The sequence below is a fragment of the Oenanthe melanoleuca genome, chromosome 2, assembly GCF_029582105.1.
Source record: "Oenanthe melanoleuca isolate GR-GAL-2019-014 chromosome 2, OMel1.0, whole genome shotgun sequence".
Lineage (NCBI taxonomy): Eukaryota > Metazoa > Chordata > Aves > Passeriformes > Muscicapidae > Oenanthe > Oenanthe melanoleuca.
In genome coordinates, this window is record NC_079335.1 from 50,365,473 (window position 1) to 50,572,410 (window position 206,938).

The 206,938-nt window shown below is 41.1% G+C and overlaps 2 protein-coding genes across 8 annotated transcripts; both read left to right on the plus strand.

Moving 5' to 3' along the window:
* Positions 1 to 1,592: 1,592 nt before the first annotated feature.
* MTCL1 (microtubule crosslinking factor 1) lies at positions 1,593 to 104,045 on the plus strand. Of its 7 annotated transcripts, none has more exons than XM_056483655.1 (16): positions 1,593 to 2,085; positions 13,342 to 13,566; positions 15,059 to 15,217; positions 55,560 to 55,619; positions 57,653 to 57,730; positions 61,533 to 62,858; positions 63,806 to 63,961; positions 71,476 to 71,568; positions 74,354 to 74,584; positions 76,131 to 76,319; positions 82,467 to 82,634; positions 86,359 to 86,613; positions 90,643 to 90,900; positions 93,105 to 93,136; positions 94,755 to 96,309; positions 102,808 to 104,045. In XM_056483655.1, exons 2-16 carry the CDS (start codon positions 13,369 to 13,371, stop codon positions 103,015 to 103,017), a joined length of 4,968 nt encoding a protein of 1,655 aa, XP_056339630.1. In that variant the 5' UTR covers positions 1,593 to 2,085; positions 13,342 to 13,368; the 3' UTR covers positions 103,018 to 104,045. The 7 variants fall into 7 exon arrangements, with proteins under 7 accessions (XP_056339630.1, XP_056339635.1, XP_056339637.1 ...); XM_056483656.1 differs by having other exon boundaries at positions 2,008 to 2,085; positions 57,656 to 57,730; XM_056483660.1 differs by lacking the exon at positions 57,653 to 57,730 and having other exon boundaries at positions 1,594 to 2,085.
* Positions 104,046 to 191,428: 87,383 nt separating this feature from the next.
* Positions 191,429 to 203,120, plus strand: NDUFV2 (NADH:ubiquinone oxidoreductase core subunit V2). The gene is made up of 8 exons (XM_056483663.1): positions 191,429 to 191,739; positions 192,856 to 192,918; positions 198,042 to 198,104; positions 198,192 to 198,308; positions 199,836 to 200,004; positions 201,184 to 201,293; positions 201,988 to 202,064; positions 202,965 to 203,120. Exons 1-8 carry the CDS (start codon positions 191,698 to 191,700, stop codon positions 203,056 to 203,058), a joined length of 735 nt encoding a protein of 244 aa, XP_056339638.1. The 5' UTR covers positions 191,429 to 191,697; the 3' UTR covers positions 203,059 to 203,120.
* The last annotated feature ends 3,818 nt before the right edge of the window (positions 203,121 to 206,938 follow it).

Sequence of the window (206,938 nt, forward strand, 5' to 3'; positions counted from 1 at the left end):
TCCGGACACGGGTGATCCGAGCCTCCCAAGGATTCAGAAGCTAAGCACGCATTCACCACCTTCGTCTGACAGACAAGGCAGCCGCCGCGGCTGCTCCGCGGTCCGCTGTGCCCCGCCGGAAGGATCGGACACATCCCGGCTGGTGCTGCTCTGCTCTCCCCATTCAGGCTGTGCCTCTTTCCCACGCCTGAGCCTCTCCTCCCTTTCATTTACTCTCCGGGTGCTTTGCAAATGTAAGGGCTGTGATTTCATAGCCCCGTGCTCCAAAAGGACGGGTCCGTGTCTTTTGTAGTTCAGCCAGAGCCAGGAACTTGCTGATATCCTCGGATACTCGGCTCTGCCTCTAGGTGAACTTGTATCTGCCTTGAGCAGGGAGATAATGCGGTGGCTGTTGTTTTGTTGCTGCCAGTCCCTGGAGAGAGCGTTTCCATGAAGTCTTAGCTCGGGGGAAGAAAAACCAAAACAACCAAAACGGGCAACGCTATATAGCGTCATGACTGGGAAATCAACATTTCTCCCTAAATGAGGCTTTCTGATAGGAAGAGGCTGGCAGAGGCGTCCCTATAATAAAGCGTGCGAGGAAAGTAGTTTGCCGGGCGGGAGGAGAGCAGCCTGGCTGGCTGACAGAGGGGGCGGATCCTGCGCACGGGCGGGCAGCGCCGAGCCGGAGCGGCCCCGGCAGCCGCGGGGCTATTTCAGGAGCCGGGCGGAGGCGGCGGCTGGAGCCGGAGCTGGAGCCGGGGCAGTGATGGGGTTAGCGGCGCCGGTGGGCTGAGAGGGGGGCTTGCAAGCGGAGGAGAAGGCAGCCAGGAAAGCACGCCTTTGCCTCGGATTGAGGGGAAAAGGATCGGTTTTTTGGGCTGCATCACAACTTGAGCAGCATCAAGCTGAGCCGGGAGCGGGAGGGGAAGAAGGAGAAGGAGGAGGAGGAGGAGGAGACGGCTGCCACCGGGGGATTTGGGCTCGATTTATTGAAACAAATCAGTGCTCGGGAGAGAGCGGCGAGAAGGAGGAGGAGAAGGTGGGGGTGGGGGGGCAGGAAGAGGGGGATCGAGAAAGAAAAGTGTGAGGGCTGTGGCTGGGAGAAGCAGAAGTGATGAGAGAGCGAGCAGGGAGGCTGGAGGAGGCTGCCCGTGCTGTCGCCGCGCCCCGCGGGCACCGCCGCTCCTGCCGCCGCCGGGAGCCCCCGCGGCCGCCCCGCCGCCCCCGGCCCGCGCCATGGAGGCGCTGAACGGCCCCGGCCCGGGGCCCGGCGACGCGCTGCGGCCAGCGCCGCCTTCGCCCGGCCACCACCACCCGCACGCCGAGAAGAAGCGGCTGCACCGCGCCCCGTCGCCCGCCAGACCCTTCCTCAAGGACCTGCACGCCCGCGCCGCCGCCAAGCCCCCGCCCGCGCCCCCCAAGTCCCCCGGCATCCCCGCCCGGGCGCCCTCGTCGCCGCACCCGGGCGTCCACCAGCCCTCGGCGGGGCCGCTGGCGGCGCCGGGCCGCCTCTCCCGCCGCCCCGCCGCCCCGGGGGGCAAGGCGCCGGCCGCCGCGGCCGCGGGCAGGGCGGGCGCCAGGGCCGCCCCCTGCGCCAAGCGGGCAGCCCGCGGGCCGGAGCCGGGGCCCGGCGGCCGGGGCGGGGGGCGGCAGCCCGGCGGGGAGGCGGCCCCGCCGCCCGGCAAGGGCAGGAAGGCGAAGCGGGGAGCCGCGGCGGGCAGCGGCCATGCGGCGGCGGCGCTGGCCCGCGTCGGCCACACGGACAGCAGCTCCGACCTCTCCGACTGCCCCTCCGAGCCGCTCTCCGACGAGCAGCGCCTGGCCCCGGCCGCCAGCAGCGACGCCGAGTCCGGCACCGGCTCCAGCGACCGCGAGCGGGAGCCGCCCTCCGCTCATCCCGCCGCTCATCCCGCCGCTCATCCCGCCGCTCATCCCGCCGGCCCCGGGCGCGGAGCTCCGGCGGCCCCCGGCTCCCGCGGGGATGCGCCGCCCGCGGCCCCGGGCGGGGGGCGAGCCCCGAGCCGCGGGGAGCCGCCGCCGGCCGCCCCGGAGGAGCTGCAGCGGGAGGTGGAGGAGCTGCGCTCGGAGAACGAGTACCTCAAGGTGAGCATCGCCCGCGCAGCCCGGTCTCCGCGGGGACGGGAAGGGCCGGGGGCGGCGGCGGTAGAAGCGCGGCCCCTCCTGCCCGGGATTGCGGGGACGGCGCCTGGAAGGGGGGGAAGTGGATTCGCGCTGCCTGGAGTCACCTCCCATGGGACCCTCCCCTGGACCAAATACCAAATTTCACCCGCAGGAGAAAATAGGTGCAGGGAGAACGGCCGGGCTCCTCGGCCCCCTCCTCCCCCGCCCCACGGAGCGGGACCGCAGCGCGGCTTAAGCACAGTTAAGGGATTTAAGCGTGTGATCGCGGCTCCCTGCAAAGCCCGGTTTGTGGGAGCTGGATGAACGTCAGTCCGATGCAACATGTACCGTGGCTATGTTGCGTTTGGTTGACGCGATGGTAGCTCAGCAAACCCCGACTCTTCCTAAAGCACCGCAAACACTCTACTGGTTAGCAGGACTTTGCTTTCCAGGAACTGTTTTCCTCAGTATCACCCTTTAGGAAAAGCCGAAGGAACAGGTTCCCTCATTTGATGTGGAAAGGATGACAGCATTATGTGTTCTGATTATTGTGTTACTTTATCGCTGGAAAATGAAGCCGCTCGCTGTGAAGTGCTAATAGAACAACAAAAGCCACAAGAAAAAAGTGTCATTGCATCCTTGTGCAGGTAGAAAAGTAGATATGTATCAATCCATCCTCGGAGAAACAGGAAAGCTAAATTCAGGCGAGCTCTGAGCTAGGTTGACCTGTGGGAACCTTTAGTTGGACTTGTACTTACAATCTGATCTTTTGGCAGAGCAAAGAAACTGCATCCATAAAGATCTATAAATAAGATAAACTGAAATAATCCTGTAACCACAGCCACTGTTTGACTCTGCCCCTGGTGAAAACAATCTTTTTCCCTGATGTTGAGAACACCCTGTTGTCAAGCAAAATAACCATGGAAATCCATGTAAATCTAGGATTCTTACTCGAATAAGAACGGTGTATAACCTTGGAAAAGAAGAGTGATAAAGATACAGGCTAGGCTCATTAAGGGTTTTTTGGCTAAGGTACAGGAAACAATATTCAGCATAGCAAAAGGGTAACAGCAGGGGTGCTGCAAGGTTCTTTGCCGGGTCTGGTGGTGCTTAGTGAACTGGAAAAAGGAACGAGCAATGATACAGCAAAATTTTCAGATGACATTAAATTTTTCTAGCTTAAGTCAAGTCTAGCAAGCATCAGACAGAACTTAATCATAAAGTTAACCTCTGAGGAACATGTCAAAAATGAAGGCAAAGAATGGTAAATAAATCTTAATGTTCCAAATCTTAAGTACTTGGAGAGAAAAAATATGCACTTTTCTGTTTACATTGTATTGTATTAACTTGGGAGTATCATGAGAGAAGGAGAAATGAAAATCTGCAGAAATTGTTAGATTACAGTGTGAACTGAACAGAGACTAACAAAGAAAATCTGGCAATATTTTGTAGAACTGTAGCTGTTACACAGGTCAGTGAGAGTACCTGAAATACTGTGGGTGCTGCTGGTCATCTAGAAAAGGATAATACAAAACCAGACCAATAAAAATTATTGGCTCATAGCAAAGCTTTTATAGCACTCATTGGATGGGAAACTTGAGTGTGGTGGGGAAATGTAATAGTCTATAAAAAGATGAGCAGCACAGAGAACCTTTATCACAAGCTTCTGTTTTATTTGACAGCCTAGAAGCAAGAGGAGATGTAATGAAATCAGAATTGATAATGGGAATCACTTAAAGAGTAGCTAACTGGCACTGCCATTAGAAGTCATGAAGTCTAGGAGCATCTCCTTGCATTACAGGATTTGCACTAAGTGTATGAGTATTATAAACTTAAACCCATTACAAAGTGTGTATCAAGCTGTCTTTATACTGAAAGTGATTTTTAATTGTGGGAAACTGAAACAGAAGAGTGTGTCTGAATGGTCTAGGACAGACAGACCCCTGTTAATGTGTCCCACCTGAGGACCCCTGTGATCATGGGACCTAGTTGACAATGGCAAATCTTAGGTGAAGAACTTTATTCTGCTCCATTCCTAATTTTTCACCCTGTGCAACAATGCCTTGAGATCTTTCACCCTGATGTCTTCATCGTCTACAGCAATTGCATCCTGACACTTTTATTTTATTTTATTTTATTTTATTTTATTTTATTTTATTTTATTTTATTTTATTTTATTTTATTTTATTTTATTTTATTTTATTTATTTATTTATTTTTAATCCATAGTGTGACTTTATCATGCTAAAGGTATTTCTGGTAGGATAATACGGCCTGGTTTCTTTGGTGGGCATGTCCTGGTCCCTGGAAAGCCATGAGCCAACACTTGCCTCTTCTGAGGGAAATGAGTACACTCTCTGCTTTGCTTGGCCACCTGGGTGTGCGAGGTCTTAGTTCTGTTCCTCTCTCAAAAGGGTTGGAAATAGCCCAGTGGTGTAAAAATTATCAGGAGAATCCCCAAACCTCATTTGCCTTTCCTAGGAAAACCTATAAAAATGTCTGCAAATTAAAACCACATCACTGTCTGAGTTGTTTACTTGTGGGTTTGTTCTGTGTGTTTTTTACAATGTAGTTGTCTTGGTTGGCATTGGAGTGAGCTGTGTTTCTCCAGAGGGGGCTAAGGGATAACAGGGATGCTGTCAACTGTAAATAGACAAATGATTAGATAAATCCCAGAAGAAACTGTTAATTTCCTGAGCATGGCCACAAGCCAAATTTTGTGGTTTTCACTCCTCCTTATCCCTCCCTGCAGCTGGAGTGCAGCCCTAAGTGCACATAATAGTCTTTTCCGGGAAATTTTAACTTTCACACAGGAAGGTCTTTTATGTATCTTTCATGTGTCTGTAACACAAGTTACAGAAGATAAACATACACACAGAGACTTAGTGCTAAAGATTACTAGAGATTAAAGTGTCACCAGAAAGAAAAGAAAAAACAAACAAAACAATTATTTGTTTTTAGAAAGTCTCCCAGAATGCAGAGCAAGCTGCTGCTTCTGCATCATCTCAGACTCCTTATACCATGAGTCAGATTTTAACTTGGTATCAAGTTTTCACTTTATGTATTTCCAGGACTTTACTCTAGATAACAATTTGGTTCTAGCCAAACTAGCTGCAAAGCTAAGCCTGTAGGTGAAATGCATGAGAAGTGTTTACATTGAGAAGCCTCTCTTCTACTGTCTCTGTGAAATTTCATCATTGATTTGAGTTTCATGTATTCCTTGCATGACCTTCAGCTACTTGTAGGTGGGAGACTGTAATACTACAGCAGCATTTGAAAGAAAGATATCACTTAGTGGTTGATGTCTAAAAAGAGAAATTTTGTCATGGTGCCTGACCCTGTAGGACCAGGAGATCGTTGGTAACTGCTGGTAGTAGATAAAGTTTTAGTTATTGCTAGTCAGTCCTGTTAGTAGTAGCAAGGTACTGCACAAGTGGTTGGTGTTCAAGTTTATGTTCAAGTGTCCAGCACATGGAGAAGTGTCATTCACTGTGTGTGTCTTTGGGAAACTTGGGAAGAAACCCTTTGTAGTGTAGAGCCCTCTGAAGGGTGAGGAATCTTAAGGAAGAGGGCCCAAATTTTAGCAATTAGACATGTCTCAGCCAAACTTTAATTTAGACTGTGTTAATTAAATAAATGTGCTAGGAGAAACAGCAGAGTATTTTAGTCACAACACTCTCCCTTTTTCTCTTTGCACCCTTCATGGCCATAATGTGAAAGCAGCCTCCTACACGAGGCATTACACTTCCTACTGCCCTTAAAATAAAACTGGTGCTTGCTGAGCTTCTCTTTACCTGGCCCTCGCTTTGTGGGTACAAGCTGATGTGCTGGAAATGCTGCTACAGCGTGGGTTAGCACAGAAATACACTATCTTGGATTTATTGGATTGCTGTCTTTTTTTTTACTTGTTTTGTCCTTTTGCTTTCATTTGTAACTGTGACATATTCTGGATATAAATTGACTAAGGGACTACTCCAGGCCCCTTATTGCACTCAGATGCATCTAAACCACGTTCATTTTTGTTTAAAATCACAATGTGTGTGATATGAGGTTACATTGTATTTCTTTACTCACTTGAAACTGTAGCTCTTTGAGTTGTAGCTTGCGCTGAACTCAGGGGGAGTAATTCCGCCGCTTCTTTTATTAACCTGCAGGGATTTGCTGATGTCAAAAGGTTTTTCGGAGCAAAAATGATGCAAAGTGATGGCACCCATTTCTTTCCGTTTAGTGAGGGTTACCGGGGTTAGGAAAACAAAGCTCATCCCGCATCTCTGCTGGGCATGCTGCTTTTCCCACCTGGAGAGAGGTGGCTCTGGAGAGAAGGGAAGGTGGTAACCCTGCCCGGGGCACAGATCCGAGGGAATGTCACTTTGGGGGACGAATGGCGAGGCCATGTGCCTTGTTAGCTCCAGCTGAGTCCCTGGCAGCCCCACCTGCCTGCAGGGCATGAGCTGTGTGATGCACCGGGATAGTCGCCTTGGTGGCCTCGAGAAATGCTGTCGATGAGTGCTCCTACAGCTTCGCCAGCCCCAGTCAAGGATGTGTGTCCAAACAACCCTGCAGCTAATGCCTGAATGAAGCAGAAAAGCTGCCAGGTTCTGCTCTGCTCTCAGATCCTGCAAAGTTAATCCAGCCCTGAAGTCAACAGGTGCTCATAGTCCTATGACTCTCCAGTTCACATCTTGGTTTGTGCACAAGCTTCAGACCACGTTGGATTGGTGCATGGCTTGTAAAGTAGTCTGATTTGGGAGCTAAATAATAACATCAGGGGCCCAGGGACTTCGGGTTCATTAACATATTTTGCAAGAGGCAAAAATAATGGTTGTTGCTTTTTTTCCCAATCAAAGCCTTTCAGAGAATATTTATCCCTGCTGCAGTTCTGCTCTGAAGTGCTGTGGGGGATGTGTTTATTCCTTAGCAGCAGCATCTCCTACATATAGACAGTTTGAGATATTTAAAACATGAATACAGAGATTATGTAAAATCACAGTTAATGAATCTTAGATTTACCAAGGACTTTCTCAAAGCTCTGGATTCACCAGTGCAATAGCAGCTACCCACTGTAATTTCCACTCTTCCTCCCTTTCCCACTCTCCCCTCATTTGATTAAATGTATATTAAATAACTTTCTATTTAGAAAATAGTACTGACAGAATCTATAAATATGACTTTTGGGTAAATTAATGAACATATTTTTTACACAGACAATTGAATTTCCTCCTTCATTTGCATTTTCTTAAATACTATGCAGTTTATTTATTTTGTCTCTCTAGTTTGCAGGTATTTTCAACTTAATATATCACTTCTGGACACTGATATGTTCTAATTCAGTGGAGCCTAAAGGCTTTTCCAGTGTGCATAACTGTATTCACAGAGTAATGAATTCAGTATCCATGTATTTTTTATGCTGGTTTTTTGCATGTAATTTCTCCCTAATAATAATTTTAAAGTTTTCTTTGGCTCATGGTTACATTCCACTATGTAGTCTCCATTCAGGCTCTGAGATAAGAACTTTTTTATTTTATGCAGTAATTCATCTCAGTGAAGGTAGATCAGCAGGCTGACCTAATACAAGTGGTGCAGATGACCTGACCCTTCAGTTTGGTGGCCTTGCTTAGGACTGCATTTAGTCTGGCCCCTTGAACAAAACATCCCCACCTTGCATGTGTTTAAAGCTGCCCAGAGGACTCGAGTAATGCAGCACATTTGATGCACACTTGGTGTGTAGGTCTCTGTTTTGGAAGGAGTCCATTTCTTGTATGCTTTATGGACAGAATGAGTGTGCAGTTGGTGGACATGATTGGAAAATTTGCTTTCAAACATTGTTACAGATCATGACCAGACTGGCTGGGTAGACAGAGCTCATAAGTTATGCAAGTATTCCTGGTCATTTCAGTGGGAATGACTCAGATGAGTATGGGTTACTCAGTGTAATAGCTGCATATGGCTTGACCTTTTCTTTCTCTTTCCCTCTCCCTCTTTTCTTTAATTTTTTTTTTTTTCTAAGAATCATAAACAAGACATATTCCTTTAATTTGTACTTAATTATACTTCATTATAATTAAATCAATAAACAAGCATGACATCAGTAAAGGTATTTGTGAGATAATGGCTTCTCTTCTGGCAGGCAAGTGTTCAACTTGCACAGTACAGACAGAAAATGACCTCTCAGTATGTATTTGGGCTATATAGTGATGGAAACTGCACACAAGGCTTTCCCCTTCTCAGCCAGTTCACATTGGCTTGGCACACTGACAGGCAAAGAGGGAATCCTAATTCTTTTGCTTTTGCCCTGCAGTCCTGGGGACTTGTGTGTGGCACACAAATTTGTGTGGCCCTGCATCCACAGAGCCCCCCTGTGACTCTCAGATGGGTAACTCCTATTAGACCCCAAACAGCTGGCCTTTAGGAAGTCATCTGGGCCAAGTGAAACCACAAGCTGAAAGACTCAGGAGATGCTGCAACTTGGATTTCTACTGCAGACTTGGAAAGAGCTGCCAGTTAGAGAACACAGTTCCATTATTTTTTTTTCCTGATGACCAGTGTAACATAGGGAAAGAAAAGCAGTTCAGTTTTTCCTAAACAATATTTCTTCTTGCAGGACTCTCTGCCTTGTGCTGTTCTTACTGAAAGTAATAGCATAATTACCATTAAATTAAAAGGGATCAAGAGGAAGAGGCTTTCATCCCCTTCAGGAATGCACAGCAAAGTGAAGCTTCTGATGCCAGCTCTTAACCTCCCAATTTCAATTGCCACTTTGGGGTGCTGGAGCAGGTCCTCCCTGTTTAAGGAAGGGAACAGCTCTCCATTTTCAGATGAGCAAAGAGGGTTGGCTGCTTTCTTGCCTGTTTGTTTTAATTACTTTTAAGTGCCTATTCTGATCTCTTTCTTCAGTTTTACAATATTAAAGTTTACAGCATGAAGCCCAACACCTCCTGAGAGAAAGAGCTTTAATTCTAACTCACAATAATAAGAGTAGTAAGAACAATACATTTTAATTAAGTCAAGGGTTTGGCTTATCTGTTATTTCCATCTGCCTTGCAGCCAGAGCATCCCTTTTTTTGCAAACCACCACGCTGGGAGTTTTGGCTTTGCTGCATTTACCTTTGATTTCACAAATGATTGACATGTTTTCCTTTAAAGCAGTAGTTTGCCAGTTTAGTAAGTAGGACCATCATAGTTTCAGCTATAATTTCCCCTTCCATGTGTCTTTAACTTAGCTTTCTTCACTTTCTGTGCCTGGATCACTTTAGAAGAGGAATTTAAGCTGTTCTGATTTTCCAGGTGCAATTGGGACAGTTCTGACTTAGGATCTGTTAACATGCAATTTCAGTGTCCACAGCAGAATCGCAAGTACTTGCCAAGGAGAATAAGCTGTTAAGAAATGAAAGCATCTACACCCTTGTCACTAGCCTTGTGGCTTCTATTGAAAGCAAAATTGTGTCTTTATTGTAACTAAGGTTAAACTGTTATGGTTTAGTTAAAGGTTTATCCCAGTATCTATAATTGTGTGCTGGTTGACATACAAAATCTGAGCTAAATTTTCCAGAGGTGACATGTTCCTCTCTATGTGTTTATTATATAAAAATAGGACTTCATGTAGCTATTCAAAAATATTTAATCTGTCTGATTTAATCTGGTTCTTTTCCTCTCTGGGCTGGTCAGACTACATAGGTTCAAGCCCCAAGCATTGCAGCAATACAGCAGAAAATGGGCTAATGCTGCATGCAGCCTATACAGTGAGGTTTCTGCTCCTTATACAGTCAAAACTGTTTGTGGCTCGTGTTGCCTTGTTTTAAAGCTCATCCAAAGTGTGCTGTATCCCTAAATACAAAAATTCAGGACAAATTTGATTTCCATGTGAAAATTTGGGGAGCAGAATAGAATTAATTGTGGAAAAGAAGCTCAGGTCAGTCAAAAAAATATCTGAGAGGAGAATTGTCTGAGTTTTTAAAGTATAGCTTCCTTCATTGTATTCTAAGTTTTAATTTATCTGCAAAATTACACTAGAGGAAAACAAACTTTGTATTTATAACCAAAACAAAAGGCAAGCGTAGCTCAAAAAAAAAAGAAAAAAAAAGAAAACTCAAAAACCCAAACCAAACTAAACCAAAAACATAACAAAAACCCAAAACAAAAAAGCCCCAACAGCAACAAAAAAGCCACAATGCAAAAAACAAAAACAAAACCCTGAAAACCAAAAATAAACAACTAACCAAAATAAAACCCCACAACACTGAGTTGCAAAGTCATAGCTGTGCTGATAAGGGAGACTGAGAAAACTTTGGTTTACCAGGACACTAAAGGCAGTCCTATCTCCTGAAATGTAACTCATGCCAATGCTTGCAACTCTTTGAGGCAACTTCTTTGGTGTGAAGAAAGGCATTGGAATCAAGTCTCCAACAGAGTGACTTTTACATGCCCACGGATGGGATTTGGAAATATTCAGTTTAAATGGGATGAGTGTTTCAGGGATTGGGTTGTTTAAAATTCTGTGAGTTTCACTTTCCAAATTTGATTGCAATAAAGGCTTTGAAATGAAATATTGTTTATTATATGTCTCTAGAAACTAACCAAATTTACTACCAACCAAACCTGATAAAGATAAGAAACAAGTTTAAGAGATGAGCAATGACATTATAATTGCAGGCTACTTTATACAAGAAAGCCATTGCTTAGTTCTTGAATGCAAACATTGGATTATAAACCAGATCCCATTAATTTCTTAATGACAGTTGTTTTCCTTTATTGTGGATTTGTGTTTCAAAATTTTAATTTACAACCAAATTACTAATCTAACATTAGTATTCTGAAGGTGGCATTAAAAAGTCCGTTGAACTTAAATCTAGTTGAGGTTAATTCAACACCTGAGTTTGAGTCTCTGGTCCTGTTCATTCTGTAGGGCTGTGTTAGCTCTGACTGCTAAAGCCTCCACTTTTGATATGAGTGCTTTAGCCAAAATATCTCCTGAAGAAACTGATAATGCACAAGTGTACTCCTTTTCTTAGGTTCAAAAGCCACTGCTACTCTCTAATCAGTTTCTAAAACCTTGGTGTTTTCTTCTGCATCTCTTATCTTCACTGGGTAAACTTTTACTTGAAAGTGTCTATAATTGTGAAGTGTAATGGTAAGTGTGTGCACAGAAAAGAAAAGTAGGTCTTGTTCCCAATCCAATCAAGCATGCATTGCTATGTTTTTCTTTTTAAAAATATACATCATTTATCAAAACTTCACCAGTGTGTCTGCTGTAAACTGCCAGAATATTTGGCTGTGTCCTGAGGAGGAGTAGATAGAGTCTGGACCCTGAAGTGTTTTGAAATAATCCTGCTGGGTATGGTCTGCAGAGTTCATTTGCTTCCTTGAAGTCAGCTGTTTGTGCTTAATTAATGTATTTGGAACTTCTGAGGATGTTGTTGCTGCAAGGGTAACCTCAATGACTGTGCTTACACTATTCCTTCTCAGACAGTGTATGGTGTGAGCATGATCCAGCTCACTGGGGAGTAACCCTGGAGTTTATCCATCCACACAAATATCCTGCTCCTGCACCTGCCCCAGAGAGACTGTGAGACAGGATGCTCCTGCAGCAGAAATCTGAATATATTGAGAATGTACAGTGACATGAGGCTTGTGAGAAATTTTCTCCAGGGAGAAAGGCGCAGGGCCTGAGTGGGCTGTACTGGTGGCTCACTGGTGAGCCACAGCTGTAATTTTGGAAATAACAGGCCTTGTGTGTACCCAAAATTTATGCTAGCACAACTAATTGAAATTAAACCATAGCTGTATAAATACTAAAGTTTTTATACATGGATAGGATTTTGGTTAAGAGTAACACTGTAATTCTAACAGAGCTGACAAGGCTAAAGAACCCATCTACCCATCTTCCTTTGGTCAGGGCTGTGCTCAGGGACAAGATCTGCCCTGCATTTGTTATCAAAGCTCCAATGAAGCAAGTTTAATATGTCAGTCTGGTTGTGCCATGGGAAGGGGGAGTGGTTGAGAGGATTGCCAGGAGAGTGTGGGCAGATGTGTCCATGCAGGGACTGGACAGGGGTGGTTCAGCCAGGGGCAGGGGGGCTTTGTCAAGGATACTTCATTGCAGTGCCCTCTCCACCTGAGACAAGTGTGAAATATTCTCTGGCCACCCTTGGTATTTCAAGTGGGAAATAATCTTGGTATTTCAAGAGTGATTTACAGATCTGAAGTGAGGTCATGGTGCAGGTAGCCCCAGTACAAGTTTTCCTGGAATCTTATTTAAGTGCAGTTTTTCACAGAAAATTTGATCTTTATAATATCGAATGCAATTTTAAAGAAACTAATTAAAAAATTAATAGTTAATTTCAAATATTCTCCTACTGCCTCTTTTTCTTGATTTTGCCCCCCAACTTTGTTCAGTTTGTAGAATCATTTTTTTCTCTCATGCAGTAGTTGAATACCTTGTACCCCTTTGCCTAGAAGATCTTTATAACAGTTCCAGCATTGGAGCTCGAGTCACTCAAATGAATGGCAATGATAGAGCTTATCTTATTCAGCTGTAAATCTTTAATCTGACTTTAGAGAGCAAGTGCTACTCATGGTGTGATGTGGAACTGGGACAGATCATGATTCCCAGAAAAAAAAGAGCAGGTTATTCCCACGGGCAGGGTTTTGTTTTGTTCCTGTGGTTGTGTGATTGAGATGTGTGTGCACACAACAAAACCCCACTTTCTCCTGCACACAATCCACGTGTCCAGTGCACAGTGTTAGGTTCAGATGGGACAGCATTTCCTTATGGAACAGCTCAGTATTTTGTGTAAAGTAATTTGTTTTCCACTAAAAATTTCGTTTTTAGGAGGTGTTGGTTATAAAAAAGGCACACCACACAGAGATATTGAAGTACTTGCTTAAGTAAGTTTACTGTAGTCCAAGTAAAGCAAGGAATCAGTTCAAATAGTGGTAAAGTATTGTGCAGTTTTAATTTGAATTTGAGACGGTAAAATGAAGGTTACCAGTTTTGGGAGACATGAGCATCTGGTTTGTTTTTAATTATCAAAGCAGTTGAAAGAAATATGACAAGTATTCATTAATTTAGTTCAGCATAATTACTCTGTTGGGCTAAAACTTCTGTTCCTGTGACTTCTGGAGCTGCGTGCTGCAGTCTGTATCATTCCATTAATGTGGTATCCTAGCGAGCATGTTTCCTATTTTGCTCCCATGGGTGAGATTTAGAGGTATGATGGAGCACTGTTTTGACTTCTCACAGGATGAGCTGGATGAACTTCGGGCTGAAATGGAAGAAATGCGTGACAGCTATTTAGAGGAAGATGTTTACCAGCTGCAGGAGCTCCGGCGAGAGCTGGACCGGGCAAACAAGAATTGCCGCATTCTGCAATATCGTCTCAGGAAAGCTGAACAGAAAAGCTTGAAAGTTGCACAAACAGGCCATGTGGATGGAGAGCTCATTAGGAGCCTGGAACAAGATTTAAAGGTGGGTTGAGAGATTCATATTCGCAGCAACAGAGAGCAGACTGTGATGTGGCTCTCTGCAGTGGAAGTGAGGGTGACACATGAAACAAGCAGTAGTTCTCCAAACGTCACCACCAATTTCCTTCTGCTGTGGTGGAGAACAAATATTCGGCTCATTGCCTTAAAAAGATGTGTCAGTGAGCAAAAAAACATGTGTTCAGATTCAAAATGAAAGAAATACAGTCAAGTTACATTTCTGCATTTGAAAGATTTAAAGGGTCTTGTTTTACTGGCTTTACTGAAAACCTTAGTTTTGCAGTACTGTATAAACAAAACCTGATATGCTTTTTCCAGTTCATGCTGTTTCCTTCCTTTTCACTTCTTGCTTATGCCAAGTAACTGGGAAAAAACAGTCTTAAGTTACATTTCTTAGTGTCTAGTGAGTTGCTTGTAACAGGAGCAGACTCTTATAATATTTTTGTAGGGCAGAGAATCAAAATGCTTTTTCCCTACAAACACAAATACCTGTAAAAATTGTACTCATACTGAAACAGCTTTTGTATCTTTCAGAAATGCTTCCATCAAGATGAAGTAAAGCTTTGTATAGACATGATATTTACCTAGCTTTACTCATCTTTCTTGATATCTTGTGGCTATTTTAAATATATTTCTGTAGAGAAGCACTGCTTGCAGCTAGAATTATTAAGAATGCTGTACTTCAAAATGCAAAACATAAAACCTTCTGAAAGCAGAATGATTTGTTGTCAGCAGTGGAAATGAGAGTAACATATCAAGTCATCAAACCTTTTAAAATGTCAGATCTAATTTTTTATTTTATGATGGAAACCAAATTATAACCTTATAACAGTAGCAATGATACATTACTCAGTAAAAATCTTGTACCTAGATTTCAATGAAAAAAATATTGAGTGTTTTTATTACTGAGTTCTTGTAATTCCATAATTCCTCATCTTGTATGATGCATCACCTTTACAAATGTTTTTGGAGTAAATATCTATTCTTGTTAGGCTAGACTCAGAAAACCCAAGGTAGCATATATTTCTGTGCTTTCATATCTCTCTTGCCTAGTTGGGATTGCTGCTAGAGCAGCAAGTTTGTGTGGCTGTGACTGCTGCACACACGTAGCTTTGACTGCTGGCCTGTCAGCTCCATAGCACAATTCCTTGGCTTTGTTTGTGGGATGTGCTGGGACTTTGATGGGCAGCTTTGGTGTCTGCTTGTTTCCTCCTGCTGATCATGACATTGCCTTAGCATAATGTGTAGAGGGAGCTGGAGATGGGTAATCAAATATATTTTCATTCTGGATTTCTGTATTAGGAATGAATATTCATTTTGGTACTTGGAAGGCTTGGAGTGCTCCATCAACAGTGTCATAATTGAACTAAAAATCTCTTGGCTGTCTAGGGCTGTAATATGCTTCTTACTAGTAGGAGACATACTGTAGCTGTTGCTCCTTGTGGATGATCTTCATGCATTTGTGCTCTCTTGACCAGGTAGCCAAAGATGTTTCTGTCAGACTGCACCATGAGCTGGAGAGTGTGGAGGAGAAACGAGTTAAAGCAGAAGATGAAAACGAAGTCCTTCGGCAGCAAATCATTGAGGTGGAAGTATCCAAGCAGACTCTGCAAAATGAGCTGGACAAGTTAAAAGAGGTAAGCAATTGTCAGAAAAGCCATGCAGAGCAGTATTGCTGGGTTAGAATGGAAACTTGGCACACAGGTGTTTTAGACTAATTCTTACACAAAATGCTTGCTGATAGTGCTTGTACAATTGCCCCAAAGGTCTCCTTTGTTATGTGTCCCAGATACATCATCAGTAATTTAGAATCAATAGAGATGTAGATGAGTGATGCTCCACTTTTTGTCTGGGGCTTCTCACAGGGCTACTGTTCCATTTTTAACTGTCTCCTTAGAAACTCTCTTCCTGCTGGAGCAAAACTCTTTCTGATTTGACTCCCAGCTAGCTCTGGCTGTTCTTTACACAGACTGGGATTTCCACCTACTTGAAAGTCAAATGAAGTGTGCATGACTTGTCTCTGAGAGCAGGGCTCAGATAGGCAAGCCGCTGTTTTGGCTGGTACTCCTCAGTGGTGGAGCCACCAGCATGAGCTGGACAGCAGGAATGTGGCCTGTAATGCATAAATAACATTGCACTTCAGGCACAGAAACACTGTCTCTTGAGAAAAGAGATCATTTCAACTGGTGCTGACACACAGTCATACTGGGTGAAGTGATGATCCTTGGAAACAAGTGAGCTGAGGAACAGGGGACTGTAAAGGAAAGCCAAATACTAAGCACAGCTCTTTACTGGAGCCTACATCCCAATCTGCAGCAGTATTTCTGTTCTCTTAACAGTACAGCAGATTGGCAGCTCACAGTCCCTGCTCTGTTTTAAACCAGATTGAGATAGAGCATTTAAACATAATGAGGTAAGGCATTTATCCTCTGAGCCCTGGTCAGATTTAGAGAGCTGGTGCAATTATGTGTTATTTTAATCTTTCCAACATTACTTGCGAGTCAACTGGCACAAAGCCTGGCTCAGTTTTATAAGGACAGCTCCTATTTAATTTCTCTGTGTGTTTGAGTTATGAGTAGTCTAATGCAGAAATTTTGGAGTGTTTGTACCTAACAGAACAGATCATCAGCTGGCATACATATCAGTGTTGCTTTGATTAGTGGTGAATCTGACACAAAAGATAAAATCTGCGTCATGTTTTAGCTGCTCTTCCCGTTTCTCAATGTTATTTGTGAATGTTGTGCTAGCTGCACATGATACCATGTAACAGGGTCTGCAAAAACGCCATCTCATCCACAGTACCGAATTTATTCCTTGTTGTTGATTGATATGCAGATCCACTGGGGACTGCTTGGTGGTCTTGGGGTTCAAGCAGAAAGTAAATTGTGGGTGAGAAGTGAGGGAAAAATGCTCCAGCAATGCTCTAACAAGGCTGAATTTACCCTGCTGCTTAGGTTGCTGCAGCCTAGCTCTGCTGGGAAGTGCTGCTAAGTCAGCTGTGTCTCTGCTGGACTGCAGGATGAAGGGAATGCACCCTTACTTTGTAAGCGTTCCCTGGCCCATAGGAGGCAAAAGCTGGAGGGGAGATAGAAGGTAGAATGATGTGATGTATTCATGCTCATCTGGAGATAAAGCAGGCATAAGAGGGATCATGAGATGTAGTAGTAGTAGTAGAGATAGTCTGGTTTACATACCATGAGTTGTGGTTTCTCTGGCAGTCACAATTTCACAAGGTCAGAGGAGGTGAGAAGACGAGGTTGGAGTCCTTGGCAGGTCACACAAGGACAGATGAGCCAAAAGTTGCAGAAACACAACTATGCTGTGTGAGATAAGTGTGTGTTTGCAATGTTGATGACCTTGCTAAAAAAAAAAAAAAAAAAAAAAAAAAAATTCTTCATTCAAGATGTGTTCAAATAACTACCAGAAGTGGTGCCTCCTTAGGAACATTCAATGTGTGCAAGGGATGTATTATAGATGTGTCAGTGGGAAAGCCAGTTCTTTATATATCAGGACAAAAGTGACTCCAAAGCCATGTATCTTCTTCCCAGCCCACCCTGACTCTGCACCTTGTCTATCCAAGGGCTAGCAGTTAGAAAGAGCCTTTTCCTATCCAGTCCTGGAGCGTTGCCCGAGACCCAGTTAGACAGTGTTCACTCTCTGATATAGCTTGCTGCAACCATATGCTCATTCTCTGTAATAGCCTCTGCTATTCCTTATCATCAGATCAACAGAAAGGTTTTCTCACATCTGTGTTCGTATTTATTGTTAATTCAGTGCTAGCTTCTGCTTTGGCATGCTGTACAATTCCCTCAGGTCCCGTTCCTCACTGCAGTGGATGGCATACATGTTGATTATCTTTAATGTATTTTGCAGGCTGAAATGCCTTTAGGAATTGTACACATCTCTGAAAGCACTCTGTCTTTAAAGCCACCTTTGGTGTTTATCATAATCTTTTGAAGAATTTCTAACATTTGTTGTGTTTAGCACTGTTATATACTTTTTTACACTAATACCTGTTTTGATCTCCTGTGATATTTTCAACAGGACTTCTTAGGTATATAGACTTCTTCTATCTAAATGACATTTTTATTTCCTTAAGAAAGAAGCCTTGCAGTTTTAACTGGGAAATTATTTTTTGCCTCCTACTGACCATGTAATTTCAAGCTGTTGTATTAAATACATGTGAAAGAGACTCCTCTCTTTTCACTAAATAATATTTATCAGTGTGTCTTACTGTGAAAATAATCCTTCACAGTCCTCTCCTCTCCTCTCCTCTCCTCTCCTCTCCTCTCCTCTCCTCTCCTCTCCTCTCCTCTCCTCTCCTCTCCTCTCCTCTCCTCTCCTCTCCTCTCCTCTCCTCTCCTCTCCTCTCCTCTCCTCTCCTCTCCTCTCCTCTCCTCTCCTCTCCTCTCCTCTCCTCTCCTCTCCTCTCCTCTCCTCTCTCCTCTCCTGTGAATTGCTGCTAATGCACTTCCCTCCCCAGTCCCAGGTGCTTCTGGATTCCCATTCCATGACTCACTTTCAGAAGATTTTGCATAATCTATCATAACAGCATCTAGGCCCTTGTTCTGTTTTGGTATCTGCCAAATGCTCCCCATCAACAAAATATTCTGATTTTCACTGATTATGGGTTGATAAGGATGTTTAACAAATGCTTGTGAATTTTGTCCAATTCTGATGTCTTCCAGTTAGACATCATTCTTCTCTGAATGTCTTCAGCAGTATCCTGGCATTCACTTTGCTTACTCATGCCACTGTACTTCATTTTTTTCTTTCAGTTCTCTTAACCAAAAGATAATATAGTTCTTTCCTTTGCCATAATACTTCCATTTTTTTATTTCAGATTTTACTAGTTTATCACTGTTTATCATCTGCAATTCTTGCCTGAAATACTTTCACTGATTCTTTTGAAGATACTTCTTTCACTGGCTAATAATGTTTTCTCCCTGAATGTTTTTTAACTTTACTGACTGTAGCAAGTTTTTATTTTTGTGTGTCAGTCATCTCCATCTGCTGAAGCATTGATTTTTTCCATTATTTCATTCACCTACTTTTTCAGTTTTCATTTTTCAAATCTTCTCTTTCTGTCTTACTGTGAACATTTCAGCCGGTTTTGGGCCACCCTCTGATACATTTTTCTGTGGCATTCTCCATCAGACCTGCAGAGTTTTCCTACTGCTGTGAACACTTCTTTGTAGCATATCCTGGGGTGCTTCTGAGAACTGCCCCTTCTAGGAATTTGCTAGGATTTTCTGTGACTTAACAAACCTGCTTCCTCCTTACAGCTTTGGAAGCAGAGGCAGTGTGCCCTCTCAGATTTGATAAGAACACATATTCCTGCCAAGGCTTGCTTGCTTTTTCCTGGTGTTGTCTGGGTTATTAACATTGCCATTTGAGTCAGTTGGCTGCCAGGAGAGAAAAAAAATTACTCCATCACTAACAAATTACCTCAGCAACATCACTGCAACTGTCATTTCCCCTTTTCTCATATCCTAATGCACCCCATGAGAAATATTGATGTATGTTAAGAGTTTTTCTCAATCAACCAACCAGAAAACATTCAGAACACTTTTTTCCAGAGTTTCCTTTCCTTTGCAAATTTTTGCAAAGCCCTTTCCAAATTCTCTTCTGAGCATCTACAAATCAGAACTTTTCTCAAAGGCTTGACAACAACAAGTGGGTTTTCTTTGAGAACTTGATACCTCCACTCAACACCTAACTCACCCCAAACATCATTTCCCTGGAGCCAGAAGGGCATCTTTAAGGAATTTCTTCCTGATATTTCCTCAGGAAAGATACTTCACAAAAGGATGATCTATATTTAGCCTAAGTGTAAACAACTAGGAAATCATGCTTGGCAAGTGTTGGGGGTCTTTATACACAGCAATCATTAATTCCATTGCAAGCAATGCCTTTCTGAGTAATCCTGTCTCTGAAAGCTCTATACCTGGGGAAGAACACATCATTTTTGCTACTTACTGAAGAAAAGCACTGAGGTGGTACAGGACCAGCTCCTGTTCCCATGAGGAGAATGAGTTGGCTGCTTGTTGGCAGCTGCTATACATGTATTTTCCCATGTCCTTTGTCTGGGTTTGGTCTGGTGAGCCAGGCTAGAGAATGAGGCAGAGCTGTGGCAGCACTGACACTGCTGGGGAAGGGCAGACAAAGAGAGGGGAGGAATAAGGTCAGGGGTAGCAGCTGCTGAAAGGTTTGATGTGAGGACCATGAAATGGGTTAGCCAGGAAGGAATGACAATTGTGTAACTGGGAAGAAAGGGGCATTGATTGGTTGTGTGTTGGCCATACTGAGCAGGTGACAGTCCTTCTGGCCACTGAAAGCAGAAGGACCAGAGGGGGACAGACTGGAGGTGTGGCTTTGTGTCTTGGAAGGACCTCTGCTATAGCAGCAGCTTCCCACATGACACTGAAGTTTTCTTGGTCAGCTCCTCACTTGAAATGCTTCAAGCCCTTCAGGTTGTTGGGACCATTGGAGACCCAAGTGCTGCTCTCTGGGCATCTTCCCTCAGGAAACCACTTCCAGCTGATGGAGGGCTCTGGCTGCAGATCATGTTCATTGGTGTTTTTACAAATAAGGGTAGAGGCAAAAGGCAAGAAATCCTGTTTCCATTCATTTCTGCTTAAGAGGAGAGAAGTACAGGTGCTCTGGCCCTAAGTAACATCTCCAAGGTGTCTCTTCAGGACACAGACTGGGATGAGAACCAGCACCTACTGTAAATGGGCTTTCCCAGGTTACCTGTGGGCGTTTTAGGGCACTGACTTCTATAAATGCTCTTTCATCCAGGAGCTTTGCTGGCTTTGGATGGTGTAATGCCCAAGCTTATTCTCTGCTCCTCCCCTGCAGCACCTGATTTTTGGGGCACTGTTCAAGAGCTGCTGCTATTAACAGTTTAAGAATTTTTTTTGTTAAAATATTTGTTTAACAGTGAAAAGCTACATTCATAAGCTTATAAAAATGATAGAAATACACAAGATAAGTTGATAAGTCTTTCAGACATAATATTTTGAGACAAGTTTTGCTCCAAAGTGTGAGTGCAGTACTCACAGTTTAACATCAATCAGTACTCAGTTTAACATCAATAGGGGTGGAGAGCATTTTGCTCACAGAAGAATTTAGCTCTATAAGCATAATGAAAATTTGGAAGCTGCTGTGTGTGAAATCTGGAGCTGAGTGTGACAGTGATTTTCATTGCCATGAACCTTGTAAGTAGGGCAAAACACATGCTGCATGTGTGTAAAGTGTGATTATTCCAATCTGAAATCACATTTCCCTCTTTTTGCTCTGATATAAATATATAGATCTGGTGGTGCTACACAAGCGGTACAGAAATTATTTTTGGTAAAAACATACCTGTTTGCATAAAACATTGCCCTATGTTTTCACTAGCTAGGAATTTATACATACTTATTAAAGTGGCATGTAATGTTTTTCAGACATTTTTCAAATAAAATTTACTCACAGAAGTAGGGATATACTGTGAAAATTCTTTGATTTTTGCAATACATAACCTTTTTTTAGCTATATTTTTATTTTTTATATATTTTTAGCTTTTTTTTAGCACTATGTTGACTCAATAACCCTGTTTGAAATTTAGTGCTTGTGCCAGTTTTAAGTAATGAACTCCTATGCAATAATCATAACTAAACCCATTAACTGAATGAAAGTTTTACCACAGCACCATTTTGTCTCCAATATCTTTTATCCACTGTGATAAATAATAAATTGGTACCTACCCACAGAGAATGATTTATACTTGTTATGGCATTTCAGGAACTTACAGAGAGTGAAATGGGCTGCTCCTCCTTGGTAGGAGGCAATGCATGGGAATGGATCTTTCTGGACTCAAAAAACATAGTAGTTAGGAAGCAAACTTTTTTTTTTTTTAATTAATTATATTATACATTTTCTAATCCACATTTCTTTTTAGAAATTGAAAAATATCTTTAAACCAAATGACCCCTCAAATTTTCAAAATGTTTTGTGAAAGTCTCTTATGTTGTAAATGTGCCTCCCTGAGCAGTATCTGCATTATGAAATTAAGATTTATGATTTACCAAAGAACTTGCCTTCAAGCTCCAATTAGTCTTGATTTTCTAGATATTTGCTGTTTGTCCAGACTAGCCAGCAATCATCTGACACTACTTCCAAATCCTGTTATAACCTTTGAAGTGAGTGATTTTGAGATAAAGTAGCAGTGATTCTGCTGATCAGATCCAGAGATCATGCAAAATCCTTTCTCTTCTGTTACTCAGCCTGAGTTTCTCATCCCAGACATCCCAGGGTTTCTGCTGACTCACCCCCTTCATTACTCCCAAATACTTTGAGGGACCACAACTGGCCTCTGCATATAGTGAAATTATGTTTAAGTGATGGCATTTACAGCAGGAAAAATTACCTACCATAGGTGCATGATGTCTAGGTACTGGTTAGTTATAAGGAAACATCTTTGTATGATTAATGAAATTTCTCCATTCTCCATTGACCATGCATTTTTCTTACTACATAGCAGAAGTCTTTTGGTAACTTTTTCGATAGCAGATACTGGCATGGAGAAGCTCAAATAGTGTATCAGTCTCCCCATCCTCCACCCAGTTACCAAAAATAATCCTGCTGTCTGTCACATGAGCTTCAGCAGTGACAGTGCAAACAAACTGTAGTCTCTGTGACACTTCAATTTCAAAAATACCTTCTTTTCTATTAATTCCTTCCTTTAATATATCCTAATATAATTAAAGGTTTTCCTCAGCAAACCCTTGAAAAATATTGGTAGCAAATCCTTCAAGTGCTCTTCTGGGGGAAAAATAAGTGCATGCTCTCCATATTCTAAATTGTTTTTCAACTGGGGCAGAAGTCCTAGGTGAAGATAGTAGCCTTTGTTTTCCTTGCCAAGGTGTGGTGTGGACAAGGCTTTGTTTCAGGAGAAGTGAAGTGTCACAGCATGCTGCTGTTTCTGAGGACAGAAGCTGTGATGAAAAGCTGGAATATGCACAACTAAATGCATGCTGAAGTTGATTAGGTGCACCCCTCCTCCTTCCACTCTTCTGAAACTAATTCAGATCAGCAACCATCTGGCAGCTGTTCCTGTGGAAGTGTCCTGCAGTGTTTGGGGTGGAGGTGGATACCAGAGCACTGTAGGTTCAGAGATACCTCATGCTCAGAGGAGCCAGCACAGATCCCAGTGAATGTAGCCTTGTGCATATCAGCTGAAGGAGAATTGTGTGCAAACCTGTAAGAAGCTCTCTTCACTTGGTGCTCAGTGCAGAGCTGGCATCAGTGGCCAGCTCAGTGCCACACTCCTGGAGGCACAGCTTCCCTGCCACCCTTTGGCTGGCTCCTGGAGAGCGGGTGCCAGCTCCTTTCATCTCACATCACCAGTAACTTCATCCCAGCAGCTGGAGCTCTGGTGGCAGGATGGACAGGAGGGAGACACAGTCTGTCAGGGTGAGAAGAGGAGCTTTGTGAGATGCAGAGGTTCTAAACAAGTTTTCCAGACTGCCTGTGGTTTTTGTTGTGATGGTGCTGCACTTAGGAATGCTGTCATCCATGGGGATGCTATTGCCTGGAAATGCTTAGCAAGGTGAAAAAAAAGTCAGAGCTATTGATTTTTGTCCTTCTTTGAAAGGGTTACTTGATTATTTTTCTTCTGAAATTAATTATTTAGACTTGCTTCTCTAGCTCTATTTTTAAAAGGAGAACGTAACTTATTGCACAGATAACTTATGAATTATTAACATTGCACTACTCAAGCTGTCAGAGGATGAATGAGGGGCAAAGATCTGACTGTCTTGGCAAGTTTTCCATTGCCACATGCTATGGCACTGGACTTTTCCCTTTCCCTATGCCTGGCACTCTGCAGGTAAGCCTGGTTCCAGTGTCCAAAGCCTGGCTGGCTGAAAGGCAGCCCAGCTTGGCAGAGTGCCACATATTGCCTGGATCTGTCAAGAATTTCTCCGTTCCTCTGAAAGGGAAAAATGGAGTCAGCTGGTGCAAGTAGGTCAGGAAAAGGGTTTAAGTGGTAAAGAGGTGGAATTAAGCAGTTGTGACCCTTCAAGCAACTTCTAATCAGCACATTTTGCTGTTCTGGGTAAACAACCTGTTTCCTCAGGGCACAGATGAAGATACTTTCACCTATCTTGCCCTTTTTGCAAACCCAGTCCATGCCAAAGAGGTGGTGTGTGTAGTATTTCAGCCTCTCTCTCATGCCCACAGGAGTGATCCTCACACCCCCAATGGTTTTGCCAGCAGTTATATCAGCTGGGAGCTCTCTCAAGCTTAGGATGTTTTTTCCCCTGTTCCTACACTCAGCCTGCCGAAAAATGCCTGGTGAGGAGACAGTATCTGTTTTGTGGGAGGGGGCATGGCAAAGCCTTCACTTGATTTGGGTTTGGGTTTGATATGCCTTGCTGTGAGAAAGCCTGAAGTTCCTTTAAGCACCCATAATTCCTTCTAGAAAAATGACACAGTCTGCCCCATGGGTACACTACTTGTGATGTCTCTGTTTCCTTTTCTCTGCTGCATATTTTGTCACAAGATGGAAGCTCTAGCCGAAATGAATACAAAAATCACAAGATATTCGTACCCAAATTTTAGGTCTTGCTCCAACCACAGTAGCCAGAGCTGGGGAGGGTAAGCTGTGCTGATATTTAGGGACATCAGCATAATGCGGGCAGCAGAAGCACAGGGATCCATCTGAGACTGACAGATGCACGTATTGGTCTATTTAAGGCCTCTTTCCCAGGGATCACTCCAAAATAGTTACAGCCCAATCTCTCCAGCGTGCTCTTGCCTCAGTCAGCTGTGCCAAAAGAAAGTGGGTCTTGTGCAGAGATTGGTGAAGGCAGCTCACCTCATTGTCACTGCGTGCAGAGTTCAGGATAAATTCCCATCCCTGAGTTCAGTGGTGTCCAAACAACACTTTGAAGGGATCAAGGAGGGAATACACTTATTAAATAATATCATAAAACAGTTCTAAGGCAGATGCAAATCTGAAAACCTTTAAATTCTTTTTCTCATTAATGTTTTTCATCATATATATTTTTTCTAGAAAAAATAATTGAGGATTTGTTTTGTTCATCTCTTCTTTTAGTTTTCAAGAGATTAGTCCTTCACAGAATAGAAGAATCTAAATGTCTTCTAGTCCAACCTACCTTCAATGAACAGGGACATCTTCAACTAGATCAGGTTGTTCAGAGCCCCAGTCTGACCTTAAATGTTTCTAGGAATAGGGCATCCACCACCTCTTTGGGTGTCCTGGTTTAGGGCAAATTTGGGAGGAAACCTTCAAGTGAAGTCTCTCTAGAAAGGAAATTCAAGCAGCCCCTCCCTCCCACTGGTTCAGGAAAGATTTCCTTGGAGAAAAGTGGAAAAAACCTGTTTATTATATCATGTTTATTCAAACATGAAAAAATTAATAATATTAAGCAATGGAAACTCTCATTGCTCTGAAGAGATGGCAAATTCAGAAAAGTCCTTCTGTGGATCAGAGAGAGAGGGAGGGTCTTTCTCATGGGTGTAGCCTCAGCTTTCCCTGTGTCTCTCTGGGGTTTGGGTCCCATGTCCTGGCCACAGGGCAGCTTGGGGGGCCCTGGATGATAGTCCTGATGTTCCCAGACTGAACAAAAGCTGAACAGTTAATAAAAACCTTCTAGCCTCAGCTAAATAAAAACTAACTAAAAGCAAAGGAGAGCTCTCCCGCTGTCCATGTTGCAGAAAACACAGTCTGTGAGAAGGATGCAGGAGAGCAAGTGCAGGTTCTGCAAACAAACTGAGCACTTCTTCTGCCCCCTTTCACTCTCAGAATCAGTCTCAAAGGTGCAGAACTTAATATCCAGCATAAACAGAACAGAAAACTGGGGATACAAGCATAAAGTCATCCTAGGACACTGGCCAATCTGTTTCAATGTTTCACCACCCTCATCATAAAAAATTTCTTCCTTATGTCCAATCAAAATCTATCTTCTACTACTTTAAAACCTGTACACCTTATCCTATTGCAACAGGCCTTACTGAAAAGCCTGTCCTCATTGTTCTAATAAGACCCCTTTAATTTTAAAAGACTGCCACAAGGTCTCTGCAGAGCCCTTCCATCTGGACATTGAGCCATTGACCACTGCCCTCTGACTGTGACCATCCAACCAATGCCTCATCCATGAAACAACACCCATCAAATCTGTGTCTCTCCATTTTGGAGAGAAGGATGTTGTGGGGAACCGTGCCAAAGGCCTTGCAGAAGCACAGGTGACATCTGTTAGCTCTTCCCTTGCCCACTGATGGTCACTCCATCACAGACCATCAGGCAGGACGTGCCCTTGGTGAAGCTGTGCTGGATGTCTCCAATCACTTCCCTGTCCTCCATGTGCCTTAGCACAGCTTCTAGGAGGATCTGTTCCATGATCTTCCCAGGCACACAGGGGAGGCTGACAGGTTGGTCATTCCCAAAGTCCTCCTTTCTAAAGGAATCATCCTGCTTTTCCATTGCCATGCTCATGTGTCTTTTATGATGAATTTACTAATTAATTGATTATTCCCAGAACAGAAGATGTAGTGCATACTGCCACAGGCATCATAAACTAAGGGTAATTATAGGGGAAAGTTCCTATAATAGTTGGGGAGGAGCTGAAATGTAGGTCCTACATTACTTGTATGGATGTGAAAGGGTGGGAATCACTTGTGGGATGGAGCTTCCATGACCATTGTATTAAAACCACTGATGGTTGTACCTTGACCATTATCAATGTATCAAAATTGTAGAATGATAGCTATTATACTCTCCACTGTTGTGGTGAGCTGTCAGAGTATGTGACTACAGTTTCTGGATTACCTTCACAAGAGAAAGGAAAAAGAAATTAGGGTTAGTTTCCTCAAAAAATTAGTGAGGCTATATCTTTGAAATGCACACCACTCCTCCATTTTGGTGTCCTCCATCTCCTCTGATGGCAAACAGATCAGCTTTCCTCTCTCCCCTTCTACAGGTCCTTCCTTGGTGGGATTCCCTCATCTTCTGTTCCTTTCTTTTCTTCTTCACCTTAGGTTTTTCCTCACCATTTTTCAGGTAGGAATGCTTAGTTGAACACAAAATTCTCTAGTATATGCAAACCAGCCCTTGAGGTTAGGAGCAGCTGAGATGTGCAGGGCTTCACACACAGCTTGGGACAGCAGACTGCTGCTGAGGGCTGAGCTACACTATTTGGAAAGTTATTTTACAGCTGCTGCCAGAAGCTGCTCCTCTAGGTCAGGACTTCAAGCAAGGAAAAAAAAATCTTTAAACAGGAAGCTTTTTCTGCTATTTATGGTTCCACCTGCTCTCAGTCTCCCTGAAAATACTGTGAGAACATTCCCATGGTGGGATAATTTGTCACTTCCATTCTGGGCCTGACTGTAGTAAGTGCAAAAAACCAAACAAAATGGAAAACAATATGCCACTGATAATTAAAGTCAGATTGGGTTTTATGCTATAGTGTTGATTTCACTCTTGGGTAAAGTTTTGCATCTGTTCAGTTTTGTTTGAGTGAATAGTCCACCACTTTACACAGTCATAGAGGAGACTTTAATTTAAATAACACAAATTCAGAGATGTGTCTTGCTTCTCTTGGACACAGCTCCCGAAAAAATAACCATATGTAAGAAATTGTGTATTCTTTGGGGGGAAAATGTAAATAATAGAAAGGGTTCCTGTGGTTCTGCACAGGAAGATGAGGCTTTGGCACTCCTGCAGCTGCCTTTCATTGAACATTGTTTTGTGCTATCAGGTTGTTGGAAAAAACAGAAACATTGCATCAATTGCTGTCCTTCTGAGCTGGTGTGAAAAACCACTGTGGAGAACTTTGGCACTGTTGTTTCTGTGCTACAGGATGATCAAGAGAAAATTTGACAGTAATTTTCTTAGTCAAAGGGAAGAGGGAGCCTTTGGGGCTGAGCAATTTGGATATGGACATTTCACACATGCTTTGTGTCTTCATGGATGCTTTCCTTAAAAGTGAGAGCAAGAGGAAGGCTTTGGATAAATGTACCACAGGTATCCACCACTTAATGCTCCACAAGAAGCACCATACTTCTTCAGAGAGTCTGGTATAAAAAGAAATATTTATGTCATCCTGCTACATGATTTTTCACTGTGAATACAAACCAAGAGAGAGGGAAAAAAGAAAGCCCTTCTGAAGGCTTCAGTTTCCTCAACCAACCAGCATCTAATTCTCAGTGTATAAAGATTGACAGTGCTTTCCAGGATTGCTAAAACCAGGTACTAATAAAGGCATTTTCACAACTAAACCTGACAGTCTGTTAACTGGTTTTAAAAGTGGGTGTTGATTGGATCCTGGCACCTTTTCTCCAGGTCATCAGCCGACATAATTGAAGTGGACACGAGCACTAATTGGAATGCAAGGTTGTCGTTCTTGTCATATTATAATCTGGGCTTTAAAATCTAAGCCATTTTGTCTTCCCTTTCCCATTCTGCAACTGATTTGCTTTCTCACTTGTACCCTCCAGCTCTTGCTCTGAGCTCCTGGTTTTACTTGGCAGCTCAGAGAGGAGAAGGGGAAGAATATGAGAGATTTCCTCCTGGGCAATCAGGAGAGGAAATAATTCAGATAAATTGCCCACCACCAAAGGCTCATTTTACTTGTTTCGTATGAAGACCTGCTGGGTGAAGAGGATGTGGCAGTAACCACTTGGAACCTTGTGATGGGAAATGAGGAATAGAAAGCCTTGGGATAATGCTGATTTAGCTTTAATTTTCTATTCAGGGGCTTCTTGTGTTGCAAGAATCTACTGCTCATACATGATTATCCATAATCAAGACATTTCAAACAAAGCCATTAACTGAAATATTTCTAGTCTACCTCTGAAATTCATAATGAAGGTTTAAAACCTTAAACCAGATTGGCAGGTTGACATTTCCAAGAATTGTTTTTGCCATGTAAAACTGCTAGCATAAAAGAGATTCAGCATCATTAAGGATTTATTGAGCTTCTATTTTCTCCATTAAAGTACTGACTATTATTTTCAAATGAAAGATGTACCACAATGAAATCATTAGTGACTGTGCATTTAGGGATTTTTTTTACAGCATTCCAAACTATTATAGCCCGGTAGTCAATCTCTGCCAGCATGACATGCACAGCAGTAACAACTTATCTTTTCCTCTTTGATAGGATTTGGATAATTTGACCAAAAGTGAGCAGATATCAGAATGTCATGATGATCATAGCTACTTGTGGTTCTTTTTTTTTTTTCTTTTTTTATGAACATGGGGCAATAACTTTGGCTTTTTACTTTGTTTTCATTCTTTAATTTTAGACCCTCTTTTTTTTTTTTTTTTTTTTTTTTTTTTTAATCATGACTGAGTGTGTGTTACAAACACAGCCTTGGGGAGTGAGATGATGAAACAAAAAGTTAAATATCTCATTACTGCCCAGGTAGGGAAAAATATGTCCATGTTAAGCTTTATAAGAGTTTAGCATTCAGTTCCCAGGAATTTTGAAATATGGGAGAAACTGATGACAATATTTACATATTTACAAGGGATTGGGGGTAAGAGAATTGGGCCTTGAGAGGAGTCAAAGGTCTGATTTCTGTGTGCAGTTTTTAAAGAGAAACTTTTAAAAAGAAAACTGTGGTAAGGTCAAGTCAAGCCTTCACAGGGAACAGTGGCTATCTCCAGAGGCAGACTTCCAGGTGAAGAGCTTTTTTCTGTCTCAAATTGTTGATTATTCTTGGAGACCTAGTTAATAATTTAGACTAATGCATATGTATCAAAGCACCCAATATTTTGGTTTGATGTCCAACAGTAAACAAGTGCCTGAGGTTTAATGAAGTATTTTGACTGCAGCTAAATCAAATATGAAGGCTGCAGTATCTTGCAACTGTGGATACTCTCAAAAGTTAGCTAAAAAATACTTTGATTTTTTTGGTCTTGTGGTAGAGTGCCTATTCCTATTCCAGCCACCACACAGTCCCTTTTCCCCATATGTGGTACCATTTTGTCTGCTCCAGACTGTCAGTCCAGCACTGTGGCAACAGCTAATGAAAATAAATCTGGACTAGGTGAGGTTGAGCAGTGAAAAGTTTAAAAGGTATTTCTGTTCTTGCAAATGGTGTTTGATCAAGCAGACCTTCAAGGTAGATCTGTTTCAAAGTACTTTTTGAGTACTTTAGTACTTTTTAACTGCCAGTGCTGCAATCTCTGCATGGAATGAGGTTTGTTTGCAAACAGCAGTAAGAAAAGGTCCTGCTGACAGTATTCCTTGGCATGGATTGGCTGTTCTCTACTATGACAAGCAGAAATAGCCTCTTGCAACTGCACATCTGAGGGCACTGGCCAACCCACCAGCTTCTGCCTTTGGTAGGAGGTAATTTGTTCATCTGCCAGGAGGAATGGAAGAGAACATGTCTCCTTTCCTTTCTTGCCAAGCAACGTGTACAAATATTCCTCCTGCAATCACCTGATCTGCTGTGCACCTGGGGCAGCTGCTTGCCTACTCACAGATACACCAGCTGCAGGTGGCTGCCTCTCCTCTGCTCCTCTTTGGAGCCTTTGCTGGATGAGGGACACTGGAGACAAAGACTCCAAGTGAAAATTCACCTGTGACAGTGAAAGGATGTCTTAATTCTCAGAAGATTTAATAGCTATCTGAGGCTGTGTGCATGCTCTGCATTTTGTCTCACAATTGTCAGAAAATCAGAGTTTTCATGAAAGGGAAGCAGAAGGAGGAAGGAAATTATAATGCCCAGATTTTTAGAGAGTGATGGCAGAAAGGGTAAGATTGTGGAACAGAACTGCTCTTTCAGATATAAAGCTTGATAAATTGCTTCAGCATAACGATGCTCATCAGAAGAAAGTGAGTAACAGAAAAAGAATGTAATTTCAATTATGCCATAAATTCACTTTTGGCTAGCACAAACAGCTATCAGAGGTCAGACAGAATTTCCTTTCTAACCTTAATGAAATATAAGCACTCTGATTTTAATTTGCAATTGGGGTTTCTTCTCTGGTGCAGCAGAGGTTGGGAAACACTGTCCCTCTTTTTTTATTTTGCATGAAGTCTATTTGCTTGGAAGCATTCCTCTGTATTAATAAATCCCTGTTTTTTTACTAAGTGAATTTCCTGTGATGATCTCATTATGTTTACAGCATTTCTTGCAGTGCTGTAAACAGCAACTGATGCCTTGTTTTCATTTTTGGGTGTGGCAGGGAGCAGCCACATGCAAACTGCTGGTGAGCCACATCCAGGGAGCCCAGTCTAAGTCTGAGACTCCTTTCAGGCAAGGCAGATTCACTGCTAATGCCATCAGCCTTGAGGACTGTCTCCACTGGGTTCCAGGGGGATTTAAACAGTAGTGAGAAAAAATAAATAAAGGAAAGACTATGCTAAAAATTAATTCAAAGTGTTACAGATACAAGAAAGAAAACAGTCCTTGAGAAAAAAAAATATCCTGATTGCACAGTGCTGTTGTATATGCAAGGATTTTGAGCACTTTTACTCAAATTTTTAGCCAGTATAACTGCTTCAAGTACTAGTGGCTCTTTCATAATCACAAAAATGAAAAGAAGGAATTTCAGAGTGTTTACTGACATTTAGTAATGTGTTTGGGGCTATCTAAATGTTTTTAGTCAGAGGCCCTCACTGCAATTTCAGGAAATTACATCATGAAGTTATTTTCTCTGTGTGATTTACTCCAGGTATGCTGATGGGAGAAAGATAGGCACAGGATTATTTAAAACATATACTACTTTTTGTCTGTTTGTGTGCTCTTGATCTCCTGAATGGGCATTGGGCTTCAAGGCCTAATTACTATGCAATAAATTCTTATTCTTTAACTACTACTACAGTAGTATGTTCAGGAATATGTTTGAAAGCAGCTTTGTATTTTATTTTATTTTTTTCTGATTAGAATTGTAATATATATGTGTCTGCCTAAAGAGTTATTGTCTGTGTTGGGTATCCTTTCACTGGCTGCCCTCCAAATCACAGCTCTCAACAGCAATCTCTAAACCCCCATCATCTCTCCTTGGTGTTTACTGTAGGAAAAATGTTTCTGCTGCTGACTTTGCTTCCCCAGTCTAAGACAAAGTGACTTTTATACTGGCACAAGAGTTGCCAGAGGCAGAAGCTATTACAGAATAACTTGTTGGGTAGACAGCATAAACAGGTCACCAGCCTGTGAATCTCACTGCTACATGATTATCACTGAAGGGCAAGGATTTAGGAGAACTAGGCATGCATCTATATAAAGTGAGCAGCCAGACCTGTCATACAAGTGCAAATATTGCCACCAGTTTTAGGAATGAAGGCAACACTTGACTTAGAATTTAAGCACACATTGAATTTGAGGTTTACCTGGGATCCCATTAGCTTGAAGGGATTTCCTGCAGAACCTTCTTCTTTCAGGCACTGTCAGTGATCATCCCCAGCTTGCTTCCCAAAGGGAACATGCAGGTGTCTCTCAGTCTGACATGCATAACCTTGCTAAAGCATACTCGTTGAAGCTGAGAAGCTTCACAGCCCCTGTTAATCCTAACAGAAGGGATTATATCTGAATCAGCCCTAAAATGAAACTCCAGTTTAATATTCTTCCTTCATCTGAGCTCTTAGAAATCCTCATTCAAATGTCAGGTGTCCATTTCTGTATGTGTTTTGACTTTAAAATTGTATTCTCAATACAGCTTCCAGACATGGCTGGCTTTTCTTAGTTGATGCCTATCTTCTGCTCAGGAACTTTAATTAAATATAGCCCATCCCAATAATGCAGTTGCTTGTGCAATTTTTCTCTGACAAAATAAATTACAGTAGGCTATATCATCTTGCTGCTTACTTATGGAATTTTTTTTAATGGAAATTGCCAGATCAACATCTAGTCAGTAATTCAACTGAAATGCCTTTACTTTTCATATTTTCTCCCAAAGGCAAGTGAAGGAAAGAAAATATTACAGATTTTCTGAGAAACCTGAGAGTCCAGTTTTTTAGATGGTGTGTGGTTTTGAGAAGTCTTTTTAGCAAGGTTTACACTGCCATCATGGATGAGTAAGACTAATCCTGGCTGTAATAAAATAGGATTTAGTGGTGCTCTGTGTCTTCCCAGCAAAGTTGGAGCAACAGGATTTGTGTGGGTAGGTATGTGAGAGGAACAGCTGCATAACAGATCTGTAGTCACTTGTGGGCTGCAGCATTGTTGGGGGATTTGGGCTCTGGGGTGTGCAGGGAAGAGCTGCCACTCCATGCCAGACTTGGGCAGTTCCTTCTCCAGGGCATGGAGGGAGGGACACGATGGGGCAGAGCTCAACACTGCCCTTTGGGCGTCGCTTTTTGTGCTGGGATTGGAGAGGTGAATCTAGCAGGGGGTCAAGCTCCATCCTGGAATTTGTGTAGTCCTTTTCTTTGTCCACTGAAACATGTTAAAAAACATCCTCCAGAATTTCACATGCTTTGGACCAGAGTTATATAAAATCTATTGGTCCCCCTTTTACATTTGTCAATATATTGTAGACAAAACAGGAGCAGTAAGTATAACTGGGGCATAGGAGTTTTCTCACACAGGTGGAAACTGGAAGGAAGGAATTTGACCAAGTGCTGTGTGTGCAGGTTGGTGCCACTGCTGAGGAATTGAGATGAGGACAAGAACTAATCCCATGCCACTTCGGCACTGCTGAGAAAGTTCAATCCAGGAGATTTTTTAAAATTTATTTTATAGTATTCAGGAATTGCAACTGACCCACTTTCCATCTTGCAGTGCCTGCATTCATGCTCCTGCTGCTGCTGGGAGCCAGTCACTCACCCAGGTTCACTGGGATGGTGCCTGTGTGGGACTGCACACCTGCTGGATTGGGAGCAGGGAGCTCCCTCTGGCCCAAAGCCACCCCTGAGCCCAAACTGTGTGGCACCCCTGGGAAGCAGCAATGCACCCATCCCTGCAAAGGCAGCATCCATTGTGTCCTTCTTCTAATGCTGCCCTTCCTGAAGGATTGCTCTGTTAGCCTAGCAGCACCAGGCTTGGAGCAGCATTGCTGTTTGCACCCAAAACAGCCCCAAGCCCAGGCAGGAACCATTTTTCTCAGTACCAGATGGGAACAATGGCAGTCTTGAAATTAGCCTTGTGGCCATCTTTGGGGGTAGGATTGATTTAGAAGTCCTTGTGCATGTTATAGGCTAGGTGATGCCATGAATGATCTGGAAGTTGAAATCTACCTGAGAAGAAAGTATGTCCATCCTATCACATGAATCCATTTGAATCTAGTCAGACAGAGGAGGTTTGATCACTGATTTGCAAAGATTCATTGGGTTAGTGGTGAGATGCAATTTTGTTGTTCCTCAGGAATCTGGTATGCTTTGTGTGTGTACTTCTGGTTCATGTACATTGTGTTCTGTGGGAATTGAACTGGTAGATGCAAAAGGTGATATGGGGAGTTCTTTACCAAAAAGTTGGGAAAGGCAGAAAAACTGAAAGTTTGAACTTCCTTGGAGGCTATTCCTTTGAGCTAATATTCAAGGATTTGGAATAGCAGGAAATTACTGATATCAACTGCAAGGCTCTTTTGATCCACTGCAGATTCTGGCTGAGGGCAGAGAAATTTATATGGTCCTCTCTGGGTGAATACTGAGGTGTGTATTAGAGGCACACAGAAACTCCAGTGAGAACTGTCTGGAGCTGTTGACAAGCCTGGCTTTCTGGCATGCCCATCTCCCAGACCTTTGCAAACACACAGAGCATTCATCTGAGGATGCAGAGATGCGTATTCCAGCAAATCTGTTATAGTCTGCAGTGGATACTAAGCAAGAAATTCTTGAACAACTGGAGGTGGGAGGTCTTCAACATTTTCCATCCTAAATGTTAATGTATGTAGCAGACAGAAGGAGTATTATATAAAAACTGAAGACTTTCACATTTTTCTGGTTCTGACCTATGGCAAGGAGGCTGACATTTGCATTATTTCCATGGTATTTTTGTCATAAGGGAGAATTGAAAGCAAAGACTTATAAGATTTAAACTCGAAGCAATTTTTTCCTCTGAAAGTCTGATTTAAAGTGAAAACTTATTTTAAAGTAGAAAGGTAAAATCAAGATGTGTCAAACTACAAACATTTTTTGATTATGATTAAAACTTCCAGTTAGAGACAGGTATGTCCAAATTTTTCTGAAACATTTTTTTCTATAAGTGACACCATTATAAAATGCTAAGTTTCATTACCTTGATTGTGAGGGTGTTATTATAATTTTATGAGGCCCAAAAATATCCCAAATACTTCACAGAAAAGGCAGAAGACAAGTTCTCTGTCATAAAGAATGTACAGTTTAAAAGCAAGGCTTGCATTAACTGTTTTAAAAGATAATGAGTAATTTTCTGAATCATTGCCTTGGTATAACTGAAATTTTAGCACTGATAAACCCTCTAGTGTTTTCTTGAGACATGCAGTGAAGCATAAATATAAAGCAGAAGATTTATGCCGGGAAGACAAACTTGTTTATGGGCAGGCACTGGATGAGATTGTAATAAGGTCTTACTGAGAAGCTCCTGCATAGACTTGGGCTGTGGGCAGGTCTCCTACATCTGCATGAGTCAGGAGAACATATTGCCACCTGTGAAAAGACAGGGAATGTTTCAGACTCCTCACTTTCAGTTTTTTCCTGTAACATGGCTGCAGCATTGCTTTCCTTAAAACTGTCTTAATTTAGTGATGATGATGTAGCTCTGCAAACCAAGAAGCTTCATGCTGACCACCAGCACAGTGGTAATGTGATCTGAAAAGAAAAAAACCTGTTTTTTGTCTTTTATTCAGTTGCTTTTTACATTCTGGTAGAGGTTGTTCCAGACATTTTCTGTTCACACTTGGTGCTATGCATTGAAAGCATAATTTCAAGGCAGAATGGGTAAAGTTCCTATGATTCTTCATATTCTGACTATACAGGTGAATTATATGAAAAGGAATTCAATTAGTCCTTTGAAGCTGTGTATTTTCTTAATCCATTGGGACAATTATGGATTCACAGTCCCTCTATAAACTGACATTTGTGGCTTGAAGCAATCTTAGGTTGTGTTGTGTTCCTGTCCAGAACATCAGAAACTTCAGAATGGGATTTCCAGTTTTGGAAACAGGCATACGATTCCCATTGGTCCTTTTTCTCAGAATGAATTCTTATTCCTGGAAACTTGCATGGTGAGCTCTTTTGCTCAGTGTGAGCATGGAATAGGTGAGCCTGACTATAGCCCATTAATGTCAAAAGGAGATGTTGAAGTGAAATTGAACACAGCTAGTAAAGACTGTAATCAATAAGTAAAAGCATCTGTGCTGTTTTATTCAGCCTCATAAATAAAATATGTGGATGTATGGCATACAGGACATACAGCCATTATGTACTTTAGGGCTTTGTGGGCACATGCATGGAGATATACAAGCAATGCCAACTAGAAAAGGAAAATATGCATAAGGACTGTCCAGTTGCACCATCTCTCTCCTTAATTTTATTTCTTTGCCCACTTTAAGCAGATCTGCAAAATAGAGCATTTCCTAGAGTGACAGACTGCCAATTGGTTGAGTTTTACACCATTCCCAAATTTGCTTCCTCCTACATTCCACAGTTAGCCCTATGCCTCTTTAGGCAGTAACCCTCATATTCTGCATGGAAGTCCAAAGAGAAAGTTTCTTCCCCCCAGCTCTTCATGGGTTTCACTCTAGGGACAACAGTTTAATAAATATCATTTGTCATTCTCTGATTTCACTGATTCAGTCACTTGGGTTCCTCCACCCCTTGTCATTCCTCTGATCCTCTCCAGATCTCTATGCTTATTGTGATAAAGTCTTAAGTCAGACAAACTTTTACCCTTATTTTTTATTCTTTAATTTTTTTCCTTTTTTTGAGGTGTAGCTTTTTTATTACAATAGCATTTATATTCCCAGGTCAGTCACTCTCAGACCAAATAAAATGAGTAAGCTGGCAGTGGATGCCAGTGGGCTGTTTTAAGTCTTCCTCTCCATGTCACAATGCCATCAATTATACTTGGGCTCATCATTTAATGCAAATAAAAATAAACTAAATTATCATGTTTTTTAATGTTCCCAGAAGGAAAAACTCAGAATAGAGGCATTGAGACATGTTCTGAGTGACTGTGGAGGTTTTAGGGCTTCAGCATGTACTAGATTGTAAAACCAGAAATATTTGTCCTGTTGTTTGATGAACACATGGCCCTGGAGCAGTCACTTCTCTTAGAAGAGCAGGAAAAATCTGCTTTACCAGTTCACTCTTGAGACTCTTCCTCTTGAGAAAACTGTAGCACCATGCTCTGGTTATTCCAGCATTGCCACTGCATAAGCAGCATATTTGCAGCTTCCAGTATTGCAGCTGCTCACGCCTTCAGCTGCATTTTCAGGACTTGGAGAGACAATAAAGAGGAAAAAATGTCTGTGTAGGAGGTACAATTTTCCAGATCTGTTCAGATTTAATATTTTCTTGGAGTAATGAGGAACAGATGAATTCTAACAACATGATTTTTAAGGTCCCCTGTTAATGAAGCAGCTTTTCTTGGAGCTGTTTGTCCACAGTGCCTTTAGAGACCAGTGGACATACTCAAGGTGCTTTAGAGAAACCACCAGAGAAGCAGGAATCACTCAATCTTTGCCATCAGAAGAGAAGTTTTTTCCAGTTTGATTTCCCTCAAGAGTTTCTGTTGATTGATTAAAGAAAAATTTTACTTACTGTTAACTTTATGCACACTGTGCAAATCAGGCATGACCAGCTTCTTCGTCTTAGGACTGCACTCATTAAATAGAAATTATTAAAAGAGTGGTGGTACATTTGTACCACCTTGATTTGTGCATTCTGTTGTTATTTGGTGTTGCTGCTGATCTCTGGCAGCTGGGGAGCACCCCAAAGATGTTAGGTTAGTACTAGCTCAGGACACATTATCCCTCATATTATACCTCTTTGAGGCATCTCAAAGGCTGATAGGAAAGGCATCAGGCTGAAGAAAGAGTGGGCACATGTAAGTATGAGTTGTGTGTTCTTGCAAGACCTTCATGGCAGCAGGATATATCAGTCCTTTTTCAATAAATCTCTTCTTTCACTTCTTAAGTCTGGCAAACTTCAGTTTAAATATCAGAAAATGCTGCTGCTGACAAAGCTTCTTAGCAAAGTGTTCGTTTGGGGTGATTGCTTGCCTCACCAAAAGTACAAATATGAGTCCAAAGGCAGTTTTCTTAATTTACTACCTGGCATAAAACCACACACAAAGAAGTCCAGGGTCAGCTGAGATAAAAATTAATATCAAAAAGTGATTGGAGAGATACTATCAAGTTCTACCTGCCCATCCAAAGAAACTGCCTTCCCTGAGACTTCATTTTTGAGGTCTCAACTGGCCCATGCCTGATGATTTGAGAAAAGAGATAAAAAGAAGTGTGGATCTAAAAATAACCACTCACATGTGCTCAGATGTCACTTTAAAAATTGGTATTCTCAGGTTTTTTTACATTTTAGAATATTCTTGTTTACTAGAAGTGCCTAGGCAATGCCTAGTTGCTTAGATTTAGGATTACAGTGGCACTACTTGAAAAAAGACCAAAAAGCCCCATAAAGGAAGGTCCTGGAAGAGCCACAAAATTTCATAATTGAGGTCTGAAACTAATCTATAGCTGGTAAGGATAAGGAGGAGACTTCCTGGCTCGGAAGACTATCCCTATTAACTCACCATCAGGCTTTGGCCCATTTCTGTGGAGCAGTTGGTGGTGTCTGCAGCAGAGATGTGACACCGGAAGAGGGATGGACAACTCGATTAGTCTCTGTATCCTCTTCTTACATTTCTGTAAAATGGTCTTCACATCTAGAGCCATTCAAGGACGGTCTGCAGTCCTGAAATGTCTTTGAGAGACATAAATTGGGTAAGGCAGACCAGGGAGAGTCCATTGCAGTCTGTGTATTTATGAGAAGCTTTTGCTAACAGTGAGTCTTTTTTTTTTTTTTTTTTTTTTAATTCAGCATCTTTTTTCATTTGTGATGAAGGAATAATCCCATACGAAGAATTCAGTGTTGGTCACTCATTTCACAGGTGGCCATGGTTTTCTCTCTGAATAATGAGTATAATTAGCACCAGCAAGACTTGTCTGTTATGGGACTTGCACCTTTTCTCTCACAGGCATCGTACATTTTTATTTTTCTGTTTGCTAAGATAGCTACAGTTATCATTGCTTATTAAAATAATTCTGACAAGTACTAGCATTAAAATTAGATTACATTACTTTAAAATAATAAGATCATCAGCAGAAAAAAACTGTTTGGGGAAAAGAAAATGTCAGAATAAATAGCCAATTTTCACAAAGAAGACAGACAGATGGTTCACTCATTAGCAGTAGGCTCCTGAAATGCCCTCTCCTGCTTCTCCTTTATTCTGTAGCTGAGCACCCTACTGTTTTGTAGATCAGTGTCTGAGGAGCCAATTGCTTGTCCTTAGAAACTTTAAATTGAATCCTGTGATTGCACAGTGTTCAGGGGAGCAGGGAGTGAGCTGGTGACCTTCTGTTAGATGGATGGGGATTAATCAATCATCTCTGGGGCAGAAAACCCCTGGGAATCCAGCGAGAGCTTCGAGGCCCCAGGCCAGCATGGGACTAATGTGAGACTTTGGTCTGCAGATAAGATGGAAGAGTGTTTTGCTGTTCTTGTGATGTGGGGATTACAGACAGACAGGATTGTGCATTTCCCTACCAAATGATGTGATTGGCTAACACACTCTCGCTTTTCCAGCAGTGGCTTGGAAGAGCTGGTAGGGCATGGAAAAGTGAATTTCATTATGGACTAGACCAACAGCAGCTGGGACAGACTTTAGCCTCATTTATTGTTAGAATCATAGAATATCTTGAGCTATAAGGAATCACCAGGTTCTACTCCCAGTTCCTCACAGGATCACCTAAATCTAAATATTCTTACTAAAAGTATCATCCAGATGCTCCTTCATCTCTGACAGGCTTGGTGCCATGACCACTGCCCTGGAGAGTTTGTTCCAGGGGTCAACCACTATCACTGTGAAGAACCTTTTCATGATGCCCAACCTGAACTTCTGATGCAGCTTGACTCCATGGTTGGTTCTAGTGTTACTTCCAAGTATCAATGTGGTTTAAGTGTTTATTTTCTCTTACTGCCAAGTAGTCCTCACTGCTGTCATGCTGTTCTCCACTTACACAAATCTCTGGTTCTTCTTGCTTTTGTCACTGTTTGCCTTACAACTGATCTCTTCTTGGGGTTTTTCCTAATGGGGGTTTCCAGAATACAGACCTTTAATTTCCTGGGCTAGACCTTTGCTGTGCATGAAGAGCTGTTTTTTGTGGGGGTCCTAACCTTTGCAGCCCATCCAACTGGGAGTTGGACCCTACAAGCTGTTAGGAAGCCATTGGTAATAGCTAAAAGAAGTGACTTGAAAAAAAATGCTCCATTCAAGGCAGCCTTTATGGTCTCTCATTGAAAAGTGGAGGTCACCAAGGATGTGCAGAGTTCCCAGTGAGAGTATGCTCCTTTTCCCCTGTGGCATGCATGTTTCTCTGTTTGAGCCTCTTTTACTGGCCTCAACATACTGCTCTTTTTGAAGGTTCTTGTCTTTTTTCAGAGCTTAAACAGGAAGAACTGAGCAGTTTTGACATCAGAGCCACAGCTGAGAAGTAGACCCTCAGAGCTATAAAAAATTGTGCTTTGTGGCAAACTTCTTATCTATATTGCCACATTTTTTTTTACACTTCTCTCTTTGATTTAATGCTTCAGATTCAAGAAGACAGCAGTAATGAGTTAGACAGAGGAGCAGAACTGCACACTGACCAGAAAGGTGTAGACCTGGCACATTCCCAGTTTGACAGAATGAACTCCACCCCTGTGGCAGCAGCTGTACAAATCATGCCTGGCTTGTGGCTGGTTGCACCTTAACACCAATGCTGAATTTGGCTCATTTCCAGGATACCCATCACACTGCCACAAGATGAAATGACATACATGTTTGCAGTGTGGTGGAACATCAAATGGAATCAAATGATAACTTGTGACTGTTATTTGTGTAACTGTGGAACTGTCTAAGGTATATTTATTTTCAATAATTGCGTGCTTTTTAATTCATGGCAAATTATACAATGGTTTTATCCCAGGATAATAAGAGAGAATTTTTCTAAATGCAGCATAAGATAATTACACAACAGTTTATCTTTTAATTCCTATTGCCTGGCAAGTTTTCAAGTGACCTTAACTCTAGCTGTTATTCTAAATATGATATGCAGATATTTTCAAAACACAGACTTAAAGATTAAGCCTTGCAAAGATTTAATCCTTACAAAAACTCAGCATTCTTGTTTGCCACATCCATGTTTGCAGCTGCTGCTTTGGGAGCCTGCAAAGAAATCAAAATTGTGACCTCTCTTGCAGAATATACTGCTTGCTCTTCTCCAAAGTGAGTGTAGTCCCAGTACATTTTTCTTCCGTTTCTTCCTTTTTCTGTGTCTGCCTGACCTATGCAGTTGAACTTTGGATTCTGCTGAGCGTGCAGCCTCTTCAAGGCTCTTCAAGAAAATCCACATATTTTAGGGGTTGTGTGCACCATATATATCCAATTGTGGGAAAAGAGAAGAAAAAAATCAATATTACTTTTCTTCATTTAGCAGCTATTTACAACTGTGCACAAAACCCCAGGCACATTTGCACAAACATCCAAGCATAATGAGGTTTAAAGCTCATGATTTGAAGAAATTTGCATCAGCAGTGTGGGCTCTAGGGCCACTTTGTTGTTGGTTACCCTTTTTTGTTTGGGGTACGGTCAATGTTCAGCTAATGTGTTGTGGGGAAGGACAAAGAGGCTTCAATGGAGTTTGAAATTTCAGTCAGTCTCTCTAAGGTGAAATGCTGACAGATAGGAAATCGACAGAAAGAGTGTAAGGAAACAAAACAGTAAAAAATTGCCAGAAAAGCTGAAAATACCACCTTGTGCTAATGTGGGAGCAGTCATCTGACTGAATACTACCAAACCAGTATCCTAAGAAACACCTAAACACCATATTTTTTGACCTTCAGGTTGTTTTCATTTTCAAAAGACTGAAATAAACAATGTAAGACCTAGCCATGCTCTTAAAAACTGTAACCCCTTAGGTGACATTATTGCACTGTTATACCCAGAATATTGATTCAGAAAAGGACTGGTTGGGTTTTAGGTTCTGCTTTCATGATCAGTGTATGAGAAAAAAAGACTTTTGAATCAAAAGATTTGAACAGAAACATTCAGACTATGCTAGCCTATATGCATTTGCATTCTTTGTTAAAATCCAGCCAAAAGGAAAATACTGCTTTTGGAGATTATTCCCTCACTAAGCCCCATGTAGTTTCTTGCTGTGAAATATATCCAGAAGTGCTGTTTCGTGCTGGGAATGTGTTAATGCAACAGCAGCACTGGGGACATTGCTCCCTGTATGCAGTGTGCAGGAACACCTGCCATGGCTTCTAATTCCAATCTTCTGGTATTAGAGCCTTGTTATTAAGGAAATCAGAACCCCCTGGCATCTATGGAGAATACTGTTTCCAGAAAAAAGAAAAAAAATTAGGAAGAAGAGCAGTTGGTTCAGAGGAAATCTTGTTAAAGCTGCTTTTTAAAATATTTAGTGGAACTACAATCAGTTGGTGGCCTGAAGTATTTTCTGCAGACAGTAATTTTAAAGTTTTAAAAGTCTTGCACTCCTTGAGCTCTTACCCTGGGCTCAGCTCCTTAACTTTGGCTGGGGAGCATCCCTCCCTCGCAGGTTTATTGTGTGACTGAATGTTTCAGCCTGGGGTCTAATGAATGTGTCCAGAACTGCTTGTGAGAACTGAAGAGCCCTGAACGTGTGAGCTTGTGGAGAAGCTTGCTGTTAAATTCACACTTACTATGAAAAGCCACATAGAAGTTAGAGGTCAGAGGAAAGAAAGAAGTGCCTAAAGAGAAGAAAGGCAGGAGCAGAGGAGAGCATGTCATTCAGAGGAGCTGTGTGAAATCTGACAAGTGTGCATAAATATTGGGCCTGCCCATAATAGGGCTGTGATTCTGCAATTCCTACTGAAGTGAGGTCAGTGGGATGCCTTGCATGACTAATAATGAGCTGCTCACATCAATAGGTGCAGCACAGCTTTGGAGCATGAATAGCTATAGTGAATGCTATAGATTCACTTCCCTCTGCAGAAATTAAAATGGGCATTGAATTGAGCTGGGGGTGGATCAGGTTTTCTAGTTTTGTTTTGATTTTATTTTTCTCTCATTTGTGGGTAGAACCCTTTTTATGTCTCAGTGTTGCTGAATGGTGTTCAAAAAGATTTATTTTTAAGGACAAACCCTGCTAAACACTTGGAAGGAATGTGCAGACTACTCTTTTTCATCTTGCAGTGTCTGCAAGGCACTGCTGCAATCATAGCAACAAGTGATAGAGTGTACATAATGCTGTAGAGAGCCCAGTGGCAGAAAGTGAGGTTAAAAACCAGAAGTACTTTTTTAAAGCACCAGTCAGAATTAATCACTTGCTATTCCTAAAGTGTAAGTAGTTTTATTATTATCTGAAAAGTGGGGAGGAAATTTCAGATAAGTATATGCCTTCTAATAAAACTGATAATTTGTTCCTCTTAGAATTTAAGGCTGCAAAAAGCTTTCATTCTGTTTCTTTCATTTCTATTCTATTTTCTTATAAGGCTAGACTGTTTTGCTAAAACCTGACATTTTTATGTTGACAGGGAAATGAATAGGCAAAATCTGAAGAGTATTCATCCAAATGAATTTCAGTTCCAAGTCATTAACAATAATTATCTCAATTAGAGTTTTATTTTGCGTAATTCTTGATCTACGTTTACTTGAAGTTCTTTGTCTTCTTCTGGGGCACAAACTGCTTTCTCCAGTTTTCCTATGTAAATGAAAACATGTTATAAATTCATACTCTAGTTATATGCAAAATAAGGAGAAAATGGCAAAGCCAGGTTAGGAAATTGGGTGTCATTCAGGGCACTTGGCTTGGCCAGGAAGAGCTTTTCCTGCATTGACAGGTGAGTAGCATGGGGACATATTTGTGTATGGGAGAGGGAAAGTGCTCTGTGCCTGTCTGAGATCCTTCTGGGTTTTTTAATTTAACTTCATGTCCCTTTAGTGAATTTGAAAATACCAACTGTTGAACAGTCAATATTTTTCCATGGTGTTTTTGTGTATGCTGCAAACTTTTGCCTGACTTATTTGCTACCTTCTTCTATGATTTTTTTCCTTTTTCTGTTTTTGGGTTCTTTTTCAAATAGCTGCTGTGTGAGTCCAATGTCCCCTGAAGGATAAGAGTAGTCTACCTCCTGCTTTGCATTTAGAGGCAAAACACTGCCAAAGATGGGGGAGATTCAGTATCTGGAGACAGATACCTGGGCTTTGCCACACTTTAGAGATTTACAGGGAGAAAAAGTGGGTGCCTCTCCATTTCTGTTCATCTTGGAGCTTCTTTCAGGAACCTGGCAAGGTAGGACAGCCAGGGAAGGAAAAGTAAGTGTTGGAAGTGATGCCTTGGTTGAGACCAGCTGCTAACTGCCTGTGGTTTTATTTTCTCTGCCCTCCCAATATTTTAGGTGTCAAGACTGGCAGGATCTTAGAAAAGAACTTACAAAAGGATCCATGGACTTCAGGTTTCTCAAACAAGAAAAAATCACCACACTGATACCTCTAAGAACAGACTAGAAATGAACATTTTATCAAAATCCTCCATAAAACCTACAATCATGTAAAATTTGCACTGTTAATGAGCAGGCACATGGGAAGATCAATCCCACAAGCAGTTTTATTGCCCTTTGAGATAGGCTGGGCCCTCAGCTAAGAAAAAGCTTACCTGTGAGGTGATGCTTTTTCCAGGTAGCCAAGGAGACAGAAAGAAAGAGCCAGCAATAAATTAAGTGGCAGAGAGAAACCATTTTCATGTTTTAATTAGAAAAATGAAAAATGACGAATTTCCTCATTGTAATAGTTTCTGTCATCTGAGAAATAATGATCTAAAAAATTGTGGGTCTCTGCCAGTCCTTCTTCACTCCAATCATTATTCACTCTAATGCATACATATTATTCATAGTCATTAATCTTCTGCACCCAGGCTGGTATAAAGCCTATTCTGCTGTTAGTTGCCATGTTTCAGTTCAAAAGCTCTTCCACTGATCTAGCCCAGGCATTTCCATATTGTTATTCCTGGGAGAGTAGAAGCTTTTTGTGAATTCTTGCATTGACCAGTGGTAGAGAAAGAATATTTAGCTCATGGTTTGAAGTTTTCCTTTTTCTTTTCCCTTTTTGCTTTTCTTTGCCAGTCAGAGAAAAGAGGTGAAGATTTCTCAGGTCCCTTATCAAATCTGGGCTTGCTTTTTCTTCAGGCTTTGTAGAATGATCCTAGATTTGCCTGCCAGACCTTGGTAGGGCTTCAAGATGTGACCTGATCACCTCCTTTCATCAGGCATTCCTGCTGCCTTGCTTTTAATCACAGCAGAACAACAGTAATGGTGGATTAGTTGTTCCTAATTAGATACCTCTCTGTAGCAGCCCCTGAATGATGCCTGGTCTCCTACAAACTCCTGTTTCAGAGGACACAATGAGAGCCTTACACTGCCTGAAGCCTTAGTCCAAGCCTCACTGAAGTTAATGAAAATGTAAGACTTTTATGTTTTTTTTTTAAAGTCAGGCATTAAAATGTGGAGGTGGGTATGATTTCGGCACAGAATTAAATTCCACTCTGGTATCTGGTATTTAGGCATTTGTATATGGTAAAATCCCTGTACTTCATATGCTGATTTATAGTAAGAAAATCAAATACAAGAAGTATAATAAAAGGGTATTTCCCCTGATTATCTTCCCAGCCTGCAGTCCCCAGCAGGAGCTTCTTTGCTCTACCTGAATGCTTTGCAAAGCTTTCCACATATGAAGCAGATCTTAGGAGCAGGCAAATCAAATACAAAGCACGTCAGGATATTCCTGCTCTGATGTACTTCAGCAGGAGAAGTGCACAGAGATTAGAAGATCTTTGGAGTTACTGTCTAAAAACGACTTTTCAGAATCTGATTTGCAAATCATCTTAAGAAACCTTCTTTACTAGCAGCAACAACAGCAAGTTCTGCAAAGGGGCCCATAAGCTCTTCCCACATATTTTGATGTGTGGTTACAACCAAGGACACACTGACTGGCATCATTTTTCAGGCACTGGGGAAGTCAATGGTGTTGCTCATCTTTTTCATATTTTATTCCATTGGGGTTGGATCTCTTAGCCATCAGTCTTCATTTGTTATCATAATCATTTAGTGATAAAAGTACCTTGTGCAGTGTGACTAGGGCTGCAGATTCATTCCCTGGAAAGAAGAGGAAGGGTACAGGTTTCCCAAGCTGCCTAACAGTGCAGACATGGTCCCTTCCTGCTCACTGCCTTCTCTTGGGGCTGGTCATGGCTGTGGTGACCTTGCACTGCTCTGGTGGATCCTTCATTCCTGGAGGGTAGAAGCTTCTTATCCTGAAGCAGCTCCTGAAACCAGCCCTGGCTGTGTGGCTGCAGCTAACCCCACACAACAGCATGCAAATGTGGTATGATTATTGTTTTGTTTGGTTGGGGTTTTTTTATAAAGTGCATCCATGCTACTGTTTTAAGCTTCTTGTGCTTGTTTTGATATTAGCAAGAAAGGCAGAGACGAAAACAGTGGGATAAATTCTCAGATAAGTCTGCAAACTAATTATTTTCCTGATTTAAGGGAATAAAATGGTCATCCTCCTTTTCCTTCTGTTCTGCACTGAAAAATAAAACAGATAAAACATTGTCATTTGTAACAAATCTGTATCAAAACAAAGTACAGAACTTAGCCTGAAATAGGATGCATTAAGAGAGGGATGGATACAGCAAAGTTGAAGCTGTGAATTTCTCCTTTGGGCAGGTGCTGAGCACCACTGTCTCCTCAGAAACCAACTCTTTGAAGCACTGGGGCAGTGCAATGGGGGGCTGGGGGCAGCCAGCTCCCCTGCCAAGACATGGAAAAGCTCTCTGTCCTTCCCAGGAGCTACAGAGCAAACCAAGAAGCATTATCCCAACCCCTGCTTTCACCCAGCTCTCAAGGAACCACTCTCAGAGGTCTGAGACCTTTGAGATCCTCTCCAGGGTCTCACTTCCCTATGTAACACCCAGTAATGCACAATTTGTCTGTAATTTTGAGCTCCTGTCCACAGAGTCAGAGAATCCTTCTGTGCCCAGAGGCAGAGACCCTGAATCCCAGCAAGGACCTGTGGCAGCTCATTTTAGCCTTCAAAGCAGCAGTAGCACGAGAGAGTGCAGTGCCTGCACACTTACAGAGCCACCCCAGCTCCCCACAGGCAATCAGAAGAGATTCCCAGGCACAGCCCAGCCCCAGGAGCAGGCAAAATAGTCAAGGGTAACCCAAATACCTGCACAGGTTGAAGACTCCTCAGAATCATGCTTCACAACAGATTATTTTGCTGTTAGCATTTGTGGAATATTTATAAGTTTTCTGTGCCCTTTTAATTTTAATGTTTGAAGCACTGTGTTCCCACTTGGGCATGTCATACTCCTTTCTAAGCATATTTTTATGAAGCTGTATCAATCATGCAGAGTTTTTCATTTGGTATTTTCAGGGTTGCTGCTGACACATCTTTGTAGACTGGTTTTACTAAGGAAATGCAGATTTTGCAATTATACGCTCTCCCAACATTTTCTTCCCCTCTATTTCCAGCTACAGTTTGGCACATAGGTAACCCTTTTCTCCCATGAGGGCAATTCTTCCTTCACAGAATATGCTGGGAGAGTGGGTGGACATTGCACTGGCATACCTGGAGGAGCTCTGTCCCCTTCTTGTCACTCGTGCCTGCCCTGGTTTCACTGTTTCTTAATTACAAGTGCTATACTCTGGCTTGAATTTCATTCCTGTAGTTGGTGGCCTTGCTCATTGTAGCAGAACTAGCTTTATTTGGGCTTGAACTGTGGCTTCTGTGGCTCACTGAGTATGGATGTCTTGGGGGTGACCTATTACCTGGCAGTAAATTGCTGTATGCATTGAATGATGTATAGGAAAATACATTACAGGTAGCAGTTATCCAAAGTTCAAAAATGTCACCAGCTATTCAAGTGTGAATTTGCTGTCTTTTTGCTCTACTTTTATAACCCCATTTTCAGAGTGCAATGTCCTTAGAATTGTGAAATAATAGATGGGCAGCCGAGGATTAAAAAGACTGTCTGGGACATGTTTGCTGGGGATCATTGAAGTTGGCCTTTAATCTCTCTGCCTCTTTAGAATTTCATTTAATTCTTTATAGAAACAGCAAGTTGCTGTAATCCAGGGGAGATTGAAGATTCTTGCACTCATAGTTTTCTGCTCAAGAAAAAATTTCCTTTCCATCCTCAATGTAAAGAACAATCCTGTGGCTGTTGATTTATTAGTGTGGACAGCACAGATGTTGTGCAGTTGTGAATATTTTTCTCTGCAAAAAGACTTCCAAAAATCTTCTTTTTTCTAGATTCTATGAAATCTGCTCTTGAGGCCCATACCTTGAACACTACAGAATTACAGAGCTATGTGTTTTCTCCCTCTCCTAGTTTTGTAAATGGTTTCACTAATCTCCTGACCTGGTATGGGCTTGCAGCTTTGCTGAGCTCCTGTCCTCTCTTTTATCAGCACTGTCCAAATATGTCTAACTCTGCTTTGTCCCATCACTGTCAAACTCTCCAGTTTGTCCCTCCAGTCCTCTGAAGCCTGTCCTGATGATGGGACTGCCAGCTACGTAGTATTGCTTGCTAAAAGGTCTTGGTGGAAAGAATTAGCAGACTCTACCTCTGCAATTGCACAGCATTATTCCATGTGTATGTACTGCTTACTTACTCTTCTTCTGGAAAAAAAAATCCAACCAAACAGCATTTATGCTTCTAATAGGTTGGCTGTGCTACAGGGTGTGCAGTGACCAGCAATAAATGCTCTCATACTGTCCTCCTTTGGAAATGCAAACTCCCAATCCCATCTCTGAGCACTACCTGGCCTGCAGTCCCAGTCAGTAAAGCATTCTGGGGAAGCATTTTTTCGTGGAGAGCAGGCAGGAAGGGCAATCCACCTCTGTTTTCAGGCAGCTTACATTTAGCACTGGGGGATGCAGATGATGCCAAGCAATGTGAGGTGGATGTGGATGGCAGGGCAGGTATGCCAGGGTGGCTTCTTCTAGCAGCTCAGGCTACTGCAGTAAGAGTCACCACAAGAGAAAACAAGAAGGCTTTAAAAAGTTTGTGCAAGTTGTTTCATCTTCTCAGTGAGTTTTGCATCCCCTGTTTGGTCCAGAGGGGTGGAGAAGGGAGCCCAAAGTGGCAGTGCTGGCCAAGGGGCTGGCTGGGTGCCTGCCCCACAGTGAGAGATTGTGTTTTCCTCTGGGCTACAAGCACCAGGCGTGTGTCTTTCTGTAGGGTTTCATGGCTGATGATGAGCCCCATTCCCGCTGCCAAGTGCTTTCAGGACAGGTCTGTTTCTGTGTACACAGTGCCCATTTTTCACGGGCTGTCTGCTAGGGGATTACACTAACGAGGTAATTAGAGTGCTCGGGCAGTGTCAGCGCAGTGCATACCGCTCCGATTAAGCCTGACTCTTCCACAAGTTCTTTCCCAAAGGGGTGCAGGCTGACATGGCTCCCTTTTGCAGGCTGGTGCTCTGTCACTGCAGCTCAGCTGAGTGGAGGAATTTGGGGTGCTGCTCCTGCCTCCTGTGCCAGTGGGGAGGAGGAGGTGGGTGGTCCTTGGGATGGTTACCATTGGCATTGGAGCCGTAATGTGATGGGAGATGGGGCAGCAGCTCACTGCTGTGGCTGGCATGGATGCTGCTCCTGCCTGGCAGGACTGGGAGGGATGTGGTGGCAGTGGTTTCCTCCTCAGACTCAGCTGATGCCAGGGGAGAGGGTTAGCACATGTGCCTGTGGTGTGGGGTTAAGGAACGGGCACAGTGTGCAGAGCTCACATCCAATAGCTGAGCAAATGGAAGGGTGAGCAGGCTCAGAGGGATGTGTTTGCTCCTGACACATCAGTGTCACTCTACTGGCATAGCAGGAGGGGAAAAGCAGCACTGTCTGCAATCATCTGCCTGGCTTCTTTCTGGTTTCCTTCACCTGAAATAGGACCCCCCATAAGAAAAAAAGTCTGGTCTCAGAATATTGTAATTTTCCTCATGTATTGTGATGAATGTAATGTAATTAGGATATTTCATATCTAAAATGCGACAGGGACTTAAAAATATATCTTAATAAATTTAACGAGTTATTAGGAAATGTTTGGGCAGAAGAACTGTGTAAGACAGTAACATTAGTGGTTAAGATCTCAGCTGTCTATTGCAGGATTTATTTTATTATATTGATAAAAAATTATTATATCACTGGGCTATATCCTTTGCCAATTATTTCTGTAATTACTTAGTAATTATTTTATTAATAATTATATTGGTTTCTGTTCCCCATATTAACCTCCAAATATTAAGTGAAATGGTGTGTTGTGAGCTGAACACAGAGGCAGCCCAGCTGTCCCCCATCCTCCCAAGAGCTGCTGTCTAACCTTCCAGGGCTTCAGACAGCAGGTGCAACCCTGCTGCTTCCCTCCCCAGCATGCTCCCAGACCTGTCACACCACATTATTTGTAAACACCAGGGCTGCTAATATCACAGCCTGCATGTGAAGGGCACCAGGAAGCCACATGAGACAGACAGTGTGGTGTGTTCACAGTGAGAGGCAAAAGAAAGAGGCTCCTATTCATAAGCTTAGCACAATAGAGTAATGCAGCGTTAGGGAAATTTAAGCTGGTGCTGAAAGCTAGTGTGCTTCGCTGTTCTTTTACTCAAGGGATGCCTTTTATCCTGAACTGTAATGCTTATGATATTTCAGACATAGCTTGCTTTGCTAGGTCATGTGAATGATGGATATCACCAGTATTTAGAGGTTTCTGGTAAATGAAACGCACATGGGAATCAATGGAGATACCAATCACTTGCGTCAAGCCCAGCTTTATCAGGGCTTGGTGAGATATCTTTTTCAAGGGCCTACAGCAATTGAAGAGCAATTAGAATTTCATTGTACTTTCCAGTTCCATTAACCATCCTGTAGATATGTACAAGAGTTCACAATGAAAAAGCTGCACTTTCACTGTGCAGCTGTTGAAATACAGAAGAATGGGATGGCAGCAAAGCAAATCTTCAGTCTAATACTTGGGACTTAGAGATACTTCAGGCCTCGAGAAAGAATGGAAAGTCACCCTGTCCTACCTTAAATAAGGGATATTACTACAGAAATGGGAAATGCTTGTTTCTTAAGTGGACAGGTAACAGTAAAGGACAGTGTGATAGCTGAAATCTGCCACTTCTAAAGAAACAGATCCTGGTCATTGTCCAGGTTGTGTTTTTGACTTCTTAGAAGAATTTATTCATCATTGATTTAAGAGTAGCAGACCTCTGCACAAAGGGTTTTTTTCCTTTATCTGCAAGACTGAACAAATAGCGATAGCTCTAAAACAGTGAGATGAAGGAGAATCATGCACATCCTCAGTGACAGGGTCTGGCAAGTCCAAAACTGCAAAAAGTTAAGGCAAACAGCCTACAGTAGCCAACAGAGCTTTATTTGTGTGGTTGGGGTTTGCTAGAGAAGGAACATGGAGATCCCATCCTTCTTCATCTCCTGACAGAATTTTCTTATGCAGTCCTGCACGGTGCCTGGAAAATGCTCACAGTGCAGCGTTCCTGATTAGTGGTGCAGTTAATGAACACTGGTTTGCATCTCTTGGGGATAAATCCACCCTCTGACCATCTGTCAACAAGAGGATCTGGTTTTCTTCTGATTCACATAGATGCCAAGCAGAATTACCTTCATTTAAACCACTGGTGTTTCTTGGACAGTAAGTGCTATGAAAAGGTTGGTCCATTGGCAAGATCTCTTGGTGAGTCACATTCTGTGGGGCAGAAATTATAACTCTCTGGATGATTTGTTCATTCTTGAACAGGAGAGGCCCCAACAGCTAGCAAGAATTTACCTCTTGTTATGAACTGCCACTGTGCAGCTCTGAAGCTGTTTGCCTTGCAATTACTGGTAATCTGCAAGTGGTCTGCTTCACCTACTGCTGGATTTGGAGCAAGTGGATTCGGTCACTTGTGCATAATTTTTTTAAATACTGTCAGGTCTCACAGGCAGTATCTCCTAATGAATGCAAATGAAAATTGTGATTATCCATTTCAAAGCAATTGGTAGCAGGCCATCATTGGCACAGAACGTTATTTATACAGCTCATAAGTGCCAGCGATGCTGGTGTGTAATTCCTCACACATCACAGTAATAGAAACTGCCTTCAGGGCTGGACTTTCCTATCCAGCCTCTCTGTTTTTGAGTTGCAGACACTGTCACTTCAGTGCCTGACTACTGGATTTTGCAGGTTCAGTTTGATGCACATATGATAGCAAGCCCACGCTTGCCTGCAGATGCCAGAGTGCCACCCAAATTACGTGCTCCTCTCAGCAGCAGTGAATAAAGTGACAGGATGGCAGCTCTTAGGGACTCTTGCTTCTCTCCATATTTTCCATATCCTTCTCTACCAACTCCTGTTCGCAGCTCTATTCTCATCCTACTCTGCACTTGCTTCAGTATGAGAACTTGGAATCTATCATGTGCTTACATGTGCGATTCCTCCTAATATAAACTTTAATTCCATATTTTGCTCAACCTCCAATTCCAGTGCATTGACTCCTGCTTGCTGTCCCTCATGTGGGTTTCACAGCTCACTTCCACTGCTCAGTTTGCAGGACTCTTCTTTGACCTGTTAAAAATGGAATACACCAGAAGATGCAAATTATCTCCTCCCATTTCTGCTAGGCTCCTAGGGAAAGTAAAAATAATTGTGTCTCTTCCTGCTGTTAATACTGTAATCCCTACATCCCATAATCTTTTGGGAAGTTTAACTTTTAAAACACTGGGACTCCATACGTTTGGTCTCCTTGGTAGCCAAGATGTCCATCAACAAATAGCAGTGAAACTGTAGAGCTAGGAAATGTCTGCACAAGTAAACACTTTCTTAAGAGACTCTGTTAACCAAAGGACTAATAAAATCTTATTTAACCATTATTTGAAAGACTTTTTGGTAGACAGCCAACCCTGCCTGGTCTCTTGAGTATAGAAAGTAGTATAGAAATGTTCCTTCTAGCATTAATTCATATCAGCTTCTGATGCCAATCTCCTATACATCAAAGAGAAATGCTCATTTATTGGACCATTTTGCATTTTAAATAATTTAAGCTTGTGGCACATTCCCCTACTCTTAGCAACAGCAGCCTATGCCCTTAGTCCAGCTAAAACAGCAGCTGTATTGGCTGGTGTTTCATACACATGTACAGGTCCCATAGTGCTGAAATGGAGATGTTTTCCTTGTTTTCATATAGGGCTTAGGGGGTTATGGCCAGGCAGTCCCTTGTTGCCATGCTTGTGTTCAAGCCCTCCACTGATAGATGTGAGGGAAGTTTCTCCCTGTAATCCACTGGCGGTCCCCAAAGGTAAATGTTCCCATCTTTTTCTTACACTGAGGACAGACTCAGCCTAAGGTTCAGTCTCAGCCTTATGGAAATACAAAGCTGTCTCCCACCTGAGCACTGATTACAAATTCTTAAGCAAATCCAAATGGGACAGTGTGAAAATGCTTGAAATGGGGCCTCATCTAGGGCAATGTTACAAACCTGTTAGTCCGGATCTGTGAAATTCATTGTTTCAGTGAGGAGTGGAGCTTACAGTTTCCAAAGCCAGATTGCTACCTACCTGCTTCTCAGTCTGTGATCCATGTCATCTACCTAAATTTAAATTCCTTTCTCCTTGTTTTCCAAGTATTATCCCCTACTACACAGCAAAATCTTTATTATTATATCTTGCACACCATAATCCATGTGTTTATATCCCCTAGCTTCTCAAGCTTGTTGTGTCTAAGTGTAACCTTTTGCCTACAGGTAAGGAAGGCAAGAGATTTTTAGCATTTGGCACAAGGCTTTTCATTTCTACCATGATGAGTAGCTGTTTCCTGCAACTGGGCATTGAGACCTCTACAGAAATTGATATCCTCATCCCTGACTCTAAGGGCTTACAAATTAAATGTAGTATTCAGACAGCCTCCTTTCACTCAAGTTGTTTTTGCTTGAAGCCACATGGAAAATAGGTGAATGTGAGGACCAGGTCTATGCCCTATCTATCTTCAACCAGAATAACCCCTCTTGCATGCCAGGGGGTGATGCTGCTGACTAGTGATTGCTTTCAGTTACATATCTGCTTCCAGAATAACACCACATTAAAAAAGAAACAAAAAAAGAGAGAGAGAGAAAGCAATAACTGTTTATCCTGCCTAAGCTTGTGTAACAGGTCTTCATATGGTGATTTTAGTGTTTAAAGCCGTTTTTCATTGAACTGTTTCAGTATCCAGAAAAAGACATTTCCCTTACTCAGCTTCATTAGTTATAGGAAATCACTGGATTAAAGTAGAGAGCAGATTAGCAAAAATAAACTGTAGTATGTCTTGGGCATATGGTGCTGCGTATGAATGGGTTTTAACTACTTATCTGTGTATAACAAAGAGTAGAAGGAGAGATTTGTCTTAGTGTGCAATAATTATAATGAGCAGTAGCTGCATAGCTGAGCAGGCAGAAACCACAAAGCCAGGGAAAGCTTTTGGTTCAGATTTGGATGTGGTGTGTGTGCTGGTCCCCAAGCTCACATCATGTTTTCTGCCAGCTCGTGGTTGGGCACGAGACTGGGCTTTGCTAAGTGACAGGATGCCTCTCCCTCCTTTCCCCTCCTGTTTGCTGGGCTCGTGTTGCAGTGCTGGGTTAGTGTGGGTTACAGAGTCTGGGATCTGGCCCATCTGACGTGGGAGCAGGCGCTGGTCCAGGGACACGGCTCCATCACATGGACCAGAGGAGGAGGGCAGCCCATGGCAGCCCAGGCTTTACCTCAGCTGGAAACTGTCCTCCACAGAGCAGATATAAACAGAAGTAATAAATAAAAGAGGCCAGAATATCAGGATGATCTGGAGTATCAGCCTTCAGGCTCTGGGCACAGACAGAATGACATGGCCTGCTTTGAATTCAAATTCTGCACTTTCCAGCTTTCTGCTTTTTTTTATCTGATACCTTTTGATCCCCTCTGATACCTCAATCTAAAAAATGTGAAATTTATGCCTTTTCTAAATAGGCCCAGCTCCCACTGGTTTGGAAAGCAGTCCTGACACACAAGTAATCATTGGTAACATCCTGATGGTGCTCTACCTTTCATTTGTCAGGAAAACTCTGATTTCCCACTTGGGAAATGAGAGGTTTCTCAGTGAAACGGTGATGATGATATCATTTCCCTGTCTTAAAAATATTTGCTCATAAAGGGATATAAAGATTTGCAAAACCAATCAAATCTGGCTTATAAAGCAAATTTAAAAATACCTGGAGATTTATCTGGTCTTTATCTGGGCTACTTAGTATGTTTGCTAGCATGGATTAACAAATAATATTATGCCACATAGCTTAAATGTACATGTCCTTGCCTATTTTTGGGGGGGTTGCTTTCCTCTGAAGTTTCCACAATGTGTTTCACATCGACTGTGAGTAAGATTCTTGGATTTATGCCCTGGATTAATCAAACATGAATCATTGCCCCATGCAAAAAGAAAGTTTAGCCAAAAATTGTGGTGGTCCAAGAAGAGAAGGGGGGATGTTCTGCCCCTCTGTGAAGATTTAACTAATTTTATTCCTTTTTTTGGTGGGAAAATTTAGGTGCTAAAAATTCACTAAGAAGGAACCCGATCATCTTGTTCTTTTAAGGATTATTATGAAAAATAAAATCCAGCTTTTCAGGAGAATATTCTTTCTTTCTTTCTCTCTCCTAAATTAATTGTATAGTGGTAAAACTTGCCAAACTTGCAGGCTTTGTATTTAGCTTATCAATAACACAGTGTTGCTTCTTTTGCAGAGTTCCCTGAAGAGAAGAGGCAGCAGAGAAATCCACAAAGAAAAAAAGACATTTACCCAGGTATGGTTTCCATGAACATGCAACTTTGAGCAAAATCACATTATACAACTCAAAATTTATTTTTATGTGTTTTGACAGTGCCATCAGGTATATTAACTGGAGTGCAATTAGACCTTAATCTGCTGAGACCTCCCAGAGATAATGTAGAAGCAATTTAGGACAAAAGTGCAGTCTCTAAACTGTGCAGCTTCTTGGGCACATTGTGCTTGTATCCATTGATTCAGGCTGCAGGTTTTCTACAAGAAGAGCAAATCACCTTGCCTCCCAAATTGGATCACAGCTTAGGGACTAACTAAATTTATACACTGTGCCAAAGATTCTGTGCTAATGAGTGTCTGGGCAGGGATGCAGTTCACAGACTCAGCAACACCTTGTGAGCTCTGGTGCAGCAGCCCAGGGTTTGATGTCCCTGGTGCTGCAGGAACTTGTGCTCCCCAAATCTGAGGTTCCACACAGAGCCTAAGCTGCCCACTCAGTTTGTCTTTGGACACAGGTTTTATTGGAATCTCGCTGGGCAGTCCTTCTCAGGAAAGCAGTCTGCCTGGTTTCCTCTGCTTTTTGTGCTGACTGTAGGAGTTAAAGCTTTCCCCAGCACCCTCACAGTTGCTGTTTATAGCCAGAGAGATGGGGATAGTATTTCACCTCACCGGGAAAGGAGCCAGGAGAGCCATTGTGCCTTCATTAGAGAAGGGATGCACTTCCCCTGCTGCCCCTTGGCAGGCTCAGAGTACACAGCCCAGACCTATGGGTTGTCTAGTCTTAAAACCCATTGATTTGTAATAGAAACCAGAATAAATCACAACAATATGCTGAACTTGAGGGGGTTAGGGCAGGCAGCTGAGTGGCCACACTGGGGGACTGGCCAGTTGCCAGGGCACTTCAGCATGCTTTCCCAGGACACAGCAGACTGAGTGTCCTCGCCAAGATGACACAAACATGGCTTAATCATACCTTAAAATGGGGCACTTGCTACAGAGAATTATTTAATCTGTCAGTCAGGTCAGGTTTTTCTGCAAGTATGTAAAATATATGGATGAAATATATGCACGTGCCCACACACATACAAATTACAGATGAAGCTACCTGAAGGCACGATTGTGTCCACAGGGGTTTCTGGGCAGAACTGTCCTTCCTTTCCCCATTCCTGGAAATACAGAGCTGTGCAAAGAGAATGGATTCTTGTGCTGCTTCCTCCACCCAAATCCAGGCATTAAGGGCAGCTACAGTTTGCTTTGAAAAGCTTTAAAAAGGATTTCACAAAAATTAACTGGGTAACCAAGTGTGAGCTCAGCACCACTCACAGCAAAGGGAAGTGATCCCAGAAGACACACATGGGGAAAAACTTTTACCCTCTACACACACATCATAACTCTTGCAAGCAAAGGACTTGGGGTTGGAAATTAAAACCATCATCAGCATCAGGAGTGCATCAGCACTGTGCAAGGCGGCCATTCAGTTTTATTCACCAATTCTTTAGGGTAGAAAAGACCAAGTAATAACCTTATATACTAACATAGTCCAGCCTATATGTACATGTCCTGGCTTTCTCCCAACTCTAGGATATGACCCATAGCTGTCTCCAAACCCAGGCATCCATTCAGAAGTGTTTGCTGGTTGAGATCAAGGCACATTGCAGCAAATGCCTGACCTGGTCAAACAGCTGCCTGGTCCTGAGCATGGCCCAAAAGGGTTGGTACAGACACAGATCAGGAGGTTCAAAATGCTGCTCTTCAGAGATAAATACCCTAAATACCTAGAATGAGCACCCATTGTATGTTCTGTGACTGAGAAGGCCTCAAACTTAGATTCTGTGCATCCACATGCTTACAGGTATGCTTACATGTGGCAAGACTGGTGTTTTTACTTACTGAGAGCTGGTAATGAAAATTAGCTGGAGCTTCACACTCACCACAGGGCACACCGAGTAAATAATACACACATGAAGTTGATTGTCTTGAAGTTGTGTAAAAACAGAATTCATAGTAGCACTCACCCACCTCTAGCAGTATTGAAGAAAAAAAGTTTTTATTCAGCAGAATTGCAAAACGGAGCTTCTTGGAAAATACCAGGCACCAGGCAAAACACAAAGGAAAGTGGTTCTCCAGCGCAAGGTAGGAGTGCTGGCACTCAGCCAGATGCTTGGGTGCTGGTTGTACTGCCTTGTTGTCAGACTTGCAACCCCAAAATTGCTTAAAGTCTTCTGCCTGGCAGTTCCCTTGAGCTGGTGGTGGTGCTAGAGGAGATGGTGTTGGCCTCTATCTACCTTTGTGTCTTCTTGACAGAAAAGAAATATTGTATTGGGAAATTTTTGATCAGCTCTTCATTCTCATCACATCTCTCACACATTTATGTTGCATAATTAAGTTAATTTATTTCCTATACTTTTTGTTCCTTTATCTCCACATTCTACATTTGTCTAAATTAGACAGCAGACTCTGTAGGGAAGGATCTGCTTTTTTTACCCATTAACATCCTTCTGAAGTGTCATGCAAAGCCACAGTGCAATTGCATGCAAATTATCACCAACGTAATCATCAACTCCCATTTGTCATTAATGATCTCTCAAAGTCCATGACTGCTGTTCCTTCTTTTCTTTCTATATGATTTGCCCTATGTACACATTTTAGGAAAGCATCCACATGCTGGGTGTTTAATACAGTCAGGAGGCCATGCTCATTCAGCCCCTGGGATTTGAGCCTCTTGTTCCTCTAAAACCAAGGAAAGACTATTGTCCCTTTTTTTTTTTTTTTTTTTTTTTTTTTTTTGTTTGTTTGTTTTTGTTTGTTTGTTTGTTTGTTTGTTTTTTCCCTCTCCTGCCTTTTCATTCACAATTTAACTAATAATGAGATATTCTTAATTTTGGTGATTTGGCCTCTCTTTACTTTGCCTTTTGTGTCAAAACTGTGCTTGCTTTTGTGGGTGTCTCACCCTCTCGCTGTTTCTACTTGGTTTCAACTGATCAAGAAATCAGTGATATTTCTGTACACAAAGTTTCAGAGGGACAAGTGCATGAAGGTTGGAGTCCTACCCTTCTGGCATGCTTAGATCTGGCTAATAAATCTCTCCTGGCCATTCTTTTCCTTTGGAAAAAATGCTGTCAGGGGAATGGGATGTTCCCTGGCAGGGAAGTGAGGAAGATCTAGGGCTTTCTCACCTTTCCAGATGGGATCCATATTTAATAGGCAAGATTAATATCCATCAGCTTTGTTGTTTTGTATGAGGCTTGTGTTTGTTTAATGAAAAAAATCTTGCTCATTTCAGCTCTTGCAAAAAACCAAAACTTGAAAATTTAATCCTTTAAAAAAAATAAAATTGCTAAGACAAAAACCTGGCAATAAATTATTACCATTAATGGAATTAAAAGTGGTTTTGTCCTGCAATAATAACACACTAAGTCCACAGATGCATTGAGTCATGCAGTGATGCTGAGCAAAAGCATTGGGGCCCTGACCCTAAACCCATCTAAGCCTTTCCCTTTTCTTCCAAAGCTTCAAAGCTCTGAGTGTGCTGTCCCGAGTGTGGCTTTGCTGTTATTTGTGCTGTCTGAAAGGCAGTGGGTGTCTGGCTGGGGGTCCCTCTGGCCCCAGGGTGGGAGGGGGCCCCTGGTGCTCCCAGGCAGAGCAGAGGGATGGGCAGGCTGTCCCTTCCCTCAGGCATCTCTCCAGCTGCCTGCACCTGGGGAGGTGCAAGGCTCCAGCTACTGCCACAGACAGCCAGGCTCCTGAGGACAAAGGCAGACAAAAAGCTGGGTAAAGAATGCAGGATTACAAAGAGAGAATAAAGAAAATGTCAGACCAGCTATTAACAGATAAATAAATAAATAACCAGGAGTAACCATCCCACCTGTGGGCTCTGATGTGCGGCACTGCTCTGGCTATAACTTTCCTTGTGATCTTTGTATTTCCCTAAAAGCAAAACCCAGAGCTCTGGGGATAAACTGATTCACCACAATAGGAAAACCAGAGGTAATGTGTTGCACAGCCCTGGACAAAGATGATGCTTTAATCATACAGCCTTATCCAGCCAGAGCATCCAAAACTCATGGTGACTCCAGCAGATGCTGCATAGGATTTTGCCAGGTTTTAATTTGCTTCTTAATTTGCACTTTTAAGTTAGAAAGAGAAAAGCAATTTATAAATATATGGGTGAAAAAGAGAAATGTGTATGCAAGGAGACAATAGAGAGAAGGTCCACCTTGTAGAGGCTCTGCTTCTAATCAATCATAAGTTCCTTGCTTGAATTAATTTAAAACATTTCTGATGCCAGAAACATGATGTCAAATTTTAGTCAACCCATGAGCTGATTGCAGTTGTGTTTGGCTCTTGGTTATCAATGAAAGCCACATATTAACAGAAAATTTGACTATTTTTTATCTCTTTCATGTTATTAATATGTAAGTTACCTTTTTTTCTATTTAGCATTTTAAAGTCACAAACTGCAGCAGGCAGAGTCAATCAGAAAGCTGATTGGGTTCAGAAGTATTCCATCGATCCCTTTTGTGTCTGTTCAGTTATTAACAGCTGAAATTAAGTCATAATTAGTTTTTATGTAAATAGAATGTGGCAAAATTAATCTAGGTGACATGGAAGACCAATGTGCTAGGATGTGTGCTATAGAAATTAAATAATTTCCTCAGATTGCTGAGCCATAATTAGTTTTGTAATTTTTTTTTTTTTTTTTCATAGCCTGATCTGGGTGAACAATTAAAGTCAGTCATGTTTTCCTCTGAATTTGGGTTTCCATTATTAGGAATTATAACAAAATGGTGCTTGTGAAAGATAACAGTGCTCCAGAGACCAAAATGAAGTTTCCATATATAATTGCACATATGTCCACATGGTCTACCAACAATGATAAAATCTGCTGTCTCAGGAGATCATCTTTCAAAGCCTGCCTTCCATTATACTGCTAATGCTGATAAATGTGTCTCTTTTGAGGCCAAGTGCCTATATCTCCATGACAATTCATGAAAGTGATTCATGCAAAGAAATTGTTCACTGGTTTAGAATTTACTTAACCTTGTCTCTTATTTCAGCACAATACACACTGGAGTTTTCATCTCAGATGAGATGCAGTACTTTTTAATGCCCAACACACACAAAAAACCCCAAACAGTCATTCAATACCCTGGTACTTCCTGAAAAATACAGGTTTTCACATGGGATGGATTTGGATGTAAACAATGTTTAATGAATTTTTCTTCTCTTTTTCACATGTTTGCACCTCTCTCCCTTGTGAACAGTTGTTCATCCCAGAAACAGAGATCACAATCTGCTCTGTCCTAATAATAACAAGAGTAGAGACAACAGTGTGTTTCCTATTTGGAAAGCAAGTTAGGAACTTTGCCTGTTTCACAGCATTATGAGATCACAGTAATTAAAGTCTTCACTTTTCAAGGCAGCCATGCAGTTCAGCACATCTTTGCTGTGCTTTCTAGCTGAAGGAGCCCAAAATTTGAGATTATGATGAGCAAATTCACCTGAGTAGTGTTTGTTTCATGGTGCTTTAGGGGAACAAGTGTGTCATTAAAGGTAAATGGAACAAAAAGTAAATGGAACCAGAAGTGCCAGCAAATCATGGAACCTTTACATTTGAGTTGTTGTTTTCCACAGTTTGCTCAGCATTTGAGGAAAAAAAAAACATTGTGCTGGCACTCTTGCATAACTGAACACTTGCACAGGCACACTTTTTTTCTCCCTCTTTAACTCTGGTCAAGCTGCTTTGCCAATTTAACCAAGACCAAGCCATGACATGTGTCAAATGTGTGGTTTGTGCAGCTCTGTCTGTGAATTGTTTGCATACTTAACAGATACAGCTCAGAGAATGGGGAGATGGAGACTTTGGAAAATAAGCTGCTGGCTGTGCTTCTATTGTAATATAATCTTGGGGTGGGGGGGTGATTACTCTTGGCAGGAGGACAGTGCTGATTTGAAGTGCCAGCTCCAGTTTGCCAAAGAGGAGGCAGCGCTGATGCGTAAGAAGATGGCCAAACTGGGGAGGGAGAAGGACGAGCTGGAGCAGGAGCTCCAGAAGTACAAGTCCATCTACGGAGATGTGGACAGCCCCCTGCCCACCGGGGAAGCAGGGGGCCCACCCAGCACCAGGGAGGCTGAGCTGAAGCTTCGTTTGAAGCTGGTGGAGGAGGAAGCCAACATACTGGGCAGGAAAATAGTGGAACTGGAGGTGGAGAACAGGGGGATTAAAGCTGAGATGGAGGATATGAGGTGCCAGTACGAAAAAGAGTGTCTCAGCAGGGACCACATTTCAAGCATTCCTACCTCGCCCTACGGAGACTCTGTGGAGTCGGCCACAGAGCTACGCAGGCACCTGCAGTTTGTGGAAGAGGAAGCAGAGCTGCTGAGGAGGTCAATCTCTGAAATTGAGGATCACAACAAGCAGCTAACGAACGAGCTGAGCAAATTCAAGTTCGAGCCGGGCCAGGAGCCTGGCTGGTTGGATGACGCGGCATCCAAGGGTGGTGGGACCTTGCAAGAGGAGCTGAAGTCAGCCAGGTCACAAATCAACGAGCTGAGTGGGAAAGTGATGAAGCTGCAGTACGAGAACAGGGTCCTGATGTCCAACGTCCAGCGCTATGACCTTGCCTCTCACCTGGGCCTGCGCACGTCCAGCCCCAGGGACAGCGATGCCGACAGCGATGCTGGAAGGAAGGAGAGTGACAGCGAGGATGGTCGCCCGCCACAGCCAAAGAGAGAGGGGCCCATTGGGGGTGAGAGCGACTCCGAGGAAGTGTACGAGAAGACGTCGGGTTTTGGGAGCGGGAAGCCATCGGAAGTCAGCGACCTGTGCTCCACCGAGCTCATGAGAGTGAAAGAGGACACGGAGTCCTTGATTAACATCAAACGTGAGGCCGAGCGACTTGAAAGGACAGTGGAGCGCCTCATCACCGACACGGACAGCTTGATTTACGATGCAAAGGTGCACATAACCAGCAGCCTGTCCGCCGAGCAGGATTTCAGGAGTGCTGAGGAAAGGGGAGAAGATAAGCATGAACCAGAGCTTCTGGACACTGTCAACTCCAGGATGAAAGCTTTCCGGAAGGAGCTTCAGACCTTCCTGGAAAAGGTTGATCACATTGGAGAGGGCCTTAAGGAGCAGATGGAGGACCTCTCCCCTCTTCCCCATCTCACAGAGTCTTCCAGTTTCCTATCCACAATGACGTCCATGTCCCGAGACTCCCCCATTGGTAACCTGGGGAAGGAATTAATCACTGACTTCCAGGTAGGTCAACCTCTTATTTGCCTTCTTTCTCTTTACCGTTTCTCTTTCTCTCTGGCAATTGCTACCCTAGAGCTAATTTTCCTCACAGCTGCTTTGTTATTATTTCAGACCCGCAGTGTATTAAGTGTGTAATGTTAAACAAACACTTTATAGTTTTTTTTTCTTTTATTTATTTGCACAACTCCTTTGATTCAGAGGCGGTTCCTCGTGGCAAAAAGGCTAATCCATTGGTGTTAAAGAGATCTGTCTTCTTTTTGTCTGTAACAGCAGTGTTTCCCCATGAAAGAGGAGATTAATTTAAAAAAAAAAATCTGATGAATGTAAATTAGAAGCCTTGCTAAGAATTGTGAGGAGGTCTTTATTATGCTCTCTTGTAAAAGGGTCAGGCATGTTCTCAAAAGCCTTGCCAAAAGAACCCGACCAAATGCAGTTTTCTAAGTGATGTGTTTTGAAAAGCCTGCTTACAGCTCACTCCCCTAACCGAGCAGCGAGTGAGAAGCTCTGTAGCCAGCGAAGGACTGCCTTGCCTAAAGCGTTGCCCATGGGCGCATGTCTAAAGTGCCACCACTGCCACACTGGATATGGCTTTTCTGCACCGCACAAGTAAGGAAGGAAGAGCCTTGTGTCCCATATCCTTCATGACTTGTATGCTTGCTGTTGGTTTGACTCATGCATCCTCATTGCATGCGCCTCATAACCAGTGTTTGCATTCTTTTTTCCTCTCTTTCTCTTTTTTGCTTTTCAGATGTTTCAGCCCATCATTTTGCTCATCCTCATTTTGGTTTTGTTCTCTTCACTTTCTTATGCCACTGTATTTAAGTTGTTTTTTCTGTTCACGCTTTTCTTTGTCTTGTAGTTTTTCAGTCGTCTACCTTACCCATTTTTGTTTTCTTTATTCCCTCCTGTCCTTTTGTTTTTTTGTTACAAACCGCCCATGCATCTAACAGTCCAAACTGAGGGATCAGATGGAGTGGCAGCTCAAACAAGACCGTGGAGAGGAGCAAGAGATTCGCCACCAGCGAGCCACCACCGACCCACACCGCAGAGCTGATGGAGACATTAAACTCTACAGGCCAGGAGACAAGGGCTGTTTCAGTCTAGAGGTCAGCAAAGGAGCCCATCTTACTCACTGCCTCCTGCTGCCTTAGCCAGGAGATGAGTAACAGAAGCCAGGGATTGGGGGAGTAAATAGGACCAAACACGACACCCCTGCTGTGAAATTTGTGGTTGCCCTGTGCAGTTTCAGAGAAGCAAATTTGTCCTAACTTTGAAGCAATCACCCTGCTCGCAGTAGCTTTGCCAGGGGGGAAAGCTCAGGTACAGCTCAGGGACCCATTACAACTGAGTAGAGAAATGAAAGATCCCTGGAAGAGGTTGTAATCCCTGATATTCGATCATGCTTCCAGATTTTATCTTGTTGGATATTCTAAATCTAGAAAGTTTACAGATAGAGGTTACTTTGCATTTTGCCTGTCAGTAGATGCTGGTGTGCATGGTGATTCTCAACACCATGCAGGAATACAGCACCCTACAGCTTCCAAAAAAGCTGATTTAAAGCTTAGTTCTCCATTGCTTGGGTTGTTGAGTACTTTTCCATTTGTCAAAAACATCAATCAGTTTTTATTTGAATCTTCATTCATGCAGAGGCCATATCTGCCTGGGTAAACATCTCCTTAGCTGCTTTCTCATGAACACAGATTGTTTAGACAGTGCAACTGGTCATGAAGAAAACAATTTTGAATCTATCTCCATAAAGGTGGGTTTGGGGTAGTGAGAAAATATTCTGCTGGCCAATCAGGAAGCCAATTCTTGAAACTGTGATGGTTCTAGTAGCTTCTAGTGAGGGATGAGTTTTAACATGCTTTTAATTCTATAGGCACATGAAGAAGACCTAATAGATCTGAAACCCCTAACTCAATCTGGGAAAAAGGGACTGCTGTCTAGGACAGCTGGGTTAGAGAGTAAGCAATTGCAAGACCTAGAAAGCAGGGGTAGGAAGATGAAAACTTCAGGGCAGCTGGTAGCCAAACAGCGTGATGATGTGAATAAGAAAGGGAAAGTAGCCCTTCATCTTAACACAGGTAATTCTTTGCTGCTTTTGTTTGGTTTGGTTTAAAATATCCTGACAGCACAGATCTTTGGTAGAATTAGAACAACAAATTTGTTCAGCAGCGTCTCTTCCAACTTTTCCCATGTAACAGTGATAATAGACCTCAGGAAGGATATCTAATAAATCCAGGACACCATAAGCCTCTCACTGAAGGGTAAAATAATTCTTCCTCAGCTGTGAAAGGCCAATCAGGCAGAGAAATCTTGTTGTTCAGCATGGATCCCTTTGCAATCAGAAATCAATATTGCTCGACAGTTATGGTAGATAGCATCAGAAAATTACTCCAGCAATATTTCAATATTACAATATTTCTGTTTAAATTCTGCATACTTGTTGGTTCCCCCTTATCTTAGATCAGTCTTGTTATTATATTAAGGCCTGTATATGTATAGCCTCTGTTAGGATTAAGGATTTGGCTAATTTTGGTACAGTATCTTTTTTTTTTTTGTCTCCCAGGATGGGCTGAGATATAAAATATGTACAACAAACTGTGCTTGTGCAGTTTGTACAGAGGATGGACAGTTTTCACACCATAGCCTGGCAAGGAACAAAACAGTAATTATAATCAAAGGTAGAGAATAACCAGTTTAGGACCAGATGTGCTCAAAATATGAGCAAGGCTTGGGGTTCTCAAGTCTAACTTGAGAAAATGTGGAAGACTAAGGTGTTCTTACAGTCACGACCACTTAAGCAATAAACAAGATTACAGTCCTTTATGCTAAAACTTTTCAGTGGGTAGGCAGCCTGTAAAAATCTTAAAATCTGTAGTAGTCAATCCCAAGAGAAGAAGATTTCTCAAAATAATTTTGGAAGGTATCATTTAAAATTTCATCATTTTATTTAATTTTATTATTCAAATTAAGTATTTTAATTTTTTTTTTTTATTTCATACACTGCACTAGCAAAAACTGGTAAATTTTTTTGTTCCAGATGAATGAGCAGGAAAGAACACTATTCAAAGTCCGAGGGTGTCTCTTTATTACCACAGAAATTTCAAATGCAACTCAAACCTTTTTAATGCCCACAGTGGGTATGGCTACACATGTGTCTTTATCTGCTTTCTTTATTTAAGAAGTGAAAATATGTGCAGTGGCCTTTCATTTCACTGAGGAAAATGTTTTCTTTTTATTCAAGCAAGCCCATTTATCTAAATTTTTTTTTTTTCAAGCTGAATTTTATATCTAAACTTTCACAAGCAGTGCCGAACAGCTTCCATTTAGCAATTCCTTCTATTTTTAAAAATGAGCACCGTGGGAGCCTAATTGTTTGATTAAATACAACAAATGCAGACAGACATGCTTGAAACTACCCTGTGGCCTGACTGTAAACATCTGCTGTTGTTTGGGCTTCACACTGCAGTTGTTAGTGCAACAGGATTATTAGAATGTGTTTGCATGTTAGAGAGGTGGGCTAGAGTTCAGTCCAAGGGAAATTATATCTTGAAATTGCCTTAAGAGCAGGGCTTTGTTTTCTTGCTGAAACAAGCCTTTCAGCTGCTGTTGTGGGAAGCTGCAGCACATTGGGGTGGATGTTCAATCCATTATTCATGATTTTAGTAGAGCTCTGCTATGGTGGGACAGGGAAATCATTCTTTACTGTCCAAGGAAAAAGCAGGTGAACTAGTAAGAACTGCCCTGACTAAAACAAACAGGAGGACTGGAAAAGGTAACATGGAGCTAACATCACATGGCAAAAAATGGAAACCAATGGGAAAAACAGTAAATAATTTTTCACCTGGTGTTTTCTGCCAATGGAATATCCATAAACAAAAGGCAGTTTCCTCAAGCAATCTCCTCCTGTTTATTCAGAAGCAAGAAGACATTCTGAAGAAGAAAAATTTCACTCTTTCAAATGACCAGTTATGGCTTGTTACATTTGATACTCTAAATTGGAGCTTTCTCTCCTAGTTCTCTTCCTTCGGAGGATCTCAGTTCTGCCTTTTCCTGAGCAAGTGAATATCAAAGGCAAAAGCACTTTGCATTTCAGATTTTGATTATTTTCATACATGGCTTTTAAAGACTTACCCATTTAGTTCTATCTAGAAAAATGCCATAAAATGTCTGGCAGTCATAGGTTATGGAAAAAGAACCGCTGAAGACAATTAATATAAAAGGATTGGATAGTCACCAGAGATGTAAAATAAAAGCAGATAGGCTGGAGAACGTGAGAGCATGTCTTAAAAAACAAGTTTTCCATGAGGTCTAGTAATAAAGTAGGAATAGCACACACCGAAGAGTGATTTCTTCAAGCCATTTTTAATATGTTTACCCATTTTCCTTACTTATCATGCCAATAAGGAATGTATAACTCTAAGTTAATTACTGGGTTATGTGTGGACCAACCAGATATAATGATGTACAAGTTAGGTAAGTCAATTTACCTCCTACTTTGAATCAAAACTTCTGTATGGATCCATTTGGGAGAATGTTGATGTAGATTTTGACTGTTCTATCTTTTAACCGTGCAATTTTCTTAATTCCATGTGAGAGTTTTTCAACTGGATGGTTTTTGCAGCATGTGCTGAAAATTTGCACATCCATTTCTCTGGTTAATGGTTTTGTTTTTCCAGAAAGGAAGCAGTGAATGTTTACACATTGTGGCTTTTTTTTTCTTCTGGTAAAAAAAAATCAAACAAAACAACAACAACAACAACCAAGGACCATAGAAAGTTTTGTCTTATGTCCACTATTTCTCCAATGCAAAGCTGTGGGAGGAAGATAAACTGATGCTGTGATTATTCCTTCCCACTGAGATTAGGGGAAGCAAGAATGATTTGCTTTGATGTATTGTATTCTTTCTTGCTATGTAAGATTCTGTAGAGGTTGACAGTGTAATGGCTTAAAAGACCCTTTATGATGTAAATCTGGATATTTGAGTCCTAACTGAACTCGGTGAGACTTTGTGTACTATCCGTACAATGAGATGGATTTTTAAAGACTTGAAGTGTTCTGTGTTTTCCCATACTCAGACTTTTCATATAAGCACAAACAAATAACCACACAGCTGCCTATTCTACACTAGCAAATGGGATATATTGCCTATTTTTAAGGGGTGAGAAGGAGAGTACATCTTCAGAAGCAGCTTCTGTGAATTCAGCTAGATGTCAATTGCATGCAAAAAGTATAACAAAAGGCATTTGAACTCTCTGATTGTTGCATGCAATGGCCAGCTGTCAATTTGAGAAAAGGTGAAAATTTTTAAACTATATGTTCAAATGTAAGGTACAAATATCAAAGCATTCTAACGTTGCTTTAGAGGAGCAGCATAAAATATTCATCTTTTGACTTCCTTGGAATTGCACGCAAATGCTGGAGAGCCTTATTCTACCCTGCCTCCTCAGGTCTTATTCTGTTTGATCATTTCTGGGGGAAAAAAAAAAGCTTCAGAGAATGATTCCATGAAATTTCATGCTCACGGTTGTTGCATTTAAATTGATTAAGTTTGCAGGGGAATTGAGATTGTGATTAGCTACAGTAAAATGGAGAAAACAGACAAAACCCAGCCATACCTTGTCTTGGATGGCAATCCTGTAAAAACAAGTCATGGCAGAAATGTGGGATTGTGTGAGCTGCAAAGTAACCTGAAAAGCTGTCAGCACTCTGAGAGGTGGGGAAAGGGGTTGGTACAGTGAGGGAACAGTGGTGATGAAGTCCCCAGGTGTGGATGACTTTTCTCTGTGCATCATCTTGAGGTAAAGACATCAGCATGGATTAGCTTGTTCTGGAGTGAAAACAGGTGAGATAAAAGGACTGAGCAGAACGATTTGGCAGTGCCTGTCTGAGGGGACAGGAGTGGAAGTGTGTCTGGTAATGAAATACCTGGGATATGTGGGAAACTGTTAGTTGGTGTTGAGCTGTGGATGAAGTTTTTGTGGTGCTGTGGTAGAGTAGCACTAGCTCGTAGTTCCCATGATATTACTGTGTTTGTATGTCTGGTGGTAATGAGTCTGTGTCTGTTCTGTGATGTCAGTACATTGTGCACTGGCTGTTGTATTCGGGGTCTCTTCTGTTCCTTGTGTAGTGCATTCCTTAATGAGACCAAAGGAGCAAAGAATGGAATATAACAGATTATCAACTGTTGTGTCCATTTTGTTGTAGTGCTGCTTTACAAAACAAAACAAAGCCACAGTTGTGCCACAGACTACACCCTGCTGGTTGTATGATAGGGGTCTGATTTCCACAAACAAACATACAGACATCCATCAGAGCAGTATCAGGTACCTGAACTGCATACACAAATATTACATTTTACATTTGGAAGTATTATTCATGCACAATCCTAATAGACTGTGCAATCTATTAGGCACTTAAGCAGCCTTACCTCACATGATTTGAGCAGTGGAGACATCCCAATGCTTCTGGTAGAAATGACATTATATATTATTATAAACTATGAAGAGTTCTCAGGTTGCACTGGAAGAGAAAAAGTGTGCAGCTCTGCATTCATGCACTAGCTGCTTTTCAACTTAAATTTACATTAGGACTTAAAAATTTATTGTCCTTAAAGAGGCAAAGCAGTTGTGATGTGATTTTGACTTAGTGTGTATGGAATGCTGCATCTGCCTTTATGATATATTTAATTACTTTTCAGTAATTCCAACAGTTACCACATAATCCTAGCACCCAAGTTTCCTGAAATTTGGCTTTGCATGGGCTACATATTTATAAAAAAAAAAAAAAAAAAAAAAAAAAAAAAAAAAAAAAAAAAGATGGATTAATAATTTTGAATTCATAAAGAGAAGGAACAGAATTTTTTTAAATTATGCATTAATGAGCTGATACATTGGTTTTCAGTTGCTATATTCCTAAAGAAGTCTGACCAGAGTAAAATAATGCAGAAATTCCTGATGAAAGTAATTTTTCCTTCATTGCATGACTTAAATTAGCGATTTACAAATGATTGTCCAAAACTCATAAATCCCATCACATGCAGTTCTTTTCAAATTACTTGTGAGACCAGATGTTGACTTTATGCACTACAAATTGTCTGCAGACACATTACAGAAGAAATTGATAAGGCAGATAATGTTCTCTTAGTCACATTGTGTGTACCTTTCAGAGGGATGGAAGTGTCTTTTCCTCAGGTACAAAACAGATATGCACAAGTCAATAAATGACTCAAGTAAAGAAGGAGCTGGTAGGGCCCAGAAAGTCTATGTAGGTCCATTTCTGGTTTTTAGCAGAGTGTGGTCCTGCTGAAAGTTTTTAGGATACTTCCATTTGCCTTATCTCATTTTTCCCCAGAGGAGGGGCGAGGAGCGTCTGTTCCAGGGAGAAATACATTTTGAATAATCAAAATGTTCCAACAAGGGCTGTGTGTCCTGAACAGCAGCAGCTGCTGGCTTTGCTCTAGGCTGGAGAGGAGTGCCTGGGGAGGAGGTGGGTGCTGGGGCTGAAGCCAGAGGGGAAATGGAAACACATCCCATGGGAGCAATCCCACGACCTTTGTTATGTCCCTGCAGCTGCTGAGGTTGGAGCATGCAGGACATGGGCCAGCTGAGAATTTGGGATTACACTTTGAAGCCTGAAGCAGTCCTGCCTTTAAGTATGTTTGCTCTGGGAAATAGGAGTTTGGTGCTGTAGTGTTTTCTGTGGTCGCACACGTGAAGAGGATGGCATCCAGCCAAGCATCACTTTTGTACAGATAAATCAGTTTTAGCATCAAAGTGACAGACACAAAGTGAAGGGCACAGAAAGTTCTGATCAGAAACATAAGTGCCACAAGATTAATTACTGGAGGATAAATAATGAGATCTGCCTTCTTGGGTCTTTATTTTTGAGTTAAGTAACTTCCAGGAGTAAAGTTGATGGGATGCCAAACTTAATGAGAACAAAAAATTGAAAGTATTAAGATTAAAACAGTATTGGACCTGAAAGGGGGGACACTTAATTATTTTGGTCAGATCTCAGGCTCACACAGCTTATCACTGTGACATTTTGCAGTAATTATTTTGAGTAGAAATTACAGAATGAAGTTGATTTGTGCAAAGAGCTGTCTTGTATCTGAAGAAAGGGACCTTATGTGTACTAAGTTGGTTTAATAAATGTTATCCCATTAACTGCCCTATCACAACTGTTACAAATGAATAAATAATTAGATTCAATATGCATGCACTAGATTTGTCTTATGCAGAGATGCTAAAATTTTACCACTCTACTAAGATGAAGAAATGCACCACCAAATATATAATCCTGCAAACAATATTCTCAGCTATTTGAGTGCAAACTCAGAGCAGAGGCCTGAAGGAAATATCCAATATGCAACATCAGCATCCCAGCTTTAATTTCCAGAAGAAGCTACACAGGAAATTCCCACATAGATTTAGGACATTGTTATTTATTTGCACACTGTGCTTTGGTTTGAACTATTGGTAACAGTGAGTTGTGCAGATTTCTGTCCTGCAGCTCTTTTTTTCATTTTTTGTACACCTTGGAGACACACTTTCTGCTAAACCTATCCCTTTGTCCTGCTGATCAGCTCAGGGATTCCCATGTTTTACCTGTACAGAATGTATCGATACAGGAGCTTCAGGCTCAGCTTGAGCAGGAGACAAGACTTCACCGAGAGGAGCAAGAAAAGTTTACAGAAAGGATCATCCAGGTAAATACAAAACCCACCTGCTGGGAGACAAGCATGACCATGATGTGTGACGTGAGCCTTGTTTGTCAGGACTGTGGCAACTTGTGCCCTGATGGCTGTGCCTGTTTGACCTCATCTGAGTAAATGAAGAATCTGGAATCTGGGGAAATCTAAACTCAAGCCTATTTTGCCACTGCGAATCTGGCTTTTCTGCTTGGTAGAGAGAAATTTTGTCCTCTCGTCTGCAGGGGAAATCATAGTAGAGACATGAAATACTGGATGGAGAATTCTGTCACCCTTCAGCTCTCTGTGAGCTGGGGAAGGGTGTGATCGACCCCTGGGAGCTCAGTTTGGCTCCGTGCCTTATTCTTACTAAAGAAGAGCTGTTATGCACACAAAGCTGAGAAAAAAATCAGGACCTTCATTCTTGTATTTCTCAGTACTCAGTGCTTCCAATCTTCTTATTAGTAGCTGGTGAATAAATCATATTTTTTTACATGACCTACCCCTGCTCTTTTGAAGGCTGGAACAGATTAGTCAATCGTTTTGTGATCTCTAGCTCCTAGAGCAAAAAAAAAAAAAATAAATCTGTTGCTAATTTCTGCAGGCTGTTTGGCTCCTAACTGAAGTTTTATTTTTAAATTTACTTCATAGACTAAATTCAACTTAATTGTTGCATACTGTAAAGAATTTTTCCTTGTGCCAACTAATCTTTATGCCTAAATGATATCTCTCTGTTTTTTCATAACTAGCTTTAATTTTCAGTTGATCTCCACTGGAGCTTTTGAAGGCAATCAGTCAATTGATTTCCTTCCTAGTTGCCTCAGCTGTGAAAGCTTTTTGGAAGCTATGCCTGCCTCTTAAAGTTATTTTCTTTTGCAATTGTTATCCATTGAAAAAGCATGATACTCCATGAATCTTCCTTCACTAAGATCTTTTGCACGAATTCATGACCATAGGGGCCTTAAATATAACAGCTTGACAAAACAATGAAAAATGCACCAAAATTAAAGCTAACTGTTCATGTTGACAGCCAGCAGAAATAGAAGAATAAAAGAATCTTCTGGATTCTTCATGTTTTCCAGATTATGCCCATCCTGTTGATAATGTTCCCCTTTCATCACCCTCCAGGATTTCTGGTGGAAATTACTCAAATTTTTGTTGTATTTAACCATAACTTCATTTGGTGGAAGAATCATCATCAACATTAAATCTACTTCTTCCTGTAAAAATTAAATTTGAAATCAGTCCTTTTTTTACTATTTAGTTTTTAGGAATGTTTAATGACATCAGATTGATGTGTGCTAGAACTACAGTGTCCATGAGTGTTATTAGGAGTTGTGTGTATTTTTTTTGGCCCTTATGGCTAATTTTGTTCCAGACTACTTTTTAAGCTTCATTTAAACTAGTAACTATTGTAAATAATTTCAATTTAATTGGGGAATTTTAAAGGCATAGTAGCATAGATGCTAAAAATTTGCATTATGCAAGAGCACAATATTTACATGGCAAGCAAGTCCTTAGTAAACTATCTCATATGTTTACTAAGCCTGATTCAGAAGCATCTGAATGTTGCCATGAAAATCAAACATATATTTCTTAGCAGTATTTATTGCTAGGGAGTCCTAGTCCCTGAAATATTTTTTATTCTTGTGTGAACATTGTTTGTTGCAGGGTGTGTTCCGATGGTTTGGATTGTTGTGGTCATAAGTGTACTGTGGCTTTCATAGATTTCATCTATGGAGCTGGTCAGGAAAAGGAGAGGCTGTTGTTCTGCAGAATGGAAAATAGAAACTGGCATCTTTAAACAGTGGCTCTGTACTCATTTTCCATCTGCATGTTCTTCATCTATGAAGTCACAGCTTGGTTGAAGTGGAAACACTTTCTCATCTATGCACAGTATGAGATATTGTACAATAACTCTTACAAGTTCTGTTGGGTGCAGGTCATGCCATGGTTTGATTTTTATATATTGAGGGAGAGCTCATGTTTTAAGAATGATGTTTCAGGTGGCCTTGCATTGAAACAGGTGTAATTATATGTGTCCTCTAAAGAATGAGCTTTTCTTGGTGATTTTAGTACTGAGGCTGAGACATGTCAAATGCTGAGTTGCAATCTATTCCTGTCTTTTCTGCTCCTGCTTGTGTCCCAGATATAGTCATGCCAGAATGAGAGACAGTTTACTGTGGTATCATTGAGGTGCCTTCAAGTATGAACTGCAAGAAGTGAGGGATCAGTGTATGTATCTGAGGTACTGGAGGTGTTTTCTTCAGAAGTGTTGCCCTTCTAGAGGCAGAGGGAGATGTAGCAACTGTGGGCAGATTGAGTCTGTGGCTCTGGAGGGAAGTTGCAAGCAAATATTCCAGCAAGGGTTGTAGGAAGAGCAGCTGTGGTCCCATCCTGTACAAATGTCTGCAAATGCATTTAGTGGGTGTGATATGTGCAGCAGTGGGGCTGGTGACTCTGCTGGGAACCTACTGCAGGGGTACAATCAAGAGAGGGAGGAAAATATGATGGTGTAAAATGTTTAACCAGCTTCAGAGCTCTTGTGCATCTTTGACATAAATACCTACTTCCAAACAGCAGGTTACTTTTGTATGGTTATCCAAGCAAAGCTTATTGTCTGCTATGCTCTAATTTCCTCAGCAGTCATAACTGCTGAGGAACTTATTGAGCCAAACTCAATAGCTACTCACTACTGATGAAAAATTAGAGGTTTCAGTTTGTCTCACCCAATGAAGTTCAAGTCCTGGAGACTGCCCCAGGACACCATCCTGTTGACACGTTGCCTGTTATTCCATTAAAGCTGGAGGAGGAGCACATGCAGACCCTGCGGAGAAAAGACTTGGAAGTGCAGAGCTTGACTTTGCAGAACAAACTGGAGGAGAAGACCTGGAGTCAGGAGAAAACTCTGCTGCAGCAGGAACTCAGGCATTTCAAGCAGGACACCTTCCTCCTGTATGTCAAACTGAAGTGGCTGCTGAAACACTGGCGGCAAGGCAAGCGAATGGAGGAGGAAGGGGAGGACACATTAGAGGTAATCTTAATATGTCCCACCTTAATAACCCAGATGAGTACGGGGATGTCCCTTCTTTAAGTGTAGACTTGAAATATGATGTAGCACCAGCAGCTTTCAAATTGCACATATGTTGAAAGGAGATTCCAATTAAACATGAAAGCTTAAGCTGGCTTGTGCTGAAGTATGTTCTGCATGATATGTTACAGATCACCAACCTTTAAATTGAAACCCTTAACTAGTACAAACAGTATGTCCTGAAAAACTCTCTCATAGTAAATGAAAAATTAATTAGGTCTCAAAGATATGACTCCTGAGTAATTTTTGAAAGCAAAAAAGCACATTAGCAAGGTGAGGGAGTCAAATCTGTTTAGATGGATTGAGTGCTGCTGTTTTTCGCATCCTGTGCAGTGTGTTCCTTACAAAGCCTTCAGCAATACAGATGGAGGGAAGCTCTGTTTCTGTGTTGGCAAGAGAATTATGCAGCTTCATGTGGGAACTCACAGTGAATCATCCTTATTTGTTCCCCTTCTCCATACACACGTCTGTCGCCGTCAGCAGCAGTACACCAGTCGTCATCATGGTGCTTTTCTAAGTACAGGCTAAATCAAGATCAGGAATTTCAGCAGTACATAACAACCTGGAATCCCCAAGCTGACACATCTCAGCAGGGGTGTGGTTGCCAGCCAACATGCACTGTGAGGGAAGTGTTGAGTTGCACACACAGAATTACCATTTGCTTCTTAGCTAAAGAAAAAAAAGTGTTTTCCCATTCTGACTATACTAAATTCTTGAGAACAATAGATTTGTTTTGCAGGTTCATGAAAATCTGAAGCTCTTTTGTAAGCAACAAAGTAATTTTTCTCAGTATTTCTGATCCTTTTTTACCTAGTGTTTTTCAAAGTTTGCTGCATTTGGCAGTACAAGTAACCTTTCAGGTCTGGTCAGAGTATGCTTAAGTTGAATACTCCAGTGTTTTGTATTCTTAGATAAAGGGTGGATTAAGATCTTTAGATTCATCAGCTGTGGTAATATGAGTCAGAAAGAAGAGATGAGTAGCTATTTAGAAATAATTTGCCTCTACTTTACTTCTGCAGTGTTAATTTGCTTCTGTGTAACTAGCTCGTCTTCTAATACCAAAAAGCTTTCATTTCTTGACTGTTTGGATTTTTTGACTGGTTAATTTATTACCAGCCCAATCTAGTCATTATTGGAGTCATGTTTTGCTCATGCTTTACAGAAAATAAAGTGATAGATTTGCATGCTTCCTAATCTCCATTACTTCATCACACAGTACTCCAGTGTCTTGTAGAGTTCTTGATTAATGTGTGATGGATTATATCCATGATGTGACATTAGAACCATCTCAGCTGCATAAATCCCCTGTGTTGCAGGCCTGCATAGTGTTGTGTTCACACATGCAGTGTGTGATATATCACCCAAAGATCAGCTCTGTAGCCTGAGTTGAAGCCAGTATATGCCACCCCTTCCCTTAGTCCTTCAGAAGGTTTCTGGCCCCAGGGGTAAATATCAAAAGCATGATCCTGTGTTCCCTCTCACGTTCTAGATCGAGCACCCTGAGGCCCTCCCAGACTATGGCATTCAGTCTGAGCAGAAGACAAACAGTGCAGAGAGAGAGGAGGAGGAAGAGGATGTTGTGTTTGCACTGGCAGACTTCTCCCAGCATCCCACCACGGAGAGCACTGATCATGGACCACAGCTGCAGACTGCAGAATTACTGCAGCAGCAGAAGCAGGTACTACACCATTTATGTATCTTCCCTGGGAATGGAAACTGTGGATTTTCTGAGAGACTTCTGTGCTGCTGTGTTAAATCACCTAGAATCATACTTGTGTAAATACTTATAGCTACACAGCAATTACAGTGGATTTAGTCCATTATATTTATATTTAAATTTAATCACGAGCCACGTGATTACTGTTCTTCTGTTGACAGATGCTATGAGTGAAAAATCCTATTTCCTCTTGTGGCTGTTTGCCCAGAAAAGTCTATCAGTATGTGATGGTTTGCAGAATTTACATGCTCCTCCTGTCTGAGCACATCTATTGTAATCTACAGTCAAGCTTTTAGCAAGAACATGTGATTTTATTTCCTTTAAATCATTGAAGAAACTAGCACATGTATTTAATGTTTCCCTTAGAGATGACGGGAAAACAGTGTAAAAGTTCCTTCCTGTCATTGGATTTGTTTTTAAAAGCCCAAAATCAATTCATGCTTGCTTTTCCCTGGCATCACCTGTACCCTGACTGTGTGTCAGAGCACTGCCAAATATCCTAGCTTTTTCCTTGGTACATTTAATATACTAACAATATAAATAGAAAACATTCAAAGAAGACAGATTTCATATATTTTTAAAATAAAAACTGTTCATATGAGACTATCCTGTTACATGGATTTATTTGCAATCATAAAGAGAATGGAGCAAGAATTCTATGTGAAAAACAAATTCAGGGGGGAAAATGTCTTCTGTCTTTGTGCCTGATGTCCCTGCTCTATCCAGGCCTTTGACTTGGGAGCCTGCTCCACAGTGACAGCTCTCAGGCAAATATGTACTCCCTGTGATCACAATACTTTGCTGGAGTCACTGCAGAGCCTGGGGATTGTGTCCTTTTGCATCTGAGTTCTTCACCTTGAATTCCCCAGAATTTCATTATTATGGACAACCTGTTTGCTAATTGCCTATATGTTGCACCAGGCAACAGGAAGGCTTTATCCTATTAAAAGGATACCCTCTAGCTGTTATTTTCTGTGAAGTGTGCTACCAAGTTAGTATTCATTTGATCAGTTTGGCATTTGGAAATGTTCTACCTTGCTACCAAGACCCATCACTATCTTTCTCTCAGCAAGCTGTTCTCTGGTAAAAGGCCATGCAAGAGATGCTCTTGAACACATCATTTGACTGCATTCCATCTGTAGACTGATTTATTCTGGAATTAGTAAAGTAAATATATACCAAAATGCTGTTTCTGTACAAACTCTGTAATGTACTAACTTTCCATATAGAGCTCTTAAAATAACCAAGAACATTCAAATGAATTATGTAGTCTTTGAAATAATCATTGCTTAGGCATTAATCTCAATTAACATGGCAGAAATGGGCAATAAATTGATTATAATTAATTTTTATATACATCACAAGTGTTCCAGCTAATCTTGTTTAGATAATTGATCCTTAGGAACTGACCACATCTCGGTACTCTCCAAGATGATAAACAGTGCATGATATCCAAATGAACTTGTCAGGATAAAGCAGATTCCTTGATTCCCAACTAGGAAAAAGTGTTATTTTGACACTGCAAGAATGAATGAGTTTGCTAAATATATCTCATTCAAAGCACTATTATTTGTTTTGCTTGTGCACATTAGGGCATCTTATCACAAGCACTGCTGTGCCGAAAAACACACTGAGTTTTGAGGGGTTTTCTGCAGGTTTCTTAAGCCCACAGCTGGAAAAAAAAAATGCTGTTTATACAGGAAATTTGGAATAAGAGGTGCAGCTGGAAGGCTCCAAGGTTTGCACCTGCCCAGGAGAACCCAAAGTTGCTGGATCTGCCTGACAAGCTGCAAGATGAAATGCACCAGCACATACTTCACATCAGGAATTAAACTTTTAGTTAGTCTAGGAGTGGCTGAGATAAGTAGGTCAGAAAAAAAGAAAGGGCTTATGGTAACCTGAGGTTACCCATATTTATTTTTAACATTTAATGTTAATATTTAATGGATAGTATTTTCAGACTGCATTCTTACTGCTGACTATCTTACCCTGCCTGGAAAGTGGAACTGTTTTGAGAAAAATTATAAACCCATAGGCCTTAATTTCAACATGCAACTTTTAATTTTATACTGTTATGATTTGAGATACTCAGCTGGCTGGAAACTACACCAGTCTGGCTTGTCTGGGACTTTTATTTGGACAATGTGGAGGAATATAGGAAAGGCAGAGCAGAAAGGGGAGAAAAAAGGTAAGCTAAGGAGAGGCAGAGTAGACAGGGATTCTGAGAGGGGTCAGTTCATCTTTCCCTGTATAGCATTGTCCCATAGCTGGTAGCCTGGGGACACAGCAGAAAGTGTCAGGCAAGTTTAAGAGCCAGGCTGGAAGTTTGGTCATCTTTAGGAGATAATCAAGCAATTTGGACTAGTGGCACAGAAGAGGAGGGCTTGCTATAGATCAGTGTTTCTATGTGTGTGATAAGAGATCAGGAGGAACAGCCTGTGGATAAAGGAAGGCTTTGTTTCAGTTGAGTATTAGGTGAGTGTTAGATGATTTAAGATAAAGGAATAAGGAGAAAAGAGTTTACACATCTGTGATCCAGAGGAAAAAGCATTAAAAACCAATACAGTAGTGTCATATCTGGGAGAGGTGTCAAGAAAATCCCCAATTAGATTTCTTTTTGCTCTTACAATGTTTGTTTTCAAAGCTTAGCTAAGAGAAATAGTCATTAAGGCCTAAATATACTAAAATAAGTTGCACCAGGATCCAGCTTACCTTTTGCCTAGGGCTGTGATTAGACAGAAAAAATGCACGCTTCTCCTTAGCTGTTTAGGCTCCTGACCTTGTGTTTTTAATTGACTGCTCTACTGAACTGCTTTTAATACCAGGCTGTGCCTAAAGTCTTCAGTGAAATTCTCAAGTGAAATTCTCAGAGAAAAATTAATTGTGATTGAAAGCAGAACCCAAACTGCAAACAACTGCTCTTGTCCAAAACTTTTCTAGAGCTGGATGCTCCTGTTTCTAGAGCCGGATGCTCCTGTTTCTGTGGTTGACTCAACTTAGTAAATGCTCCAGTGTAATGGAATTTAATTGGATCTTGCTACATAAAGGGTTTTTTTTGTTGTCAGCTGTTTTTTTTTCTATAAATCCAGAGCTGTGGATACAAGTCCTTAAACTTTTGTAAAGCCTTTGTAATTATCTTGTCTTAGAACAGTTGTGAATCAGTGAAATTCTTCTAAGCTTTAAATTTTAGAAACAGCTAAGGTGCTAAAGGGCCATCTCCTTGCATGGAAGACTGTCCAGAGTATCACAGCCATGCCAAATTTCTGCTGTGCAGCGTGCCTGAACGGAAGGGGAAGACTATAACAATACTTGTGTATTTACAGGACTTATTAATAAGCTGTTTGGCAGTTTTGCCAACAAAATCTAAAGCATGGCTAGTTGTAAATATTGTATTTCAGAGCACATTCTCTCAAAAGTACTGTCTCTGTTCTCCACAGCCACTCCAGTTTGGCAAAACAGAAAAAAAATTAACAGACTTTTCCAGCTTCAGACTATAAATACAAAGTCATGCAGAAGAGACTTCTCTGCAGGAGTACAAAGTATGTAACCAAAATCAGATTTATATTGGCAAGGTAATTAAAATCCCAGCAAGCCAGGGGGCACCTGGGGTACTTGTCTCATAACAGTGACATTGATGTAATGCCTCTAGAAATAAGAAATGCCCTCATCCCTGTAGGTTACAAACCTGCAATGAGGCTGTTTTGTCTCCTTCTTGTACTAGTCCAAATCTTTCTTTGCAAACCAAATTTTACAGGACTCTAAAATTTTTAAATGTACGCACAGGAATGAGAGGTGTAACTTGCTTTAGTGTAATTTGATTTTATTTTTTTCTTCCTACTTTCTCTTGTGGAGCCTTTTGACTGCTTTGCCAGAGAAAGGTTTGTACAGCACACCAGAAAACACAGAACATGGCTCTTGAATGAAAGCACTTCACACACTTTGGAATCAGAATTTTCAAAGAGAATGAGACCAGATTTTGATGTCTTCAGTACCCAGCAGCTCCTGTTGTGACATTAAGGGCAAAACTTCAAAGGAGTTCTTATTCTGATTATTACACAAGAGGCTTGAAATGTTTGGGGAATTTAGCCTTAATTAGGTAGTAGAACGAAAATGCACGGTGGAAACATAAAATCTCATTGCATATTGAATAGTAGGTGATCTTATATGCATGATGGAGACTGCTGCTAGCAGGAAACTGCTAATTGGCATTAAATGTTAATGGAATTAATTCTGCTTCTGTGGGTGCATTTCTTGTAAAACCCCATATTGTACACCATCACTTTTCATTAGCCCAAACAGATAGGTCAGTCAGTGAGCACCTGCAGTCATTTCTCTAAGTCTAGCATATTTTTGTTGATGCATCAAATAACTTTGAAAAAGTAGACCATATCTGTTTGTTTTTTAAAGAAAAAAAAGGCACCTTGGCATGTATGATTAGTGATTACAAAAATGGGTGAGGTAGGTTCAGTGATGCCAAAAATCTGATGGGTGTATGAAGTCAGCTTAGTTGTCTGCATAAAATTTTGTTGTAAGTATTGCCATTGAAAAAAGCACAGGACAATTATTTAGATTTTTTCATGGAAGTTTACTTGTCTTGTCTTCAAAGAAGCCCCCATGTAGTTATTTCATGAAATACCAGACAAGAGGGAATGCAGGAAGTCTTCTCTTGGGAAAACAAATAAAAAATACATTCAATTAGACTATCATGCAGGGATAGAGACAGCTAATTTGAGTTAGGTCTTCCCAATAGAGTTAACACATTCCTGAGAACCAGGTAATTGAATGCTAAATTTTTTGAGTAAGCTTTCTGATTTTTCTGTCCCTTGCTGTGTCTGCTAGTCAAGTATAATTTCCATTACACTACTTTCTAGTCAGGGTAACTTGTCAGTGATTACTCCCTGATGTTTGAAAAGCTCATTGGGAATATTTGGTTTAAATTTTGAACAAATAAATCATGTATTTCTGGTTTTTGATTCAATAACTGGAAAAAAAAAAAAAAAAAAAAAAAAAAAAAAAAAAAAAAAAAAAGAGGTGGGAAACCTTTTCTTTTACTCATCCAGGATGAATATTTAGAAAACATTGTTTGATATTTAACATAAAAATGGCAGGTTTTGTAAGTGCCCAGAGAATGTGCAGAAGGTAAATGTCAAAAGGAAAAGGGAAAATATCTATTTCTAAGGAAAAAGAAGTAAGATTTGAGTAAGAATACGTGATGTCAGCTCTGGGCTAGACTTTTAACTTAGCTCAATTCTTGGCTCCTGGCTGTCACAAGAGCTCTGACAACGTTTTCAGTATGGCCATGGCACTCCCAAGAAGACATGAATGGGGGTTTGCTCTTTGATCCCCTCTGCAAGAGGGAAAGTGGCCTCCCTGACCTTCATGCCTTTGGTGCCACGAAGGGTGCTGCTGCAGAGCTAACCTGGGGGCAGCTGCCTGCTGTGGAGCAGGAATATGAAACACAGATTACTGAAACACCTTAGCAGAGACACTCACCTCAAAGCCTCGCTGTATTTCACAGAACAATTTCATCTGATAAAAAAGCACTGAAAAGTTATCTCCTTTCTTTTTATGTAGTTTACAAATATTTGGGATTTGATACGGAGCAATGGCTGTTTGTTGAGACAGAAGTAACTACCCAACAAACATCAGGAATCATACTCTAGCTTTGGTTTACATTATTAAAGTCCTCAGTCCAGAAAGAGATGCTTAGTGCCATTTTCAGGGTCACTTAAGTTTCTTTGGCTTTCAGGAAGCAGCAGGACTAGGGCTAATGAGAAGCAGAATCACAGAATCATTCAGGTTGGAAAAGACCTTTAAGATCATTGAATCCAACCATAAACCTAACACTGCCAATTCCACCCTAAACCACATCCCAAAGTGTCACATCCACAGATCTTTTAAATATCTCCAGGAATGGTGACTCCACCATTTCTTGAGCAGTCTGTAGACTGACAAGACATTGCTATTCTTATTTTTCTCAAGCAAAAGTCAGCCCAGGCACTTTCTCTTCTCTGCAGTGGACACACAGCAATTTTTCACCCTCAGAAATGAAACTGGGGATTAAAGGCAGTACCCAAGGAGAGCTTTTTGTCTGCTTTGTTGTGGCAGGCGGGTGAGAGCAGGAGGCTGCTGAAGGCTCTGAAGGGTTTGCTGGACGAGTTCCGCGCGGAGCTGCGGGACGAGGAGCGGGAGCGCCAGGGGCTCCAGCAGCAGTACGCCCTGCACAGGGCAGCCTGGGAGGTGGAAATGACCGAGCTCAAGTGCCGCCTCCAGCAGGTAACGTGCCCTGAAACAGCAGCTGAGTGCTTAATAAATAATAATACATTTGTGACAGACTGAAATTCATGCATTTATCCCGGTGTCTGAAAGCCTGATCAAAGCTTTGCCACTTGAGTTGCCTCTTGGAATTCCAGTTGTCCCAGTGCAAGGGCCCCTGTGTGACGTAGGTGAGAACAAAGGAACTGAACTCTTGCTGTATTTTCTCAGCAGAGTTGGGTGGTGGTATCAGCTGTGGTAATGAGACATGTGGGTGTCTGTATTTATAGAAAAGAAAATGTCTTGAGATTGGGATGCTCACAATTAGTTCATCACTGTGCCTTCATCAACAGCTGCAGTATTTGATTTATAGCAGAGAAAAGAGTGATTCAACAACACTGAAGTGATAGATCAATATATTAATATTAAACCAGCAATTCAAAGCTACTGGTTAGTGATGGATGGCACCCCAATGAAGACAGAGGTCTTGCTACCTGCCATGGGATACTGTTAGAAGTATTTGTATGAAAACTGGTGCCAGGTGCTTCAGTGTAATGTATGGCAGTTCACAGAAGATGTTTCTGAAGCAGCATGAAAACAAATCAGCAAAAACACACAAGAATTTCTTTCCAAAGCTGATGGAATAGAAGCTTTTATTTTACACATTGAAGAGGGGAGGGGTGGAAGAATTAGTACATTTGGATCTTGAGAAAAAATTGTAGAGAAAAATCCTCTTCAGAAGGAAAATATAATAAAAATATTCACTGTTGGGAGGGTGGTACATTTAGAAGGATTTGCTAAATTTTTGAGGCTCACTGTGGCACACAGAGCTGAGATGTGAGCACTGTTTTTACTGCCCAGGTACTGTGGGCTGCTTTCCCAGACTGAAGGAGGCAGCTTTCATTTTTAGCAGAGTCTTCTCTCTGAGGATTCAAATTCTTAGTTCCGCTGCTTCTTAGTGCACAAGCATTTCCAAATAATGTATCACTTGAAAAAGGAAACAAAATCAGTTCCTGTTTTGGCTCCTTCTAAAATATATTGGTGACAGATTTACCTTAAGCTCGACGTGGCAACGAAGAACCAAACTTAGAGAAAAGTCTGACCACACAACTGCCAAACTTTCCTGCTTTGCCTTTGCATGGGGAGTAAATATCCAGGCTTCCACTTTGGCAGGTGTTTGACACCAGGATGGTGCTGCCTGCCAGTCCTGCTCAGGGGTTTCCATCTCTTCTGGGGCTGTTACCAGGCTCTTTGCTACCTCCACTGCTCCACTGGCAGTAATATATAACCTTTGGTAATTATTGGGCAATGGGTGCTACTTTTTAGGTTTTTTCAAGCAAATGGAAATAATGAATCTGACCAATATTTAAGACATGAATGTCTCTGCCTTAGCCAATTCCCCACAACATTTCTTTTACAGAAAAAACTGGTCCCAAGTACAGTAGGAAAAAATATAGCACAGCTTTAGCCAAATAATAGCTAAGTCTGTCAGGTTCATGTATGTAGAAGGATCTCTCGTGGTGCCATTTTGTTGTGTTGATGGGTGGTGATGAACTTCCACCACAGATTTCATATAGAGCTGCCAGCATCCTGACAGGCCCACAGAGCATCAAGATCTTTCTAGTCTCCACTGTTATCTTCACTGCTTCTATTTTCCACCTTTTCTATGGAGCTGTAGGTCAATTGACAAAAACATTTTCCTTGAGAAGTCAACTCCCAATTAATAGTAGGTGGCAACATTTTTGCATTTTGATGCTTCAACTATCTCTGTATAGGAAAGAAAGAAAAAAAGGAAAGAAAACTCTTCTGATATAAAACCACTGCATATCAGAGGTGACAATGTACTGTTGTCTTCTGCTTTGAAGTTTTAGCACTGAAAAGATAATTTTTAAAAAAATCTTCTCTGTCAGAAATGTATATATATACATCTTATTTGGCAGAAGGATCCATGGGGATTTTTTTTTAAAATAGGAAATAATGAGATTTCTCCCAAATATGAAATTGTCATAATGCTGAGGCAGCAAAGAGTCACCATAATTTTCAGCCTCCAGCTCAGCAAGTGAAAAATCCCAGTATTCTGGAACTTGTAAACTGAGAAAAGTTTGGAAGAAACAGGGAGTCAGTGTCAGGGGCCAAACCCTGCATATGCTTTGAGAACTTGCATTAAGGACATGGGACCCACCAAGGACATGGAAGTCCCTCACTAGGACTATGATCAATAGTCAAGCTTCAGGATGCCTGGGGAGAATATAATATCATATAACATAATATGTGGTGCACAGGTGGGAGAAAGATGATGTCATGTCAACTCTGTTAAAATAGGATGCTGATGCTGGAGGATTTATTTTCTTGGTTGGCTGTCCATTCATTTTAAAGAAAACTACTGGAATCTGAAAATTAATGGTAGAAAATGCCAGTGTTTTTAAGATTTCCCTGTCACTGCAAGTGGGTGACTGTAACAGGATGTTCTCTGCAGCTCAGTACAATTTAAGTAACTCAAGCAATAATCTCTCAGTCAATTGTTTGAGGAGGTTGTTCCAGAGATTAGTAAGCATCATTTCTGAACCCAGTCTGAAATCTCTTTGCTCAGAAGGTTTGGGCTTATTTTCCACACAGGGCAAGGTGAAGGTGTTGTCCTTCTCTCTTGCTAGAGGAATATGCTTCCCAGCAGACCTGCTGTCTCATTTTTGAGGACAGTGTCAACTCCAGAGGTGGAAATGAATTTTCACTGCTTTTCACTCCATTTCACCTGCAGAGCTAGGGGATGGAGATGTATCCCACTCTGAGTCATACACACATCTACTGAGCTGTCAACAGAAGGTCAGATTCCAAGGATAAATTCTTCACTCTGTTGAACTTACACAAAACAATTGAGCACTTTTTTCCTTCAGACAAAAGTCCAGCACTGGCCTAGCTTGACCAGAGAGGCTGTGCCATCTCTGCACTTGGAGGGTTTTCAGGATCCATCTGAACAAAGTCCTGTACAATCCATTCTGACCTCAGAGCATGCCATGCTGGAAGCAGAAGGTTCAGCTAGAGACTTCCTGACATCCTATGGAGCCTGTGCTTTCCTATGAATCTGTTACATGTTATGAATCTGAACAGATCTTCTGATCTGTTTAAGCTGGCCCCTGATCATGAAATTGAAGAAGGGAGGGAAGGTAGCATCAGATAACTGCCCTTGAAATCAGTTCAGACTCCAGAACCTCAAGAGATGAGTGGGGGATGATCTTGGTGCATCTGCTGCTGCTGCTAACACCTTCTGTTGTGGGAAGGCAGGAGAGTCATACAATAACACCACTGCTGAGGGTTGTGGTGGGATAAGTCTCTTCAGAAGATTAATTCACTCTCCTTGGGATTCATGTGCACTGAGCAAGAGCACAAGAGCAGAGCTGAAGCTGAGGACATTGTCCTGGAAATTGTCTCAGAGATAGCAGTGAGGTTGGAGTTTATCTCCATGTTTCCTTCATTACTGGTACCTATATTCCCATTAGAAAGATCATAACTGGTGCATTAAGAGCATGAGCTGGTAAAGCTTGAGAAGTTATTCCCTGCAGTTTTCACTGTCTTTCTTTTAAAACTTTTCCACACTGAATATATGTGATCATTTATTGAGATCCTAAGGTGTAGGAGTTGCTGTTATCCTGCCATTACCTTTGTGAAGATAGGTCTTTAATCCATTGTCAGACACAAATTTTTATTGCAGAAAGTTTAACATCCTAGTAACATTTGACTTTATTGCCAGCTGGAAGGGAAGAGTGAGAACAACTCTGGAGAAACAGGTCTCAGTTTGGATGCAAAGGGAGCTTTTAAAAGGGAGAGAGAGGAGCACAAGAAGCTTCTGGCTGACAGTCACAGTGTGGTGATGGACCTCCGCTGGCAAATCCAGCACAGTGAGAAGAACTGGAACCGGGAGAAGGTGGAGCTCTTGGACAGGCTCGATAGAGACCGGCAGGAGTGGGACCGCCAAAAGAAGGAGCTGCTCAGGAGGATAGAGCAGGTAAGGAGCTGCCAGGTAAGGAGTCATCTGGGGTGAGCAGTGCCTGCCTGAAAGGATGGGGCCACTGTACCATTGCTACACTCAGGCCAAGCTCAAGGGACAGCATTAAGAAGCAGCACAGGAATGATTTTGCCTCCTCGGCTACATCAGTGTTTCTCATGTTACGAAACAATTTATATACACAAGGGAGTAAAAGGAAAATGCTCATAATCCCTATAAAAGACCACTAATGAAAAATCAGCTCTAGGTTGGCAGCCATTTCCTCATTTCAATTACCCTGGACAAGCACAGTCACATTCTGTTTGAAAGCTTTAGTGCATCTCTGTGCTGAAACACTCAGAGTTATTCAAGGTTTGGTACTCAGCTTCTTGCTGTATGAAAGCTGTTCATCTGTGAATTAGCCACCAAAGATGCAGCTGCTGCATCTACTCTGTCTCAACTGAATTATTTTGCTCTGGCTAGGGAGCACAGGGGTTAACATGAAGAACCCTGACTGATAGCAAACACAGTTACCAGTAATAAATATTCAGAAGAATATTGGTCACATGAATGTTGTGCAAACCTCTGTTATGATTTGCAAATCTGAGAAATGCCTACCTACTCTCCTTGCTTTCATGCTTATCTGTATTTTCATCTGCTTAGTATTAGAGACAAATAACACCTAGTGAACTTATTATCAGGCTGGAAGCTGCATAAAAAATTGAGGTTTTTATGAGGGAGAGTTAAAACACTGTTTTTTAATGAACATTGTTCAGCTCTGAGTCATGCATTCCAGAGAAAGCAAGAGAAAAAAACTGAAGTTTGGTCCTCAATTAACTGAATGCTTTCTATTCTTAGGACATCAGAAATGGAACCACACCAGAATTGTGCATTATACTTGAGCAAAGCACAGAGTGCCCTCACAGGTTTAAATCAATGAAAGCCCAGGGTAACTTCATGACCAATTTTTGAAGAGGATTCATTGTCTGTGTCCCATGTTCCCATGTCAGGGCTGCAACAAGAAGTTAAAGAAAAGACACCAGGCTGGAAATGTTATGAGTAGAAGACTAAACCTTGGTTTGAGCTGTTAAACCCATAGCAAAGCACTTAGGAGAATCCCATGCTCATGTGGGTATTTCTAAAATAAATGCTAAAAGTGTAGGTCTGAGAGGGCAGTGCCAAACATGAAGACCAAGAAAGGTGATTTTTGAGCTTCTAAATTTCAAAAGATTAACAAAATATATTCTGGATTTTTAAATCTCCTGTATATCTGAGGGGTTTTGTGTGTACTTCATGCAGCTTTTTGAGCTAGCCCTTATAATGCAATATGTACTGCCTCTCCTAAGATAAAACCATCAGTGCATGTGAGCCTTACAGCAAAGCTCATCATGCAAAGTCCCTGGTTTGAAGGGTTCAGTGGCAGAAGGTGCTTAGTTAGTTCCTCATGGCTTGACTGGGCTGGTTTCTAACTGTTGGCCAAGCTACCTGCTATAGATTCTTCATGCACAGTGGGAGTTAAATAACCCTCAGAAAATTTTCCGATATACTGAGGACATACACAGAAACTTTGCTTTGAAGAGTCACTGGTACCTCTTTGGATGTTAATTTTCCTGTCCTTATAAACTGTGGGAGTTTAGATATATCCTTAATAGCTTGAGGGACTTAACCCGGTTAAAGACTGCTTTTTCCATTCCCTGGGAATGGGACACATATAAGGATTCCATGGAGAAATCCTTGTTAATGTTACCTAGCTTTTAATTCTCTTAAAACCTGATACAACCTCTCAGTGTCATCTTGAGAGAGCCTACAGAACAGCTCTTAGCTAGTGCTGGAACTGATTCCTTTTGTTATGCTTCTGAAGCCTCTGGGCTTTAACTATATATTTACTGTGCCAACAGAATTGTATACAGAATTGGTAATGAATAGGGGAAATAAAAATTATTATATCAAGCTAATTTCAGAAGACTAGATGACCAGAAATAGCATTTGACATCTTGGCTACCTGCCTACAAAACTTCATAACTCCATCTTTGCTTATAATCAAACATTTCCCTGTGTGACAGGAAGCTTCCAAATATTTGCAAGCTTTTAGTTGAATATCCTCTCAGATTGCAGTCATGCCCTGCTTTATATGGAAACAATTAGTATATCTCTGAAGTCCTACTCCCCAGGGTTTTGATGTGTGTATTCCATGTATGGCAATACACAGAGGATGAGGAGACTACACCACTGTGTATGTTTGAAACAAAGTCTAAGAGATAGCAGAAGTATGTGTGCCAAATTTTACTCTAATGCTTTATGCCAGTCTGCTTTCACACAGCTCCTGAATAATACATGTATGATAAGGGGGAAGCCACACCAATGTATAAAATATATAAAATACTTTACTCTGGATGGCGATGGGAATACTGCTCGCGTTGAAAAAAACATGATGACCTACTTTCTTCAGAGCTCACAGTTGTTGTTTTTTCTTTTTAAGTACTCTGTCACTTCCTTTTCCCTTAGAGAATCTCCCTCCCCTGTGCTCCTACAGCTAATTGTGCACAGAGCACACTGACAAATATTTAAACCCACAAGATCACCTATATGAAAAGCTGTGTATTTAAAGGTATAAACACACGGGGACTCAAAATTATTAGTCATTCTTGAAAGGTTAGGGCAGTGTTTGTCACTGTAATTCTCCTGTCAGTTCTCTGAGGTTCAGAGAGTAAGGCAGTATCAATACTGTTCCCTCATAAAGGTTTCCAGAACATTGTCATTATAGGATCCCTAAAACCCTGAAGAGCCTGCAATTGGAGCTGTATATAAATAAATCATGTAATTACCATTTCTCCTTCCTTTAAATCTTGCCCATATGCTCAGGAATAGCCTCCAAGATCTCTTGATATATACCTTCCAAACTCTGCCTTTATTGGGCACCTCCTTCTAATAAAACTGTTTCAGATTTTGTATACCATGAGCAAAACACTGAGGATGCATTTTCCTTTTTGTAGACCTGAATAAAGAAAAAAATCTCACTGTTTTCAGCTCAAGTGTAAGTTTAATCATTTGGGACCTAAAATGGTTTGGTCTAAATTAAGCAATACAATGTCTGTTTATTTTTCCAAACATAAGCAACAAGATGAATATGTTTTGTAGATTCTCAGTTTCCAGGGCCCTAGTGAATGACTTGTATTTTCAGTTTATTGTCACTAATTTTAACATTCTGCTCTAGCAAAACATCAGGATTCTTATCAGATTCCTGCATCATTTGTCATGTTTGAAATTATCACTTACTTTATCCATCCTGTTGTATTTTTAAAAGAGAAGTTGATCACATAATCTAATTTTAATATTGGCAATTTCATTAATTGTTCACCCTCTCTTCACCAGTTTTTGAAAAGTTTAGTATTAATGGCTTTGATGACCCTTCTATAAAGATACATTTTCTTTGAACATGTTCTGCATACCTAATTCATCCCTTTGACAATGCTGCTCTGTATAAATACTCAACTTTACAGCAATGCATTCAGGCTAGGCCATTTATAAAACAAAGCTTTTGTTTTTGTTAAGCATAATTTTGCACCAGTGGAAACAAGCGATATACATAAAAGCTCAATCTTTGTGTTGCTGACCAGAAGAAAAATGTGTTTGTTGTGATGAGAAGGCAATTCCCTCACCCTTCCATCAGCTTCTGCTTTTACTGTTATCAAGATTGCTTTTAAATAACAGTCTGTGTTGATTTGTTCCTTTGAAAACCAGATTACAGACAGATCCATTATTTTGTATGTACGTATATACTCAGTGGGTATATATATACATGTAAATAAGCAAAACTGTGCATATACCCATTTAGTCACTCAAAGTCCCTTGAGTGATAGCATCAAAGCTCCAGACAAGCCTCCCTCTGTGAAGGACCGGTCGAGCAGCGCCAGTGTCCATGGGGCGCGTTCCCGGGGCAGGGCTGCAATCCCGGGGCGCTGGGTGCCTGCTGCTGGGGCGGGATGCGCTCTGCCGAGCGCCGTGCCGTGCAGAGGCGATCGCTGCTCCTCTCCTGTGCCCTGTCTGCAGCTCCAGAGGGAAGGCAGCCCGCGGAGAGGCGAGCAGGGCCCCCTCCGCCCGCCGCGCCCCGCGGGCTCCCGCTCCTACTCCGACTCCGACACCGGCCAGCTCGACGGGCGGGCGCTGGCCAAGCTGAAGGAGAGCGACCGCTGCAGCGGCACGGAAAACCTCTTCCTGGAATCGCTGTCCCTCGACTCCCGCCACGAGCCTGGGGAGCACCGCCCTCGGCAGCTGGAGCGGGACAAGCTCCTGACCGCGCTAGCAGAAGTATGGGCTCTTCTACATCCTACCGTGCTGTCGTGTTATCTCTTCTGTCAGAAGCAGTAGCGAGATGTTGTGGCACAGGCACTGCTTACAGTTACCCAGTGGGGAATTTGGGATGGACGTGTTTTCATTCCTTGTTATGAGCTGATTAGACCAGTGTCAGTCACCTGAGAAACTGGGAGCCAGCCTGAAGGTCCCAGAGATTGCTGCATCTTGTGGCCATTCATATTATGTATGAGAACAATATTTGACACAACATATTGGCTTAGAAGGTCTTAAACCTTTTCCAGTTATAAGCAGATACATATTTATGAAGAAACATGGGCTTTACATTGTTAGTAAAGCAGTAAGTGCTGTAAAGAAGCACTTCTGATTGTTCCATCATGATTACCTTCTAAACAGATCAGCATGAGTAAGTGAGATGAGATGTTAAAAAAATAGTTATTCATCAGCAAAGCACCTACCCTGAAGTCACACAATAAAGCTATATGCATATAAAACACAGTGCTAAAAGATGTCAGCGAGAAATGGTGAATGAAGGCTGTGTCCTCCATCATGGCAGGCTTATTTTCATCAGTTCCAGGTCTTCACAGTGTGTTTACATGCTTCTGAATGAAACCAATCCTCCTGTCCCCAAATGCTGATACAAAACTAAAGGATTGAGAAATCAAGTTCTTTGGGAGGAAGAAGAGAAAAAAAGATTAAGAGTGGCAAGAAATGTGACTGCCTTGTTTACACAGCTGTAGGTAGATTTTCTTCCTTCAGTGCCATAAGTATATTGCTGGCATTGGTGTGGGATCCCATATTTATTATTTCTTAGCTTTTTATTCATACATGTCCAAGTGCTCAGGAAAGAATGTTGGTAACACTATCAGGGAACTAAGTTTTGTGGTTAATTATGATTGCTGTTCCCATTCCTTCAAATTCAGCCTAATTTTCAGGGAAAATCTCTCTTCCCATTTCAGATGTTACCACCATTAACAAAAGGGTGGGGAGCAAAATTTGTCCTTGGTGATATTTGCATAGATTCTTTCCTTCAAAGCATGTTTTAGGGAAACCTGGGCAAAATAATTTTCCCTCAGAGGCTTTGCTGAAGCGAGACTGATTGGAGTTTAATGAGTAGCTTAAATGAGGATGTACAGAGGCAGCTGCAGCTTGCTGACTCTACCTTCCACTATATTTTCTTTTTGGTACTAGCTGCAGTAGCAGTCAATCCAGCCTTCACCCTGATTTTGCATTCAGTTAGGTCAGATTTACTCTGCAGTGACTCCACTGAAGCTGCCAGTGTTATTGCAGAATTATACCACAGTGAATGCAAGGAGGATCAGTTTGCTGCTACTTTTTTTCCCTGGCCTGGGATAAATACCAGAAGGGTATTTACTGAGCTAAGTAGTGCTGTTTTTAAGCAGTCACAATTTGAAATACACTTTTAGTAATGGTCTTGATTTCATGAGGACAAATATAATATGTATGGTACCAGTGCTCTTTTTTTCCCCCCAATCCTATTTTGCATTCCCTGTATTTTACTAGAAATACAATTAAACAGTTAGAATGACTGTAGAGCAAATCCTTCAGAAGTAGCTATTTAAAACCCCAACTCATTATGGGAATTGTCACAGGGAAATAACTGCTATAAACACAGTGCAAGCTGTAGGTATTCCGTCTATGAAACAAGCAAGTCTTCCCACACATTTAACATATCAAGCTTTAGGAATTTCAACTGGTGCCACTTGTTGGTTCCTAGAAAACATATAATGAAATATTATGTCAAAGAAACTCAGTTTATCTTTTATTTCAGCACAGCTAGGCCTCTAGCATAAAGTAGATTACCACTACAGAAAAAAGTCACTCAAAAATATAGAGACCAAAACAATATATGGTGGAAAAAAAAGTGCTTTTTTTTTGTCCTACATCTATTTGTGATTGCATGGGAATATAAAAATTTTGGCTGTTGTAGATCTGGCATACAGGCTTTACCTGTGCAGTGTTTTCCTGATGGGATTGCCCACTCTCCTGCCTATGTACAAAGTGAAGAATATTCCCACTGGCACTTTAAGAAGAATTTATATCAGAGAGAAAATCAGACACTTTTTAGAGACAAACATACCTGGTGCAACAAATGGGAAGTGAATGATAAAATACCCATAAGTTAATGTCACCAACACCTTTAGAAATAACTTGTCCTGCTTGTTTCTGTTTTCATTCAGGAGGAAGAAACACACAAAGGAAGTCTTCAAAGGTGAGTAAAACTTACAAGGGAAAGCCCAGCAAATACTTAACTGCTGGAGCTATAACTCTCTGCACCCAAGCCACAGGCCCAGGACATAGCCATGCCACCTCCCAAACAGCCTGCAAACCAGATTAATGGATTTACCCAGGGATTAATTTGTCTCAATATGCTTCTGTTCTAACTTGCTTCTTAACTTGGGCCACGTTCAGCTGTGATCAAACTCTATGAAAGTGCTTGGAGCTGCTGCTTACAGTGAAATCAATGCCTGCTTTAGCAAGCAGTGCAGTACACACTGCAGACATCAATATAGAGAGGAAAACACTGGGTGCTGAGGACCTGATATGCTGCTGCACGTCAGGCATATTTTGCTTTGGACTTCTTCTGGTCTTATCCCATGGGTTGAATATCCACCTAACCCTAGGATGCATAAGTTGTGCTTCTGGAGAGCATTTCCCAGTTCATTTTTCATCCCAAAGCAATGAAGCCTGTGCTCCCTGAGATTGCCCTCCTGATGCAAACCAGAGCATCTGACTAGGAGATCCCTTTAGAAACCACACTCACCTGAATCCCTAACAGAGACACACCCAAACTGCAGCAGGAGCTCTCGAATAAAAACTCACAGGGTGACTTGGCTGTATCCTCTGGATCACTGATCCATGCAAACCACTGCCTGCTGACTTCTCATCCAGCTTGAGTTGCTTCATTGAATCAACTCTGATAACTACACTCATTTGCATTTCTATTTAGTCCCATTCAAAAATTTAGATTCTTTTTTTTCTTAAAACAAAGTAGTAGGATAACTCATCTGAATGCCTGTGATTTGAACAAATTAGTGAAATTTGGGAAAGCAAAGAATTCAGCATTATCACTTAGAGATTCCCTTTGGTAAAATTTTCAGCATGAGCTCAACTCACCAAGCTAGCTCAATGTAGCAGCATTTTTGCTGGATGTCCCACTGCACACCAGCTGTGCAGGCTGGGCAGTCTCAGGAGTGGGGGTGGACTCGGATGTCCCAGCAGGTCAGAAATATTCAACACTTACTTTGAAAAGTGTGCCTCATATTGTCACAAACATTCATATCCTGTGAATGGTATAATTATGAGATGCATCCTACTGCTCCACATTACACATATTTGCCAAGCAGTAATCCATGAGAAAGCAGTAAATTAAGAGCCTCTAGTAAACCATTTGGTACTTTTAATGGCTCATTACAGATGTTTGTGTTCACAGCTATTTCAAAGATAATAGAAGGGGACTTAAATGAAAGAAAGGGCTAAAGGATGGAAAACTGGGAAAAGGTTTTTCACTCAGAGGGTACTTGGGCACTAGAACAGGCTCCCCAGGGAAGTGGTCATGGTATCAAGCCTGCCAGAGTTCAGGAAGTGTGTGGACAATTCTCTCAGGCACATGGTGTCATTTTTGGGGTTTCCTGGGCTCAGAGTTGCACTTGGATGATCGAGCCCTGTGAGTCCCTTCCAACTCAGGACAGTCTATGATTCGATGAGTGAAGTGGTTTTATATGTAAGCAGATAGTGAAAGTTGGGTTTGCAGAGTTTGCTGCTGAAAACAAGTTACTCTGTGACAATTTCCAGGCACTTGAGTGACTCTCTTGTGTTCCTCTCTCCAGGGCAATGTCTGTTTCTTCCATGTCCGAATTTCAGCGCCTCATGGATATATCTCCATTTCTACCAGAAAAAAATTTGCCTTCATCTGGCAGCAAAGATGATATAACCCCTCCCTTGTCTCCTGATGATCTGAAATACATTGAGGAGTTCAACAAAAACTGGGATTACAATAACACTAGGAGCCATGGTGGGGCAACTGAGAAGCCTGCAGAGGGCTGGGCAGAAAGGACAGAGATTGGAAAAGCCGGGAATGATCCTGCTTCAGATCCATTCCAGGCATCCTCATGGTACCTCACCACCAGTGTCACTATGACCACCAACACCATGAGCAGCCCGGAGCACTGCCAGAAGCAGCCGACGAGGAGTCACAGTGTCACTGACAAAATGGGAGTTCGGGTGTTTCACAGCCCACCTGTTGTCCGTAGGTTTGAGAACTCGGTGATAGCTGGCAGTGAAGGGAAAAGCCAGGCTGAGCCAGACTTCCTGTTTTCTGTGACCAAAGCTATGGGGAACGTCACTGAGACAAAAGGTGCTTCCTCAGATATGTTTGGAAGGTGGTCCTGCGACCTGGCCAAACATCATAAAGATTTCCTGGAGAACGGCCTTCATCCCATTGAACGTCCTATTTGCACTACTGTGGGCTTTGCCTCACCCTTGCACAGCCTGGAGATGTCCAAGAACATGAGCGATGACATGAAGGAGGTGGCTTTCTCTGTCCGGAACGCGATCCGCTCCAATTCCACCGAGCCCCAGTTCAAGGACACGGCGTGCCAAACCAACGGCGTGCGGACCACAGGGACGCAGACCACGCAGACCATCAGCGTGGGCTTGCAGACAGAAACCCTGCGCAGCATCACCAGCAGTCCACACAAGTGTCTGACGCCAAAGGGGGGGTCCACGCCCGTCTCTTCGCCATCCAGGAGCCTGAGAAGCAGGCAGGTGACCCCCGTCATCGAGAAGGTCCAGGCTAAGTTTGAACGCACGTGCTGCTCCCCCAAATACGGCTCCCCAAAGCTGCAAAGGAAAGCCCTTCCCAAATCAGACCAGCCAAATAACCGGGCTTTGCCCGGCACGCCTCAGAAAGGGTTCAGCGAGTCCGCCTGGGCTCGATCCACTACCACACGGGAGAGTCCTGTCCACACCACTATCAACGACGGCCTGTCCAGTTTGTTCAACATCATTGACCACAGCCCCATCTTCCACGAGACCTTCCAAAAATGCCCCAGGTCTGGCAGCAGGTCCAGGTCAGCAGAACCCAGAGCAGAGCTGGGCACGTTGCAGGAGCCGTGTACAAATGCCCGTGGCAGATCACCCAGTCCTCTCCGGCTGGGGACTGAGACACAAAAGGAAGAAGGAACTGAGGTGACAAGTATTAGGCAGGACTTATCTGCTCCTCCAGGGTACACACTCGCAGAAAATGCTGCCAGGATCTTGAATAAGAAACTTTTGGAGCATGCCTTAAAGGAAGAGAGAAGGCGATCTTCGCACAGCCCACCAAATCTTAGCAATGACAACAGCACAGGAGAAATTGTCAAAGTAGATCCAGGGTCCATAGAGGTAATGAGTTTGTTTGTTTTTCCTCCTATAGCTAAGTGCACTCTTCTTTGAGCAAATATGTTATGAGATCTCTTGCAGCCCTAGTAAGTATTTACAATGAATATCCTAGTCCTGTCCTGGTACCACCAGCAATGTCCAGTCATGAAACTTTGGATTAGTCACTGAAGAATGCAAGAAGGAATTGAATTTCTATCCTGTCAGCTTATTTGGCTTGAAAGCATCAGAAGAGTTTTATCCTTTATGGGATAAAAAGTGGTTCTTCCCTGAATGGCTGGGATAAGGGTTTTCTGTCACAAAATACACCACATGTTCCAGATGCTCTAGGGACACTAGGCTTGAGTAAATTTTTATGCTGGATGGAAAGGTAGATTCTTTCTCCTATATAAGAATGAGTCTTAACAAGCTTGTGTGAAAAATAGTCTCTACAATACCCTGGAGCAAAACCTCAGGGCCTTCAGCATATTTCTTCTGAATGTATCTGATGAAGTTTGGCTCAGGTCTGTGAATGTGACTGAATGGCATGATGTTTGGTACTGACTGCAGCTCCCTCACAAAAATAACAAAAAGCAAAAAATACACATATAGGCACATACCTATTTAGCCTAAGAACTGCTTGGTGATATTTTGTCAGTGTAAAACTCATCACCTGTCTCAGCAAGTGTTCCCAGATGTTGGGGGTCAGTCTCAGGTGACAAAAAAAGAAGGTGTAATGATGGATGAAAGCTTTCAGCTGCCAGTATTTAAACCTCCTGTTTCTGGTGAACCTTTGAGAGCACTTGAGAGTGCTACTCTTAAGCAGCCTAGAAAAGCTGAATTATGCCCAGCTCTTACATGCATGTGTTGCCTTTCTGGTACAGCCATGAAAAGGGGTGTGTAGTGCTGGGTGGTAACAGTCCCCAGGGCAGAGGTGAGTGCTTCTCATCCTCTTTGCCCTGAGCTGCCCCTTTAGCATCCTAGTCTTGTGGTGAGCCCTGGCTCCAGGGAAGCACCTCCTTGAGCCCTGCACACCCCATACATCCACCTTGCCTTCACTGGGCAGACTCCTACTACCCCTGCCTCAGATACCTCCAAAGGGAAGGTTCAAACCCCATTTTCTAACTCAACATTTGGTGTGAAGGATTTCTGGGGACCTGAGCACTGAAACCTTTGGTCTGCAGTTCACCTTGCCCTAGTGGGTGGTCCTCAGTGTACAGTCAGTTCCCTTTTTGTAGGTTCTGCTCAGAGGATGTGATCTTTTTTGCCTAACAGACAATCCAAACCTAAGGATATATTCCCTATGTGCAGTTTAAACAGATATAAACAGGAGGTTTTTACATTAAAAAAGAAACGACATGCACATTATAAATACTAGTGAGTGAAAATAGTCTTTGTGCACAAACCTCAGAGTGAATAAAGGTGGGAAGCAGCCTCATTTATTTGACTTTTTCCAGCTATCTCTGAATTTCATCCTTAGTTTGAAATACTGGGAATACACTGTTGGTCCTTACAAGGAAGTGTGTTGAACTCTGAAGTTCAATTCAGCTTTGCCTTCAAGGTCTCCCTGGAAATTCTTGATTTCTTCCTGTATCTTTTAACTGTCTCAGTAGATTTCAAAGACAAGTAGATGGATGTCATCCCACATCATCACAAATTGCTGTTGGCAAAACACAAACTAGCAGCAGTACCTGAGTTTGATGCACAGAGAGATTTGGGTCAATGCTATTTAACAAAAACCCATTGACCATCAAACTGGCAGCAAATTGCTCCTTTTAGTGAATTTTCAGCATCTTTTGCCTAATTTTTTGAGTTATGAGCCCTAGAGCTAGGACTAGTTTCTCCTTGCAGCTGCTCCATGGCTGTTATGACTGTAGTCTAGATGCACAGGTTTTGTTCTTTGGCTGGTCCTGGCATTTCTCAGGAATGTGGATTGAAAAGGAAACTGGTGGGCATTCACTCAATGAGCTTAGCTTTTCCCAAGTGAGGTGATGCTCTGGAAGATGTACTCAAAGGAAGCGTGGGTTTGCTGCTGAAAAAAACCACCCACAAATAAGTTTAGACTCTGCAGGTGCCTTGGGTTATTTGTGGATTACCCTGACCACACAAATTACACTTTGTACAAATTCCACTTAGCACACTTTGTACAAAGCTAGACACAGCTGTTTAGGGAATTGTGATCTTGAAGGAGGCAGGTTTGTGCTTGGGGCAGCGCTGACACAATGCTTCCACCCTCCTGCAGGTCTCTGCTCTGCTTCCCTCTCCCCTGTTGGTTTCTGGCCAAGTCAAGTGCCCTTCTTACCACCAAATGCCTTCTGGGTTCTGCAGCCATGGCATATTAATGACTCCTAAACTTGCATGCAGCACCTGTTGGTGACTTTTCCTTAATCTGAGCTTCTGAGTTGCTTAGTTACATAACTTCATTCTATATTCCTGCTGCAAATATGAAATCTAGTTCATATATTTATCTATTTAGATGTGCATGTGAGTGTATATGCATACAGAGTAGCAATAACTTTGTGTTTTCTAACTTGCCCAGAGCTGCTTACAAGCAAATTCACACCCACATAGTGTGGCCTACTAGTGTCTTATCCCTAAATCTCTATCTTACTTGCATATCATAGGATTTATACATTGTACTATTAAAAATGCAGATAAGCATTACCTAACTACCAACCTAAGAGCTTTACAAACATTTTGCTTTTATGGCTGGCAAGGGTGTAGATCGTGGAGGTCACACAAGAGTCCTGGACTGGGAGTCAGACTCATCTCAGGAGAGAAGATTGTGGAAGGACCATCCACACAGACCCACAGACAGATGAGAGAGCAGGTGCTGCATCCTCTGCTTGCCAGGGCAAAGCAATTGCCACAGGCTTCTGCTGAACCATTCAGCATGAGAGGGGGAATGTTGGAAATCAGGGAAGGTGTTGTCAGAACTATAGGGCTTTGGTTAAGTTTGAGTCTCCCATCCAGCATCACTGTTGAAGAGAAACAAGGGAGAAAGGTGAGGAAAAGAGTTGTCATGAAACTTGAGCAATGTAAGTGTAAGCAACAAAAAATAACAGTAATTTTTTTGGTTGTGAAAGATTTCCTAAGCAGAAACGCTCCCTTGAAATCAAATGAAGGGAAAAAAAATACAGCTTTATTCCTCTCATAGTAATTTGGTTTTTCCTAGCTCCAATCAAGGTTTACAGAGGATAACAGATATCTTTCTCTGCTGAGTAGAAATGTTTGATTTGTTTATTGCTATGTCCACTTCTGAAACTGTGCTAGGATTGTAAAAGGTTGGTTTGTTTGCTTCCTTCCTTTCTAAGCCTTTTTCTGCTAGTGGCTTATCTTTTATTTTTGATTATTAGTTTCCCTGTGATAACACTGGTAACATGATCTGAATGAGTAGTAACATCAGAAGACTTCTTCCTTGCTGACATGAAATCTTCACTTTAAAAAAAAATAATCAATTAAAACAGTTCTTTCCAACCTACTTGCTTTCTTTTTCTTTTCTGTCTGTTCTGTCCAGAACCAAACTGTCTTATTAACTACCCCCTGGGGACTCTAACCCTGCCTGCCTCACTGCTGTAAGTCCTTTCTACCTTGTTTTCAGAGCTTTCCAAAGGCGGTCACTCTTGAGCATGTGGGTTAACAGAGGGAAATAAATGACCACAACTCCAGAGGTACCAGCACCTGATATCCCTGTGAGGTCCTTTATGTGTGACAGTCAGGAAGAGCCCAGGATAGGGGCTCATCTGCTGTGTCCTGCAGCAGCACAGGCTGTGAAGAGGTCAGAGGTCACACTGCAGTCAAAATTTGTGCTCTTGGGGTCTTTTGCTAAGCTTTTAAAAATTGGCAAAATTTAAGATCAACACAAAGGTGTGCAAAAATGTTGGAGAGGGATTCAGATTGATGACAAACATTTTTTTCTTTTCTTTTACTTTTTTTTGACAAATGCACAGCACTGTGCAGGGCTTCTGGCTGCCCCAGAACACCTTCCCTCCAGCTCTGGCTGCAGCAGCAGGTGCAGAGGGCTGGGAAGGGGGCATCAGCACCAGCCTGTGGCTAAAGGCTAAAGTCACCTTTGCTCATTAAGCAGTTCTGGACCCAGTTCTGTCCAGTGGCTGTGGTTGCCACAGTAGAGGGACATAAGCAGACATAAGCTGTGGCCATCCATTCTGCCTCAGAGAAAAGAGAAAACTGTTTTCTTTCTATATTAATATAGGCATTGCCATGGTGGCTGACAGCCTGTTTTAGGAAATAGCTAGAAACTGAAGCTGAAATAATCTTTCCCATGTTCAGTGTTCAGGCTAAGAAGTGCTGCCTGTCCACCCACACCCCTGAGCAACTACCAAACTAAATTACCCACAGGTTATTTATTTTTTAAAAAACATTTTGAGCTATGACAGCTACATGAAGCAAGTGAGGAGGGGTTTTCACAAAGCATTCTGCAGAGTTTCCTTGTCATGGCTGGATTTCCACGCTGCAGGTGGGGGTGACTCAGCAGCCAGCACTTTATAAGATTATGCTGCCAGTCACTTTTGGCCCTGGAGCAACATCCATCCCCAGCCCAGCCTTGTGTGGTGCTGGGCAGGTGTACATGACAGATAAGATGAGCTTAACCCTGCTGTTTGGTAAAAGCTGACCAGCATCTGTGGACATGCTGGAGAGAGGCTTTTGAACTGGGAGGCAGCAGTGGAAATAAATTTTGTTATTGCTGTGCTAACTCTGATTTACTGCTCTGAAACTGGGATAAAGCAGCCAGGAGCAATAAAGATATCATTTTTAAGCCTCCTTTTTGAAAGAGGCTAAGACAAAACCCGCAAATCTCATAGCCTCAATTCACTGTGCTGCGCTGCCCGTGACTGTTGCTGCGCAGATGGATTTCTCTTAACAAATCTGAGTCTAGTGGCAGCTTGCACACACCATATGCTGCCCCAGGCACAATGGGATAAGGTGAAGTAAGGACACACAGTCAATCTTTTTGTTAGCACCAATTTATACCTCAGCCTTACTGCTGTTTTGGCAAGGGTTGTGAAGGTTATGGCACAGAGATGGGGCAGGGGGTGAGGACGCAGAGAGGAAGGGGTGCAGGCTGGGGTGCTCTGGGAGTGCCAAGGGCAGCTGGTCACAACTCCTCCTCAAGCACTGGTGTGCAGCTGTAGATCACCCCACTGGCTGCATGCCGCCCACAAGCACCTGGGTTGACCCTTCACTGAGGCTTCCCCGAGTCCAACAATGCTCTCTCTCCAAAACAGGTGTCACCAGCTCCATTTCTCATACCTCACCTCTATGTCTTCAAAATTGGTCTTTCTGTCCTATGGCATTCATGTTTGGTCTTCACTGCAATTGAGAAGTTCAATGTTGTATCACCTTGTTTGTTCACTGTCAATCACATCATGTTACCTACTCCAATATTCTCCACCCTTGGTCACTATTCTCCTCCATGTGAAGCAGGGTGCTGAATCCTGGCCTCCCTGCTGCCTTGGTATCCCTGAGCCTTATCAAGCCAGAGCTTTTCCTTTGCATTGTATCTCTTTTTTTCTCTCTCTTCATTTATCACCAGTTTGTATTCTGATTTGTTTTTTATCAAATTCCCCTGTACATTCCAGTGACTGCTGCTTGGCGTACACATTGCTAGAGGTTGGCAAACTGCTCTGATTTGCTTTTATAAATTGCAAAGTATGCAGTGAAATTCAGAAGTTTGGCTTTGGCCCTATGAGGCAGACTTGCTTTCACAGTCACTCATCTTGATGTAGGGAACATTCAGAGCAAGGCAGCTGCACTTTGAGCAAAGTCCATGAATATTAGAGGCATTACCAACTTAGTGCCAGGTTGAAAAATCACAACTGCAGATTGTTTCTAATTGCAAAGGCAAGCTAACCAAGCCAGAATAAGTAGAAACTTGGTGAAGGAATAAAATTTCCAATTTTTTCCGTTTCTGTATGTTGCCTTTAACATACAGTACCTCTGAATCCTGTAATTCAGGCTTCAGCAGCTGGCAGTTAGAAGTGGTGCTGCAGAAAATAAAATCTGTATGTAAGCCTCATCTTTACCCCAGCTGGAGATCATAACCACCCATGTAGTCATTATTCTGTGCTAAGAAGTCTCCTGCATGTCCGTCTGAATTCTGAAGGAGAAAAAAAGGAGACGGGGGTTGATTTTTCACCCCTCTTGCAAATACCAAACCTGGCCCTTTTATGCCAGGTCAACACTTAAAGTGTTGAATAGTGGATTTTCCTGAATTATTATGCGAATGTAATTTTCAGCCCGTCTCCTTCTAGCAGGAGGAGCAATAGCAATCAGAAGTTTGTCAGCTACTCCAGCTCACCCTCTTTCTTTCCCTGTCTCCTTACCTGTTCCATGAACCATGGGCACACATGCAGACACCTGGATCCCACACACAGCCAGGTGCTCTCTGCTTGCTTTTGCCCCGCGCCGTGATGCTTAGCTTTAGTTCTGTGGTTTTGTCCCCTAATTCCTCGCGTGGTCCCCCATGCCGGTCACTAACGCTGTTTTGCTCTCTTGGCTGCCAAGGAACTGCCTTGTTCTGCACTAGCCCCGTCCCTCCAGCCCTGCTTCTCCCGGCCAGAGAGACCAGCGAAGCGGCGCCCACCGTCACGATGGGCCTCACATTCCCCTACTGCCTCACAGTCACAGTCCACCGGAGAGCTGACGCCCTCGGAGGAGCGAGGAAGCACGGAGCTGCTGGCAGACAGCCCCAGCCAGGGAGGGGAGCCGGCCTGACCCCGCACGGGAGCAGGGCTGGCCACCGCTCGCCCCCGCCAGGTCGCCCGCCAGCCGTCTCTGCCACCAAGGAGAGGTCCACGAATGTTCTCAGACACAGCTGCTGAATGTCCGACCTGCGAAACAGAGGTGTTTCTAGAATGAAACAGTTTATGTGCCTGGAATAACTTAATTTTTTTCATAGCTGAGAAAACTATTTTTGTCTCCATCTTTTCTACATACAATATATTAACAAAAAACGAACAAAAAAAAAATAAAAGGGTTAAAATGATATAAAGTAAGATTTAAAATAAAATGTAAATTAAGTTTTAAGGGAATTTGAATACGTGCTCGCGCTCTCTCCAAATACTGACTGCCTTTTGGTTATATTTGCACTGTTACGTTTTCAGTTTTGGTTTTGGGTATTTTGGGTTGGTTTTTTTTTAAATTTCATGTAAAACTAGGGTCTTAAGTTAATTTTATTCTATTTTAATGTCAGTGTTATCGGTTTTTAAAGGTAAGGTTCTTAAAGATGCTTCAACTCTCTGAAGCGATACCTTTTAAGTAGTGAAGAAAGCCATTAAGCTCGTTCACTAGACTTGTAATTAATTGAGATGGAGGGGAATACAGGTAAACACAAGTAAATGTGTAAAAAAAAAGAAAAGAATGCCTCAGAAAGTCTTACAGAGTTAGCTGTAAAATACACCTACAATACTTGACTTGCATGCCTCTGGGTCCTCGCACTTTAGTGCATGTACATACTGCTACTGTACCATCACATAAATGTGAGTCAATCTGTTTCACTGTAATATTGTTGTGAATTTACCTGTACTGTACTTTTATTGTTGGTATTCTTGCACTGAGTATACAAAAAAAGAGTTTTTAAATTATTGTTAGCAGTTCAACTGGCTATGTACAGTGTTTACTGAGAACTTCCTTCGTTTTGGAAAAACCATGGAAATCTCTGGGCATACTAAATTGTAACTGGTCTTGTTTAAGAGTCTGTTGGAGACCATGTGAAGTGGAAATAAAACCCTCAGTATTTACAAGCTGCTCGAGTGCTTCGTAATGTTTTTTTTATGATGATACTTCCCAGGTTCATTTAACTGGGGGAAACAAAAACCCCCAAACTCTTCTTTTATTCATAAGGGAAGAAAAAAGCTTCCTTATATGAAATAAATCACAGCAAATCTAAAAATTATGCTGTGCTCCACGTACTCCTGTGAACACTGGATCAAACCGTGGGAAAGTTTCTGAATTTCCTCCCTGAACTCCACAGAGCATCTACTCACACAGATTGTACCACTTATCTTCTCAGATTCTCTGAGGTCCTATGGCTTGTTGTTTTCTCACTCATGGGACTGAAAACCAGCCAGCTAAATGGAACACCAGAAATATGACATGTCCACTATTAATCTAAGCTTATATACCATCTACATTACACACAGAGACCAATAAACAGGGCTTTTGTAAAGGTTAACAATGAGAAGTAAATGCAGCCAAGAATTCACACATCTGAGAGGTGGAAACCTCTCAAGCTACTTTGCCTAGGACCATCTGTTTGGCCACATGGTTTCTCTGGAGCCCCAGAACTGCTCTGACTAGTTATCCCATTGCTGAACTGGCTCATTCATGTTCTGTTTCCTTAGCTGAGGTTTTCTGAGGCTCATTTGTTGAGGAGCACCATCTGGGCTCCCTAGAAGCCTTCCTGGTTAGCTCTGTCAAGAAATAAGCCCTTCACATCCTGTCCTGCTGTGTCACAGCCAGCTTTCTAGGAAGTTTAATTCAGCTGTTGGATAAGAACAAAGTCCCTATCTCCCAAATCACAGTCAATTTAGATCTGATTTCTCCTGTGTCAGGTCAGGCTGTGGCTATTGACCCGGGGTCAAAATGTGCAGCTGTGGGTCATCATTACAAAAATGGCCATTTGCTAAAAGGACAGTGACAGAACAGTTCTGGTCTCTGATGGTCTCTGGTGCCACAGTCAGAGCAAGGGGTGTCCAGTGCCAGTGGGGAGCAGCAATAGTCATGTTAGGGATAGCTGCCTTCCCAGCTGTCTCAAAGCCTCACTGATAGTCTTTTTCATGAGTTAAGTATAATCCCCAAATGTGAATGCCTAAAATGGTCCATGGTGGCCACCATGTTTGCTTGAAAATCTTCCTCCTGCAACACATTACTAAATTGCTGCACTAATTTTGGTTTGGGAGTGGAAGGAGGAGCACGTGCAAGAAGTATTTTGAAGGTGAACCTCAAGAGTCACGATGATTATTGAGCCACAACTGAAAAATCCTTGTTTGTTTTCAAAAATTGCCAGTAGTAGCTTTGCAGGGACAAGGGGGAGGTTGCTGCTTCCTTAAAAGATATTTCTCCTTGACAAAGCAATTGGAAGTTGCAAATGAGCAAACAGTGTTGACAACCAGCGAGTAAAAATGATGTTCTGTTTCTTGTAGCTGTAATTTTTGTTTGTTTGTTTGTTTTTCGGGGTTTTTTTTTAATGATGCACCAGAAAATCCAGGGAACTAATCTGTTACTTTGATGGCAGGAGATGGTATTTGCCTTTCAAGTCAAGGATATACCAGTTTGCAGAAATAGCTGCTGGCCATCCTGAAGATCTGTGAGGATAAGCAGCTGCCTGTGGCTTGACAGGTAAAGTGCTTCTGGAACAGCAGGAATCACTGAAACAAAAGCAAGAGAGCAAGAAATGGCAAGAAGGAGAAGGTTAAGCACAAATAGAAATTCTGTAGGCAATCTTAAAAATAATTGCATTAATTAAACATAATCTTCTTTATAGTCTAATTAGTGAATACAGTGACATTGAGAAATATCCCATGTTTCCATTGGCTCTTTGGAAACAGAAGGGCTTTTCTCTTCCAGTATAGCTGCTGGTGGGTTTAGGACATTCCTACCCACCTTCACATTATTCTATCATGCTCCATTATTACTTACATAAATCATAAAACAAATGACAAGTCTCTAGTCCATCTGAAATCCTTTTAAAATCTTCTGAGAGAAAATGAAAAGCCTTTTTAGAAAGTCTGCAGCTCAGTGTCTGTGAGGTATCTGAATTATTACCACATGAATAATCAGGGCAGGAGAAGCCTCACAGATTAGCACACAAGTTAGTGTAAGGGGATGTGAATATGTGTCACAGCTTTGTTTGGTAAGGCTGGATTTCACCCAGGGGTTTGTGGTGCCAGAGACAATGGCCTTGGGATATCATTGTTCCTGCAATACAGAGGGGACTGGGAGCAGGACTGTGGCATCCCTCCCAGTCCACACAGCTTTTCAGGTGGCTGCAGCACCCCAGGGTGATGGGGTGTTCCTCGTGTCACAACACTGACGTGTCCATGTGGGCAGCACAAGAGGAGAAGTCCCCTTTTCTCCCACTTTACTTCTTGCCTCTTCACAGTGCCCATGGTAGCTGCCCCCACTTTGCAGGCCAGGGAGACATGGATCTATTCCAGTGGCAATGGTGCATGGCCTCTTAACTCACCAAGCCAAGCTCACAAGGAAATACCCAAAATAGAACAACCTGGCAACACCAACCTGTGCTGTGCCTGGAAAACAACCAGGCTTCAACCATCCTTCCCCATTGCCCTTTTCCCCCCACATGCCCTCAGATGGACACACACAGAGGGAATCTCCATGACCATACAGTAGCCCAAGGCATGCATTTTCGCCTGATCCCTTCCTTTCCTGAGTATCTGAACCACCAAGCTCCTCCATGGTATGAGGTATCCTCATTTCTTGCTCAGTTCCTGCTCCCCAGTTTTGGCTTTGTTACATGTAAATCATGGCAACCTGTTGAAGTATTATTAAGCTGCTGAGTACATATAATTTGCATACAAAATGACAGCTAATGTCTTCAGTCTCCACACAGCCCAGTCTGCTTTGCAGAGAGGCTTAATAGCTTTGAGCAAAGTCTGCTTCCCTTCCCTGTTATCATCCTCTTATCCATCATGTGGGAGTATGAGACATGGTGCCTTCAGGTTTGGGTGAGAGGTGTTACTGCCTTGCTATAGATATCTCTAGAATAAAAGACTAGCATCTGTTGCTGAAAACCATATTTTATTCCCTATCAGAGCAGATTTAGGACTTCTCTCATTATTCAATCTTCTTGTTCTGGCATACATACACTTTCTGGAGCACAGTCTTGTCACTGTCTGAAAAAAAAAAAAATGTGTGAAATCCTGAGAGCACTTGGTGATTTGGGCAGGATTTCACCAATGAGGGAGGGATCAGTGGGCTGCTCAGCAAAGCCAGTGCAGACTCTCATTGTGAGGCTGGCCTGAGGAAAGGTGATGCTCCATATTGAGCAATGGTTTGGAAGCAAATCTGGGGCTGCACAGGCCCAAAGTAGCTCCTCAGAAGTCCCTGGTTTGGCAGCCAAGTCCCTGATTTGACAGGCATCAGTTGCAGGTTAGAGCAGCAGGAGGAAAAGAGATGGGTGGCAGAATATTTCCTTTCTGGGGACAGGGCAGGGGAGCCCAGGATGGTAGACAGAGATCTGAGGAGAGAAGGTCATAGGAAAAGAAAAAAATCCATGTACTTGGTGCTGCAAGTAGATGGATATCTGAATAAGGAGGAGAAAGAAGGTGGTTTGGATATTGAGTTTTTTATGTCTCTAGATGGCAACAAGCCTGGCTGAGCAATGTAAGCAGATACTGCACTAAAAGGGAAGAGTGCTCTTAGGCTATGAAATGTGAATCCTATTAAATCTCAACAATAGCAAATAGCAAATTTTGTTTCATCCTTTTAAATCCCTAGGCTGGGGTTTGGTTTTTTTTTTTTATATTCTGTAATTGTTTTTTTTAATTTCTGCAGTAAGACTTCAGAATACATTTACACACAAAAATGTCATGTACTCAGGTATTCTCTTAATCCTCCTCTTGCTCCTCTCTCCCACAGTGATCCCTCTGGATTAGTCTGCAGAGGAGGGAGCTGAGTGCAAATGGATAGGCTCATCCCACAGGCTTTGCTCAGCAGGCATCTCTTTCTCACTGAGTTGGCTGAAACCAACCTGCCTCAAAAATATTAAACCCTGCTATAATGGAATAGGGCATCATTCTGGGGTTGAAAAAATTCCCACTTTTACATAGGAGATGAGAAGCCCATACATTTGCTATTAAGAATTGCAATGTTAAATGCTTAGCAATTTAGAACATAAATCTTATTGATTTTCTGCTCAGGGAGGAGACTTAAGCAACTAAAGACATTTGGGGAACTTTTATCACAGATCTCTGACTGCAGCTTCAGTGAGTTTGTCTTTAAAATACAGCCTCAATTCCTGATGTTGTCTGGGAGAAGACATGTATTGTGCTGTTCCACATTGCATTTTCTGCACTCTGCATTGGCAGGACTGAAAAAAAATCCACTTTACATATATGAATGAGAGGAAGAACAATAAAGGCCATGATTTTGTCACAGCTATTTCCATGACAAAACCAAAGACTTTTGAGAGGGAGTTTTCTTACTACAATGTGGTTTGTCATGGAAATCACATTTCAAACAAAAAAAAAAGAGCCCTGGCTTCACAAATTATTAGTGTTCCTCTTAGACTGTGATGCTTCTGACAACACCTCTGCTTCACTATGTGCATGTAAAAATGTAAGTTAAATATGTTGCACGGGCATCTTAGATGTATTACAAGTAGGTTCTGATGTGTATTCATATTAAACAAAATAATTTTTTTTAAAGAACAGAACCATTAAATAGTTGGAAGGAAAACAGCAATAGGAAGTTGGGAAAGGCAGAGTCCCTGGAAACCAGTACCCTGAACTGTGTTTGGTAAACAATGAGTCTCATTCTGATTTCCTGGGGAGCAGCCCCAGAGCTGTGCCTTGGCTTTAGCAAACCTTGAGTGGTGTCACTTTCATGGGAGGACACGCCAAGGGACAAAGCTTGCCTGTCTACAACACTGACAGCACCTCTCAGCAGCAGTCCACATTTGAGTGACAGGGAAACTCCAGCTGATGAGCTGCACTGTGCTGTGCTTTTCCCAAAAAGCCCTGGAGTCTTCAGCAGGACAGACTGGCTTGCCAAGCTGTGAGTCCTGAAGAGCCTGAGGAACACAGTGACACACAGTGGAGGAGACACGGTGGGACACTATTCCCTGAATTATGCAACATTTTTCACATCAAGAACAGAAGCAAAATTATTCAGAAAATGCAGCACTATGGGATAACACCTCCTCAGGTAAGTGGGTTACTTTTACTCAGCAAATAATTATTGCACCTTCCTAGCACAGAGCTTGATAATTTAGCTCTTAGAACTTCCCCACTTAGAGGAGTCTGCCTGAACTCTTGGTCAGCAGATCTGGTTTAGGTGCCCCCCAGACCAACATCAGTCCTCCATGAAGGACTGGGAGAGCCTCCACTCACTATGGACCCTGTCTCACAAGCACCACTTAGCCCCTGGCAGCTCCCAGAACCAGAACTGGTTTATTTAGCTAGTCCCACTACCAGGGTTTGTGGTTTCTCTGACAGGAGTTAGTTACCCTGAAATCATCCCAGCACAAGCACAGAATATTCTGGTGCTGGTTCTTCAGGTTAGGCAGAGGCAGCTGGGAAACTCAAATGCAGCCAGGATGGGGAATGGAGTGAGGAACTAGACCACTGTTACCTGAGGCCACTTCTGACCTGAATGGAAAAAAGAAAACACACCACCCTATACCAAAATTAAATTATCATTTGAGCTACTTAGCAAGTTAACTAAATTGACTGTGACCTACATACCAGAAAACTTTGGGTATGTGGAAATGCTTCTTTCCGTGGGAGTCAGGTCACTCAGTAAAATCTAGTTTGCAAATCCACTTTTCTGAAGCCTCCATCCATCTTGCAGCAGAACCAGCCAATCTGAAGAAACACTAGGACATTTTTAAAACTTGACATCTCTTAGGTCAGGCCTGCAATGGTTTTAGTCTCTTGTCAGGGTAGCAGACAATGCTGACAGATGAACTGATTAGGTTTGGTGCATATTGCAGTGCAGACACAGTAATTACAGCCTAGAAATAATCATTTAAACAGAAAATAATGTATTACATGCAAAAGGTTTGTAGCCAGCTGCCTAGAGGCAGCACCTCCACAGCTACTATGCAGAAATAAAACACATCAGGCACCATGCACTGAGCATTAAATCTTTCTAAAACTACATCAGCTAAAGACCAACATCTGATGTAGTCACAGAAAATGACACAATTGAATATATATACTGCAAACAGTCTCCTAAAGGAAGATGGAAAAAGAAACATTGATTTGTCTGTCTGTCTGTCTCTCTCTCTCTAAGATGGAAATTCTCTTTTATCTTTTTATATCTAGCAGTGCAGATGTGTATATACAGGGGTAACACCAGACCCCTAATAACAGACACTTTGCATGGTCTATAAAGTGTCCTTTTCCACAGCAGGGTAGAGGAGATATTCTTTAGACCAAATAGACTTTTCCAGCCCTCTTAGTATTGTCTTTTATCCCATAGCAGCATCACACAACTTCTAACCACAGACTGCTTCAAACCTGGTCTTTGGAAATAGAGTCACCATACAGTATTTGCTCTGCTGTTTTTAAACAGCATTTGTGTGCAAAAGCTCAGCTCAGATTAAGAAGAGAAATACAATACAGAGCTTTAACGATAAGTTAAATGGACAGTGAAAATTGGCCTTTAATCTGCTTAGGAAGACTTTGTGATTAAAGTCTAGCATTTTTTTCAGTGCTAATGAGGCAAGATGGTCACTGAAGAAATGTCTGGGGAATAGCATATAAGCCATGGCTGGTGTTGTTGTTTTCTCTTTCTTTCTAAATCATTTACTTTGATAAATTTTGGATTCTCTTCTGTATCAATTTGATCAGATAGAGCACACAGATACAATCAAAAGACGCATACGAAGGCTTTTAATCTCCATGGCGGTGAGTTCCCTTTTTCCAGCAGGCATCTGAGTGTGCTACCACGTAAGCAAACCTCCTTTTGATGCATGTTTTATGCAAACAAGCCTTTGCTTTAGGGAGCAGCAGGCCACGAGCTGGCACATACATCAAACAGCATGCAAATCCTTCCCCACCAAAGACATGGTTTATAGCATGCCATCAGATTGTAAAAATGTAAAACATCTGACAAATTCTGTAGGGCTAAGGCACCATGGCTCCTTAGAACAGGCAGGCATTGCTCACAGAGCTGATGCCCTCAGCTGTACATTCAAAAGCCATAAGAAGCAGCAATTAATAGTCCCAATGCTTCATGGAGTAGAATGCAGAAGGAATGGGCATAAATCTCAGATTAAACCAAGTTAACTGGAGTTTAGATTATTGCTTGATTTTCTGGCAACTAGTTTTATCAGCAAGATAGAAATAATATTAAGAAGGCACTAGTGTTCATTGGGAGGTTTGGAAAAGTTCAAGGACCACCTGATTGGAACAACTGCATTGCATGGGAAGGTATCACTTGAGGTAGAGCTGCCCTCAATTATCTCAGTGTTTTCCAGATGAGGAATGGGAATGGAACATTATGTCCCAAAAGAAATTAAAGAGGTTTTGTGTGCTCATCCCCTCTGAAAATGTTGTTATTAGAAACAGACACTGAAAATAATTTTCCCCTCTTCTACTCAGTCCTCCCACTCTTACCACTTCAGCACTTGAGCACTGCCATGCAGTGGTTTAATAAGCAGCATGACTAACATCTGTCTCACAATGTACTTGCTTGTCCTCTCCCTCGGGAACGTCCTGTGTGCAGTGGAGACTGCTTTCCTTATGCATGCACACCAGAAATACAAAATGCACAAGCACATACAGTCCATGGGAGCCTGGCTTTGTCAGGGAGTGCAGGATGAAAGCAAATGTGGCTCATACCTTGGGCAGGGAGTGCTGGGGATTGCTCTGGAGGCTTAGGAGGGCCCCCAGAAGGGGCTGCCCAGACACACCTCACCCTTCTCTGGATACAGCACAGCTGTGTTGGGAAGCTGCTCATTGTCTTTAGCAGCACAAACAACCAGACTCTCCTGGTGACCAGTGTGACTGAGTGGTTACAGAAAATTTGGAGTCTTACATGAGTTTTAGCTGTAGTTGCTACATACAGTACCTGGTAATGCAGGTCCAAAGAGTTTGACCAATTGTCATATACCAGGATTTCATACCAGTTTTGAAGAGTTTTCTCTATATTACAGCATTTTACTGGGAACTTGTTTTTATTGTAGTGTCTGCTGTGCTGGAGTGACCTGTAGAAGAAGAAGCCATTTCCTTAGTACAGGAAGAAATTTTGGTATTAATTAAATTTGGGCAGGTAGAGGCAGGAGAAAGGAATTTCTTTGTCTCTCTGTTTTTGGCAGTGAGAGAAACATAGTTACTTTTGGAGCTTTTTGGAACTGGGCCTCTTTGAAGAGGGGATATCCATAGCCATTCAGGAAATACATTAATGCAGTAGCCATTTCTTGCAGTAGCAAGAAATTATCAGCTTCTAGTTATTGTTGCAACATAGGTTGTGTGCCCTTTATTTGGCTGTGTCCCATGACTGAAGACAGCTCTTGCCCATTTTTCTAGATGTGTGCTCTCTGTGAAGATGAATTTATATTTTTTAACTTGGATGGAAAATCCAGCAGTGCAAATGGTACTAATCCAGAGAGCTCAGCAAGTCTGAGCAGGAGGGGTCAGGCTGCATCACAGAGAAAATAAGTGCCAGCAGACATAAGAAACTACAACTGCTCATCAGAATTCCAGGGGCCAAGGTGAAGAACTCAGCAGGACTGTGTCTGTCAGCCTGTTTTGTATGTACCTATCTGAATTTTGATACTGGCTTCCCTGATTAGATTCTATATGAGCTCAGACAGTGCCTACACAGCCATTTGCTTCTTGGAAGTTTGTTTGCTCTCCTGTGATGGTTGCAGTTCTTCCAGCTGAGAAACTGAGGCATTTAGATGCCTCAGTTTAGATGCCATGTTAAATAATTTATTTAAGGAGGTGCAGCAGGGCTTGGAAAACATCCAGTTCCTGTTCCAGCCTGACTAGGCTGCTTTGGGTACACAGGCTGCCTTTCCAGTGGATCAATGGCAAGGTTTAATAAAAGTTTCCAGATCCTGTGAGTTTCTCTATGAAGCAAGAAGGGGCCATCAGGCTAGAGAAGGTGAGGCTGCAGGAGGAGAGCATCCTCTGGTGTTATGGAACTGGTGTCTTGGCATTGCCAAACAATTTAGCTGATAAGTTCCTTAAGGAAGTTACTGAGCCTCATCTCATGCTGCCTAAAGCTTCACCAGTGAGAGCAGACAGAGTATTACAGCCACAGACGTGACCTCCAGCTGCTGTCCACCTGGACTGGATTCCTCTGGGCTGCACAATCCTGTTCAAGGCAAAACTGTCCAGAGACCAGCTGTGGGTGCTGCTGGGCTCCCTCCACGACAAGAGCAGCTCTGGCTGCAAGGATCCTGGCCACGGGCTTTCCATTTTTGCCTTGCTCGAGCTCCCCAGAGGCAGAGGAGAGAGCCTGCCTCCCACCAGGCTACTGTGCTGTGTTGTTGGCACACAAGGGAGAGTGAAGCAGGATGAGCAGGGCAGCTGGAGTGGGTGTATCCACAGATCCACCTCCATTTATGTTTCCTGCTTTTGCCAAAAAGGGCAGCACAAAACAGCAATGTCATAAATACCACATTTTAACTGTTTTCCCAACACTCAGAGTGTGAAATATGCAAGTTCCTGACCTATAATCATGGAAAACACCTTTCAGTTGAGCCAGCATCTTTGAGGATTTTCTGGGAGTTGCAGGTGGCACTCTGCCATATAGAGGGATTTAAACACAAATAAGAGCTGCTCTCAGTGGTAAGTGAGGAGCATGGATCCTTACAAAATATGTTGCTTGCAGGCATGTCGGACTGGCAGTGACAGTCTCAAAGGTGGTGCTGGCCTCCTGCCACTGCTCAGCACATCTGAAGGCAAATTTGGCAAGGAGCAAATACAGTGCTGCAGATTGAGAAACTGAAATCTTGTGTCACCTTGAACCATTTCTTTGTGCTTCCTGCACTGAGTGTAGGACTAGACCTGAGTTTAAAGCAAAAAGAAGGAACAAAACAAAAAGGTCAGTGTCTTGGACAGTCAGTTTTTTTTAATGTCAGTTTTAGCCCTGTGGATAGTACCAGGTTTTCATCTGTGCCTGATTGTGCCCAGAAGCTTTTCTTACACTCTTTTGTTGTGGGAACCAGAGTAGCACAGCAGCTGGGACAGGCTTTTATTGTGTGCTGAAAGAGCCCTCAGTACCTGCAGAGCTCCTTCCCAGCTCTGTCCTCACTCTGCACATCAGGGCCTGGCATGTTAAAGGAGGGTTCATGTAGTGCCTGCTGTCTGCTGAGCACTGTGAAACCACTCCAGCATCAACCCTCTGGGCACTGGATTCCTCTAGAGGGAAATGTGGCAAAACTGCTCTTGGAAATCCAGTGCTGTTCTCGGAAATGAGTTAAGTTTTCTGTTAGCAGCATCAATTTATTCCTTCACACATTCCCAATAAGATCAGAGCACAGTTTTAAAAGACAAATTGTTCTAAATAATCCTGGTATGTTTATGGCTAAGCAGTTCAACTATGACATTCCATCTTTAACATCAAGAGGAGGAGCCTATTTTCTGCCTTAAAATTTGAGGAGGGCAGAAATATTGTGGGTTTAGAACATTGTTCATCATTATACATCATTTTGCTCTGTTTATTAATAGTTGAATTTTCTCCACTCCTCTAAAATGTCACCCTCATATTTCTTCATAATGCTTCATTGAAGTCTTAGGCATTCAAACTATAGATAGAAACCAAGGCAGACATGGAATATTATAGATTGCATCTTCCTCTCCTCATGTGATTCAGTGACTCTGGCCAGTTACTTTGGTTGGGCTCTAGAAGTATTGGTAATTCTGTAATTTCTTCACAGAACTCAGCTTCCCTTTCTTCCGTGGTCTTGGGCCCTGATTCTCCATTCCTCGTGTACATAAACCACACAAGGGATTTAGCAGGAAGAGGATATGGGATCAGGCCCTGGCAGCATGCAGAGTATAAAGAAATTGGCTCCCACTGGGCCCCCAGCTGGCAGCTTTTACAGCTCTGTGGCTTTCACAGCAAATCCATCCCTGTGCCAGAGCCCAGAAGCAGAACCCACTCCTGGCTCCTGCTGAGCAGCAGTGTAAGGGCAGGACACGAAGCTGCTCAGCCTGAAGGATGGTATTTCATGGTGCCTTTGAGACTGGCATCCAAACTACTCACCAAAGATACCTTACTCCATTTTACTTCACATTTGAAAAGAAGGAAGGCTATGTGAGCTGTGCTAAGTGTTCACATAAAAAACAAACTGAACCATCCTGTCGTGGGGCATCTGGAGCCTGTAGCTTAACTGGCATTACTTGATAAAAATGAACAGCACAAGGATTACAGAGAAGTACTTGTGCCTTCACAGGCTGTGCAGACAGCTGAGGAAGCCAAGAACTCAGCAGATAACTTCATCAGCACCTGCTCCTCCTCCCAGAGACCACCCTCTGTCCAGGTGCCTCCATCTCTCACATTCTGACAGAACATCAAGGACTCTCATTCTAAGCAGTGTCTTATTTCCAGCCAAAGTTTCAGTTTTTGCTCTATTCCATTCTTTACAAAACACAAATGGTTCAGGTCCAGACCAAGACCCTGGCTCATGCCACACATTTTCACTGATTTTAAAACTTTGGTCAAAAAATATATTGCAAGGCTTGATCCTCCTGGAAACTTCTGAAAACATTTAAATCTATGTAAAATAGCCCATGGATTAAACTGTTTGCAGAAATTGCTCTGCTAGTTGCACTGAGAGCCACCAAAGTGACTCAGGCAGAAAGTCCAACCCAGGTATTTTAACTTGGTGCCATTTGTGTGCTCCCTGTGAATAGGAGAATGAAGGCACAGAGACTAGAGTACTGCCAGTCTTGTCTGCAGGAGCCCCCTTACAGATAGATAGCAGAGATTGCCCAAGGTTCTCTTTTCTTCCACTCCATTTCAAAATATAACCCTAGTGATCTTCACCATACTTAAAATCTTGGATTTTGCTGAGAGGTATTTCAGAGTCAGAATCAACTTTTCTGACTTTTAAGGTTTCTTGTTCCTGTCTCCTACACTGTTCAATGTGTATCAGCCTTGCAGTATGCCAGCCATGTTGTACTCCAGATAGCAATAAAAATGCAGATAATGGTAAGGGTACATGATAATACACTGCAACAGCAGCAGTTTTTCTATGACTGGGCCATTAGAACAATAAATATTTGCTGCCTTGGGGATGGAAGGTTTTCTGTCCAGGACAGGATTTCCCCTATTTTATACTAAGTAAGGTAACAATTTTTGACTTTCACTGGAAAATAAAATAGTTCAAACTATTCTTGCCATCAAGGAAAATTGAGAAAATGCTTTGAAGAGCAGTATCAGTTTTAAAATAGCAATCCTGGTAAATAGCAATCCTAGTTTTGCAACCAGCTTTTCCAAGTAAGAGTTTTCATAGGCACCCTCTCATCCTGATCCTGTTATAGCACTGTGGTTTCAAATCAAGAGAACTACACAGAATGACAGGGGGAAATGCTGTTAAAAAAAATGCTTCAATTTTTATTAATACTAAGAGTCAATACATTATCAGTTTCCTGCTGTAAAATAAGGGGGTTTTTAAATATTAAGATGTCACAGAGTCTCCATGAGCTGAGAATATCAAACCCATAAATTAGAATCATATCAAAAGTAATGCATCTAGCAATCATAGGAGCTTTCCCTTGGGTACCAGAGAAAGGAGAGTGCTTAGACTCACGGGGGTTAATGTCTGGGAAAGCATTCAAATTACAGAATTCACAAATGACTGGCAGCCCCCTTTAAATTTGCTGTCTTGAATCAATTGGGAGTGGTGTAGGGGATCCCACAAGGGGTATTATCCTGTTTGGCCTTAAGCCACTCACTGAAAATATGCATATTGGAGGTGAAATTGAATTGCATAGATTTGTTCTCTAAATATTCACCATATGTTCTCATAAAAGTAGGTGCCAGAGCCATTTATAAAATGAACTGTGTATTGTGTAGCTGTTTTCTTTAGGCTTTGCTTCAAATCCTTAGTATACAACATGAGATCTGTAAACATTTGACTCACATACAAGATGCAATATGAGTTTATTCCAAATTTTTAGAAAGGGAGGCTTGCAGCCTGAATGTTTGTTTACACATGGATTATTCTGCTTCATGTAACTACAGTCACACTCCAGTCCCTCAGCAGTTTCAACTTATCTCCTTCAATCCTCAAACAATTTGTGCTTGTGTCAACTATTGTGGAAAAGGTAAGTATCTTCCCAGAAGGGACCTCATCTCAGTCATCATTAATAAACTTGTAACACAACCCATTCTCTAGTTAATAGCATCTTGTGTGGTCTGTAAAAAGCTGGCAAAACCAACTGAGATTTAAAGCTGTACAGAATATATGTTTCAAGAGTTATCTAGTAAAATAACAGGAATTTTTTAGTAGCTCTAGCTGGTCTGTGTAGCAACAGAAGAAAACAACTGTAATGACCTTGACATTTTGACTATACAAAGCCAAAAGATGCCTCAGGGCCCCTGGGTGAGACACATCAAAGAAGCCAGGAAGAATTTCTGCTGTGAGTAGGCTTGGGTTATGTCTAACACCAATTTCACTTGTAACCTGTTTTCCAGGTCCTATAAAATGAAATTTAGATTTTCACAGGAAGCCTGGGAGTGATGAATGAGAAACTCAGTGCCTCCCTGAAGCAGGCACCTGAGTGCTGTAGTATGTCCAGGCAGAAATAAGGAATCAGCATCCCAGGACATGAACAAGGATGCTGGACAGAAGAGGAGCATGGGGATTTAGGCTGCCAGGTAGGAGGTATTCATGTCAACAAGCAAGCACCCCAACTGTTCTTGCAACAGATGGTGGAGATACCTTACAGCTCTGCACAAAACTCCAGAATGCCCAAACTTTTCCTTCTGAAGCACTGCTCAAAGGTATCTATAAAGACTGAATCCAAAGACACTGAATCCAAAATATTGGCACTGGTGGAAATGAAAGACAAATTTGTCTGTTATATGTCAAACTACTGGGCATGACCTGTGCAATCTCTGAGCAAAGAGGGCTGGTACCCTCTGAAGAGCCCTCACTGGACCCTGGGATGGTTTCTTGAAAGGTTTAAAACATGCTGTAGGTAAAACACAGAGAAGAGCTATGGCTGGGAGACAGAAACATTGCTCCTTCCCCACCACCTCCTGTCTCAAGCAAGAGAAACAAAGACTAAGGTCCCAAAAATCTCCCTGCATGAGCTCAGTGCAGGGATGCTTCCATACTTTTGTTTGCAGTGCTTGTAACCCATCTCTCAGCCAAGTTTTCTTCTTAGATCCCACACCTGTTATAGATATGTTGTACCTTGAGCTTGGCAATTTTTGCTGTTGTGATGCTGGACTTTGTATATTCCATTACTTCAGGCACTATTCACGGTGTGTGTTTCTCCTCCAAGACCAAATAGAGGCTCAGAAGCAAAGGAAAAGTGCTTTTTTAAACAAAGGAGATTTTTTTATTGCCTAGAGAGATATTCTCCAATTTGTTTTCAATTATTTTTCCCTTCTTCACAATATCATTGAGGAAGTTCCCAGGAAATTAACATGAGGCTCACTAAAAATGATGGCTTCTTGGGAACATTATCTAAAGAAGCTAATTCTTGCCTATATTTCTGCTGCTTTCTGTAGCAGAACTCGTGAGTTCCCAGACATCACAAACTCCTATTTGCTCTTTCCTGTATTTTTAGATTCCCATTATGAATTCACACAACTCTACCAGGACACACACTCTTCCTCCTTCTCATAATAAGTTTATCATAAAAACTCTGACTGGCCTGAGGCCACATGGCTAAGAAGCAATGAAGGTGAAGTTCCTTCTCCCAACCCTTACAAACACAATCTTTTTTTGTGTATGAATGTATGAATGTGGTTATAGTACCCACCTTAAATATAATTTTGTTTTTTCTCTGACATAACAATATGTTTATTGCTGCTCTCATTTTGTATGGATCAGATATACATAATAGCTTTTGGTATATTATTTCAGTAATATGCTTTATTTGGTAAGCTCCTAAGAAAGTAACCCCCGGAGGTTACATATTCATAGAAGTTTAAAAACAAAACCAAAACCACCAACAGCAAAACATAACTCTAATTGAAGGGTAACACTTTCAGTACAGATGAGATGTTTTACTTTGGGACAACTTAAATTTAGCTCTGTTTCTACACATTCTATGGAAAGAGTGTCTTAACAGTGCTGACATGAGATCAATAGTGATGGCATATGAGGGAATTCATAATTTACCAAAGATCTAGAAGAGAAGACCTGGAGTGAAAATAACTATATTCATATGGCCTACACTCATTTCAAATGACACAATTCAAGGCTTTTTAAGAGTAAGAGGAAAAGAGGGAACTGCTCACCAGAGAGATATCAACACCTTACAGATGTTAATTAACCATGTCGACACCCCTTCCTTGCAGTTCAATATTTCAGAATTACTCGGGAGCATTTTTTGTAATTACCTATTACCATACACTATGAGTTTCCTGTGAAATCTTCCCCAGAATTCTTTTAATAGCTTCTCCTTTATAGCTAGAACAGAAGATGGTGCTTTTAAAGGACTTTAATAGGACATTCTAAGATCCTCTTTCCAACAGACAGGCATCTAGAGCTGAATAAAAGTCTGCTGTACTCCCAGAAGAGATGAGCATGCAGTATATGTGTAGAAGGAAATACACAGCATGTTTGCAAGTCCTGCTTCTAAAGAAGGTCATCATGCTCCCTCTGCCATATTCTCTTCAGATCCATGCCTCTGCACAAGGAAACTTGCCACTGTGTGATTTTCACTTCAAGTCTCTCTTCTGATTCTATTCTCTTTTATTCACCACAAAGAATAAGATGCAGCATTCCTGTGGTGCAATTATCAAAGGCTCTGATACAGCAAGTCACCTTAGATCCTTTCTGTCGTGTTGCTGAGAACTCCATGCACTTCCAGGATGCTTTTTCAAGCCTGGGCCTCTGTGCTGAGCATAAGTTTGCCCCCAAAAGGGGCTGTATAGGGTCACTTGTTTCCCAAGTGTTTCGGGGCACTGTCCAGCCCTGAAATCAGATTAAATGGTACTTGCAGAGGTGTTGATATCTGGTGACAGACACAAAGGACCAGTTGGTGTTTTGGAAATCATCTCAGCTTAACATCTGCATCATTAGCTGTTGATCAAAACAGAGCTGGGTATCTGACACTGTTGAAAAACAAATGGATTCTGCAAGCTGTCTCAAAGACTGTGTGGTAAGAATAGCTCTGAAACAGTTGGAAAGATAAAATCCAGATAGGTAAGTCATCCATTTTATAGCCGTGGAAACATTGGTGAAACTGTTTCTATTCTGGATACAGGTTAGGAAGCTCGGTTATCCGGGATCTGTGAGAGAGATAAGAAATTATTAATTGCTCAAAATGGGGTTAGGAGAGCTCCTAGTCCTCACACCAGATGAACCAAATAGAGCTCATCTCCCAAGGAAAGGGTCAGCAACTGAATGATGCAGAAGCCCTGAGAATTTCAAGTCCCTGCCGTGAGAAACTGCAGGAAAGAAGTGGAGGAAGGATGACTACAACCCTTGAAGGAGGTACCTTGATGAGAAGTGAAGAGCTACAAGAATGTTTCCTTGATGCATTTATTTCCTGCTGAATGAGGACAGGTGGTCTTTATGATTTGAGCAGGAATGCCAGAATGATTTAACATGTCAAGGTTCTCTCATGCAACATTAAAAGCAAAATCTCTGGAACAAGGTTAAGGGAGGGGGCAGGAATTGCAAACTGGCACAGAGAAAAGAGATTACTTCAAAAGACTAGCACAGCTATATTTATTTTCAATTTAACGTAATTTTGGATTCCCTCCATTCTACTGGGTTGAAAGAAGAAGAAAAAGATCACCCAACTCTCTAAAGACCAGGGACCTGCTAATTTCTGGAAATGTCCCAGAGGGTGAACATTATGTGGTGAAATGTTTGTAGCAGCAGTGCTGCCTCTGTAGCAGAAGGTGAATGGGGACTGCCCTAGCAAATTATTCATGGACAATAAATAATGTATAATGTGTCTCAAAGATTAGGAAAGTGCACTCTGCAATGTACACAATATTTCTATTCCAGAAATAATTTTTATTTTTGTTTGGATAGTTTTTTCTCATTAGTTCTGTGGGTAAGCATGACCCTGCGCAAGCCTGGGGGTTTTTTCACATATTTTTCATGTGATAATTCTCACATCTTATACACAGACTAAAACAAAAAGAAATTTTCTTCTCACCTTGTCTTTATTAGAATTTATTTATTTATGAAGTTCATATACGAGCAGGCTAATTTGTTAGCTTTATACACACATACATTTTCTTGGGGGTAAATTTGTCTCTGAACCATGTTATCCTGTTGGGTTTAGTGGTAGTAAGGTGCCAGTTATAGAGCAGGTTCTGTAGCAGTATGTGCTGCATCAGCCTCCTGTGAAATAAGCTCTCCATGCTTGGGAGCTCATAAACCAGGATGTGAGGAGTTGCAGCTGGATGATGAGGTAACAAGCGAGCAAGATATCATGTCCTAATTAAAAGACTTGGCTTGCTTTCCACTTGGCTTCTGCAGTAAAGGGAGTTACTTGGAAAGTTACTTGTCTTCCTACCTCATGTCTGAATTATGTTTATTAATCATCACTGATTTCTCAGTGCACTTCTCCCCTGTGAGAAACAAGGGAGGATCTTTCTCTTTCCATTTCACTCTGTGTGGTTTGCAGCCTGGATGACTCAGGCTAAGCTGGGCTATTTCTCCTTTCATTTCAGGTGATGTGTTTACCACACTGGTCTGGGCTGCAGAACAGCCTGACCTTCCCCATTAACCATTTAGAAAGAAGCTACACTAAACTAATGAGTAATTTTACCTAAGATTCCCTTCCTCCACTCATATGATCTCTTGGACAAAGGCACTTGAAAAATGCAGTAAAGGAGTTCATACACTCTTTCAGAGGGACCACCAAACTTTCTTTGAAGACATTACTGTTCTGTAAAGATTTATTTCCAGGAGAAAGTCTCAGGGGTAGTTCCAATCCAATTTCACACTTATTTTAGGCTCTTCTTTCAGTGGAGATTTAGATCAGATACTAGGAAAAATTTCTTCACCAGCAGAGTTGGAACGGGTTGTCCAGGGAAGTGATAAAATCACCATCCTGGAGGCATTTAAAAGACATGCAGTTGTGGCACTTAGGGACATGGTTTAGTGGTGGACTTGCCAGTGATAGGTAATGGTTCAACACAATGATCTTAAAGTTCTTTTCCCAGTTAAATGATTCTATGATTCATGTTTTTCAAAGTTCCTTTTCTTTTTATTTAATACATCTTGGAAAAGAAGTGGGAGAGGAAAACCTATACTTCTTTTTTTGTTTTTACTTAACATTTTGAGTGTCTTCTCTTCTACAAGACAGATATCTTCCAAGTCTTGACACAAATCATCTGATTGCCCCCCAGAATAAAAATAGTAGCAACTGAACAGATTTATAATTATGGGTTCTAAACTAAGTTTAATCCAGAATTCATAGAAGTCAGTGATTCATCTAGTGACAGATAGCCACAATAAAATAGGTGCCAATTGAACTGAATAAATACAGTACATACATCCATTTGGAAGTTAATAATTTGAAAGATCCCATTCATGCTTCAGGTAGTTAGAACTTACAGATACTCCAAGAAATCTTCAACGTGAACACACCAAAAATAAAAATTTCTTTAGCAAAAAAGTTACTTGACTTGAGTCTATGATTACTTATTTGTTAATATGAATCATCAGAGTGCAGTTGTATACATCTTGGGTGCTTCCAAGGTTTCAGATTTGTCTGCTTTGAGTGCTTTAAAAATCTCATTTCTTGCTGAAGGGCACACATGCAATTTAAGAGACTATCATATTCTCACACTGTTGTTACAAACTGCTTTGCAAACTACTTTCAAATTGACCTACTTTGCTCTTCAAACCAATTTTTCTGGAAACTAAATAAATAATTGGCATGACTGGCAAGTACCAAAGTTAGTGGAAGATGAAAGCATAGGAAATATTGAAAAGAAATATGCATCTTGCATTAGAATGATGAAGTCCTCCAAGTGCTTTGGTGAAATTACACTAGGAAAGAATATTCTCTAGGACAGCTATCAGTAAAAAAAAATAAATAGATCATCATACCTAAAAACTATCAACTGGAAATCAGATGGTGACCAGCAAAGATCTGTTCTTCCACAGTATATAGCTCATCCTTGGTTAGTTTTCTCTGGTAACAGGTGACATCCACAGCCTTCAGGAATAGCTCCATCTAGGGCTGTGTTTCAGCAATCTACCCTGAAGATGGCCAAAACAACAATTATAAGGGACCAATTTGGTCAAGCATAGCTATCACTATCAACAATTTAGTTCTCACCTTATGTCTAAGTGCCAAGAACAGAGAGTTCAGCAAAATTTCTAAACTGCAAAAGACAGTGAGCAAATTTATTTAGTGAAAATGGGCTTAGAAAATTTATTTACTTCACTGAACCCTACTCTTAGCCTAGTCTACTTGGCTGACACTTGAGTGTTAGCCTTCATCTCAGTTGGCCCCACGTTCATTCCCACTCTGCTGACTGGATGAAAAGAAGTAAATGCTGCCTCAGTAACTCATAAAGTTGTGGTTTCACTGAACAGTAATAGTGCAAAGACCAGAGGTGAGGGCACTCCACACAGAGGTGCTAAGACTAGACAGCCCTTGGCCTCATTCTAGCTTCCCACTCTCTGCATAGAAGAAAGCCCTTGGCATGGCAGAAATGAAACCTCCTTCCTCATTCTCCCAATTAGATTTTTCTCTCATCTTAGACTCACTGTTGTGGTTTTAAATTCTTGCAGTACCTTCAGGCTCTAGCATCACGCCTATTCATTAAAAAGAGCAGTCATCTTAAAATCATCTTCTGTAGATGTAAAGACTGTGACTAAGTAACTTCTCATTTAACATACCATTCCCATCTTTTGGGTGATTTGGCAGTGCTGTAAGGAACTGCAGCTGTAAGCCCTCAATCAAACACTCAAAAAATACTCATATGCCTCAGGATTGTCCATTTTGTTCTTGCTATTTGTTCCATGGAGAGCTGTCAGAACACCACCACTGTACAAACTCACCTGGAAGATTTAACAAGGAGCAAACAGCAAAAAATGTGAAACTGGAAGCGTTTTCTGGCAACAGTGAGCTGCTATTCAACAGCTGAAATCACTGGGATGGTTTGTGAGAGTCTGTCACCTCTCAGCAATGCCAGTAAAGATCTCACCATTTCATCAGGTTCCACAGAGGCCTTACAGAAGACTCCCAGCCCCTGATGCATGAGGTCTGGGATGCTGCTCAAGAGCTGACACATGTGCTGCAGAGGCACTGGCTGGTTGCAAACAGATTAACTGTCTTATCTGATGTGACACAATTCGTGTTCCCCAGCAATTGCCAGATGTAGTCAGTTCTCTCTTCAGAAGATGAAAAGGTTAGGAAGACATGCAAATTGTGGATGATAAGAGGATGTGACTCTGACCCCTGGGCCTGTTATATTAGGCTGTTCCAGTGGCTCTGCTATCCCCAGTACAAGGCTCTCCACATCCTCTTGGTCTTCACACTCACATAGCAAATTCAACTTGGCATGCAATTGATGGAAAAGTAACATACCAGTACAAGAATGAGCTTGTACCTGAGGAATGTCAGGATCTTAAATGTCAGGATTTTAAACCTAATACTTTTTTTTTTTTTTTTTCCAAATGCCATTGAGTTTTGCAGCAACTAGGAGAATGGAACAATCTGTTTAACATCAGGAGGAGTAGAATCATTGCAGGACATGGTTCTCCATCACCATCCCCTCTTTGGGAGAGACAGAACATCCAAAAGCTTGGATTAAGTCTTGACCAATGGACTTTTCTTTGACTCCACACTATCTGTGTGTGCACAACCAACTGTTTATGTCCTGGTATGGAATCCAGCATGATATGCAGTAACAGGAAAATAAGACAAGAGTTTCCTGGAGCACTTCCTGTTGCAGTGAAAATTGTTGATTTGAAAGTTAGATCATTGGCTATTTGAATGCTGGTACTCCCCAAGGGAGGCAATATTCCTCAAGGAATTTTGTTTTGCAAGGGTTTGTTTTCTCCTGAAATGGGATGGATAAAAAACAGCTTCATTTCTCATGCTTATAATTATGTTGGTCCTCTGCTTTGTACTACCAAGGGTAAAATATATTAAATAAGATTCACCTTAGTTGCACTGAAAGTATTTCTTGTTCTGTTTGGCATAAAGAAGTGGGACCATCACATCATGGTAAGGATGCTACACTGTCCTCGAGGATCCTCAGTAGAGTAAAGAGAAACACCTCATCTGCCTTCCCCTGATGAAGCTTTACCTGTTTTTATGAAGTAACTAACACTTCTGTCATGTATCTGACCTAAAAGTTTAGCATGTGCTACTAACATCAGTTAAAATCTCTTTAATTGAAGAGATGGTAATTTCTGGTTTATTGGAGACTAAGATTCCAAAACTGAAATGGTTTTTGTGCACTTTATGTATTGGCCATAGCCAGAGGTATTTGTATGAAATATGCATTTATATACAAATATGGAAATTCATTTTAAATATGAGGTCTCTTTCTCCTGGAAGACCTGACAGAATATTGGAAATCCTGGATGTCATTTTAAACCCTGCAGCAAACTGTGATCAAAGGAATGCTCTTCCTGAACATTTCCATGCTCCTTTCCATCCCAGTCACTATGTCCTTGTGATTTCTTATGAAAAAATGATGAATAAAAATCCATCATTTCACTTCTAAAATGGAATGCAGCAACATGATACACTTGCTGTCCAGTGCTTTGGATTGTCAGAGTGCTAGGTGACCTTACTTGCCCTCTGTGAGCCAGCAAACCCACTTAGGCAGCTGTGTTACATGCAATTCCCTTTAGTATACAACATTCTTTTTTCTAACTGTTTTAATCTCTGTTTTACAAAGGAAATCAGTGTATGCAATGTATGAGAAACATCTCTATATGCCACTCCCTTAACAGAAAATTACAAACTGGAATTTCAAGAGACCTTGACTACATTTGCATTTAAAAACAACCTTTGGATTTAACTTCCTGAGCTTCCTTTTTTTTCTTTTGCATGCCAGGTGTCTGAAGCATGCTGGCCTCCCATCATTCAGTTACAATCTCAAACAATCCCAACAATTCATCTATGGCCTATGAGTTTTTACCATACCTTTTCTGGTTGCCCAGAGGTAGGTTTGTTCTCATACATCTGCAAACCTAAACTCTTAGCTCAGCAACTCTTAACTTGGTCCTCAAATATTTGCCACCAACAAAGTTTCTCTGCAAGACTGGAGAGAAGGGGAGATTCCCTTCAGTTCCTCCCCTTGGCAAGGGTGGTGTCTGGAGCACTGTGCAAATACCAGCCCTGATCTAAGCAGAGCCTCTCAAGGAGACAGGACTTGCTGTGCTCCATTTTCAAAGCACAGAGGAGGGTGAGCTCCCAGGGAGCATGGTGGGAAGCTGGGCTCTGCACTTTGTTTGTAAACCCTGTTCTAACATGGTAGGTAACCCACTCATGCCTTATATGAGGTACATCAGTTATACCCCAGGATGTGAGTGAGAATTGCTGGAATTATACAACACTGATATGAGACCAAAAAGAAACCCACCTGATGCTCAAGGTGCCCAGGGTGCTAAGGTGCTGTCTCTGAACCAATGGATTAGCCCTAAATCAAGTCCATCCAATTCCTGCCTGCATCAGTTATTTTTGTTCTATGAAACTGAGATACATTTTGCAAGTGAGATGAACACAAGCATGCCTCCTCCAGCAAAACCTTTTATCTCCAGTACAAAATCAACAGGGAATCTATTTTGTATCAGGGAAACAGCAGCAGTATGGCTCAAATTCAAATTCACCTTAGTTCCCTGAAATCTGAAACAAAGACAGGAAAGAAATCAGTCACAGGGATAAAAGTTCAACTATCTTTAGTCTGCACTTTTTGTGTCACACCAGAGGCCAGAGAAGCAGTGTATACTTATCCCTGAGATGACAAATGAAGATTAAATGAGACTATTCATGTGGAATTTCACTTGTATCCTGAGCACATGCTGCTTTGAAAAGTGCACAGGATTAACATTCCTAGCCCATGGAGAACAAAGTCCCCATCTAAAACTTCTGTGGTCTGGAGAACATGCAGAGGCTGCTGCAACCTGGTTCTGGGCAGTGTCAGCAAAAAAAGCCAAGAAAAGGATTCTCATTTTCAAAAGTGTGCGTCCATCCTGGCTGTGGTCTCGTCCCTGTGCTGACTGCTGTGCCAGCCCTGCAGAATGGCACACACACACTCTGGTTCTTGGGAAGTGGGAAGTGGGTGAGCTACAGTCTCCCATCAGTTTCTGAGACTCCTGAACTTCCTGGAGTTTTTGGAGCATATTGAATTATGTCAATATTCACAGGCAAGAAATGACTGTTTAAATGAAAAATATTGCTGACATATTTTATCTGTATTGTCAGCTACTGATTCTAGACAGCGTTTTTGCATTCATGAAGAGGGACTGATCATACATGTGTGATGAATAAAGAAAACATTTGCTTCCTTTGCAGTCTGGGATCATCACTACCCATTCTGTGAGACAGTTCTAAAAAGATTGACTTTTACCAACTGGTCCCCAGTCCCACCTTTTCTCCAGTAGTGTAGGAAGTCACAAAAGCTATCTTCTTTCTCACCAACACCCACAGTGGTTTCTAAATCAACTTCATATTTCGTTCTTTTTACCTCTCCTCTCCTCTCCTCTCCTCTCCTCTCCTCTCCTCTCCTCTCCTCTCCTCTCCTCTCCTCTCCTCTCCTCTCCTCTCCTCTCCTCTCCTCTCCTCTCCTCTCCTCTCCTCTCCTCTCCTCTCCTCTCCTCTCCTCTCCTCTCCTCTCCTCTCCTCTCCTCTCCTCTCCTCTCCTCTCCTCTCCTCTCCTCTCCTCTCCTCTCCTCTCCTCTCCTCTCCATCCTCATTTTGCTCCTTATCTGAGATGCACAGCTCATCCCACCCTTGCATTGTACCCCAGTTCACGGCCTCCTCTTTCTTTTCCCCTCCATCCATTCCTGTTCCAACCCACCCCTCCCTCAAGTACCTTCCTTGCCACCATCAGCCTCTTTACACAGTTGTTTTGTCATTAATCCAGGCTATGTGTATATGTGTGACTCTTTGTGTATAAGTGCAGACAGCTGCAACTTGGCAACCTTGCTGGAAGATCTGCACAGAGTAAGGTTTGTTAGCTGCTGGGCCTTAGTGTCCAACAGGAAACAGAAATCTGACCTCAGTAACCAGACAAATGTAGGGCTTATTTCTGAAAGTAAACATTACCCCTCTTTTGTCTCCAATTTTCCTGTGTCACACACACAAGCATGCCATACTCATTATCTTTAAAAATCTCATTTGGCCAAAAGATTGGTTTGGGCCTAGCAGAAAGGTCCAACTAGGTCACATTTTTATAGATGATGCCTCTTATTTCCCTGTTCTGTCTGCACCTAGGCTGTCCCTCTGCTGCTGTCCTTAATTCAATGCTGGTTTTCTAGGATAACTCTTACTGTACCTTTCTGGACAAGAGATTTTGATCTCTGACATAAATCCAGACCAACTCTGCCTGTATTGCACTTAAATGAATATATCATGAAATTATTATTTTTCCTTTTAGATATAAATATGATACTATAGATATCATAAATGGCACTCTGATTTGAGCTACTTCTAGGAAAAGAGCACACATTAAAACCAGAAATGATTTGTGCAGATTTACAGAGCTGTGTTTTTAATTTTGTTAAGGAGAAGCAGACAAGAAAATATGTCACATTTTCCAGCAATACACATGAAACCTCAGTGCACTCTCTGAAACACAGTATCCCTGATTCTTCCTATCCAGGAGCTTCAGCAATTTGGAGAGCCCACAGCGTGTGCCAGCAGCCAGAAAGAAAACAAGGATGAGGGAGAGATGCTCCTTTGCATGCGAGACTTGGCTGTGCCTTCCCAAACACAAACCCAATTCATCATCTTCCAGACACAATTTCATCCCAGCAATTTTGCTGTCTCTTTAATGCATCTGTCTGTTTATCTCTTCTCAGGCACCATCTGCTTGTCCTGCTCCCTCGCACCGCACATGTTCACAGCCAATGCACCTCCAAGGTGACAAATGAGCAGTCGAGCTAATTTCATTGGGATCAACAAGAAAGCAAGAGCCAGATGGAAAGCCATGGAGAGAGCCAATGTCATTTGGGGGGAGGAGAGAGTGTTTGGAGGAAGAATCACCATAACAACGGCAAGTGCAAAGAAGAGGTTTCTATTCTGTCTATCCCACTAATTACTATGAATATTTTATTCTTGCCCTGTGGTTTATCCATGTCCAGATCAATGATTTACTGGCAGATGGCTTATTTTGTTCTGGACTGTTTTTTTCCCATTAAATTCGACTGTTTTAATTTTCATGAGGTTTGAGGTTTAGGTTTTTTTAGTTCTCTTTCAGGAGTTTGGACTGTTTTTATCAGATGCTCACAGGGAAGAAGCACTTGAAGGAGTTTAATGACTGTGAATTCTGAAATGAGAGCACTCTTTTATTACAGATTTTAATTACTGTAAAAACACAAGTTGCTCGTTGATAATGTTCATTCAGACCCTGCTTTCAGTTTACAGATAATCTTTTGAGACTAACTTTTCTCTATATTGCACTTCCAAGCTCTGGCACAGCATAAAGATTTTAAATAATCCTGACTACATTGGCAAAAGTCCAGCTAACTTCAAAGCACCAAGATCTCTCTGCCTGTCAAAACACAAAGATTGTAGCCATTTAACTAAACTGGTTTAAAAACACACTTTAAGTAAAAAAATGCAAAGTTTAAAGTGTGTGGTGTGTGTGTGTAGCTTTAAAGCTATTTTACACTGCTTTAGCCTGCTTCAGCAAGAGCCATATCCAAAAGTGACAGAAGAAAACTTAAAATTGAGCAGAATATGTTTATATAGGCCTTAAGAGTATATGGATTTGTAAAACATGGTTTTACTTTGGTTTTCAGTTCAGATTATGCTTGAGGCATGTTTATGCAGCACAAAGCAGCACAGTGCAGGTACACCTTATCTGCTGCATGGGGAGCCAGCTTAGAGCTGGAAGCAAAACTCTTTGGCCAGGGTAATAAACTTGCTCAAAAAAGGCACAGCACAGTGTTGTGCAGAGATATTTGTGCTAGCTGGGCACTCCCACATAGTAAAAGTCAGTGATCTTACTGCAAAGGACAACCTGGTTTATAATTTCTGGTGACATACAAATACAGAGCTAAGCCAGCAGCCTGAGAAATCTCTCAAGTTCACTGTCGTTGCATTCAATAATGGCGCAACCAATTTAAAAATGCAGGCTCAGCAAGCACTTTATTTTGCTAAAATGAACAGACAAGGCACTTAAAAATATCTCTGGTTTTTGTACAATATCAGTATGATTCAGTGTGAATTGACTCCTATAGCTCAACATGTAATATTTAATAAAAAAGCATGTGAAACCACCACAATCTAACTAAAATAGCCCTCTACCTGAGCTTCCCAAACTCCAATTTCAATCCTGTGTACATTGAGCAATTTCTTCAAAGACTAATCTATCTGCATCAGAAGCTCCTATTTCACGCTTTTCAGTGAAATGCCTCTCAGATAAAATTGCTCCCTCCCCCAGTGAAATATATACTCTTACTTTGAAGATACATTTTCAAGCTATCTGCTTTAGACCTTTGCTATAAGAAAAGAGTAATTCTCTATGTAATACAATCATGTACTATATGCATTGTCTTTTAAAATCAGTTTTAGACTCTAAAGTAGGAGATACTGTGTCTTCATGAACAGGAGTTTTCTGCTGAATGGTGCAGAATCACACCATGTGCTGGAAGACTTTGCTCTTTGTCTCCCTTCTCACTAAACACATGGTTCTCCATCAGCTTACTCAACCAGTTTGCTTTTGTTATGTTAAACACTCATGGAAAGATTAAGGCTCAGATCCATCCTATATTCCTGTGTGTTCCAACTGCACTCAATGCTATTTGCATGAGAAGCACTGTTTGATTAAAATTTGGGCATGGTATTATGTGGCAAGTTTGCACAATGAAGCAGGGGCCTAGGCTTAATAAACAGAGGGGTCCCTCCTCTTCTATAGCCTAAGATCCTAGGAAAAGACTACTCATTGAAAAAGGTCCTTAGTAAAAAGCCTGCTTATGATTAAATTTGATTCTTAAAATCTTATCTAAGGTATCTAAGGTATCTGAGTAATGTTGTACTCTTTGGGAGACAATACTGTGGTAAATCAAACTGTGTGTTCTTCCACTTGTAAATAAACAAATCATATTGTATGCCTGAAGAGCACTTCAAAAACCTCAAAAAGAAGACATTTTAGGATGAAGAATGTTACGTATCCCTATATGTAAGTAAAAGAAATGTATACAGCTTGCAGCTTGAACAAAAAAAGGAATAAAACTTGCCATAAATGTAGCTCTCACATGACTATCTGCTGATGGACTGGTATTGCAAGAAAGAAGTTCAGGTTCCACTTTTGTCAGGTGTGTAAATAATCTCCATAGCAAGGCAGTTTCAAGAGCACAGGCACACCTGCCTACACACAAATGGTTGCAAAACTTTTTGCCTCCTCAGCGGCCGTGAGATGCCCAAAATCAACAGAACAGAAGACCTTGAAGTACCTCAGAAAGTTTCCTGAGCAAACATCAGGAACTCTGGAAGGCAACTCCATCCAGGGCCTCCCTGCCAGGCCTCCTGCAGTCTGCAGGGACACCAGCACAAGAGGAAAATATTTGGTCATCTCAAATGCAGGAGACTGGCTCTATTTTCAGCAGCACCCCCTCCTTTCCCCTGCCCACAGCAAAATCATCCAGGTGCTCCTGAGGATCAGGCCTGGTGTGGGCAGCCCTCAGTGTCTTTAGAACCCTTTGACCTTTCCTTCTGCCTTTTTTAAACTCTGTTATTTCTGCTTCAAACATTCTCAACCATCTGAGGATGGATAGATGGATGGATCTGCAACTGGTGACCTTCTGTTCATTGCCAAGGTGGAAAAAGCCAATGGACTCAGCAATGGACATTTGCCCACCAGCATTGCTTGCAATTATTTTCACATACCCTGGATGAAATGACCATAATCCACATTCTCCCTCTGAATTCACAAGGCCTTTGGATGAGTAAGCAGCACCCTGAAATCAGTGAAGCAATTGCATAATGTGCAGGTGCTCTGGAGAGAATTACTGCTTCCCAGGGCTATCAGGATTGTATAATATTAAAAAAAGATAAATCCACAGAACAAGCCTTATATAACTTTTTTTTAAAATGCCTCTTCATCTATCCCTTTGTTAATCTTTCCTTACACTGCTTGCACTTCATTAAGGCTCTCACTCCCACTGTACCTGAAATAAAACATAGTATGTCTTTTGGCAAGATCAAAGCTGGAAATTTATACCAGGACAAGAGCCTTTGAACACCCTTTAGGAAAATTGATTTCCAGTAAGAAAATGCAATAGCTTCCGTTTAATCTTTTTGGAATGCTTGTTTGAATGCATAATGCTTCAAAATGGTGCTGCTCCCAAACCAAAGTACAGTCTTAATAATTAATAATCAGCTTTGTTGTTGATTGTAGTGATGGGCAGTAGAAAATCTTTTGCTGCATTTACCAGGTCCCGAAAATATGATAAAGGGAGCAAAAAAGAAAAAAAATCTGCAGAAAAGCAGTGACCCAAAAAACCACACCTGCTCCTGCAGTTGTACCCTCTCAAACCGCATTTTTTAGAGCTCTTTGCATAAACTTTACCATCCTCCAGCCTGCAAAGCTGCATATAAGAGGAAGAACTCCTGGATTAGGATTGCCCAGTGAAAGAAAGTTACTTTTCAGGGTAAAGTAGGGCTGAGTGTCAGGACTAAAGGCTTTAACTTCCCTACAGATTTTAAATTTTTTGTGACTTTTCAGCTTTGATACCTCCATCTAGAACTACTCCTCAGACATATTGCCCTTCCTCACAGCAGCTTTGCAGGGCTTAACAACCTGCCACATGCAGAGCATATTAAGATGCACATTATACACAGCTTTATTATTTATAGCACTGAATGTTCACTTTTCCTACGCAAAGGTACCAGGTCTCCTAAATAAAATAATTTTAGGTACTTTATGGAAATAAAATATTAAGAACAGGGCATTAAAGAACTATTTTGGATGGTCTTTTATCTCAGCATGTAAACAGTGGTCAAGCAGCTTCATTTAATTCTGCACCAGCCTAATTGCTGGGTACCTTCCACATCCATCTGTGTGCATTGTGGTAAGAATGTGCACTGAGGCTTTAATGAGCCTGACACCTGCTCACAGGAGCAAATGGGCTGGAATTATCACTGCTGATATCATCCATCCATTTAAGATGCTCTTGATTTAAAAGGAGTGCCAGTGCACCAAAATAAACCGACTGGTGGGGTTACTCCAGCCAGGATGCACCTGCAGGAGCAGTGACATGTCCCCAGGATGTCCCCAGGACCAGCTGGAGGGACTGCACACACACACTGCAACAGTGAGAGCCCTTGAAGCAGGGTAGTCCTGCTGGGAATGTTCCTGCCAAAGATATTTTGGAATGGCAGGGGTGGGGAATGCTAGTTAGCCTGGATCACCACTGTGATAGGGAGAACTTTAAAATCTATAACAGCATAAAAGACCAAATCTCACTGGCATGTTCTCTGGCATTGTTCTGTTTACTGTGACTTAATTACTAGTGAGCCCAGAACAGAAGTGCTACAGTTCACAGAGTGAGGCAAGACACTTCAGTTCAGTGCCCATTACACAAAAACACCACTTTGGGTTTTCCATACCATTAATAGAATCCTTATGCAATTTTCTGCTCTCAGAAAGATTTCACTATTAAGTAGCTTATACTCTGAGTAACTATGGATACTACCAAATCAAGCATCCCAAACAGCCTCCCACAGCCAGAAGAGTTGTTATGGTTGGTTTCTGGTGACATTTCAGAAAAAATAATGCCAGGGAATAACCAACAGATTATTAAGCAACAGATAGAACAGGATCATAAAAACCCCCTTCATACTCACTATGTAAATGGGCTTCCTTAATCTTGTTTTCATGTGTGTTACTCTAGTATTTAGCTGATGATTTATTTCTCTCAGGGCTTTTTTTCCAAGGCCTGAAAGAACACAGCTTCCAGTATAAGCTTTTTTTAAAGTAGATTTTGTTCTTACCATCATAGTGCTCCTGATTGCCCTCATTACCCTAAGATATCAAGACTGTGAAATTCTACCTCCAGAAGAGCCTCACCTTCTGACTATTTGCAAGGGCTAGAAAGGCTCCAGCTGGGACTTTTAGCTCAGTTCTTGATTATTTCATGTTCCTCATTCCATCCATTCCCCCTTTGAAAGCCGTGTGCCTGGGTTCTGCCATTTCATCCCTTCCTTGTCTTCTTCCATCAAATACAAGCCTCTCTTCCTCATAATTCCTCATAATTCCTCATAATTCCTACTCACTCCACTTCTGCTCTGCTCTCTGACACACTGTCTTTTATATTTATTGAATCATCCTCTGGGCTTCCTTCACCTCACCACTTACCACTGATGGCTGATGGGAAAATGAACATGAATTTCCCACTAATATTTGGTCATTTTCTTCCACAGCTACTGGGCAGACCCACCCCAGGTATTTCCACCAGAAAAGACTTCAGCTAATACCAGGATAAAGACTGAGAGGGGCTGCTCCAGACCTGGAAGGCTTTTTATATGAAAATGAGAGGATGCTATCAAATACTTGCTGCTACATGCTCAAGTACAGGATGCATGTAGAAACATGCAGCCATAGAATCAGAGAGCCATTTAGGCTGGAAAATACCTCTAACATCAAGTCCAGCTATAAACATGGCACTGCTATGATCAGCACTAAACCATGTTCCTAACTGCCAGATCTACATGTCTTTGTTTTTTAGCATTTTTAACATTCATATATTTATACATACATATATACTTTAGAAAATGTATTAATTATTTTTTAAAATCAGCATTTGCATAGAGGCAGGGTGATCTAATAGCAAGGTCTCTGTATTTACAGATTTATGAGGCAGTATCCACATAAGCACATATGTATAATTTTAGAATTTAGTGTGCAATAACACTTCTTTTGAATTGCCCCTGAAAGCTTAGCATCAGTTAGAATGATAATGCTCTGGGAAAAAAAATTAATTAGAGCATGCGAAAGTATAGGATAAAAAATTATATGAAAAGATGATGTAAACACTGCAATATAAAGTCTGTCCTTCATATAGGACCACAGAGAAATTCAACCTCTGTCTGTTTAAGCTTCTCTCTTTCTCTTGGCTGTAGCCTCCAGCCCAGGTGGAATCATCCCTGTTCCAGCAGCATGAGCTAAACTGAAGACGTGGCAGCTGGTTGCTTTTGCTCACTGTGTGTATGCTAATGGCTCAGCTGGATCCATTCCTCCATCTCACAGAATCCTGAAAGGTACTTGTTAGTGCCTTGTTCCATTAGGGCAGCACTATTAAAATGCACAAGTGATTCCTCCAGGGCTATGTATACATTATATGGCTGGCCAGGACACCAAGCTGGGGTTTATTAGTATGCTGTGTGCAATAAGTAGCAATCAATACTTTAGTCCTGGCACAGTTTAACTCTGCAGAACAGTCTGAAGATACAGTTCATGCCAAATAGCAGCAAAGGATTTAGTGCAGTACAGATGTATCTGAAATATTTTAATAAAAAGAAGGGTTATGGAAAGCATTTGGCAGTTTCTAGAGCATGCAGCAAATACTACATTATATACCATCTATAACAGTACAGCTGAGCATGTACAAAGTATTAAAAAGATGTTGCATGCATTTCCTATAAGAAGTTTCATCTTTCTATTAAAAAACATGAATGTTTTAAGGTTTGGGGGTTTTTTTTAAGTTTTCCAATTAGGCTGGATTTGTTTGGTTTGGAAATAAAATCCCATTTCTGTTTAGCTCAACTTATTAATACTCTTGAGATAAGACAAAATTTCTCAAGCTCTTTGCAAGAAGTTCCACTCAATAGCCTTCAATTTAAAATGTTCTTGCTAGAACATCCATGAGAAAATTGTATTCTGGACTTTGAATTCCAAATGTTTCTGCTGCTTTCTATTGTGGCAGCAGAAAAAGGCTTTTTATTCCCATTAACTGGCTTCCAGATGAGGCAGCATTTCAAGGACTGCCTCTTCCATGATGAAATCATCTCATGATCTCAGTCATTAAGCTAATGCAACACACAAAACATACAGGTTAGAGCTAAAACCAAACTTATCCCTTAGTGAGCACTCAGAAGGGCTCATGTATTAAAGGAAAACCCTTTCAGCTTCATGGGTCCCTTAGTGGTACAAGCAGCTGTAAAGAGATCCACATCTGAGGGAGAAAAGTGCTTCCCCCTGGGCCATTAGGGGTGGAAGAAGACTCTGCTGACCATCTCTGCATTCACTCAGACTTGGAGTCCTGTTGGTTTCCTCCCTCTTTCCAAGAATGTGAGCAACAATGGAGTAACATTGTAAAATCCCAAGTAAATATGCAGATGGAAACTCGAGCAGAGGAAATATCTTATTTACCAGATTCTGTTACACCCAGTCAGACTTCTCTAAATAAAGTTAATCCTTTTCACACCAGTCCACTGCTAAATGCTAATAACAGGGGTCAGTGGAAAAAAATATAATCCCATGTGTCCCTTTCTCCTTTGACTTACTACACCCTTGAATGTGTTGCTCTCACAGCCGCATCACTTTATGCATGAACAGGAAGCCTACAGGATCTGTAATCCTTTCCATGTCTGCTGTGGGAATCATTGGGATGTTGGCAACATCTGAAGGAAGAGAGACTGGTGACATTCACCCAGGAAAGGCACTGAAAAGGAGCAGCTCCCTGCCTAAATGCATTCCATGGTGTTTTCTGAATGCACAGAAGCAGGCTTGTGTTTCTGTAATATGGTATGAAGGTGATTATGGCATGGGGAGAGTTTATCAGATCCTTCACTGTCTTCTCACTCATTGCAAAACTGTGTCAAAAATGCTATAGGGCAACATCTGCTCTGTAGGAAATAGAGAGGTGCAGCTCTTGTAGTCATTGTGGGTAGACATGATGATATTTTAGGTAAAATTGAATCTTGCCAGAGCATGGGTCTTTCCCTTGATCTGTTGTTGTTCTTTGCTGGTTTTAATGTCAAACCATTTGTGGTGTCCATGCAGGGTTGAATCCCCACTCATGTGAGGACTACCAGAAAGTGAAAGCCTGTTGGAATGATACTTCATGGTTAAGAGCCTAAATATGGCTTCCTTTCTGGCTTACAGATGTAGTACAATAGCTGGAACAACAATGCCCAACTAGTAATTCCATTGTTTTGGTTTAAGGATGGCTTTTCCTTCTTCCACCACAAAAGAGTTGTATGGTACAGGTATTCCAATTCAGCACTTCTAAACTACTGTCATATTTAAAGCATAGTCTTCTGCAGTATTTGCAGAAGGTTATGCTCTGTGATGGATTGTGTTCTGGTTTATGTCATAGTTTTATAGCTGTATAAAAGCCAGTGAGGGGTATAAAACCTAGCTGAAAATTCATTCTCTAAAACAAATCACTCATTAAAGCAGAGGACCAAGTCATTTAATACATAGTAAGTCAACAGTATAGACAAGTGTATTCTTTATGGAAACCTAGGAAATTGCTTATCTTTGACCAGCTCTCAGTACTTTTACTTGTTCAATTTCAGTGTGCAGTGTTCACTCTGCTTTTCAGAGTGTTCTGTCTCAAAATATTTTTTATTGAGAACCCTGTAACAAATAAAAAGGAGAATTTTTAAGGTGCTTGTTTGGGTTTGTTAGGTTTTTTTTTTACCTTTAGATGAGTTATTTTGTTGATAATAATATTGATAACTAATATTCCCTAAATGCTTTGTCATGGTAGCGATGTCTTATCTGTTCAGCCTGGAGTAGAGAATGCTCAGGGAAAACCTCACAGCAGCCTTCCAGCACCTGAAGGGGGCCTGCAAGAGACCAGGAGAGGGACTTTTTACAAGGCTAGGAAGTGGTAGGACAAGGGGAAATGGCTTTAGGCAACGAGGGCAGGTTCAGATTGGACATTAGGAAGAAATTCTTTACTGTGAAGGTGGTGAGACACTGGCACAGGTGGCTCTGAGAAGTCATGGAAACTTCATCCCTGGAAATGTTCAAGAGAAGGCCAGTTTGGATAGAGCTTTTTGCAAACTGGTCCAGTGGTAGGAGGGTTGGAATTAAATGATCTTTAAGGTCTCCTCCAACTTAAAATATTTTTTGATTCTATGATTCTGTTAAGTTTAAGACTAAAAGTTGTTATCTTGGTTTCATTTCACCCTGAACACTAGTTCACCATCTAGTTGTCTGGAGACATGTCCATTTTGGAGACAATATTAACACACCTGTATTTTGTCAGAAGTCTCAGGGAGAAAAGTTATTAAGTTGAAGTGTGGAAAAAAATGTAGAATGATAGAGGGATCCTTTTCAAATACCTCACTGTAAATTGACTATGCTTTTGAAGCAGCTCACAGTGACTTGCAGAGCCAGCTACTATTCTCCACTAACTAATTGCCAAGCAATGATACACTTCAGCAGCACAAATGTTAGCTTTCTGTGCCTACTCAGTACCATTTTTAGCTCCATTTATTGAAGAAATGAAGCCTATTCTGTATCGATGGGAGGTCTATCTCTTTGTCCAACCCAGCAATACTTGGCTGACTTAAATAAAATCTGACACTTAAAGACATTAATAGATAATGGGAGACAATTCAATTGCTGAGACAAACATCTAGAGTTATTTTAGATGTCCACATGAATCCTCCATCTGCTGCTTCAGAGAGGTGCAGTTCTTTAACAGATTTTTTTATCTTAGCTCCTGTCCCATGTGCAAGCCTCTAGACCAGGATGTCAGCTTTATACAATAACATAAATGTCTAGGCACTAAAATCTTGCCCTAAATCCCAACAATTTTTTTGAAAATACATTGCCTGCTGAGCTAATGGGCACAGCATTAAGCTGAACGTTTACCTGCCATATTTTAAGTGCCAGTTCAGAGCTGGTCACAGGCAGGCACTGCCTCTTTCACACTGGTAGGTGTGGGTGGGGAAGGGCCTGGAGATACTGTGAAGAGGTTTAAGTGGAGAGGGAACTGCAGGAATGACAGGACACTCATAAAAGGCTGCAATTGTTGCAGTGAGGTCAAGGCTGGAAATTAAACACGGACTTAAAGAAAACCAGACTTCCTCACTTCCACTGTTTCCCGTGTCTACTGTATAATAAATTACTTGTATGGCTGCTCATTAATCTCTCCAGACACAAATAACCCAAAAGGCCCTGATTCATTTTCAGACATTGTTAACCATCCTTCCTTATTTCTCACCAGTAACAGTTCTCCTAATTCAGACCCAAGGCATGGCTGCTGAAGAAGCCCCTGCCAAGATAGTTTCTGCCCCTGGATTTCAGTCAGGGCTGTTACCTGTTGTACACAGACCCAGTTCTGAATATCCCTCTCTAAGGTGAGTTATTTGCCAAATTTAAACTGAACTAATAGTCAAGGACTCATTTAAACCATTGTCCTGTCTGCCTGGGTCTAATAATGCAAGGATTAACTCCCAGCAACTGAAGTACATTTTTAAATATCCCTGTAATCAGTTGGCCATACCCCAAGATGAACAGACCCTAGAGCTTTGTCAAATAGTTCTGGCCTGAATGTTGAATACTGCTGAGGGAGGAAAAGTCCACATTTAGTTAATATTAAATATCTCATTTGTACCTTACTGGGTCAGCCATATGCATTGTGATGACATTGGGGAGCCAAAGAGATGAAACAATTTTATAAGTAACCACAATAAAAAGGATGGAAATGAGGACAGGAAACATCAGAACAACCATCTGAGAGAGAGGAGACAGAACTGTAACTTAGAGTGGGCATATGGTCCTGTTCCACCCTAGAGTATTATACTGGCTCCCCTGGAAATAACAACAGCCCTGTACCCAAATTCAGAGCCTGACATAAGGCTCCAGGTGACTGACATTTGTAACTGGAACAAGCAAGAACTGAGTCTATATGAGATCCTTTCATCTTCTTCACAACACCTCAGAGCAGAAGAGCCACTTTACGCATTTACACAAAGAGCATTTACACACCTCCATCACAACACGAGATCTTGGAGACCCCTTTTGGGCTCAGCAGTATTTTGGTATCAGCAGTATTTTATTTAGAGTCATCTATCTGCCATGGAAGGGCAGGCAGGGCAGGCCTGTGAGCCCTAATTTCCTAGGACACTGCAGAAAGGTCCCAGGCATTATCTGTCACAGCAGAGAGAGTTAAGTGCTTTCTGCATGTTCAGGTGATCTACTGGAAATGGATGTAAGGGTGCTGTGTTATTCTCATTATTTGGTTTCTCCACCACTGGCAAGTTAAATAAAATCATAACAATATACTCTTCTTCTTTTTCTTTTTGCATTTGGAAAACTTTGAATGCTTTTTGACATGTGGCTGCTTAAAATTGAAAATGTACAAAATCGTTTGTCTAATGTGATATGTTTGACAAATAATGTTTTAAAAAATAAGCCTGGCAAGTTGTGTAACAGAAATGCTTTCAATGCTTCTTTTTATCTGCAGTTTGCAGTTCTCCCTGGCATTACTGATGGCTAGTCCATCTTTTTCAAAGCCCCAGCACATTAAATCATTTTGTAAATTAAAAGAAGTGTGCTACCTCCAGCAGACAAAGAGTGGATAGGAGATCTTCCAGGTTAACACCAAGCCCTCAAAAAGCTTTTGAAATCTCATTACTCAAGTATCTAATGGACAGAGTAACAGTGAATGCATTATGTTTGCTGTGTATTGTGTATAACTGACAAACATCAGCACTCACTGCTGTGTGTGTAAATGGGGTGGATAATCTGCCAGGTTTTCATTCCCTTAATACTCTTTTCTATAATATAGGAAATTAACATTTACATGTTATATATCTGTATACATGTGTTCTTATATTTATATTTATATTTTGCATTTTATATATATATAATTTTCATATTGCAGTTACATCTATAAGAGGATGGCCATTCTGTATATTAGTATAGTATCACAGTATGTTTAATGTGTGACCAGAAATCCTCATTACAACCACTTCATTTTATCCATTACCTAAATAACATAAAACATATTCACAGCAATCTCAAATTTTCCCTTATGTCTTCTCAAAAATCCAAAGCCATTTAATCATGAGTAGGGTTTGGATTCTTTAGTGTCTAATGAAGCACAAGCTGTAGCCTTATGCATACCACAGTGCTGAAAATCACTTTCTTCCTCACTCTTACCTTTCTCTCTCTTCCCAAATAGTCTGAATTCACACTGATATCTTCTTGACTACAAACTCCAATATAATCTTCCTCTCCAGAAAACCTCTCCATCCTTAAAAAACATCCAGAACTTAAGAATACCTTATATAAGTTTTGACTTCAGTTATATGCGGGTTCAAATACTACAGCATATATACAATTATTACTTCCTAAGTTACATTTTCTTTCCAAGTGAGGAGGAAAATCACTGCAGCAAAATTTCTCCCTATTTCTGAAATAACACAGCAGCATTTAGCTGAATATACTAACCAAGAGAAAACTGCATATTCCCTAAATGTCTAGACATGGATATTCTAGAAAAGGCAATGCAAGCGTTTTCAAAGGTACATTACACTCATCTTGCTCTGTACTACCAAGCCAGTTTGACAAATGATCCCACCAAGGCAAAGAGCAGTGTTGAGCTCTCCCAACTGCCTTCTGACTTCTGCAGTCTTCTGACTGCAGAATTTGGTTTGAAAAATTGCCAAAAAAAAAAAAAAAAAAAGTCCATCATCCAAACTGGTGCAGAGAATTGGCCCCAAAACAGCCTTACTTCAATGTCTTTCCTTTTCTTTGTGGTTTATTTGCCCTGGGAAGTGTTTGAGAGCTGCTCTCTGCTGTGCACCCACCCTGACTCAAAAGCCCCAAGTGCTCCAGGCTGCCCAAGGACAGCCAGGCTCAGCAGGAGGAAGCCCTGAGCCCAAGGGAGAGGGGTGTTCCAGATCAGGAGGCCTCTTACACAGAGCAGATGGGATCAGCATGGGATGAGGATAATAACTGAATGTCATGGCTATAGGGAACTACTACGTGATGCAAATTTTGGCTTTGCTTTAAGGGAGAATGAACACGTCCATTTGTTACCTCTGTTCAGAGTGAGGGGGTCTCTGGTGCAGGCAGGCAGAGACAGCAATTACAACAGTTTCTGGCTAATAATTATTGAACAAAATTTAATAAGATGATCTTGATTCATAAAACTTATGACATCATGTGGTGTTTTTTCTCATTAGGACTTCAGCTAAATAAAATTAAAATTTCTTTCAGGAAGCTGCCTCATGAGCCAGTAGGGGCATGGTAAAGCAGCTCTGAGCAGCACTGTGCCACAGGGCAGGACTGCCTCACTTCCACAATTTCTCTCTTGGAAACAACAAGCTGAGAGGCCCAAAACCCTTCAGTGTTCAAGATGAGATGGACTTTTGGATCCATGGAAGACTTCATTCCAGACTATGCCCAGTATGGAGCAACACCATCTGCACATTTGTTTAACAAATGGCTTTGCATGCCCACCTCTTGAGGAGGCATATCACACTGCAAAAATGCCATGTGATTTAAAATACTTTGTGATTTATTTCTTTCTCTATTTCTAGATAATTTTTTCTAGAAATTTTGACAAAATTTATTTTGTTTCAAACTGGAAGAAATCCAAATGTTAAAATAATTAAATGTTTCTCTGAAGAACAATTTCCTGGGTTTGGCTGGCTCTGATTAAGGTAAACTATGAATGTCCTCAAACTGTACATCCAACATTTATCTTCCAGCAAGGAACTAGGCTGTTCTGAAAAGCCCAAACAGACGTGCTGAGCAATTCAAGTTGCCTGAACAAAGAGATGAATCGAAAGCTGAACAAAATGTGTTCATGGGAGCAGGCACAGCACTCTGACTTGTGAGCAACATTATCCTGCAACCACAATGTGACAAGCAGGTCCTGTGGCCAGACTGCACTTCAGTTTGGGAAGTATTTTGCATAGTCTGGTTTGCATTTTTCTTTGGGACTAACCAAAAGAAGCTGGAGAACAGCCTTTGAAAGGCAGACACATTGATTTGTCATACTATTCAGGTGTCAGATTTCTAGTTCAATGGAGGATTTAATTTGCTTTAAAAGTCCAAAGATTAATTCCCTTTGTTTACTCACCCCTTCAGATCCAGTTCTTGCAACACTTCATTCTTCTTACGTGTTTTTGAAAGCCATATGCATTCTTACTGGGAACAAGGATCATCTTAAATTCCTGAGTGACTGGGTGGCTCACCAAGATTTCTTTATGACTAATGAATTTTTTTCGTTCCTTCAAACTTTCATCATTAACGCCATTGTTTCCCCAGGGAGACATCCTTGCATATTCAATGATTGAACTGCATTCTTCCCTTGCACTTTGTGGCAGATGCAGCTGAGTTCTGAACACCTGCGGAGACCCAGCTTCTCTGTGAGCTGGTACCAGCCATTATCTGGCAAGCTCTAAGGATAATGTCTGCTCTCATAACTGTGCTCTCATTCCTCTCTTCCTGTTCTCATTCTACAAAGTTTATGGCAGGATTGTATAATTTTTTTAAAAAAACCTAAGACTTCTCTTCACTAGGAACATGGTGAGATATGCTTATGAAACTGCAGATTGTGACAAAATGAGATTTCTGGATCCTTGTCTCACCCTTCCACTGTTCATCTGTCTCTGAACTCTCTGTGTAGCCTCACCATTCCCACATATTTTAAAGGAAAAAACTTTTGGGGAAGGACTGACAGTGTTAATCACGAAGGTAAAACCAACTTTTTTCTTCTCTGCTCCCTCCAGAAAGTCAGTTTCCCTTCAACACAGAAAGTTTTCTGTTTATATTTGTTGGGGTGAGGAAGTTAGTGGATATTCAGGTTCATGCAAGTCTTGAATGAGAATAAGTGAGAGCAAATATTTTTCTTTTCTTCTGATTTTACTTGAACTTCTCTAAAGAGAAAATTAAGCCCTTTATTCTGAAAGAAACTTTGACTGATGAGATGGCCACAATTAATGACAGAACGAGATCTGTTTGACCTGTGTGACAAATTTAACTGATAGTTATAGAAGAATTTTTAAAGAGCCAGAAGAGGAACTGCTATCTGTTTCCCATGTATGGAGGTGTTATACCAGCTGCTCACATAGTCTAGCACCTTGTGGCTATTATTGGCTGGTTTTGACAATTGTGCCTTAAAGACTCCTCCATTCTTAACACAGGTTTTCCCCTTTCTCCACTGAACAAACCTATGGCTTGTACAGCTTCACAACCTGATTTAAATGGCCAGGGATGGCCTGAAGAAATCCCAGTTCTCAGTATGCAGCAGCCCAGAGGAGTCCCATTAGAGCAGTCAGGAGGAGCTACTTAGCTTCTCTTTGTTTCACCAGCCTCCTGCCCATCCAAGTCCTTCTCTCACTCTGTAGGCATAGCTCTGCCTAGTTGGTTTCTCTGACACTGCCCTTCAGATTAAGCTCTTGGCATAAATACACCTGGGAGCTGAGACAAAACTTCCTTTGGGCCTTTTTGCTCTCAGCATATGTGTCTGCAAGCCCATCCTCTGCCAGGAAAAGAGGAGAGGTGGCTGATCCCAGGAGACAAGATTGGCTGCTGGCAGATCCCAGAGAGACTTTCTGATCCCAGCTAACAGATTAGAGGGGGGTATGACTGTGTATTTTAGCATATTCAATCTGTTAATCAGTAGTGATAGGGAATCAATAGTGTCCTTTCCCAGGGTGAAATCTGTCTTCTTTGAGGATTTTGCAGGGTAAGATGCTGGCTGACAGCTAAGTACAAAAGGGATATAGAATGAAGTTTGTGAGGGTTTGGGAGAGGACAGGGAAGAATGAATCTCCATCAGCATTTATCCCTCCTCCCTTCTTGCTCTTGACCCAGCTCTCTGACTACACACAAACATGCACAGCTTATTGCACACAGGTGGTGCTTTCAGTGTGGTGGCTGGCAGCAGCCTTGATCTGTATTTGTAACTCAGGTCTACATCAGTGACACTAGGCAGGATTTTTACAGAAGTCAAGGGCAAAAGCAGCTGAGTCCCCTTCAAGACACTGAAAGTACAATGAATGTCAGAATCATACCCTGGCTGTTCAGAAATTGGTGCCATTAGCAGGAAAGAGCCCACACTAATCAATAAGTGTTGGCACTTAATGGCTCTGAAGTATTGGTGGGTTGGTAATTTACATCTACTCACAGCACTGCACAGAGTCACAACAATTTACTGTCTGCTCTCCTGTTGAAACCCACCAATATAAATTGTCTGACTGGCACTTGCTAATTCTTCCTTCCAGTCTCATAAATTACTCTGTTTAGAAATCAATAAATTTTATATGGGGAATGGGTAAGGAGGCACAGTGCTGTTTAATTATTAGATAATTTTCACAAGACAACATCACGATGTCCCCACCAGATTTTTTTTGATGCAACTCTATAGATTTACTCAGAAGACCTCTTGTGGCACATGCAAGTCCTTCTGAACTTCCAGAGGTTGGTTTTCATTTAATTCAATCTCTCCTGAAGTGCTTGTGCTCCCCATATCTCTTGAGATGAAGCTTCCTTCCTTTTTGTGCAGGATGTGCTAAAGTCAAAGGGCTCCACCAACTACCCAAATTCCAGCCTGGCTGCCCACCCTGAGTCCACCAAATTTCAACTTTTCCCTCTGAAAACTTCACTTATGAATTCTGGCTAGCCCACCTCTGAAGAGATGGGACTACTCTTTTTTAATGGAAACTTTCCAGGAAAAGGGCATTTTACAGAGAATTCCCATAAATTATCATTATTTCTCCCCCAGTTGTGAAGGAAATCAGTAATGGACCCTTGGCAATGTAGAGAGCAACCAAAAAATAAAATTAAAAAAAAAATGTAATAAAAGGATTCATGCACACCTGAAAAAGCATGAATTTTTTTCTGAGAAAATTTTCATATTAACACAGGCAGTTATACAAAAAGATTCATGAAAAGTTCACCAAGTCTCTTACTAATAGGAGGCAAAGTACAAGATATATTCTCTTGCTTATCACTGTAAAAAATCATAAAAACACCATAAAATAATATTTTGTTGCATTTTTGTTCTCTCAAAACGATACCTGAAATTTTGTCCCTAAGGTAAGTTCATTACTTTTTGATAGTCTGTTTCCCAGTGAGTTTAGCTTGATCTGGCCTTTGGACAAAATGAAATCATAGAGATGATAGACAATTTCATGAATAGTTCCAGTGTGTAGCACCAAATCTGTTTGTCTCAGGATTCCCCTTTATCAGCATATTAGATCAGTGTCTTGGACACCTGATGTGGGAGAATGAATTACAGGTGAAATGACAATTAGCCTGAGAGATGGAGAAGGCCCATGGCACACCATCAGTGGGGAATGGGACAGGAGAAATTTGTTTGATCTCCTTCTTCACAACTGGGCTTCAAGAAATCCTAAATTGTATCACATGGGCTCTTTATTGGAAAAATTAGTATCTGGTATAGGAAATGATCCCCAAGTCCATGCACTGGACTGGAACTTACAAGACTTTGTTGTCATCAAGTGGATCACCAAATCTGCTTGTTCCTGAGCCCCTACAGATGTGGACAGCAGCAGTGCACTCAGAGACATTTTGTGGGGACAAACATATGAAGCCTCAGAATGAGCTCAGGAGCTGGACTGTTAAGGACAAAGCAAGGTTTAAGCAGAATTTGTAAGAGTGGTACATATGTTCTGCAGATTCACCTTTTCAGCCATTTAATTCAGTGCTTCTGTTTCATCACAGATGCAATAAGGGACTGAATTAAGGCACAAAAATGCATCATAGTTACATTGTGGCCCAGATTCTCAGGTCTTCACTGATTTCAAGGTGTTGCAACAAATCTAAGGCACCCTGTAGGGCCCTTGATGTTTCAAATACTTGTAAATATTGCAGATCACACATATACAGGGAGATAAAATGGCTGCAGATATAAGAGCTTCTCATGTTTGAGAAAATCTAACAAAAAATTAAACTATTTTATGATGCCCCAAAATTATTTGCAGTCTGAAAGTAAATGCCTGCTTAGCTTCAGCTGAACTAACACTTATGTTTGGTCCACCCAAACAATTGCAGACGCCCAGAAGACAAAGGAAAAACCTTGAATGGTTGGACAAGAGGTATGAAAGCTCTGAAAATGGTTTGGAAGTGCCTGACCATGAGTGTTGAGCAGAGGCAGGCACTCAGGAATGCAGAAAGCACACCCAGCTATGGAACCAATCTCATGTTCTAGTTGGATCTCTGACAAACTATTTATGAAAGCCTGAGGCTCCTGGAAGAATTGAAAACCTAAAAAGTGGGCTATTCACACACACAAAAAATGGCCAGTTTTTGGTGAGACTCCAGAGGGATAGTATCTCTAGACAGCTGGAGACTTGCCTACAGCTCCTGTTTTCTAGGTCTCTTGTGCTGTCTTTGCTAGGTAGGAGATGCAGAGGGAGAGGGCAGAATGCCATGAAAGCTCTTCTGCATTCAGACAGCTCAGAATCACCACCCTACTCAAAAGCATCATTGAGGTCTGGGGGAGTTTTTAAAATGGAAACCAACCTGTACTCAGCCAGCTCTAGAGTGTTCCTGCATAAGAAAAAATATAGATTCCACTCTGACAGCTTCTGCAAGCAGGTCTGATTGTAAGAACATGGTCATCTTCAGTGACAAAGGGTTTTGTTTGGTGTCAGGACTCAGTCATCTTTGTCAGAAGCAATACAAGAAGAGAGGCACCTCACTGAGCAATATGACACCTGTATACACCTACTGCAGACTTTGACTCTACATACTTTTCTAAAACAAAGATCTGCATTCCTGTCACAGAGTTTAACATCTTGCATTTGGGGGTTTTCTCAGGTTTTTTTTTTGCTTTCTATACATGCACTATATTCTTTTTAATTAAGGTTTTCCTCTAGCCTAAAAAACCCATGCATTTTAGCATAAATTAATAGCTATCAATCAGAGCACTAACTGAATAAATAAAGCTTGCCTACAATATAACATTTATTTGGTGACGTTCAAATTGTTTGAGGTCTTCTGGTCCTAGAGGTCACTGTACTGTAAACTGAGGTAGGGGTATAGTGCAGCAGGCACCAAAAATCTGGCACAGCTCTAGCAACTGCTCTCTGGGGCAGGCACATTGGGCTGAGGCTGGAGGAGTGGATGGGTTTGCTGCCTCTTGGAATGAAGCATTTGGTGACCTGAGCAACCTGTCTGAGAGGGATGCATATATTAAGCCTCAGTGTCCTACAGAAACTATCAAGATAAAATATTCAGTGCTGTCAGTCATTTGCTTTATTTCCCTGTCACTGTTCAAATTCAGTATATTAGCTTATTAATAAACACCATTTGTCAACTGCTTCTCCTGTGTACTCCCAGTGAAACAAATAAGGTGCACCAGAGAAGCATTTAATGTTCAGATTCACTGGTTTAATTTTATCCAGTTACCACTACTGCCTCATACTTCATCCTACTAACAGATTTATGTCTGGGTTTTTTGATCATCCATAATTTCTTTCACTATTCATCTCTTTTTGCCCTTATTCTGAGCAGACAGGTGATACACACACATCTCTCTCTGGGGCCAAAGACACTTTCAATTCTTCCACCTGCATTAATAACAGATACAGACAGTTTGTCTTCTGAGGGTTTTTCATTGAATTTTGTTGCCCTTTATTCTATAAAAGATACACTGCTATGAAAAGACTCACTGCTTTCTCCTGCCCTTATCCTCAGGGTACTGTCATTGTTATCTATTAGCTACAGAATAGCCCAAGTTTTTCATATTTCTCAATAGTCTTGTTTATTATTTACTGTTCTTTTCACCAGACTATCAGGCCATTTCTGCTGTCTGCTATGTATTGCACTTTAATCATTATGATTTTGCATTGCTGCTTCACCATCTCCTATAAAAGCACTCAGAGGGGAGAGCCCCTTCGATCCTGCAGCTGTGAAAAATGTAACTGTGGCTTGGATCAAGAGGGACTTCTCAGCATCAAATGAAGCACCTTTCTCAGAATTTTCCATAAACACTCAGGTTCACGGGGCTTTGCTTTTTTAAGTCTTTTGCTTTGCTTCAGACTGCCCCCCTTTGACAATGCAGTGAAAGTCTTTGATGATGTCTTGAAAGAAAAGACCCTGTTTTTTCCTGTGATGAAACAGAAGCTGATGGGGTAGGGAGAGCTGAAAAGAGAGCTGCTTGGCAGTACATCAGGCACAAGGCTCCATATGAAATACTGCTTCATTCACTGTTTAAATTCTTGCTGGTCTTGTTGCTTAGCATAATTCTGCCTCACATAACTATATCCAGCTGCCTCTCACAAGCCCTTTAAAAATGTAGGCCTTTGCACACTCCTTTTTTCAGCAACATTTAACAATAACAAGCAATAACTTACTGTTAAGCAAGTTTCAACATGTGCCTGTTAACGTAAATAACTAGCAGGGCTGAAAATACCTCTTAAGAGCTCCCTTAAAGGACCATTGAGTTTCTCTTAGTATTTTCTCTTCACCAGAAGCCCAGCAGTCACAAACAAACAATGCTTTACATAACATGGGTCAGAAGGTTTTGTTGTGGTGATGCTCTGTTCTGCTTTGTCAGCCTGACTGACAATAATCCAGCTCTGGATGTTGCTCCACCCTTGCCAAGTGAGGTGTCAGTAACTCCCACAGCTCCTCCAGGCTTGATTTCAGTCGGCACAGCTGAATGGGATATTTTTGTACTTAGGGAAGGGTGGGGAAGAAAAGTACCTTATTATCAAACAGGCTCTTTCTGAAAATGGCGAAAAATTGCTTATGGCAAATTTCAGCTAATGGTGGCCTTTCCCCACCAAAGTACTGCACTTCTTATCTCTAGACTACACCCAAATCCTCATTCTCTGATATTCCTGGCCTTTAGGATGACAGCTTTGGCCACGCTGTTATCAGAGTAGTGCACATCCATGGAGTCATTGGTGAGTTTATTTAAACACATCCTGCCCTAATGCCCTGCTCCCAGTGCCAGACATGGCTGGGCAGAGACTCAGCAGCAGGAAACCTGGTGTTGATCTTCCTCAGCCCACACATCCAAGGCATTGCTGCTTCTGCTTCCTAACACTCAGTGGGGCACTACAAAATCCTTCAGATAAAGACACATCCACCTTCATTCAGCACCCATACTGCCCCTGCTGAATTCCTTGCCATATGAAGCATTACACAGCCCCTTCTCCCCTTCACTCCTTCCCTCTTTCCACAATAATAATAGATTTTGGAGAAACAGAGGCACAACAGAAAATTCTGCTGAGTTTTTACCTAACCCAGCTAAGAAAAGCAAACACAGCAGGGAATCAGAGAGGTTCATTCAGAGTGCTCCTTGGTTTTTGCTTGCAGCAAAAGATTTTGCTCAGCCTTGCTTTGCATGTGTTTGAAGAAAGGGAAGCGTATGAAGTGGAAGGTTTGTAAAAAAAAGGAGCTAAGTCTTTTTTCCCCTGAATTTAAATCTCAGGAATGTACTTGCACTACATTACAGATATATATATGTGAGAGTGTGTGTGTGTACTATACACACATAATGCTGACTGCTTCTTATTCTGCTTCAGTCCAGCGAGCCCGTCTCAGCTAACCCAGCTCTGTGCCTCTTTTTCACCCGGGTCCCTCTTACTCTACAGGTGAGTCCCGAGAGGACAGGACTGGCGGGTAACCCACAGATATTTCTGCCACAAAACTCCTCCAACACCTTCTCCAAGCCTAGGCACTCAGGAAAATTTCCCTCTGGAAGGGGAAGAAGCCTCACCCCACCTCTTGTTTTCGCAAGTCTGACTCCCCAGCCCGCACAGCCCCCGGCTGGTGGGACACGGAACACAGAGCACATCCATGTGCTCCTGCCTCCCTTTGCCAGCAGCCTGACAAAGGCGCTCCCAGGTGGGGATGTTTGTGTCGCCTGCCTGCCGCATCTCCCCGCGGGAAAGGCTCCGCTGGCACACACCCACCGGCGGCACTGCGGGGGCTGCGGCGCCATCGTGTGTCCGCACCGGCACCGGGACACTGGGACCGGGACACGGGACACCGGGACACCGGCACCGGGACACCGGCACCGGGACACTGGGACCGGGACACGGGACACCGGGACACCGGGACACGGGACACCGGGACACAGGGATATGGGGAAACAGGGATATGGGGACACGGGGATATGGGACATGGGGACACGGGACACGAGGACATGGGGATATGGGGACACAGGAATATGGGGATATGGAGACACGGGGATATGGGACATGGGGGCACGGGACACGAGGACACTCGACACGAGGACACGCGACACAGGGACATGGGGACATGGAGACACAGGGATATGGGGCCATAACACAGGGACACGGGGATATGGGGACACGGGACACGGGGTCACAGGGATATGGGGACACAGCATATGGGACACGGGGACACCGGGACACGGGGACATGGGAACATAGGGAGACGGGGATACGGGGACAAGAGGATATGGGGACTCGGGAATATGGGGACACAGGGATATGGGGTCACAGGGACACGGGGACACGGGGACAGAGGGCAGTGCAAGGCGGCGGGGCGAGTGCCGGGCCGGTGTGAGCGCTGGGAGGGAATGGTGCCAGGCTCCACAGGAGGGAAGGAAGGGCAGAGCCGCGCCCCGCAGCAGCACGGACAGACCCGCAGAGGGGTCTCTGGCTGCAGGCCGGCTGCCCCGTATGCCAGCTCTGCTTTTTTGGATACCCTCTGATGACACATTTTTCCCATTTCCCAAAGACCTGGCCAAAGAGAGGAGCGTGACTGAAATGCTTGACTGAAGGATGCATGGGAAGCTTAGGGATGGGGACGGAGATTCTGCTGTGAGGATGGCTAATTTTCTGAAAACAGTTTCATCTTTTCACTCAACCCAAAAATATGGCCCAAGAGATGAACACAAACGCGGGTACCCCATGGAGGTGTCAGGCTACCGTGCTCCATGCTCCCTGTGATCTCCAGCAAGTGTGCGGGTGCTCCGTCAGGAGAGCTCTGTGGCACCTCTGCAGTACCCAGGGTCTGCATCGTCCCATATCCAGCAAGATCTTAAGTGCAGCAATACCAGAAGCCAAGAATAAGGAACATTTTCACTGGAGAGCATTTCTTCCCACCTCTTGCACCTGTTTGGCACTTTTTTGTTGGGTTTTGTTTTTTCAAAAACTGTTTTTGCTCAGCAGTTTTCATTTGTTGTATGCAAAACATTTTTTTTTCCAGACCATAAGCATTTGCACAAGATTTAAGGTAGAGATGTTGGTACAACATAGAAAGGAAGATTTGAAGAAGTGGGAGAGCAGAGTCAAAAGCTACACAGGAAACAAATCGTCCTCCAATTGGCATTTCTTCTCAGAACTCTGAAAAGTGCTTGGGGGGACAAAAAGCAGCACAGAGAAGCAGAAGGTACATTGTAACCAGTCCATGTAGACTTCTGATCCTAAAGAACAGGGAAAAATACACCTTGTAGCATGGAATTAAACTTCCATTAAACGGGAAAACATTGTAGGGAGAAATGAAATGGAGAAAATCAGAAACTAAGGAGCACACAAGTATCTATAAAAGGAAAGAGATAAAAATGAAAGGATAAATGACTATCCCATGGAAATGGTGAAGGCTTATTTTAACATGACTGAAAATGCACTTTAGTTATAGCATCATTCTCTCATTTTTACAAGTTATCTCAAAAACACACCTCTTTAATGCCACTAACCTTTGGATATATTGTCTCCTATATCCCTCCAAGGGATGGCTAAAGCAGGTTTGGGAAAGGATGAACAAAAACATACAGAAGGTGAAAAAGTATATTTATAATAAATTGATCCTGAGCATCTAATTCCTATGCATTTAAATGCTCCTCAGGAGAGTTCATGACATACAGCTTTCTTCTTCTGTTCTTTATTTCCAAACATCTATGACGCTAAACACTTTGTCAAACATCAATTAATCAGAACTTGATGAGTGGATTTGGGGAATGTATTACCTCAATAAAAAATACAGTGTACTTATTTGTACAAAGCATACAACAAAAATGTACATAATTTTATAATGTCCCAGAATTATTTGCAATCTAAAAGTATATGCCTGCTTGCATCCAGCTGAACTATTAAATATAAAACTTCACTTTAACATCTGTATGTTTTTGACTCTTAGAAGAGAGTTTCTCCTTTCCTAATGTTAATGGCTGATAAAATGGAACAATAAATCCACATTCTTCAATAATGGAACGTGCATTTAGCCTTGTTCCAGTACATAATTTCCATTACTATGTGATAGTCTGGTTATGATTATCATGAGTTTCTGCTTTGAAATATATCAAATTTATTTCATGACTCTGTGTTTGGAAAGAAAGGAAAAAAGGCTGCTGGAACAAGTTAAGAAGCCCAGATGGGTCTTCTTGATGCTCCCCTCACCAGTCAGCATTCCTACCCAATGCCAGGATGGCACCAAACAACCAAATGCCTGAAGCCTCAGACATATACCCAGATGTGCTGACCACATCTGTGAACAAATGGGAGCAAAGGCAGTTTCATTTCAGTGGTGGCAAAGAGATCATAAGTGCTCAGCAAGTATGTGATCAGACTACTTCTATTTAAAGCATGTAAAAGAGATTCTCATATCAAATCATAGGGATGATGCTTTGGCAGTCATAGCTCTAGCCAGATTTCATGGATGATGATGCATGAAAAGATTCAATGCTTTTCCATCAGTCCAGCAGGTGAACAGATTCTGCCTTAGTTCATTGTACTGGGCTGTAATGGCCCTTATCAATGCTTCATAAAACAGGTGCTGAGCTCATCTCTGAGTGGAAAAAACATTATTGGCAGTCATAAATCTCTAACTGCTTATTGATAGAATCAGCACAGTCGTTGTGAACTCCTTACAACATTATATGGTATAAACTTATATTTTATTATACCCTTTCAAGAATATGTATTCTCTTCTTGGGCTCATTGATGATAAAACTCCTGCTAAAAGCAGAGAAGGGTAGTAGCTCTGGCCTAGCTCCACCATCAGCTCTGCAAAATTAATTAACATTTTTATTTTCTCTTTCCACTCCATACTGTGGCAATTTTGAACAAGCAGATCCAAACATGTGGTTTTAATGCAAGTGCTAGGGACAGAGTTAGGAGGCAATTCAATCATAACCCAAGGGAATGTTTGTCACCTATAAAACTGATGTCAGAGAATAAAAATAGAAAGAGTGATAAAATAAATGAAATATGTGATAATGGGTGTCAGCATTGCAGACAGAGTAATGAAGGCAGTGCTTTGCCATAAGTCTAGTGTGAAGCAAAGATCATGGAGGTTGGGTGTGGGTCTTGAACAGCACCCTAATTAAGAGGCAGAGAGCAAGTGACTGAATAGGTTAGCACTGAAGTAAAAAAATATCTTAGTTTTGCTAGATTTTTCAAACAGATCAAGCATTAATTGATCATTTTTGATCATACTTATACATCCCCAAAGCCTCTTGTAGTTTTGCCATCTGCTTTTTATTTGAAAATCTCAATTTTATGGATCATATCACCTAGCAAGCGTGTAACAATATCTGTTACAATGTCTGATTTTTTCCCCTTTCATATTCCTTGCTTAGCAAATGGAACAATAAAAACAAAGAAGCTGAGGTGATTATTTGACTTGTCATCAAATATGTCACTAGTTACCTGAGGGCTCAGGGAGGGTTTTTTTGCTTTACATCCTGAAGTTTGTAAAGCTCTGAGTTCAGAGGGCATTTTAGAGACTAGTTAGGGGGAACGCTCTCTTTATGAGAGAAATACTGCAGGAACCAGCCTGAGAAACATGCTCAAGAGTGAGCTGGCACGCAGAAATCCCCTGCCAGCTCCATGTGTGGCAGCACAGGTAGACCCCTGCATGTGCCTTCCTCTGTGCAGATATGTGTGTGCATAAGATGTGCTCATAAATATGTTCTAACTGTTAGAGAAAACAAATTATAGCAGCTGGTGGGAGATGGCACTTTTATAACCACTTGCTAATGTTTCCATAGCTTATCACCAAGCATTTTAGAGCAGTGGTCTTGCCAGTAAGTGCCAGTTCTTCTTGTTCAGTTCAGTTTAATAGCTTAATAATGCATAATTTGAGTTCCTCAGTACTGCTAGTGAAAGGACACTACACTCCATTAAGTCCAGGATATTTGTTTTGAGAAAAATGAATGAGTGCACAATTTTCTGGGAGCACTAATAGACTAAAATGGATTTCAAAAAGCCTTTTACAATTACAGACTAAAACTCAGCTGTGGGTCACATGCTCAGCCCCCAGGATGCATCCAGAATGCAGACTGTCACTGAGTTGTTCTGCACTAAAGAAATTCTGTGGACCTTGCTGGGAGTGTCCTTGATTCAGTGAGCTTTGAATGGGATCAGAATCAGCCCTCTTATTTTTAGAACATCTTTATATAAAGATATATGATTCTGAAACAAGTTAATTCAGCATTATATTGATGATTTGGAAGGCTACCCACTAGATGTTCCTCCCCCCACCCCCCCCCCCCCAAATTCTGGCATTGTCTGATTCTTCCACACAGAGGGATGTTGGCCTCAGGATAGTTTAAAGTTCTTTCATTGACTGGTGGGTTTTGTGTTCAGACTTTCTACACCCTCTCTTCCAGAGCTCATGTGTGATGGACTGTAATGAAATGTAACACCCTCCCTGCTGCTTCCTCTGGTCTCAGCACCATTGATAAGGTGGTTGCTGGGCTACAGAGGTACTGACATGGAGTGATGGACATTTGGAGCTTGTTCAGTGTTTTTCATGTCTCATTACACCCCACACTTCAGATGTCTTAGTTCCTGAGTCTTCAGCACAAATACCCATCAATGTAGAGTACAGGAGTTATTTTCTAATTATTTTCTAATATCTGAGTAATGTTTCTTTTGCAGCTGTAACATCTTAAACCTTTCAAATTAGGATTCTCCTTTGGTGTTGGAACAAAATGGCTTAGAATAAAAAGAGGGAAACTGGTCAAAGAGATTTGACCATTCATCCAGTGTGGCAATGTACAAGGCTTCCCTGTGTTTCTTTCATGTCATTGGAGGGAAAGGGAAGTTGGAATATTTTCTGTTGCTCAAGCATGGGAACTTTATTCCCTTCTGATCAGGTTGGTTCATCCCTTCTCTCCCCAACATCCCTCAGTCTGATACTTTGATCATCTCTGGTTCACCCTCCCACTTGCTAAATATAATGTATTCTCCTGAGGAGACAGGATTCTTTTTTCCCAGAATGCCTGGTGTAAATGCTTAAATGAATTCCTGACTGTGCCTTGCTTCAATTTGAACTCATTTCTCCACTGCTGCTAATGCTAGTAACAGTTATTTGGAAATCTACCCATGTTGTACCCATGTCACTCATTTCATGTCTAAATAAGAAACAGATAAAATTCATGAGCCCATATGCTGAGCCAATGCTTGGCATATCAACAATGAAGTATTAAAACATATAAACAATAGTAAGAAAATCCTGAAATATTTCACAATTCATGTTTCATCACATCCATTTTCACTTGTCACATGCATTTGGAAAATTGTACTGCAGCAATATTTTCCTTTTCAATTTAATTTTTATTGACTTCTTCTCCTTTTTCAATCCCACTCACATAAATATGACAATATGAGTTATCTATGGATGATTCATTTATCTTGCTGACAGCTAGCCAGTCCAATGAATTAGAAACAATCACAACTCCATGACTTCTATTTATACTTACCCTCTGGTTTTGCTATGTTTAAGAGGAAAGTCATCAAGGATGCATTTTTAAAATTCATATTTATATTTAAGGGCTTGCAGTTGAGTTAACATATTTTCTCTTTTACTATTTTAATTGGGCTGAAGACACGATTTTCTGCAAGGAGTTGCAATATTCTATCGAATGTCACAGTTATGATATAGTATAATTATTACAATTTTTAATTCTGGTTATTTCTCTCTCTAGCTGCAGTTCCTTCACATGTGATGATGCTTGTATTTGAGCACAACAGACTACCTCACCCAGAAAAAGGCTTTTTCCATACAATCACTTTTCCCTTCAGAGTCAGGTTTACATTGTTCTCCACAGAGGAGCTTTGAGCCCCCTCAGCTCTTGGGACCCTTGACCTGGAGTCAGCCTCTGTTATAATCATCTCTGATGATTTTAAAGGCAGTGATGCTAAAGAGTTTCCTAAGCACAGTTCCCAAGGTCAGATAGAAAGCAGAATTTGAATCCATGTTCCCTAACACTTCCAACTGCAGGGGAAGTCCTAAATAGCATCTTTCATCACCAGCCATACTGAGGACAAGGATGTGACTTCTTGTTCACAAGAATGCTTCTGTTGTGAGAACCCTTCCATGTCCAAGGACTTCCTTTGAGAAACAGGATTTACAAGTTTGTATCTGCAGTTTCTAAATGAAGATGATGACTAGAAACAAGAACATTGCTGAACTTGAGGGTGAGGGGAGGGTCTGCTCCTGATACTTCACCAGGAGGTGAGCCACACAGAGCAACACTTCTCTACTTTGAGAAGTACTTGCCAAAGGAGGGGGGTCTGACATGCCCAGGAACTTTGCTATTTTACCTCCTACTGCCACTTTTTGCACTGATCCCACTGATCACATATTGTCTCTGCTCTAGCTGAGACCCAGGAGGGGAATTGCTTTGCTGTGTTTAGTTCCACGTTCATACCTATGGAGTTAGTCCTACAAAACCTTACATTTGCAGCTGCCAAAAAGCCACATAACTTATTATTTTACCTTGCCTCCAGACTTTGGTGAATGCTGTCATTGACACCAAGGTCATTGTGTCCTTGTAGGTACCATTGTCATTTTTGCCAGGAGGGCTAAATGACAACTTCATAGAGAGTTCTCTGTGCTTGGTTTTCATCCAGGTCACCAGCACAAAAGAAATTCACCCACTGCTGGGTAAAACAATGCAAACTGTACAACAATACATTTGAAGAAAATCAGGAGGAAAATCAAAATATTGTCCCAAATCTGCATATGCTTTAAACTTAATAAAGCACCAAGTGTCAACCAAATGCCTTGAGGTTATGAACAGATCAGAAGTTGAAGGCTAGGAGCCATGAAATTATCAAGATTCACAGATATGTTTTGCATGGCTGCTAAACCTCAAAATAATTATTATTGAATGTCTTTGCTAATAATCTAAAGCAGATGTTGGAAATTAGAGGTTAAATCAAGTAATCCCAGATGCCAAAAGTTTATCCAAAAGTCCTATTTATGGCACAGCATTGTTTTGTGGTTTTTTATTTCAGTAGTAATTGAAACATGTGGTTTAGAACCCTAACTGACAAAACTTCACATTTTAATAACTGCTCTGTGTTTGTCTCAGTGTACATATGAGCATGCCTGTTTGTAAGATTTAAGATTCCTGGCTTTCATATATCCATTTTAAAACTGTTACCCATTTTGGCAAACATCCATTTAAAAGCAAATACAAAATTTAAAGGCAAGTTGCTCATAATTAGTCACATTATAATTTACATTGCAATGTGCTCTGGGAGCTTGTTGGGGGGGGTATGGGATGCATAGAACAAGCCCTAAAAGGGATTTTATTAGGGGAGAACAGGCCCAGCTCTGGGAAAACATTTGTTCACTTGCTTCAGTCTGTCTTTAGTCATGATGGTGCTTATACATATTCTCAGAGGATTTCCAAAATTTGGGGTGAATGAGTTAAAGGGAAAATTTCAGTGGCTTTGCTACATTGTGAAAGTCAACATGGCTTTTAAAAACAGGTACAGCCCAATTAAAAGATTTATTCCTTTAAAGTTTGAGTACACTGTCATTTAAAAGGGAGTTGTAAATAGTACCTGCAGGAACACCATCTGGCAAATTTCTCAGTATTAACATCTCTAAGCCTTTGTGAAACTTGGAAGAAAAAGTTGGAAACTGATTTCTAACATAGCACAAAGAGTATAGAAATATATAGAAAATTACATTTTTTAATAAAGCTCAATGAATGAAAAAACAAGCTTTAGTGTAAAGAAGGGAAAACAAGCTCTTTTGACAAAAACTTAATACATAACCTCTTAAAAATAATTAAATATTTTAAAATGTTCATTAGCAATAGCAAATAAACCCCAGCCCCTTCTGTCTATCTGTCTTACAAATCAGGACCACATTTGAAAGGACAAGGCATGAAATACTGACCTAAAAAATTTGTTTGTGCTGAAATTTTTGGAGCCTGAAATACAGGTCCTGCATTGTTGTCAAAGCTTATCTCCATGATTTGTCCAACTTCAGCATAAAAGAAAATACACAGAGGGACAAATCCAGTTGTGTCTGTTTGATGTGTGATTCTTTTTAACAATCCAGTTACCTATGGTAAGAATATGAAACTTTCAGAATTACACTTTCACATAAATCATTATCTTTGTGTGCTAAATCAGCACCGTGGCTGAAGGAGCTGTTATGTAAATATTAACAGGACAGCTGCAGGATGTCCTTCCATCATAATATTCAGATAAGCTCATTTGTTGTCCAGAAATCACTCAGAGCCCAAGCTCTTCCAAAATCTGTGTTCAAAACAAGTCCAGCAGTATTCTGTGACAGAAACATTTCCACAACAGAGAAAATAGTCCAAGTATCTTTTGTGAGATCACTCTAAAAATAGAGTTTCCCACAAAGATATCACTGACCAGGTTTATGGAGTCTGACTGGGTTTTTAGTATAACTGCAAATAATTCCAGCCCCATCTACTGAGTCATTCTAAATTTGCAACAGATCATATATTAAGAGAAAGTACAGGGAAAATACACAATGCTTGTCTTCTTCACCTATTTGAACTGTGCATTTTTCAGAGAAGAGACATTTTCTTTATGATTTTATAATAAAAAGGGCCCTACTAGCAGTCAGAGTCTTAAAACAATAAATAGAAATAATTCATTAAAAAATGTCAGAGAGTTTTGAGGCTCACTGAGACAGAAGTCTTTCATGTCTAAGAACAGAATTTTAATAAATTTACTTTACTAAGAAATCTCTTGCTGCATCAGGAGGGCCCTAACACCTCCCATAGCACAGGGCCCAAGCTGGAGTGTTCCTGTATCTTTGAGCAGTCCCATGTGCAGCTACACCTGACCATGTGGTGTTGGGGTGATGGTGATAATATTTAACCACTTCTCTGCCATTTCATGTTCCTGATAGTTGGTGTGAGTTGCTATGAAAGCTAACCCTTCTTGAAGTGCAGAAAGTGGCGTGACAACTTTGTTCTCAATCCACAGCAGACAAGTTTTGTGTCTCAACAAGAGCCCTTCCCATCTGTGAGAGATATGAGTCCCTCCAGCAGCAGGAACAGGGCTACCCAAAAGCACCACCACCAGCTTGAAGCTGAAATCTGGCATCACAGTCACTGCCCACTAAGGAGTAGCTGTGAGATTCAATATGTGACTGCCCAACAGATCCTCAGGCATCCTTAGGGAAGGAAGCACAGCATGCCAGGTCAGATAAATCTTTCTGTCACACCTGAATAATAAATACCTTCAAAACACTTTCTAAAAGTTCAAAGAATCTTATGTAACAGCTCACATCTCAGCTTGTTATTGCACTGTGAGTTAGTCATACAGAGTTCTTCCCATTCGTTTCTTTCATCAACTGTGTGGGACAATACCAGGAAAAAGCTGCCTTTTCTTAGCAAGGAGAAATATTTCCTCAATTTCTTTGATTGCAGATAGCTTTCCAATCACAAGCTCACAGACTGGCTCTGATACTCTCTTCCAAAGTCCTTCTTGTACTCCCTGTGTGCCTTCATACAGCTCCCATGCAGACTGCTGGACTAATGAGATAAAGTGAAGCTTGACATGGTTTATGTAACACTGGTGCTACTGAGATATAACAGTGAGGTGCTCTAACTGGAGAAGGTAACATTCATTAGTGATGGGATCAGAATCCATTTATAAAACGTGATTCAGGCACCTAAATTTAGGTGGGAACAGTGTAGTTGTCTGTGATGAAGCAGCTGTCTGTGGCATCATCATACATAAAGGAGGCTGAAGAGTCAGTTTGGCTTCCTAAATCATAGGTGTCATGTGCTATTTGAGACTCTCAAGGGCAGCTATTGCAGAGAGCTCACAGGGAATTTGTGTCCTGCTGCAGGGCAGAGATCCTGCTGGAGACCAGGCAGGATGACCTTGGGTTAGGGGCTCTGTTTACAGGTGGGCATCCACTGCCATTTGAGATGCCCTAGGAAATCCAAGGTGTGCACAAGGCTAGGAGATAGGGCAGAGGACATCTGGGGGACATGAGCCCATCTGAAATGACAGACAAATATGATGTGTATGTCCTTGTCCAGGCAAATGTGTCACACCTCTAGCCAATGCAGTTGGCAATGCACATGCTGACATCCATTCAATAATCCCCTAGATCCATCCACTGCAGGGGCAGGTTCCCCAGGAGACATGGAGAGGATGTGTCTTGTGTTTGCACTAGAAGTGTCTTATCTTGCCTGATGTCCTGCTGATGTTCCAGAAAATTAAATGTCTCCTGAGGGTCCTATGTCATACGCACACTGCATGGATGGTCCAGAGACAACAAGACATCTCACATAGCACCAAGAGCCCATTTTTAGGCAACTGAATCCTGCAGTAGCCTAAACTGGTTATACTGGCACCCTCACCACCAAACTCACCCACTGATACTCACCCTGTAAAGAGCTCATTGTTCAAGCCTGAACTGGGATTTTCACCCCCAGCCCTGCTCAGAGCCTGCCATGCTGTAACATTTCAGACTACAGGCTGCTCCCTTACTTTGTGTCTATCACTGTGGCCCCCTGATCTCAGCTCCTTCCCCCAGCTATGCTGAAATAGAACCATTGAACCATAGAATCAAATCACAGAATATACAGAGCAAGAAGATAGCCACAGGGATCACTGAATCCAGCTACTGACTCCACATAGGGCAGCCTGGAAGCTAGCCATGTATCCAAAGGTGATGTCTAAATGTTTTGCAAACACCAAGTTTGGGGCCATGATCTCTTCCCTGGGGCACTTGTTCCTGTGACTGACCACCCTGTCACTGAAGAACTATTCCTAATATTCAATCTGAACTTCTCCTGATGATTTAAGCTTTTTCCATGCATCTTATCAGCAGAGACCAGAGGGAAGAGATCAGCACCTCCCTCTCATTGTGAAGGAAGTTGTAAAGAGCAGTTTGTGCTGGCCGTGCCTGGTGCCCTGGTTGTCCTGTGTGTGCTGCATGATGGCATCAGGAGGATCTGATGGCACTCAGGATGATCTGATGGCACTCAGGATGATCTGCTCCAGGACCTGCCCTGGCATGGAGGTCAGAGTGACAGGACTGCAGCTTCCTGGACCCTCCTTCCACCCTTCTGGTAGATGGGCTTCACATTTGTTGACCTCCAGCCAACTCCCTGGTGAGCCAGGACTGCTGACAAATCATGGAAAGTGGCTCAGTGAGTACTTCCACCAACTCCCTCAGTACCCTTGGGTGGATCCCATCCAGACCCACAAGCTACAACGACTTTAATTTAATTTAAGTAACTAAAACACATCTCACTATTGAGAAAATAACAAGTTTGTTTGTTTGTTTGTGGCTGAGCAAATCTACCCCCAGAAAAACTGCCCCTGATCAAATTCCTATTTGCTATGCCAAGTTCCCTGCAACACCCAGGATCACAGTGACGCAAAGAAAAGAGACCTTAATTTTTTTCCCCCACTCCCATCTCTTTAATGGCTTCCAAACCTCTTCAAGAACCCTTGTAAGCCTCTCTGGCTGCTGAATTCCCAACTTTTCCCTGCCTTACAGATTCAACCAAATCTGCCTGAAAATGGATAAAAGGTGGTGAATACCTGGTTTCACTGGGTACAGGTTTCAGAGTGTTCTCTGGTCTGGAGAGAGTATCCTGAGATGGAGTCCTCCGAGTGCCATTAATTCTGCACCTGCTCAGTGTGTCCATGGTATCATCTGATTTTTTATTTTTGTACAATTTCTAACATTTCTCATTATTACCTTGGCACTTGGGGACTGTGATTTGAAGGAAGGGTTCTTTTCCAGGCCAGGCAGAATTATATTACAGTTCCAAGGCATGTTTGGCAACTGCTAATAGAGGCTGGCTATTTTTAGATTTTTTTTTTTTTCTTCACACAGTTCAGATCTGTCCTATTAACTCCCACCTTTTTTTTCTTTTTTTTTTTTTTTTTTTTCTTTTTTTTTTTTTTTTTTTTTCTTTTTTAAACAGAGATTTTAGATCTGTAATAGTTTTCACTGGATTTTTGGAATATATTTTTACTGCTTTTAAAAAGGTTTTCCATTAAATTGCCTCCACTTAGGTTTTACTAAAACTGTGGAATAATTATTTTGGACCCAAATCTGTATCTCTGCCATGGAGTAACAACATCTCTCAGAACAAGGACTGAAATCCCATCTAATCCATTTGTTCACAGGGGATTTTACATATATATATATATATATATATATATATATATATATATATATATATATATATCCAGCAATACCTGTTTTTGACATCTGAATATGAGGTTTAAATCTTTTTGAGGGTCCTGCCCCTCAGTCTTTGCCATTGATTTGCATGCTTTCTGATTTGTTCTGTTCTAATCCACAAAGTCAAATTTAGTGACCCCCCTCAATGTCTGAAAATGCCTGAGGCCATTTGCTGAGCTAAGAGCAGCAAAGGAATTAGAATTTGGCACCTTCAATATCAGAAGAAATAGACAGAAAAAAACTGCTTTCTCAATATTATTTCACCTGAACCCACACAGGCCCTACGTGGAGCTAATTTTGTCTGAAACCCATGGTTCTAAAAAATAAGGGGAAAGGTGGGGGTGGAAGGTAATTTGGAGGAAAAATGTATAGTGGGTTTTCCAAGGCAGCTGCCAAAGTTTTCACACAGGCATACACAGAGAGGAAAATATAGTGCAGTAGTGATGCTTGATCCTCTCTCAAGACATTTTTAGCATCTTGCTAAGTGATGACATCCCCAAAGGAAGGGGATTTACTCTTGAATATAGATTATATGTCCCAACAAAGTCCAAATTATATTAGTGTACCATGGAAATTTGCCTTGGCAGAGCCAAATACAAAGATCTTGTTTACTTTCCATTTCACAGGTATTTCTGCTTTTTGATTACTGCTACCAGCTGATTATAACAGTGGGGACATGCAGGCAGGCACCTCACTAGGTGATAAATAAAAAAGGATCCACCTGCAACATGCTGTGTATCACACATACCAGAGAAATGTCTTCACAGAATATTTTCCCTGGATTATTTTTAAATCTACCTGGTTTTTTGACTGTCAGAAATACCCATTTTTGGCTGCTAGAATTCTTTCTAGAGTTGCTGTACATTGAAGCACAGCAGATGGTGAAAAAGTCTGACCTGCTTAGTGGAAGGGTTACAGGTGGCACATTAGAAAATGGAACATGCCTTTCTTTTCCTTGGTAGCTCACTATTGGAAGCTTCCCCAGTGCTGTGAAAACATTTATAAAGACTAACATTGCAACTGCTGCAAGTAAATTTACAGGCAGGGGAGGAGAAAGATAGAATGACAACTTTAATAAAGAGGTCTCCAGCTGGAAATGTGAGGATTAGTTCTTGCCTCTGCTGTACTTGTATAAATCAGGATTAACTTAAATTTTAAAAGAAAGAACTTACCCTGTTTTTAAAATGTGAGATCAGACTCCTGATCTGGGTGGAAGAGAAAGATCTAGTCAAAAAAGGAACAACTATAAATAGTCAGTATTTACTTAAAATATTAACAAAATGCATAAGTACATCAGTTTGAATGCACTTGCCTTGCAATAAAGTCAGAAATTCCATACAACAGAAAGGATTGTTGTTGCAATTGTTCTCCATATCCCTGGTAACTCAGGCAGCCTCCTTGTCTGTTCTGCATGGGAGTGCCCATAAAGGGCATAAAAGTCTGTGTAGGTATCCCTCACTGCTGGAACTCAGAAACCTGAGAGTTTGGAGCTTTCTCTGCTTTCTGACACTGACCCCTGGAGAACACTGCTTTTGACCTGAGGCCTAGGAGAAGGCTTCCAAAATTGAGTGATGGAGTTAGAATCACTGGTGTCTAGTTAGAAGTGTGTGATTTCACATGGTGAAGGGTTTTAAATTTGAGGTTTTTATAATGTAGTAATAGATATGGAATAGGATGGACTATTTTGGGTGTTGTCTTTTTCTGTTTTCTTCTTCCTTCTTCTTCATGATTGCAGGTAGTAGTTTCTGGTTGGACAGTTAGTGCTGCACTGTGGATCACAGGAGTTTGGTTATTGGGGCAAAAGTATAAATAACACAGGTGTTAGTTCTTTATTGGACTGTTTAGCTTTAAAAGACCTTATAACTAATTCAATTCAGCTTTTAGCTGGTAGCTAGAAGTGTTGCAGAACTCCCTGTACTCTAGATAAGATTTCACAAACAAGGCTGAACACAAGAAAATTAATCTCCTTTGTGTTTTTAATCCTGACTCTGAGTGAAGACAGAAGAAAATGAAGACAAGCCACTAATTAAGTGGTGCAGTTATCACATTCACACCTCAGCATTTGGAGAGTGCCAAGTGCTGTCAATGTATTTGAGGGATAATATAAGAGGAAATCCCCATCCCAGCTTTGGCTTTATTTGCTAACCTTGCTTTCCAGCCATGTGTGACAGGGCTTCTTGTAAGATACAAGAGCAAGAGAGGCATTGTATTTCTGCTGAGGTTTCTAACAAGGGGGAACAAGCCAGCCACTAGCCTGCAGACAAGCAAATGATCAGCCCTGCTGCTTCTTGTTTTAAATATTACACTACACTGGTCCAGAAACTTGCAGATGCTGCAACTCCAATAATTGCTGGTTTTTCTGGTTTTCCCACCTGGTTCAGGAGAGTTTCTAGAAGGGCTTGGAAATTTTGCCATGAAATAAGAAGAGTTTGTATCCTGGTGGTGTTTTGCTAGTAAAAGAAAGGAAAAATGGAAAATTTACTTACATAAGTAACATGCCACAGACAGTTGCCACCATTTCCCCGCTACATGTTTGATTTACTTTTTCCAAAATTAGTACTAATCATAACTCAGTCTAGTAAGAATTGCCTTAAGAGTACTGTAAGAATTTCTATCTATTGACCTGGAGAGAAAGAGCCCAAAAGGTGGAAATCCAACAAAAAGTGTCACTCACAGCCACAACAGCCAGCTTCAAAGGGATTGAAACAGCTAAAAAGCATATCCAGGCCAATGACAAAAAGCATGTAGGTTGTTTGCTGCCATACCAAGGCTGATGCAAGAAAAAGATCATCATTTTCCTCTTTTTTTTTTTTTTTTTTCTTCTCTTCTTAGAGAGACTATTAATGGATTTATGTTGGAGCATAATGATGCTTCCTGTTTCACTAGTTCTTCCTTCCATAATAAATCCTGTCATTAGATTTGCCTTTTGCTTTCCCCTAATGTTTTAAAAGCAGTAAATGCAGAGACTGCAGGATGTCTTTTCCTGGTGGTAATAGGTAATTAAAAACCTATCATTGTACAAGAATAGGTAGGATTCTTTTTCTCCAAAGCATTACTTTGCTTTCCTTTATTTAATCTAATTTGAACTCATTATGGGTCTTTTTTCTTAGCTCATGGCTCCTGCTTCTTATGTACATATCTGTCTTTCTCTCCTTTTCCAGACACAACTGGATATAATAATGTTGGCTTCGACAGACCTTCCTAGCATGGATATTTAAAATACAGGCTTCTTTCCAGCAAAGCCAAGGCTTCAGCTGCCACAGATTTCATTGCCAGATTTCTGCCCTGTGCTCCTGGCAGTAGTTTAAAGGACTGGAGTGAGAGCCTTGTGAAGACTGCCATCACGAGCAGGGTCTTTTTTTGTTCCTGCTTGTACCAGGTGTCCAGGCACTGACGCACAGCGTAGCTCAGGCAACAGCCAGGGGTGAGTGCCTGAACTTTAATGCAGCTCTCAAGCCATGGAAAGGAAGATCCATAACAAGGCTACTCATGGCTTCCCCACACAGATATTTCACAGCATCCTGGTCCTGGGATACACAATTAAGCCACATCAGGGCTGGCCTTCAACACACAGGCCAGTAAATCCCTGTGGTAACAAGAGAAGAGCCTGTAGGGCATCTAAACCTCTAAATCCAGTCAGGACCATGAGATTTATACCTTGTTCCTTTATTTCCAAAAGAGGCCCCAAATCACCTGTATTTTGGGTTGCAATACAGGATGTGACCAGAAATGTGTATTCTATCATCATCTGTTGAGAGCAGGTGGGGCAGTGATCCTTATCTCCGTGGCACACACCATCTGCTAATGGGCCATCTTTAAAACCAGCTGGGGCAATCATCTTTATCTTTTCCACAACCCATCCTCCCTCCAGGAAGATATCATCTGCTGCTGGGCCATTCAGTCCCACTGTGTGACTGATAAAATTACATCATCCCACTGGGAGATGCTGCAGCCAGGGGGAGCAGCCAAGCCTTTCCTACCTAGATAAAAACTGAGATTTGGAACACCAAAGCAGCCTTTTCCACTGGATTCCAGAGGAAAGCCAGACCTTTCCACATCATCCCTGCACCTTCAGAGGAAAACTACACTTTTCTACAGGAGCATTGCTTCAATTGAACCACATCTACCACTGCAGGAGGATGCAGCCACCATTTAATGGGACTGCTACCAACATCCTGACTGACAGTGTGTCAGGTTGTATTCTGACTCTGTCAGTGTTTAGGGATTGTTCCCTGTAATACTGCATTTCTATTTTAGTTTTCCTAGTAAAGAACTCTTATTCCTATTTCCCATATCTTTGCCTGAGAGCCCCTTAATTTCAAAATTATAATAATTTGGAGGAAGGGGGTTTACATTCTCAATTTCAAACAGAAGCTCCTGCTTTTCTCAGCAGACATTTGTCCTCCAAACCAGGACAACCTGTGCTCCAAAAGTGGGACTTGAATATAAAACTGCTAATGGACAATGGAAGAGCTTAGGAGGGTCATCAATTCAGCACTGGAAGAAGTGCCACCAAATTTCTGGGAGAGCATAGTCCTTGAATTCTCTGTGTGTCCTCAGAGCCACTGTACATCATTTATTGGTTCAGACAGTTGTAATGGATTTCTCATTCCCTCCTGAAGACTGTATAAAAAGGGATTCTTGATATCTGGCCAATATTTTGGTCATTATCAGAAGTAATGGAAAAATCTGTATTCCTCTTTGAATGACAAGAAACTGGTCATTTTAGGAGATAATATAAGGTAGATATACATTTTCATGGTCATAGAAGTAAATTCCTATATTTTTTTCATTTGTCAAGAACTTAAATGAAAAGTACAAGAAACAAATAATTTTCATGCTTTTTTAGCAGGGATCTATTCAATTAGTGTGATTTCCTAAGAGAAGGCTTTGAGTTTGCACACAGAAAAAGGTGCAGTGAATTAGTCATAGGAGTAAACCACTGATTGAACTAAGCAGTTCACTGGGAATGAGGTGCTTTATATTCATTGAACCAGATGCTTGGACTACATATTTGGTATCAACTTGGTACATTCCCCCTATTTTAGACACAATTCCTTTTTAACAGAACAAATAAGACTTTTGAAGTCACTGTGAAAAAGCAAGCTGTCCCCCTCTCAGAGACGGGGTTACTTGAAGTCTAGATCACTATTTTTATGGTAATGGCTTAATTCTTAATAGCTTAACTCTCAGGCAAAGTTAAGAGAGGGCTGAACTCAGATTGCATAGAAGTAATCTAACTACTTACATGGAAGTGAACCTATTAGAGCTCCCTCAATACCTTTAAAATGGCTAAATTATGCATGATGTTGGGATGGGTTGTGCTGACTGAGAATCAACAGTGGCATTCTGGAGCAGAATAATAATTACTCTGCTGAGTTTATATGTTGACCTTGCTCTCACAGTGGGAAAGAATGTATGTGCTGCTTGTGAAACTGTATGGAAGGAATGCAGATGCAGGCTGTTGCAATTTTTTTGGCCAAGACTGTGTAATTTCATTTGAAATTCCAAAATAAGGTCACAGTAAATTTTCTGCATCCAAGTGCGAGCGAGCTTCTTTTTTTTTTTTCTGCTGCTTCAGTTTGCCAGAAATGTGAGCAGTTGTAAATTTCCACACAAAGCTGAATCCAAAAAGGACAGTGCAGATTTTCCACTGCACCTGTCAGGCAGGCAGTCACAGCCACTGACTCCAAGAGACAAGAAGCTGTAACACTGAGTGCTTTGGGTATTGACTCTGGTAAGAACAGCAACAAGCCAAGTTTGAGAGTTTTTGACAGTCTCATCTAGAAAGGATAAAAATACCAGTGAAAGAAGAACTGTTCAGAAAGTACTTAAAAAGACACCGTGGAAGAAAGATTTAAACTGCAGAAGGAAAAAAGATTCACTCTTATCATGTAAGAATTACAAATAAACAATATGTTCTGTGAAAAAGTTCTGAGTATGGTGAAATCATATTGTGTGAGGTGCTTAAGGTGACATGTTTGCACCTGGAGTTTTCCACCCTGAAAACTATATTTTGATTTTTAGATTTTCCCTCCAGTGAAACTGAAATTTACCATGGAAAAATTATGTCTCTCAGTTACAGGGGATTTTTAGGCTTTCATTGGCTTAGATTACAGCCATAACCTTTCAGTGAAATGAGGCCAGAAAAAAAGATAAAACTGCCCTCTATCAAGTGACCTAATATCTTTATAATTCTCTCTTTATATTTTTCCCTATGGCTAAATGATGAGACTAACAAGCCACTTTATTGTTTTTCAGAGGCATGATACATTTTGATGGCCATATTTTTATAGCAAGCACCTGACTTTATTCCCAATTGGTCAAGCTAATGCATGTTACAATTTCTTTGGTATTGCTTGATTTGACATACTTGATTTTAACCAGATTTCAGCTGGAACTATTTTTTGAAAAATACAGGAATAAGACAATGAAAAAATTATGAAAATACTATTTTACCACTATTTTTAAAGAACTTGCTATCTTTTTTCTCTTGTTTAACTTTTTTAGACATATAGTGCAGTTGAGAGATACGATAATTAAAAGAAGTTATCATCTCAGATTTCAACAGATCATAATTTTGATAGAATATCTGATTTAAACATACTCAGAAAATAAGAAATCAAACTCAGAAAACTACTACTACTTCAAGTCAGAGTTTTGACCTGATGCTCCTGCTGTCTGAAAACTACAAAGATTTTTTTTTTTATTGATAGCCCAGGAGCTTATCAGAGTTGGGAGCAAATTCCAAGTTTAAAAAGTAGTTTATTTCCTCAAAAGCTGATTAGGTACCTGTGGCCATGTGACAATCAGGTTCAAGAACACCTGCAGAACCTGAATATACCTAAATCCATGGCACCTGATGAGATGCATCCCAGGGTACTGAGGGAATTGAGTGATGTAGTTGCTGAGCCACTCTCCATCATATCTAAAAAATCATGGTAGTCAAGCAAAGTCCCCAGGAATGATGGGTGAAAGGAGGACCCTGGAAACTACTGACCTTTCAGACTCATCCCCATGGACCAGATCCTCCTAGAAGATCTGCTGAAACCTATGAAGCATATAGAAGACAGGGAGTTAAAAACAGCCGGCATGGTTTCTCCAAGGACAAATCCTGCCTGACTAACTTTGTGGCCTTCTCTGATGGACTGACTGCATCAATGGACAAGGGAAGGGCTACAGATGTCACCTACCTGGACATGTGTAAGGCCTTGGATATGGCCCCCCACAACACCATCATCTCTGAATTGAGGAGATACAGGTTTGATGCATGGCCTGCTAGATGGACAAGGATCTGGCTGGATGGGAGTGTCCAGAGCTCCAGGCAATGCCTGACTGTCCAGGTGAAAACCCATGGGGAGTGGTGTTCCTCTGGGATTGGTGCTATTTAATCTCCTCACCAATGACATGGACAGTGACATTGAGTGCACCCTCAGCTAATTTGCAGACAGCACCAGGCTGAGTGGTAAAACTGATGCAATTTAGGAAAGGGATGCCATCCAGAGGGATCTTGACAGGCTTGAGGAGTGGGCCAATTTTACCAAAACCTACGTTATAGAACAAGGGTAAATGTTTTTTAACTGAAAGAGGGTAGATTTAGATTCGTTATAAGGAAGAAATTCTTTACTTTAAGGGTGGTAAGACAGTGGAAGATGTTGCCCAGAGAACCTGACTACTCCATCCCTGTAAGAGTTCAAGGCCAGTCTGGATCAGGTTTTGAGCAACCTGATCTAGAGAATGGCATCCTTGCCCAAGGGAGATAGGTTGAAACTAAATGACCTTTAGACATCCCTTCCAGCCAAAGCCCAACTATGATCTTCTGATTCTATAAAATATGTGGCCAGTCAGACATCTCCTGAGATTGGCAAAATTGACCAAGGGATTAGCTGGGTATCTATCCTATGGATTAATAGCTCAAGGAGAAGGAGCCATTACAGCTCCTAGCCTGTCTTTAGGATGACATTTCAGCTCTTACCTTGCACATTAGTCTTAATTGTTCCGGTAAAAGGAATAATCTGTTCTTATGTTCCCTGCAGGCTGGCAGCCTGAAATGTGATCTGAAGCCCAAGGGTAAAGATCTCATCTGAGTCACCTCTGTTCAAGATGAAAACCTAAGGAATTTTGTTTTAAAATCTTCTAGGTGAGTTCAGATAATACCTGCAGGACAGCAGCTTTTTGAGAGCTAATTTCTCAGCACTAACAACTACATCAAATACATATTTGACATTAAAAGCCCCTTGAGAAAAAAGCAGTGACACTGTTGAGGGGGAGGATTAGGGTCCCAGTTTTGATCCCCAAATAATGACATCTTCCCTCTTCCTCCTCTGCCAGGTCTCTGATTCCCAGTTTGGTGTGATGATGGTTACTCGGGCTGCAGAGCCATAATCTCTGCACTGCAGCAGTGTTTACAGCTACATTTATCAGTCACTCAGGAACCAGGTCTGTCCCTGCTTCAAGCTGTGCAGAAGGCAGGCTTCTCTCTTTCTGGGTCACAGGTAATAAACAAGTATGGCCACCTCTTCTCCTGGGAACTCAGGATATTTCTGCTTGTGTCTGCATATGCTCTCATTCTGCAGAAAGAACAAAACATCTACAGAGAGATGAATACTTGAATGCATTTTAAAAAAACACTGGTGACTTTCTGAATTAAAAAAAAAATAACAACAAAAAAAACCCAACAGCAAAAAAACAAAACAAAACAAAACAAAAAAAACCAACAAAACCAAACCAACCACGTTTAATTAAGATTAATTAAGTGTTAGGTAGGGGCTTCAAAATGTCAATTACACTCTAAGCATTTACTAAAAAGAGAAGATTGATGTTCTACAGTAGCTACTCTTCAATAGATTCTACATTTACATTCACAAAGCAAAATAAGATTACTCTCCCTCCCTTTCCCCAAGTGTTAGTGGTTAATCTCACTATTTCAGAGGTTACAAAGTACAGCCTTTACAAAGTACTCCTAATTTACTGATACCACTCACAGTTATATGAGCAGAACAAATATTAAAGGGGATACTGATCCGCCTCTCTGGCCCACCAACTTCCCACTGTGCACTCCCTACATTTTCTAAGAAATTGCAGAGTGTGACAGTTGAATGAAATTTGTCCCAGAGGCTAAAAATCTGATCACTCTGTAGTTCCTTAGCACAAACTCACTCTCAGACCTTCCACAAGTCCCAGGCCTGGACCTTGGGGTACACATAAGATGTTAGCACTTTAGGAGGATGTGGCTGCATCCATAAGCATGCTGCCTGCTTCTGAGAGCAGCCTTCACAGTCTGAATGTGGATGTTTCTCTCTTCCTCCTTCCCCTGCACTTGGGTGTACATCCCAACCATTATGAAATTCAGTCTACCTCCCTAGACCAGGCTGAGAAAAATGAAGGAGCACTGGTTCTGAGATGTGAGTTGGAATAGTGAAAGCACTGGGCTGGACAAACCCTCCACAAGCCAGGAGCTGCAAAGGAGATGGAAAATAATTAATAAGATCTAGAATGTGGAATTGCTTGTAGTGAGACAAAATAAGATGGAGAAGGGTTTAAATTAAAAATAAGGTGAAGAATAGATGTTTAGATGGGAAAGAGTAAACCATGGCTCTGCTGCAGGAGAGGAAAGCCAGACTGAAAAGGAGCAGGAAGAAGAGTAATAAAGTCTGTGTTCAGGTGGAAACCAGTCAAAACCAGACTTATCTGCTTTTTACAAACATATAGAAAAATACTCTGTGAAAATATCATTCTAGAGCCCTAATGTACACACTGCACAATACAGATTAATCCTACCTCAAGCATTGTTGTCTTTTGTTTCCATTTGCCAAAGCTAGTTTGGTCATTAGGTTAACAAATCTGTGGACTTACCTCAGTTTTACCCCAAAATAAGCAAAGTGCTGGCTGATTTTTAAACAGAAAATTCTTTCTCTTCAGAGGAAGCCAGTACCTGCTGCTAAACTCAAAAGCCAGATGGTGCATTTGGATGCATTTAGACATGACCCACTGCACAGGAGGGAGTGCTGCCAATATAAGATGATGCTTTTACCCTATGGATCTGCAAGAGGGACCAAACTCCAGCGGGCTGATAAGGCTGAATGCAGAGTGATGCTGAGCCCAGCACTGTTTACTGCAGGAGACTGATCACACTAGCAGCTCAGCTGGATGCATCAGGAATTTAATGCCTTCCAAGGGGCAGTTTTTCCACCTTAGGAGCTAATAGTTTGTACAAATGAATAAACTGTAAAAGCGTCTTCTTGGTCTGGCTTAGGGAAGAAGGGAAAACAGAGCCAGAGTGGATGAAAGAAGCCTGTCTTTCTTTTCACCCACATTCCTAGCTTCAACCTTTCAGAGCAATTCTTGTACTCAGTTTGGCTCTCCAGCCATATAAAAACATCTGCTCTGAGTCTCTCAAAAGGAACTTGCTAATCTGTAATGTTTCATGCACACAACAAAACAAAACCTGGAATCCATCCTACGCATCATATGTAGCTGTGTGGAAAGATTCCTGTGGAATTAAGCTGAGCAAGAGACATGTATTTACTTACTCACAGCAATAAAACACAAACAATGACTCAAAATGTCCACAAGGGCCTTCACATTTCTCAAGCAATGCAAATCAATAGAGTCTGCTCACTTACAGGTGTTCACTAAGGTGACAGTGTCTTAGAATCACAGAATGGTCACAAGGGCTAGGTCCCTTTAAGGACCTTTAAAGGCCATCTAGTCCAATTCCCCTGCAGTGAGCAGGGACATTTTCAACTAGATCAAGTTGCTCAGGACCCCATCCAACCTTACCTTGAACATCAGGGAAGAGGCATCCACCACTTCTCTGGGCAACCTGCTCCAGTGCTTTACCACTCCAACAGTAAAAAAATTTTTTTTTTTTTTTTAAAATCCTTATATCTAGTCTGTATCTACCCTCTTTCAGCCTAAAACCATTATCCCTTGTATTATCACTACAGGCCTTGCAGAAAAGTCTGTCCCCATCTTTCCTATAATATAATCACCCATTAATTTTGGAAAGCCACAATGAAGTCTCACCAGAGCATATTCTTCTTTCTTTGTTTGCTTTTAAACCTGATACCAAATGATTTCACTGAGTATTCTGTAGCTTTTATACTGTGAGAAATAGTGAACAGCTATTCCTCAATTCCCTTCTTTGTACTACTTGTGTTATTATAAAATTTAACACATCTCTCCCCCTTCCCTCCCACAGTGTGTTTTCCAAGTTGATGGTCTTGAGATTGCTTACTCTTTTTTTGTGGGAGTAGCTCCATTTTGCAGATCAATGTTGCTATTCTTATCAGTACCATTCCCAGCTCAAGTAAAACCCTTTCTAAATCAATGGCAAGAATTTAATTACATGAAAAATATATTTGTGAAAACAGAATGTGAACATTTATTCCCCAGTTTTCAACATTATATTCATCCCAAAAGGACCTTCTGGTTTAGCTGATGATAGTTTTACATGCATTTGATAAGTAATCTTTTTGAAATATTTTTGGAAGTCCATATGTATGAACATCTGTAATCATGTGCTCATTGACACCTTGAAAAGACTGCAATAAACTTCAACTAAAAAGAAATCTGAGCTGATGTTTCCCCTATATCTCATATTTACATTTAGCCCACTGTCTGATTTTGTTAATTAATCAATAATATATACTTCATGATTGGAAAATAGTTCAAGTAGACATTTTACAATCAGTAATTTCAGAAATCTGTCAGTCTGGGGTGACCTTATAGCAGCCTACCAGTACATGAAGAGAGCCTAAAAAAATAGAGAGAGAGGGACTTTTCACAAGGGCACAGAGGGATAGGACAAGGGGAAATGGTTTTAAATTGAAACAGGACAGGACTAGGAAGAAATCCTTTACTATGAAAGTGGTGGCACACCAAAACTGTTTCCCAGAGAAGCTGTGGATGGCCCATTCCTTGGAAATGTTCAAGGCCAAGCTGGATGGAGCTTTGAGCAACCTGTCTGGTGGAAAGGAGGTTGTAACTAGATGATCTTTAAGGTCCCTTCCAACCCAAACCAGCCTATGGTTCCATGACTTGTCTACATTGCCTCCACTTTCCTTTAGATCTCAAATCTTCTATATGGTAGATAAATACTTTCTCAATAAAGTCTGCACATGGAGATTTCTTTTCCTTTAGCAATTCCAGTCTTGAACAGAGGGTTGCAAGTCTTTCTTTCCACTAGAAACTGAAGCCAAAGGCCATTTTTCTCTCATGGAAATTGAAAGGTATAAAGTGCATCAACATACTGAGAAGCCCATGTCTCCACTGCTGCATTTACAAAGACCTGCCAAGTCCTGGTAACAAATTTCATTATATAAGTTAAAAACACAAATAAACACTAAAATCTGATCTAAAAGTAAAGGATCTGGTGAGTTACTGATTAAGATTTTAAGAGATGTTTCCAAGATGCTTTGTAAGGATGTAAAAATGATGGTTACTCTTCAGTTCTCATTCAGAGGAAAACATCCGCAAGACTCTCTAAGATTGAAAGCACTAAATGGAAACTGAGAAACCAGGGAACAATTTTCCTGCTTGCAGACCTCCATAAAAATCTCTTATAATCTATATCTGTGAGTTCCCTGACAGAGGAAAACAGATGAATAGTGTGAAAGTCCAAAAAAAGAAATAGTTTTCTCATCTGAGCCAATATGTCACATGTATCAATGCCATGATTTGCAGAAATATTTCAGAGGTTGGCAAGAAATATCCACAATTTTACAAGAGCTTTTAGTTAACATTGTCCTGACTCTCAGAAACAGAGAGGGGATGAATACACTGAAGATGAAAGGTGCACCTCCAGTAATAAGACCCATGTAAGTATAAATAAAACCCACTTCTACTTTTATAGAATATTGTATCATCTGACTGATTGGAATAAAAATATCATTGTAGTCCCTGAGATCACCATCTGCAGACTTATGTAACAGCAGAAACTGTTTTTCAGGAAAAATATTAATTGAAGCCTATAATTAGCCATGAAAACATTCTTCAGTGTTATGAGTCATGGTTCTTGTCATCAAGCTAAATGTATTTCCTAAGAGCAATACTCTTAACTCTACTCAACACAGTGGTTGTGTTAGCATGGTTAAATGCTCACTCTCCAACATTTTATTATGAAATAAAACGGGTACATGTGGAAGGGCTTGAATGGCATCACATACATTTAGACTTCCAAAGTGGAGGGCTGATGCTGCCATAGCAACAAAGCCTCTGGACTGTTTAAATTTGAAACCACCACAGTTAAACTCCCTGTTGTGATAGAAGACAGCTGTATTGGTAGCCTGAGGTCACCTTATTTTTGCAACTACAGTTGTTTGCAGTATGGTCCATATTTGTTATTAGGGGATGCTTTTCTCTAAGATTTCACAGGCAGACTGGTGTCTCTCTCATCCTTCCTCCCACCTGCCCAAGAATTTTGTCAAGATCAGATTTTCAGAAGATAGAGCTCCCTGTATATGTATTTATGTACATAGATACCAACGCCATGACTGGAGCTGGATGTTTCAATAATAACATTGTCTTGATGTTGCTATTATTTGATTGTAAAGTATAATCCCTGTGTTTCATATTTTTGTATCTTACTTTATGTATTTATATGCATATAAATCCTCAATCCCAAACTAGTGGCAGTAAAATAAGTCTTTTGCCAGACATATTTATCTGATACTTCTTTCTGAAATCAGCAGAGATCTGGTTTAGGAGATTGACTCTCTGCTTAAAAATTGTGATGCCTGAAAGTTTGTTGATGAGATATTGTTAATTTCTGTCTTTTCTGGCATTAGTTTTTACAATATGATGCTTCAGATTTTCAGGGGTTTTTCACAGTTCTTGAAGCAGTAATTATATTTATCAAACACTGACCCTTTTTCATATGCTCAAGTGTTGTAGTTACCTACCTCACAGACAAATAGCAATAGGATAATATGTATCAATTTTTAATCCTTTTAATATATTGAGTTCAGCTCCTGGGTTACATCTCTCCATTTCTCAACTGTCAGTACTTTACCAAGTAATTCCATTTTTTCTCTATGTGCAGCCATTGCTACTCTGAACTCAGTTCTCCCTGCTCTCAGGCTGCTTATGTCACACTGGTGGAGTAAGGGCTCTATCTAAAGGTAGATTACATTTTAATCTACTTATTTTCAGGAATTTTTGCTTATAGTAATTGCATTGTGTATCTCTGAGCTGAAAGAGAATCAGTTGTTCTGGTGTATTATCCAGCCCTGCTGTAATTTGCAGCTGTTCACAGCCACAAATGGTGTATTACGAAAGAGCTGCTACCTATTAAAATATTTCTGGTGGGAATCCATTAGCGAAAATTTATGTTCCATTAGTGAAATTAGTTATGTAGCCAACACAGCTTTCTACTAAGTGCTGGATGAACACTCCTCTCCCTCCCCATCTTGTAACTGGCTCACAAGTCATAGCAGAGCTTCCGAACCCTGCTACCCCAGGGAGATAAAATAGGAGTATTTTTGGATATAAACTCACTGCTAGAAAGCAGAGACTTTCCTGTGAAGTGAAATTATCCATATAGAGATAGGAACACAGTTATAGTTACACTGATACTTTTGACAAGGTGTGACAGCTTCTGTTGGTAGTTTCTCTCGTGATCTGGAATATTTTCAGCTCAATCTATGTCTCTTCAAAAGCACTTTAAGCCAAAATAAAAACAAGTTTAAAAGCATATAAATGTTCACAAGACTAAAATTAACTCACTGTCAGGGATTTAATTACACTAATGTAGATTAAAAGTTTCCCCAGAGGAAACAATCCTTAAACTAGTTTATTAATAAAAAAAAAGTGGGTGATATACAAACTCACTGTCACATAAGCTGTTGTATCTCTTGGTACCCCAGGGAATGAGATGGGTAGGCAGTGGGTATGGCATGCACATGACAATCCTGAATACAGGCATCTCAGAGGCACAGTTACCCACTGGCTCACCTTGCTGGGGATTTTTATTTCAGTTCTGGCTCTGAAACTTTGCTGGTGTTTGGGGAGCACTGGGCATCCAGGCTGCTGCATTTTCCCTGTGCAACACCAAAGGTTCCTTGACCTCAGTGCAAGAGTGTGGAAAATAGATTACGGTGCTCAATCCTCACTCGCGTTTTTAAAAATAAACACCTTTTTATCTTGTGACCAGAGGCTAGCACAGGCTGTTCTACTGCTCTCAATTAATTTTCATTGCCTCTTAAAACTAACCAGCTTGGGAGCTGCTAATATATCATCATCATCATTACATTTGCCTTTGGTAAATTTACCTAAAATGTCTTTCCAGAGGACTAAATTGCAGCATAGCAGGGGAGATGAGAAATTGCTATTCGCAAGTTACTGCCTTGCAAAGGTTAGCTTATAAAAATGTGTGACTTAGGCAGTGTTCTTCATTGCCATTTTTGGGATGAAGATTCAGTTACATTAAGATTTCTTAAGATAAAGAGGGTGTCCTCACACATACGTAAATAAGAAGAATTGCTGAGCTGTGAAAAAAATCCCTTAGATTTGCTTGCAGATTTTTAGGAAACTCTAAGGGCTGTGAAGATAGAAAATTTGCTTAAAATACTTCCATTTGTCTTACAAAATGTCATTTTTCAGTACTTCCTCCAAGGCATCTTCCAAGGATAGTCAGGACACAGCACTGAGGAAATAAGTCAAGTGCCAATTCTTGGTTGACAAGGTAATTCAGAAAAATCAAATACCCAACATCTATGTAGAGATCTTGTCCCACCAATGGCTGTCCTTCCATGGACTACACAGGATTATCAATAATAATAATAATAATCATCATCATCATCATCATCATCATCATCATCATCATCATCATCATCATCATCATCCCTAAAAAGGGATTGTGGCAGCAGGTAACACTGAGATCCTTACTTGGCCAGGCTTTAAAGTTTTCTGACAACATGTTGTTTTTTCAGAAAAGAATCTTTGTAAACTTATAAATCATTAAGTTGTCTGAAGTTGTATGGGTGTATTTAGATGTTATGGAAGTCATTAACATGTTACAATGATGAAGAAAATGTCTAGGAGTTAATCTGGTGATACAGGACTTACACAGGATGACAATATGTTCCTATCATTTAGTATGATTGAAAATTTTTTTACATGAAGTTGCACATCCCTAGAATTTTATATGAAAACTAGTGCCTCTTAATTCTTTGTCCCATATAGACCTGAGCATTAGCTGGACCACATTTTCTATAAGGGGAGCTTCCTACATGTACGTTTTTGTTTACATGTGCAAATCCCAAAGTTCTTCTTGCAGCTGAATGTTTTGGTATCTGTTATTTGCATGAAAATTGTTGCTACAAAGGGTAAAAACATAAGTATGCTTTGTATCAAATTATAGGCCTCAATTTACTGGAAAGATTTCTGCACACGAATTAATATAATATAAATAATATATTGGCTGATTTGTTATCTCCTTTAGGCTCATAAAAATGGTAGAAATTTACTCTGTATTTGGGAAACTAAGATACTCAACCATCATATGCTGGCTGAAGATATTGCTGCATCATTGCAGTTCCTGAGCCACCAAAGGCATGCAGGATTGTTCAGTCATCTAAAGTGGAATTGTCCCATAAAATCTCAAATTGCCCTTTTGTTGCCTAAGCAGTGTGAAGAAGTGCACACTCTTCCCAAAGAACTGCTGTAAATTATCTTCCTGGTCACAAGGTCAGGAAGATTTCCCTTTCCAAAAGGGAAAGAACATGCTTTGCAAACAAACATATATTTGAGACACAGCACTTCCTTGAGCAGACCAGTTTGTACAAAAGATTACACTTTGCTCTAAGCTCTTCCTGAGCATAAAATCTTGTGCCAGAGCTTAGCAGGTTAGAGCAGCATGCACACATTTTTCTTGAAAGTTATGAATTTGTTTGTAATAGTCAGTAATATTCTTAGCTCTTTTTTAGGGCTCTAATTTCCAAGGGCTGCTTTTATACTCACTTCATTTACACAATATCTGAGCTGTTGCAGACTCATTCCATTGTAGAAAAAATTATTCCATTGGATAAACAAAAGGAAGCTAATTTTCATGGCTACATTTAAACTGTGTGAATAGCACTTAATTTTTCAGTAGGGTTTTGGGGTTTCTTCCTAACATTTCAATTAAAGGAATCATGCTAAATAATGAAAATTATTCTGACAAACGAAGCCACAAGATCAAGCATAGAGTGGCTGGTATCTGTTCCACTTTATCTTGAATGCTGTCATCAGAGGATAAATTTATAAACAAAGATTTTACAGGATGTATTCCAGATCTCTGAAGAACAACATTATCTCTTCAATCTCTCTTTTCTCTGAGTCCTATGTTCTGTAGGTTGGGAATAGTGTACATTGCCTACTGCAGGCATGTGTTTCGCATGTCAGGACATGATCTAAAATTTATGTGAGTGGATTTTTGCATTGTGACAATTCTCACCTTTTACCAGTCTTTCCTAAGTACAGAGGAACAGACAGCCTGAATGAGGTCCTTCTCAAAACACTGCTCCAAGTGGCAGAGAATAGAGCCATCTATTGATTGGGGAGTACAGTAATGTCTCCATTCTGACATTCACAATGCTTTGGGAATTTATGTGACACCTTCTCAACACCAGCATTATTTTCACAAGTTTTTATTTTTGTAAGTGCATACTTCACAGATACATTCTTGAGAAGGGGAAGACCTAACCCCCACAGCTCCCAAGTGTGATTCTTTTAGCTGTTAAGCACTGGGATCTAGAAAGTCTATACAGGACTTTATTCCAAATGTGAGGTAATAACTTTGGTCCTCTCTAGTATTTAAGTAGCTACCTAACAAAAATGTAGGGGTAATGTAATAAATTGCAAAATACACAACAGAACTGTCTGTTCCAACAGGCTTTATTTATTAAAAATATACAAACAATATCTGTTTATGCTAAATCTTTATGGAGAATTTATGCTACTACAGTTAAGAGTGGAAATACTTTATTACCAATAGCTTAAAAAGGCTGTATACAAGGCCATAATGAACCCAAAACCAGAAATCACAGGAGAAAATCACAGATTAATACAAACAGAATCTTTGCACAGTAACAGCTAGCAGACACTCTATTTGATATATTTCATATGAAAACAAGTAGTCTCCAGGTTTTTGTTCAATTAGGAAAAAATAAATTTAAAAAGAAAAAAATCCACTCCCAAACTAAAAGAAAATATAGCTCTACCAACTCAGAGTGCTTTGATCCTGCAGGTATCTGAGTATTCCCAGCTCCATCCCGGGTGAGGCAGTCCCCACTGGGTGGCACTCAATACCCGGGCGTGCAGCGAGCGCCGAGTGCCAGCTCCAGTTTCTCACTTTTTTTTTGGTGTGCTTATGATTTTTCCTCCTAAAACATGGTGTCAGCATAGGCCTTTGTTTTCCACTTGCATGTAAAAAAAAATAGTGTGAACTATGGAGTTAGCTGCAGGAGGTCACACTGAAGACCCATCCAGTCCAGCAGTGGCCAGCAGTATGTCACATTTTAATGGAGCAACCAAATAGTGATGACAAATCCTTGCAGTTCCTAGCAGCATGGAGCTCAGGCACCCACACAGAGATGATGTTTGTGCTTCATAGCTTTTGGTGGCTTTTTTGTTTATTTGGTGGGTGTACAAATATTGAATTTGTTTTATTTCCATTTTCTCAACATGAATACAATTTGCCTTTGGACACTCTGCACGGCAATATGCTTCACATTTAAGTACAGACTGCTTGAAAGGGGACTATTTCTGTTTGTTTTGAACAAAAAGAATATTGCTGGATGTAAGTATGTGTCAGACACAAGGAGAGAAGTTTGACAGTTTTAAATCAGGTGGGAGGTGCCTAACCAAACAGACTTATGTATGCTATTTGCATTATATATGATAAAAGAAGTCACAATTATTTTTATATCTTCTCTGAAGTCAGATGACTACAGCATCTATAAGGCTCAGCTACAAAGGCTATGACCTTCAGAACCAAACTAGAACAATGCTTATCCAGGCATAAAGATGCTGTGAGGATAAAGCTCATTATTTCAGGCCTTTCCAGACTGAAGGAGAAGTGTTATATCCATAATGACATATGAGAAGTACGGTGATATAAAGCACTGAGGTGAGATTCTGTGCCATGCCTGAGTCATCTTACAAGATCTTTAGATGTGAAGATGGTTTTACACCTACCCAGTTCTGAGGGTGTCTGTGCCTGAGGAGCTCTGCCTGTTAACTTACACTGTTTAAAATTCTCTGAGGCACTCACAGGGTCACAACACTGCCTTGTCTCATCTCCTCCTTCTAAAACTTCTTCTATGATACAAAATACATGTTGTATATTTAAAGGTTCAGCCTCTTTGAACTGACTCTAGACTAAATCCATCAAGAAGCTCTGTGGTTCCTCCTTTTGACAGCTCAGGTCTTAGTGTATTGCTTCCTCTAGGAGTCAGGCCAGGGTAATTATGAGTGAACCTACTCCCTTAAATGGATAGGATAAAGAACTTTTCTTTGGAAAACAGTTTAAAGACCAGTGGTTGCAAGTTTTTTTAAAATAGAAAATACAATTAAAATCTAATGATAAAGGCCTGGAATTTTTTTACATTTATTCACAAGTGTCATTTTTAACAAGTGAAAAAAGGGCCATGGCATTTTTCCCATCCTAAGGTCAGCCAGAAAGCTAGGTGCAGACCTAGAGTTTAAAATTAATTTTGAATAAATCTGTAAACAAAACTAACAGGACCACATTCCTTCCAGCTGAACCTATGTGAAGCCTGTTGAATTATGTCAACAAGGAAAAAATGCAACCTATCTTGTTTGTAAAATGTTGCGCAAATACAACAAATACATTGAGTAAACAGTTCCAGAAAGAGTGCAACATCATCATCCAAAATATGTTCTAGGAAACATAAGGGTAGATAGTGAGCTGAAGACTTGCATCATGGAAAAAAAGCTAAATAAGGATTCAAATCTGTTCTAACAAATTTAGCCTTGCTGCTCTTATTTCCTTCTCTATTTGATTATGAGCAGAAGAAAAATCTACTTATCAATCAGACAGAACCAAATTCACCTCTGGTTTAACTCAGCTGGATTTAAGACCAAGATTGAACCAGTATTTTGATTGCCAGAGGATGACACAGAGTGGGCATGGGTGTGGGATACAATTCTATCTACATATATTGAATATCCAAAACCAATGAGAATACTGAGTGTCCAACACACGGATTAAAACACTCCAGTATTTACTTGCACAGGAGACCTGGTCTACTGGATGCACAAATATCCTGTTCCTCTCTTCAGCTTCTGTGTGGTACTACATCCCCTGGCAGGAGTTTCTTCTTGGGTCCTGCAAAGCCTCGTAAACTGATGTTGGTACCAGAATCTGCTTTTTGCCAATTTTGCAACTGAGCCCTGGGGACCACTGTAATGGAAGAATTCTTAGAGGGTGAGCCAGTCAATACTTTAAGAAGGCATCTGTTTGTGCTCAGCTTTTAGGCAAACCTCCCGTCAGCAAACAAAAAATCAAGCAATGTTTAAACACACAGACCTAAACATGAAACCTTACATCTACAATACTGTGACACTGCTGCTGCACTGTGGTTTCTTATGGTTACATTATTTGACAATTCTTAGCCTCCAAGGCAGTGGTGTCTGAGCTCTCCAACTTCTCTAGGGGAAGCCAGAACTAAAGGGGGCATACTCTCCCTTCCCCAATCTCCACTGTGTATCATTTCTGTTTATACATAGTTTTCCTGTGGGTCAAGACCAGTCTGGTCCAAAGGTCTGCTTCCTTTTTCTCTAGGTCAGAGCCAGTCTGTTCTGTCTGCCAGACAGATTTTACACCCTTCTGTGTGCAGGTCCAGTCCAGCCTCTCCAGGTGGGTGTTGTGCAGACTGCATGCTGACCATCTGATTCAGGTCTTTGCAGTCTGGGTACGATTATCTCAGCTCTATCATTTTTGTGTAACTATGCTGAGCAAACAGGTATTGCACAATATTTCACTTCCTAAGTCAAACAGTCTTGTGATATGTCTGAGTACAAGGCAAGCAGGACGCCTAATGTTTCTGCCTTAACTCAAGCAGACTTGTAGCATATTTGGGTATAACACAAACAAAATATATTTCTCAAAAAGGTCTTCACACTGCAAAGTTATCCCTATTCAGTCTTGCTTCCTGACATTCTGGAGGTAAACTAGGCCATCCTGCAACTGAGCACAGCACAGCATGACTTTCCTTTTTTTGGCCAGATAACCTTTTACTCAGCATGGAGCTACACACTGACTCATCTGAGAACACCCTCTACTCCTTCTCTACCTGAGCCACTGTAAGCTGCCTTCTTCTATCAGTCAAAAGATAAACGTGCATGTAAATATTGGGTTTTCTATAAAAAGGAATAGGTCATTCATATGCTTAAATGTTAAGATGATTGTGCACTTCTCTGACTTACAACTTGGTAGCAAGTATGATTACTGGTTTAATGAGGAATGGATACAAATACTAGAGGGAATTTATAATCTCCTGTTCTTCAGCTGTGAACCACAGCAGATGGTTTCAGTCTATGCAGATTAAGAGCACAGTACCACATTTTGTATTTCCATAATAAATAAGACTAACTTAACACCAATTACAGCTAGATTGTGCAAAATAGGAAAGACAGCATTCCAAGCAGTGAACATCTACAGATTTGAGCAGATTTTGAGATAATAAATATTACATTTGGCAGTTTAAAATCATCCACACCACAAATTCAGGAGAAACTGTGAGAGAGAAGAATGCATCTGCCAAAACCAGGATTTGATTCTCCTTTCCTTTACATCACTCTTCGACTCTAGTCTTTACAGTAATTTCCAATAAAGCTTTTTTACCTTAGAACTAGTTTGGTACTGGAACAGTTCCTCTGAGTAAAGCCTCTCTTACATCCTATGTTGTCTCCAGGAGGCCAAATCAAAGCATTAAACAGGAAAGGACAGATGGGGAAGTGCAAGAAAATGTCACATCAGTACCCATCAGTGTATCTGCTATCAGTTCCAGCAGTCTTAAGTGTTGTCATCGGAGAAAAGAACTTTAACAAGGAATATAACGGTTGTATTAGATATTCATAGACATAGAAAATTTCTTCCTAGTGGGCAGCACAGCGCAAACATGAAACAACTGGGCAATGCATATTGTAATAGATTTTCCACAGAACCCACCTCAACCAGACCTGCACAAGAGCCTGCCCATGAAATCCCATTCACTCGGTTTTTGTTCATGACTCCCTTCTAGAGCCCCAGTGGCTGAACTGATGCCAAACATGAGCCAGCAATTCGAAGCCAAGCAGCCTCTTGTCACTGCCCAAGGACAGTGTACAAGATGGAGAGAGCATTCTCTGTATGACAGCACCTGCAGTGGAGATAGGCCTTTCTGTTGAGTTAATGCCAAGGGAGGTCTGTGCTTACCTTTGAGCAGTTAGCAAGTGCAGTGCAGATTGAACCATAGAAGGGTACAGGATGCAAAATGATACCTGGTGTCTTTGCTGGTCCCATAGCTCATGACCTCACCCAGCTCTTGGCACAAAATAGCTGTTGTACAATTGAATCAAAATAATTACAGGGGTTAAATAGAAGAAACTGTTCCAAATGCAGCTTGTCTTGAAAGCAAAACCAATTCTTTGGAGAATAAAGGAAAGTCAGAACTTTCCTGTATTTTGTGGCAAAATTTTGGGAGTGTTTGCAGCAATCTTCTGAATGGTTGTGAATGGGGAAAGTTTGAAATGACAATTTGTTCAAGTGAGAGAAAAGAATGTGAGAGTGACAGAAATACATAATAGACTTAGAAGTCAGCAAAGCACAAGGTAGAAGCCACATTAAAGTGGGAGGTTTTTTGATGAAACCCCAGATAAGAATTGTATGCTGAGAGATGTAAAGAGAAAGGATGATAAAGCACTAAACAGGAAAGGCAGGTGAATTCAAGAGCACTGTTTTAAGATGGGAGAGGTTAAATCATGCCTGGATCTGTGAAGAAGACAACCCAAAGAAGAGTGACTAGAAGGGCTGATGATGAAAGACAGTGTGATGAGTGGGCAACAGAAACTAAAAGAGAGGATGAAATTAAGTTTTTAGGAACATGGCCAGAAGAGGAAGACAAATGGGAAATTTGAAATCTCATTGTCTATCGTGGCAGAACAGCAAGCTGTAGATGAATAAGAGCATATGTGTTCTTGGGTCTGGAAATATCCTCTGTCTCTTCTCATGCTCTGCAGCGTGAGCATGTATCACTGCGTCAGTTTTCATGCTGTTGGCACCCAGGCTGGGTGCTGGATTCCTGAAAGGTGTGAGTGTGTAGGGGACAGCTGTGGGAGGGTCTCATGTTGCAAGCAGGATGTGTGCACCAGGATGCTCCTGTCAGCTTGGCAGCAATTTGTTTCACCACAGGTATCAGAAGTGTGGAACAGCTGGATTCTAACAAATCACTAAGGTATCAAATCAGCACGTCTGTTCCCAACACACTTAATTACTCTCCAGGCTTTGGATACAAGACAAACTTAATTCCTGTGTTTGTAATTATTATCCATAGAGCTATGAAGGTAGCTCAAGTAGGAATGCATGTTTTGGTTTACATTACATTAAACAGATTCCTTCCCTGAGGATCTACTTTGATGAAAGAGAAAGGTAGATGTGACCTAGTGATAGCAAGAGCTATGCCAACAGAAGAATAAAGTCCTGCCAGGATCATCCAAGGTGAAGAGATCAAAGATTAGAGAAAAAATGAAAAACAGCTTCTGGTCATCTAGGATGGTGTCTATGTAACCACTCAGGAGAAAAAGTTACTGAAATACAGTATAATTATTATAACAGACAGGATAGTAGACAAGGAGGGCAGAAACTTACTGTGCCCTAGGATACCTGACAGAATGAGCAGCATTTGTTTTTAGACAAGATACTAATGCATTAGAAAGTCAGTGCCCTAAAAGTCTTACTAGGCAAAGTAAAAACAGCCCTTTAAACTGCATAATAATAACAACTGCATAATAATAATTTGACCAGAAGTCAAATTAATTCCTGGTAGAACTTTGCTGCCTTTAGGGGCAAAATGAAGATGTTGTCTCATTTCATGAACGCATTCATTGTGTTGCATTTTTTGTTACTATTTTTTTGTAATCTCAACCCCAAGAGGTGTAATGCATTTTAATTTCCCTCTAAGTAGGTCACTGGTTTTCCTTTTCTGCACTGACCTCTTTCTAAAACAACTTGTAGTCTAAATTTTTATTTATTCTTTTTAAGGGAAGGGGGGGGGTAAGGGAAAAGCTCCACAAAAATTTCAAATCTATTTTGGCAATTCTATTGTATTTGACTTTAACCACCCACCCAATACCCACCAGGCTGTTCTCAAGTCCTTGCTTTTCCATCTGCTAGCCCTCCATGGAGAAGAATTTGGGGAAGAAGGCACCCCAGAAAGATTAATCTGAATACTGCAGAAATGAGGAAACTTGTTCTTAAAGACCATGACAAAGCAATGCAACTTGTTACTAAAGTTGTCACCATTCTGGTCATGCAGGGGTTTTGTAAAAAGACAGTGTGTTACTGACCATCAGAAGCTTAAAAGAAAACTGCCTCAAACTCCATCCAATTATGGTCTTCCCATATTTGTCTCCACCGAAAATTACATTTAACTCTTCTCCCATCTCCCAGAAGACTTTCTGAACTTGGTAATACAATAACCCACAAAACGTCAAAACAATAATTTACCCAGCAGGAGGTGGGGAAAGACCTCGGTGGGGGAGTGACAAGAATTAGAAGACATGCAGGGAGTAGCTCTTTACAGGAGGCTTCATCTCTGCTTGTTTGCCTGAAAGGTGGGGAGAGATTGTCCCAGTAAATTCTGAGCGTGGGATGCTACAGGCTGTACCATCACTGTTGCATTAGGTCAGCTCCCTGAAGCCTGGATTACAAATCCAGGGCCATGCCACAGGGACCACTGTGTTACTTGGAGCTTGTGGAAGCAACATTCAAACTCCTATCTCTGCCAACACAAGATGTGAGGTTCACAGGCACTGTGGGAGGAAGATATAAATAATAAATGAGCTAAATAATGACAGCTAGCTGTACCTAATTATAGTTCTAGTTGCCCTTTTGAATAAAGAAAGTTCAAAGCTGCTGCAAAAAGAGGCTGATCCCTTTTCTGAATGGTGTTTGAACTTCACAGATTATTAACATGAAAAAGTGAGGAGATGCCAATGGAAGCCACACCAGCCTGTCATAGCCTTGTTGAAGAGAGAAGCAGTGTCTCTAACACCAGTTTATTTACACATCAAAACATTTTTCAGCTTAAATTAATATTTAGCCTGAATACAGAAGCAATGCAAGAATTAAAATTAAATTGTGTACATTATTTGCTGCCTGACTTAGGAGACTAATTTAGGAAAGTAGCTCTGCAGGCTCTGTACATAGGGAGCACAAGGGTCAGTTAACTCCAGAATGAGTGCAGGTCTTAGCCTGGGCATTTTAGTGTCTAATGCTAAGTGTGTGAATGTATTTACCTCCTCATCCCTCTCTATTCATGGAGAAGGATTTGTTGCTTGTGCCCTTCCTATGCTGCAAATCAGGGATTATGAATGCTTGATCACCAGTAATTGAATTTCTTTCAGATTAGGAGAAAAACACAGCCCATGGAATAGGATGGGCTTGTGTTCTTTTCCAGCTCTTGGACTTCTTGTGGCTTCCTGGGGGTCAGTACACATTTTTCTCACATTTTTCTATCTGTAAAATAAATTCAATAGTTCCTAATCATATTCTGAAAGAAATCTTCATCTTTGGGTAACAAAGTTTTAATTACATGCTATGATTATTTTATTCCCAGCACAAGTATCTACCTATATGGGTACATTTAAGTTATCTTTACATATTTCTAAATAATCTGAGTAATAGCTTAAATTAGGATCCTTTTTAAACTTTAAGTGCCTTTACACTTCCATACATAATATGAAATGCACCTTTACATGAAAGTTAAATTTAAACTGCTACAGCAAATTGAAACAACTGCATTTGTTGAAATACCAAATACAATCAAAAGACTTATAAAAGTACAATACCTTTGAGCAAATAATTAACAAAAGTAATTGTGGGTTGTTTTCATTCCGTGTTCCATGTGCCTTCTCTTTTTCTTTACAATCCCTGTCCTCCTGTAGTTATTTTGCAAAAGAAAAATGTTCTGTGGAAGTGGTCTCATGTACAATCTCTACACCACCCATACAGTAATCTTTTGTTGGAAGAGTTCTTCTGTGATGCTAATAAATACCCATTCTAATTTTTACAGTTCTTAGCTCAGTGTGCTAACAAGCAGGCACTTCACTGCTTTGTCTCTACTTTGCTTACAGAAATGGGTCTCAGGTCATACTTCACACTAATTTTGCTCTTAGTACATATCATTTTTGATTAATTAAAGTACATATAATTTTTTATTTTAATTAATTAATTAAAATCTATCATAAGGATAACAACACTTTTTCATCTGAAACACTCCTGGGTCCAGAGGTTGGTTTTCTCTACAGTGCTGCAACATGAAAATTGCAACTGAGAATGTTTTGTTTTCCAATGTTTTATGGTCTTTATTATTTCAAATGATCTCTTGTGTTTGTCCCCTGTGTTTTTACACTTCCTAAAATAGATCTCTGTAGTGGTTAAATACAAACATACTAATGTATTTAAAAAAAAAAAAAATTTTGGAAAGAGCAGAGGGATCTTAATAGCCTTTATTTTTTCTCTTTTACATAGTTGACAGCAGAACCGATTGAAGGTGTTTCAACGGGATAAAAAATCTCTGATCCATTTGTCAGACTTTAGGTTCTCTCCAGGTGACTTCCAAAGCTGGTGTGGCTTCCAAAAGAGTCTCTTCAAACGGCTTGCCAACAGTCACAGTGCCCACACTGCAAATTACTGCATATTATTGCTATTCCCTAATGTTAGAGCGTGTATTTGTGGATGCCCCATCCCTGGAGGTGCTCCAGCCCAGGCTGGATGGGCTCCGAGCAGCTTGGACTAGTGGAAAGTGTCCCTGCCCATGGCAGGGGCTGGGACCAGATCATGTTTAAGTTCCTTTTGAGAGGAATGTCGCATTTGGCTTTACAAACAAGCTGTAGATCTGCTGGTAGATAAGGCTAGCACTGAGAGATAAAAGAAACAAGAGGATGGATTCCACTGATTGATGAATGGGAAAAGATATTTGCCTTTACAAACAAGCTGTAGGTTTGCTGATAAATGAAATTGGATATCGGAAGATGAAAGAAGCAACGGGGAAAAACGATGAAATCTATAAGAATTAAAAATTAAAAGGAAGGGTTATGCATTAGAGGGGAATGTCAGGTGTCAGGCGTTCCGGGAAGTCTGTGCCTCTCAAGTACCTCAGCCAAGGGGGAAAGAGAGAGGGAAATGCGGCCGGGAAAATAGGATAAAAGGAGGCTGTGTCCTCCAAAAATTTGAGAGATCCCAGGGGAATTCCCCATGGCCTCTCCCTTTATTCGAATAAAGCAAAAAGGACTTCTCTGTCTCCTTTTTGAACATAAACCCCTGGTGTTCGTGGATTCATTTTCCTGACACTTTCCAACCCAAACCATTCTGTGATTCTGGGACGTTCAGTTTCAGCATGTGTACTGTATTAACTGGATTATGGCGTCATACGAGAATATTTATCAGAGGCCAAAAAAGACAAACAATGTTTATTGTCTTTCCTGAGGGAGGACAAAACATACGTGCAAGCAGTTCACACATTAAAACCCCAAACAACAAGTGGGCAGGAAGGTGGGAAGCACCAAGCTGAAAAAAGTCACTATTTCCCTGCGCTTTGCGCTGTTAGCAGCTCTCGCTCGCGAAGGAACCCGCGGACACTCCCTGAGGCCGGGACCTCCGGGACGGCCTCCGCTCCCCAGCGGGCACGCGCGCCGCGGGCGCGCCCCCGCGCATGCGCGCTGCGCGTCTCCTTGGCGCTGCGCGGAGGGCGAGCCAGGCCTCAAGGAGAGGGATCGGGACGAGGAGGAGCAGCGGGAGCCGGGACCGGCGCTCCTGCCGCCGCCATGCTGCTGTGCGCTGCCCTGCGCGCCGCGGCCGCACGCTCGGTAAGCGCTCCCTGCCCCCGGCAGCCGGAGAGGCCGCGGGAGAGCGGGGAGGTCGCGGCGGGGCGTGGGAAGGGGAGCCTGGGGTAGGTCGGTGCCTGGAATCCGAGTCTATGGAGCACGGAGCCGCAGGCCTGGCTTTTCTGCAAAGACAGCCCGATCAGCTCAGTCATCTTAGCACCTGCAGTGCAGTGTCACAGGATGGTTGCAGCCTCTCCTTGTCATATGACCTGTCCCAGCCTGGGAGCGTCCGGGGCCAGGTTGGATGGGACTGAGCAGCCCGGTCTAGTGGAGGGTGTCCCCGCCCACGGCAGGGGGTTGGAACAACATCATCTTTAGGTCCCTTCCACTGCAAACCACTCTGTGATTCTACTTTAAGCAATCTCAAATTTGCTCGAGAATTAAGTATAAAGCTAAAAGTTTTATATTAAATTACTTTGCGGTAAAATTATCAAATCTTGCTAATACCGGCCAGAATCTAGAAATCTTGATCTGTTCTGGCATGTTAGAGGGCACAGAGAATAGTTGAACAGAACTTGCATATGGGTCTGTGTTCTATCCATTCTCCAGGTTTGTGTTTACATTTGCCCTCTTTTCTATCCCGTTTATACACCTTCAATCAGCTCTGCTGTCAAGTATGTAAAAGAGGAAAAAAATGTTATTAAGATCTCTCAGGTCTTTAAAATTTATTTTTTTTTTAAATAGAACTATAAAATAGTTTTCAGTGTTTGGTTCAAGAAGCCTGTAAATGCTTACTGGAGAAGAACTTCAGTAGTAGTGATGGTTTCTGCAAACCTTATAGCATATAGGATATAAAGTCACAATTTGGGGAATTCTTCATGAAACGTTGGATGAGAATTTGTGTTCCAGGCACTTAAGTTAAGCAGTAGCAGAATTAAATCCTTTCATTTCTACATTATTTGAACTGGTCAAGGTGGGAGTTGAGAGATTTGCTCTCCTAATAGTACAGGAGAGCCCTTAATAGTCTCTTCTTGACTGATTTTAAATTACTAGTGATGGTAGTAGAATTACTGGTTTACAGTTAGAATGTAAATCAGATTGGTTCTGAAAGCAGCCACTAGCACTGTGTGCATTATTAACACTGTATTTTGCTTGTAGGTAAGGCAGCTCCGATACTTGCATGGAACAGCAGAGCGCAATGCCACTGGAGCCTTATTTGTGGTAAGTAATCTGCTTTACTGTGAGGGTCAGAAGAGTTTGGCTTGTGCTTTTTCAAATCTGCCTAAAAACTTCTGATGGGCAGAACTTTGCTATGGAAACCCACTGGCATTTAGGAAGAAGAGGGTGTTTTTCTGTAGAATCTTCTACTAGAATTGTAATGGAGTATCAAAGGTTCTATTTTAGTGTTTGGCTCTTGTGTTTCTTGCCTTATATTGTGAAAATGCTCCATAATGTGTATGTGATTGCAGATGAGACTTTGCTTAAACTTTATTTCATTATAGGCCAGTTCTTGTTTCTTTTATTTATTTTAGTTGAGTTTGTAATTGAATCTTTGTAATTGCAGGTGCAGTTTCATGCTTTCTGAAATTTGCTGCAGAATTACCTGTGAGCTCAGGCCCTAGCTGTGTTTACAGGAGTTGAAAAGTACAGTTCTTGTTCGTGTTCTGTGTGATACAGAAGGTCATACAATGAGTTGTAATTGAGGCCATTAGGCACTGTCATAAAAGGCATAAACATCAGTAGTGATTGCAAAAGGTAAAAAGCCCTTGAATTTAAGTGTGTAAAGCAGCTGTGTTGTCTGCCTACCTCTGAAGAGAACCTGAAGCATCTCAAGAGAGTGTGTATTTTGTCCAATTCTGCTCCATTCAGAGCTTTAGCTGGTCTGCAGTTTAACAGCTGAATAATTTGGCGTTTTCCTAACATTTGGTAAAAATCAGCACTTGACTAGAGAAGTTGACCACTGTTGAAAACAGGTGCTCAGGATTTTTGGATTATTTTTTTTTTTTCTGCAGCTGTCTCTACAGATTTAATCATAAAATTAAGTTAATAGGATCTCAGTATATGCTTTGTGTCCTTTTCCAGAAATCTGAGCAGGAACTGGTGATTTACAGGGTGAGAGCTGGTGCTCAAGGAATAGAGGAAATGGTGTAACCTGGCAAATTAGGAAACTTCCAAGTGTAGTTGGAGGTTGGTGAAGACAGGCAAATGATGTCTTTGGCCCTAATGGCTGTTGAGTTTGACATATGAAGCTAGATAGCTTTGTAAATTCAAGATTTATTTAATTGTTTAAAGTGTTTGCTGCAGGGAGGAGCTTGATAGCAGAGAAAGGCAAGTAGAAAAGCTGAGTGTTTTGCAGATGTTAATATTTAATAGCATCATTGATGACTTGTTCCACAGCAGAATTTTTGCGAGAGGAACATAAGAACTTGGTTCTGGGGGGGATTTTGGTTTTTCCTTGTTGTTTTTTTTTTTTCTCAGTTGTTTTTTAATGAGATAATATTTGTTCTTCTTTGAAGTAAAAGGTTGGATGCCACTGTATGTGAGTGTAATTGTTTGCCCTAACTAAATTTCAGGTGTTACTTAAAATGGCATATTTCAAGGGAAACTTGTCCTGCTGGTTTAAGACAAAGGCATTATTTTAATCAACACCAAGTGTTCATATACAGTCAGAAAATTGGAGTCCCCCTGGATTTCTGTAGAGGAAAAAAATGTAAAATTTTTGTTTCTTTTTTTTTTAATTGCAAGCATCGGAAGTGTCAAAAGTTTGTTTAAAAACTGCTTGTGGAGGACTAATGAGAGTAACTCAAACCTGTTGTGGTGGTCCTCTTAGTATGTCAGTTTACAAACAAGTATCTTGGGTTTGTTTACAAAGCTTATTGCTGCTGCTTCTTGCACTTTTTGTATATAAAATCTGTGAGAAAGGTAAATGCATACAGTGTATTTATGCTGTAACAGCAGAGGACAGGCTAGCAAGGGACCTGATTGTCATAAAATCTAGTATTAAAAGGCATCTCTGATTTGCATGCCTGTGCTTCCCTTTCCAAAAATGTTACATGTTAGCAGAAACACACAGAAATAAGAGAACTGCTGAAATGCCTTTGTATTCTGAAACACCCAGAAAGAGCCTTTCTCTCAATCATTAAATTCAACTAGGTGCCATCATAGGCTTCTACATCACACTTCCAGTGAGAGGGAATCAAGTGCAAAATTAGGTAGATCATTTGCCCATAGGAATGTAAGAGCAATGCTCCAAATCTCTAAGTTCTGATGGCTAGGGAAGGACTGATTCCAGAGACATTTATTATGATTACCTTTCTTCATTGAAACATGCATTCTCTAGAATGACTCTTACCTGATTTTTAGCCTTCTTAACAGCTAAAACTTAGCACTTTATTGTTCTCAATACATGGACTGAGTTTCCTTAACACATCAACAGCCCTGATGTGGGCTTTGTCATAGGGCTGCACAGGGGGTTCAGCCCAAAAGGTGGAAGAGTTGCTGTATTCAGGTTTTAGTTACTTGTGAAGTTGGTCAGTGAGATACTTGGGTTTGAGAGCATTTTACCACTCTTAAAGTAAGGGGGGGTATATCTTGAGTTCTGTTAGAGTAGTGAATGTAGAGGAGGAGTAATGCATATTTTTTCAATGCTGATTTGATATGGATTCTGAACAGTTTGTTGCCCTAAACAGCCCCTGCAGACCACCCAGTTCTCTCATTTTTGTTTACAGTGCTTTGGATTGGTGTTTACCATAGGGCATAGGTCAAGTTTCAGGCCAACTTTTTTTCCAGTATGCATGGAAACGAAATTATTCTAATTATTCTGTTTTAATTCTTCAGTGCTCTTTAATAATTTTCTTTGTCAAGAAAGACAGATGACTAGATCACTGGGAAAAAAAGGAAATAGAATAGTAAAATGGCCCAGGTCGGTGTAGCAAAAAGAATGAGGTGACCATTCAGAAGCCTTAGTGGCTTCCATGGGAGTGCCCTGGCATGTGTGGCTTGAGTAGCCTTTGCAGTGAAGGTTTTCCCACTTAAATAGGCTCTGTTCTGCAATAGAAATGTGATAAAATGTATGAAAGCTTCACATAAGACTTTGGGAAACTGGGGAGTACAAGAAAAGACTTGGAACAATACTTGCATGGGGGGAGAGTGCAAAGAGAACAGAGCCAGGCTCACTTCAGTGGTGCCAGTTTACAAGCCCAGAGGCAATGGCCTCAGAGAACATCAGGAAACACTTTTTCACTGAGGGTGAGAGAGCACAGGTTGCCCAGAGAGGTGGTGGAGTCTCCACTATTGGATATATTCAGAAGAAGCCAGCTGGACAGAATCTTGGGCAGGCAGCTCTGGGTGTCCCTGCTTGAGCAGGGGAGTTTGACCCAGATTGCTTCCAAAGGTTCCTTCCAACTTCAACCACTCTGTAATTTAAGTGGTCTTTCCAATACTGTGTCCTTATTTCTGATCTTGCTCTCTAGAATCTGTATCCTAAAAAAATGTGGAAATGCACCCATATCATTTAGGAGCATGTCAGTGCATGCAAGTCTAAGATAAATGGCACATTGTCAGACAAATGTGAGACTGGAGAACATATAAACTCCTGACTGCTCATGGGTCCTAGAACTGTGTAAGCTCTTGATGAAAACTATCAAACTCCCCATGGCCCAGAATTAGATAAAGCCCTTTCAGGAAAACATAAAAGGTGGCATGACTTACTGCTCACCTCTGCTATAGCCTGTACAATATATTGTGAAACCTTGCTACAACTACACCTGTATCTTCCAATATAAAGTCTTTATTATTCCTCTTTACATGTAGGGCACTTAAGGATATCAGTTTAGAGATGATACACTGAAAAGAACAGCTGCTTCAGACAAAAGGAAGATTTTAATAAATCAAAGACGTTTATTTGCAGAGGAAATTGAGATGAAATACAATTGCTAACTACCAAATAGCAATAGAAGGCAAAGTAATAGCAAAATAGGCATGCAGATTTGAGAAGGAAGAGCTAAGTTATGGAATTACTTATCATGAATCACGGAATTGATCTGTGCAGCTAAGACATGGAAAGGTCTGTAAGGGAAAAATAATAAAAGTTGTACAGTGTTTCCAATCAGTCTTTCTTCCATCAGTCTCTTTTTGAGAGCTCCCCTTAAAATTGGTAGAAAACACTCAGAAATATGACTTATCAAGTCCTTTATGTGGAAGGGTCAGTCTAAAATAATGGGAATCATGTTCCTAAAAGCTCCTTCATGTAGTTTTGTAAACCACACAATAAGCAAGAAATTAACACTTAATAAAATATTAGTGTATTCAAAGGGCATCAGTCATCTTTCTGTAATTCTGGTTCTTATAGGAAAGTCATCCCTGAAGTATTCATCAATGGTAATTTTATATTGGACTTGAAACTGTGGTGAAGGCACAATGCTTTCAAACTGATGGTGGCAGTCATATTGTCTGCTTTGGGTTATACAAAGGATAAACAAAGGTAGTCCCTGGACAGACCAACAGATGTAATTGAAGTATTTGCCTGTGCAATATATCCATATTAAAATTTCTAAATCTAAGAATTTTTTCATCAGAACTAAGATTTTACTATACAGGAAAATACTACATTTTTCAAGACCTCTAAATTTTTATTTTCTGAATATAGAAGAACTAATTAAAATTTGATGTTTCCCTAGAAGACCACCTTAAAAATAACTTGTTAGAATACCTTATTTTGGAAATACTAATTGAAATTCTGCTCCTTACATTTTGATTCAGAATTGTATATAAAATGAAAATGTTTATGTTTATATAAATGTAATTACAAATCAAAATAATATGTTAAAATGGATTAATGATGTGTTTGAATGTGCAAATGTTTTAATTCTACAGCAAACTTCTTGGTGAATTGTGAAGTTTTTTTAAAACTAAAGTTTCATGGTAAAGGGAAAAATGAACTGTTGTTTTAGTCTCTTGTTTATAAGGTATTAACCAGAGCATTCTTGCTTTGCCTATTGTAAATTTGAACATAATTGTCAAACTGTTTTAACAGTGTTAAAAATACGTACTTTGATGACACTACCATACATTTTTTTAATATAGAATTTAATGTCTTTTTCAGTAAATGTTTTTTTTTAATAGGAAGTAATAGGAATAGGTAATGCTTTTTAAGAATGATGAAATAATTATCAATATTTTTGATAACTTTCCAAAATTTATTTAATCACTTCAGTACTATGAAATACTTATCTGGAAGCTGCTCAAATGCAACTGTGTAATGAGAAGGTATTTTACCACAGTAAATATGTCCTGATTCATTTTCTAAAAACACATTTTTACACATTTTTCTTCTTTTCTTGAAGCATAGAGATAGTCCTGAAAACAATCCAGATACTCCATTTGAGTTCACACCTGAAAACCTAAAGGTATGCAGATAAAAAAAAAAAAGTTCAATACACAGAGTTTGTCTTTAGAGCAATACTGATTTGTTTTCCTTCTTTCCCTTTAACAAGCGAATAGAAGCAATCATAAACAACTACCCAGAGGGACACAAGTCTGCAGCTGTCATGGCAGTGCTGGATTTGGCCCAAAGACAGCATGGATGGCTGCCCATATCAGCTATGAACAAGGTATTTAGTACTTAATTATCTTTCAAGCATAATTTTATTGTTTTCTTTCAATATCTTATTAGTATTAACATAAATTAATGAAAGCTTACTAATAAAGGAATTTACATGTAGCACAGAATTGTGAGAATTTGCTAGGAGGCTGCATTTTTTAGAATAAAATGGAAACCTAATGCAGAAAACTCAGGGCTCTGTTTACATAATATTAGCCCATTGCTAGAAACCACATACAGAAGAAATCAAAAATTAGATAAAGCCTATTCAGATAGGCTCTTCTCCCAGAATGATCTAGAATTAGAAACAGAAACTTGATTTTGTTCACTGATGAATGTGGGGAAAGAAAAAAAGGCAGTGTCAGTGGAGTTTTCTTCCACCCAGATTAATGGTATTTCACACATTGCCTGGATTATACTTAATCTCTGTAAGGTCTGTAAGGACGCTGCAGAGCAGTGTTAGTGTAGTAGATGTCAGGAGTGTTGGGTAACACCTCACAGCAAGTGCCCAGAAGACTTGCCAGGTTAATTATTAAAATTGTTTCAGAATAACCAGATAAACAATTACACTGCTCTGAAGTGAGAGGCTGCATGATAGTAACCAAATACCAAGAAATAAGAAAAAAAATCTGGTTTACATTCATTTGAATAAATCTGTTTTTCTTTGTGTTACCATCTGGCATATCATCAATTTTAAAGTGTAAAGTTTTAAATTCAGTTTAAGGTGAGGACTGGGAACATTAGAGAAATAACTGAAGGTGGTAAATGAGCATTTAAAGAAAGGCAGCTTATGTCTGCTACAGTTTCTACAGCATAACATAAAGCCTCAAAGCTCCATTAATGCTGGCAGTGTATATTTGTTTATTTAAGTTTCAGGTTGAAATTATGTTTAAAATTATCTTAAGGCTTTTAAATGAACAGTTATTTTCCATGATTTGTTATTTGCCTGCTAGAGAAACTGGAACATAAAACAGTTTCAGTGTTGAAACCAGAGCCAGTTCTCAACTTAAGCAGTTTGCCAGGGTTCCAGGTTAATGAGATCAGGGATACTTGCACTAGAACTGGCTCCATGGAAATCATGCTTCACTCCCTACTTATTAGCTGTGACAGCAATCTGCAGAACCTCAGGGGGACCTGCTCTATATGAATTACATAAGCACAGTACCAGCTTACAAGTATTCCTTACCAGAAGGCTTCCAGGGATTAGTGTGGGCAGGTTTGTTCACTCACACAGCTGAGTGCAGTGTGAGCTGGAGCTGACAAGGAAAGCCCCAACCCAGCTGACTCCTTGCATCGAGCTCCTCGCTGTGCTGATCCGTGCCTCAGTGCAGTTTGTGCTTGAGCAGGGTGATGCCACTCAGAGAACTCAGGTGTCCGTCCTGGCACTTCTTGGAATACATTTGTGCTTTGATACCCACCCCACCCCGTTACTTATCTGTTACTGCAAACAGCACAGGTGACTTCACTGAAATGGTTTGCTAAATGCCTCTACTGCTGCCCTCTGAGAATTCAATATAGCATGTTTTTCCTGTCACAGGTTGCAGAAGTTTTAGATATGCCTCCCATGAGAGTCTATGAAGTAGCAACCTTCTACACCATGTACAATCGCAAACCTGTTGGGAAATACCACATTCAGGTCTGCACCACCACGCCGTGCATGCTGCGAGACTCTGACAGCATTTTAGAAGCCATTAAGAAGAAACTTGGTATGACATAAATTTGTAATATACCTTTTGGGTTTTTTTTTATTTTTACTTTAGTTTAATGATACTGAAGTAAAATACTTCATATAGTGGAAGAAAACACTGGCCTTGTTCATCCTTCGTGAGGTTCACATGGGCCCACCTCTTTAGCATGTCAGGGTCCCTCTGGATGGCAATGTGAAGTTAACATACTTTATGAACTCTCCTTGGGAAAAGTCAATTGAGAATGGTGCATCATGAGATGTAAGGAGTACTCAGGGGTTTTGTGTGTGGGTTAAGGCTTTTTTCCTGCTTTTTGGGTGGTTATGGGGAGAAGAGAGGGTAAGATCAGCAACTAACAACTCTTCCCCTTCTATGAAAAGCTGTGTTAACCTTTTCTAAGAACCAGTGATGAGCTGCAAAACAGCTGCCTATTATCTGTAATTTCATATACTCTGTTGTCTGAAAAAGGCATATTTAGATGAAATATCTTGTTACTGCATAGATAGCTTAATTTCAATTGAAACTCAGCTTGAGAAATCAATCAAAGCAGTAAGGATGATTCTGTAGTTTTTTTCTGAGACAGGCCTTACAACTTTTATTTCCGACCCCTTCCTACTAGTAAATGGAAGAAAACAGCTTTTCCTTCGTATTCTACCTTTCATGGAGTATTTTGTAGAGATCAGATTCTGAGATGTTACTTGGACTAACTTGCCTCTGGGGAATGTCTGCATCTCTAGCAGAACAGTAAGATGCCATGGATGCTATGTGTACAGTTCACTAAATCATCCTTTCTGCATAAACTTGCAAGTTATTTATGAATTTGTAGCTAACAATTCTTGGACAGTGGTTAATTTGGGAATTTTCAACACTGTATATTGATGCATCTCCTATCAGCACATAAAAGCTATTTGTCCCTATTTTTCCAAATATTGTATTGATAAAATGCTCTTGAGTAGATCTGTTGTGTTTTTTAGAATTGTCATTTCATTATTATTTCTCAGTGAATCATACCTAAACAAGGTCTCAAAAATGTATCTGAAAATTTACGTAATGGTTTATTAGAAACTTCTGTTTAATGGAAACATTCTGGACTCAATGCTTTTAAGGCCAAAATACAAATAATGCAATGCATGGAGTAGATTCATGCTTTATTACTCTTGTTCTTAACCATTGCTGAGCCTCATTAATTTATTGATTTAGGTATTAAAGTTGGGGAAACAACACCTGATAAGCTCTTCACACTGATAGAAGTGGAATGTTTAGGTGCTTGTGTAAACGCACCCATGGTACAAATAAATGACAATTACTACGTAAGTACTGCATCCCTTTTTAAAAGATAAAGCTTCTTTGCTAGCTTACCTGTATTTTCCAGTTGTTCCAGATTGTGAAGTTGTGGTCAGTTTTCTAATTCCTATTGGCAAGAACAAGTCATTACCTACCACATCTTTTAGTTTCTTTGCCTCTTGCTAGAACACTTCATTTGTATCAAGTGTATCAGTGTATTTTATACAAGAGGAGTGAAGCATTTTTGTGATTGTGGTCTGCCCATAAATCTGGAATTTTTAAATAGGTATCTGATAAGCTTTGGAAAGAACTTCAAAGCAGTCTGTTGGAAAGTATGGACTAATTTAAGAAGCATTGTTTTGAACTGTTCCAAGATTTTTTTGTTGCAGCCAATACCATTCTGCAGTATGTGTCATGGCATGTGTGCAGTGGGTGGGCAGAGATCCAGCTCCCTAGTACCAGGAAGCTGAAAACACAACCCTTGGCCTGCATCAATATTGTTTAAACATAGTTTCTGTAGCTACGCATTAAATGGAGTCTCAGCATTAAAATAATAGTAGACTTTTCAATTTTCCTTATTCAAACCACTATGTGTCTAAATGGATAGGATCAAAATTACCTGTGCTGGGGCCACATTGATCTGATGTATTTGAAGTGCTGCATTTAGCTTAACTGATGTCTTTCTGTTTTGTCAGTTATTTTTTATTTTTTTTTTTACAGGAAGATTTGACACCCAAAGATATTGAAGACATAATTGATGAGCTAAAAGCTGGCAAAGTTCCCAAACCAGGCCCAAGGTATGCTATATTTATAATAAGCTATAATAAATAATTGCCTGTATTTATAAATTGTGTATTATATCAGTCACCTCCATGAAGGGTGATTCTTCTGAGAAACTAAATTTTCCAGTTACTTGAGTTCAAAGCCTACAGCTAAAAAGCATTAAATAATTTACTGAACAGACGTGCATGCATTCAAAGCCAAAACAAACTGGAAAGAACTGTGAATTTGCATGTTCTTGATGACTGACCAGAGGAGCACAAAATGTGAAAATACAAATTCTGATTTGTCTTAGTACTTAGCAGGTCAGTGATGTCACCTGTTGGAATTTTTGTCTAGATCACTTATGCCAGCAAATTCCTGTTGGCTGGTTTGTTGGTTGTGCTGTTTTTTTCTGATTTCTGACAAAACCTAAAGATTGTAAGTTAGTGAGAGGGTTGTTGTTGCTTAATTTTTCTTATCTGTTATTTCCTACTGTTCTTTGTTAGCCCACCTATGTTTCTGTCAATAGGGAAATTAATTTGACTTGAGTGTTATCTATTCCTATTGTTTCTATAAAGATGTTTTGAATACAAGAACAATAATCTTAAAACAGTTACAGTTTAAAAAAAACACAGGGAAGCATTTATAAAAAAACTATGATTGATAAAATTTGATGCTGCCAACCTATAAATGAATATAAAACAAATGCTTCTATCTTACATTTCAGTTATGAAATTATTTGTCACTACTTGAATTTGGAATCCTTTTATTTTAACAGCTACATCACACTTTCTCTGAAGGTTGAATGGGAAAAACAAAAAAGAAATAGTGGCTTCAGCCTTAAGTCAGATGTGTGACTGTCTTCTATCCAACGATTAAACAGAATCTGACTTTTTATAAATACCAGCAATGACTAAACTGCTTTCATTTTTCAGGAGTGGACGTTTTTCTTGTGAGCCAGCTGGTGGCCTTACGTCCCTGACTGAACCACCCAAAGGACCAGGTTTTGGAGTTCGAGATGACCTCTAGGGATTTTTGTAATATAAAATGAACTGTCTAAAAAGAATAAAGTCTCTTCAATCTCAGTAAAATTATGTGCATTCTAATATTTTGGTTAAAAAATAAGAAACACCAACAGCATATAGACTATCCAACTTACTGTGTTGGATTAAGTTTAACTACAGCACACTTTAATCATAATTCCAGATTTTAAGAAAAGTGGTTCTGTAGACTGTGTAAAGTGACTGCCTGAAAGAGTCCACTTAGGGTCAACGAGAGATGAAAAGTTGTCTCTTTGGATCTGTCATTGAAAATTCTTTCAGCTTTTTCTAAAGTTCTTTGAAGAAGCAGCAAAACTCAATAAATTACAAGTCTAGTAAATGTACAAGGAACCAAACTGAAAGGAGGTTATCTGACAAAATTTCATCATGTTACTTTTATTGGCAGTTTATAAACAAACATACACACACAAACAGGAAAGGTTATCTGAGCTGTGTTGTGTAAAAAAATCTCGTAGGTTCAGTCAGAAGTGGTTCTTCTTTAGCTTATTTTTTAGAGTCATTCTGTAATCAGGAAAAATGTAAAGCCCCAAAGAGCAGTAGTATTCTACTAAAAGAATAGCAACAAAAACCAACTAACTTCGTGTGCAAGCTTTTGTAGTACAGATAAGATACAGTGTTGGGGGAAGACAGACTATATCAGAACAGTTCAACACGTGCCTAAGGGTAATAATATCTGACACTGGATCTTTGATTCACAGATCCTTCTTTGATCTTATTACTGTATACCAGCTACTTTCAAGAACTAATCTGTGTGAAATAGAGGAATTTCTTTTAATATAAAAATGTTTAAGATTTTTTTAAAAAACTGACTGCATACTGACACTTAATACTTATGCTTATAAAACTGGGCAATTGCTTTAGCTATAGACATGCATTTCCATGTAAATTAGGAAATGCGGACACATCAGTCACCTGAGACCACATTGTGTTTGTTTCTTCTAAAATCTGCCATGGAACTTACATTTGTATTGCAATTGATGAGATGAAGCTTTAACTGTATAATTTATAATTCTGTATTAGTTTGTTTTGATAGCCATTATGCAGGTAATCTGTAAAAACAGAATTTAACTCCAAAGAGGGAGAACAGTTTGGTGAAGTACTATTAATCAGACTATCTCACATGGTTTGCTCATGTACCACCATTATTTCAACAGACTCTGCAAAGTATTACTGTTGGTAGTTCTGGGAACATAATATATCTGTAAATCACTTGTATGAGAAACTTGCTATCTCTTCCATATTACTATATTTATAAAATGAAATTATTGAATTGCATAGAAATGGAAAATTCAATAAATTCATACAACCCATGAGTGAAGCAGTTTCCAAACAAGCATGAAAAAAAAAATCTTGCTTAGAAGTAGTACAGAACATAGTGCACAGGAGAAAATAGTACATGGATTGAAATCCTATCTGTCATTTAAAGTTTCTGAATGCTCTTCTGAAAGGTCACTCCGTGTTTGTAATAGCCCCAGGCCTTGCAGCAGGCCAGGCATCTGGCACTATGTGGCACTTCTCTAGAGACATAAAATGAGGCAGACGGCATCTCACATCTTGATACAAAAGACAGACTCATTTTAGTATCCCAGTCTGCCTACGCTGACTGTTCCATTGCAACAAAACTGTATTCTAGTTCTTACAGCCTTACCTTATTCTAACCTCTGAAGTGTATGTTGAATACAAGTGAGGATGTTGCATGCATTGTGGAACTATACTGTGCTGCAGTTATTTCTGGTTTTGTATGTAACAGTAAAATCCTATGGGACTGGATAATCATATTGAAGGGAAACAAAGTTTTGGACCTGCCAAGCTTGAAACTTCCAGTTATACAAAAAACAAAGCTCTAGAATGCCAGACTCCACCCATTTTTAAAGCCAGACAGAACTTGCATCCCACTTTTCTCCCCAGTTTATTCCATTTGCACATGACAATTTTGATGTTTTATCTCATGAGCAGAACATGGACCTCCACAGCTCCCATATTTTGGAGACTGTTAGTGATGTTCCACAGACAAGCTGTCAGTCATTTTGATGCAACATGTGAGCATCTGCCAATCACTTGACAAGAACAGGATAATTTATGTTATCCATACTGCATGGCAGAAATCTGATAAATTGAGTATTGGAGGGCAGCTACAAGAGTGTGAAATGATTGTAGAGAAATAAGAAAATAACGATTACTTTTCTCTCTCATTTTACCCACTTCATTCATCAATTGTGTGAGGTTTTATGGTCCTGGTTTCTCCTCAAAAAAGTTTGGGCAATCATTGTATTAAATGGTTAAAAAAAAATAACAGGTTATTGCAGGTTTTGTTTGAACATTTCAATCATCCATTTGAAATTTAAACATTTCAAACATCTGAAGTAGAAATACATATTCTGCATTATTTGCCATGTAGCTGTTTACTATATACAATAAATTATTTTCATTATTTTCGCAATGGTAACTTATGCAGAATTGTGATGAGAATTAACAAGGTGATCATTACGAAAGAGTTCTAGAATAGTACAAGAATTGATGCATCCAAGTTTTCTGTTTTTGAATAGCTGTAGATAATACCTTGTGCTTGCTTTTACTAGTAGTAAAAAAAAATGTATTTTACTAGTAGTAGGACATTTGTGGTTACAAATATTAACAGGACATAATTTTCATTATCCTCAATGGCAGAGGCTCACATACTAATTCTAGGCAGTAGCACTAACCTGTCAAATAATTACACACTTGCAATTATGCAGTTTCAATTGAGTGGTTAATATCCTGGATTGTAAGAGTACTGGGTGGTGAGTTAAGTAAAAAATGAGTCAATTACAGCACCAGTCAACACATTCCTGAAACTGGTAGTGCAGCACCAACAGAACTGATTCTGTTTTCAGTGGTCTTGTTTGCCTGTCCTTGAATGAGGGAAAAATTAACTCACATACTATATTAATTCTCTAAAAGTGGGAGATAAAGAAGTAAAAGAAACTGGGGAAGAAAAAAAATACTACCTTGAGAATATTTTAAAATAGGTAGTCTTGAGAAAGGAAATGTGATTTAGGACACAGAAGCACAAGACACCAAAAGAATCCACTAGACTGCAAGAGTGAGGAGGTGATGGTTCTTTCCTTCGGTGAAGACAGAAGGAAATGTGGAGTAATAGAAAATTCTAGATATCCAATGATGTGTTTGATTTTGGATAATAGAAAATATTTCCATGACCACCACACACTGCTAGAAAAATGTTATCTGGAACAGTGTTCTGTCATTAAATAGGAAGAAGCAGTGAAATCCCATTCCACCTGTGCAGGATGTTTGCTGGCCCCACAGGCTGACCTGCCAGTTACCTCCTAGAGGCTGGTGCACATGCTTTCACCTGGGTGGCATCCTGCAAGTTCTTACATCAGATTTTTGTAGTGCAGTATGAAATTTTCAGTCCTTCAGTTACTAGACTGAATTCAGCAATTACACAGTTCAACTAGGTGCTGGACCTAGTCCTAAGACCAGTAGTTCACAGGGCTGGTGACAGAGGATGTTCCCCTGTGGAGGGCAGATCAAGGGAAGTCCTATGCACACCAACACCCTACAGCTACAAAAGCATCTTGAAGCTGTGCCAGATGCAAAAGGGAGGGGCTGCTGGAAACAAGGGCAAGAAAAGAATGCAGGGTAGCAACTAGCAGTCAACTGACTGATGCTTTTCATTAGTCCAAACAGCAGTTGTTACAAAAGGCTTAAGGAACAGTATTTTTTCCAGTTACTGATAGATATTATTATCAGATCTTAACATCTGCTGCTGCAGATACTGCTCATGAGACTCCTTCCCTGTTACTTCAGTTGCTGGTTGTGAACCTAACACACACCAAATTCCTGGA

Coding starts and splice junctions, on each gene's coding strand:
- MTCL1 (XM_056483655.1), top strand. CDS start 13,369: ATGGAAGAAATGCGTGACAGCTATTTAGAGGAAGATGTTTACCAGCTG. Junction 62,859..63,805: donor AATTAATCACTGACTTCCAG/GTAGGTCAACCT, acceptor TGCATCTAACAG/TCCAAACTGAGGGATCAGAT. Junction 63,962..71,475: donor AGGGCTGTTTCAGTCTAGAG/GTCAGCAAAGGA, acceptor TTACCTGTACAG/AATGTATCGATACAGGAGCT.
- NDUFV2 (XM_056483663.1), top strand. CDS start 191,698: ATGCTGCTGTGCGCTGCCCTGCGCGCCGCGGCCGCACGCTCG. Junction 198,309..199,835: donor CCATATCAGCTATGAACAAG/GTATTTAGTACT, acceptor TTCCTGTCACAG/GTTGCAGAAGTTTTAGATAT. Junction 201,294..201,987: donor AAATAAATGACAATTACTAC/GTAAGTACTGCA, acceptor TTTTTTTTACAG/GAAGATTTGACACCCAAAGA.